Consider the following 263416-nt stretch of genomic DNA (forward strand, 5'->3'; position numbering starts at 1 on the left):
TTCCCATAACATCACACCACATCCTAAAGTGAGCGGAAAGGACTAGAGGATTATGAGGGTCCTTAGAGCCCTACCAGTGTGAGTGAGTGTGTGTGTGTGTGTTGGGGGGAAGGGGGCAGAGATCTATTTGTAGGCTAGGAACACACAGCATTCAGCTCTACCCCATTCCTTCGGACCACGGAGAATCTTTTGGGACTATGTCTTCACTGCCAGGCTACAGGTAGCCGTGCAAGACTTGGTTTAGCTCCCGTGCCCCACAAGGATACTTAACAGGGCCATTGCTTTCTGAGCATGTGGGTTAAGCAAGATCTCCCTGGTAGTGGGACCTTGGAGAAATGAAGCTGCTGGAATGTTGGCCACAGAGCAAAATGCTGCAGCAAGAAGCTGCAAGCTGCAGGCTCCCAGCTAGCTGTCTTGAAAGGGACCACAGTAAATCAGGAGCAGCCACTGAGGCTGCTGCTGGATTTCAGGGCCAGGACCTGGCCAGGGGCTGTGGACCCCCAAAGCCAAGAGCAGCAGCCTCACCACCCCCGACTGGCGGGGCCAGGCGAAGACGCTGACTGCGCCTGGGGAAGGGGCCACTGAGCACTGGCTCTCTGGACACTGCTGTGGAGGTGAGGGGGTGACAAGGGGAAGGAAGGAACCAGAGGCCCCAGAGGGACTTGGAACAAAGGGGGAGTGGGGTGCTGGGCACAGTAGGGTGAGCAGCGCGGGAGGAGGAAAGCGTGAGCTTGAGGGAGAGGGGGAGAGGAAAGCAGCGAAGAGCTACCAAGAAGGGGAGGAAGTGGGAGATGCGCCGCTTCCTGTGGAAAGCACGATGACTGAAGACAAAGCTGGGTGGGGACTAGTCCCTGGGCTGCAGGCGCCGCGGCTCCACACGCACAGCGCGCAGCGGCGGCCGCTCGGTGGCAGCTCCTGCTCCTGCTGCGCTGGGCGGGCGGCGCCGGGCTCGCTGCTCGCTCGGCTCCCAGGCTCCCAGGCTCCCGCACCCCGCACCCGCACCCGCACCCGCACCCGCGCTCTGCCACCGGCCGCCGGCCCCCGGCCCCAGGTAAGGGCGCCGCTCCTCCGCTTGCTCCCTGCTCGGCCGGGAGCACCACGCCTGCGGGGCCAAGGGCAGACCCGGACTTCGCTTCGGGATTGGGGAAGTGGTCAGGCTGGGCTCTTGCAGAAGGGCTCTGGAGAAGGACCAAACGTGCGGCACGTTTGCTTAAAAAGAAGGCTCATTAGCGCTTAGCTTTGGCGATTCTTGGGGGAAACACGCTCGATGGAAGAAGCCGGGTGCATAGTTCTCTTGAAAGAAAAGCAGGGATCAGTTGAAATCAATTGGGGCTGAGGCTGTGGGCTCATCATCTGAGCGTTGCAGTCTCCTGGTTTTAAGGGTGTAAGTGGTGGAAAACGTTATCTTTCTTACATATTGGACTGAGGTGTCTCTGTTCTGCCAGTATAGTGACTGTGATTTAGCTTTTTTTTTTTTTGCGGGGGGGGGGGGGACGCGGTTAAATCCTTTTGTGCTCAGAATTTGCCAACAAAGACTGGAATTGCGTATATGAGGGGCAGTAGTTACCGTTTTAAAAAAAGGTGCCTTCCTCCTTCGGCTCTGTGCAGCTGCTTTCAGGATAGCCTCAGAAGCAAGCTACCATTTGCGGGTAGGTCTCCTCCTAAAGTTGCATCCTTTCTCAAAGGAGCGTGGGAGGTTTAACTTGTCCAGATTCAGATATGTATGGATTTGATGCTTATGTAGATTTTATTCATCTATAGGTCAAGATGCATATTAACCTCAGTGAGGGATAAAATGTACAAGTGGAGCGGGGTTGTTTCCTTACCTTTATACCCCATAAACAGAGCCAAGTAGTAAAATCAGAATGTGATTTTTGTTCTTTGGTTCTCTTGAGCAATGGATCCTGTTAATGAGAGTCCATGACCATGACTTGTTCATATTTATGAATGATATGTGAAAGTACAATAAAGAGCTCTAACAGATTGAAAATGAAATTGGAAGATTTCTTTGGCAGGTTACGTAGCAGGAAGAGTTTACTACCCAAGTGAAGAAATGATTTAAGAAATTAACCTTTGTCTCCAACAGAAAGTGTGGGTGAGCAATAAATGGTCATTGATAAAAGGTTTTTTCTTGAATTTTTAGAATGAAAGGAGATAAATTTTCAAAGGAAAGAAAACTGCTTACAGTGGAGTACAAAAGAGTAAAAAGGTCATATTTAGACACTCATAAATTCTCAAAATGTAGGTTTTTTTAAACACTAAATATGCCATTGAGAGTATATATGCTTCCTCCTTTATCACCATTCTCAGGAAGAGCTGTAAGGTCTGTTTTTTAGTGCCATCTTTCTGAAATTGATTTGGCGTCTCAAAATTTGTGATGTAGCAGCACATTTTGAGAGATAAGAATCTTTAGGTACTAAAGAAAAAATATCTACTTTTCTGAGGTTACTTATTAAATTAAACTTGCACTCTGTCTAAGGGGCAAAAGATTGCTGGTGTTGAAACCATGGAGTTTCCCTGTGGACTCATTGAATTTAATCAAACCTGTAGGCAAGATAAGTCATTCTGTGTATTTCATAGTTGCACTTCCCATTTCCCTCCTAAAGTATTAAATATGGAAAGATAATCTTCCACAGACGAGATATAGGGGTTGATCTTGGATCTGAAATGCCGCTACTTGGAGTTCCTGACTGAGCCACCTATCATTAAACGAAGTGGAAAGTTGGGAAGCTGGGCTGTATGAGGATGGGGCTCACCCCTTGGTACTTACTTATCTACAGGCTGTGTATTCACTAGATTGTGCCAACACCCTGCTTTGTTTGGGAATGTGTAGACAATCTGCGTTGTTCTCTGTGTGTGTTTCACAAAGAGTAAGAAAATGAAACCTTGGCCCTTAGGCACAGCAGAGTCAAGAGGGCTCCCTATTCTCTTTCACAAAACGGTTAAGAGCTGCCTGTTTTCTGTACTGCACAAAACATTTCCTTAATTGTTAAATTCCATCTTGAAGCACAACATGAGTGAGTAACAGCTGATCAGTAGCTGTGATGGTAGAAGGTTTAGGAAAAAGATAAAAATGCTTCTGTGTTATAAAATGAGACTGTTTCCACTTGTTCTGGCCATATGGAATATTGAAAGACATAATGCTTTTGACCAGGGTATTCAGGAGCTTTTGAGGGAGTCGACCTACACTGAAATTTTAATCGTACTTTTTTTTTTTTTGTTTTGTTTTCTGCCATATGGCCAATGGCTGAGTGGAAACATGACTCCATTATTTCATGGCCAGCCCTGGGCCTCATATGGTGGGCACACAGTGAATGTATTTGGTTGACTGACTTTTTCAGCCTACTTCAGAAGGCAGGTCTAACTTTTAAGTATAAAAGCTCTATCATCAAAGCAGAAAGCCAGTTCAAAAAGACAACTTATGGGGTAGAATAAAAGAACATCATGGAATGAAAAGAACACTGGCTTCGGCTCTGAGAGTCAGGCAGATCTGCCTTTGAATCCTACCACTGGTTCTTACTACTTGACCTGGTACGTTAACATTTAAACCTTAGTTTCTTTGTTGTAAAGAGAAGTTAATAGTACATAATCAAGGTTTGGGGTTTTCTTTGTTGTATTTTGTTTTGTTTTGTTTTTTTTGCTGTTGTGTGTGACTGTGTGAGTGCCTGCTATGAGTAGTAGGTACTCATCTGAGTAGGTACTCAGATGTCAGTTTTTCTTCCTGGGTGGTGAAAGGAAAAGTTAGCATATTCTCAACCTTTACCACTACCTCCAAGGTTCCAGGAGACTTTTTTTTTCCCCCCTGGAGTAAAATATGTATAACATAAAATTTCCCATTTTAACGATTTTTAGATAAATTTTCTGTGGCATGAAGTATGTTGATGTTGTTGTATGACTATTACTACTTATCCATCAGCAGATCTTTTTCATTTTCTCAAACTGAAACTATTCCCATTAAACAATGACTCTCCATTTTCTCCTCCTCACAGCCCCGAGCAACCCACTATTCTTTCTGTCTCTGAGTAGGACTACTCTAGGTGCCTCATATACATGGATTTCTATGGTATCTGTCTTTTTGTGACTGGCCTCATTCACTTGACATCATGTCTTCAGAGTTCATCCATGTGGTAGCAGGTGTCAGAATTTCCTTCTTTCTTTAGGCTGGGTGATATCCCATTGTGTGTATATGCCATGCTTTGTTTAGTCATTCATCTGTTGGACACTGGGGTTGCTTGCATGTTTTAGCTATTGTAAATAATGCTGTTATGAACATGGCTGTACAATTATCTGTGTGAGTCCCTGCATTCACTTTTTTTTGAGGCACACCCATAATTGAATTGCTGGATCAAACTGTAATTCTGTTTAATTTTTTGAGGAATGGCCATACTGCTCCCCGGTAGCTCTACCATTTTACAATCCCATAACAGTGCACCAGAGTTCCAATTTCTCCTCATCCTCACCAACACTTGTGTTTCTTGGGGGTTGGTTTGTTCTTGACAGTAGCCATACTAATTAGGGTATGAATTGGTATTTCTTTGTGTTTGCAATTTTCCCTAAGGATTAGTGATGTTGAGCATCTTTTCTTGGGCCTATTGGCCATCTGTATATCTTCTTTAGAGAAATGTTTATTCAAATCCTTTGCTCATTTTTTAATTGGATCATTTTTCAAGGAGACATTTTTAAATGGCAAGATCTCTTGACATAGAGTGTCCTAAAGATCCTGATTATAATATTTGAAATTGGTCTCCTGCATATACCAGTATTATCCCTGCCCAAGTAAAATACTTCTCTCAGGAGTAACTTTTAAAATCAAAAGGAGAGAGGCACCTGGGTGGCTCAGTGGTTGAGCATCTGTCTTTGGCTCAGGTCGTGATCCTGGGGTCCTGGGATTGAGTCCTGTATCAGGCTCCCTGCAGGGAGCCTGCCTCTGCCTCTGCCTATGCCTCTGCCTCTCTCTGTGTGTATCTCATGAATAAATAAATAAAATATTAAAAATAAAATTAAAAAGAGAAAGTAAGAAAATCTGCAGAGCTCCTGATAATTGGTGATATCAAGAATCTGATAGTGGAATCCAAATTCTTATTCTAGACAGTCACATCAATGACCCTGCTGGTCAAATGTGGACCAGGCTACTGCAAAGGAGGCACTGGGGGACTGTTCCCACATCTTTCTAGTCTCCACTCATTAGATGGATGAGAAAGAATGCCCCAATACTTGGCAGGGTTGGAAAAAGGGGAGAGAATCTAAAGTATTAAATTATTCTTCAGCTTATTCTAATGGAGAGGATTAACCTATGGAGAAAGGGCTATAGTAGTTAAACAACAATAGATTTCTGAGAGAGGCTTCTAGCAAAATGTGATTCTAATCTAAATTTCACTTTTGAAAATAGAGAATCCTTCTTAGTTTCATTTCCCACTATACATTTCACCCTTGATTCTGAAACTGATGAAGCAGGGTGTGAACAGGGCTGAGGGGAGTTGTGCAGGAAGATGAAGGGTCTCTGTTAAGAGCAACAATATCTGAGATTTATGGTGTGGGTATGGAGGTTGACCTTGAATAATTTGAAGAGCTCCTGACCGATCATAGGTGAGTTTCTTGTAATGCAGTCTTTGTGTGTGTTGGTTGGTTGAGTAATAAACCCCACTTTATTTAATTTGCAAATCTATTTATTCTACAACTTGTGGGAGGATCCATGACTGGCTTTCCAGATCCAGGTGGAGAAGGGAATTACAACTGTGTTAAGACTTAGTCCCTGGCTTGTGGCCTTCTAGAATGGTACAACTGAAAATGACCTGGGGATGAGCCTGGTGTGTTTCAAACCCTCCATGATGGATAATAGAAGAGGTCCAGAATTTAAGTTACCTTTTTAGAGCTGCACAGATGATTGATACCTTACCCCCAATTCAATCTCCATTTCACCTCCTTTCATATTAGGGCAAATGGACAGAGAAAGCCTTTATACTCGGGATGTCTAAGTGGCTCGTTAGTTTAGCGCCTGGCTTCGGCCCAGAGCGTGATCCTGGAGTTCCACGTTGTGTCTCTGCCTCTCTCTCTCTCTCTGTGTCTCACATGAATAAATAAATAAAATCTTAAAAAAAAAAAGACAGCCTTTATATTCTGTCACTTTTAAAATTATAAGATGAAATTATTTTGTTTAAAAAGTAGACCATATTGGGGATCCCTGGGTGGCTCAGCAGTTTGGCGCCTGCCTTTGGCCCAGGGCGTGATCCTGGAGACCCAAGAACGAGTCCCATGTCAGACTCCCACCATGGAGCCTGCTTCTCCCTCTGCCTGTGTCTCTGTCTCTCTCTCTCTCTATGTCTATCATGAATAAATAAATAAATTTAAACATTATGGTCTACTTTTTTTTTTAAAGATTTAACATCCTATGTATGTATGCAGTTTCTGTGTTCAAAATTGTTCAAATGTAAAGATGTCACAGTGGAATTTAAGATTCAGATTTTCAAGTAAAAGCATTGGAGATATCTATACATTTCCCCAAACTTTTATGTTAAAGAAAATGAGTTATATTTAATGGGAGTCATTGTTCAGACACTCTCTAGGGGACTTCATTAAACACTAAAAAAGAGGGACCTCAATCTTAAACTCTAGTGATAACACATTTCTTAGAAATGGTTCCACTGTATACCAAGGTTTGAGATAAGACAGGATCAGCTCTTTTATCTCTTGGCAAATATATGTAAACAGTCCAGCTCTTAGTGGACAGGCTTGGGAAAACCAGTCCCTTGACCCCTTCCTCCTTGTTCTTTGGCCTTTCCTTGCCTTCCTGCCAGCCTGCTAGTCAGGGTCAGACCTTCCCACAATCCTCTCCTCAGGCACCTGGCACTCTGAGCTAAGGAAAAGGGTCAAGAACTGGCTTTACTCCACAGTGACTGCAACATCACAGGGCCATGTCTCTTCTTTGAAAACCCTTTTCTTCTTTTTTTTTTTTTTTTAATTTCATATTTTACTGCCTCCTGTGCATTTTCAATAAATCTATTAAACCCAACTCCTACCTTTATTTATTACAGATGGCCTCATTTCTATTTATCTTAGAAGGCATATATTACAGGCTTTCTCAACCTCACTACTTATCACCTCAAAATTTCTCTGTGCCTCCATTCATTCTCTTTCCCTGTCTTCCTAGGTCAAATTAACACACCCTTTTGCTCAAGCCAGAAGTAAACTCTCTACTTGGACTCTGCATTCCATTTCCTTTTACTTGGTAGAGGACTATGTTCTGACAATAATTCTATCTCTTTCCCATGTATTTGGTTTCTTCTCTTTATTGGCCCTTTTCTCTTTGCCTGCACATATGTTCATACACATAAATTCATACACATAAATTTAAAATTAAACCTGCTGCCAACAAAGCTTCTCCTTGACTTTTATAACCTCTACTAACCTGTTCTCCTTCTACCTGTAGAGGCAGAAAAATAGTTTTCCCACTACCGTTCTAGGTTCTCATCTGGGAACCCTGTAACAAAAGGCAGACTAATAAGAGAAAAAGCAAATATGTTTATTAACATGTATACTTCTTGTATACATGGGACATAACCAGGGAAAAGTGAGTAACTCTCAAAGGTGGCTTAGAATTCAGGCTGAAATACTATCTTTAGCTAAAGACAGAGGAGGAAGAGTAGAGGAGGCCAGTTATGGGAAGATGACCAAGAAAAGCATGGTAAGTAAGAGTAAGATTCGGTGTGTAGACTTAAGTTCATACCTGTCTACTGATGAGAGTCTCTAGTGATTTAGTCCTCCTTCCCTTTCAGGTAGGAGAGGGAGGCACTCTTATAAATGGAGATTCCCTTTATAAATGTAAATTTCCCTTACACACACAGTAACTTCTACTCTGTTTTCAGAATTTCTCCTGTGTCTGTTGTTTCCCAAAATAGCCTACTCAAAATAATCCTTATGTCAAAGAGGCATATGTTGGGGCAGTATATTGTGCCACCCATCACAGGCCACTAGAGGCTCCCAACTTCCCTATTAACTCCTAAATTCTGCTCCCTAAAGATGTTTGTTCTTAAGACTTGATTTTTCTGCCACTTAATCTCTCCCTCTCCCTTGATCAAATCCTTTACTATGATTTCAGTCATTGTCACCATGCAGGTCAGTTCCAAATCTCATCCTTCATCCTGAACACTCATCTGCTATCGAGACGTGTACATCAAGCACCCTACAAATATTCAACCCACTGGAAATGAAACTCTCATGTCTAAATCAGTGCCATCATTGCCTTTCCCCACTCAAACCCAGCTCCTACCTGATTTCCTGACTATTAATGACACCTCATTCTCTCAGTCTTTCACTTATGAAAACTCAATTTCAGTTTTTTCTCAATGAACAGTCCAAGTTGTAGCCAGTCCCACAGCTTTTTGCATTGTCATTGGAAACACATCTTGACACTATCTACTCTTTTCCGTGTTGATAGCTGGTGTCTTAGTTCAGGCCCTCCTAACATCCAGCTGGGCTGGTTTGTTTGTGTTCTTGCTTCTTCCTAGAATAACTTTTCTACTTCCCCTTCCACACTTCATCCCAGTCTTATTTCTCCGAATAGCCAAATTCCATCTGTTCTGTAAGGCTCAGTTCAAATGCTACCTCTTCCTACCTCTTCTGTAAAGCCTTCCTTGGTACTTCTCTCCCCTCCTCAGTAAGAAACAATCTTTACTTCCCCTGAAAGCTTTTGTTTTTTCTTCACAGCAGTAAGCACATTCTAGTGTGTATAATGGCAATCTGCATTTTTTTTCCCTTTGGCTAGCTCTTTGAGGGTGATGGCCACACCCAATTCCATCTTTGTCTTCCTTATAGCACACAAATACAGTTTTATGGGAGGTTTTGGGTTTACTTGTTTTTAATTTTCAGCTTTATTGTGGCATAACTGACAAAAGGGTAAGATATTTAAAATGTACAGTGTGATGATTTGATGCACTTATACATTGTGAAAGGGTCCCCTCTATTGAGTTAATTAACACGTCCCTCACTTTGCATATCTGGTATTTGTGTGTGTGTGAACATTTAAGTTCACAAATGCAGTTTGTCTATAATTCATTTAATGAACTTTTGTTGCTTATTTTTTGGTGCAGACTGGGCTAGATACTCTAGAAGCTCTCTAGGAGCTCATAAACTACAGGGGAAGCAGGCAAATGCTGACATAATTATAATCCAGTTGGTCAGCTTGTCCACAAGTCTTAACTGAATGTCTGCAATGTGCCACGTGTCCTTCAAGAGGCTGAGGAGACTTGGATGAACAAAACAGTCCAGTTCTTTGTTTTCTTGGAACTCACATTCCAGTGTTGGGAGAGATCCAGTAAACACATAAACAAATGGCTTTTAGATCTGGCTGCACATTCAATATCACTGAGGAGTACTTTGAAGCAAATATCCAGGTCCCAATCTCAGCCAGGCTGATTTGATCACAGCCAATCAAGTTTGGACCCCAGCAAGAAAAACACATTGTGATGCAAGAAAATATCAGGTAGTGAGAAGTGCTAAAATGAATGAAAATAGAAACAGACTGAATATTGTAGATTGTGCATATGATGGTGGTGGTGATGGCAATGTACTTTTGTTGGGTAATCCCTGAAAACCTCTCTGAGGAAGTGATATTTGAATTGGGACTGGTAGTGAGGAGAACTCCATGTGAGGATCTGGGGAGCAAGGGTTTCCAAGCAGGTGCAGGTACCTTCCTGATGCAAGGATGGGGTGAAGTTCCAAGAAAATGTGTCCTTTTCACCCAAGTGTATGATGATCTATAGAAATATGTCTTTCCTCTCCAGAAAGCACCTTTTTCCATTAAACTAGGCCGACTCTAAACACAGTGTACTTGGCTGCTCTGTTGTGTACTTGGTCTGGGTTAAATTTTTTTTAGATTAAATTGATTTACACAGTCAGGAAGACTACTGTGTTTAATTATATTTTTCTACAGTACAATCAGCATTACAGGGCTGTTGTCTGAATCAAGTGCCAGTTTTATTGTTTAAAACAACCTTAGGAACTTGGTATTATCTCTTCGATGAACAAAGTAGAGAAAGCAATGATTTCTGCCCTTAATTCTGTTTGGAGGAACCAAGGAAAATCGCACTGAGGAGTCTTTCAAACCACACAGAGTCAAGCACTCACTCATGGTTGAATGAGTGAAGATCAACACATTTCAGCAATCATGATGTGAATTAGCATTTGCCAGGCATGTTGTTTGTGCTGCTGTGTGCTGGATACTTTATATACATTACTGTTTGATGAGAAGAAGGTTTTTTTATTAGGACACTTTTGGCTACTGGTAAAGGAACACCCTACCAAAAAGGCTTAAACAGCAAGGAGTTTGCTTCAGGACCACCTGAAAGAAGGGTAGCTCCAGAGTTATTCATAACTGGGCACTGTTCTTAGCAACCTGCATTCTTTCCTTCCTCCTGTTCTGACTTCCTCAGCAGGTTGGCATACCCTCTTAAAATGCTCCCCTCCCCATGCTGAGATGGCTGCTTTCAAACTAACAACCAGATTTCAATATCTAGAAGCATAGTGAAGGGTCTGGTTTCTTTTCATGCACCTATTATTAGTGTGACAGAAAAGCTGTCTTTGGCTGAATTCCCCCCACAGTGCACATGCCTTATCTGTAGAGACGAGGCAGATGGAACCACTGTGACTGGATCATGTGAGTGTTTCCTCCTGAGGCCGTGGAGCAGCCCTGCCTCTATGAAGACCACAATCACCAGACCCCAGAGAAAAGATCTGGTTCTGTTAGGAAGGAAGGAGTTAACAATCATCAGGTAAGAAGTCAATGGAGTCTTCCCATTTTATAAGTGAAAATACCAAGGCTCAAAAAGGTTCAGTAACATCAAGATCACACAACTTGGAGTTGAACAGTGTTTCCATGCATTTCCCTTAGAAAAACACACACAGACACAAAGAGTTTTTTGTTACTGGTGGTAATCTAGGTAGACTGGAGAAAGAATTCTCAAAGAAAATACAAAATGGCTAATGCGAGACTTAGTGAAGAATAACCTTTTAAACAAATCATTCCAGAAGAAAAATCCATCAGGTACTATAAAGCAAGAAGAATGTCATTTAATTTAGACAGCATTGAATTTAGTCTTGGATTATTTATCTGCATTGTAAAAAGTTTTTAATGGACATTAAAGTAGTTTTTTTTTACAGTGCAGATATTCATATGAGCACATATTCATATATATATATATAAATTATATATAAAATTAAATATATATAAATCAAGTTTTCCTGACTGGTCAGTTAAATCAATTTGATGTAAATAAAATCCACCCTAGGCCAAGACAGGAGCTAGAAGGGCCAAGGGCTCTGTGTATGGCACCTGTTGGACTTAAATGAAAGCCTTATTTTCTCTAGAGAGGTGTGTGTTTTGTTGGTTACAGCACCTGTAAGAAGAATGACTAATCTCTGCAATTTCTGATTATGAGTTATTTTGAAAAATCGGTTTTCACTTTCCAACTCTGGAGGCAACATGCACTTCCATGACTGTTGCCTTTTCTCGTGGTTTCCACTTTCTAAGGTGCTGTTGTATTTCAGAGGCTCCATATATGTGAGGCAGCCTGGTGAAGAGGGGGAATTTCAAAGTGGAATTGCTGACATGACAGTGTTTTGACTGCTTGTCTCAAGGTGTGCTTTCGTTGCACCCTCATCATTGCAGACTAAGGATTAATAGTAGGAGTACTTTTTCTGTAGTAAATGATGGAGTGCTTCCTACTCATATCTGCATTTTTAACAGGAAAGTACACTTAATTTCGAGGCTTTGCCAACAGTGCTCTGTTTAAGAAGGGTATTTATCTGATCTGTACACAAATGTGAAAAAAAATTAACAGGAAAAATATCTGTCATTTTAGAGAGACTTTTTGGAGAACTGAGCTATCTTTAACATTTTTAAAAAATCTCATAAATGATGGTTGTGCTTAGGGAACATTGCTGTGGATGGACATAAAAGTAGTATCACTAAGAAAAAAAAAACTTTTGATTGAACAGCCCCTAGATTTTCTTTTAATTGAGATAATACAAAAGTTAAATAAGAAAAGGTAAAAATTTCTAGGTAAAAAATTTTTTTTATTTATTTTTTATTTATTTATTTTTTTACTATTAGTCTTAAAATAACCGTCAAATACTGTGGTATAAAAAAATAATATTCTAAGGCTTAGTACACAGGAGAGCATAGTAGTTAAAGAACACTATGGAATGGTGTTTGGAATCAGAATCTCTTGAGCAAGTTACTTTCTATGCCCCAGTTTCATCATCTATAAAATGGGAAATAATGACAATATCTGCCTCATAAAATTGTCAGGAGAAAATTATATAATATATTAAAATGTTTATGTAGCATAGTGAGTGACATATAGTAACTATTTAGAAGTATAGCTATTCAAGTATTATTGTTACCACAAAGGTAGAATAGAACTTTTCTTTTGTCCATGGGATTTTTACCAAATTCTGGCAGAAGTGATTATTATGGCCCAGCATTAATCACAGATACAAAAAAGGTGGAGTTAAGGAATCATTGCAGGAGGCCTATTTTTCTGGGATAGCTAGATGTCGATGTTTTGACTTAAGTGTCCACTCAGCCTTGGACTATTTGTCCAGTAATTTATGAACTTGGAATATTTCCAGTTTTCCTTCCCAACTCTTGATATGGTTGCTTTACATTTCCCTGTCCACTTTAGTTAGGTATAGCCACATCTCTTGTATTAGCCAGTGAAATGTGAACAGTAGTGCTCTTGACCACTTCCAGGAAGAACCTTCTAAGAACCAGGCTGTGAGTGAAGTCCTTGGCAGTTGGCAGTGGTAGAAGCATAGAAATGAGGGCTGCACTCTTAGGCCTGGGTCTTGGAGTCAAGACACCATAAGGATGGTCTCTCCACTGACCTGCAATGGACATGTAGTGGAAGTGAGAAATAAGCTTTGCTGTCTACACCACTAAGATTTTGGGGTTATTCATTAACACATAGTATAACCTAGTCTATCCTGACAGATTCATTCTGATTATCCCTTCAAACTCTAGAGGAAAAGTATATTATTGGTAACAGTACATAAAATATGTGGCTATTGGGAAACTGTAATTTCTAATGACTATTTTGCGTGTGTGTTATACATTGTGTTATATGTAAGTATCAGGAGATAGTTTTAAGTTAAATAGTTTTAGAGTTTTAAGCCCTATAGCACTGTTCCTGTTATAAACAATGACACTTGCTACATAGAGGGTCTTAAATAATGTGTATTAAATAAATGATTGGAAGTGGTCCACAGTTTTTCCATATGCCTGGGCTCTTTCATGTTTACATTTTAAAGATTGATTTATTACGGAGCACAAATGCGTGTGCATACAGGGGGGAGGGGTAGAGGGAGAAGAAGAGAGAATCCTAAACAGACTGTGCTAAGCAGGACGAGGCCAACTTGTGGCTCCAGGTCACAACCCATGAAATCATGACCTGAGCCGAAACCAAGAGTGGGACAGCCAACTGACTGCACCACCCAGGGGCTGCCATGTTTGCATTAAAATTAAATATCTTTATTTTGGACATTGGTTTAAAAACATCTTGGTACTAAAACTTATGTTTATTCTTTCATAACACTTTACATGTGACTGACCACGTACCCACAGATTTAGGCTATTTTATTTGATATTTTTTACTGCTGATTTTATTTCACTTGATTATTTCATTTGGTTCTCTAAAACTACATTATGAAATACCTTAATTATTTAAATTAGGGACAGATTAATTATCTCCAGTGTACAAACTCAAATTAATTTCATTATTAACCCAAGTTTTAAATTGATTAATCTTGGAGTTAAGGAACCAAGTGGGGTTTTTCTTTTTCATTTGTAAGGAGAAGAGCATATTTGATTTGATGAATCTTCTCTATCACAGCAGTTATGCTAATAGGAGCAAGAAATTTGCAAGAAAACTTTGAATAGCTTTTATAAACCACCCAGAAACCGGTGTGTCTGGGACTTCTGGGAGAACAATCTGTGAGTCATTTTAAAAAACAAACACACTCATAATCACAGTGCATGTTGTTACCATGGTAATTAGGCCTGTCGAGTTGGCTTGCTTATGTTCCTGTCAAGAGAAGAGGGGGAGAGAAACTGAGAATTCAGAGTTTGGACAATCAGCTTTATTTGCCTATTGCAAGAGAGAGTTAGGGGGTTCTTGAAAATGTACTAGCATAGTCATCCTAAGAGGGAAGTGAGGAAACTCTGGCATCCTGCCTTTGTTATTGAATATAAGTTAGCCATATTAGTGTCCGGTGTTGTGATTCACAGGAGAGAAAAGGACCATTTGGCATTCTCTTGGGAAAAAGAGGGGGAAATAGGTCCTTTATCTGATATATAATTATATATAAGTCTCTAAGTTCTCTCTGGGGAAGTGTCTCGTGTGCAGGTGCACAGAACTTTAATGATCTTCTAAAAGGCACCAAATACCACTTGCATAATGTTATAGCAGATTAAAGGATCGTCATTGTAAAGTGCATTATTCTAATATGGGTAGAGATTGATTTCAGGCTATTGTTTCAAAGCTGATCCCCAAGTAGATGAGGTATCTTTCCTCCATTTTATGGAGTAGATATGACTCCTTTATCTTGGACACATCTTACAATACAGGCCCATGGGTCGCAGAGATTAGGAAGTTTATGTGAGTTCTGACAAATCTGTCACCACTCCAGAGGAAAGTAAAATCAAAATATAACACTTGTTTGATGGACAGTCAACAGAGTTATTGGGCCAGTGGACTTACAGTAGGAGTGAGTCATTATGATTCTATCTGAGGAACAAACAACATCCTTAAATTAAAGGTATGAATTAGTGTATATAAAACTGTTTTTAAGAATGTTTCTAAGTTTACTTTAAGGGGTCTAGATATCCTCTTAAATGGATAATTATACTATGTTGACTAGAGTTTTATTTTTTTTAGAGTATTCCTCAAGCAGATACTAAAGCAGATTTTATTTAAAGCTAAACTTTTCTGTATTGAAACTATTTTTCAAAAGGTTTGAAATAAAGTGCCATGAAGCATAATGAGAAGGTCATAGAAACTCAGGAAGTTGGAATGTGATTTATGTCCTTGATAGGATATAATAACTACTTCTTGAAATTGTAGATTTCATTTTTTTCTCTCATATATGGATAGAAGGCACATGTTGCTTGAAATCAATCCTGTACTATCTTAATTTTCTTAAAATTCCTAAACAGTGTTTAACTTATTTTTTTTCTAGTAAAGTAATTCATGGTGATTACTGAAAATTTGGAAAATACTTAAATTGTAAAGAAATTGACCTCTTCTCTATTAATTAGATTGTTGGTTGAACTGCATGTAACAGGGGCTTGATTTCACAGTGGGTGACAGAAGTTATTTCTCTTTCACATAATAATCCAGAGGTGGGTAGTCCAGGGCTGGAAAGGTAGCTCCGTAAGATCATCCAAGGACCTAAGCCTTTTCTGTCATGTTAGGCCATCACTCAGGGATGTTTCTCTTGCTTTATTATCTAACGTAGCTTTCCCTAAGGATCCCACCTATGACCATTATGAAGGGAGAGTGTTGGAAATGAGAGGGCATGACCCAGATGTTGCACATATCACTTTTGTAGTCATCCTATTGAACTATGTCTCATAGTCACACACCTTGGGGCAATGGAGGCTGGGAAAAGTAGTTACCCTTGACGTGTACATTTGTAGCTTAAAATTCTATTATAAGCATAGAAGAGCAGAGCAGTTACTGGTCATATCTAGCAATTCCTGCTATTTCAATTATCCTATAGATGATAGGATAGAAGATGCAATATGCTGTTTACATTTTGATGCATCTCCTTCCAATAATTTTGTAGAATCTATATCAGAAAGATTATGTATACTATTTGCTAGAAAAGATTATTTGTGATGTACTAGAAGAATATTACATATTAAAAATATAAAAATATATTAGAAAAATATGTATTTGAAACCTATATATTAGAAAATTAACTGAGGTCACAACTATATACATATAATTTTGTATTTTTTTCACATTACTTTATGTTGTGTATTTTTCCTCATCATTTATGTTGTAACTATCATTTCAAAGTTCCATCATGTACAGTTTTTGTTTTACTTAATAGATTATATTACTGATATTTAGGCTATTTCTAACACCCGGAAATACTTTTTTTTTTTATAAAGTCAAGGAGTATTATCACTAAGACGGTACATATTTGAGGATCTTGAATAGTGCCAAAATATTTTCCTGAGAGGCTCCTAGCACCAAAAATGCATGAGAGTACTGGACTCAGAGCACCCTTGGACAGGCTTATTTTGCAAGCCCCACTAATCATTGTTATCCCCAGGGTTCATTCTCTGAAATAGGTTGGTTTTGGCCCTTGGCTTTTTTTTTATTTCTTTGCTGTCATTAATCATAACATAATGTATTCCTAATAACTTTGGCTCATTTAAAACATATAATCCTTTCTAGTCATCTGGGAATAGGTTGGGCTGAGATTGTAGCATGCCTGCCAATCTTAAGCAATGTGAGGTCTTTATAGACAAGGATGTTCCTTTGGTCCTAGGACCCAATGTGAATTTGATTAAAATCTTCAGAAGTCATTGTAGCCAGGGGTATCGGTGTCTCTACTTTTAAGCAGCCTACAGAAACGTTAGATACCAGTGATGCTTATATAATTACTAAATTGTCCAAATATACCCTCTTAAAGGGCTAGATACACACAAATGGAAGATCCACCTCTGTTCATAACACCTGGAGCATCGATGAGTTCTACCTCTGCCCTTTTGGTTCTGTTGGGAGCAAATTGGGTTGGGTCAAGAGTAAAACTTGTTCTTAGTCATCTCACTTAGTCATGTATGACACCAAGAACTCTTCTTCCCTTAGATTCCCAAGTTGACTTTACGTTTTGATGTTTTCTTGCAGGCCAGGGAAGTCCATAAAGAAACAGACTCTTATTTTCACATCTGCTTCTTAAAAGAATTAACAAATTGTTGCTTGGCTCAGAAATGTAAACCTGTGAGACTCTCTGCCCTTAGAGCTATTCAGCCATTACCACCAAACCCTATTTACAGAAACACTCATTTGCTTATTCAGCTCTTATGTATCATGTTATTTTTCCTCTTTATAAAAAAACATTCATTTTCCTCTTTGCTTTCTCAACAGCCCAGATCTGCCAGTGAGCCTCAGGCTTTGGGAACTGAAGAGGTAAGAATTAAATATTTTCTCCTAGGAGATTCTTGAATCTAACCAGAACTTGAAGAGAAAAGAATATCTTAACTGATCCTATAGACAAATGCATTTATTATGTGATGTTTATCAATAAGAAATATTAATAGGAGCTTTAGCAAAATTAACAGGACTTCAGGATTTTGGAAAAAAGCAGTTATCCTTGATGATAGTTAAAATCAGATTTCTCACTCAGATTTTCCCATTTTTTTCTAAAAACACAAGTTGGAGCGTCTTGAGGTCACAGCCTTAAAATGTCTTCTTATGGCACCATACTCAGTTAATTGGTTGCAGCTATTGATGACATTCCCTGTGCAAGACAGACATCACAGTAGATTAGTTTAGAGAAGGGTAAGCCCAGTTCTTAATAGATTGGTTGTACACAGTGTAAGGGCTTTTCCAGCAGCTAAAGCAATAATAACAAAAGGTCAATCTTATGCTGTAGGGGTTTCTTCTTAAAGAAGCTAACTTGGAGTTTGAAAGTAGCTAAAGCCATTTGAATCTGGTTGTAGACTTGAAAGGTCACCATATTGCTGAGACAGGTGATAATGTATTTACCTGCCCTGACCTATAGTCAGCAACTTGGATTTTTCCCCCCATCTTAAAATTTAACATCATCAGGAAAAATTTCAAGGATATTCCAAAATAGAATAATATAATGAACTTCCCTATCACTCAATTTCCACAACTATCAATTCATGGCCAATATTTTTCATTTATCTGACCACCTATTTCTCTTCTTTCCCCCATTGGATTGTATGTCAGTGGCTTGAATTTGGGTGTTGGATTTTAAATTGTTTATTTACATAACTATTTAGTGGTTACAGAAAAGTACTAGTAAAAAATACAACTTACTTATGACCTGATTTACTTTACTGCAGCTAGTCTTTCATCCATTTATTTATTCAGCAAATATTTAGTACTTGCTAGTATTAGAATCCCAGAATCTCTGGTCTAGAAGGCTACCTGGGTGGCTCAGTCAGTTGAGCATCCAATTCTTGGTTTCTGCTCAGGTAATGATCTCACAGGTTGTGAGATGGAGCCCTGTGTCAGGCTCCACACTTAGCGGGGAGACTGCTTAAAGATTCTCTCCCTCGGCCCCTCCCCCCATATTCCCTGTGTGTGTGTGTGTGTGTGTGTGTGTGTGTGTGTCTCAAGTAAATAAATAAATCTTAAAAAAAAAAAATCTCTGGTCTAGAGCTTATTAGAAGAAAGGCTTGTGTGAGTGTGCTTTTAAGACCATGTATAGCTTTTACTATCTCATAATGAGGTTCTTTAGGATTTAAGTACTTAATATTTTACAATTGAGTACAGAACCATCCCTACATTCTACCAAATACAGTAATCCCCCCTTATTTGTGGGGAATATGTTCCAAAACCCCCAGTGGATGCCTGAAACTGCACTAGTACTGAACCATATATATACTATGCTTTTTCCTATATGTATATACACCTACAATAAAGTTTGATTATAAATTAGGCACAGTAAGAACTAACAACAATAATAAAGTAGAACAATTATAACAATATAGTGTAATAAAAGTTATGTGACTATGGTCTTTTTCTCAAAATATGTTATTGTACTGTACTCACCCTTCTTGTGGTGACATGTGATGATAAAATGCCTACATGTGAGATGAACTGAGGTGAATGACCTAGGCATTGTGGTCACCTGCTTCCTTGCGGTTGACCAAGGGCCACTGAAACTGCAGAAAGCAAAACCACGGTTGAGGGGGGACTACTCTATTGCTAATAATGAAGACTGTCATACAAGTATTTGATGTTCTCTGATGTTTATGTTGATTTCTTTCATGCTAATGAATGTACTTAAATGTTTCAAATCAATCCAGGCAGCATTTCTCAATGGGAGTTGCTGGCAGGTGGAATGGGACAATTCTTCATTGTACTCTTTGGTATTCCTATTTTGGGGCTTTTAAAAGGCCAGTGGCATCTTCTGATCATTGTGATATCCAGAGCACCCTTAGGAGACATGGAGAACTACTGTGTCTTTGCACACAGCTTTAGAAAGGTTCTCTGTCATTTTCCATTCTCATGAACATTTTTGCTTCATACAAATTTACTGATTTCGGTTATGCTCGATGGTTCCTCATGTAAGGGGTACTGTGCTAACTAAAGAAAGAAATTCACTGGGTTTTATACAATATGTTGGAAAATTGAATTTAAATAAGAAAATTTTTAAAAGAAACTAAATGAAGTAGACATGTAAAGAAAACTGGTGTTTGCACTATTGGAGGGATTTTGAGCAAATTTGCTCTAGTACCAAATCTGTTTTCTTTTAAGTCTATACAGAGAAGCAAATTAAACACTGGGTGAGAAATGGTCAAATATTGAGGTTAAGAGCAAAATACTATTAAGGTATTATGCAAATTAAAAAGCCGCAATGATGAAGGATGTATTCATTTCATGTTTGCTGCCATAGCAAATTATCACAAACTTAGTGGCTTAAAGCAATACAAATTACAGTTCTGCAGGTTAAGTTCTCTAGGGATCTCACTGCGCTAAAAGCACACTATCAACAGAACTATGTTCCCTTCTGGAGGCTCTAGGAGAGAATTCTAAAGTTTACCTCCCTCTATCTTTAAAACTAACACTACATCTCTGTATGCTTTCTCTCTCTTTTTTTTTTTTTTAAGATTTTACTTTTATTTATTCATGATAGACATAGAGAGAGAGAGGCAGAGACACAGGCAGAGGGAGATGCAGGCTCTATGCTGGGAGCCCGACGTGGGACTCGATCCTGGGTCTCCAGGATCACGCCCTGGGCCAAAGGCAGGTGCTAAACCACTGAGCCACCCAGGGATCCCCTCTGTATGCTTTCTACTCTATCTACATCTCTTAACTCTGAACCCAGAAAAACTTTTGATTTTAAGGTCCCATGTGGTAAGATTTGGCCCACCTGAATAATCCAGGATACTCTCCCTCATGTGAAAGTCCTTAATTCAAAGTCCCTTTTCCCTTGTAAAGGTTACACATTCACAGGTTCCAGAGAGTAGGACATGGACTTATTTGGGGGTTATTATTCTGCCTACTACAAAGTAAAAGAGATTAGTTGTTCAGAAAAGCAGAAAGGCTAGTAGAGGTAGAAGTATCCAACATTTCATTGCATACTATTGAGCAGGTTTCGGGTTCCCAGGTTTCTGAAGCAAGTTCTTTTATTGACTTTGCAAATCCTGTTTTGTAGATACAGGCCCTGAAGGTTTTCTTGGAGTATTTAGCATTGGATCCAGTGGACAGGTTGAAGTTCCACAGCTCCTTTCTTGGCCAGATCTTTTGGTACTATGGGTGTGGCCTCTGGAGAGTGTGCTGCTTTTGGAGTTTCTGTAACTCTGGGGAGTTTGCCCACAGTGTGCAGGTTCCAAAGTCATTGAATAGTACCAAAGAAATGTAAGATTTTTATTTTATGCTGTTACGTCTGCCTGTCATATTATGCTATATTTATTAGGCTCTAAAATGTGGAAATTGGAGGAAAACATAACGTAATATTTTAGAGCCTCACTGTAGTGGCATTTATTATAGCTAATTTCAAAGTATGGTTTAATTTCCATCATATATCAGGTAGGTCCTCCCCACAAAGTAAGAAACCATTTCTTGCCTAGGGAATGAAATAGACCACTGGGTTATTTTTTGAAAAGCATCTCTGGAGTAGAATGTAGCTAGAAATTTTAGTTGGAGATGTTAAATTTTTCAGCTACTTTTGTAGCAAGTCCCTTTTCTATCCACTTCTAGACATTCCAACAATGCAAATCTGAAGACAAAACCTAGAATTAGTAATAGGATAACAAATCATTCTAATTTGTCCAAGACCGGGGGTTTCCTGGGACACAGAACTTTTGCTGCTAAAACTGGACCAGTCCTGGACAAATCAGGACAATTGATCACCCCACCAGATGTCTAACAAATGGCTATGTGGGAAGTATCTGTCACATCAATGAATTGTTAAAAATAGAATTTTTTTTAAAGATTTTGTTTTGGAGCACCTCGTTGGCTCAGTCGGAAGAGCATGCAACTCTTGATCTCAGAGTCATGAATTTGAGCCCCACATTGGATGTAGAGATTACTTAAAAAATATCAAGAATAACCTACTGAGCCAGCTAGGTGCCCCAAAATAGAAATTTTAATTGACATAGATAATGACAACAACCCCCAGGGCTTAGGCTGAAGATAAGAGTGACTCCAACTCTTGGAAAATCTGTATCCACATATACATGTTTGCCCAAACCAACTTAAAAAAAAAACAAAAAACAAAAAAACCAAACCTTCAGATTGAGAACTAAGAAGAAACTGTGACATTTAGGAAGTGGTACATTTCAGGCCCTACCCTTTCAGTTTCTCAGTGTTAGTTACTAGCACCCTCCTACGAGATGCCTTCCATGAACCCATCTGTAATAACTTTATCACTGAAGTGACCACAGTACCTCACTGCATCTTTTCCAGCACATTGGCATGTATGGAAATGATAAAACCTGTTTGCCAAAGCAGCAAAGAGCTCTCTTAGTTTGAATCCTGTCTTTTGTGTGACAAAATTAAACTTTCCCACCTAAGAGACAGAAGACTGTTCAGAAAATATGAGGGAGATGATCCTGAAAACCTGAGGGGAAAGGATTGGAGTACATAATGTCTTGGCATCTTACCCAGCTCAAGAATTTGGTGCTTCCTGACCTTCCAGCTGTAGAGCTTGAGCTACTTGCCCTGATCTAAGTAGGTGCATTTGGGTAAAGACTCTTGTTCGGTCCTTCCTCCCTGCTTCCCTAATTCGTTCCCCTGTGTTAGCCTCATCAAGCCAGGTTGAGAAATCTGGAATACTGAAGGTCCTAGAGGCTCATTTTTTACATTTCTGTGAACTTTATTTGGATATTTTTGTTCTTTAAGCCATTGGGACAAAAAGGACTGCAAACGTACTTGAAAGAACAATAAGTTAGCTTCCCCAGAACAGACATTTGACTTTCCAGAGCTGGCACTCTCTCTCTCTCTCTCTCTCTTTTTAATGTTTTTAATTGTTCTCCATCTTCCAAACTGCCTTAGTTGGTAGGTACAAAGAATTCTCCTTTAATACTTTTTTTTCCCCCAAAAAATAGATTGAATACTTTCTGTCATGGAGGTAGGTAGGATCTGGGTTTCTGACAAGGATAGGTCTTGGATAGATCTGTGAATTATTTTGATATATTCCTCAACCCCTTTTTTTGGTTCCTGCCTTCTAGGACAACCAATCCTGGTTTCATTTTAAGACTAGCATCATTTCAGCTTCAGACCTCTGCTGGGTTTTTTTTTTTTTTTTTTTTTTTTTTTTTGGAATCAAACAAGTTCCAGAAGAAATGAAAGCATCCCAAATCATTATGCTATCATATAAACCCAGATTCTTTTATTCTTTGCCAGAGAGAAATTAGAGAGTAAATGTAAATAAGAGGTCCAAATGACTACTCTGGGTCAGAGTTCCTTTGGGGGTAATAGAAATGTCTTGAAACTAGAGAGAGGTGATGGCCTCACAACATTGTGGATGTAGTAAGTGCTGTTAAATTGTACACTTTCAAATGATCAGTGGTTAATTTTATGTTATATGAATTTCACCTAAAAAAAATTTGACTGGATTTTGAGTGGGGGGAAAAAAAGAAAAAGAAAGACTTTCTCTTTAAACTCTGAAAGAAGTCTTAGCCATTTTAATAAGCTCCTGTTAAATTTCTGGACCAAAATTGTTATTCTATCCTGTCCCATTACTCAGAGAAGATATTTAGACATAAAAATGTCTGCGAGAGGGTGAAGGAGGAACATCTTTGAGAGTTAAGACACTAGTTTTTCATTAAAATATATAGTTTTTGTTACTAGATTATAGACTGGCCTATACCTTGTAAAGCTGATCACAATAAAAATTTGTTTTTTTAAGTTGAATAATTTTAAACACAGGACATTATTCTGTCTTTCGTGGGATAGGATTTGTGTCAACTAGGTTGGATGTTTTTTTTTTTTTAATATCCTGTAGTTGCAGACTGCAATTGGATATGATAAAATGGAAAGAGTCCAGATGTGATAACTTTAATGAAATGTGAGCAAGGTAACAAATTTCAGATACAGAAATGCCTTTTATTAAAACATCTCCTTAGACATCCCCAAGGGCTGTCATGTGATTAGAGTCTGATGGGGACTTGTTGTAAGGGATGCTTACATAAGGGCTCACACAGTCCGTGGTTTAATTATGAAGCTTTAAGATTTTTTAATTCCTTCTAGATTTAGAGGGAACCATTTTGACCTTTCTACGGAGATGTAACTAGGCAACCAGGAACAGCACTTAGCCAGTGCACAGCATCCAAACTTCATAGCTATTGCACTATTTAAAAAAATACCATTTAAATCTGTCTTTTAGCTCTGGCATATGCTGTCATGTAACCTTTAATTTCTTAGAAAATATCATGCAAACCCCCAACTGTAAAATAAAGTTGTTCCTAGAAGCCCAGTATCCTCCAAACTTAATAGGGAAGTGTGCCTACAAGAACAGCAGTAACAGAGTTGAGAGGTAGCTGCGTACACTGTGCTTTATAATTGGGAATTAAGAAGGTAGGTCTCATTTTTGGTGTATGAAGATGTAAGAGTTTAAAATCATATCCTCAGCAGGTGGCAGTGAGCATTCCTCACAATATTATTAATGGAAAACATATACAGTCACTGAGATGAAAGCTGGCTTTTATTCTAATGAAGTTGATTTTACTTTGCTGGAAAGGTATATAAATATACCTAGTTTGATCAGTAAACAAGAATTTACTGAAAGCTTTTTATGTGTCAGAACTATATTATGTATGTACTGTATTCTTTGTGATAACCGTGCCTTTAATTTAATTAGTTTTTGTTTCATGAAAGGAATAGATGTGTAAGATTTTAAAAATTCAAGCAGTTGAGGCAGTCCTAAATGAAAAATAAAAGTTTCTTCCCAAATGTTATTTTCTGGTCCCACTCCCTGGAGGTTACCGCTGTTAGTAGTTTCTGATGTGTCTTCTGTGTCTTCCAGAAGTGTTCATCTTTTGATTAATCTGTATTGAAAAGGTGAGTATGACAAGTGCCACTAAACCATCTTAGTAAGCTGCTCTTCTGAACTAAATTTTTTTAAAAAAGATTTTACTTATTTATTCCTGAGAGACACACACAGAGAGAGGCAGAGACATAGGTAGAGAAGCAGGCTCCCTGCAGGGAGCCCGATGTGAGACCAGATCCCAGGATCCTGGGATCACAACCTGAGCCAAAGGCAGACACTCAACCACTGAACCATCCGGGCGTCCCTGGACTAAATCTGAAGACACTACTTGATGCTTCTTTTTGAGCTGTGCCTTTTGAAAACTGAAAAAAATGTCAGCACCAAAGTGATGCCAATAGAGCATAGTGGGAGGGAGGACTACGCTGAGGAATGTTCCTGTGTAATTTTAGCCTAGCTCAAATTTACATATAGAACTTAAGTAATAAACTTTAAGGTAGTTCTTCATAATTTTCAAAGTCATCTGGAATACATTATCTCCCTTGATCCTGTTGATGACCCTGTGACACAGGAATTACTCATTTTATGATGGAAGGAGCTGTGGTTCTCCAAGGTTAAGTAAGTTGCCCATGAAGCTGACAAGGGACAGGACCAAGACTAGAACCTGAGTCTATTCCAAGTTTTATTCTTGAGCCAAATGATGCTGGTAACTGTGAGCAACAAAGAGATCCATAACACCTTGGTGCTCCTGCATGATGGGCTGTGCTGGAAAGCGGAAGAGAGCTCACCTTACTGCCACCCCCCCTTTTTTTAAATTCATGAGAGACACAGAGAGAGAGAGAGAGAGAGAGAGGCAGAGAGAGGCAGGCTTCCTGTGGGGAGCCTGATGCAGGACTGGATCTCAGGACCCTGGGATCACGACTTGAGCCAAAGGCAGACCACTGAGCCATCCAGGAGACTCGGGTGCTGGAGTTACACTCTGAAGATCTGGTTATGAAGTCATTTGCTTCTGCCCCAGGGCAATTGATTTAATGCTGTACATACAGATTAGGGTGGCTGGCTCTCTCCTCACAGTTTCCTCACTGGCTCGGTCTATCCCTGTTTTCTTTGTTTGTTTGAATAATACTGGCCACAGGGGTGGGGACTTGACCCAAGCTGGGAAACCACAGTATTTCATCACCAGACTGCAGGAGTGGGTTCAAAGGGTGGACATGTGACCCAACAGGGGCCAGTAGGTTCTTCCCCTAGAATATGCAAACTCAAGTTGGGGATGAGGTCCCATCCTTTCTCATCTCAAGGCAGTAAGAGTCACATAAGGCCATATTTCAGTCTGCTGAGAGAATGAAGTCTGATGCCCAGAAGGGAAGCAAAAGAGAGAGAAAGGGAAAGGAGAGAGAGCTTACTAACAATGAGAGAACATGAATTCAGTGGATGAGAGTCAATACATTTCCATTGCCATTTTTTTACTTAAGCTAATTTAAGTTGCTACAAAGAGTTCTGAATGATATCTCCAGGTCTGTTTTCTCATCCATAAAATGGGGATGATAATATTTGCCCTGACTATATCACAACTGCTGTAAAGATCAGTTGAGATAATGAATTGGAAAACATTCTGTAAATTGTAAAATGCTGTACAAATACAAAGTGGTATTATTCATTGATAAGTTGCATTGACTTAGGAAAAATCAAATGCATGAATTTACCACTCATTTGGAAAATAAGAAGTGAGAACTTTGTAAGAGCCATCTGGTGTTATGCAAAATAAAATGGAAGCTGCCAGCGTCCTCCAGATTTTTTTTATATCCTTTTCAAATACTTTTTAAGTTCTTATAGATGTTCATAATGAATACAAGGATAAAGCTTACCTTGCTGGCTCAAGTTTAATTCAATGAGTTCTCTTTTCGATCTGTGGCTGTAATCTATGGCAAACATGCACAGTTAAACCAAACAAAAATAAAGTATCATATTAATATTTCAACATTTTAGCTTTTTTACTTAAAAGAGCTTTGCAGATTTGTGCTACATGACATTTTGCCTTTATTAGAGAAAAATCATCAAAGAAAATCAGCCTTAAAATAATTATTCTAGTTATAGAATTTTCTTCGTTTGGGAATAATATAGTTGGGTTAATTCTAGAGATGGGAGGTTAGTTTTGGGCTTAGATAGGATCAATATCCATCTTTTTCCTTATATCAAAGATATAAGCTCTCTAATCAAAATCTGTTTGAGATTATAATTTATGTCTGACACAGGAAGCATCACTTCACTTTTATAGCTTTTTTTTTTTTTTACTATATATGATAATACCTCTCAATGAAGGAAAACAGATGGTACCTCTGAAATCTTTCTTTCTTAGATTTGCCATTTAGGCAGTTTTTATTGTAGCAAACATCTCTTCATATTGATCGTTAGACTCCCCCAAAAATAGTTTAATGTCTCAATCTAAGCAATATATGCAGAAATGTTGAAGGTACCATAGAAATATGATTTGTAAGCATGAAGAAGGATGATATAGCAACCTGAAAATGTTTTACATATCTCACATTTTAAAATCTGAGGATTGCATCCACCACCTTGATCATAAATCTTGTGAATATGTCTTTGTGTTACATGATCGCCAATGCAATGAGTTTGAGCCAGTGCTGTTTTGAGCTCTCCATTCCACACCTCACCTAGCCATTGTTTATCTTTGCCTGGGTTTGACATTAACCCCACAAATGTCAGCATTTTCATATAAATCAAGGAGTTGGAATAAGTTAATTTTCTGAATAAGGCATACTCTTAGCCCTCAGAAATGTCCTCTGTACTGGAAACAGTTGGCATCCTCAAGTCAGTTAATTTTAGGAGAGCTTAATAAAGAGAATATTTACAAGGATGTGGGCAGAGTTTAGGGAAAGTGCACTTCTACAGAGCTCCTTTCCTATCTATAGGCTTGAAGGGATGAGGACTAGGAGGAGAGCCCTCCTGAGTGGTGCTTTAGCCCCCAGGAAAGGGGTGGAGCCAGATTATAACATCCCTGGAGGCAGAGATCCCTAGAAACCTATACATTGAAATGATTCTTTTTCCCTCTGAGCTGCTTGTGCTAGCCATTGGCCAAACCTGACTGAAGACAAAGAGCAAGGAATTCTGCTGCTGAGTCCATATGGTTTAGTTTCCTGGGGCGTAGAGCTTGGTGGAATGGGATGGAGAATGGTTCCAAAGGGGCTAATGGAAGATATCTAGCATAGAGAGCCTTCCTCATGAAAGTCTTGCATGGAAGAAATGGCATTTCTTCCTCGCCCAAATTCAGCTATCTTACAAAAACAAATGTTTTGACCAACTTGCATTTTTTTCATTAATTTTGCTTAACCCAGGTTATAGCCCATGTTCAAATGGGCCCAAGCATGATGATAGCATTTGGACAAAATTTAGCTGTGTATGTGGTAAGATGATCTGGAGGCCATACAGAGGTGAGGAAGCTACCCTCATGCTTGTCCCATTTAGAGAGGGGATGGCATCTTCAACCTAAAGCTCAAGTTTAGTGGTAGGCATGGCCAAAGGTAGATAGACATTTCAGAGCAATTTGAAGTAGTCCACGTTCTTGGATCTCTCATATTCAAAAGAGGGACCTATTGTCTGATGAAGTACAATGCTCAGCTAGTGAGCTGAATGGCTAGTTTTGTTTTGTTCAGCTTGCTTTTAATCTCAGTTGAATTATTTTCACTTCTTTGATCCAGGGACCAGGATTACTTGCCTTGATCTAATCCAGATTAACTCTTCTGATCCACTGAAAATGAATAAATCAACTGACTCAGACTAATCCCCATAATTGGAGAGGTATTTGTGGGAGCATACCATGATAGGCAAAAAGAAAACAAATTTGGAATACCACTGTAAAGCATAAACCTTTTCTGTGGGCCAGAAAATTCTCTGATTCAGGAAATGCTGGGACACAGGGATTCCAGGAAAAAAAAAAAAAAAAAAAAAAAAGCTGGGTCTGTAAGAGGAACAGTGAGCAGAAGTGTGGTATAGAGAAAAGAACATGGGTTTTGGGGTTAAGAATAAGAGATCTCTCAGTTCAGTACTGACAGTGGCCACCTTGGCAAATTATTGAACTCTCTCAATCTTAAGTTTCATTGTGTATAAAATGAGAATAATTTCACTTGTTACAGAATTATTTAAAACAAAGGCAGTGTTTTTCACATGGTAATCAGTCAAATACTTTTTTTGGGAGGTACACTCACTTTTTAAAAAAGTTTCTTAACAGCTTTATTGAGATATAATTGACATATGGTAAATGATACATATTTAAAGTTGATGAGTTTTGACTGGATACACCCATGAAACCATCACCACAATCAAGATAATGAACATTTCCATCTCTGAGTTTCCTCAAGCCTAGTAACTGTCTTTCCTTCCCATCCCCATATTTAGGCAGTCACTGATCTGCCTTCTGTCACTCTAGAAGAGTTTGCATTTTCTAGCATTTTACATAAATGCAATCATATTATGTATTTTTTTCTGACTTTTACTTAGCATAATTACAGGAGACACATCCATATTGTAAGGATCAGTAGTTTGTTTCTATTATTATAGAGTAGTATTCTATTGGATTGGTATACTGCAGTTTGCTCACTCGTTAGAGGATATTACTCAATTATGTTTTATTTCCTTCTCCCTTCTTCTTTCTTCATTAACAGTGTAAGAAAAACTTCTCACATCTTCCATGTTACCACAGTTGACATTTCCATTAATATCCTCTGGGGGTAGTGTGGCTTACAATTGGGTAGAAAAGCAGATGTAACAGTAATTGTGTTCATTAAGCCCTGGCTTATGTTGATTCTGACCTGAAGCTCAGTTCTTTCTGCTTCTTTGGCTTTCTTTTGCTCTTTAACAGAAATAAGCAACCTGGAGGATACAGATGTCCTCAACTGATCTCTGGATGAAATTATGATACATCTATACAATGGAATATTATTTGCATAAAAAAAGAATGAATACAGATTCGTGCTTACAATATGGGTAAACCTTGAAAACATTATACTAAGTAAAAGAAGCCAGACACAACAGGCCCCATGTTATAGGGTTCCATTTACTGAAATGTCCAGAATAGTCAAATCAATAGAGATAAAAGGTAGATTAGTGGTTGCAGGAGCTGGGGTGGTGGAGGGGAAAATGCAGAGTGACTGCTGATGGGTACGGGTTTTTTTGGGAAGGTGATAAAAATGTTCTGGCATGATACTAGTGATAGATGCGTAACTGTGAATATTCTAAAAGTTACTGCACCATACACTTCCAAAGAGTAAATTTTATAGTATGTGTGTTATATTTCAATAAAGCTGTTATTTTAAAAAGCAATCTGTAAAACTGGGGAAAAAAAGTTCAACAGCAGCAACTGATTTACTTTCCCTTTTTTTAATTTGCTAAAGGAGAACTTAAAGCTATTTTCCTTATTGATCGTGCTGCACCTGCATTTCCAGGTTTTGAGCACAGCATGGAAATTTCTAGCATTAGGAAGTAAAAAATGTCACGTCTGTAAGTAAGTCGTATTTTGGAGGTAATTCAGTATCATATTGTTTTGGTTTACTTGAGATGATAAAGGGCCTATAGCGACACTTTTTTTTTTTTTTTTTTTGTCTTTTCCTTTCCTTTTAAAAATAACATGTATTCAGTTTGTCTAATCACCCTTTCCTCTGGCCTCAGTTAACTAGATGGAGGATATCCTGTCAGTAAAGCATCTTAGCTAAATCAGAGTATTTACCAAACTCCTAATAACAGTAGATAGAACAGAGTGAGTAAAGTAGGAGTCCAAATATTCAAAATAATCCTTGGAAAGGAAAAGAAGCCAGAAGCTCAGAGTTAGTAGTGATTCAGTCAGAGGTATAACCTTGATTTCAAGCAGCTGTAGAGGATGGGAATCGAGACAGATTTCCTTCCTTTCTAATTGCCTTCCTTCACCTGGTAAAACACCTCCTTATTTAGAATACGCTTAGCTGCCCCCTGCTGTGATTCAGGACTAACATTGTAATGTCTGGAAATAGAGCTCCATGTGGTCTATTCCCAATAAATCAGGGTTTCCTGGGTACTTGCAATTTGTACTCAATAAAATTCACCCCCCCCCTCCTATTAGCAATCTTAATAGCCATGGTTTGAGTTTTGGTGTCATTTAGTTTAAATCATAATGTGAATGAAAGGTATTAAGCCAAGGTGAAAATAAAACCCATGGAACTCTACTCAGGAATGCTACCTTTGTTTTTTGCTGTAACTTACCAAATGAAGTCTTCCCAAGGTGACATGGTGTTTATCTTGGATTTTTCTGTGATATTCTGTCCAGCTTCTGGTGTACTACACAAAATTGCATAAGAGAAATTCTGTTTTTACCTTGGCCCTGGAAGAAAATAGCCCCCCAGGGATGTCCATTCATTTATGCGGTATATCCATCCATTCTAGAAATATATATAGGGATATATTATATCCATCCATTCTAGATATAGATACCGATATATTGTAACTATTCATTCTACAAATAATCCATTTATGTATTAAGCATCTATAATGCAAAATATGCCTGTAAGATTTTTAAGTGACTTCTCCAGTAACTGGACAAACTTTGTAGGCATAAGCAGACATTGACCTAGATTCTTTGTGTGTGCGTACACATGTCCATGAATGAGACATACCATACTATAAGAATACATGCATGTACACACACACTCACACTAAAGACTACTAATAGGGGCAGCCCGGGTGGCTTAGCGGTCTAGCGCTGCCTTCAGCCCAGGGCCTGATCCTGGAGACCTGAGATCGAGTCCCACGTCAGGCACCCTGCATGGAGCCTGCTTCTCCCTCTGCCTGTGTCTCTGCCTCTCTCTCTCTACTCTCTGTGTCTCTCATGAATAAATAAATAAAATCTTTAAAAAAAAGACTACTAATAAAACAAGCACATATACATGTCCCCATATTTTCCCCCACTAGCTTTATTGATAAGAATCACTTTTAAAGACTCCTGTTTTCTTATTGTTGACCCTTTTCTCCTTTCTCCCCATTCCTAGAAAGCTGTAATCTGGACTTTTGATTTGTCATTCTCCTACTCTTTTTTTGTTTGTTTGTTTAATTGTTTAGTGTTGTCTGTTTCTGAAATGGAATCATGCCTTTTCTCTCATTTGGGATTTACTCAATATTATGTGTTGAGATGCATGCAAATAGATATGTGTAGTTACAGTTCACTTATTTTCACCTCTATCTAGTATTAATTAGTATATCAATATTATTCTTCCACTGTATGACATATACTACACATTATACATTCTATCCATTTCGGTTGCTTCCAGCTTCTTGCTCTCATGAAACTGCTGTACTGTACACTCTGTACATATGTCCTGGTTGTTTTTGTCCAGGAGTTTTCTAGGACATGAGCTTTGGAGTTCAGTTCCCAGGTCATAGAATATGCAACATTCAACTTTATTAGGTAATGCCATACTGTTTTAAAATGGGTACATCAATTTATTCTTCAATAGTAGTGGAAAAGTGTTTTTGTTGCTCCCCTTGTCAATTCTTAATGTTTTCTGATTTTTTGTTTTTACTACTCTTGTTGCAAATGTATTCTGAAATTCTTTTTTTTTTTTTTTTTTAAGTAGCAAAGAATTGGCTGAGGTTTTCATTTTGAACTAGCTTGGTGAAAGAGACAAGGAAATAAATAGTTATTTGTTTGCTACATTTGACAGCGTTAAAGAGATCACTGCTATGGGGCACCTGGGTGGCTCAGTTTGAGCATCTGCCTTTGGCTCAGGTCATGATCCCAGGGTCTGGGCATCAAGCCCACGTAGGGTGCCTGGCTCATGCTCTCACTTTCTCTCTCTCTCTCTCAAGAAAATTAAAGACCATTACTGTAGATTTTTCCCCTAGATATAGGTGTTCCAGTAATATCCAGCCTGAGCATCTTCTTTGCTATTTTTTCTTTAAATTTTTTCTTTATTAGCTATCTTTAATTTGCAAGTTTGACAGGTAGAATGGTGCAAAGGTAGAATGGTAAAAGGCTGTTTATTTACTCTTTCCTTCCTTATCTTCTCCATTCTGCAGATAATCAGGGTCAGTGCCCTGGCTGTTATCATTTCACATTTTTTTTCATGCTCAGGCATATATAATAAATGTATGTTAGGCTGTGACTTATGAAATTGCCATTTTATTAGGTCAAAGCAGTTGAATATCAGCGATTTTGTATGGCTCAATCACACACACATATCAGCAGTTTCCTATAGTTAAATAACACACACGTGCGTATTGTGCTTTTGAAGATTTTCCAATATAATTATTACCATTAACTATGTTTTACATGATAAATGTCACAGGCATTCACCTAGCTCATTGGTATGGATCTGACTCACTCATGTTAATGAGTGCATAGCGTTCACTGCACTGTCACCCATGGAGAGAAATTAACATTGTTTCCCTTGGTTGTAGTCGTATTTCCCTTAACTAGTATGTCTTTATTCACCAAGTGCTTCATTCTTGTTGAGTCCCAAGGTGGAAGTAGGGCATGGGGTGGGGTGTTGTTAAGTCAAAGAGCACATATATCTCAAATTTTAAAGTATGCTACCAGATTTCTTTCCAAAAGAGTCATACCAGTTCAGGTTCCCACTAGCAAGTACGAAACTGCTTGTTTTCTATATTCTGGTGATCACTGGGTATTATTACTCTACTGGGTGAAGAATGGTATTCTATTTTAATTGATATCCCTTGAATTTTGGTGAGGTTAAGCATATTTTCATATGCTTTTGTTGCTCTTTTGCATTTCTTCTCTGAATTTTCATTTCTTTTGCCCATGTTTCCATAAAGTTATTTGACTCCTCAAAAAAAAAAAAAGTTATTTGACTCCTCAATTTGTAGGGGGCTTTTAGCTTATTAGTTATAGTAATACTTTGCTCTATGTGTTACAGTTACTTATTTCCTGGTCTTTCATTTGCCTTTTTGTTTATAGTCTCTTTTGCCATACCAAAAAATATTTTTTATATTTAGTGTATCTTTTTCTTTATGGTTTCTTACCTTGCTTAGGAAGGTTTCCTTTATCTAAGATAATATAAATATTCTCCTAACTCTTCTTCTGATACTTTTATTGATATATATATCAATACATATTAATAATATATATTTTATATAATAATATATATTATATATAATATATAATTATATATTATATTGATATATATATATATAATCTGTCTGGAATATATTTTACATATGGTATCAGGAATATAACTTTATGTTCTTTTAAATGCACATCCAGTCTGATGAGACCATTTATTTTTAAAAACCCTCTTTTCTCTACTGAATTTCAACACTACCATAATTCTTTACTGTTTCATATATTTCTGTACGTTGCATTATGGTTCCAGAGTCAATCTTCTATTCCTGTGTCAATATGACACTCTCTTGATTCCAGTAGTTTTGTTTTAGGTTGTAATATATAGAAAAGCACCAAGTCCCATTTCACTCTTCTTTTTCAATATTTTTTGGTGTTACTTGGCTTTTTTCCTCCTTTTTTCCCATATAGACTTTAAGTTCATTTAGTTACAGTCTAAAAAGAGGTTAGCAACCATTGATTAAAACTGCAATAAAATCCTATACTAATTTGGAAGGGATAAACTTTTTTTATATTCTTTTTTTTTCCAGCCAGGAAACATGTTTCTCTGTTCCAAACTTGTTTTATATCTTTCAAAAATATTTTATAATGGTTTTCAAATAGATACTGAGCTTTTTTTAAAAAAATGTGTTCTTTGGTGTATAAGTGATTTTGTTTCTTTTAGAACTGGTAATTTGGTTAAATGGCTAGATGTAAGATAAATATAAAAATACATAGCTTTTCTTCTCTTAGTGCTAAAACTTGTTCTTAGACTAAAATTCAGAGAAGTCCCTAGTTCCAGTCCCCAGGGATAGACGTGATAAATTGATTTAAAGAATATTAAAGAGGAGCTTTGTGTTACTTGATATCATTCCAACTTGGCTACAGTGGGACAACCCTCTTGCAGATGAAAGCAGCACTCTGAACTTTGTGTGGTTAAGCATGTTGTTTCTTCATTTGGTTCAGGATTATCCAAGACATTCTTAAAAGTAAGATTTTTTTAAGAGATTGTATTTATTATTTATTCATGAGAGAGACAGTGAGAGAGGCAGACACATAGGCAGAGGGAGAAGCAGGCTCCCTATTGGGAGCTTGTTGAGAGACTCGATCCCAGGACCCGGGGATCACACCCTGAGCCAAAGGCATATGCTCAACCACTGCGCCACCCAGACATCCCCTTAAAAGTAAGATCTTAAGAGAGGAAACTAATTATTTACATTTCAATTTTCTTTGAAACATAACTTTGTTGAACAAAGGCTCATAAAGACAAAATCTTAAGGTATAAAGTAGATGAGGAATATTACTTTTTGGAAGAATTTTATCATCAGTTTTAAAAAAATGACTACAGTACTCTTGTATTTACTTTTAAAGAGTAGAATTTACAAGTAGAAATTTTTTACCTCTTAGAAACCAATGGCTTAGGTAGCAGTATAAACAGCCTTCATGGTAAATCTATTAGAATGCCAATGAAAATGTCTCAAAAATATTCAAAAAAAAAAATAACCTCAGAGTTATCAGTAAAAAAAAAATTAAAAACAATTGAAAAAGAATTTTCAAAATAACCCAACTAATTTTTAAATGTTGGAAGGCCAAAGAACAAAATTATAAAAGAACAGAAAAAAATATAAACTTTAAAATTGATATAGAATGACCGAAAAGTCTCAGTGTAGGAATTCAAGAAATGACTTACGTATACTCTAAATAATAAAGAGGATAGAAAGCCATGAAACAAAGGCCATGTAATAAAAACTGCAATATCACAAGAACATTTCTAGAAGTAATAAAGAGTTTACATAGAGAACTTCCAAATACTTAATTAGGGAAGTATGCTTATTAACTATAGATTCAAATCCGACATTAGATGGCTTACATAAGTATGTATAAATAATGGCAGACCACAATGACTCATTTCTAGAATTGAGCAGTGTTTTAACTTAAAAATAATAGAGTGAGTACTTAAGCTAATAGAAGAAATATGTTTTACAGAATCAATAGTTGAAGGTAGGAAGTGTTTCCAGAACTGATCAAAGGCTTAGCCTATACATGGATGTTAACATCTAGAGAAAAATATCAAGAAATTACTTTTATAACATTTTCAAACTTCAGTGAGGAAGAAATCCTAAAACATCTGGAAGAAGGGCCAGATAATATTCAAAATACTGGTTTCAGATGCAGCTGCAATTGAGACCATAAACTCCCCAGGGAATTGAAACATCTGCAGTTCCCTTTATGGAAAAAATTATCCAGGCAAGATGTCATTCATTTGGGAAAGCTAAAGAAAGATTTTCACATATCCCACCCCCCTAAATAGTCACTGACCTTACACTTTGGGTCCCAAGCAGGGATTTCTTCATATTGTGGCTGCCTTATTAACTCTCAGTATGACAGACTAAAAACCCTTAGTAGGAAGGATTAATGCCTCTGACTGCAGAATAAGGCTCATTGCAGAATAAGACTGTGAAATTTGAAGGATACTAATATTTAGAGAGCATCTGCTATGTATCAGGTTCTTTACAGTACATCATCTCGTTTAATCTTCATACCCCTGGTAGAATGATCTCCTTGTTCCAGATGAGAAAATGGTCTCAGGCTACATACCTTGCTTTGTTAAGTAATAGTCAGAATTTGAATACATGTCTTTCTGACCTCCAAGAAAAGTAGAAGTTTCAGAATAACAGAACACAGACTGAAATAAGATGGAGAAGGGCTGCAGCCCATAGCTCAAATGTTCTTTTCTACTCATTAAAAGAAGCCTAAGAATTCTGGGTTTTATTATGGCTATAACCAGAAATCAACAGAAAAATGAATTTGATGATTGTCATGATTGGGTACATGTGTGTTGGTGTACAAATATGATTTACGTAGAAGTAGTTTTATTCAATGCTTTCTTCCGAAGATATTTCAAAAGAGATGAGAGTATTTATACAGTGTTTAATTAATTCCAGTGGCATATATTAAGCAAAAATAAGAGGAAATAATGATAGATGATGGTCCAAATATAACAATTATAACATATAAATTAATTATCCCATGTGAAAAAGATGCACTTACAACAAAGGTCATATATTAAAATATAAGGTAGAAATATGATACATTAATTAAATAATAGGGAAACTGAGAATAGTGATATCTGAGGACTAATATCACAACAAAATGACTAAAGGGGAAAAGGAACAAGCAAATAATGTTGGCATGCACAAATGGTGGTATTAAGTTGGGGGTCTGCTTTGGGTGGCATCGTTCCAGGAGTGAAGGTTAACTTATCGTGGGGTATATTCCAAGAGCCCTGAGAACCAAGGAACAACTTTGGCCTCTTGATATTTAGGAATGAATATTGTATGCCTCCTGGTTTACTAATACAGAGTAGAGTTAGACAGTCAGGCTTTATCTGGACTGAGATAAATCATTAATTCCCTTACAGTTAGGAAACATATGAGTTTCCTTGGTTTAATCATCTTATAGAGAAAGACACTTCCTAAGGTCAGCCAGCTGTAAAAGAGATTGCTCCTATGGCTAAGGAGAATGGACTAGATTCAAAGGCAAGGTTGCCGCATTGCACAGCTCCATGGAGAACAACTCTGATGTGAAAATGGTGATATTAGAATTAAGTGATGTAAGATGAGCAGATTATACAGTTGCAACCAAGTTTCTGGTCAAATCTACACTCTAACAGTAACTTCAAGGAGAGATAGTTTGGGAAGGTTGATTTAAAAAGATCTTAGGTAGGGAAATTAATGATCAACTTTGCTTCCTAGGGATATAAGTCTATCTGTCATGTCGTCTGTCTTTCCCTGAGTAGACTACCAGATAGTTTGGGATCCCTTCTCACCTGGTTCTGAGACAACAGGGAACTCCTCCTTTGGTAAAAAGGTAGTTGGAAGAGAACATGGCCATGTAGACAGAGCATGTTATTGGCCTCACCATGTTTGAGGCCAGAGTCCCATAAGGTTATAGCAGCTGCATGTCCCACAATGTGTTGAAGGAATAGTGTAAAGGAAGGTCATGGGAAACATCTGCATAATAGCAACATTCTTTTCAAGTTCCACTTTGAAATGAAGCTCTTAGGAGGCAGGCCAGTATGAAAGGGGCTCTATCAGCAGAGAGACCCTCTGACTGTGGATTTAACACTTTTCAGCTCTTCTCTACAAGGTTACTGCTCTCTGGGTATTGTTTTACATTTATCCTATTTTCCATCCATGGCTTGGGCTTCTCCAGAAAATTGTCTCTGTCCTGTGGTTACATATGTTAGAGACCACAGATTTTAGTTTTCAGATCTCATATTCTGAAAATTTTGGAATGGTGTAATTCCAACCATTTCCCCCAAGCTGCCTTTGAAGCTAATATTATTGCTTACAAATGATTGTGAAATATTTAAATTATACAGGAAAGGACAGAGAATTTTTTTTTCTTAGTGGTTGTTTTGAATGACTTGCATAGTGAATTTCAAGGGGAGAAATAGCTCCTGCATTTAGGTTTTGCTGGGTCTCCCATTGTAGATATATGAAGTAGGCATAGATATATAGAAAGAAACACCACAGACTTGGCCAGAAGAAAAGGTTGCCTTCATAGTTTTCCCTTCCTCCCTTATCCCCACTTAATAAAAGTGACAAAAAATGCAATAAAGGAACATGAAACAAAGCTAAAAAGATCACTCATTAAAAAAAAAAAAAAAGAAAATTGTCAAAATAATAGTGCCAGCAAAAGCCCAATGGAACAAACAAAATAGCCACAGAAGACAAAGGAAAGTTCTTCGTCTGAATTAAAAATAACTAAAAATGGTAGGATATGCATTGAATATAAATGTGGGTTTCACTGCAGAGCCCGTTAGCTCTGTAACTGTGCAGACCCTGAGATCTGAGTTAGGGGTGCCTTTGCTACCTTACGGAGCAACTCCCCAGACAAGTGCTACCAAGTCACTGTCCCTGCCTTCTTAGACAGTACATTATAGTACCTGAACATTGTCAGTCCTGCCTTCAAGATTTCTGCCCCTAAACCATAAAGATTTGATGGAAATAAAATAGGTAGGGTGGTCCAGACCAGTATTTAATTAAAGACCTAAGGTTTGGATATATTTTTCCTTCAGCATCAGTGAAAGATGGTGAAGAAATGGAAGGAAGGCTGTTTGTGGTAAAATCTCCATCTCTGATAGTGCTCTGTTAGATTCCTAGAAACCTATCTCTATTCTGGAATTGAAAAGTCAAGAACTTGTGCCCCAGCTTGGTTGAGACTCTCCCCTGTCTCTGCAGCATACCTCTGGTTCTGACACCTTTGCTGACAAATAAGAGTTTGCTTCTGTGCTCTTTGGGGGAACTCAGTGTTTTTTCCTTGTCCCAGACCATCTCTGTCCATCCGCTCCTGCCTGGCCTTGCCTCTGCCAAGATCCAACCATTCTTGAGTGGAGCCCACAGACTCTGAATGAGCTCCTTCCCTGGGGCTCCGGCCATCCCCAGCCCAGATCTTAGTTGGAACTGAAGCAAGAATGGTACCAACAATAAGGCAGAATTGTGATTTACATCAAAAGTAAGGGTAGAAAAAAGAAAATAAACATCTTGGGTTTTTTTGAGGTTTTGTCTTTTGAAATTGTGGTAAAATACCCATAACATAAAATTGACCATTTTAAAGTATACAGTTCAGTGGTATTAAGCACATTCTCATCTTGCTACCATCACCACTATCCATCTCCAAAACTCTTTTAATCCTGCAAAACTGAAACTCTGTACCTATTAAACAACAATGCCTCATTCCTCCCTCTCCCCAGTCCCTGGCAATCACCATTCTACGGCTCTATGAATTTGACTACTCTAGGTGCCTCATATTAACTATTGATATACAGTACTTGTCTTTTTTGACTGGCTTAACACTTAGCTTCACATCACTTAACACTTCACTTAGCTTAACATCTTCAAGTTTCATTTGTGTGTCAGCATTTCCCTCCTTTTGAAGGCTGAATAATAATATGTATACTGTGTGTACATACCACATTTTGTTTATCTCTTCTACTGATGGGTACTTAGTTTGCTTCCTCCTCTTGGCTCCTGGGAATAATGCTGCTATGAACATGAACGTAGAAATATCTCTTCAAAACCCTGCTTTCAATTCTTTTGGCTATATACCCAGAAGTGGAATTGCTGGATCATATGGTAGTTCAATTCTTTATTATTGAGGAGCCTCCATACTGTTTTCCACAGCAGCTGAACCATTTTATATTCCCACCAACAGTACAGAAAGGTTCTCTTTTCCCCACATCCTCACCAACACTTAATATCTCTTGTCTTTTTGGTAATAGCCATTCTGACAGATGTGAGGTGATATCTCCTGGTTTTGATTTGCATTTTTCTGATTATTGAGCATCTTTTCATATGCCTATTGACCATTTGTCTTCTTTGGAGAAAAGTCTGTTCAAGTCTTTGCCTATTTTTTAATAGGATTTTTTAAATTATTATTAAGTTGTTTTTTTTTAATATCTTCTGCATATAAACCCATTATGTGATTTGCAAATATTTTCTCCCATTCCATGGGTTGTCTTTTCATTCTGTTAATTGTGTTCTTGTTTGCACATTTTTATCTTTAGTGTAGTCTAGCTTACCTATTTTTTTTCTTCTATTGCCTGTGAAAAATAAACATTTTTTTCTCAGATGCATAGGAAGTTATAAAAATGTATTCTTTACTTGAACACATGGAAAGTTTCAATAAGAACGAGGAAATCAGAAATCATATCAGATATCACGTTTTATGACGATAGTATACCTCACCCCAAAACAGTTATAGTGAAAGTACTATATATAAAATAATTAAGTCATAGGTCAGCAGTACAAAGGAAGAAATGTATTGCTTTCAGGATTATTTTATTCTTCATTTATTTCATCCCTTGAATAAAGAAAACTGCTACCTGGATAGAAAAGAGAAGAGGTCTACAGTGTTTAGGATTGGAAGAAGCAAAAAGGTAGTGACATTTTGGAGAAAATGCAAATAGGTGATTAGCATATAGTGTTTTACTGATTTCTCACAGCAAGCCTGCAAGGGAGGTGTTGGTATTGCCAGTTCACAGGGTAGGGCCCCAACCCACAGCAGAGCTGAGATGGGAATCAAAAGCCTATTTTTTCTTATCCATCACCAAGTGAACTAATTGTTAACTAATTATTAACTAATAGTTAACAATTTCAGCTGAAATGTTAATAGGACGCTTGATGGAATATAACAAAATTATTCTAAAACCAATTGGTAAGAATTAACTTTCATACCATACAAAGAAAAAGAAATAGGATGATTCACTATGTATTATAATGTCTCATAATTCAAAATAGTGTGATATGAAATTAGAAATAGATTATTGTGACAGAGACCTCAAGAATAAGGCTTCATATACTCAGGGTTTAATATATAATACTCTGAGCTTAAACAGTTATCAGGAAAGAGCAAATAAAGGCTGAGATTTTCTTTTTTCTTTTTCTTAAGGCTGAGATTACTATAAGTTCACTTTTAGAAAAAGTAATAGACTGGGGTCCCACACTAGCTAGTAGAAATTTTGTTTATCCAGAGGTATGTGTGTGTATGTGTATCCGGATTTGAAGGTTCCCATGTTGAACATCTAGGCCAGTTTGCCAAGGAATTTACCATTCCTTATAATTCTTATCTTGTCACAATTACATTTCTGTGCCTACCAGGCCCCTTTGCCATTTAAGCTTATGACTAATGATGTATACTCATTCTAGGTGAGTGTTTTACATCATAAAATTGATCAAGCATCAGAATTACATGGAGTCTTGTTAAAACACAGATTACTGGGCCATAGCCCCAGAGTTTCTGATTTAGTAGGCTTGGGATAAGGCCTAAGAATTTTCATTTCTAACAAGTCCCCACATAAAGTGTAGCCCCTGGACTTGAGATAAGCGCATAAATTGGAATTAAGCATTTAGAGACTTTTATACTTTTAAAAGGAATTCTGTATTACAGAGTAATTTGGATTTTATTGACTCTAGTAATAAAATACAGGCCTATATTTTCTGTGACTTTTTAAATTTTATTTTTCTGGAAATATATTTTTATTGAATTTTATAAAAGCATTGGTTCACAGGAATTGGAAACTTAAAAACCAACAAGTGAACAAATAGCATGTCCATAGCCACAGGTTGCCTGAGAAGCACTGTCACCAGAGTTCTGACCAGCTGGCTTTTCCCTTGATTGAATCACATGATCTGGGCTAGGCCACAGCCTGTAGGCCAGAAACTTGATCTAGTAGAAGAACCACAGTTGACTTAAGTCACAACACAGACACATGCTGTCAGTTCCACAAGGAACTGGAATGGAAAACCACATGCCAATGGCAGCTATTAATCTACAGAAACTGCCAACTGGATGGGTTGCTCATATTGGCCTGACCAGTGAATCATTTCCCTGCCTAAGAAACCAACTTATAATCCAGAGGTTACTCAGTGAGCATGAACATGGCAAAAAAAGGGCTAGATAAATGGTTTGTGTGTTGGTGACATCAGGCTGGTTGCCTACTGAAGACATCGGGATACACCTGCCAAGGGGACCCCACATCCCCATAGTCGGTGCTTAGTTGGATGGATGTTTACTTATGAAGCTTCCATTGCTGATCTACCAACTTCCCCTTCCTAACTGACAGGTGATGAAATTAATTCAGTCAAGCTACTGCCGTCAACCTACCCAGCCGTATCTGGAAGTAATTCTGTCTTTTTGATAAGCCTTTGCACATCTTCACCACAACCCATTTAGGTTATGAATGTCAAAGTCAATTTTGAAAAAGTTGAGAACATAAATCTCATACACATACATAGTGAGTCCATGTCCAGTATTTAATTAATTCATGAAAGGAAACAACAGATGAAAAACCTGATTTGAAGAATACAGAAAGTGTCAATGGAAGAAAGAATGCTGAATATCACCAAGTTCCATATCAAACTGGCTAATATTCTATTTGGCAATAAAGGCGTAAGTTTGGGAGTTAGTTTTCCAATTAAGTAATTTGTGTTTCTACCAGAAAAAAAAATCCTCTGTAATTTATCAGTCTTTTACCAGTGAACATCTAGCTTTATAGAGTCTGGACCCTAATCAGCAGTAAATTAAAAAACTATCCTCCTCACAGTCAGATGAAGCTGGGTGAGCTTGTTAGACCATGCTCTTATATCACATTGAAAGGGCACATGAACCTTTTTTCCTTATTTCTGAGTTTTGGAAAAAAGTTTTTGTAGCAGACTTAATAGTTTTACTCTTAGAGAACAATCAGTTTCCTTGTTCCCATGTGCTGTGGAAGAGAATAAGGTGGTCTGAGGGCAGAGCAGAGGGAAGCTTTTCAGTTAATTGTCACCTTTTTGAGATCCTTCCAGCCAGAATGACTTGGCTGGAATTTGCATCTACTGGTTGTTTAATTGCCAGAAAGAGTAGCTCAGTATCCATAACTGGATAAAAGTGATGGTGTAAATTTACCCAGAGATATTTAAATACTCTCATCAGCTTGACTGTAGGTTTGTTTATTTAGGTTAGATATTCAGCCAGTGCATACAAATTTCAAATGTGGAACATTGAAGGATGATTCTAGTGTGTTCCCATGTTCCTGGAAGGTTGATCATCTTAAAGTGTTTGAGAATGCTTGGGATCTGTTATCTAAGCAGATGTCAAATCTGTAGGAATTATATTTCTGAATAATCATTTCATATAAACACTGATTTGGGGTTAGCTAGGCCTAATAATCAGCTGGTACATAGTAATAGAGCTGCATTGGGTGTTAAAATACTGAAACGTTTTCATACTGGTTGGTGAGAAATGATCTCTCCACTGAGATTATAAAGTATCTAATGATGTTTCCCATCAGTGGCTGTGGAGGTAGTAACAGGTCTGGGAGAAGCATGACACAGGTGCTCATGGCCCCAGCAGCCACTGAGTGTCTGGGAGGCCATGGTGGAGTGGTGCACAGCACTCTGCCTCAGACCTCTGGCTGCCCAGAGTTGGTAGGAGTGGCAACGTGGGCATGGGCCCTCTGAGGGGCACTGGCATCCAGGTATATACCAGTGATGAAAAGCCTTCAGATGTTCACCTGCAGCAAAGATACTGGAGATTTAATGACTGCTAATATAATGTTGAAATCATTGATGTGGTTCTTATGTGGTTTGAACAGGGGCATTGCTTAGCTAGGTGATGACTACATCAACTAAGATTGCAGCAGTTTGTAAAAATCAACAAATGATTCAGAAATTTCTAGGATGTTTTGGTGAATTATTTTCTCCACAATGTATTATTTGTAAATATTTAAGGATATAGTTAATTTAGCAAATAAAGGAATGTTAAATATATTTTGGTTTATTATATTGCATATTAATATTTTCTCTTGCCAGGTAAGTATTTTGAGTATGACTTTTATTTCTGGCTATATAAAAATTAAAATTATTCAATAAAACCATCAAAACTAAGGAAAAAAATGGAAAGACATAGTAGATAATGATTTATTGTCTAACTTTAAATAAATAAGGTGCCTATTCAAAGCTAAAAGGATGGCATAAGTCTCCAATAGGCAGATAGTTGAATGTTAGCAGGCAGGAGAGAGATTCCCTAAGGGCAGGGACGGTGTCTGACATGGACCTGGTCTCCTGGTAGGGATCTGATAAATGTAAATTGACTAAGCAAATGACTGAATCAATATATGATAAAGCTCTTCATCCTCACCAGTAATTAAGTAAATGCAACTAAAACATTCATGAGATATAATTTCACACCTATTAATTTAACAAATTAAAGAAATAAGACCAATGGCAGAGAACCACTAGGGAAACAGGAAAACTTGTCACCACATTCTGAAAGGACCTAATTAATTTATTACTAGCAATCAGTAATAAATTAATTTCCTCACCCATTTTGGGGATTTATCCTAGGACACAATGTTAAAGGAAATGAAAACTTTCTTTGAAAACATTTATAGTAGAGCTGTTTATAATAGCAAAAATTGGAACCAATCAGAATATCCAACAGCTAGGTAAAATAGTATGTACTCATTTGAAATGATACACGTGAGCTTTACATAGAGAGGCTTAGAAAAAATGTTAACTAATACACACTTTGTGTTTGCAGCCATGTTTGAAAACCACACAACATCTACCTGCAGAATCAAAGTGTAAGAGGCAATGGAGAATATCTAGATGAAAAACTATCAGGGTATAATTTTATTAAGCTGCTTTTGCTTATGAATGAACAAGATATCCTAAAGAAAAATTTACCACTCTTACAGGTTGCCAATTTAGGATGTCACTAAAAATCATCATTAGCACATTAATATTTAAGCCCAAATATATTTTCTGAAGATTGCTTTCTCTCTGCAATTTACATTGCTCCTCAAAGATTTATGATGAACTTCAAAGATTTATTGATGAACTTCAAAGTGATGGTGTGCAGTAACAATATTCAAAGGCAGTTCATGGTATCCAGAAAGATTTTTGTGAACAAAGTACAGTCAATCCTCATTATTCATGGATTCCATATTTGTGAATTTGCCTACTCACTAAAATTTATTTGTAACCCCTAAGTCAGTCCTCATGATACTTCCATGATAATTTTCAGGCATAAACAGAGTGAAAAATACTGAGTTGCTCAACATACATACACCCAGCTGAAGTCAAACCAAAGCAACATTCTGCCTTTTTGTTTTAGCTCTCATACTATAAATAAGTGTTCTTTCCATGGTCCACTTAGTACCATGTTTTTCATATAATTGTGCCCTTTTTTTGTTGTTAATGGTGATTTTACTGTTTAGAATAGCCCCCAATGCATAGTGTTAACATGCTGTCTAGCATTTGCAAGTGTCAAAAGGCTGTGTGTGAGGTGCCTTTTGGAGAAAATATATGTGCTAGGTAAGCTTTGTTTAGGCATGAGTTATAGTGCTGTCAGCCCAGTGTTCAGTGTTAGTGAATCAATAATAAAGTGTCTTTTTTCTTTTAAGTAGGCTCCACGCCCAGTGTGGAGCCCAACATGGGGCTTGAAGTCATGACCCTGAGATCAAGACCTGAGCTGAGGTCAAGAGTTGGACACTTAACCGACTGAGCAACCCAGGTGCCCCTAACGTGTCTTAAAAATATCTTCAATAAGGTGTCTTTAAACAGAAATACACATAAAATAAGATTATATATTATCAATTGACCGAGTATCGTGACCACAGGCTCCCAGGAACCTAGCCCTGTATTTTCCTTAGATGCAATGCTAATCAGCATTTGCAAATTCATTGTTTGTAGTAACTTTATAGAACACAACTACTATGAATAATGAGAATTGACTGTGGTTTTAGTGGGAGCATAAACTTATGTGTTCACATCTGGTCCAATATCATCAAACAAAAACTTGGGCAAGGCAGAAAAAGACATCTGTTTTTAGATTATGGTAAATTGTTTTACTTCGGTAGTGAACACACATAGTTCTAGACCTTGATTACTTTCAATCCCTTTTTTCCTCCAAGATCAACATGAATATTATCATTTGAGTAGTGTAGACCTGCATAATAAATCCTAAGAAGATGGCGGAACCTTAGTAGATGTATCCTGTATTCCTTAAGACTCCACAAGATCAAAAACCGACAACTACGAATTCTTTGGTTTGGGAAGAACTCAGATGGTGACAGGGTGCCTGTGACCTAAATCCTAATTGGATAGCCTGTGCTGGATGTAAAAAGACTCAAACCTCAGAGCACAGAGAGCTGTGCTCTGTTCCTCAGCTCTATGCACTGTGGGTATTCTTAATTATAAGCAGTAATAACTAGGGTGAATTTTACCACAGAAGGACTTTATCAGAAAGATACGCAATGATCATAGAATCTCTGGGAGAGGTGGGGGTTCTTTATATGTGGAGGATTGATAGTCAGAAATAATACCCAAATCATACCACAGAGCTGGTCCAGAGAAGATGTCACTATTGCTTTTACTGGGAGTAAGCACTGTAGCTCACACAGCTGCCACCCAGATGGTGGGCACTTGGATGCTGCTGCTGGAACCGCTACCACAGCTGTCTCTGAAAGCTCGGAGCAGCTGCCACCACCACCCACATCCACCATCCCCAGTTCTCCATGTTTCAAGCTTCCATTATGGAATCCAGGCAGCTACTTGAGTGATGTACTTTTGCTGCAAGAAAGGCAGGGAAATGAATTTTAGCTTTTGCCTCAAAATGTAGGAAGAAAGGCAGAAAAAGGAGGAGAAAAGAATGATAAAAGCGCTTTACCATCTTGCACAGCCTATGTGAGAGGAGTTCATTTGTGACTCAGGCCACCACAAGGTATGTTGTTGGAAAGACTCACCATCCTGTCCTGGCTGCTGGAGCACAATCCATACGGGAGCCTGGGCCTCCCACACTGTAGCTGCTCAGAGCACATCCCTCTTTCACTCTGCTGCTAGGAGAGAGAAAAAAGCTATATACAGTGATTAGGAAACACGCACACCAAAAAACATTTTTAAAGAAATACCAAACAGACTTCAATCTTTTTGACTTCTGCATGTTCCTAAGACATGCCCCAAACCTAGGCTCTCAAAGTCATCTGCCTCCACATCAATTGTGAAAGGCAAATACGATTTTCAGGGCCATGTTTATGTCTTAGAACATTTTTGATCAATTTCATTTCTTAAAAACATTATTCTTCAGAAAGCACTTTATGCCCATTGATAATATAAGACATCTTCACACGGTTTCAATGAGTGCCTGACTGCACAACTGTCTGGGGACACATACAATACAACACAATGATTTGGATATGATGGATTTTGATGGAACTTGACAGTGAAGACATTTGCATTAAAAAATGCTTTTCTTTTACCATCTTGTTTATTATTCTCACTGTAAATTCCTTGTTATGGGAGCGGGAAGAAGTGAGGGGCAGATGGTATGCTTTCTGCAATTCCTGGCAGGGCTCACTGCAGCCATGCTCCTAAATCACTCCATCATCCATTATGGAAGTAGTTAGTCCAGAATAATTATTTTCCTCTTCCTGTATCCCCAGTTTTTAGAAAACTTTGTTATTGTTTTCGGCAGAGACTTGGGATTTAGTAATATTTCATTTGAAAGAGTTTTGCTAGGACACCTGGGTAGCTCAGCAGTTAAGCGTCTGCTCAACTTGATCCAGGGATCAAGTCCTGCGCAGCACTCCCTGCAAGGAGCCTGCTTCTCCCCCTGCCTATGTCCCTACCTCTCTCTCTGTGTCTCTCATGAATAGGTAAGTAAAACCGAAAGAAGGGAAGGGAGGGAGGGAGGGAGGGAGGGAGGGAGGAAGGAAGGAAGGAAGGAAGGAAGGAAGGAAGGAAGGAAGGAAGGAAGGAAAAGTTTTGCTTATAAAAACAATTTTTAACTATTTTAAATTCTGAGATAGCAATGTGAGGTAGCTAAGGTTTTTTCTCTTTGTGGGGTTTGTCATCTCTGACTATTAACCACATAACTAAAAGTGATATTGGGTAGATAGCTTTAAAATAAAAATGCTAGTTATTTAGGTTAACATTGCAATGAAAATTTCACCCTAAGTACCTCCCCTACATGCTTTAGCTGAGTTTTTCTGAACACATCTTTAGATTATAAATGAAAAATTAAGATAAAAATAAATTTAGAGAAATTGAATTCATTTTAGTTACCTTTGCTTTTTCACTTTGAACTGTAGACAGACTCAGGAGCAATGGAGGCCAAATATGCCATACAAAAGGGTCACTCTTACTGACAGAGGGGGTGTTCTTTGGCAGTGCCGTTAAGTATGAGAGAGACCTAAGGCAGACAACGTTCCTCTTCACTCACTCTTCTAAGCCAGGAAACTCAGAGGGGACTATTGCTGTTACTTGTTTACTGAAGTTTCTAGAATATTCCACATGGGGCAGAGGTTTCTACGCCCTGCCTTTCCCACCACCTGGCCTCAAGGGCTTTGCTCTATTACTTCTTTCCTCTTCCAAATTTTATCATTTCATATTAAAGTTTTTGACCTACTGGAAATAATGACATATTTTATATGCCATTCTTACTGTATAAGGAGACTTCTTTTTGCTTAAAATGTATTTTCTATAAATGTAAATCTGTACATAAAGCATGATTTGTTTAATCAATGTATGATTCATCTTCACATTTGGGGAGTAGGTGAAATGAAATTAGAATGCAGTTACATCTCAGTGGATAATGAGAAATTTTTTATGTCCCTGGTCTCCCTGTAGCATCTCCAGAACAATGGCTCTCCACATGTCAATTGGAAAAGTCTTTTTTTTTTTTAAGTAAAATTTTACAAATCTCAGTGTATAAGTTGTACTTTTAATATCCATTGGTTGGGATCCCTGGGTGGCGCAGCGGTTTAGCGCCTGCCTTTGGCCCAGGGCGCGATCCTGGAGACCCGGGATCAAGTCCCACATCGGGGTCCCGGTGCACGGAGCCTGCTTCTTCCTCTGCCTGTGTCTCTGCCCCTCTCTCTCTCTCTGTGTGTGACTATGATAAATAAATAAAAATTTAAAAATATATATCCATTGGTTAAGAAAGCTATTACTTGAAGAGTGCTTTTAAATGAATTTGCATTTGATGATCACACTGGCATCTCCTTATATTTGTGAAAATAGAAAAACACGTATGTGTAGAATGTATCTTACATGCTCCCTGTTTGAGAGCTCCTTGTAAGGACTCCATGGCTTTATGGAGATAGAGGCACACCAGCTCAGAGTTTATTCAGGTTGGTGGTCACTGCCAAGTCTCCTTGGACCAAGCTGGCAGGGAATCAGTGGTGCCTTGGGAGAGACTGGTTCTCCTTGGACATGCTGGCTGTGCCTCCCTGATCTCTCATTGATTTCGAGGTGGTGGTCCAAAGCACACATTTTTTTTTCCAGTTACACAAAAATGTACAATTCATGTGCAAGCCATTTTAAAATAGCAAATAAAAGCCATTCCTAGAATTTAAACAGATGTTCATGGCTCGATTAAAAACCAAGGGTCTTGAGTGAAAACTCACCAACAGTATAGCAGAGAAGTCTCCTACGACAATGAAAACTCATTTCCTTCTCTGTGCTTGGCATGAAGAATTAAACCTACTTGTGAAAGGGTCCATTTCTTCTTTTATCAGAGACCCCACTTAGCAAGGAAATAATGGGCAGCTTTTCAGTTGCTGTCCTTTTCTCTTAATTACGGTGATCTCTTGTGACATTTAATATGAACCATTGCCTGGGTCAATGACGTAATGGTTTGATTGGACCGGATTAAAAGAGAAAAAGGCAGAAGTAAAACACAGGAATTTAATTTGAAGGTTTGAAGCCCTATCAGTTCCAGCGTCCTATGTCTCTGGTGACCTCCCTTGGATTCAGTCCCCACTCCTCATTATTAGTGATACCCTCTTGAGTACAGGACAATATGCCCTATACTAACTTTAGTTGCTGGTCCTTACCAATGCGAAACTAAGTTTAGAGCACAAAGATGGTATCTTTAAAAGGCTGTTTGGGGATACCTGGGTGGCTCAACGATTGAGCGTCTGACTTTGACTCAGGGTGTGATCCCAGGGTCCTGGGATCAAGTCCCACATCGGGCTCCTTGCATGGAGCCAACTTCTCCCTCTGCCTGTGTCTCTGCCTTTCTCTCTGTGTCTTTCATGAATAAATAAATAAAATCCTTTTTTTTTAAAGCTGTTTGTGGGGACGCCTGGGTAGCTCAGTTGTTGAGCATCTGCCTTCCATTCAGGGGTGATCCCAGAATCTGGCATCGAGTCCCACATAGGGCTCCCTGCCAGGAACCTGCTTCTCCCTCTGCCTATGTCTCTTGTCTCTCTCTCTCTCTCTCTGTGTCTCATGAATAAATGAATAAATCTTTACAAAAAATAAATAAAAGGCTGTTTGTGTAGATTAGAAGACAGGCGCTAAAAATTATATAGTAGATCAGGTCCTGTATTAGTGATCTATGGCTACATAAAAATTAATCCAAACAGGTGTCTTCAAACAACAAACATTTATTATGTAATGGTTTCTGTAGGTCAGGAATCCTGAACTGGCTTAGCTGGGGAGTCTGGCTCAGGTGCTCTCATGAGGCAGCCACTAAGGTGTCAGCCAGGGCTGCTGTCATCTGAGACTTGACGGGGTCTGAAGGATTAGTTCCAAGCTCATTCATATGGCTGTTGGCAGGAAGCCTCACTTCATCACCACAGGGGCCTCTCCATGCAGCTGTTCATGACATGGCTTCCCCTGGAGTGAGTGATCCAGGAAGAAGAGAAAGCAAGACCAAAGCCTTAGTCTTTTATAACCTAATTTTAGAAGTAACATCCCATCAGTTCTGCCACATTCTCTTGATCACACAGAATATGAGTACCAGGGGGCAGGAATTATTGTGGGTCATCCTGGAGGCTGCCTACCACAGGTTCAAATGACTAGCTTTCCTAGAAATCATGGATTGAATAGTTGCCTTCTTTGTAAGTCTAAGGACAGTCTCTTGATCAAGTTAATAATAATGACCTGTCATACTTTGAAATAATTTTCATATCTTTGTTTGAAAACATAAACTTGACTATTATTCTTTTCAAGTAAAATGTAGTTATAAAGACTGTAAATAATAGACACTAGTGTATGATACAGAAATTTAAAGTTTTACGTGAACTCCTTAGAACCACTATTTATAACATGCATTTATATATCACTATGAAATATATTTATTTTTAAAAATTATATTCTGAATCTTTTTTAACTTAACAGGATATTGAAGTCAGAATATACATTCATTTTGTATAAACTGCATAATATTCTATTAAATGATTGTAGCAAATAGAATAAGTGTTCTGGAATTATCTAACCAATTCCTACTGTTGGATGTTGAGTTTTTACCCCATTTTTGGACAAAATAAAAATCATATTTGTACATATATCTTTGCATGCTGTATGAAAATCCTTCAGAACAAATTTTCAAAGTATATTCTTGAGTGAAAAAGGATGGGCATTAAAAATCAACTAGATATGACTGAATTGTCTACTAAAAATATTGTATTTACAATATTTTGTGACAAAAGTATACCAAACACCTGCCATCTACTGTCAGCATTATTTTTACTTTGCTACACCTTGATGTGGTTTTGAGGAAGGCAATGGTGGTGTACTTGGCAGAGAAACCTCAGAGTCAAAAAAGGTGGTGGTGGGGAGGAAGGCTACTGTGAGATCAGGCAGTCATCAGGAGAATGAAGAGGATCCTGTGAGTGGTCGATTCCTAGGTGGCAGCAGCCCCACCAGAGCTCACACAGCACTAGACCCCCCAGTGTGGCTTCTCTGCCTTGAGTATGAACATTGGGGATATTTGCCCTGTTTATCTCTTAATAAGATGACTCTGATGTCTTCAGATGTCTGACCATGCATCAGTGAAGGAAGGAATAGAACAGACCAGACATAGATCAGAAAAATCCAGGTTCCCCAGTTCTTCTCAACAGCCTCCCACCTGAGAATCTCACCATTGCTTTGCCTGACACCTTGGATTCAAGATTCTTTAAATTGCACACAAATTGCCTTAGAAAAGTAATGTTGACATCAGTCACTCATGTGCAAGCAAAGGTAATATTAGTTGAAGAGACTGAAACTCTGAAAGAATGGAATTCATTCATTCATGAGCCCATTCAACAAATAGAAATGATTGAGTACCCACTGTAGACCAGAAGCTATCCTAGACCCTGGTTATAGAATCAGGAGCCAAAATAAGCACCAACATGGAGCTGCCAGTCAGTGGAGAAGGTAGACAATATTCAAATAATTTTGTGATTATATATATGTGTGTGTGTGTGTGTGCGCGCGCGCATGTGGTTTATGATATGTATTTACCAACTGTAATTATATCTAGGGGTGAGCAATATTTCAGGGAGCCAGGAAAGTGACAACCTTTTATTTTATTTATTTTATTTTATTTTATTTTATTTTACTTTATTTTATTTTTTAAAGATTATATTTATTCATTCATGAGAGACACAGATAGAGAGGCAGAGACACAGACAGAGGGAGAAGCAGGCTTCCTGCAAGGAGCCCAATGCAGGACTCGATCCTAGGACCCTGGGATCATGCTCTGAGCCAAAGGCAGACCTCAACCACTGAGCCACCCAGATGTCCTAAAAGTGGCAATCTAAAGGATGAGTTTGAGGGTTGCTGGAGGGGACAGGGGTAGGGGTGGGGTGGGGTACCTGGTGACAGGCATTCAGGAGGGCACATGATAGAATGAGCAGTGGGTGTTATATACAACTGATGAACCACTGAACTCTACCTCTGAAACCAATAATATATTAGATGGATTTAAATTAAAAAAATAAAAAATAAAGGATGAGCTTGAGGTCAGTAGGAGAGACCCTGGGAGAATCACACTGGGCAGAAGACAAAGTAACAGGTAGCATGCTTGCAAAGGACTTGAGGGAAGTAGCTAAGTTGTTTGATAAACTGTAAAGGTCTGTGTGGCCAGAGGGAGTCACGGGCAAGAGATGAAGCTGAAGAAAGGGCCCAGAGCTAGATCATGCAGGTCCTATACATTTTGTTAGAAGAGGCGGTTTGAAAAAGGAATTCAGCATATGGAAATGCTGTACAGGCAGATATAGAGGAGAATGGGGAAAGTGATGGACATGGGGCTGGAAGGGAGAAGTGTCAGCTGGATAAGAAACTCTTCTGCTCCATTAGCCATACACCTCCTGTACCTCAGTGTCTACCTGGTTTTCATAGGCACAGTGCTGTTGGGCTGGGACCTGTCATACACATGGCATATGCTCAGGGGCTGAGCAGCCTTGCCAGGACCTACCTTTCTTCCCCTCATAGACTTTCAAGTCTGTGCCCCACTTTGCCTGGAGGCTGCCTGGGAGGATTCCAGTGAAAGTCCATGCCCGGTTCTATTAATTGAATTACAGAGGAAAGGCCCTAGTGCATTCATCAAACCTTAATCCATCTCCACGTTACCTTACAATGTTCAATGTTTTAAAAAGCCCACTGCAGCATGCCTCTAAAGCAGCACATAATTGACATAATATGGGTCATCTGTCTACATGGAATTAGCTGGCAGAGCTTCCAGAACAACCTACTTTTCCTCCCTTTTGCCTTTAGTTTTTGAACTTCTGAAATGCGTCACTGCTGCTCAAGTCGGTTTTGAGCCATTATTTAATAAAGAGGGGTAGAGTGGAGAGCTGTGCTTCTGGCACCAGCATTTGTCTAGCGATGCAGTTGGGGGTAAGAAGAAAATGTGGCTAGGGCCTTGGGAACTGGGCCAAGGACCTGTCAGTGATGCTCTCCATCCTGGTCAGCTTCAGCTTTCGCAATTGTGTAAAATATAACATGGCTTGACGTCATGCTTTTAATGTCAAGCTTTATAAAAACTGCATGTGTGTATGTTTGGGATGGGGAAAATGAGTGAGTTCTGCTTTGCAGTGGGGAAGGGAATGCTCATGTAGCCCTGTGAGAATGAGATAGTCCCTTAGCATAGCTTGGTGTTCCTGTATCCTGATCTGGGGGACCACAGAGCCACGTGACTAAGCATGTGGCCTAGGAGAAGCCCTGTCTCAACTCACATCCTGCCCCCCCCCCCTTGCTATCTGGGAAAACTTGTAGATTTAATGACCTTAACTGAGTTTCATTTTCTTCATCTGTAAAATGGGAATAATGGTAGCCTCCTCTTGTGGAGGTTTTGTGAGGATTAAAAGAGTTGAGGCATGAAAAGGCCTCTGTTTAACATGATTATTTAGTAGATTAAAAATACAGCTTACAGTGCCAGGCACCGTTCTAAGTGCCTTGAATGTATTAACATGTTTAATCTTCCAAGATCCCAGGAGGTATGTGTGATTATTCTCATCATCCCTGCCCCCCTTTCCAGATGCCCCAGATCACCTGGCTAGGAGAGGACAGAACTGAAACCCAAACTTGGACAGTTGCGCTCTGAGTCCAGGCTCTTCACTGCATTGCTACACTGTCTATCAATCCTATACAAATGTCAGCTGTCGCTATTCTTGGGGAGGGAGGAAAGAATGAGAGAAATACAGTAGATAATGGCCAGAAAAGGGGGGGATGAGAACACTAAGATTCCTTTGGACCTTGGACTGGACTGTGAGCCTCTCCGCCATCCACCTACCACCGCTACCCCCTCACCCCCACTCTCAAATCCCTCAATTCCAGTGTCTCAGACTGAGACACAGGGTCTGGCCTGAATGTTAAACCCCATACCGAAACTGCTTGACCCCACTTACATGAGAGACTGTCACTTTCTGCTGTGGCTACAGCTGCTCTGATTAGTGAAGGTTGGCCAGGGGTCTGTCCAGGGGTACTTGCCACCATGCCAAGGGCAAAGCCCCTCTTGTGGGCTGAGTCCTGTCCACTTTCATTACTGCCTGGCTTTTTTGGACAAACCAGAAATCCCTGAGTGAAAATCTCAAAAGAAAATTGCATGATTGACCAACTCTGACATTCTAGAGAAGTTATTCCCTGCAGGGTTACCAGCCTAGATTCTTTCTTCTAATATGTCAATGATTCTAATATAAGGCCAAAGTCATCACACTGGGGAACAACATCATGTGGGCAGTCCTTTACAAAAACCTTACACCAGACAAAGTGTCATCCATATCTTAAATACTGCAATCCACATTTAAGTTACCTGGCTTGGTTTGGTTTTGTTTCCTTGAGGTGGGAGATTGCCTAGGAAAAGCTAAAATAAATATTTAGGTAAAACTGCTGAAGCTCACTAACTTCTGCTGGGAGTTATCTTAACCTGTGATCGCGTAGTTCTGCTCTCAGAGTGATGCTGTCGCTAAAATGTTCAGGGATGGAGTCTAATCACATCTGCTACCTCGTTTCAAATGGTGGTTGGGAGGCAGAAATCAGAAGTGATGATGGTCACATCTAGGTCGATGGTATATGGGTGTTCATTGTTTTATTTTAACTTTTCTGTGCATTCGCAATTTTAAAAAATAAATTGGGGGAAATAAAAGCATTAAAAATAAGGTTTATGGGAAAGGAGTAAAAAAATACAATTGCTACTGATGGGAGGGCAGTACAGGGTTAGTGGTGTTTGCCTCCCCATCATCATCCATAGCACCAGTGGGAGCAGCCGAGACATGGAAGGGCTGTAGGGAGGAGTGAACAAATGGAAAAAGATGCTCCAGATGAAGAAATGTCCTGGCTGTTCTACTGTCACAGAAATCAAAGTTACTGTGGGAGTGAAGGTTGCAACCTTTAAATTGCACTCATAAATCTAATATTAGGATCAAGGTACTACATATACTTCCTTGAAACTGATTCAACAATAACAGAAATGTTGCATATATGCACACATATCCAGACAATTTTTTCATTTATGTATTTATATATATATATGAAAGAATAGCACTAAAATCTTTAGATAGTAGGATTACAAATTATATTACCTATATTACCTCTAAATTTTATAGATTTTTTTCAAGTGACAGATTATTTTATAATCAGGAAAAAGTCATTATTATATGAAAAATAAATGTTATATATGTCGTATCTCCACATAACTTGTTTTCTGTATTTCCCACTATTAACCATGGCATCAAATGGAAATGTATTCCTTTAATCTGGAAATTAAAATTAGAGATTTCCAGAGAGTATGTCCTGTGTCTTAACAGGAGATAATGAAAAACCTTTGATGGCTTTATTCCTACTTCTGATTTTATAAATTTTGACCACCTTTAAAATTTGCCTACTTTTGAGGAGTTTTACACATTTACTGATTTTTAACAGTGCTTTGGCCAATACTTCCACAATTTCACTTTTATTTTTAAACTCTTGAGTAGAACTATCCTGGTCTGGTAATTTATTTCGATGCAGTTAGTCAGTCGGTCTGGTCAAGAATATGGTACACATTTACCATTGTTTGATTTCATTGTTCAGACATTTCTCTGTCGCAAGATTATTTTCAATTGGAATCTCTCCAGTGGCTTCCTCAGTAAAGATCAATGCCAATAATTCATTTCATTTCTTGACATATTTTTATCCTTAGGCCCATATTCTCTCCACAAATAACCAAATGATTTTTTTTTAATTTGCATGAGTCAGTTTTATAAAGAATATACAAAGTCATCCTTTGTGATACAAAGGATGTATCCACAAAGGATACCTTGTGATACAAAGTCATCACAAACATTATATATATATATGTGTGTGTATTTTGTTTTGTATTCCCCAATCTGCCATATTTAGTAAACCTCTTTGAGCTGGGTTTGGGTAGGAATTTCTACTTGTATGCTTAATACTGGGAGTCACTGTACAAGGTTCAAGGGTTTTTGCTTGTCTGCTGTTTTTTTATTTACTTTTGCAGGAGGTACTTAAGCACTTTGTAGTCCTTTTCTTGGCTCTTGTGTGGGTCTGTCACTATTTTTATTCCAGTGACAGGTTGCCATACATGGTGGCGCCATCACACAAGGTACATTAGGCAACATGAACTAGACATCAGACCAAGGGAAAACGGAAGAAGACCTCTATCTTGGGCAGCTTCATTAAGTCCACAGAAATCATGCTTTCTTCCTTTCTCCCTGAATCTTTCTAAAGGATTCTCCCTGTTTAGGGAACCCAGGGTGGAGGAGGGGTTAGAATAAATGCTGATGATTTTAGGAAAAGGTTTGGTAAATCATCTTGTATGCTAAGCCCCTGTGTAACATTATCTGATAGTAAGAAGATGTCAGCAATCTTTATCTATTTAAAGCTTTAAATAGACCACATGAGTAATGTGTTTCAGGTGCTTATCACTAATTAATTCATTTGTAAGTGAAATACCTAATTAAAGCAGTCTAAGGGAGCTCCTTCGTGGCCCTGATGTGGTAGGCCCACTGACAGAGAGGGATTTTAGTTGGTGAAACTTGTTGGACAGATTCCCATGGGCTAGTTAACTTGATCAGATTTTGTTTGAAGTGTTTTTGTGTGCATGTATGTGTTTTAAGTATAGATAGTGTAGGTTTGAACTGGTATTTAATGCTGACCAGAGTCACTCACACATTCTCAGCTTTGGGAGAAACCTGAAGATAATGTGGTTGGGATCTCATGATAAAGCAAGGGAAATGGACAAAAGATATGCATGAACTGGTATCATGCCTTACTGCCCTGCATGCTGCCATCAGAAAGGGCCAAAGGGCCTGTCCCTTCATGACTTCTTCCTTGGACTTGATTTCAGGGGCATTTCTTTCTACTTAAAAATTTACTTTGCCTTTACCCTGCCAGAAAAGTACGTAACCCAAAGTGTTGACCATTTTGCCTCAGCTAGTAAGACATGTTAGCCATGTTTAGAGATCAAATGTATTCATCAGTTTAATTATCTGTTCCCTATGCTCCCTTTCATCTTCTTTGTTCTTTTCTTAGAATAAGGACATTGTCCTTAAAGGAGAAGAGCATTATAAAGGCAGTTAACAGGCTCATGGATAAGAATGCAATTTGTGGGGATGCCTGGGTGGCTGGCTCAGCGGTTGTGTGTCTGCTTTCAGCTCAGGGCGTGATCCTGGAGACCTGGGATTGAGTCCCACGTCGGGCTCCCTGCATGGAGCCTGCTTCTCCCTCTGCCTGTGTCTCTGCCTCTCTCTCTCTGTGTCTCTCATGAATAAATAAATACAATCTTTTTAAAAAAAAAAAAAAAAAAGAATGCAATTTTGAGAAATTTGTATTTAATCATCTTGCGTCTCTGCTCTGAGGGGAAAAGACACATTTGAATCAATAATTATGCCTGACTTATAATGTGTTTTCTTCCTTATAAGGTATTATTGCCTCAAATAACATAAATAGAATAAAGAATGTAAACAAATGCACCAAAGATACCTAAACTGCTCTCAGGATATAGGATAGATTTAGAGAGGCCGCATGAAAAGATTGAACTTGGGAGAAATAGAAAATTAGAGGGAAAATGGATATAAATATAATATACTAGAAGCTACCAGTTCTCTCCCACAGAAGACTTCTCAATATGGGGTCTGGCTCACACTACCTTTCAAGCAAACCCCAACGCTCACTGATGTCTTCCCCTCTAGCCAGAGCTAATGTGACTTTTCATTAAAAACAAAACAAAACAACCCTTCCTCTATAAATTTTAGGTTCTTAAAAGATTTGCTCTGCAACAGGAAATGGATAATTTTCTAAAATGTTTTGTAACAAAATGTCATTTGAAAAAAAAAAGTGGCATTGCTTTAAATTAGTTCTTTGAAAAAGCACATACTTACCATGAGATGTTCTTTTCTGCCTATCTATGTGAATTAAGAGTATGTGCTGAGAACTTTGGAAATAGTTGCTATACTCTTTTCTCAGGCAGAAACACACCAAAGAGCACCACACCCTGGCTTTTTTGTTCTCCTGGGAGTATGGCAGGAGGTAAAAGATGCAACAATATTTGTTGTAAGGTAAATCTATAATTACTATCATTTTTAGAGAGAGAGGCATTAGAAATACAAAGGATACAATGGGACTATAAAGGAGTATAAAAGTCAGCCTCAAAGATAAATTCCCTAAGAACAGGAATCTCTTTTTGTTTATTTCTTTATTCCCTATTGTACAGCGTACTATATAGGGAAGGCATCAAATGCATAAAAAATGATTGACTTGGCAGTTGAAATTATGCATCATTCCATCTACATAATCATTTCATTTCTGTGGAAAATTCTTTGTGTCTAATGGTAGCTGATAGTGTCTAACCAAGGGCTAATTTTAGATGGAAAGTCATATTTTAGATCTATTATTATTTTAGCCAGAAGAAAACACAGAAATTGAGTGGGTGCTGGAACATATCCATTATTTGCCCCCTGGAGATAAATGGAGTAGTTGAGAACAGTGTACCGTTGGCAGAACATGGTGGGAAAATTTGCACATTGGCTTCCCACAAGGACCTGTTCTGTGCTGTTATTTCATGTTTCAATCACTAGGATGCTGACGTTATAACATCTTAGAGTGTTAACATTTCACCACCAAAATAATTCTGAAAGAAAGAAATGGAAATTAATCAAATTAAACACACTCTCTTGGGAAAACTGGATTTGTAGCTACTGCATCTTCATTGATGGCCAAAGCGAGAGGAGGAAGCCAGGAGCAGAAGAGTGGGGCCCAGGGAGACCTAGCTGCATGCAATGTGGTGGGATCAGTACAGGGCCACCTTGAACCATACCCAGGTTGGTATAGATACACCAGGTGTGCAGTATGATGGACAGGGGGTGTCAGGGAGAGAATAGCGTAAGGTTCCAGGGTCATGTGCCAGCTGAAAGCTGCCTCCTATTTAATAGTGTTTATTAAGATTCAAGGAGGAAGTTCTGGCCTGGCAGAAGGCCCAGCCACATAGGTAGAATGCAGGAAACATTACCTGGATGCCTAGGTGTTCTTCAGTTCTCTGGCTATAAGGCTCAAACCTCACCCATTGCTGGAGTTCTGATTTTATATATAGAGCCCGGCTTGTTCAGGGCTGGGTTGGTTACCAGGTGAGCAGAGCCTACTGAAAATACAGCTGTCACTAGAAAGGATGAGATGGTGGCTAGGAAATACCTGCCTAATGGACTTGACCTAAACCTTTGGTAGCCCTTTGGCAAGGAAGCATATCTCCATCTCCTCCCCCTTCCTCTTCAAAATGATATCTCTGTTCTGAAATTTCTTCCATCAAAGTAGAAGCAGTCCCCAAATGCCCTCAAGTCAAAAATACACGGTCACCACAATGCCCAGTGAACCCCAGCCACTGCTGGGAAGAGGGGTGGAGAAGGAGCAATTTTTCCATAGAGGTTCTTGCGCAGCCCCAGGAATAAAGCACAGGAAAATTGCATCCCATTTGTCAGACGGTAATGACATGACTGGTTTCTTCCAATCTCCTCTGAAATCTTCCTATAAGATGTAACATCCTCTAGGAGATTAGAGCCAGAACCGTAGCCCAGTGCCGGGTTTATTAGAACCATGTCTTTTTTAGTACTTAACATCAAGAAAATGGTATAAATCCTGCACACACTGAATTTCCTCTGATTAAAGGTATTTAGGATTAATCAAGGGAACTTTTTGATCTGTGAGAGGAAAAGTCAGGCTTGTTTGTTTTTAACCATACATTGGGCTATTTTGCGATGATTATCTCAATCATAAAAGCAAATCAAATTTTTATCACTTTCTTATCAGAAATACTGTATTATTTTTAAAACTAACAAAACAAGCCCCACCTCTCTCCCAAAAAGGAAGAGACCAAAGCTACGGGGTAAAGAGCCAGAGGGACAGGGGGAACAGTGGCATAGAAGTGATGCCTAAAGCATTCTTACTTAACAGTGTCAAAGACACCTGCCGAAGCTATGCCCTAAGATTTGGCCATATGACCAAGATATAATCATGCATGTTGGCAAAGAGCTACACTTTCTCCACCCTGCAGAGAGCAGCTTTCTGTTAACTCTGCTTCTTGGTTGCTCTTATGTAGATGTTAAGTCCCAATGGAGAGCACTTATAAATACAAAGTTGACTTTTATCTCCTTCATTCCAAGAAAAGAGCAGATGTTGTAGTTTCATCTTTATAAGATGAGCCTAAGGTTGAACTCCAATTTGAAAAAATATCTATCCATACCAACTTACACAAAAGTCTTTTCTAAAAATAAAAGAGCAGTTGTTCATGTCTGGCGTGGTCCCCAAGAGAGTGCTTATTTACTTCGTGTTTTGCAGACTCTTCTCAAAATCAGTAAGTAAATAAATAAATACACTAACATATATCGCACAAAAATAAGACAGCTTTTACTTGGAGCTGGCTATGGAATAGGAACTAAAGCATATTGGTTACTTAAGCACAAAATGAACCTTCCTTTGTACTGTGTTCCTTGGCTTTTCCCGTAGAGGTACCACCTGGATTCAGCTACATTATGATAAATTCTTATTAAATATTTAAACAATAAATCAATGAGACATCATATCCCCTTCTTTTCTGTGTATGTGTGTGCATAATCATGTGACAAACACGCAAGTTGTAACCTCGATCTTTTTCCTCCATACCCCTCAGATTTGGGGATGTCTGAAATAGTTTAGGAGATGATGCTTCTTTAGCAGGAGAGAGAGAAACCAGGAGAGTACGACGGGAAGGAAATTGCTTATGAACTCATGAAATAGAAAATGTAGCTTTTTAGATAAAAAGGAAAGTAGAAGAAAAAGACAAGAAATGGAGTCTATTCAGGAAAAACCTCGTTCCCAGGCATTTTTCTGGAGGCCAGCGCACTAGAATCTCTCCTAAATGGTCCTTGTGTGGGTAGCTCCCATTCTGGGGGAGAAGAGCCAAAAGGGTTGTGAGCAGCCAATGCCTCTTAGCCCTGACCCCACTCCCTGTCAGCCAGAGACACTGGAGGTTTTACCAGAAGTCTGACACTTGGCACTGCCCCTCCTTTGTCCCTGGCCGAGGAGCATACCCCCATGGAGCCTCCTCCTCATCTTCAGTTTCTCCTCCCTCTCCAAAGACTGCTCTGAAGGAGCTCAGTTTTTCCTAAAGAGTAAGAAACAAAAAAGTCTTTATGTGGGAGTCTGTTTAAGAAATAACCGACTCCTGTTTATAAAGGCCCCTTTCATTCTGTTTGCTGGTATGTGCTTCCTGAGCAGCCGCGGGTGGGACGGCTCAATGGAGCCCAGTCAGAGTCTGCAACTGCTCACTTCCAAGCTGCCGTGGGGGTGGCGGGGCAGGGGAGGTGCTACCCGCAAGAGTCACTCAGAGGGGCCCCGGGAGCTCAGCCTTCAACAGGCCAACAGACGGTAGCAGAGCAGTTCTTCCTGCCAAATAACTTGCTTTATGCTTTCCCATGTACAGGGTGGTTTTCTTTTTCACAAAATATCCTTATTTAAAAATAACAACGGGGCAGAGAAAATAACAGGCATTAAGTAGGAAACGGTTGGAACCCAAGGGTTCTTTCCATTGCAGGCCAGCAGAGCACTGCCAGGGAAGCCAGAGTGTTGCATTTCCTGTGGAAGCCATCAGGATGGTGCCCAGAGTCAGGCGGAGCTCGTCGGCAAAGAGTTCCTCTTGGTCTTGGGTCATAAGTTAGAATTACGTAGAGGTCATCAAGCCTGGAGAAAATCAAGAACTGTAGAAAGATGGAGAGGGTTGGCTTAGTGATTCACAACATTTTTGAAACTGTTAAATCAAACGGTGACTTTCTGTTTTCCCCATACACACAAGAATATGTATGCAAACACATTTACATTTTTCCATTCTGTACTCGTATGTGTATGTGTGTGTGATTTAGATTTAAGTGAAAAGACGTTTGCTTGTGAGACTCTAAATGGATTTCATAGTGCCTTCCTTTTTTAAAAAAAATTATTTATTCATTCATGAGAGACACTGAGAGACAGGCAGAGACATAGGCAGAGGGAGAAGCTCCTTGCAGGGAGCCTGATGCAGGACTCGATCCCAGGACCCTAGGATCATGACCTGAGCCAAAGGCAGATGTTCAACCACTAAGCCATCTAGGTGCCCCTCATAGTGCCTTCTTAAACTGGGAGAATGCAACCACATACCAGGATTAATATGGTAAAAATGTCACCTTATTTAAAAATTATTTTATAGTAAAGTAAACATGGAATAAAATGCAAAGTAGATACAGATTTAAGATAAAAATGGGATGTAGACTTTGCTTGTGACTGGAAAGGCCCACAGATTCCTGAGTAGCATAAGTTTACTCTCTTCTCTCAGCTTTAGCAAATACTCTGAGGCATCTCAACTTATATAGATGACCGTACAGGTCAACAAGAATGGACAACAAAAATCAAAAAGATTCTCTGCCCAAAGATACTTAAATTCCCCACCCTTACTTTTGTTCTATAATTACAAATTTATTAGCCTTTCAGGTTTTTCTTTTTAAAAACATGTCTCCTGGTAGGTTTAAGCTATTGGTCATTCACATTTTAGTATGAATTACCCTATTAGCTTTATCTAATTAATTACCTAACTAGCTTTCTGTTTTGACTGGTTTCACAGACCAAATCAGAAACTGTGAGTTCCTGGAGTGCCTGGTTAGCTCAGTCAGTTAAGCATCTGCCTTTGGCTCAGGTATGATCCCAGCGTCCTGGGATCTAGCCCCACATCGGGCTACCTGCTGAGCAGAGAGCCTGCTTCTCTCTCTCTCCCTCTCCCTGCTGCTCTACCTACTTGTTCGCAAGCTGTTGTGCCCTCTCTGTCTCTCTCTTTCTCTCTGTCCACAAATAAATAAAATCTCTAAAAAGAAAAAAAAGAAACTGTGAATTCCTAATTTAGGGTCACAACTTTTGTAGACTAGAGAAAGCAAGTTCATTCATTTGAGCCCCAGTTTCCTAATCTGAAAATAGGAATGCTAATGCTAGCATCTGCTTTGCCATCAAAGAACAGCTATGAGATCAAAGTGACATCATTTACATGGATAACCTCTATTAAGTTATAGAGTACTATTTAAATATCTGTCACCACTCAGTACTTTTAGTTGAGATTAGAGGTACGTCATCATGGTTATTAACACATTTTCATTGAGATTAGTTAACAGATGAAGAAGAGTGGCACAGGGAGAAGTAATTTTAAAATAGAATACATTTGGGAAGATCAGGCCCACAGCGTTACCTCAGTGATGGACTTCGGTATTTGAAAGTATTACGAATCAGAGGAGAGAAGGAAGAGAAAAGAGGTGAGAAAATGCCAGAATAGAGTTCTGTTCTGCAGTTCAGCACAGGAGCCCTTGGAGTAGACAAGGGCTTACTTACACCCTGATGGCCCCAGCTGCTATCAAGGAAAACGTCAATAGTAGAGATTCATCTTCAATTGTTAGGCAACCCCCAACACACAGACTATGCGGTTCTGAGTGTAATGTTTCTCAAAATAAGGATCTGCCAAAATTGTACATAATTTAAGGTAAACACCAGTCCTGCTTAGCTTTCAAAATATATAATGCTCTTGTCTACCTCTGATAATCCTGCCCATTGTCTCATGTTTGGTGTGCATCGTCTAATAATGGCAGCAACCCTATACCATGTCCTGTGTATGTACTGTGTACATGCACTAAGCATGTGCTATGAATGAGGCACTATTCTAGCACTAAGAACTAGGTATGATAATACCCCCAGTTTACAAGTGACAAAACTGAGGCTGAGTATGTAAGTAACTTGACCAGTTAGTGTATGGAGAAGATCCAACTGAAATCAGGTAGTGCTGACTATAGAACTAGACAGATTCCGTGTCTTCTTCCTCCCAATCAATGGCATTAAAACCTTCAGAAGACAAGAAGCGTTTCTATGGAATCTGCTTCTATGAAAATCAAAGGACACTCTCTTCTTTGGGACCTGATGCTCAAATTCTCTTATACAGGACTTGACTTGAAGCCTTATGTATACTTGGAGAGGTGAGGGTGGGTGGAGTAGGGCCAAAAAGGAAGAGACTCCAAGAATGTAGTTAGTTGCCTTTTTGTTTTGTTTTTTAAAGCTAAATAAAAATTTGGGAAGAACAGAAGTCTAGGGACATTGAAAATGTAAAGTGATCATTTTTTTTTAAAGGTTTTATTTATTTATTCATGAGAGACACACAGAGACAGAGACACAGGCAGAGGGAGAAGCAGGCTCCAAGCAGGGAGCCTGATGTGGGACTCGATCCTGGGTCTCCAGGATCATGCCCTGGGCTGAAGGCAGGCGCTAAACTGCTGAGCCACCCAGGCTGCCCTAAAGTGTCCATTTTTTTAAAGAAGCATCCCCTTTTGTTAAATAAGTGAATTCTCAGATCTGCTTGTTAGCCATGATAAGTTACACTGAGTTGTTTTGCTGTCTTGCAAATCTTCTGAAATCATCAGTTTGACATTGTGTTTGCTTCTACCTCCAGGCTTCACCAAGACATGTTCATCTAAATTTATTTACAGAGAAGTCATGAAGAGCAAAGAAAAATAGTGGAATTTAAGCCTTAACTTCTAAAAGTATGCTCTCTTCTCTTCTAAACAAGTCATAGAAATTAAAGGCAAAAGTAGATTCACATGTAAAGGGAAAGGCAAAGGCTTTACATCTGACTCAAGAATGAACTCTAGACTAATTTGCTCTGATTCAGTGGGCAGAAATGAAGGCCAAAGTTTGATGTTTCAGCACCCCGTGACAGACCCCAAATCACTGCTGCCACAGAGGGGTGTCTCCAACATGGTCCTCTGCCATAGATTTCTATTTTTTAATATTTGGTTATAGTTGACATACAATGTTACATTAGTTTCAGGTGTACAACATAGTGATTGAACAAGTCTATGTATTACACTGTACTACACCATAAGCAGAGCTACCATCTGTCACTATACAATGCAATTATAATATCATTGACTCTGTTCCCTATGCTGTATTAGATTATTATTTTGTGATCCTTAACCAACTTTTCTTAAGTCCATAGAAAATAGACTAACATTTATAGTCTAGGTATCAAAGTCACCAAAAGATAATAATAGTCTTTTTCAGAAAATACTTGGGTATGGTGCCAGATATTTGCATTTCTCTATTTTCAGAACTCATTCATGTTAAAACAACTTTTTACTTATGGCCTGATCAATAATAACTGGAGTGTGTGGATACCTTTCCTAAGCTCTTCATCAATCAGAAAGAGGCAGTTCTGGGAGGCAGATGAGAGTGTCTAAATTGAGGGAAGTTGCCAAACACACCTCAACCAGTTCCTTTCTTTGGGCCATTAATTAGAAAAGTCTTTCCTCACTCCTGGGCTTGCTGGTCTTCTCATTTTTTGTCTCCCCTGACCATTAGCAGTTCCATTTGGTCAGGTAATTCCATCTGAGTGCATCGGCAGTCCGCAACATGGTAAATAATTTTGTCTGGAATCAGATGTCTCCTGTTTATCTGGAACTGATGTCATTTTGAATTACAATCACTATACTTCTCTTCTCTATTCCCCTTTCTCAGTTTAATAGCATTAAAATTATTCAAACTCAGATTTTTCTTTTATAATTCAGAGTCTCCAGTTCGATTAAGACCCAGCTGCCATTAGATGAATAACAAAATAACATCAGACCTCTGAAGTCAGTCAGGTCAGATTCTTTATGTCATTGGCTCAAATTGTGATTCCACAGTGTTCCTTACACAGGAATTGCAAAGCATGTTCATAGTAGTGCTTATTTTGTTTTCTACAGGGACTGTATATGCACCAGATTCTTCTTTTTTCCCCTCCAGCTTTATTGAGATACAATTAGCATGTGACATTGTGTAAGTGTAAGGTGTACAATACGATGTTTTGACTCATGTACATAGTGCAAAATAATTACCACAATAAGGTTAGTTAACACTTCCATCACCTTACATAATTACCTGTGTGTGTGTGTATGTGGTGAGAGCATTTAAGAGCATTTAAGATCTCTCTCTCTTTCTTTTTAAAAAAATATCTTTATTGTTTCTTATTTCTTTTTTTTTTTAATTTAAATTCAACTTGCCAACATATAACACCCAGTGCTCATCCCATTACATGCCTTCCTTCCTTAATGCTGTCACCCAGTTACCCCATCCCCCCCACCCACCTCCCCTTCCACAATCCTTTGTTTGTTTCCTAGAGTCAGGAGTCTCTCATGGTTTGTCTTCCTCTCTAATATTTCCCCACTCAGTTCCCTCCTTCCTTTATGTTCCCTTTCACTATTTCTTATATTCCCCATATGAGTGAAACCATATGATAATTGTCTTTCTCCAATTGCCTTATTTCACTCAGCATAATACCCTCTAGTTCCATCCATGTCAATGTAAATGACAGGATATTCATCTTTTCTGATCGCTGAATAATATTCCATATCCACATCTTTATCCATTCATCTGTCGAAGGACATCATGGCTCCTTCCACAGTTTGGCTATTGTAGACATTACTGCTATGAACATTGGGGTACAGATGTCCCATTTTTTCACTACATCTGTATCTTTGGGTTGTAAATACCCAGTAGTGTGATTTCTGGGTCACAGGGCAGCTCTATTTTTAAGTTCTTGAGGAACCTCCACACTGTTTTCCAGAGTGGCTGTACCAGCTGTATTCTCACCAACAATATAAGAAGGTTCCCCTTTCTCCACATCCTCGCCAACATTTGTTTTTCTGTCTTGTTAATTTTAGCCATTCTTACTGGTATAAAGTGGTATCTCATTGTGGGTTTGATTTGTATTTCAAATACAAACTGATGCCAAGTGATGAGGAGCATTTTTTCGTATGCCTGTTGGCCATGTGTAGGTCCTCTTTGGAGAAATGTCTGTTCATGTCTTCTGCCCATTTCTTGACTGGATTATTTGTTTTTTTGGGTATTGAGTTTGATAAGTTCTTTATATATCTTGGATATTAGCCCTTTATAGGATATGTCATTTGCAAATACCTTCTTCCATTCTGTAGGTTGCCTTTGAGTTTTGTTGACTGTTTCCTTTGCTGTGCAGAAGATTTTTATCTTGATGAAGTCCCAATAGTTCATTATTGCTTTTATTTCCCTTGGCTTTATAGATGTATCTTGTAAGAAGTTGCTGTGGCCAAATTCAGAAAGGTTGCTGCCTGCATTCTCCTCTAGGATTTTGATGGATTCCTGTCTCACATTTAGATCTTTCATCCCTTTTGAGTTTATCTTTGTGTATGGTGTAAGAGAATGGTGCCAGTTTAATTCTTCTGCATTTGGCTGTCAATTTTCCCAACACTAATTGTTGAAGAGACTGTCTTTTTTCCATTGGCTATTCTTTCCTGATTTGTCAAAGATGAGTTGAACATAGAGTTGAGGGTACATTTCTGGGTTCTCTATTCTTCTTTTGTGCCAGTACCATGCTGTCTTGATGACCACAGCTTTATAATACAGCTTGGAGTCAGGCATTATGGTGCCCTCAGCTTTAGTTTTCTTTTTCAGCATTTCTCTGGCTATTTGGAGTCTTTTCTGGTTCCATACAAATCTTAAGATTATTTGTTCCAATGCTGTCAAGAAAGTCCATGGTAATTTGGTAGAGATTGCATAGAATGTGTAAATTGCTCTGTGTAGCACATTTTCCCAATATTTATTCTTCCAGTCCATGAGCATGGGATGTTTTCCCATCTCTTTGTGTCTTCCTCAGTTTCTTTCATCAGGGTTGTGTAGTTTTTAGAGTACAGATCCTTTACCTCTTTGGATAGGTTTATTCCTAGGTATCTTATGGTTTTTGGTGCAATTATAAATGGGATTGATTCCTTAATTTCTTTCATCAGCTCATTGTTAGTATATAGAAATGCAACTGATTTCTATGCATTGATTTTGTATCTTGCCACATCGTTGAATTGCTATATGACTTCTAGCAATTTGGAGGTGGATCCTTTTGGGTTCTCCATACACAATATCATGTCATCTGTGAACAGTGAGAGTTTGACTTCTTCTTTGCTAGATTGAATGCCTTTTATTTCTTTTTGTTGTCTGATTGTGAGACTAGGACTTCTAGTACTATGTAGAACAACAGTGGTGAGAGTGGACATCCCTGTTGTGTTCTTGACTTTAGGGAAAAAGCTCTCAGTTTTTCCCCATTGAGAATGATATTCTCTGTGGGCTTTCTGTAGATGGCTTTTATGATATTGAGATATGTTCCCTCTATCCCTATACTTTGAAGAGTTTTAATCAAGAAAGGATGCCATATTTTGTCAAATGTTTTTTCTGCATCCCATTGAAAGAATCATATGGTTTTTTCTTTTATTATATGATCTATTGCATTGATTGGTTTATGAACATTGAACCACCCTTGCATCCTGGAATAAATCCCACTTGGTTGTGGTGAATAATCATTTTAACATACTGTTGGATCCTATTGACTAGTATCTTGGTAAGTATTTTTAACATGCATGTTCATCAGGGATATTGGTCTGTAATTCTCCTTTTTGATGAGGTCTTTGGTTTGGGGAGCAAGGTAATGCTGTCCTCTTAGAATGAGTTTGAAAGTTTTCTTTCCATTTCTATCTTTTGAAACAGCTTCAGTAGAATAGGTATTATTTCTTCTTTAAATATTTGGTAGAATTCCCCTGGGAAGCCATCTGGCCCTGGACTCTATTTTTTGGGGAGGTTTTTGATGACTGCTTCTATTTCCTTGCTGGTTATTCATCTGTTCAGGTTTTTTATTTCTTTCTGTTTCAGTTTTCGTAATTTATAGGTTTCCAGGAATGCATCCATTTCTTCCAGATTGCCTAATTTGTTGGCATTTAGTGGCTCATAATACATGTCAGCAACTTTCAAGTGCATAATACAGTATCGTTAACTATAGTTACCATGCTGTACGTTAGATCTCCAGAACATATTCATCTTATAACTGAATGCTGTACCCTTTGACCAACATCTCCCTACTTCCCTTACCCCAGCCCCTGGCAACCACCATTCTACTTATAGAGAAATATCTTATTTAACCTAATTGATCACTATATTTCACAGAAGTACTATAAACTATTTTTTTTCTTTTTCTGGAAAAAAAATGGTTTAGATGCCCCTCCTAGGAGCTTCCATCATACCATGAGCTTTCTCCTATTTTAACACATAAGACACCATGTTGCAATTGCCTATTTATGGGTCAGTCTTTACCTTTAGAGAATAAGCTCCTTGAACACTGAGCTCATGTCTACTTCCCTGGCCTCCAGCACTGCCTGGCACACAAGTCTCTAGACTGCATTGATATTTGATAGAAAAGTAGTGCCAGAGGGCTGGCAAGATTTCTGTTAAATAGCTCAGTTAGATTAAATAAGGCCACCCAGATGTTAAGGAAGAATGATCTGTTATGTAAAGGAAGACTGAAAGTTTTTGAAACCAAGTATTCCAGTGTTCTTTGCAAATGATAGTAAGAAAGATGAACTGATCCCTTTGTGTCAGTAGAATCCTAAGTGTTTGCCATGACACCACAATACTTCATGGAAACCAAGTCTTCTCTGAAGCCCCTGTTGGGTGTTTGCCTTCTTTCAACCTTGTACTATCACAGTAGCTGGTATGAACTGAACCATTGACTCATATAAATCATGTATTCTTTGTTCTCATCAAATCATAGCTTTAGTAATTTTAAAAGACTTCTATTAAATATCCTGTTCTGTCATTTGTATATATGTGAAGCTCTTAGGAATAGAAGCATTTCACAAGCAAGTGGGACTACTGACATTAGGGGTTTTAGGACCAAATCCTAGGAACTTCAAATGACTCAGTAATGTCAGAGTATTAATTAGATCTCTTTAAAATGAATTGGGCTTATTTTCTTAATCAGGAGTCACCTGAATGACAGACCTAGCGAGTAAGCTGGCTTAGATACTGGGTTGTGGGTTGTTTCTCTTTCCAGCTATTTTACATAGCTGCCGTAAAGGGACAACTGTTTCTGTTCATCCCATTCCTACCTACCCCCAGTGGTGGTTGCAGTTCCTATCTGCATGACCCATCTAACATTAGCTGAAGATGGGGACAGCTGCAAGGGTGCTGGGAATCCAGTCACTCATGAAGCAGCCTTTCAAGACATACAGCATTTCTGAAAACGAGTATCCATAAACCACAGAGTTTTCTAGCAGTTCCAGCAGAATTTGCTTCTCCAAGAGAGACAAAACATAAAGAAAGAATACAAGGTATTAGTTATGAATATAAGCTTTATGTGCCTAGACCCAAAGGAATTGGGTGTGGGTGAGGTTAATGAATATCCGAGTGTTGAAACTAAAAGTCTGTCCACCTCTCTTTCCTACTCATTATTCTTTTTTTTTTTTTTAATATTTTATTTATTTATTAGAGACAGAGAGAGAGAGAGAGGCAGAGACACAGGCAGAGGGAGAAGCAGGCTCCATGCAGGGAGCCCAACGTGGGACTCGATCCCGGGCCTCCAAGATCACACCCTGGGCTGCAGGCGGCTCTAAACCGCTGCGCCACCGGGGCTGCCCCCTACTCATTATTCTTTTGATTTTCATGGAAATATTCTTTAGGATGAGAAAAGATAGAATCTACTGGCCACAGGGACTCCCTTGATTCTTCTGTGCTTGGTAGGGCAGGAAACATAAGAAAGCTGGGGAACTGGCATTGAAAGAAGAGAAGATAGAGGTTATTCTGATGCCAGTTTGGCAGGTAAATGAACATTTTTATAGACAGTTCAGTGCCTCTGGAAAACTATTTGCCAGGATGATATTATCTGTCCTCATCAGCCAAAAGAAAATGTATCATCCTACTTTTAAACTCACCAGTAATGAAAGCATCTATCTCTAGAGATTCCACAATATGTTTCTATGCAGATGACTAATCACCACCCCTGTCTGTGAAGTATCCCATTCATCCTAGTCTCAACCTATAGACTCTGAAGAACCCCCATCCAAATAATGATCCAACCAGGCACGAGTTGCTCTTCTGACTTGTATGTGTCCTTCCTTTGTTAGCACACTGTACAAATATGGTTGGAACACTCTCATTCCTCTTCAGCAGGGTCAGCTTTGTTTTGTTGCAAGACCACAGAAGTGCTCTTTAAATCCTACCCTGCCATGTCCCTTGGTGATAGGGGACATAGTAGTCATGAGGCTGACTAATCCATTACTACCATAAGCAAAGTGATTCTGGATGTCAGTTTTGTCCTTAACCCTACTTTATGCAGGAGACTAGTCATTTTCACAGGAAAGACCTCATAAGGAATTGATTCTATTTTCTAGGGTAAGTGAAAGTATTAGTTGTCAGAGACAAAAGAATTGACTTTTATATTCACCATCTGTGACCTTGGTCAGGTCACCTGATCTTGCTATTGTTTCTTCATCTGCAAGTTTGTCTCAGAGGTATTTCCCCCAAACAGTGGAAAATACAATACAAGTTCTTGAAAGTAACCTTCCACTATTATACTTTATATTGATGGCCTAAAATTAAATAGAACAAAATAAGCCTTAGGAATATCTCTGACAAGTTAGCATCAAATCCCCTACAGGTAAAGGCAATGTTTAGAGGAAATTTGTTTTAAAGCTAACTTCCTGTAAGGCCTTTTTAAAAGTTCCAAAGTGCCTATGCTCTCAAGGCCCAACTACAAATAATCAATAGAAGCAAACCTCCTTCTGGGAAATGACTCTTTTGACAAGACATTAGGCACCTCATTCATTCTATAAATAGTTACTGAAAGCCTACCATGAACCAGACCCTGTTTTAGGCACTAGTAATTCAGCAGTGATCAAAACAGACTAATTTGCTATGCTCATGGAGCTTATATTTTAGTAAGCTATACTAAATAAATGCAGGCAATACAGGCAATAAAAATAAAAATAAATAAAGATAAAATATGTCAGGTGGTTCCAAGTACCAAAAAAGAACATAGAGTTGGGTAAGGAGCATAAGCATTATAAGAAGAGGAGGTACATTTTTAGAAAGGGGAAGCCAGGGAAAGGCTCTGATAAGTTGATGTTTGAACAGACACCTGAATAAATATAGTGAGGGGGAATATAAGAAGTACATTCCAAACAGGGGCATCAGGAGATGCAAAGGCACTGGACAGGCATATGCCTGCCATGTTCAAACAACAGCAAGGAAACACTATTGCTCTATTAGAGTGAACAAGACACTGGTGGAAGATGAAATTAGAGAGATACCTATGGACTTTATCATTCAGCTCTTGCAGACCATGTAAAAGCCTGAGCTTTTACTCTGAGTGAGGTGGGAAGCCATTAGAGAGTTATAAACAGAGGACTGACATCATTCTGACATACACTTTATTAATGCACCCTCTAGTTGCTATATGAAGAACACACTGAAAGGGGAAAGGGCAAAATCAGGGAAGACAGGGTGATATTGAAATGTTCAAGCAGGAAATAAAAGTGGTAAAGTTCAGACTATTATCAGTGGAAGGAAGGAGAAGGGGTTGGATTCTGGGTATATTTTGAAGGAAGTATTCAGAAAGTTGCTGGGAGATTGGAGATGAGTTATGAGACAAAGAAGCAAGAATGTCCTCAAGTTTTTAATCTGAGCACCCAGAATAATGGAGCTGCCATTGACTGCCATTAGGAAGACTGTAGGAAGAGCAGGTTTAGGGGAGAAAATTAAATATTTGGTTTAGGATATATCGAGTCTGAGATGCCCACTCTTATGGAGAGGTTAAATAGGGAGTTGAGTCTAGAGTCCAAAGGCAAGACTAGTAATGGAGATAGAAGTTTAATAGATGTAAGCCAAGGGCTGGTAATTCAGCCATGGGCCTGAATGAGATCACCTGGTTTGAGGGTAAATATAGAAAAGTGCAAACTCACTGAGATCTGGGGATTGAGAAGATGAATAAAACCAAGAAGGTAGACTGAGAAGGACCTGACAGGAAAGTAAGACAAGAATCAAGAAAATAACAAGTGTTGTAAGGAGGTGGAGAAATTGAAACCCTTGCGCACTTCACTGTTGGTGGGACTATAAAATGATGCAACTATTATGAAAAATGGTATGGGGTTTCCTCAAAAAATTAAAAACAGAACTACCCTATGATCTAGCAATCTTACTTCTGGCTCTATATCTGGCAGAATTGGAAGTAGGATCTTGTCCATCCATGTTCATAGCATCATCATTTCCAAAAGCCAAGGGGGTGGAAACAACCCAGTGTCCTTCAGTGGATAAAGAGATAAATAAAATATGGCATATATATATGTATATGTATACATATTTGATGGAATACTAGCCTTAAAAAAAAAGAAGGAAATCCTGTCACATATTATAGTGTAGATAAAATAAATCAGTTGCAAAAAGACAAGTACTGTGTAATTTCACTTACATGAGGTGTCTGAAGTAGTCAAACTCATAGAAACAGAAAATAAAATTGTGGTTGCCAGGGGCTGGGGACAGGGAAAGGAGATGTTCAGTGGGCATAGAGTTTCAGTTTTGCAAGATGAAAAAGTTCTGGAGATCTGTACAGCAATGAGAATATAGTTAACACTACTGTACTGTACACTTAAAAAGATGGTTAAGATAATAAATTTTATGTGTCTTTTACCACAATTATGAATGAATGAATCAAGCAATCAATCAGTCAAGAAAAAAGCAGCATCCCTGGAGTCAAGTGAAGAAGGTATATAAGGAGAAGGGAGCAGTCCATTGTATTAAATGCCAGAAGGTGGTCATATCTGAATAATGGCCACCAAAGATCTCAGGTCTTAATCCGTGGAAACTTAAATGTAACTTATATGGGTAAAGAGTCCTTGCAGATGTGATTAAGTCCTTAACGTGAAATCTATATCCTAGATTATCTTGGTGAGCTCCAAATCCAATGATAAGTATCCTTACAAGAGAGAGGCAGAGGGAGATGACACATAGAAGAGAAGAAGGCAATGTGACCACAGAGGCAGAGCCCAAGCAATGGTGCCACAAGTCAGGGATCTCAAGCAGCCATGAGAAGCTAGAAGAGGCTAGAAATAGATTCTTCCTTCCAGAGTCTAGGAGGGATCATGGCCCTGCTGGCACCTTGATCTCCCCTCAATGGAACTGATTTTGAATTGCTATCTTCCAGAACTGTGAAAAAATAAATTGTTGTTTTAAGCCGTCGAGTTTGTGGTAGTTGGTTTCACAGCCACAGTTCTTTCTGGACTGAGACAGAGATCAAGTAAGGTGAGGACTGAGAAGTGGTCATTGGATTTGGAAAACTCCCCACAGGGAGCCTGCTTCTCCCTCTGCCTATGTCTGTACTCTCTCTATGTTTCTCTCATGAATAAACAAATAAAAGCTTAAAAAAAATTTGAGCCTTAATAATGCTTCTGATATTAGACATACTTAGGAACCAGTCCCTGGTTCTCACACTAGGTTATAGATATGTTTTGAAGGCAGTTCATTTTATCACTCTGGCCTTTAAATTTTGTTGTTGTGAAGTAAGATCTTGTTTCAGTGAGTTTCAAATGCCTCGTATTTAGCCTTTCTTTATGGGTTAGTGGCATATATTTGCACAGGAGCCATCTTGGAGCCATTTTTTTAACTTGCTCATTCCTAGAAAAATCCTCACCCCTCACCTTGGAGAGGCCTTCCTGCCATGAGCCCCGGGGGAATACCAAAACAGAACCAAACTTGTTAAATAAAACACAGTGCCACCGCAGGCTCCATACATTCAGATATTTTTGAAACCTGTATCACAAGTGATTAAAGTGCATTAAATCAGTGATTATAAAAAATATTTGTTTTGGATAAATGGTCCTGCAAGATAACTTCTGGGTCCTGCTAAGCTCTGAGATTTCATACTCCGTGTCTAGGAAGGTCAGTCAGTTTCACAGCCTCTGCTTTCTTGGAACTGTTCTTGGTACCTGGGGACTGATCTCTCAGGTGTGCCTTCTGTGAGGCCAGACTAAGAAAGGAGGAAAGAGAGCAGACAAAATGGTTAAGAAGATCCTGAAAATAGTATGTGCAGTTTTGAGGTGGTTTCAAGACTACACATATACAGTTATCAAACCCCTTCATTGGCATGCTAAAAACAGGTGAGTTTTAATGTATATGAATTATATCCTGATAAACCTGCCTTTTAAAAAAAGTATCTGGGGCAGCCCCGGTGGCTCAGTGGTTTAGCGCCGCCTTCAGCCCAGGGCATGATCCTGGAGACCTGGGATCGAGTCCCGTGCCAGGCTCGGAGCCTGCTTCTCCCTCTGCATGTGTCTCTGCCCCGCCCCATGTCTCTCATGAATAAGTAAATAAAATCTTTAAAAAAAAAAAAAAAGTATCTGTAAGATAGTCTCCTGGTCCCCAGGTCAACATTTCAGACAAAATCCCTTTACCTTTTGAAGATGGCAAGTAAACAGCTGTGCTGTGGAGAAGGGTCCCTTTCTTGCTTCTTGGTTCTCCTCCCCTCCAATCAAGGGTACTTGCAGGGTAATCAGCGTGGGCAAGAATTGTCTGTGTCCTTACTTAGTGATAACGTAAAAGAAAGGGTTACCTGGGTAACTCAGTGGTTGAGCGTCTGCCTTTGGCTCAGGTTGTGATCCTGAGGTCCTGGGTTCTAGTCCCACATCAGGCTCCTTGTGGGGCACCTGCTTCTCCCTCTGCCTATGTTTCTGCCTCTGTCTCTGCCTCTGCCTCTGTGCCTCTCATGAATAAATAATATCAGAAAGGAAGGAAGGAAGGAAGGAAGGAAGGAAGGAAGGAAGGAAGGAAGGAAGAAAGAAAGAAAGAAAGAAAGAAAGAAAGAAAGAAAGAAAGAAAGAAAGAAAGAAAGAGAGTTACCTATCCGTTCGTCTTTAACTTCTTACATTTTTTCTCTACTCAGTCCTTATAATCAAAGGATATTGTCAGGGCAATTTATTTTATGCACTTAGAGCAGTCGTTGTACAAACAATATTGTTTAGAAGAATAAAAAATGGCTCTGGACTCCATGTCAGAGATGTTTAATAGATTTAAAAGAGGATATAAAATGTGACAGTTGAGTAATGGGGAAACATTAAAATAACTTCATTCTCTTACGGATGTCGGGAGCGGAGGAGAGGGATGGATAAATCTTACAGTGTGCACAATGCGAAAACATCTCAGAAGATCAGCATTGATGCAAGGCCCAGAAAATGATTATGTATATTAGTTAATATTATCTTCTAAATATGATACTACAGACCCCCAAAAATAAGCATTCCAAGTTGAGGAAAGGCACTTGAGAAATGACTCTCAAGGTTCCATTTGGTTGTCTCTTGATGGTAGATTGTAGGGAGTTTTTTGCTTTCTGAATCTCTGTGTTTTTCAGTTTCTCAATAATGGGTGTGTATTTTTAAAAATATTTAAATAGTTTTAAAGTTAAAAAATTTTTAATATTCATTTTTAATATTTTAACAATATTTTTAAAAAGTCAGTTTGAGACAAATGTGCTCCTTGCTGTCCCTGACACTAAACTAATAAAAAGGAGCCAAGTCCTCTGTGCTGCCGTTTCCAGGGCTGTGGCCTCACACTGGGTTTCTGCCTGAGTCAGTGGCCACCGAGGGGTGGAGGTGGGGGATGTGAGGCCAACGCTACAAAGGAGCTTTCAGCATCAGATTTACCCTTTCAAACAGTGTGTTTGTGTAACTTTGCAACTGGGGAAAATTATAGGTGATTTATATGTTGCCAAGAACAACCCAGATTGCATGTGGTTACCTGAGGATCTGTCCCTTTCTTGGCCGTAGCCAAGAAATGGTGAGAGGGAAGAAGACACGAGTCCAAGGTTATCTTTTGCCCCAACTATGTGAGGACACTTAAAGATCTGATGAGATAATAGTCTGAGAGGTGTCCTTTCTGGGAATATGCTTTATAAGCCCATTTGCTACCAAACAAAAGCTGCCATTAGCAGCCCATCTTGAGGATCAATGTTTGGTGGGGCTGCAATGAGGAGCATGGATGATTCTGTGCTCCAGGTCCCCATCTTCACAAGTAGCAAACATTTACTGATGCATCTAATATCCATAAGGCTGGGTGCTGGGGGTGCCAGCTGGGGGACTTTCATTTATTTAACAAATGTTTATTGAGCATCTACTGTGAACAGAATTTGCTCTTAGTTTACATTTGGAAGAGGAGAAAGATGGATGCTATAAAACTTAATTCAGTAGCTTCAGATTATTATAATGCATTGGGAAAAAAAATAAACAGGGTGCTATGCTGGAAGAATGACAGGCTAGATGGGGCACTTCATTAGATAGTGTCATCAGGAGACCTGGCATTTGAACACAGGCTCAAAGAAAGCAGCAGCCATGGAAAGTACCAGCCAGAGCAATACAGCTCGGCAGACAGGGGAAATAGCAAGTACAAGGGTCCTGAGGTGAAACCTGGCTTGGCCTGTTCAATCAGTGAAGACAGACAAACAGGGCAACTTTGGAGATAGAAAGGTAGGTTTAATAAATATTTATGGGAGAAAGTCTGCACAAAATACTAATAATTAATTATAGCACTCAGCATACAATTTTTAAAAAGGCCAGGGAAATGGCTTGGTTTCTACTATCATAGGCTCCTGGGTTGGTGTGAGTTTGAGGGAGTGAGGAGGTCACTGTGGTAGGTAGTTGCTAAGAAGGGTTCTCCGAGGAAGAGAGGCTAGGTCCTGGCTGCAAGATATAGGTGCATGTGAGGGAATACGTGGTATGATGAAATCATGGCTGCCTTGGGCATCTGCTGTATTGGGAGAACAGAGAACAGGCTTTTTTTGGCTAGAAGTTAGAGCTAATGATGTGCGGCAGAGGCAGGCACTGTAGATTTTGATGGAAAAGCTGCTATGTGTGCTCAGACACTCTGCTGGCCATTACATACAGGAAATAGACCCGAGGAGGAAACAGGAGACAATTAGCCTCAGGTGGTTGGCTTGCAAGTTTATTCTGTGCACACAGGAAACCCTTACAAATGCTATAGGTGGACGTGAACCTTTCCCTCCAGAAGATACCAGTGAAAGAGCAGCGCCTTCTTAGAATTATTGAAGGAGCCTGTAGGGTTCTCACATCCACTTAGTGGCTGGTTTCCGTAGAAACTTTCTAACACATGCACATGCTTCTGAGTCACACACATTAAACATTTAATAAATCCTTGATCATGAATTTTAAATCACAATTGATTTTCAAATAATTATTGCCTCCTTAAGAAGCCATCAGTGCAAATTAGAAATTTCAAAATTGGATGTGATTTACCCACTTTCCTCCCCATAAGTTCCCAGTTAATAGAGGCACAGTTGGTCATAATCCTAGACTTTTCCCTTTGTCTTTCATAGTCTCTGATTCCTTTTCCATGTTCCTTGTGAGGACTGGGGATCATGTATGTAATACTTCTAGGTTACAGGGCTCAGTAGTTGCTCAATAAATGGTGGTGGTCATTTCCTGTTCGAGCCTGTTCCTTCTATAGCACTCCGTACTTTATAATGTGTTGTCACAAACATTAGGCACACTTGTGCGATCCTGCAACCCAGCTGAGCTACTGAGGCCCAGAAAGATTAAATGATTTTCCCACTTAACAAACAGCTAGGAATATCAGAATGGACAGGATTCAGGTCTAGTGTCTTCTAGTGCCTAGTACCTGTTTTTCTACTCTTGTACCACCTGTCAGTTACATTACAGAGAATATTCCTAGACAATACGGTGATAACAGACTTGAATGGATGGGGTCCAGTTATTACTGGGGGAACTGCATTGAGGATCTTGACCAAAGGACTTTGAGTGTTACCATTTTGGGAGCCTAAGGTCTATTTGAGCAGAGGCAAGGTAACTCAGGCAGCCTAGTCTCTCTGAACTCCAGGGGTTGCCTAAGGTCTGAGATCCACTGAGGATTTAGAATTGAAGCAGTGTTTTGTTTTGTTTTTTTAGAGAAATTAATTAACCAATAAATAATTTCCTACAAAGAGGCAGAAGGCCACTGCCTGTCAGATATCCCTTGCCTGCTGTTGTAGAGCATTAGACATCAGTAGGTTAACAGAGCCATTTCTATGGAAACAAGCTCGTTATTTCTCTTTTGTTGGAACCCTACTGGTTCATGGTAGAGGCTTCCTTTTTTTTTTCCCTAAAGAAAACCCAACATATACCATACAAAATATGAGTCTTTTTGCCTCTGAGTGAACAAAGCCCATCTAACATTTAAGAATGCCAGCTCCCATTTGTGGATATAGCCATTTGCATTATCCAAGGCTCAGGTAAAAACTAAAACTCACATGTAATTTTTAAGTTGCAACATGGTCTATTCATTGCTGTTTCATTTTATAAAATCTGTGAAATTCATGACTTTAAGCCAGCATTTTTCAAGGACTGTGTTTTTGTCAAAGTCATTAAAAGCAGCTAACCAGTGATGCTCTTTCCAAGCAGAAGGCTACATCTCACAGAGATGTTGTTTCAAAAACAGCAGTTTACTGGAAAGCAGAGCGCTGTCATTTCAAATAATGGTTTCTGGCACCCAAGTAAGTCAGGGAAGCTGTGTTGTGTCTTACTCTCCACCTACACAGCATCAACGGCTCCCATGCTGAGTAGAGCGAAATTAGATGCAATGTTGTCTTTCTCCCATTTGGTAAGTGGCAACGTCCCAACAAAACCACATGGAAATAGTCCAGAGTAGAGTTTAAGTTGATATGTTGCTCCCTTGGTTCATGTTCTTCCCCATTGGCCCTGTAGCATTTTTGTTTGGTACAACTTCTGTACCACATCTCATTCTCATTAGCTCTCTCTGTAACTACAAAGACTGTAAAAATTTCTATTATGTTTGTGAAATGGCCAAACATATACCACAGTCCCCAGATTAGGATCAGTCTGTAGCATCTAAAAATGTGAATTGAGAAGGGCTGAAAGAACATCTTTCCCTGGTGGGGGCTTGCTTTAGAAACACCCCTCTCTCTAACGTTCTGACTGAATCCATGCCTTTGTTTCCTCCAGCTAGGGATGCAGTGCTTACTTCCCCGGAGATGTAAGGATCAAACAGGAACTTGGCCCAGGGCCTGTCACGAGGCAAGCCCTTGGTTTATAAGCTAATACTCATTTTTAGTATGAGTTCCTGGTCCTCTGGTAAAAGAACAGAGCTTTTGGCCTGTAAAATCAAATTCCCGGAAATGAGAAGCACTGAAACATGGGGAGGGGAGAGAGGAAGTGGGGGAAGGTACTTAGAAGATTACTGTTTTGTTTTATTTACAAAGCCATCCTTAGCCAGCACTGTGGGGTCTAGCTCTCTACATTCTGGGTGCTCATGAACAACCTGGGTCTTCACAGGGGAAGTTATCTTTCTGTGCCTTTTCTCCCTCCCCCAGGCTCTCCTCCCCTATTCAGATACCAACTAGCATCCTCTGGTGTCCGGTATCATTTCATACCTTCTATCCCCATGCCAAAGTCTGTGCGGACATACTTTATTCTACCCGCTCCCTGACACCCCCCTTCCCATTCTCATCTTTTTCATTTGCCACCTCCAACCTCCACACTGCTGCTCAAAAATGAGCAAAGGCAAGTGAGGAAACCAGGACATTATGACACCCAGAAGATATCTTTGTGTCAGCTCCAGTTGTTGAAACACATGATTGGGAAAGAGTGAACATGTGAGGTGGATTCCAGCCCTGACACCCTGGGGCTTGAAAGTGTTGAGGGGGAAGTAAGAAGTTTCACAAATAAATCCTCTATTGATTTAAAATATTCCTAGTGGTGGGATAACCAAAAAGAAATTAGTGTTTGCTGATTAGTAGAGACTGAGATGTGCTATTTGGGGGTTTTCAGATCAAAGTAGCCAACTGGTAATAGGAAGAGATCTCTCACAGAAAAAGTACCCTGAAACCTGGCAGGCTGTTTCTACAATTATTGTTTTATTCACATTGCAGCAACAACTCAGAAATTCACTTGTGTTCTGACTGTGAAAGCCCTTCCCTGGACTCTTTGGATATATACTCTAATCAATTTGATGATGGGGTTCTTACTTGCTACAGAATCATATAGAGTAGGGATCCAAAAAACAAAAACAACAACAAAGAATGAGTTTGGCAAAATGACCAAGCTAAACTTGTGTAGAGGTATGAGCAATTAACAAAGACATGTACCCAGGTGACTAATTATAGGGGCTCTAAAGAACTATAAATTGAAATTGTTAGAAATTGGTCCTCTCATTCAAAAGCAGCTAACAACAACTCACCAATGATATGGCTTACTGACAAATGAGAATAATAAAGATATCAAGTGACTGGGAGACCAGAGACTGTAAACCTCTGATTTGTTTTGTAGACCAGAATTGTTTGTTTTATTGCCCATATCATCCTAACTTGTAAATATATAAAACAAGTAAATCAACCCTCTTTGCACCAACTGCAAATATCGAAACATACAGTGTTTTCTGAGAAACACACAGTGGTAATTAAAATCAAAGACCATAAGAAAGCGTGCCTGAATGCCATGCTTAAAAAGCACCACTAGAACCTGAAAAGAATGGGAGCCTCCACAATTAACCTATACTCTCTAAGGCAAAGATCTCATTATCAAAACATTTATTTATCTTTGTGCCACAGAAATAAAGAGTTGTGTGTTTACTCTCCAGCCTAAATGACAAGAAAATGTATGGTTTCTTAACAGAAAAGTTCCTCCTGAAAGAAATTAAAATACTGGATGTATTTTTAGAAAAAGAAAACTCATCTAATGCTTATTATTCTATAACAAGCCTATATCTCATGTTCAGGGGGAGGGATGCTCTTCTCATCAGTGAAAAGAATAAAATGCCTTCTGTATTATTCTTGGGTTTGGAATTCAGGTGGGATAATTAGGACATTCTCCCAGAGTCCTACCAATCGCTCTCACATAAGCTCTATAATTGTTCTAGGAGCTTTGGTTGTTTGTATTCTTTTTGTTCACTGGCAGATATGACCCAGCATGATCTCATTCCACCAGCACATTGCAAGAGATTGTGCTCTCTTTTAAATAAGCAGGGACTAAATATCCATAAAGCATAATAATGCTAATGAGAATTATGAGCACTTAATACTTATTCATCCCTGGGAAGGTAATAGGGATCCTAAGACATAATATAAAAGCAATTTAGTTGAATCTTTCCTTGTGGAGTTACTTTCTTTGAGCAGATTCCTCATGCATGGATCTATGGCTATTTTTTTTTCCAGTGTCCCTTCTCACTGAGGGACCAGGAGCAGTCCAATTCATTGTTGCCTGGCACTCTACAGGACATTAGAATTTCTGCCTCTGCTCTCTAAGTGCAATACCCCTCAATACTGTCATAACCCAGGTCACTCCCATATATTTCCAAATACTTCAAAGGGTGGCACTTCCTCTCATTGAGAACCATTGTCAGTGAGGCTTAGAGAATAAATTAAATCCCACTTGGAATTTCCAGAGGATTGATTGTTAGAATCTTGAAAAGAGATCTTGGCTGTAGAATTCTGAAAGAATTAATCTGCAGTATTATATTCTCTGATTCAAATTCAGAGATGTGTAACCACCCATTTCAGTACTTGAGAAGGGTGGGCTACTGATTGCTGGGCTGAAGAGTGTGTCACTCCAGCACTACCAGCATTTGATCATTACCCCCAGTTGATTCCCAGACATGTTTTGCGATTCTGGAAGCAAGCTCTGGAATCTAGAATCTCCCCATGACAGCCAGACTCTGACTCTATTTCCCTCTGCCCCACTGATTTCTAGAAGAGTTAGGGTCTACAGCTAGGTGCATCTTTGAGGTGGGCCTCTGGTTCCAGGGCCAGGCTGGGCCCCTGCAAAGGTAAAATATGGTGCATCACAAGGCAATCCAAAAACTAGCTGATGAGGTGAGGGGGGAGTGGTGTATAGAAATTAATCACCCTCTCTTTTTAACTAAAGGTTTTTTTTGGGGGGGGGTGTGTATGTGTGTTAAACCTTTGTGTACGTGATCTTTTCAGCAGAATTTTTTTCTTTTAGCTATTTCAGTGGTTGGTATAGTCAAACCATTTCCTTCCCTCTTAAAATAATATCTGCCCAATCTCTGTCAGATGTAAAGTGAAACAGGAACATTAGCAAAGGATATCTGATATGCATCTATGCTTCTGCTAAGCACCTAACAGGACTCTGTCAACACTTTCTCTTGGCCTGATATGCTCACAAGATGCAACACCCTTTTCTCAACAACATTTCCCATTGCATGCAATTGCTGTCAACTTAGGTAGGAACAAAAGACAAAAGTTTTTGTCTTCCCCGTTGGAAATCTATGATGTAGCACTTATACACCAACAATGAACAATATGGGAAGGATATTAAGGAAACAATTCCATTTGACAATAATGTCAAAAATAATAAAATATATAGGGACTTAGAATTAACTTAGGAACAGAGAGCCCAGAAATAAATCCTCACCTATGTGGTTAAATGACTTTCAATAAGGGTGACAAGACCATTCAATTTGGAAAAGGAAATCCTTTCAACAAGTGGTGCTGGGAAAACTGGATATCCACATGCAAAAGAATGGAGTTGAACCCTTACCCAACACCATTTACAAAAATTAACTCAAAGTACATCAAAGACCTAAACATAAAAGCTAAAACTATGAAACTCTCAGAAGAAAACATAGGGCAGAAACTTCACAGCATTGGATTTGGCAATGATTCCTTGAACATTACACCAGATGAATGGGCAACAAAAGAAAATTGCATTTTATGAAAATTAAAAACTCTTGTGCATCAAAGCGCACTATTAGCAGAGTGTAAAGGCCATTTATGGAATGAGAGAAAATGTCTGCAAACCCCATATATCTGAGAATAGATTAACATACAGAATATGTACAGAACTCCTAAAACTCAACAACAAAAAACTTGGTTCAAAAAAAGGCAAAGTTGGGGGACCTGGATGTCCTGGTCAGTGGAGTGTACAACTCTTGATCTCAGAGTTGTGGATTTGAGACCCACATTGGGTGTAGAGATTACTTAAAAATAATAAAACATTTTTTAAAAAAGGGCAAAGGACTTGAATAGATATTTCTCCAAAGGAGATATGCAGATGGTCAACAAGTATGTGAAAAGATGCTCAATGTCACTAATCATCAGGGAATGTAAATCAAAACCACAATGAGATACCACCTCACATCCATTAAAGTGACTACGACCAAATAAACAACAGAAAAACAAAAATGGAAAATAATGAGTGCTGGGAAGATGAGAAATTGGATTCCTTATGCACTTTTGGTGGGAATGTAAAATGGTATATCTGCTATGGAAATCAGTGTGGCTGTTCTGCAAAAAATTAAAAATAGATTTACCATATGATCCAGCAATTCTACTTCTGGGTATATACCCAAAAGAACTAAAAGTAGGGGCTTGAAGAGATATTTGTCCACCCATGTTCATAGCAGTATTATTCACAGTAGCTAAAACCTGGAAACAATGAAAGTGTCTCTCATCAGATGAATGGATAAGCAAAATGTATATACACGCAGTGGAATATTATTCAGCCTTAAAAAGGAAAGAGATTCTGACACACGCTACAATACAGATGAATCTTGAGGACATTATGCTCATGAAATAAGCCAGTCAAAAAAAGATAAATGCTGTATGATTCCACTTCTACAAGGTTCCCAGAGTAGCCAAAATCATAGAAACAAAAAAGTAGAAGGTGATTTCTAGTGCTGAGGGGAGGAAAGAATGGGACTTAGAGTTATTGGGTACAGAGTTTCAGTTTTATAAGATGAAAAGGGTTCTTAGTGTGTGCATGTGTGTGTCTGTGTGTGTGATGCATTGTCCAAATACCTCAAGCTTAGGAGACAGACTAACTTTTCTTATTTACCATAGATACTTTTTAGGAAAACGCATATTTCTTTGGAACACTGGCTTAGGATTCTATAGTGCTTTCAGTCTTCAGGAGGAGAATTTTGTAGGAAAGCAGCTGGATGTGAAAAAGAAGACAATGCCCAAAGTAATTCTAAAAGTTTAGGGCGTCTGGGTGGCATAGTCAGTTGGGCATTCCACTCTTGGTTTTGGCTCAGGTCATGATCTTAGGGTCCTGGGGTTGAGCCCTGTGTCTGGCTCTGTGCTCGACACGAAGTCTGCTTGAAATGATGGGGTCCCAAATCAGAGTTGTTAAAGTCTCTTTCTGTTTTTTTTGTTCTTACATAAAGATCCCTCCTCTTGTTCTTCAAGGATATGAATACAGTTCAGAGATCTTTGTGGCTTCAGAATCCCTTCAGTCTTCCTTTCCATTTTATTCTCTGATGCCTTTGAAAATAAGTTAAGGGAATAGGTTTTTTTTTTTTTTTTTGAGGGAATAGTTAATTATCTTCCAATTATACTGTAAATGCCGTTGGGGTGGCTGATTTTGCAGTATTCTTTATAAAATAACACTCACTATGAAGGGACCTCTTTGTTTACAGTGTTATATGTAATTTCTTCTATTGCCTCGAAGAACAAGATATTGAGATATAAGAACCAAAAAAGATAATTTCCATATTTATGCTTTTTTTGGTAATTAACAATTTTTTTTTCCTGAATAAGTAACAGTCTTGTATTGAACTTACTGTGGGTTATACCTCCTTCCCTGGGTTTTCTATGTATCTTCTTTCCTTTCTGAGATAGTAGCCTGATTTTTTACTTTATCCCTGGATAAAAATATTCCCCCAAAGCTATAAGTCATGGTTTTATTTAATATGTCTTCAGAACAAGATTCGACTGTTGACTGAAGTAAGGCTTTAATGCCTCTCATTTCTTGGGTCATGCACTCTAGCTAAATTGCTGCTCTCAGACATTGCTTCACTGTGGGGTGCCAGTGACCTCAAAGGGCACATTTACACAGACAGTCCTGAAATAGCATATGACACCTTGACATAGAGCGAGACCTGATCAGAATGTGGAGGAAATGGGCACCAAAAATAAAATAGGGTACTTTCCAAGATGAACAACAAAAATAAATTGAGATGGTGGGTCAAGAAAGAATTAGAAGAGGAATGAAATTGGGATAGAACTTGAAGCAGGTGGAAGAAAGGATGGGGAGGTGATCTGGCAAAGCCAGAGGCAAAGAAACCATCTCATAATTTACGTAAGTATGAATTCCACTCTCTAAACATTTGTGTTCCATTTCCATATTTATAAGAGTAGTAAGTCCATTATACTAAATACAGAATTCTGCTGGTGAACTCATTGATGCAATTAACAATTTAGACATGGCAGTCCTTCCCCCTTTGACATTACAGATGAAGAATTGTGAGTTAAGTAAATAGTTGTGTCTAGCCATATTTCAAATAGAATAGAGAGAAAAGACTATTTTTTTAAATGTTGGATAAACAACACTGAAAAGCCACACATCCTTTGCAGGGTCTCTGCAGTATAATAGACTGAAGTGGTTACAGTTAACTAGAAAGCTGGTATTGGAACACATCAGGAGAACATTGTAAACTTGGTGTTTTTAGTCCTAAAGGATTATATAATTTACCATTCCTTTCTGCTTGCCTTTCATTCTTCATCCTCTGAGGGCACTTAAACAAAGTATCTGACAATAGTAGTACCTGAAAAATAGCAACAGTAATAATGCATCCTGCCACCCTTCCCATTTCAAACTCATTTCACAAATTAAGATAGTTTTAATGACTTGCTTTCTTAATTCAGCAGCATGTCTTTTTCTAACTGATGCTTCATTGTTTTTCCCTGAAGAAGGGATGGAAGTACAGAGGTGTGTGTGTGTGTGTGTGTGTGTGTGTTGGGGCTGTGCGTGGGGTGTTTGGAAAACCACACCTCATCTCCTGGTCTGCTGTAATCAGGCTTGGTCCTGGATTGGTGATGTAGAGAGCTGGGAGAGCCAGGCCTGACCACAGCCACTCTTTTAAATTTCCCCCATCATGATGAACCTGCTCTTTTGGCAGCTCCTGAATTCCCTGATGCATTCTTTCTTCCTGTTTTCTTTCCTAGTGTATCCGAAAAACCCACCCAGCATTCCAATGGCCAGCAACAACACCGCCAGCATAGCACAAGCCAGGAAGCTGGTAGAACAGCTGAAGATGGAAGCCAACATTGATAGGATAAAGGTGAGGACCACATAACCCACATGGATCTTAGAGCCTTGACTATAAGTAACATGATTTGCAGCCATCTATCACTTGACACCCCTTCTAAAAAGAGTGATAAAAAGCAGTGAGAGCATGAGAGAAACTTAATAATTGGGTAAAAGTTAATTTTCCAATGTGTCTTTGCCTTCTCCAGATTTCTCCAAAATAAAAAAACAGCATAAATTAAAACAGGTTCTCCACATAGAATTCAAAGCAAAACAATAACAGCAAAACAAACAAATGAGAAACAGGCTCTTGGTTGAGTTCTAGCCAAGGAACTTGGAGAACACGCAAAACTTACCAGGTCACCAGCTGACCTCCCTGACTCTGTACTGACTGTTTTTTCATTTGGATTTTAGATTTTCTGTCTTGGTTTAGGTTCTCAGTTAAGTGTCTCTCTGACATGGTTAATCTTTCTAGTCACCACTTCGGGTTGTAATTATCTTCTTTTTAATATCTCATTGGATTTTTTTTTCTTCAAAACACAAAAATCACACATGGTCTCCCTAAGAAGTCAAACAGTGTAGTGGGTTAATGAAAGTATTTTATCAAATGGAACTCAGAAACATATCTCATTTTATTAAAATAAAGCTAGAACATTCTTCTAAATGCCAAATTCTTGTTTATTTATTTATTTTTTTAAAAATATTTTTATTTATTTATTCATAGAGACACAGAGAGAGAGAGAGAGAGAGGCAGAGACACAGGCAGAGGGAGAAACAGGCTCCATGCAGGGAGCCTGACGTGGGATTCAATCCCAGGACTCCAGGATCACGCCCTGGGCTGCAGGCAGCACTAAACCGCTGTGCCACCGGGGCTGCCCCAAAATTCTTTTTTAAAACTAGAACATTTCTCCTATTTTCTCCATGCCAGAGTTAGCAACCTGAACAACCCACCCAACCTTTGGAGTATGCTTCTAGAGCAAAGGTCAATAAACTAAGGCTCATGAGCCAGATCCAGCCCATTGCCTGTTTTTATAAATAAGGTTTTATTAGAACATAGCCATTCATTTACACATTGTCTATGGATACTTTCCCACTATTAACAGCAGAGCAGGGTAGTTACAGGAGAAACCATGTAGCCCATAAAACAAAATATTTCTCTCTGGCCTTTTACAGAAAACTTTGTTGACCCCTGCTCTAGAACAATGATTCTCAGCCCACCTGTATACATTCAGATTACCCCAGAAACTCTGTGGAAAGACCAATTCCAAGACCACCCTCTATACCAATTAAATTAGAATCTCTTGGGGTATGATTCAGGCATCAGGCTTAGTTTGTTTGTTTGTTTGTTTGTTTATTTATTTATTTATTTTTGCATTTTGTTTTTAATTATAAGTTAGTTTCAATGTATAGCCAAGGTTAAGAACCTAGGGAAGGGGTCCCTGAGTGGCTCAATGAGTTAACTGTCTGTCTTTGGCTCAGGTCATAATCCCAAGACCCTGGAATCAATTCCTGCATCAGGCCCTCTGCTCAGCAGGAAATCTGCTTCTCCCTCTTGCCTTCCCCCCTACTCACACTTTCTCTCTCTCTCTCTCAAATAAATAAATGAAATCTTAAAATAAAATCAGGTGTAGGCTTTACACCTGATGTAAGGCTTGAATTCATGATCCTGAAATCACGAGTCATATACTCTACTAAATGAGTCAGCCAGTCACCCAGGGTTTGCTCCTTCTAACTCCCATCAGCTATCGTTTAGAAAGTGAAGAGAAAGATGATCTTCCTTCAGAAATAAGCTGAGTAAATAACCATGGGCATCTGTCCTAATCTTCTTTTTTGAGTTCTGATAATGGGGCCATATAAACAGCTTCTCTTCTCTCAGCAGCTCTAACTCTTATTATTCATGAATGAGATAAGTGAGAGGTCCTCACTATCTGCCTTGCTCCTTTACCACCTTTCTCTTTTCCCTTTGCCTCTTCTTTTTCATTCCCTTGCTGAAAAAAGTACAGTGTGGAAGGTGGGCACAGAATGTGCTGCAGGAAGTAAGGTGGCTCAAGGACCATGGCATCCAAAAGTATCATTTAGTCCTTCCTTGGGAATGGTGGGGAGAGAGGAGTCTTTTGCCCATGGACCTTCTGGAAAATGTCACTTTGCCTTTTAGGGTGGCCCAACTAAGATAAAAGTAGTTGTGAAGCATCATTGTGGTTGGCTTTTTCTGTTACTCCTCAGCATCCTCAGATTTATCTCCTGAAGGAGGAGGTGATGGTATTAGAGGTGATGAAAAGCTGGCAGTGGGAGAAAGAGGACAGAAATAGGTCTGTTCAGCCATAAGTCAGACCTCCTTCATCCCTCACTCGAATTACTGACTGCAGGGGCTCCTAGTTGATCCCTGAAATCCCATCTCAGCCCTGTTTCCACGCCTGCCATCAATTACCCTCCACATTGCTGCCAAAGACCATTTTCTCTAAGAAAATCGTATTACATTCCTCTCCTACAGAAAATCTTTTTGTGCTTCCCATCACCTGTAAAATAAAATTCAAACTCTTTAGCAGAGTATGCAAGTTCCTTCTGGCCTCTGCTCTTCTCAGCTTCATCCCCTCTTTTTGCCCACCTGCCTTACTGAGCCACTTCTGGTGCTCTTGATGGAAATTTCAAATGCCTGGAACATTCACTCTCCTTTCTATCCTTTATTAACTCTGGCAACTCCGTGAAGACTCAGACCAGTCATGACATCCTTTGTGAAGGTTTCCCAGACCCTCATCTCATCATAAGATTGGAATTTTACTGATTTTCAGTTGTTCTTTTATTCTTTTGTCTAATAAATATTTTATTGATAGCTTTTTAAATGGCCAAACCTTGTTAGATCCTAGAGATATAGAGATGGAGAAAGACGAAGACATGGCTCTTGCCCTCAAAGATCTCCTAGTCTAGGAGGAAGTTACAAAAAAAATATGAATGAGACCTATCACTGATAGAAATAAGATATCCAAAAAGCATAATCATCAAATATCAACAGGAAGAAGCCAGCACCACACCCTGACTCCCTTCGTATACTACTACTGAAGACACCAAAGGAATCGCCACTATAAGAGAGAAGAAGTGTTCATCTAACAAACTGAGCGCTAGGTGCTGATCTTCCTAGGCCATCTTCACATCCAAACCTCTGGACCCTTGCTACATCATTAGACCTCGCGTTGTTGGAGATACAGCAGCAGCTAGTGTTTCAGCACTTCTCCTGCACATCAGAGCGAGGCAGGCATGCTGTGGCAAAGTGTCAGATTATTTTTAGTTCGGCCGTTGGCTAAACTGCGACTGTTGACAGAGTTGTCAGCTAGCTGGTTTAGGGCTTGGTTATTCTGCCTTTAGGAATCCCTTCAAAGGCTTCTGAGCCCTTGGGCTTCTCCACCTACTTTGCCTGCGTGATCCTGTCAGCAAGAAAGGGCTTCTCTCTCAAGATCCTACGTCTGTGATTCTGCAGTCAGATAGTGACCTCTTCAAGCTTGGGCAGCAGTGTGTTATGTACATCCGGCGGAGCCCACTGTGGCTGAGGCCATGAGGAGCAGGGGGCAGGGAACACAGCTGGCATTAGAGCTTTGAGAGTCCCATCAGCAGGGGCGGCTGCAGAGAGAAGCTGTACTGTAGGAGGATCTGCATAGCATATTCATTTTTAAACCTTCTTGTGTCCTATCCCTTTGCATCACACATCCCGAGAGAATTGAGCTAATGAACCCATTATCTGTTCATAAGCCTCAGGCATATATAAATTACACTCCCAGCCTTTCTGTGTTTCTTTGTTAGCATTTCATTCAAGGACAGAAAGTAAAGAGAATCAAAGGAAGCTGCTGGGAAGGGATCTGGGGACAAGGAGAGAGAGGGGCATAGAGACTGTGACACTCAGATGTATGAGACAGCAATATAGTCACACTGATGTCGAGTGAAGATGGATAAAAGGAAGCTTGTCCTTAGAGCACAAGTTGAGGAAGCATGTCCAAAAGTAAAGGACAGCAGGACTTCAGTAAATCTATTTGTTCGCCACTGTATTAGGGCTCATTGGGTTTCTAATAATAGAAACCTAGCCCAAGTTCACTTAAGCAGGAAGAGGGGATTGATAATAAAAGATACAGTGTGTCTCAGATTCCAAGAGCAGAAATATAGCTGGGTAAGCAGTAGGAATAAGAGCTGGAAACTGGAGAGCTCTGTTACATGTCTCTGCCTCTGTGTGTCTGCCTCTTTCTTTTCCTGGGAAGAATAGATTTCTCAGCTGCCTATTCCATGTGGCAGATATGATGGCTGCTCACTGCTCCCAGGATCCCATGTCTCTTCCAGCTCCATGAAGAAAGAGATTGGTTGATTCAATTCCTTTTAGTCTCAAGTGCATATTCCTGGAATGGCATGTCTGTTCTAGCAAGAGTGAACCATCTACAGCCCCAATAACAGACATTAGAATCAAACCACATTGCACAAACATTGCTCCTAGGAGCTAACCCACCCATATGAATGGGAAAGGGTTAGATAGTTAAGGAGGAGTGAGAATCACTGTAAGCTGGAAAGATGCTCCTTGACAGTGGGCATCATCAGCATCATGAAAAATGACATAGATGTAAGAAAAGAAAGCCAAGGCTAGGAGCGTGTGTGAAATGATTGCTTCTTAACTACTTGTATATTCCATCAATTGACCCCATATAAGAATGTCATTTATTTCTTTTTTCTCCCAAATATTCCTAATAGAGCTTTCCAACTTGCTCTATTATCTCAAGAATATACTATGTAAAGTCCCATCTCTCTGGTTACTCTGGGTCCCTCAATGAGAATGCCCTTTCCCTCATTCTTTTCCTATCCACTACAGAATGAATGTTTGTAACCCCCCCTCCAAAAAATTCATATGTTGAAATCCCAGCCCCCAGTATCATAATATTTGGAGGTGGGGCCTTTGGAAGATGGTTAGCCCTCATGAATAGGGTTAGCGCCCCTTTTATAAAAGAGACCCCAGGGGGATCCCTCACCCTTCTACCATGCGAGGTAATAGTAAGAAGACATCTGTGAACCAGAAAGTAGACTCTCAATCTGACAGCACCTTGATCTCAGACTTTCAGTCTCCAGAACTGTGAGAAGTGAATTTCTGTAGTTTATAATCCATCCATTCTACAATATTTTGTTACAGGAATTTGAACCCACTAAGACCCTGTCTAAATCTTACTTTCCCATTAGGGGTCAGCTCCAGTCCCCATTTGTCCATGAATCTCTTGCCATTCTGCCTATATTTATTAATTGGTTTCATTTTCATCAAATAAAATTTTCTAATTAGACCACAGTCCTCAAAGACAAAGACTATGTCATTTACTTCTCTGTATTCTTCAGGGTGCTGGGCTACAGGGATTCAAGAAACTTTTTTTTTTAGTGAATAGCTTTAAGTTCATGTACTAAGAATGTCATATAACAGGACATCAGGAGCTGTAATTCACATGACATTTCCAGTGACATTTATGGTTTAGGAAATTGCAAGCATGAGTATAATTGGCCAAATAAAGCTGTGGTCATAGGGGCACCTGGGTGACTCAATCAGTTAAGTGTCCAACTCTTGATTTTGGCTCAGGTCATGATCTCAGGGTCCTGGGACTGAGCCCTGTGTCTGCTTGAGGATTGTCTCTTCCTCTCCCCCTGCCCTTCCTATTTGTGCTCACTTGCGCTTTCTGTCTGTCTGTCTGTCTCTCTCTCCCCCCATGAAATAAATAAATCTTTAAAAAAGAAACCTATAGTCATAGGGGAAAATTCATTGAAATACAAAAATGGGGATCCCTGGGTGGCGCAGCGGTTTGGCGCCTGCCTTTGGCCCAGGGCGCGATCCTGGAGACCCGGGATCGAATCCCACATCGGGCTCCCGGTGCATGGAGCCTGCTTCTCCCTCTGCCTGTCTCTCTTTCTCTCCCTCTCTCTGTGACTATCATAAATAAATTTAAAAAATTAAAAAAAAAAAAAAGAAATACAAAAATGAAGAGAAGACAGGTGAAGAGCTTCATGTCTTGTGTTTGATTATAAGTAGCCAGAATTTATCATATATCTTCTCTTTAAAACAGGTCAACATAAAAATAGACTGATTTTCATAACTGACAAATATGTATAAATTATTAAACCAAATTTTATAATGATTAAATCATCTTTCTGATATTCACTCGTAAAAGATTAGAATTGAACTTCACAGAAAATGGTACTGAGAAATGGACCAGTTAAAACATTATGCTTGGTAGTAAAGAGGAGACATATATCCTAGGTTTGGGACTTTTGAAATCTTTTTCTAGCATTTGAAATGAAAGTTTTAACACTACTCCCCTAAAATGCTTGCATTTGAGGAGCACCTGGGTGGCTCAGTCAGTTTAGTGTCTGACTCTTGGTTTCAGCTCAGGTCATGATCTCATAGGAGCCCTGCATCCAGCTCTGTCCTCAGTGGGGAGGCTGCTTGAAGGTTCTCTCTCTGCTCCTTTCTCTCTCTCTCTCTCTCTCTCTCTCTCTCTATATATATATATATATATATATTTATTTATTTATTTATTTATATATCATAAATCAATCAATATTTTTTTTTAAATGCTTGCATTGGATTTATTAGGGAGAATGAGATACTATCTTCCTCATAGGCCAGTTGATAGTATTTTCAGAGATAATAAAATCAGTATAATATGTCAAAGGACTTAAAGAGGAAAGGGTTGTGTGTTCATACTTGGCCAATCCTAACTCATTCAATTTGCTAAAAATGAAGCAAAAACTTTAAAATTGAATTCACACATATGTTAATAATTGAGCTTGACATTTCATTTTGATGAGAGTTGAAATAACTTTTAAAAATTCAATAGATAATTTATTAAGCATCATGTACATGCTTAGCCTTATGCATTGTGTCTAGGAGCTACAGTAGTACTGTTAAACCTTGATAATTTGAAATTTGTAAGAAATGAATTTTTCTGAATAGCCCAGTTTTCAGGCAAGCTGAAGTCTCTTTTCTTAAAAATCTAACTATTTTGGATGACACTTTGAATATCTTTTTTTTATTATTAAATAGAGTAAATGAAGTATAATGTACTTTTTTGATAATTCTTTTGAAGTTATTAATTTCAAAAATATTATTCTATTTCTTTTTTTTTCAAAAAAATCCTTAGTACCATTAGTTTAATACCCCCATGGAGGAGAGGGAGGGGAGGACTACTTAGAATATTCACTCATTATTTTATAAATAAAAAATAGTCAATATCTCTCCATGCAATTTTACTTCCTCTAGTATAACAATCAAAGTTTGAGCCTAGGTGCTCTTCACACCCAAGAAAGACCCTTTAGACTCCATTTTGGCCACCAGCAGTGATGCAGGCATGATGATGATGTGAGATGATAGGTGACTTGCTGCCTTTCATTCCTGACTTTAATAATCTTACTGCCCACAATGCCTCTCATATTTTCAGTATAGTTCCAAAGCATGTCAAAGAATACTAAGGTTTCCTCTGCATTCACCAGTGTTTAAGTTGAATATTTTAATTTTTTCTTACTTAAATTATGTATTAATGATTCAAAGAAAAATGAAGACTTTAAAGTGGCCAGTTGCTTTTGACCTGAGCAAAAGATCTTTCTAGACAAATGTCAGACCAATCTCTCCTAGTTTGAAAATTATTAAAAAAAAAAAAAGAAAAGAAAAGGTTTTATCTATTTAGTCATGAGAGACACTGAGAGAGAGGCAGAGACATAGGCAGGGGGAGAATCAGGCTCCCCATAGGGAGCCTCACGTGGGACTCAATCCCAGGACAACTCTGGGATCACAACCTGAACCAAAGGCAGACACTCAACCATTGACCCAGCCAGGTGCCCCTACTTTGGAAATTCTATCTCTTCCCAGAGGTTTGGCAGTTTCTTTTGGCTTAAGGTATATTGCCAGGTCTATGACAATGATAAACTTCCCATTTCAGGCCTCCATTGCAGCACAGTCTTTGAGGTCCTTTGAAGCAACAAATTAAAGTTAAGTCAACCCTGGGTGGTGCCTTTAATGCAGGCAACTCAACTGAAGGACTTGGCTGAATAATTGATTTCCTTAACACACATGTGACTTTCCACATATAGGCAGTGACCACCTGTCAGTGCTTACTTCTTTGCCTGATGAGAAAAGCATTCTGCAACATCAATTTTAAAATGTGTCTTAATTTCAGAATGTAATGAAGACAGAACTATATCCTACATGCTGTAAATTCTTAGGTTTGATTTTTATCCTTACCAACAGCTGCTTCTCAGAGACGTCAGGATGACTTCCTAGAGTGGGCTCCTACATTTTCAGATGCAAAATCATAGTTTGGTGGCCTTCATTGGGACTGTCTAGGATCATCATTTCTTTACTTCCAGTGTAATTTAGAGAGGTTGCTGGAGAACTGGGTTTCAGTAATGGTCAATCTGAAGAGACCCATACTCTTATCAAATGTAATTCTTTCACTTGTACATCAGATCTCATCACTCTAACCAAGGTCATGCTCCACCACCTGTCCATCCTGAATCATCAGTTTTGGTTCTCTATTTCATCATTTCCATCAGTGTACAAACACAGTATTATTTCTCCATCTTAAATAAAATTTTAATTTTTTTCTCTGAATCACCCACTTCCTCTTCCAGCAACTGCCTCATTTGTTTGCTATGCTTTGTAGAACTTCCTGAAAAAGTTATCTATATTCACTATCTCTAATTTCTCTTTTCCCTTTCTTTTGAAAAATTATTTTTACTCTGGAAATAATCTCAAAGGTACAATAGGATTGCAAATGCAGTACCAAGAACTTTGTCTTCCGGGCAGCTGGGTGGCTCAACCCATTGGGTGTCTGCCTTCAGTTCAGGTCATGAGCCCAGGGTCCCGGCATCAGGCTGTGTCTGGCTCCCTGCTCAGTGGGGAGTCTGCTTCTCCCTCTGCCTCTCTCGCCAGCTTGTGCTCTCAATCTCTCAAATAAATAAATAAAATCTTTTTTAAAAAATAAAGGTTTTTATCTTCCCCTGAACCATTTGAAAATAAGTTGCCTGGCAGCCCGGGTGGCTCAGCGGTTTAGCACCACCTTCAGCCCAGGGCCTGATCCTGGAGACCCAGGATCGAGTCCCACATCGGGCTCCCTGCATGGAGCCTGCTTCTCCCTTTGCCTGTGTCTCTGCCTCTCTCTCTGTTTCTCATGAGTAAATAAATAAAATCTTTAAAAAAAAAAAAAAAAGAAAGAAAAGAAAAGAATTTGCCAACAGTTACCCTATCACTACCAAATACTTTAGTGTGTGGTACCTATAAATAAAAACATTCTTCTACATAATCATAATATAGTCATCAGAATTGGGAGGTTAACATTGATATGTTACTGATTTCTAATCCTCAGAGCCCATTTAAGTCATGCAAATCACCCTCGTAGTATCCCTTTTAGCTAAAGGACCCAACTCAGCATGATATGTTACATTTAGTTGTTCTGACCATAGACTTCCTTGGCTTTTGTGACCTTGACACTTTTGAAGATTATGGGCTATCCATTTTGTTGAATAGCACTCAATTTGGATTTGTCTGATATTTCCTTATGATTAAATTCAGGTAACAAAACTGGGACAGTAATACAGAATTGATGGGGTTATTTGTCTCATTACATTTTATCATTGGCATATGATTTCAAATTGTCACTTACTGGTGATGTTAACTTTGACTACTTAATTAAGGTGTTAACTTCCAGTTTCTTCATGTAAAGTTGTTCGTTTGTTTTTCATAGTTAATAAATATTTAGATTTTTGGAGAGAGACCTTGAGGCTGTATTAACTATCCCACTCCTCATTAAACATTCTGTTTTTTAAAGTTTATTTAATTATATTGATATGGACACATGGTTTCCTCTTTTATTCCATGATTTACAATCATATATTTTGATGTTTTAATTGGCACAGACTAAAAAACTAGGTACCGTGTGCTTTTGACATGACTCCATCATTCTATGAGTGCTTCCTTAGTGTCTGGCACAAAAAAGATGATGTAGGGTCCTCTTGTTATTTCCCTGCCCCAACCCTGGAATCACCCTTTTCTCCAAGAGTACTAGTTCCTTTGATATTTTTATTTAGAAATGAAAATCTGGATGCTAGATGTTCTCATTCCTGAAGTGTTTTGAAGTGTTGCTCTTCCAGGTTCCTCTCAGTGGACAGAGTTAGGGAATACTATATACACACACTTTTACATCTGCATTTATTTCTTTATCTTTGTATCTGTGTATACATAACCATGAGTTCATACCAACACTCTCAGGTCCTGCCCTACACCACAGAGTATATTCTGTCTTTCTACTTCCCATATTTATAACTCCCTTCACTGACCATGAGGATCCTTGATCCCCTTGTCTTTATTTGGACAACAATCCTGTAGGGAACTGAGGTCCCATTCCACAACATCTCCTCCCAACGTGGATGCATTCACATCCCCCTCAGGCTCCTATACTCTTCACCTGGCTATTTTCTGTATAGATGCTCTCCTCACCCTCCTCAAGCTCTGACATCCCACCATGGGTTCCTAACCTCCTAACCTATGGAGTCCTTTTAGCTTAGTCCCACCCAATCCCTTATAGGCTGAATTATTCATGAAGAAGGAGGAGGAGGATGCCCCATTTGTTTGTAAACCATGTGAGATTTTCACTCCCACCATTCTCTTGAACCTTCTCTCACCAAGGTTGCTGATGACTGCAGATGGCTAAACCTAACAGTTAATTCTCAGTTTCATCGTACTTGACCTACTGGCAGCATTTGTCATGGTTGATGATTCCTTATTTCCTGAAGCATTTCCCCCAGCATTTGGCTCTCCTCTGTCCCCATTCTCACAGGCTACTGTGTCTAAATTTCCTTATCTGGCTCCCCTTAGGCTCCCCAGCTTCTTACATTGAAGTGTTCCAGGGTTCAGTATTTGTCCCTCTCTTTCCTACCTAAATGTACTTACTCTCTTGAGGATCTTGTTCATTCCCAAGGCTTTACGTACCTTCTATATGGCCTTGATTCCCAAATTTATAGATCTAGTCAGTATCTCTCTCAAACTCCAGCATTGTATATCTCACTAACAGATATTTTAATTTCAAACAAAATTATATTCCTGATCTCACCCCAAAATTCTTCCCTGCAGCTTTCACCAGCTGAAATGAGAACAGTTTCATCCATTTGCTCAATCCAAAAACTTTGATAAGAGTTATCCTTAATAGTTCTTTTGTATTCATACCCTTTCTCTAGTACATCATAAATTCCTGGTGATTCTATATTCAAATACTGTTTATCCTGAATTATACCATTTCACACCACCTCTGAACTACTGCCACCTCTCTCTTAAATTACAGCAATAGTCTCCAGGGCAGTCTCTACTTTGACGCTTGATTCCCACAAAGTACTCACTGTTTTCCACACAGCATTTAGAGTGCTCCTTTACAATGCAAGGCAGTGCCTTCCCTTCATTCTGTAGGTTTTTATCAAAAGATTAAATATCTTCTCAATTAATCCCAACTATTGCAATCTGTTCCCCACGCCCCCTACACATACACATTCTTAATCCCTTTTACCCTGGTCTACTTTTCATTTCCTTATAAAACTTACTACCTTTTGGGGCACCTGGGTGGCTCAGTCGGTTAATATCTGACTCTTGATCTCCACTCAGGTCATGATCTCAGAATTGTGAGATTGAGCCCTGTGTTGAGCTCCTTGCTGGGCGTGGAGCCTGTTTGAGATTCTCTCTCCCTCTCTGCCCCTCCCACCCCCTCTCTTCCTCTCTGAATTTACTAATTAATTAAAACTTACTAACTTCTAACATTCTCTAACAATTATGCTTTCTTTTCTGTTCTCTCCATTCTCCCATTTAAATACTATATAGGCAATTTGATTATACTGTACATTGATATAGTTTGATTCATGTTTCTTCATTTGGGGTTTGCTGAGTTACTTGAATCTCTAGGTTTGTTTGCATCAACTATTATGTCTTTTTCAGCCACTGTCTTCAGATATTGTTCCTTCTGCACCCACAGTTATATGTGTATAATTTTCTTTCTGTCCTTCAGAGACCCCAATTATATGTGTATTCAGGTCCTTATGTTATCTTCTAGCTAGGTGCTCTGTTCATATTTTTTCTGTCTATTTTCTCTATACTTCATTTTGGAGAGTTCCTATTATTGTCGTCAAGTTCACTCATCTTTTCTTCTGCAGTGTCTAAGTCTGCTGCTAATTCTATCCAATGTATTATTTATCTCCGGAGATTTTTTTTTTTTTTTTTTTTATGATAGTCAGAGAGAGAGAGAGAAGTAGAGACATAGGCAGAGGGAGAAGCAGGCTCCATGCACCGGGAGCCTGACGTGGGACTCGATCCCGGGTCTCCAGGATCGTGCCCTGGGCCAAAGGCAGGCGCCAAACCGCTGCGCCACCCAGGGATCCCCCTATCTCTGGAGATTTGATTTGAGTCTTTTAAATATCTTTCCTTTTTTCTTTCCTCTTTTTATCATGTTTTGCTTTTTTTTTTTTTTTTTTTTTTTTTACCTTTTTGATGTTATGGGCACTGTTTACAAAAGCTATCGTATGTATGTATGTATGTATGTATGTATTTTACAAAAGCTATCTTAACAATACCCTTATCAATTTTATTATCCTGTGTCACTTCTGGGTCTTCTTTGTATTAATTTTTCTCCTTATATGGGAGAGATTTTTTCCTACTTAATTATATGCCTGATTTTTTTATTGGATTCTAGACATTGTGGCATACTGAAATTTTTTGTGTTCCTTTTAATATTCTGGGGTTTTGTTTTATGGTACAGTTAAGTTACTTGGAAACATTTGATCTAATCAAGGCTTACTACTAAACATTGGTAATCCATATCAGCCTTTAAGCTAGGCCAGTTTGATACTACACTTAAAGCACTACCCTTTCTAGGACTCTACTCAACCCCTCAGTGTTATGAGATGTTTTTACTTCATCAAGGCAGGTACAAACTATTCTAGCCCTGTGTGATCGCCAGAGATTGTTTTATTTGATCCTTTCTGATTTTTTTTTTTTTTTTTTTTTTGCAAAGCCTCAAGCAGGTTCTCTCACATATGGTGCTAATCAGTATTCAGCTAAAGACTCAAAAGAAATCCTTCGGAGGCCTCCAGAGCTCACACGTTCTTTCTCTCTTCCTCTCTTTTTGTGTCTGTGTAGCTCTTTCTTCTCTATTTACTCTCCCCTCAACTCAAAGAGTTTCCTTAATTCTGTTTTGGTGATCCCTCCCTGTGCCATGGCCTAAAAACCCTTTTTATACAGTAAGCTGGGACAATCATGCGGCTTATGTTATCTCCCTTCTCTCACTGATCACTGTCTTGTGCTGCCTGTTGCCTAACCTTTAAAAACTACTTGTTCCTATATTTTCCCAGTGTAATTGGTGTATTTTTTTCATTATAGTCTGAATTTAAAAGTCTAGAAAATTACATAAGTTCCACAAGAACAGAAATCTTTGGGTATTTTGTTCCTTTATTATTCCAAGTATCCAGACCTATGCCTGGCTTATTAGGTACTCAGTAAATATTAGTTGAACAGAATATTTGTTGAATAAGATTATCTTTGAGAACTTCTTCAGCGGTTATCTGTCTATCACATGTCTGGCATTGATCATACAGTGGTAGATAAAGCAGATATAGTTTCTGCCTTCATAGACTATACTGCCTAAAGTGAAAGACAAATATCAAACAGCAAATAAACAATGGTTGTCATTATAAATTGTGAGAAATGCTTTCCTATAAAGGAAAAGAATGGGATGAAAGAACATAATGAGGAAAGTCATTATTGGATGAAGTGGTCATTAAAGACTCTGCAAAGAGGCAGTATTTCAGCTGACTCCTAAAGGAAGAGAAGAAGGAGTCAGGCTGTTGAGAAAATAGGGAAAAGAATGTTCCAGGGAATTGTATGTGTGAAGCTCTGAGACAGAAAAGAGTTTGGAGCTTCTATAACATTAGCGGAGGCGTGTGTGAGGAGGGAAGAATGCCACACATGAAATTGGAAAGATAGGCAGGCCCAAAGCGTGCAAGACCCACGGGCTGTTTTAAGATGTTTTGGTTCTCTATGAAGTACAATGGGAAACTATTAGAGGTTTTGAGTAAGAGAGTGGTATGAGCCAATTTATATTTTTAAATTAACTTTCTAGCTGCAATATGGAAAATACTACTCTTGGCACGGTAGTCAAAGCAGGGAATTCGTTTACAACTGAGATTCTTAAACTTTTTTTCTGCCCTAGACCTGTTTGGCAGCCTACTGAAGCATATGGTCTCCTTCTCAGAGTAATGTTTTTGATTATAAAGGAAACTAATCATATGGGAATACAATTTATCAGAATATTTTTTAGAAAAACATTTGTGATAGAGTTATATATGTACTCCTTTATTAACTGTATAAGATCTTATAGTGGGTCTGTAATTATAAAGTAGGTGAACATAAATGAAATGTTGAGATATTTGTAATAACTTTTAATGTGATGGGAAATATCTGATTTCTATAGCTAATCAAGTCAGAGGGACTGCTAATGTTAGTGTTGTGTATTGTCTACATCTGGGAATGTAATGGACAGAGATGCTTGACGTTAGTGAAGATAGAGATGTAATTTTTATCATCAATGTTCATAAACCACCCCCTTGAATTCTATCTGTTGACTCTGTGTTAGTCCATTTGAGCTGCTATAACAGAATACCATAGACTGGGTGCTTTTTAAACTACAGACATTTTTTCTCACAGTTCTGGAGACTGAGAAGTCCACAATCAAGGCACTGGCAGATTCCATGTGTAATGAGAGTATGCTTCCTGATTAGTAGATGGCTGACTTCATACTATGTTCTCACATGGCAGAAGGGGCGAGGGAGCTCTGTGATCTCTCTTATACTCTCTTATGGCACTAATTCCATTCATGAGAAACTCCAAATTCCATCACATTGGGACTTAAGTTTCAACATATACATTTTGGAGGGCACAGACATTAATTTTTTAGCAGACTCCTTTGGAAACCCAAATTAATCACTTTTTATTTAATGAGTTATTTCTGTAAACATGGAGCAAGAAGATGGAGGCTTAAACTTGGGTAGTCACAACAGCCATGACAATAAGGAGACAAATTTGAGATATTTTTGGAGGAATAATCAACAGGACATAAAAGAGAGAGATTGCCTAGAGTTACTGGGGAAACCTTAATGGAAGTAGGCCTAGGGCTATATAATGTAAAAGGCACTGTGTGCAAAATGTTATAGTAGAGATAGTCAGAAAGAGACTTGCCAGGCAGACTACTGCTTGACTCGTTTAAGGTAGGGGACAAGGATGACACTATGGGTTAGAAAGGAAGAGTAGCCATAGGATTAAGTCAGGAACACTAAGACTCACTGCTCAGCCACTTGTGAGCTATGAGACCTATGGTAAACACCTTCCTAATGAAGCCTCAAATTCACATATTTAAGATGAGAATAATAGCTTGTGACCCATAATATTGTTGTAAGGATTAAATAAGATACTGTATGTACAGTGGTTAGCACAGTTCTGACATGTGGCAAGGGCAGATAAATATTAGTAATTATTCTCATTACTGCTAGGATTCTGACAATGTGTTGGACTCTCACACAGAATTGCAATCTAGTTAAGGAAACAAGATAAAAGTCATACAATATTTTGAGAAAGAAACCATTCAGAATCAAGTGTTCAAATATAAGATATAAGCAACTCTTAAGCTATTAATTTTGCCCAATATAGCACTTACTGTATCATAAAAAGATTTTGAACATTTCTGCCACATACAGGCATACCTTGTTTTATTTTGCTTTGCTTTATTGCATTTCTTAGCTACTGCGGTTTCTACAAATTGAAGGGTTTTTGGCAACCCTGCATTGAGCAAGTCTATTTGTGTCATTTTTCCCATAGCATTTCCTCACTTGGTGACCCTATGTCACATTTTGGTAATCCTTGCAATATTTTACACTTTTTCATTATTTGTTTTGGTGATCTGTGACTAGTGATTGTGACTTGCTGAAAGCTTAGATGATGGTTAGCATTTTTAAATTATGAAGTATTTTTTAATTAAAGCATATACATTGTTTTCTTAGGTATAATGCTATCGTACACTTAATAGACTACAGTATAGTGTAAACATAACTTGTATATGCCCTGGGGAACCAAAAAATTCATTTGACTCATTTTATTGTGGTATTCACTTTAATGCAGTGGTCTGGAACTGAACCTGCAATATTTCTAAGGTAGGGCTGTGTTTGTGTGAGCATTGCAGAAGAGTAGGGATGGTGCTGGATTTCTGCTTAATAAGTGAATTTTAGATATTACTGTTGCCTGGTCTTTGCTGCTTACAGCTGAGCTCCTGTTTGGGATAATAATGACTATGGCTCAAACAAGTAAAAGGCACACACATAAAAAAAAAAAAAGTAATTGAGATTCAGTCTGAAAGTCTGTCCTTTGCTTTCATTTGGAGGAGCTAAGACAAGAACAGGCTGTTTCCTTTCATTCTATCATAGTAGCATTTCATAAAGATGCACAAAGAATTTCAAATTCAACCTTTAGAACTAGCCCTGCATTTGAGTAGCTCATATGTAGATAACTGTGGCTTACTGGCAAAACATTAGGGTTCAGTTTTTTTTTCCTGCCATGTACTTTGCTGTATGACATTCAACAATTCAAGCAATCTGTTGAGCCTTAATTTTCACCTATGAAAGGAATTTAACAATTCCAACCTCAGGATTATTGTGTAGATCAAAAGAGAAAACTCAATGTCTGAAACATAATAGGAGCAAAATAAAAATATTTTTACAAGCAATATAATGTCAATTAAAGAGCAACACTTTAAGCCAAAAGCTGTAGCAACAGACAAAGTCATTATATAATGTTAAAGGGGTCAGTTCATCAAGAGGATATAGCCATCATAAATAAATATACATGAACACAAAAATACCTAAATATATTAAGCAAATATCACCAGACCTGACAAGAGAAATAGACAGCAATGAAATAATAGTAGGGAATAGCCCACTTTTAACAATGGATAGATCACCCAGACAGAATATTTATAAGGAAACATTGTACTTGAACATATATTAAAACAAATGGATCTAAAAGACATATACAGACCATTCCATCCAATAGCAGCAGAATACACATTTTTCTCAAATATACACATTAAGTTCTCCGGGTAGGACAAATAATAGGCCACAAAATAAGTCTTCACTAATTTAAGAAGACTGAAATTTTACCAAGAATCTTTTCCAACCACAGTGGTATGAAACTACAAATCAATAACAGGAGGAAAATTGGATAATTCACACATATATGGAAATTAAACAGCACATTCCTGAACAGCAAACCAATAGATCAAGAGGAAATTAGAAGGCAAATAAAAAAATACCTGGAGACAAAAAAGTGGAAACACAACATCCCTAAACTTATGAGAAACAGCAAAAGCAGTTCCAAGAGGGAAGTTTATAGCAATAGTCACCAGCATTAAAAAATAAATAATTAAAGATCCTAAATAACCTAACTTTAAACCTCAGGAACTTAAAAAAGAACAAATTGGAACACCTGGGTGGCTCAGTGTTTGAGCATCTGCCTTTGGCCCGGGGCGTGATCCTGGAGTCCCGGGATCAAGTCCCATGTCAGGCTCCCTGCATGGAGACTGCTTCTCCTTCTGCCTGTGTCTCTACCTGTGTCTCTGCCTCTCTCTCTCTGTGTCCTTCATGAATAAATAAATAAACTATGAAAGGAAGGAAGGAAGGAAGGAAGGAAGGAAGGAAGGAAGGAAGGAAGGAAGGAAGGAAGGAAGAAAATTGAGCCTGAAGTTAGCAGTTACATAAAGAAATAAAGATAAGAGCAGAAATAAATGAAATAGATATCAGAAAAATAATAGAATAGATCAATGAAACTAAGAGCTGATTTTTGAAAAGATGAACAAAACTGACAAATCTTTAGCTAGGCTGAGGGGAAAAAAAGAAAACTCAAAATAAAAAATGAAAAAGACATTACAGTTGATACCACAGAAGCACAAAGGATCATGAGACTACTGTGAAAAATGATATGCCAATAAATTGGATAACAACCTAGAAGAAATGGATAAATTCCTAGAAGCATAACACCTTCCAAGACTAGGTCATAAAGACATAGAAAATCTGAACAGACCAATAAAAAGTTAAGGGATTGAATCAGTAATCAAAACCTCCAAACAAGGAAAAGCCCAAGACCAGATGGTTTCCCTGGTGAAATCTACCAGATATTTTAAAAAGAATGTATGCTAATCCTTCTTAAACTCTTCCAAAATTGAAGAGGAGGGAATACTCCCAAAGGAATTATAAAACGCCAGAATTACCCTGATATCAAAGCCAGATAAAGATGCTACAAGATAAGAAAACTATAGGCCAATATCCCTAGTGAATAGATGCAAAAAATCTCCACAAAATATTGGCAAGCCAAATTCAACAGTTCATTTAAAGTATCATACACTACAGTTAAGTGGGATTTATCCCTGGGAGGCAAAGATGGTGCAACAAATCAACAAAATGTAACATATCACATTAATAGAATGAAAGATAAAAATCATATGATCATCTCAATAGAGGCGGAACAAGAATTTAACAAAATACAACATTCTTTCATGATAACTCAATAAATTGGGCATAGAAGTAATGTGCCTCAACATAATAAGGCCATATATGGCAAGCCCACAGCTAACATTATCTTCAATGATGAAAAATTGAAAGCTTTTCTTTTAAGATCAGGAACAAGACAAAGGCTCCTACTTTCACCACTCCTATCCAACATAGTACTGAAAGCTCTAGCCAGAGAAGTCAGGTAAGAAATAGAAATAAGAGGCGTCCAAATTAGAAAGGAAGAAGTAAAATTGTCTCTGTTGGAAGATGACATGATCTTATATATAGAAAATTCTAAAGATCCCACACACAAAATAACTTAGAACTAATCAACAAAGTAAGCTAAGCAGTAAAGTAGCAGGATACAAAATCAGCATCAGACATCCATTATGTTTTTAAATAAAAAGAATTAAATAGCAGAAAAAGAAATAAACTCTCATTCATAATAGCACCAAAACAATAAAATACTTATTAATAAATTTACCCAAGAATGTGAAAGGGCTGTACACTGAAAACTAGGACTTTAATGAAAGAAATTGAAGACACAAAAGGAAAAAATAGTCTGTGTTCATAGATTAGAAGAATTAGTATTGTTAAGATGTCCATACTACCCAAAACCGTCTATAGATTCAGTGCAATCCATATTAAAGTTCCAATGGCATCTTTCACAGAAATAGAAAAATAATAATAAAATTCGTATGGAACCACAAAAGAACCTGAATAGCCAAAGCAGTCCTGAGAAGCACAAAAGTGGAAGCATCACACTCCTGATTTCAAACTCTATTACAAAGCTATAGTAATCAAAATAGTATGGCATAAAAAATAGACACAAAAACCAATAGAAAAAAAATAAAGAGCCAAGAAATAAACCCTAGTATATACCATCAATTAATATTTGACAAGAATACTTAATAGGAAAAGATCATCTCTTCAATAAATGGTATTGGAAAAATTGGATAATCATATGCAAAAGGATGAAACTGGATCCATATCTTACACCACCACAAAAATTAACTCAGAATGGATCAAAGGCTTAAATGTGAGACCTGAAACTTCACTCCTAGAAGAAGACATAGGGGATAAGCTCCTTGACATTGGTCTTCGCCATGATTTCTTGAATATGACACCAAAAGTACATGCAACAAAAGCAAAAATAATTAAGAAGGTCTACGTGAGACTAAAAAGGTTCTACACAACCAAAGACAACAAAATGAAAAGGCAACCTATGGAAAAGGAGAAAATACTTGCAAACCATATATATGGTAATGGATTAATATTTAAAATATATAAAGAATTCACACAAGGAAAAAAATCTGATTAAAAATGGGCAGAGGAACTGAGTAGACATTTTTCCAAGAAGTCACATAAATGGCCAACATGTATGTGAAAAGCTGTTCAATATCACCAATTAGGGGAATGCAAATCAAAAACACAATGAGGTATCACTTCACACCTGTTAGAACGGTTATTACCAAAAAAGACAAGTGATAACAAGTGTTGGTGAAGATGCAGAGAAAAGGGAACCCTTATCTGCTGTTGGTGGGAATGTATAATGGTGTAGTCAGTATGGAAAACACTATGGAGGGTCCTCAAAAAATCAAAAGTGGAATTACCATATGATCCAGCAGTTCCAGTTCTGGATATATATTCAAGGGAAATGAAATCAGGATTTCAAAGAGATATCTGTGCCCTCATATTCATTGCAGCTTTATTCACAATAGTCAAGATATGGAAACAACCTAGGTGTCCATCTTTGGGTGAATGGATTAAGAAGCTGTATTATATACATACTAATGGAATATTATTCCACCATGAAAAAGGAAACGTGGCCATTTGTGATATATGATGGACCTTGACAGCACTATGCTAAGTGAGATAAAACAGAGAAAGACACTCACATGTGAAATCTAAAAAATTTGACTCACAGAAACAGAGTAGAATAGTGGTTGCCAGGGGCTGGATGGTGAGGAAAGTGGGGAGATGTTCGTCAAAGGCTATAAACTTCCAGTTATAAGATGAGTAAATTCTGGGGATAGAATGGACAACATGATGACCACAGTTAACAATACTGTATTATACATTTGAAAGTTGCTAAAAGAGCAGATCTTAAATGTTCTCACCACATACATACAAAAGAAAGGTAATTATGAGAGCTGTTAATTAACCTACTGTAGTTATCATTTCACTATATAGTAGTGTATCAAATCATTACAATGTACACCTTAAAGTCACACACACTATTATATATCAATTATATCTCAAAGCTGGAAAAAAGGTAAATAAGAGGTCATTTTAAATGCAAAAAAAAAAGGTGAGACTGACTTTTACGTAACTATATTGTACTGCCTTGAATAGTGCCCCTAAACCTACCTGGAACCTGAGAATGTGATCTTATTTGGAAGTAGAATATTTGTAGATGTCATCAAGTATGAGTCATCGAGCTCATACTGAATTAGGGTGGGCCCTAATCCAATGATTGGTAGATAGGAAATTTGAAGATAGACAAAGAAGAGAATGCCACGTGAGGACAGAGACATACAGAACAGAAGGCTATGTGAGGATACGGGCAGAGATTGGAGTGATGCATTTATAAGCCAAGGGACACCAAGGATTGCTGGAAACCACCAGGCACTAGCTAAGAAGCATGGAGCAGATTCTCCTTAGGCCTCCAGTGGGAACCTTGATTCTGAACTTCCAGTCTCTAGCACTGACAGGAAATAAATTTCTGTTGTTTTAAGTCACCAGTTTGTGGCAATTTGTTAAGGCAGACTGAAGAAACCAATACACATCTAATAATACCTATATCTCTTTGTATCAATCAGGGTAGATGAGGTTTTGTCGTAGTAACAAAAGGTCCTCTCGTCCCATTCTTAGGGGCTTACAACAACAAAGATATACTTCTTATTCCCACCACATGTCCTTTACAGATCAGCTGCCACACCACACCATGTCACTTTGATCATGGACCCTGGCAGATGCAGCAGCCTCTATTCAGAATATTGCCTCTGTCTGGCCTGTGATGAAAGGAACAGAGAGTCCAAAAATTCAGAGACTTATGGGATTAGAAGATGAAAGCAGTAAACTATAAAATTGAAAGGCCTTTAAGTGACAAAGCTGTAATCAACTCAGCCATAAGGCAAGGCACAAATCAAGGATATGGCCACTATGCCTTTTGTTAAAACCTCTGAATCAATTAAGGTGATTCTCAGCAAATAATTTCAGCTGGAAAAATTGGCAGAGAGAAGAGCATGGCAAACTATGTATTGGTTCTTGATACTTCTGCCCCAAAGTGACCCATATCATTTCTCTCATACCTCATTGGCCAGAGCAACTCTGATGTCATTGTGTGGGTATGTATAATCCACCTGTAGGGTGGGGCAGTGAATTTTTTTTAGCAATAATATAATCAATCCTGCTCTCACAGAGGATTATCCTTTCAGTGGTCACTTTAAAAGACTATCATAGTAGTACAGTGATGTTAAAAAATCTTTTGGAATGATCTCCAGTGCAAGTATATTATGTCAGGTAAGAAACAGACTCCTAAACTCCATTTAGGGTTTTTGAGCCCAAATGACATTCCTCAGGTAGATCACCCACCTAGTTCCCAGATGTGGTCATAATTGACCTTTAGTTTATTTTCCCAAATTAAGTCCACCCTCAAGTAGTGAAAATTTGCCATTGTCAAGGCTGGTTGAAAGAAGGTATTCCAGACAATTCTCAAGAAGAAGCTACAGAAATGTGAGAAACTGCATTAGTGAAATCACTGACCAACCTCACAATGGGATTCCCTAAGGGATACAGTATTGGATTGAAGTAATATATTTATCAGATGTATAATAAATTATATATAATATATATGTATATATTGTAATATATGAAAATACATGAAGTTATGTATTTTATATATGTGCGTTTTTTGTTTTATATATAACACATATATATTCTAACGTGTTGGTTTAAAAAGGAAATCAGGGGCACCTGGTGGCTCCAGGGTGTTAAGTGTCTGCCTTCAGCTCAGGTGGTGATCCCAGAGTCCTGGGATTAAGCCCCACATGGAGCTCCCTACTCAGCAGGAGTCTGCTTCTCCCTCTCCCTATTTTCCTGCTTGTGTGCGCGCTCTCGTGTGCTCTCTCTCTCTTTCTCTCTCTCTCTCTCTCTCTCATAGATAGATAAATAAAATCTTTTAATAAATAAAAATAAAAAGTTAACCAACATGGCTTCATGCATCCTAACAATTCCAGAAGCAAGGAGGTACAACTATGGAATAGTAATCATGGCTAGGCCATGTGGAAAGCCTACTATGTGCCAGGCACTAAGCCATTTGCCTGGATGATCTCATTTAACCCTTGCAGCCAGGGCTGGGAGTAACTAGAATGAGGTGAGTAAGGAGGCACAAAATTTAAGTAGAAACCCCCCCCCCCCCTTACCAGGGCTATACCAATGCCAGGTTGATCCTCACAAGACCCGAACAGTGAGCAGCACTCCATTCTGTTTGTGCCTCACTCACCTCGCCCAAGTCCCGGACCTGCTGGAGACAACCCCATGAGATCGAGATCACCAAACTCCTTCTTTGCAGACGAGCAAATGGGGGCCCTAAGGAGGTTGAGGGCGCAGCCTCATTTTCCCGTGAGCTAGTGATGCGTGCCCCTGGGAGTTGAGCCGAAGTCCTGGGGGAGGGGGGCGTGTAGGTAGACTTGGAAGTCCGGGCCCTGGCTGCATGCACCTGCGTGGATGCTTCCGCAAATGCTCCTCTAAAGGTCCCGTTGTTCTTGTCCTCCTCTCCAGGTATCCAAGGCGGCTGCAGACTTGATGGCCTACTGCGAGGCACATGCCAAGGAAGACCCCCTGCTGACCCCCGTCCCGGCCTCAGAAAACCCATTTAGGGAGAAGAAGTTCTTCTGCGCCATCCTTTAAGTCTTCACGAGGAGCCTGAAGAGCCTCAGGGCTCCTGGGACACTGATGTCGAGTTTTTAGCAAAGTGGGCGCCTTTCTAGTCCACAGCATTTAAAGAGAGGGAGGAGAACCATCCTGGAAACTCCAGGCTATGCATGTTTAAAGAACTGGTCCCCTTGATGACAATGAAAGCCAAACCACATCCCGAGTTAAGAGATCTGATCACTGCAGAACCGCCTGGAGGAGGGGAATATGTAAAGATAAAATCCGCCTCATTTCTTTTCTGCTATCCCTCCCCAAACCTTATGTTTCTGCTTCATATTTAAAAAATAAAAATAAAACAGACAGCTGTACTGAGCTCAGATATGTATGACCTTCTTGGAATGAATATTGCCTTTAGAATACCCTTTGATAAGCTGAATTGTCCAGTGTAGCCGCAGTTTGGTTTAATGGCATTGATGTTTAGTCCTTGTGCCTTTTTCTTTTGTTCTTCTCTCATCCCTCTCCTTCCACCCCTTCCCATTAGAGTAGTACAGAGATAAGACTGGATTTGTCTATAAGACTGAACTCCAAGGATGAGCACCCAAATATTTAGGGAGATGTTCCCCGTGGTTGACCCTCATGGTAATAACAAAAAAATGCCAGTTGTCTGTGTTCTCCTATCACACTTCTTAACATTTGTACATGATAGCTTTGATTCTGCAAGTAAAAGTAAATCATGTGTTGTGACTGGTGCTTTCATATATTTGTGACAATTTTTGAGTAATACTGCATGAAAATGTCCCTATGTTACATCCATTCAGAAGGTTTGTGGTTTTAACTAAAGTTTGGAACCAAAATGAGAGAGAAAAGAAGCTAAAAAAGAAAAAAAACTCAGTGTCTTGAAAACTGAGATTACCTCAGAGCCTTAGCCATGCCCAGAATACCTCTGAGTTCACAGTGACGTAGACACCTCTTCCATGCATTTTCCAGAATCTGAAGCATTTTGGTTGTATCTAGGATCCAGAGCAGTCCCAGAAACAGCAAGCAGGAGAAGGGAAGAATTCACCATCAGTTGGGAGGCATTCTTGTCATAGTGTAAGAGCAAATCTCATCTTTCCCTGAATCGTGGAAATTCTAGATTGAAAGAACACGTTCTATTTGTTCAAGTACCTGGAGAAATAAATCAATGGCTCCAGAGAAGACCCATTCTCAGAATCCTGGCTGTTCACCTGCCAGGGAGAGGGGCAGATATGACCCCCTTTCACCCCAAAGCCAGCAACACCAGAAGGGGTTCTGGCTCTTTTTGCCTCTGAGATGGTCTTCGCTTTTCACTCACAAAATTTTTCAATAGAACCATTTCTAGTTTTGTTCTCCATCTTGTTTGTTAGAGTCTCTCAGTCTTTATTTACAACTTGCTTGCAGCTAGAGCTCTCTCTCCCCAAGAGATAATATTGAAAGTGATTTTTCATTACAGCTCTAGCCTTCTTCAGTAATGGAAGGTCCTGGAAACCTGTGTCACTTTTTTCTGTGCCATTCTTAGGCAAAAGAGGACTGCTCTTACAACTCACTGTTAACTTTAAAATTGCAAAAGACCATTTCCAAATTCTATTTTTCCAAATTCTATTTTCTTTTCATTCTCTTCTGTTTAAAAAAAAAAAAGATGGAAAGGAAGAAAAAGAGAAGATATAAAAGCTTAATATGCCAAGGACAGATTTTGAAGGGGTTAGTAAATATTTTCGTTAGCTCCTTTTATGGGCATGATGGTAAAAGAATAAATACATCCAATTAAAGCTCACACCTAGGGCAGGGAACAAAGGAATGCTGAGATGCTTGCAAAATGTATGAATGTACTTCTATAACCAGATACTTCTGTTCAAACCTTGGGATGTTGTAATAGTCGGTGAGACACTAATGAAGATTTAGTAGGAAGACCTTGGCAGAGTATTTATTAAACTATATGCCGTATTGTACCATTAGCTTAGTAATACTGTGGAATCAGCTAAAACTGTATCACATTTTTAAAATTAGCCAAAACATGAATTGAATATGTGGTCACATAAAAAAAAAAAAACCAAACCTTGAATAAAGCACCTTTTGATGGTGATTAAGGCGTCATTGTACGGATTTTCATAATCCACACCATTTATTTTCCTTAGAGGGATGTTTTATATCTTTATGTAAATCTAGATCTTTGGAGCAATTAAAATGGAATTAAAACTTGAAGGAAGCACCGTAATAATATGGCTCTGGTAATTAAAAGTTAAGGAAGTTCCAAACTGCATGTGACCTTGTTTACAAAAGAAGAGAAAAAGCAGAAAATACACAGCCCCTCTGAATTTAAGTTTAAGGAAAATGTTTCAGCTTTTTCATATTCATGTCCTGTAGTATGGTATTATAATTCCAGAGTGTCTATATGAGTTTTTGCTTATTGGTATTTTTACTTGTTAAGGGGGAAAGAAATCTTTTGATGACTTATACCTCTAAAGAGCTTTAATTCTGTATAGAAAGAGCTGTTAGAAATCCAACAATCATTTCCACCAGCATAACTTTATCTAATAGAAAATTTTAACTTAATTATTCAAGGCCCTAATTTCTGTGTATAATGTATTGGATAGTAATGAAAATCTGCCATGCAGTTAAACTATAACAATAACCCTCATGTTAGGAAAAAAAATCTTGCACATCTGCAATATTAACTCTGATTTCTTTTTTCTTTTTTTTTTCAGTTTCAAATCAAGTATTATTTCATTTAAATTAGAAATTGCAAAATAGTACTATGACCTGAGACTAATTTTGATAATAATATTTGAAAGAGATTGCTTACCAAGGAAAAAATTAAAAACCATTTCTCCACATGCTCCTATTCACAAATGGGATTTGGGGAAATTAAGCATGTTGTCTTAGATTTTTGTAGTTTTTTTTTTTAATATTTGCTTCAAGCTGCTTCTGGCAATGGTAAATTATTACGTATCATTAATGTTTTCCCAACCCAAGGATTGTTCACATTTTTCCTATACAATATCTATGGAGTGTGTCTTTCAAAGAGAGGAAAATACAGAAATGTGAAAGCGGGAAAAGCTGAATGTGATGTGCACATTTTCATCCCATACAATGTATTTGTTTTAATAAATGGAATTTTCAAATTCATTTCATATGCAGTCAATTTCATTGCAAGGGCCTATAGGGGCACGTCACCCATTGATTTCATGGTTAACATGAGAAGGATGATGACATAACAGGATGGGTGGGGAAATAGGAACCCATTGATTTTCCTTAGAATTTTGTTAATAGAAGTGCCCTAAGGAAGGAAAGACTCACAGGAAACTTTAAAAGCCTTTCTCCCTGGGGCTCTACATCTCAGAGACCCATGCCTGAGGACAGAGAAAGGTGAGGGGGAAGAGCCCAGGGCTCCAGCAGACTGGACGATGAGGACAGATGAGCTCTGATCATGCTCGAACATGCTGTGAGTGTGCCACACTAGGATTTTTCCTTCACCAAAATTTAATTAATTAATTAATTAAAAGAACACAGAGAATGCTGTTCTCCATAAGTTGTTCACGATTGAAAAGGAGTACTGGAGAAGATGAAATGCTTAGAATTCTGGATTCAGCAGCTCCTCAGAGGTATCCTTAGTCAACAAAACCTTTATGTCCCGCAAATTATGCCAGTGAGGACTAGACTCTGTTAGTCAAGAAAGTGCTGTCTCTCCCAGGGTTGTGTCAGTGACAGCAGCATCACAGCAGTGACAGCCCCTGATAAAGGGGCCACTAGGAGTTGGTGCGCTTGTACACTTAAGAGCACTGTTTCTCAGACAATGGTTCCTCAACCATCTGCTTCAGAATCACCTATTAAAAAGGCAGATAAGGGGTCCCAACCAACTCAGAATTTCTGGCAGTGGCACTTAAATACAGGCACTCCACTGCATGCGATAGTCTGAGGACCGCTGACCGCTTACTTATGACAGGTAGCTTTTCATACCGCCTAAGACCAATCGTGTGTATGCTCACTCTTATTCCCACAGCCATGGGAAGTGCCTGACCAGGAGTAGACCTATAACCTGTGGGTGAAAATCTAGATGGATCCTACACATGAGACACGGTGAGTAGGAAGCTGGTGGGCTCTAACTCTGCTCCTGTTTTCTTTGAGCCCATGTGAAAGGATTGCCTCCAGCTCTGGTTCTTTAATAAGCTGGTCACATTTTAGACAGTACTCACAATGACGTGGGAATTGGAGCTGGGTCAGCTCCAATCCACAAATTGCAAATAATTTGCCAAGGGAAATCCCTTTCCCTTCGGTTCTGCCCCAAATCTACATTTTCTTCTATTTAGAACCAGGAGACTCAGGCAGGATTTATTTTTAATGAAAGGGTCATGGGCTCCCGGGCCTTTCCTCGGTAAGAGCTCCTACTGTTTCTCCATGTCCTGGGGGTGGGGATGCACCTCCGTCCTAAGGTGACTGAAAGACGGTGTGCCTGGTGGCTTCACACAGGACCCATGCAAGAGGCCATCTAGTGTGCGCTAGAGAATCAGAACCAGCCCCCAGAGTTCCCACATGACCTCGGGCAAGTCCTTGAACTTCTCCAACGCTATAAAATGGGGACAAGAATACCTGCTTCATTTGCTTCACTAAGTTTTCAAAACCAAATGAAAGAGAAGGTACAGAGGCATCATGAAGGAAGAGGTGATAAAGAATCATTAGACACTGCTTGCACAACTTTTGAAGGGAAGAAAAATCTAGATAGTGCCTTTTCTCATTGCTTGACCTACCTCCTGTCCTCTTGGCCCTCACATCCCTCCCCCCTCGCCCCCGCCAGTTCAGACCCTCGGTACCACACATCTCAATCCCTGCCGTGTCTACTGGTGTGACCACTCCAGCTCATCTCCCATTTTGAGCCATCCCGCTTACCCTGGATATTCATTAAGCAGGATGTCTTTGGTTGCAAGTGGCAGGAACCTAAATGAAACTGGCTAAGAACTGAAGAGCTCAGAAATATGTCCCACTTCAGGCTCAGCTGGATCCAGATGCTGAGATGATGTCATCAGATGTCTTTCATGTTCTTTGGTCCTGCTTTCCCCTACACTGGTTTAAGACTCAGACAGACTCTCCCCAGCAGCATCAGTATAGTGTCAGCAGTTGCAGACTTCCTCTCACCAGTTTAGTAATCACAGAAGAAAGATAATAACAGCTCCAGCACAAGTCCCCGGCTGTATCCCTGCAACACTTCCTGAGACTCTCCTCGGCTGGATCTGGTTTGAGATCCCAGCCATCCCTGAACCTGGGCATGGAGGTGGGGTCACTGTACCCCAGGGACAGAACAGCGAATCTAAGGAAATTGAAGTACTGCCACTCAAGGAAGAGAGATTGAAGGTTAAAGGCAAAAACAACTGATGCCAATCCCATCTTGCCAGACTCACAGAGGCATCCTCCAGTTTCAGCATACTCAGACACGCAGGGTGCACTGCCTTGTGCTCTTACCAACCCAGTAGAGCCACACTCTGGCGCCTGGGGAGTCAAGCCCCACCCTACTAATTTCACCTTGTTTCCTAAACTTTCTTGTGGTTGATCCTGTCTCCCATAAATGTAATATTTTCAATCCTACCTCCATGTCTTTGTTTAGGATATTACTGCCCTGGAATCCATTACTCCTCAAACAAGTATATCTTGCTCATTTTTCAAACCTAGTTTGAATTCCATATTGACAGTGAATGACTTCAGGAATACTTATCTCTTTCCTCTCAACTCCTATTGCTCTTGTCATCAGTCTCAAATAATTTAGCATTTCACTGCATTTGAGACATTGTGCTGGGATAGACACTACCTCTCTGCCTTCATGGACTTTGTGGTTTAGTGGAAGAAGGAGACCAGAAAATAGTCAATTACCAATCTGAATGAGAAGTTGTAAAGTACAAAACACTGTAGGGATGAGGAAAGAGGAAGTGATGCCTAAACCCTTGGCTTATTATATGAATATCTTGTCTTTCTGGGTAACCTATAATTTCCTTGGGAGTAGAAAACACCGAGTGAACAGGCCTTGGTCTAGCACAACACTTGAGAACATAGTAAGTACTCAGCAATGATTGTTAATGGATTCAGCACAGCCCACATGCCTGCAGAGAGAAATGGAGCCACACAGAGGCACAACTGTAAAAGCTGGTCTTGAGAGCTTGCCAGAGACAACTAAGAATTCAGCTCCCTGCCCCGTGATGGTCAGCAATTGGCTCTGTGCTCGCAACAGTGAACCACACTGCACTAGGCTTACGGCCTCTCTTCTCCCAACCAGAGCCAGCCAGTGTTCCTGTGACTTCATTCTCTTCAGTCAGCAGCCCTTTGGTCCCCAAGATACCACCACTCTCCAGGCCAGAAGTGAGGTCTCGTGGGCACTGGGGGGCCCAAGGGCCAGATGAATTGCACCACTGGCTGTACTGCCTTAATTCTAGCCCGAGTGGTGGGGTCATTTCCACTATGCCCTGGGAACACTCTCTTCAAGCGCTCTCCACTGTGTCTACCTGTGTCTAAACTGAGACATAAATGAACTAGAATTGAATATAATTAAAAATTCAGTGACTCAATCACACTAGCCATATTTTAAGTGTCCAAGAGCCATGTGCAGCTAGTAGCTACTATTTGGGATAGCAGAGATCTAGAACATTTCCATTGTTGCAGGAAGTACTATTAGCGTTGCTCCAGAGCAATGGTTGGCAGCCTTTTTTCTACCTCATACAACTGACAGAATGTGCCTTGTCTTTGTGCCCAAATTTTGGCAACACACACACACACACACACACACACACACACAAGGAGAAAATAAAAGTACTGTGATAATCACAACAATTGGCCATATGTCACAGTAAATCATACAGGCTTGGTACAGAAGAGATATATTGTGAGTTATGTATCATTCCCAGAGTCTCCAAGCCATGAAGTTACCCCCATGTCTCTCATTCAAGAAAAGGCAATGATCATGGTCATGATGATAACCGCCAGAACAGCAGTGGCAACAATCAAGTGAATGCTTGTTAAGCACTTGGCCATGTGTTAGGCACAATGCTCAATATGTTAAGACACCATTGTGTTTCATGCTCACAGTGACTCTATGGACATGAATATCATCTTTCTCCTATAGTAAATATCTTAGGTGCCTCATGTCACATCTGGTGACCCACTTTGATTTCAGCCACAGTTGCTGTGGAGATTCATTTTTCCCCGGGGGAAGTTCACTCCCCACCAGGGCAATCTTCAACCAATGAGGGATGAGATTAATGTCTCAGGCACCCACCCTTCAGAGGATAATTCTGGGATAGATTTCATATAGTTTCTCAGAGGGTCACCAGCAGGAAGGAGGCTCAATTGTCCAGAATAGTACCCAGCCCAGGAACACACCCTACTTTTTCCATCTTATCTCATTTTTTTTTCTTCCTACATTTCTCTTTTCTGAGCTTACCCTCACCACCATTAAATTATGTTCACCCCCTACGTCTAGATCCAGGCTCTGTTTCAGGGGACACTCAAACTAATTCCCCTCCGTTTTACACCTGAGGAATCTGAGATCTGAAAGGTCGACGTTTCTCCCAAGTTCCCATTGCTGTTGAGTAGAGATCAAGAAGAACCTCTACCTGTCTTGATTCCAAATACTTAACCCTTAACTACTATCTTATCATGGAAATTGTAATGCAAGTACTTGAGAAGTAGGTTATTAGAAAGTTCTGAATCTGTTCTCATTTGTAGAATAAGTAGATTGTTTGTAAACGTCCAACCTTTTTTCCAGATTGTTTTTCAGGAAGGAAGAAATCAGGGAACTCTTTCATGTTGATACTTACCTTTTCTCCACTGTGGTCATTTGGTACCTAGAAAGGGTCACTTGCACAAGAAGTATTTCCTGGTATGGAGGAGCCTGTGTATGGAAAACCATGAAAGAGGAGCCTCACAGCGAAGGTCCGAAGTCCGTCTGTCTTTTTTTTTTTTTTTCCAGGACTTTCAGGAGGAGAAAATCCCTTCCCTTTCCAACTGCTGTTCTAACAACTGCTTCCCTGTAATCTCAGAGCCCAGTGACCCTCCAAGGGTCAGAAGCAGGGTCTGGGTGGCAGTGGAGGCTTGGCAGGGGGGGGAGGCTTCCCTCCAAAAGCCCTGATTTGAGAAGAGGAAGAACACAGGACAGGGGCCCTTGCAAATGCAGCTTCAAGAATTCACCCAGAGCCTCTTGGAAAGAGATAAGAATAGTGCTCATTCCCTTTCCTCTCCCCACCGTCACCCCATTTCCTGTCCCTGCTCCAGGAATATGCAATATCCCACAGGAGCTTGTCACACAGGATCCCAGCACAGAGCAACAGATGCTCCTGTATTTGCATAAGCACACACATGATGAAAAGCTTGCTGTTCCAGACTGTTTGCAAAAGAAAACTGTCGCTTTAAGAAAGGGGTCAGCATGATGCTCTGGTACATCCCATCAGCAAAAAATTACCGCTTCCACCTGTGCGACATCTTGGCTTACTTTACAACAGCAGGTCTCAAAAAATATTCCAGAACTCTGGAGGATCCTAAGATCCTTTCTGAGGTTCTGATAGCTCAAAATTATAATGCTATGATATTATTTACCTTTTCTATTCGCATTTTCTTATAAGTATTATGGAGCTTCTAGAGCATATGTAAAATTGACGTCAGTAAGTTCTATGTATGTAGTTCATAGTAAGTGAATAGTAAATGCACATGTGAGAATCCAAGACTCTTTTATTAAGCCAAGCAATAAAAGGATTTGCAAAAATGTAAAACAATGCCATTTGTCTTGCTGTATTTTTTGTTTTAGAACAGTTATATTTCATAAAAATATGTTATTTATATTAACATGTAATGGGTTTGTTATTGCTACTTCAATGAATTAATAAGTGCATTTAAAAATTTCTCAGTTTGTGAAAAAAAATAAAATAATAAAATAAAAATTTCTCAGTTTGGGGGTGCCTGGGTGGCTCAGTAGTTGAGCATCTGCCTTTGGCTCAGGGCATGATCCCAGCCCTGGGATCCCACGTCCGGCTCCCTGCATGGAGGCTGCTTCTCCCTCTTCCTGTGTCTCTGCCTCTCTTTCTCTGTGTCTCTCATGAATAAATAAATAAAATCTTTTAAAAAATTCTCAGTTTTAATTTCCAATGTGATAAATGTCAATAGATATAACCCACATAAGCCAAATCCTTAATAATTTGAGGGTGTTCTCAATAATTTTAAAAGAGGAAAGGGGTCCTTAGACCATAAAGTTTGAAAACTGCCACTTCATGAACAGTTTCTCCTTCAACCCCTATTTTGCAGATGGGGAAATGTTTTATTCAAAGTCTTATAGCTATTTAGTGTCAGAGTCCTGAGGAGAACGTAAAAGAAGATGACTCAAAAGGACAAGCCAGAAATGTGTCAGGTTGTCCCCTAGGAGGCTGTTCAAGTGTTTTCTAAAAAGACATTCCTGAATTCAGTTTCACAATTAAACAGTGTATTAGGAGATAATTTTTCACAGAAAAGTTAAAAAATCATGACTTTCACACAGATGTAAAATAAATACACCAAAGATTTTATTGATCTCATTATTGATAAGGACACAGGTAGAGGTTACAACTGGTTCAAAGCAAAAGTCAAAAAGCAGAGACACAGATCAGGAATCCTGAAGTGAATTTGCAAGTGGTACAAAACTATCTTCTTGTACAAAAGAAGAGAGAAATCACTTGAACTTCCCCTGGACAGAATTTAGTTGCATATCTAAAGTGAGATACATTTCACATGCCTATCAGTTGTCTGTAACTCACGAAGTTATAAAATAGCAAGAAAAGGTGCAGAGCCCCCTTGACCTCAGAACCAGATCTCTGAGAAGAGCGTGCTCTGAGCCACGCAAGCTTTCCATCAAGCCATCAAGGCAGTAGTGTTTTTTTTTTAATAATAAATTTATTTTTATTGATGTTCAATTTGCCAACATACAGAATAACACCCAGTGCTCATCCCATCAAGTACCCCCCTCAGTGCCCGTCACCCATTCACCCCCAGTGGTGTTTCCCAACAACTGAGGCCCTCTTCAGGTGCCAGGTACTGACTGAATAAGTCAGAAAAAGAGAAACTTTGTGTGTGCCCTGCTCTCAAGGATCTTACAATCCATTCGTATTACCATATTCTATACCCTGAATGTGAATGTGTCCTCTAGGATTCATATGTTGAAATCTTAACCTCCCAAGGGGATGGTATTTGGAGGGGGGGCTTTAAATGGTGACTGGGGGGAGCAGGTATCTGGGTGGCTCAGTGGTTGAGTGTTTGCCTTCAGCTCAGGCCATGATCCCAGGGTCCTGGGATCAAGTTCTGTATCAGGATCCCTGCGGGACTATGTCTCTGCCTCTTTCTCAGTCTCTCATGAATAAATAAATAAAAATCTAAAAAAATTATTTAAATAAATATAAAAGGTGATTAAGTCATGAGGGTACTCCTCACGAATGGGATTAGTGCCCTTAGAAAAGAGACTCCAGAGCAATCCCTCCTTCCTGCCACCATGTGAGGACACAGAGAAAAGACAACTGTCTGAACCAGGAAGCAAGTCCTCACCAGACACTGAATCTCCCAGCACCTCCGTTTTGGACTTCCCAGCCTGTAGAACGGTGAGCAATAAATTTCTGTTGTTAATAATCTACTCTGTCTATGGTATCCAGCCCCCGTGGACTACTATATTCTGTGATCATAGCAGCCCAGATGGACTAAGATACTATATAAGCCACTACTAATGTTGGAGCATATGTTGGTTCTCATACACTGATGTAGTATTTCTTAGGGTTCATTTCTATCTTCTAGGTAATAAAAGCTGTCATCCGTTTAGCACCTACTGTGTTTCAGGTTCTTGACATCCCCCTTAAAGACCTTTCAGATAAAGAATATTGTCCTGTCATTTTATAGATTAGGAAAGAGCAACTAAAGAAGTTCAGTCACATACATGTCTGAGACCTTGATCAGTAAGACTATGTGTATCTGGCTTCACTTGCACTCTCTCTGCTAGTTCAGTGCTGATCCAGCAGAGCCTCCCTGGCAAAACGTGCATTTGGCAGTAAATAATCACACCAGAAAAAGCGGTTAGTTGTTTGACCCTGGAATATCATGTGTTTTTATTAACCCCTTAACCCAGTGCAAAATTTTCAACAACTCTCTGCTCACTAATAGTAGGATCTTAAATGTTTTGTTTCCTTCATCATTTTTGGAGGATGTTTCTAGTTGGTCTCAGGGAGAAACATTTACAAAGATATTCTCTCAGAGAGGTGTAGCATTTACAGATGGAGTTGAAAGTTTGGGCTGATGGGATGGCTTAGGTAAGCAAGAGTTTGGCAAACCACAGGCTACGAGCCAAATCTAGTCTTTGTATGGCCTACAAATTAAACACACTTTTCTATTTTAAAATGGTTGGAAGAAACCAAAAGAAGAATGAGATGTGTGACCTGTGAAAATTATACAAAATTCAAAATTTCAGGGTCCATAAATTAAGTTCCATTAGAAAACAGCCACACCCATTCATTGTGTATTTTTTGTGCCTGCTTTGGAGCTACAATAACAGATTTGGGAAGTTATGACAGAAACTGCATGCCTGCAAAAGTGGAAATACCTATTATTACCAGAAGTTTGCCAACTCCTGGCTTCGAGTGACTTTCTGCATGAATGTTGGGAATAATTTCTCAGGAACCCCAAAGTAAGTAGTTCTGACTGCAACGCGGCAGGAGCTAAACGTGACAGGTTTCAGAATTACTTAGGGGGAAATTCTGTTCTTGCAGGAGTCTTGGTAAGGAGGCAACCCCCACTAGAGGCTTTATATCCTCATCTGAGCAACACTTTGGGAAGGTTCTCCACTGGGTTTCCCGCCATTGGCACCTCTATCACTCTATGCCTGTTCTGGTTTATGTCCTGTGGAAGCTCCACTTGCATTTACCATTAATTACAATAGTTAAAATTAAGTGGTGCCTCCTGTGTGGGAATTTTCAGTCCCTGAAAAGAAGCTTCCAAATAATTCTTTTTCAAGAGCACCCTCTGCTGGTAAATTCTCAGAAGGCACCGTCATCGCGTTTTCATCTGTAGGTGGGTTTTGTGGCCAGGAAGAAGCCAAGGGCAGATTTTAGTCTAGAGACTAGAAGCATTGTCTCAGTGTCATGGTCTAGTTTTTCACAGCACATGGGCATGAACACCTAAAGGTAGGGAATTTCATTGTCAAACTTGGTGAGAGAACAAAACTCCCTTTGAATACAATCTAGCGATCTCCTACGTAGGTAGAAGCCTGGAGAACACAAAGCCTTGTTAACTGCTAACAACTGTTTGGGAACTGTTAATTGTTCCCAAACAACCTGTTAATAAGGCAAAGCTGAGTTTATTGCTAATCACCATAAGCAAGTCTGATAGTGTGTTGATAGGAAAAGGGCAAGGTCTAATTAAGACTTTGAGGTACGCTTTAAGGTAGGTTTTTTTTTTTCTTTAAGATTTTGATGTGTTTAAGTAATCTCTACACCCAATGTGGGGCTGGAACTTATGACCTCAGAGATCAAGAGTCACATTATCTACTGACTGAGCCAGCCACGTGTCCCTACGGTAGATCTTTTGATGTAGGGAGAAGGTTTGGTTAGGATTGGGTAAGGATTATGGTATAAGAGTCTATGACTGGAGGACACAGCAAAGTAAGGCAAATCTAGGAATGCAAACTATCTGCTGATGATTTGAGAAGGCTTTCCAGAATTTCTACAATGATAAAAGTTTTGCAACTTTGCTTTTCCCAGAGTCTCTGGACTAGTAAAGTGATGCTAATGAAGGTGATAGAACAGTGAGGATGCGTAAAGGTAGACAGTAGGCTGTGGGGTTTGGGATGGATGGTTTGGGTTCTCAGCTTCTTAAGATGGTGAATGTTGTCTGAGAAACCCAGTGTGGATGGGATATCAGCATAGCCAGTGCCCTGATGACTTGAGGCAAAATGTTTGGCCTGCTCCAGGCTTCCAGATTGGTTAGGAGTTGGAACTGTGTTTACAGCTCTTCATGTTTAGATATGGGACTGGCTATGAGATAGCCCATGAAGGAAACCAGAATATGTCACCCAAAAATACGTCTCTTTGACATAAAAGTTATTTTGAGGGCACCTGGGTGGCTCAGTTGGTTAAGCCTCCGACTCTTGATTTTGGCTCAGGGTTGAGAGATTGAGGCCTGCATTGGCTCCTCACTCAGCAGGGAGTCTGCTTGAAATTCTCTCTCTCCCTCAACAGCAATAGCAAACTGTGAAAGGAGCCTCGGTGTCCATCGAAAGATGAATGGATAAAGAAGCTGTGGTCTATGTATACAATGGAATATTACTCAGCCGTTAGAAATGACAAATACCCACCATTTGCTTCAATGTGGATGGAACTGGAGGGTATTATGCTGAGTGAAGTAAGTCAGTCCAAGAAGGACAAACATTATATGGTCTCATTCATTCAGGAATATAAGAATAGTGAAAGGGAATAAAGGGGAAAGGAGAGAAAATGAGTGGGAAATATCAGAGAGGGTAACAGAACATGAAAGACAAAAACAATAAAAAATAAAAATAAATAAAATCTGCTTCAGGGCAACCCGGGTGGTTCAGCGGTGTAGCACTGCCTTCAGCCCAGGATGTGATCCTGGAGACCTGGGATCGAGTCCCTCGTCGGGCTCCCTGCATGGAGCCTGCTTCTCCCTCTGCCTGTGTCTCTGCCTCTCTCTCTCTCTGTGTCTCTCATGAATAAATAATCTAAAAATAAATAAATAAAAGTAAAATCTGCTTCAGCTGGTGAGTACTGGGCAGGTGTAGAAAGGACGGACCAGCCTGGGAGCTGTTGTCACAGCAGACTGAGGGCCTTGGCTAAGAACATGGCTTCCAGGGTGCAAGAAAACAGGTGGCTTATGGTGAAAGGTGAGAATTTGCTATCCGCATATATGCCCTGTTGGCATAAAGATTATTTTGAGTTGATTATTTTAAGAAACAGCAGACAGAGGAGAAGTTACCCTTTCACAAGGGAAAGTTATATTTATAAAAGAAATCTGCATTTGTGAGGGTTTCTCCTTTCTATACCTCAAAGAGAGAGATGAGTGAATTTTAAGAAACTCTCATCAATGGAGAAACCACCGACTTAAAATTCTGATTGACCAAACTCCCCCTGGTTATCCCCTTACAACTGGCCTTCCCCTTACCTTTTGTTGCTTCTAGCTGAAGATGGCATTTCCGCCTGAATTCTAAGCCACCTCTTGGAGAGTTTCTCACATTTCCCTGGGTGTGTCCCATATATACATGAGATATATGTGCTAATAAACTTGTTTGTTAACCTGTCTTTTTTTGTTGTTGTTGTTGTTTTTAAAGCTGTTTTTTTATTATTATTATTTATGATAGTCACACAGAGAGAGAGAGAGGCAGAGACATAGGCAGAGGGAGAAGCAGGCTCCATGCACCGGGAGCCTGACGTGGGATTCGATCCCGGATCTCCAGGATCGCACCCTGGGCCAAAGGCAGGCGCCAAACAGCTGTGCCACCTGTCTTTTGTAACAGGGGCTCCAGCCAAGAATTTAGAAGGGTAGAGGGGAAATTGTTTTTCTCCTCCTCTCAAAGATGATATGTTCAGCTTTGAGCCTGCTGGCTGGGAGTTTCAGAGGATGGGGCTAGCCCAGGAAATACAACAGTAGAGCTTCTCTGAGAGATGGGGGTGGAATAGATAGGTACATAGGCTTCCCTGGCAGGTGGGAAGCTGAAGCATGAAATAGCTGAAATCAGCATCATTGACAGCATAGGCAGAAAAGAGATGAAGAAGTCCCCTGCAGGAAACAGTGATACTGAGACAGAGAAACTGAAGGGACCCTAGGAGAGAAAAAACTGTTTTTTTCCCCTTTGCTTCCTTCTGGCTTCTCTTCTTGCCAGGATCTGCACCCCCCAACCCCCCACCCCACTCTACACATGCCTTGTAATGCCGATAAGCATATATCCTCCTTTTAAGGGACAAGGGGTTGATGATTTCTCTTGAATAGATAACATCTAAGGAAGGACTAGCTGAGCTGAAAAAGACCAGAGGAAGGAAGTTATCGTGCATTATTCCAGACCACTGGTGCTAGACATCTTGACTCCAAGACCTCTGGCTTCAGGGAATAAGTGACTTATGATGGACACCCGGACCTTGTCTTCATTCTGACAGGTTTCTGGATGCCTCAGAGGACAAGTGCACCAGATAATCATCAATTAAAATCCCAGAACCCAAGCAAAGATGAGACTCCCTCTTTTCCTCTTCAAGTGTCCCAGATGCTCTGTCTATATCTTTCTCTGCATATCTCTTCAGTAAACTCTGCTTTCACCTCCTGCTGACTCACATTTGATTTGCATACTGCACGAAGCCAAGGACCCTCTTGGCTGGTTCTATGGGACCACTCCTCTGGGTCCTTGAACTTGTACTGCTGGCATCCGTATGTATGCTGCTGTATCAATGGCTGAGCAAAACAAGATGGCTTACAAGCTCCTATGCTCCTCCTTTCAGGGATAGTGGTTCTTCTCAGAGGACCAGAGATGCCTGTTAGAACACCTACACACACCTGAGGGCCTTGTGCCACCCTGCCCTATGGAGAGGGCCTTGACAACATAGAAAACTGTGCTGAGAAAAAGGAAGGAAAAAGACAACCCCACCTCACAGGTCAGAATGAGGAGGACAGAGAAGGTAATTAGTTTTTATGGAACAGAGGATTTGACCTATTTCTTCCTCTGAATTTAATCAACTCAATGCCTGAAAGATTGGGAAACAATAAAGTGGGAAGGAAATTGTTCAAATGAAGGCTGTGCCAGCTGTAGGAAAAGCAGGTGCCTCTGTGCTGTTGCTTAGGTCTCAGTGGTTGAAACAGAATGATGAATGGTCCTGAAGGGAGGCAGGGCTGAGCCAAAGCTGGGGAAAGGATCTGAGCTAGAAACTCCTGGGTAAAGGAGGTCAACTCACCAGAGTGCACCAACTTCTCTGACAGCTGTTCTTAATCTTGAGCGCATCACCTGGGGTGGGGGGCGGGGGAGAGTGCTGGTTAGAACACAGGTTGTTGCCCCCCGCCCTCGTCTCAGAGTCAGTAACTCTGGGGTGGGGCTGGAGAGTTGCATTCTTAACAAGTTCCCAGGTGATGTTAATGCTGTTAACCCAGGGATTCCCCCTTTGAGAAGCACAGTGTATGAGATTCCTCAAATGCTAATGGGCCTGCCATCACCCAAGATGATTTTAGAAAGCACACAGATGAATGTTATACGTTGTGACAGTTATATGTATGTTTTCCCACGTCTTCAAAAGTGTCACTTGCATATCAAATTCATGAATTTAAGAATATTTTTGTTTGGAACAAGGCTGAAGTGGTCATAATTAAAAAGTGATGAATTTAAATAAAATTGTTAAGCAAAAAAGTAGTGTAGGTAAAAATGTGAATATAGGAAAAATCAGAAAGTGGTATGCAAATGACTACTGTTTACTAAATAGGAGAGTAAAAAGAAAGCAACTTTACATTTATACCTATCATGTAGCTAGGGGCAAGTGTGGATGTTGGAAGTCAACAAATAGGCTCTGCTGCAGAGGTCTGTCCAGCTATATGTCAGCCCAGGTCACTTACTTAATTGGGGATTAGGAAGCTGAAGTTACAAGAAGTTGTTTTCCAAGATCACAAATTAGGGGCAAAGCTATGACTAGAATTTACGGAATTACAGGGATAAGAACAGCAAAATATTCCCAGGGCATTCACCTGGAAAGCTGCCTTGTTCCTGCTAACGCTGTCCCCTTCCTCCACCACCAGGAAATAGAGAGGCTTCTCCCATTGTACATATGCTGGGCCTCCTTCCTCTCCTGTAGATCCCCTAGGTTCCCCGCAGGTGTCACTGACCCACACTTATATGTGTATATCTGAGCACTTGTTCAACAAGTATTTTGTGAACCCTGTCTGTGCCCAGGCACTGTGCTAGACAATGAGGATACAAAAGCAGTAAGACACAAATGGTAACCTCAAGGAGTTCATGGTCCAGTGATGGAGACAGATAAGAAATAATTACATAGAGTGGTGATATGCTGAGGGAAGCTGCACATGTGGAAAGCACACATAACTGGAGAGAAGGTGATCTAAGGCCTCCTGAAGGTCATGACCTGATCTAAGTCAGAAAGACAGCCAAACAGAGGGAAGATAGGAGGCTATTCTGGGCTAAGAGAGGAGCAGGTGCAAAGGAGCAGAGAACAGAGGAAACCACTGTTAATTCAGTGTGATTCTAGCACTGAGCAGAATAATACAATGTGTACTATGTTGCAAGTACTTTATATCCACATAAACACACATTCCTTGTATATTCATGTGTACATGTATTCATGTATACACATGTGAATTAACATAGAGGTAAACCTATACATATGTATACATGTACACAAAACATGTCTATGGTATGTAACTGCATACAAGTTCATGTGTGCTATGTGTACATATATGTACATGTATGTGTGTGATATATGTATAATATACATTGGTGCCCATATTAATTAAAGTTTTAACCTTCATAAACCTACCAGATAAGCACCATTATTATTCTCATTTTACAGATCTGGAAACTGAGGCATAGAATGTTTAATAATTTCTCCAGACCTGAGGATATGGCTTGAGAATAAGCAGACGTGTATGGCAATTAAAACCAGAGGAATGGATAAGAATGTTGGGGAATGTTTGACTATGCAGGGAGTAATGGCTGCAAATGGTTCCCAAGACAGACTCAGAGGCAAATATTCAAAATTTGGGGGGCAGAAAGAATGGAACATCAGCCACAAGTAACCTGAACCCCCAATATCTTGGCTGAATCCCAAACAGCCTCACAGACAGGCTTTTAATTTCCATGTATGCACTGTGTATGTGAGAGAGAGAGATTGGGGGAAGGAGAGAAGTATTAATTTGGTATGTAATAAACACTTAATTTATACCACAATTTTGACAAGGCTTTGAGTTCCTTAATTTTCAAAATAAACCTAAAACCTCAAAAATCAGAAATGGTCTGACCTCCTTCAACCTCAGGGAGGCCCTGAATGGGAAGTCAGGATTTTACAGGTGTCCTCAGTATCCCTCCCTAGCTGGCTGGTTCCTTCACTGCTGCAGCCCTGACAGGTGATCCTTTCTTAGAACAGTCTCCTCAAGGCTGGGTGATCTCCCTCTAGCACCCACCTGAGTAATACCCCTTTTGGATCTCTTGATTCTCTTGAGTTCCTCTCCCCACTCCCTTTATTAATACTGAAAAACAAGAGGGAATTTCAATTCTTGGGTGAAAATGTACCAAGGTCAAAGCATGCAAATTCTAATTCTGGGGCTTTCACATGAACTTCTTCAAGATGTCTGAGCCTTCATTATAATTCAGGTAAGATACTCAGACTGCCAAATTTCACTTGGCAACAATAAATAGAGCTGTGGTTTTCTTTCTTTAATCAGATTTTTCTGTGATTCTCTTTAATAGAAAGCTCAAGGGTTTTTGTTTTTATTTTTGCTTCTAAAATTGAAATATGAAAGAAAACATCGTATAGGTTTAAAGTATATAGCTGAACCAAATGAGAGTTTGTCTACCTGATGTGCAGCAAGCCATAAAAACTGACACCAAGCTTTTGCAGAGAAGAAAGAGAGCCTATTTGCTGGTGTGAGATCACCCAGAAGAACAGGGAGCTAATGCTCAAAGTCCTGAAATCCCTGATGGCTTACAAATTGAGGGATTTCAAGGGCAAAATTTGGGCGGGTGCCTTTTGAGAAGATGGATGCTGCTGACTGGATGCCCATGATATCATGCTAGCAATCTGGTATTGCTTTGTCTAGTCCCTCAAGATCTTTTCCATCTCAAGAGACTTGGAATCTGAAAAGATTTCTTTATTCTTTGTTAGAGAATTCAATCGGTATACTTTGTGGTTACATCTCTAAAGTGGTGCTAGTTAACTACTTATAAGCTAGTGGGGTTGCAATTCATATAGGTTCCTTGCTCAGTTGGGCTGTGCCTGGGGATGACATGACATCTAGTGTTCATTCTTCCATCTGAAGGGGCAAGATGGACACCAGCTTCAGGTGTACAGGACATATTGGTTTGGTGCATTTATATGTTGCAATATGATTAGTTAACACCTCTATCATGTCACATAACTATCACTTCTTTTTTGTGGTGAGAACAAATAAGATCTAGTCTCTTAGCAACTTTGGAGTTTATGATACAGTATTATTGATTGTGTTCACTATTCTGTGAATTAGATCTCCAGAACTAATTTATCCATTAGCTGCAAGTTTGTACCTTTAAACAACATCTTCCTGATTTCCCCACCCCAATCTCTAGTAACTACCATTCTAATTTCCATACATAGGAGTTTTTTTAGATTCCACGTGTAAGTGATGTCATACAGTATTTGTCTTTCTTTTTCTGACTTACCTCACTTTTAAGGCTAAATCTGTGAGAACTCATGGTAATTAACTAAAAGCCCAAAGCACTGAATTTTGTTCCCACTTTGCCTGTAACACTATGACCAATCCAATGGCATCCTTGCTTTTTTTTTTTTTTTTTTTTCTTAATTGCAGTATTTCAACCCAGCCACTGTGTGTTGAAAGCTTACCATATACTAGGCTCTGGGTTAGTACCATGAGAAAGTGCTTGAGTTAAGGAAGTTTAACATCAAGTAGGGGTATGATGACATCACATACAATGATCATTATGCGATGTCAAGGGGATGACAGTCAATCTGTGCCCCATGGGGGCTTACAGAGCAGATAAGATGTCTCCTACCAGAGGTTGCATTTGAAAGGGTCTTGAAGGATCAGGAGGTCTTTGGAAGGTGAGCACATTGAGGGGGAGAGAAGTAAGGGAAGGTGGATAGCATGCACAGCATCCTGTGAGAGGGAACAGCATAAGCTAAGCCACAAAAGCAGAGAAGTCTGGGAATTGTTTAGGACAAGCTTACAACTATTATTGATCCACAGTCAGGAAAGTACAGAAACTGTGAGTAAGCATTTAAAAAGCTTATACAGCAATTTTATAGAGTAATTTTACTTTGGTTCAAACTAAGAATAATAATAAATTGAGCTTGTATTTGTGTGTATCTCTTTAATTTCATTTTTCTGGTGTTACATTTCTTTTTTTCTTTTCTTTCTTTTTTTTTTTTTATAAAAGTATTGATCTGTGATAGACTGGAAATTTGAAAATTGGTCCTTTGCCACAAAGAGTTTGAGAAACACGAGGTCTCGGGAAAGTCAAGTCTTTAGCACCATACAGTGTTACACATAAAACAGAACTGGAAACAAAAGCTTGAAATGGTTGATTGAGGCATGTTGTGGGCAATGATTTTTTTTAAGGTGATATAAGTCTATTTGTGGGTTCAGAGAAAGCAAAGTGACAGAAAAAGGTAAGAGCAGGATCTGAAATATGTGTAATCTTCTGATTTATGTGATGGCTATAATTTTTAATTTTTTTCATCAATTAGTACATGTCAAACAAAACATATCTGATGGCCACATGTGGGCTACCAGTTGGGATCTTCAATGTGGGCAGACAGGGCTGGGTTGCTTTGTTTCATAGGCTGTGGCAGAGGATCAATTCTGCAATCCCAGGGTCCCAGAGGCCATGGAAATGGAGTTCCTGTCACTTAAATGGTACAGGAGCCATGAGATGTTCCAGAACAACTGAAGGTAACACAACGCAGAGGAGAATCTAGAGACCCAATAGTGGCCATAAGCCAGGCATAGCAGGGACTTGTACACCAACCAACCAAGACTGGACAAAATGAGAACATCCCAGCAGAGGTCAATGAGGACACTGAACCCATCTAACTCCTGCCACTCACTCCTTGGCCTTAGAGAAGTTCCCCCCAAATTTAGGTGCAACCCATAGAGAAAGAGATCATACTTGGGACTTAGCTTTTACCATGTATAGAAAGGAGGTTCAAAGCAGGAAATAGGTTCACATTTGTAGACTGTTTTTATTTCACTTTCTCCAGCGATGCCTGGAGTGGACAGGCTGGGACCTACTTTGTCTTCTAGTGGCACTATCAAAGAGGCCCATATCAAAACAAAACAAAACCAAAAAACAAATTCCAAATATTTCCTGACTCTGAAACAAGGGTGTGAAAATGACAGCAGCTGCCAGAAAGTTGGGCTCATTGGGGAAATAACTCAAAATCTCATTAATAGTCTCAATTATTTATTCCTCTGTAGTCATTAGTGGGACCATTGAGGTCAGGTCTCAGGTTCCAGCGGTGTCATCCAAGAGCCTGCCTGATTTCAGCTGGAGAGGAGAGGATGGGAGAGACTACCTTTCCCCTATACTTGCTAGCACCGATGCCCAGCATGGAATATTAGGTACTGAATGCTAACTTCCCAGGAGGCTGCTTGCTGTTCTCATTTGCCAAAACTAAAGCAGAAATGACCCAGTAAACATGAAAAATAAGGAAATACCATGTTCACGTGTTAGAGGAAAAAGTTTGCTCTTGATATTCAATGTCGTAACACGTTTGCAATATTTTCCAGGGACTTTGTAAAAGGAAAAACATATACAGAAATCACTGTGCTCTTCCTAAGCCTAGGAGAGGAATTGGGACCAGCATCTCACTAGAAAATAGGAAAATCTGTTTGAATTAAGAGTCACAGTGGGAGAGCTGGGGAGTGTGTGCCCTGACTGATCACAGCTATATTTCTCCCTTTCTTTCTAATATTCTCTTTCTCTCAGCCTTAGAATTTATTCTTCTACATTTGAAAAATTACCCAAATGGCTATCTGGCTCTTCCAGCAATGCTGAGTAACAAATGGGAGGCATGGAGGTGAACAGTTCATGGGAATGACTCTCACTCAATCACAGTGATGGCTGAAAGAGAGTAAAGGGTAATTTGCAACAGCTAATCCTCTCTTGATAGATTATGATGTACTGGATACTGTGCATAGCATGGATATTCACCCAACCATGGGAGCGACCTCCTAACTGGCCTCTGACTCTTATTCTTTCCCAGCTACATTCTGTTCTGCACGCAGCAGCCAGAGGGATCTTAAAACCCAAGTCACAGCTCATCACCCCTGTTTAAAACCTTCAATGGCTTTCTGTTGCACTTAAAATAAAACCCAGATTCTTCACCATGGCCTCCAAGGCCCTGCTGGCCTGAGTCAAAGATAAACAGAGATGAACACTAGTTAAATTGGTAAGGACAGATTTTAATCTGTAATAACTACTTCAATAGGAAAAAGGAGTCCATCTTGAACTGAACTCAACCCCCATTTGTAGAGGTGAATGGGTCAATGAGAGAGGAGGGAGAGGGGGCTAGCCTGTCGGGTCGTAATACAGTGCAGGAAATGAAAAATTACAAAGAGCTAGTCAGTATCAATGCAGTTAGGCCAGCTATGTCTGCTAGCTGGCAACTAGCCAGGTTTGGATTGTATCCTCTCATGGAACTAAGAGGCAGGGCCCTATCTCCAGATGATGGCTCCAGACCAAACAGTAAATAGTAAAGGTTTTTGACAATCTTGAGTTTTCTCAGGCAGGTACTTTAAGGTAGGAAGATCTTAAAGGCAGGGGGTGGGGTCCTGGAATCATCCTGGGGATGTGGCTGTGAGCTGTTAGAAGCTAGGTTAGTGTTTATTTGTCTTTATAGACCAAGGTTTTGTTGTTGTTGTTGCTGTTGTTGTTAAAGATTTTATTTATTTATTCATGAGAGACACTGAGAGAGAGGCAGAGACATAGGCAGAGGGAGAAGCAGGCTCCTTGCAGGGAGCCCAATGAGGGACTCGATCCTGGAACCTCAGGATCACGTCCTTAGCCGAAGGCAGATGCTCAACTGCTGAGCCATCCAGGCGTCCCTAGACCAAGGTTGAAGGCTAGTCAAGAAGTGGGCTTGGAGGACCCTGGTTAGAGTTTGGCCACAGAGAGGGTCTTTGCCATTTGCCCTTCCTCTGTCATCACTCCCTCCTCTCTGAACACCGGGCCACCTACCCACCTTGCTCCTTGCCTCCCCTACTACTCTGACATACATACCTTCAATTCCACAGTGTCACACCCTTCCTACTAAATGGCCTTTGTGCTCACACTGATTTCTGTTTTTTTCTGCTCGTTTTTATATCTAATTATAGCTTATATCTTATGTCTTAGCCTAAATGACACCTCTTACAAGAGGTCTCCTCTGACTACCCTATCTAAAGTAGGTCTCATTATGTCCATCTCCATCTCTTTTGCCTGTACCTATTGTTTTCTGTCTCCCTGTTGGACTGTAGACACCATGAAAGTGCAGATCAGGTTTGTCTTCATCATTATATCTTAAATGTCTAGCATAGTACTTAACAGGTATTCAATAAATATCTGCTGAAAGAATGAATGAATGTTCTCAACCCTCTCTCAGGTCTGACTTCCTCCTAAATTGCCCTAATTTAACAAAATCCAACCCAACCTGGCGTAGGCACCAAAGGGAATGTATTGGCTTATGTATCTGAATATCTTTTGAGCACAGAATAATTCTGACATGTTGAAGCAAAAAGGAGAGAATCTTGTGTTCCTGCATCAAAATAGAATTTTACCTAAAATGTCCTCATATCTGAGAGCCAGTGTGAGATCAGGGCAGATCTGGAGGCGTTCACCATCCCCCGCCTTCTTTACAGTTTGCAGGCTGAGCTCCAGTGCTGCGGTTTGCAGGGAGGTACTTGAGAAGTCTGGTCCCAAAGTGAAGCCTGAATTCAGAGTCTACTCAATAGGACAGTGCCTTTTACAAGTTCATGATCCTCCAAGAAACCTGACTTTCTAGCACTAGCAGGATCCCTGCAGTAGTTAGCCTTGGGGCAACTCCCAGCATCCTGGAGAAAGAGCAGTTCTCAGAAATTAAAAAAAAAAAAAAAAAAAAAAAAGAGCCTTTGTGGCTACTTCTGAGAATTAGTCAATCTACATGAGGGCTCACTGGGGTGATGGAGAGAGGAATGAGGAGTATCAATGGGAGTCTATGAAACAGATTATCTAAATTTGACTGAATGTTAGTTAATATATGAGATCATAATCTCTCCCTTAGTCCCTGCCCTGTCTCTCCAAACCCTCTCCTCTCTGCTTTTTTGGGATTCCATGTATTTCTTGTATCATTTATCCTTCCAACTGCTTTCTCATGAAAACTTTTCCATGACTCTTCTACCCATTCAGATGGGAATATTGGGTTTTCCTGAGATGCAGTCATTGCCCCTCTTTTCTTTCCATGTGGCTTCTCAGGGAGTTCATCCTAGTAATTTCAACCACAATTTGATGTGGATGGTTCCCCCACTGACCTCTCTAGTTGGACCACTCACTCAAGCTCAGTCCTGAGTCTGAGGAGTGTTTATGGGTGTATGAGAGAAGATCTAGGTGTTCCCTCTACCCTCCGAGTTCTTGGCTGAGACCCTGGTAACAAAAAGATTAACAAGAGAAAAACAGTTCACAGGACTACCTTGTTTTATTGAGCTTCACGTTATTGCACTTCGCAGATACTGTGTTGTTTTGTTTTTACAAAGTGAAGATTTGTGGCAACCCTGCATCAAGTAAGTCTATCAGCACCATTTTTCCAACTGCATTTGCTCACTTCAGGTCTCTGTGCCACAGTTTGGTCATTCTCACATTATTTCAAGCTTATTTATTACTATATTTGTTATTGTGATCTGTGGTCCGTGATCATTGATATTCCTCCTCAGGTCTCCCTATTCCCTGAGAAATAACAATATTGAAATTAGACCAATAATCACCCCACAATGCCCCCTAAGTGCTCAAGTGAAAGGAAGAGTTGCATGTCTCTCACTTTAAACCAAAAGCTAAAAATGGTTAAGCTTAGTAAGGAAGGCATGTGGAAAGCAGAGCTGGGCCGAAAGCTAGGCCTCTGGCACCAGTTACCTAGGTTGCAAATGCGAAGCATAGTTCTTGAAAGGAAATTAAAACTCCCTCTCCAGGGGATCCCTGGGTGGTTCAGCAGTTTAGCACCTGCCTTTGGCCCAGGGTGTGATCCTGGAGTCCCGGGATTGAGTCCCACATTGGGTTCCTTGCATGGAGCCTGCTTCTCCCTCTGCCTGTGTCTCTGCCTCTTTCTGGGTGTCTCTCATGAATAAATAAAATCTTTTTAAAAAATTAAGTAAAAAATAAATAAAAGGGCCTCTCCAGTGAACACACAAACGATAAGAAAGCCAAACAGCTTTGTTGCCGATATGGAGAAAGTTTTAGTGACCTGGAGAGAAGATCAAATCAGCCACAGCATTTCCCTAAACCAAAGCCTAATCCAGAGCAAGGCCCTGACTCTCTTCACTTCTGTGAAGGCTGAGAGAGGTGAGGAAGCTACAGAAGAAATGTTTGAACCTTGCAGATGTTGACTATAATCTACTTCTGGTGAAAAAGTTGTGAAGATTGTTGAAATGATAACAAAGGATTTAGAATCCGACATAGACTTTGTTGATAAAGCAGCAGCAGGGTTTGAGATGACTCCAATTTTGAAAGGGGTTCTAATGTGGATAAAGTGCTATCAAACAGCAAGCATGTTACAGAGAAAATCATTCGTGAAAGAAGAGTTAGTCAATGCAGCAAACTTCAACCTGTCTTATTTTAAGAAATTGCCACAGCCACCCCAACCTTTAGCAACCAGCACCCTGATCAGTCAGCAGCCATTAATGCTGAAGCAAGACCCTCCATCAGTGCAAAACCAAACCAAACCAAACAAACAAACCCCCCCCCCAAAAAAAGTGTGATTTGATGAAAACTCAGTTGGTGGTTTCGAATAAGGTATTTTTAAATTAAGATTATACATTCTTTAGACATAATGCTATTGCATACTCAATAGACTACAGTATAAACAAAATTTTACATGCACTGGAAATAAAAAATTCATTTGACTCACCTTATTGTAATATTCACTTTATTTTGTATTTGCTTTATTGAGGTAGTCTGGAATTGAACCTGCAATATCTTCAAGATATGCCTGTATTTATGCGTACAGCACACATCACGCAGCAAAAACCTAAACCAAAAGTAACTCAAAATGGAGGCTTAGATTCCAGCTGATGTCACATCTTCAACAAGGAGCAGTATGTTTGTAAAGAAATGACAGAAAACGGCAGTTTTAGTCTCTAAGGGCAGCAAACCATGGGAAGGTAAATATATGAGAGGAAACAAATGGAGTAAGGTTTGTTTGCAGTTTCCTTTGTTGCATCATTGAGCTGGTAAGAGTTTTTCTCTAGGAAAAGGAGAATTTATGCCCTGTCTTTAGGCACAAAAGGGAGCCCGATGCCGGACTTGATCCCGGGACTCCAGGATCATGCTCTGGGCCAAAGGCAGGCGCTAAACCACTGAGACGCCCAGGGATCCCCAGCTCAAAATAATTTTTATGTTAGAGCAGCATATTTAGAGGTTTCCTACGTAGGCGACACCTAGCATCACTTCAAACTCAACTTGAACTTGATTCCTGAGCCTCCCCAGCTGCACTTCTATCTGGTGCTCCTGTTTCTCTCTCTCTTTCTTTCTTTCTCTTTCTTTCTTTCTTTCTTTCTTTCTTTCTTTCTTTCTTTCTTTCTTTCTTTCTTCTTTCTTTCTTTCTTTCATTTTCTTTCTTATTTTCTTTCTTTCTTTCTTTCTTTTTCTTTTTCTTTCTTTCATTCTTTTTTCTTTCTCTTTCTTTCTTTCTTTCTTTCTTTCTTTCTTTCTTTCTTTTTTTAAAGATTTTATTTATTTATTCATGAGAGGCACATAGAGAGAGAGAGGCAGAGACATAGGAGAGGGAGAAGCAGGCTCCATGCAGGAAGCCTGATGTGGGACTCGATCCCCAGACCCGGGATCACAGCCAAAAGGCAGACGCTCAACTGCTGAGCCACCCAGGCGTCCCCAGTGCTCCTATTTCTATGCCTGCATCCACTGTTCTCCAGCCCTCTGATGTAAGACATTTCCAAGGTCACCTTTAAGGCATCCTTCTCCTTCTCATCTTCATTGAGTCCCATCAACTCTGTGGATCACCCCCTTTTTTAAAAGATTGTATTTATTTATTCATGAGAGACACAGAGAGGGGCAGAGACAGAGGCAGAGGGAGAAACAGGGTCCCTGCAGGGAACCCAATGCAGGACTCGATCCTGGAACCCTGGGATCACAAACTGAGCCAAAGGCAGATGCTCAACTGTTGAGCCACCCAGGAGTCATTGTGGATCATCTCTTTTAACTCTTTCTGGAATCTGTCCTCATGTTAGGACTATTTCAGTTTTAAGATTTTATTTTTAAGTAATCTCTATACTTAACATGGGGATCAAACTCACAACCCTGAGATCAAGAGTTGCATGCTCCACAGACTGAGCCAGTCATGTGCCCCAGGACTGTCTCAATTGTAAGTGACAAAATCCAACCCAACCTGGATCAAGCACCAAAAGGAATTTATTGACTCACAAATATGAAAAGCTATGCCTAGGCCCTCATAAGACATTTCCAGAAATTGTCTTTCTCTACCTCTCATGTCTGTTTTCTCTATGTTGTTTTCTTTATCAAGGCAAGCTTTTCCCTTGCTGTGTCAAATAGGGAAGGTGAATACTTCATGGTCCTTGTATGACTAAGGAAATTCCAATTCACTCCTATTCTGTTTCTACTATTAAAATTGAGCTCTATTTGCTTGCTCTTTGCTTTTCATGCTAAATCATGAAATTTCAGTGCCTGACCTAAATTAAAAAAAAAAATGAAGTCTTCATAATTAACAAAAAGAATCTCAGAAAAAGATGGAGATGTTTGCTCTTCAGTAGGCTCCGAGGAAGAAAGACTTCTTTACATTTACAACTTGTTTAAAAGATCTGATTTAAATTGATAACATTCATTAAAACATCAGACTTGTTTTTCTGTGCAAGATAGAGACTTCTGTGGTTATTTTTAAGTGTTGCCAATTTGTTCTGTTCACTATCTTTGGAAGAGTAATTCGAACAAAGGGGTCTAGTAAAACAGCTAAGACTCTAAGAAATGTTGCGAAAATAACCTTCAAAGAACAGCCTGTATCTCTGATTTGTTGTCTTACTTGATGTGTTGGCCTGATAATATTGACAAAATTGCCACCCTTGCATTTATGAGTCCATATAAACTCTTGCAAATATTTTAGGATTCATGCACCATATGGTTTCTGTTACTCAGCCCTTGTAGCACCAAAGCAGCCAATAAGCAAATGGGTGTGCTGTGGTCCATTACTTTATGGACACTGAAGTTTCAATTTCATGTAACTTCCCTGTGTCATGAACCAACTATTCTTCTTTTGATTTTTCAACTATTAAAAAATCTATAAGCCCTTCTTCTGTCTCATTTGTACCAAGTGCTTGATCTCAAATGATCTTCTTCCATTTATTCATGTAGCTAACTCCCTTACCTCCTTCAAGTCTCTGCATTTTCCTTTCTCAGTGAGGCCTAACTTGACCATCCTTGTTTAAAACTGCCGACTGTATCATTTTTTACTGCCCCCATGGTCCCAACCTCTACCCCATACCCCTCTTATTTCATTATGATTAACGTAGGACTTACACATTTTAATACACTCATTAATGTACTTATTTATTTTTTATTGGAGTTCAATTTGCCAACAGATAGCATAACACCCATATTCATCCCATCAAGTGCCCCCTCAGTGCCCATCACCCAGTCACCCCCACCCCCCGTACCCCTCACCTTCCACCACTCCTTGTTCATTTCCCAGAGTTAGGAGTCTCTCATGTTCTGTCTCCCTCTCTGATATTTCCCCCTCATCTTCTCTCCTTTCCCCTTTATTCCCTTTCACTATTTTTATATTCCCCAAATGAATGAGACCATATAATGTTTGTCCTCCTCCAACTGACTTACTCCACTCAGCATAATACCCTCCAGTTCCATCCACGCCGAAGCAAATGGTGGGTATTTGTCGTTTCTAATGGCTGAGTAATATTCCATTGTATACATAGACCACAGCTTCTTTATCCATTCATCTTTCAATGGACACCAAGGCTCCTTCCACAGTTTGGCTATTGTGGACATTGCTGCTATAAACATCGGGGTGCAGGTGTCCCGGCGTTTCATTGCATCTGTATCTTTGGGGTAAATCCCCAGCAGTGCAATTGCTGGGTCCTAGGGCAGGTCTATTTTTAACTCTTTGAGGAACCTCCACACAGTTTTCCAGAGTGGCTGCACCAGTTCACATTCCCACCAACAGTGCAAGAGGGTTCCCCTTTCTCCACATCCTCTCCAACATTTGTTGTTTCCTGCCTTGTTAATTTTCCCCATTCTCACTGGTGTGAGGTGGTATCTCATTGTGGTTTTGATTTGTATTTCCCTGATGGCCAGTGATGCGGAGAATTTTCTCATGTGCTTGTTGGCAATATTGTTTGTCTTGACAGATGGCAAGCTGTCTGGGGGCAGAGGTTTCCATGTATAGGTGCATCCAAAGTGCCTGGAAGACTGCCCAGCACACAGATGATACTTAACAGCTTCGTTGGATAATTAAACAGCTAGATTCATGACCTATCAAACCCCAGATCAAACACTAGGTTGGAGTTCAGCTTATTTAATGGTAAAAGCTGGTTTCTCCTTCTTGAAGCACAGAGGACTTTGAGATGAAATTGTCTATGTGCACTTTCCCTTGGATTTTCATTTGAGATAAGCCCAAGGACTCCTTCCAATGCAGGAAAAAAAGAGAAAGACCTTGGTGTCCATTGAAAGATGAATGGATAAAGAAGATGTGGTCTATGTATACAATGGAATATTACTCAGCTATTAGAAATGACAAATACCCACCATTTGCCTCGACGTGGATGGAACTGGAGGGTATTATGCTGAGTGAAGTAAGTCAATCGGAGAAGGACAAACATTATATGGTCTCATTCATTTGGGGAATATAAAAAATAGTGAAAGGGAATAAAGGGGAAAGGAGAGAAAATGAGTGGGAAATATCAGAGAAGGAGACAGAACATGAGAGACTCCTAACTCTGGGAAATGAACAAGGGGTAGTGGAAGGGGAGGTGGGCGGGGAGATGGGGGTGACTGGGTGACAGGCATTGAGGGGGGTACTTGATGGGAGGAGCACTGGGTGTTATTCTATATGATGGCAAATTGAACACCAATAAAAAACAAATTTACAAAAAAAGATTGAATGCTTATAACCTATTTTAATTCTTTTCCAAAATTAGTTTTATGATCTACTCAAGTCTAGTGGGTCCCTTTCAGCATTCCAACTGCGCCGCACATGGGAATGGCTGGGGCTGATAACCAGAGACAGTTCTAAATGGCTGGAAACTTTGGGCCTTCAAGTAGACAAAGTCAGATGCTAACAATATAGGTTTTTGTTGTTGCTATTGTTTGTTGTTGCTGTTGATTTGCATTAAAAGTTCAATTTCAGAAGACAAATTTAAGAGCTGCTTTCTCCCATTTGTTAAAGAAATGCATTATCTGCAACTGCAGGTAAACATTCATTTATTATTTTCCCTCCTTGTCTGGCTCATTGTTTTCTTCTTTTTTTTCACCAGTATTTCATTAATTATACAACTAGCATGCATCACAGTGTATGCTTATAGCTTCAGCTTTGATCAAATTTTATTTGAGACAAGACACTCTTTAAACTGGTTTTCTTGATTTACTCTTTGAGCAGCTTAATTGGAATATATAGATTGTCTCACAGTCCCTCCTTAAAGCTGTACAGGTATCCCCTGTTTTTTAAAAGTTCACATTATGCTACCTCACTTTTATGAAAGACCTTTCTCAGTACCTCTTTTTGCTAACTGAAAGAAATTTGAATTTTTGCTTTTACAATAAGAGGCAAAAAGCAAAAAGAGTTTGCAACATTTGTTTGCAGTAAGCCATCCTAGAGGCAGCAGCACCCGAAGCAGCAACAGTGGCACAGACAGGTCCCTTTCCCCAGGAAATACACTCAGCATCTCTGCATTAAGCCTCAGAACTTTGAACTCTATCTGTGGTATTTTGATTTATTTTGTGCTTTCATTAGCGAGGTGTGTTTTAAGGTATCAGAAAAGCCTAAGAAAAGGTAGTTTTGGGGGTCTAGAAACACTTAAATTTTTTTCCATATAAATTAATGGTAATTGCTTCTTCACTTACACCCTTTATAACTTATGAAAATTTTCATAGGAACGCTCTCCTTTTGGATAGCAGGGGAAACCTGTATTTGGATCTAACAGCACTCTTTGTATTTCCCATAAATTATTACTTTCTAACTCTAGATTATAAGTATTTATTTAACTTTCTGAAATAGCTTATTTGTAAGCCCCACAAGTGCTAATACAGTGTTTAATAATAATCCGTTGAAATGAAATGAAGCATATAGAGTTGCCTTATCTCAAAGAACTTCAATAGCTCCTCTTTGCATGGCATGAAACGCCTTTCTTGATCAGGCCCCCATCTCTGTCCACTGTCATAACAGCTGTCATTCTCTCCTACTTTCCAGATCCCATAAACTCTAGCCTCTCTGGGCCACATTGCTGCTTACTCCTTGCTTTTCCAGTTGCTTCCCTTAAAAATACATTGCCAGTGGGCAGAGAATCCTGAAGTGCTTGTGCCAGGCTGGTGGGGGTGGGCTGGGAGGAAAGATGGGGATTCTAAGTAAGATTTTTTATTGAGGGGTGGTGCGGGTAGGACAATATATTCAGTAATAAAATAAAGATTGCAAATTAAAAAAAAAAATAGGGCACCTGAGTGGCTCAGTGGTTGAGAATCTGCCTTCGGCTCAGGGCCTGATCTCAGGATCAAGTCCCTTATCAATCTCCTGCAGGGAGCTTGCTTCTCCCTCTGCCTATGTCTCTGCCTCTCTCTGTGGGTCTCTCATGAATAAATAAACAAAATCTTAAAAAGTTTTGACTGCCTTGTGAGCTCCTAGCCATCTTCAAGCCATAGTTCATACTTGTTTATCTGTTTATTGTTTGTCTTCCCTCATTAGCCCTTTAAACTTTATGAAAGTGGGGGCCTGGTCTGTCCCGCTCACTGTGATCTCTGCAGGGTCTGAAAACGGACAGGGACTCAATCAGTCTTCGATACAGTTAAATTTTGACCATTTCCAAAAGGGAACCATCAAAAGATACTAACCATTGAAAAAATTACAAACAGGTTTTGCTTTAGAAAATCACTCTAGTTGCTGTAGGTGGAGAGGGAGGGGAATGGATTGGAGAAGGCAAGACTGACTCTAAGAAATCTGATCATCAGAATAAGCAAAAAATAAGGCCTGATTTGAGGTAGCATCGGTGGAGTTGGAAGGAGGTGAGGCACCTGAGACTTGAGAACAGTAGGGATGGATGATCTACTGGGTGCTAGGACTTGAGTGAGAGCAAGTAAAGGATGGCTCCCAGTTTCTGGCTTCAGACTCGGCAGCTGGTGGTGATGTCTGGATCGATCACGCAGTGTCACAGTTATACGTCTACTCGTGGGTCTCTCCCAACTCGTCTGAAAGGGACGTTGCGAAAACTCTTTGAATTGGCAGTGTAAGAAGAGCACCTATTATGCGGGAGGCACACCATACATCAATGAACGAATGAACGTAACTGAAAATACTAAACAGTAATTCTACGGCCCAATGAGAGGAATGGCCAACAGTAGAAATTACATATTTACTATTCGCTGCCTGCTGTATCAAAAAGGCGAGGAACACAAGGAGGAACGGCCTTGGAAAACGAGACAACTGGCTCCTCAGCCGCTTTCTGCCTATTGTACAACCAGGAAGCTGACAATAAAGTTTATTTGAGCGTCGACGTGCCTCGACGTGGCCCCGCCTCCCCAACCGGAGCCGCGATTGGTGGGCATTGGCAGGCCCCGCCCTTCCTAAGCCCCGATTGGCGAGGGCCGCCGTCATTTCGGAGCGTCCCGGCGTCTGCCCGCCCTTTCGCCGCGTCGCCGGTGCCTGCGCCGCCCGCACCTCCTCGCCTCTCCTCTCCCGGCCGAGGCCCGGGGGACCGGAGCGAGACGCGGGGACCATGTTCCGACGCAAGCTGACGGCCCTCGACTACCACAACCCGGCTGGCTTCAACTGCAAAGGTGAGGCGGCGGCCCCAGGCCGGCCGCGCGTCTGTGACCCCGCCGGCGGCCGCTCCCTCAGCGCCCCCACCCGGGCTCCCCACCGGGACCCTCTGCGGCCTGGTTTCGCGCGGGGGTCCCCTGGCCCCTCCCCTCCGGGCCGCCAAGCACCTGTTTTCCGCCGCCCGTGCTGGGCTTCGGAGCCCCCCGCCCCCCCCCCCCACACACACACCGGTTCCTGCCTGGGCATTGCCACTTTGGGCACTTGCTAAAACTCCAGCCCCCACCCCCCACCCACACTCTGAGACACACTAAGAGTATTCGCTTTCTAACGTAGCTCTTCAGCTACTTGGTTCCCCCGGGTAAGAGGGCGATACCTGAAGCACGGTGCTGAAATCTGAGGAAGGTGCTGAGTAACTTGAAGACTAGTTCGCTGCTCGCCAGGAACTAAGGGGTGGGTGGAAGGGGGTGCAGGCGGAGCCCACCCTGCAGTTTGAGATCAAGAGAGTGCACAGTGAGGTCCAGGACTGACCGTGTTGGGGTAAGTACGCACCGCAACAGGCTTATGGAGTCGTGCAGAAAAAGTTAATAGCAGGCGATCAGGGCGATTGATTTGTGGATGGAAAGGTGTTTCCGATTTCCCAGCGTTAAAATTCTAAAAAGCATTAGCATTGCTCCCCATTGTTGCTTAACTGCTCCCCACCACTGCCCATTTCTTCCAGAGTTTTTGGCCCGGGGTTAGACTTACAACTTTGAAAGTGATCTCGTACAACCCAGGGTCCTTAGATCGTTGTATGGTTCTCAAGACTTCATAAGGGAAGCCCGAGTTTGAAATCGGAAATGATTTCTGAGCAGTTAAGGGTGTTTTGTTGATCTCCTGTAGAAGCATATCAATGTATAGGATTTTGTCTTTCTACTTTGCCTTTATTTAATAAAAAAAAAAAAAAAAAAAAAAGGTCAGTGGCAACAGAGCTTAGATCTAGATTTGAATCTTTGGACTTCAGTTTTCTCTTGTATAAATTGGGGATATTACCTTCCTCAGAAAGATTTCAGAGGACTAAGTGAAATGTATCAACTTTTCTCAGGTGTACACTTAGGACAGGAAATGACAATGGTATCTTCTGTTCCTGTTTTGTCATTTGATTTCTTGTACTTTACTCTTACTTTGCTGTACATTTAACTTTGCCCAGTCCTCCCTCACTCTCCCCACCCCCCCAAAGGAACTGGAATAATAACCAACACTTACATAGCAAAACTATGTGCCAGCCACTGTTTTTATCTTTATTTTATCTTCGTAACAACCGCAAGAGGTAAGTCGTATTATTATGCTCATTTTGTAAATCAGACTAAGGCACAAGAAGTTTAAGCCCAAGTTCACACAACCACTAGGTGTCTGTAGCCAGAATATGAATGCAGGCCAGAATTTGAACAGAATATTTGCTAATCTGTTCATCTAAAACTTGCACTTTCAACTTCTACTTCAAGCAGCTCAGTTAACTTACTGTTTAGGAGTAATAAAAAAGTCCACAAGACCATTTATTTGTAGAGAAGGAAGTGTTTTATCTAGTGCTTCTAGTGATTTATGAGATATTTTCGTTGCAGATGAAACAGAATTTAGAAACTTTATTGTTTGGCTTGAAGACCAGAAAATCAGACACTACAAGATTGAAGACAGAGGTAATTTAAGAAACATCCACAGCAGTGACTGGCCCAAGTTCTTTGAAAAGGTAATGAATTAGAAGGTTAAATAAAAGTACACTGTACAGAGAGCTGAGCTTTTCTAAAAATTATATGAAGACAGTCAAGCTTAAAATTATTTTGTTCTTTTAAGATAGTAAAAGTAATGATCAGTGTTAGAAAAACTGGATATGAGAGATACAACTTTTTATTATGTCTTTAAAGCAAATTATATTGTCTCTTCCTACAAGCTTTCAGTGTTAGAAATAGTTTTGTCTGGAAACGCTATGAGGTTTCTATTCTATAAATGGTAAAAGTGGCCAAAATCAGATTTTTTACTTAGACCCAAAAGGTACCAATAACACACTTACTTTGTTAAAGACACTGACGTGCTTAAAAACTAAGATTATTTGTTTGTGGTTCTGTTTAACATATACGGATGTCCATTGTTGTGTATGCTATAACTAATCCTGAAAAAGTCTGTGTATATATCTTATTTTTGTGGCTAGAGTAATTTTCCCGTTGACTTAGTTTAATTGTAGTAACATTTTTGCAGAAAAGAGAATTGTTTCCAAATTAGAATAAAAATCACATTTCCCGGTATCAATATTTACATTAAACATTTTAATCAGCTATATTACTTTGAAGAGTAATATATTTTCCTTATAAAAATACAAAAAGTGACTAAATTTTTTATTTGCTTCTGCAAAGTGATCAGATACTTTCTCGTTAGAATCAGAGAGTTTATGAATTAGGGAACTGTGTAAGTTACACACTAGTTCTGTGACTACAGGCAAGTTTTATTAAACTTCCTTGTCTCATAATCAATAAATGAGATAACAGTGGTTCCTATGTGATAGTGATGGAGTGTATTGTTAATGAGTGATAATATAGCCAGGCCTGGCCCATAGCAACTGCTATATGCTTTATTTCTTACCCTGCCTGTACTACCATTATTGCTACTACTGGATTATTTTCTTTTGCTCTTAAAAAGTTCTTTGTGTTTGTTTTTTTAATATGTTTGAGACTTGGAAACATGTTTATATCACACCTCATGACCCATTTGTGTGTGCAGGACAACACATAGTATCATATAAGACTATTTGAAGAATATAAAAAATCTTCTAATGAAAAACACTTAGAAGTGACGGTAAAATAGGATAACTTAAATATATTGGAATTTACAGTCCAAACAGACATTTATCTTTCAAGTTGGTCTCTTTGGAATGATGAGGTCATTGTTTAAAGCATATGCATAACTTTTGTAATTACTTTTAGATCATGAAACATATTTTAAATATCTTTCATATTGATAATTTTTTATACTTTGAAGGTAGATTTGTTTTTTTTGTATCATGACCAAATCATGTGAATGAGATGTTTTCTTTAAAGCAAGGGTATAAAATTTTTGGTTAGAAAAGGAGTTATAGCTTAAAAGTACTGATTTATTAATTAGGCCCAAAAGGGAGTTGCAGAAGTTTTTACTTCTCCTGGAATTGCTCCTGGAATGAGATTTTAAGCTCCTGAGAGACGCATTTGAAGGATAGTGGCCACTTTATATAGTTTCTGGCATTCATCTAAAATGCTTGGTTTCATTCTATATCTGTGTCACATGGCTGTGGCATTTCCATAATATGAAAGCTAAGATTTAGATAATAATTGGTTTATTTGTATATTCTCTTTAAAGGTTTGTTTGTTTTAAATTCCATGTGTTTTCAGACCTAGAATCAGAAAGTTTAGGTTCAAGTCGTAGATCCAAGTTGTGTAGCTATTCACAAGTGTTAATATTGAGGCCTTATTTCCTCATCTATAAAATAACGAAGTTGTTCTAGATCAGTGGTGCCCTTCCAGGAATCTGCAAAAGTCAAAAATTTTAAAAAGCATGATGGAAACAATTTTTTTCTTTAAGTGGTACACTTAAATGTTTCCTTTGTTTGGGTTATATAATTGCATCAACAGTTTAGTAATGTAAATGTTGTTTGCATTCATAGAGATCCAAACTAAGATCTCTTTCAATTCTACCATTTTTTCTTTCTGTGACATTATAGTAATAATGAAACTAGATATTTTTCCTTCACAGTATCTCAGAGATGTTAACTGTCCTTTCAAGATTCAAGATCGACAGGAAGCAATTGACTGGCTTCTTGGTTTAGCTGTTAGACTTGAATATGGAGATAATGGTATGTTTTGTGGGGAATGTGTGTTTTAAAGAGAGGGAGAAGAAAGGTGGGGGCAAAAGGAATGTTAAAATGTAGGGAACTTAACAGTTTATTTTTTGTAACCATCCTTTTATGTCTAGCTCTCATTCTACCCCCAACTCCCAAATTGTCTAGGAAAGAGTTTTCTTTTCAAAAATTACAGTCTTTTCGTTTATTAGAAAACATGAAAAGCAGCCCTCTCATTGGTACTTAGATTTTTTCTTTTAGAATTTGGGAATGGTGTCTCCTGGTAATTATCTTCTCACAAAGTTACATTACTTTGGTAAATTTGCTGTCTTTTACAGTCTGCACCTTAGCATTCTGAGTTAAATTATTAAGAGTATCAGAATGGATAGTATTTCAGAGTGTTATTTGCAGCAGGTAATTTCACAAGAAATGGAAACGTACATCTAATGCCAATAGGTACTATAGGCCAAAATATGTTTACTGCTTATATTTCGTGTTGTTTTATTATAGATACTTATTTGGAAACTTTTGAATACTAGTACCTGCAGTTAAAAAAGAAAGAAAGAAAAGAAATTCCAGTAAACTCTTGTTTCTTCTCATTAGACCATTTCATTTTGAAAGGCCTGCCAGGATCTAAAGGAAAGGTCCAGTTATCTTACCTCCATTCTCTGAGTTTTATGTTGTTGTCTTTTATGGGGCTGTCATTCCCAGTCCTTGTCATCTTCTGCTTTTGAAGACTTTTTTTTTTTTTTTTAAGATTTATTTACTTTAGACAGAACATGCATGAATGCCCATGAAGTGGGAGGTGGGGACAGAGGGAAAGAATCTCAAGCAGACTCCCTGCTGAGTGAGGAGTACACGGCAGGACTTGATTCAAGACCCCTGAGATCATGACCTGAGCTGAAACCAAGAGTTGGACGCTTAGCCGAACCAGCCACTAAGCACCCCATTTGAAGCCTTTTGGACCTTTGTCTTCTTTTTCCTCCCATTCTGTTACCATCCATCTTTTCTGATGTCCATTGTATCTTCATTCCCACTCCTTTCACCCTGGTTCAGGCTCTTGTCATTTTCTGCTGAGATTATTACAGTATGTTTCAAACTCCTTTTCCATTAGCATAAACCTCTATTTTCATCCTCAGGCCCTCTGGGCTTATTTTTTGAAACATAAATGTTTTAGAATTCTCTGCTTTGTTTTCAAAGAACAGCTCTTACATATTCAGAAACACCATGGCTTTCCCCTTGTCTACAAAAGGAACTCCAGGTCTTTTGGCCTGATTCAAGACCTGTGATAACTGGTGTCTAACTAGTATTCACATACTTGACATCCCAGCCAAACTTTAAGAGTGCTGTTTCCTGTTTCTATCTCTTTTTCTCCCCTAGATTTTTTTTTGCGTACACTTTTCCTTGGCCATTATGTCATGTCAGTCTAGCTCTACACATCCAAATGCAACTCATCTTGCAAGATCCAGCTCAAATGCCACCTCGCAACAATATTTCCTTCTCAACTTTCATAGCTTTTAACTCTACCTTGTCTACTCTTTAGGTCATTTGTCACTTTCCACTTTGCTTATATTATATGTCTTGTTTGCCCCACTAAATTGTAAGCTGATACTCAGCTTTGTTTCCTATGTAGTACCTCTATTAGTTTCTTGTTACCACAAATTCAATGACTTAAGACACAATTTATTATCTTACGGTTTTGGAGGTCAGAAGTCCAACTTCTGTTTTACTGGATTAAAGTCAGTTTGTCTACACAGCCCTGTTCCTTTTGGAGGCCTTCTGGGAAGATCTCTTCTTTGTCTTTTTCACCTTCTAGAGGCTGCTTGCATTCCTTGACTGGCTTCTTTATCTTCAGATTTACAGCATAGCATCTTCATATCTCTCTTGTGGCTCCATTGTCCCGTCTTTTCTGACTCTGATTTTCATGCCTCCCTTTTATAAGGATACTATGATTATATTGAGCCCACATCGATAATCCAGTATAATCCACCTATTTCAAGGTCCTTATTTTAATCACATCTGCAGAGTCCCTTTTGTGATGTAATGTAACATAATCGTAAGTTCCAGGAATTGGGATAATAGATATCTTGGGGTTAGGGGCTGGGGAGGCAGGGGAGCAGTCATGATTTTACTGCTACAGTAATCTGACATAGTTTGTCAGATACAATAGATGTGCTTATCAACTTTAATAAATGATGAATATGGTTTATGAATGTTTAGGTATACTGATACAGAGCATCCAACCAGCTGTGTTTTGCTAGTTTAAATTTCAGAAGCCTTATGGCAGAAATCTTAAGGAAAGCTCTAAGACTTTCTTTACTTTCAGTTTTAGTTTAGAAAAAAAAATAGTTAAGTCTCTTCCTTTAGTAAGTATGTAATCTCAAGTCTTGGTAGCATTGGTTGATTTTTAGGGTCTTTAGCAAAGTCTTTATGTGTTGTGGTTTGAGTTGGCAGAAACTGTTAATTTGCAACAGAATTTTCCCCAGCTTTTCCAAAGTGTTTTCCAACTATTCCCAAATACAGTTGTCACATTTCAGTTCATTCATGTTTTACCCTTTTATTTCTCTTGTCCTGTTTTATAATACTGCATGTTTAGGTTACCTGGGTACCAAGAACAGTAGATGCCATATGAGTGTGTGTCCCTACAGTTGACTGTAGCTCTTAAGTACAAATACCTATTAGTAATAGCAGGGTCTTTTTTTAGTATGTTAAAAAAAAAACAAAAAACTAAGAGTTTATGTCTGAAATATAAATTTTTTTATATTGAAAAATTATAGTTGAATTTTATTTGAAACGTTAGTTGAATTATAGTTGAAAAGTAAGTAGTATCAAAGTATATTAAAAGTCTAAACTTGAAAACAAGTTTCTGTTTAATTTTAAAATTGAGAATTGCAAACCCTTTTTTGGAAAAGGGTTAAAGTAGTAAAACTATCCCTTAGCAATAGGAGGTGCTGTTGTTCTTTTGCTTTACTTTAATATGTTTCTTTTTTCCAGACTTGTAAGGTATTTAAATTTTTTATTCTCATTTGATGAAACCATTGTGAATTTCTATTATTTGTGCCTTAACATTTTTTAAATCCTTTCATTAGCTTGTCAATTAAGGTGATTTACAGAAGTTGCAAAATATTACAAAGAATTTTCACATTTCTGTATTTTATAGATGTTAACATTTTACTTAATTTGCATTATTCTCTATATATACATAGACATATATGTACCTTTTTTCTCAACCATTTTAAAGTTATAAATGATTCTTTCCCCTTATGTACTTTGATGCACATTTCAAAAAAAAAAAAACACTATCTTACATAATTACAGTACAGAAATTAACTTTGATTCAGTACTGTTATATATAGCTATTACTCAACATTTCACCAGTTGTCTCAGTAATGTTCTTTATAGCAAAAAACAACCAATCCTGGACCATGTGTTGCATTCAGTTGTTCTGTCTCTTTGGTGTCCTGTCATCTGGGACATTTACTCAGTCATTATTTGTGCCTCATGATGCTGACATTTATTTTGTAGAGTGTCCCTCAGTTTGGGTTTGTTTGATGTTTCTTCATAAGTAGATTCAAGGTTTGTACTTTTGTTAAGAATAGCACAGAAATAATGTGTTCTTCTAAAGTTAGTGATATGCCCTCTTACTGGTTATGTTCTAATCACTTTGATAAGGTTTCTCCACTGTAAAATTAATATTTTCCCCTCTGTAATAAATTTGTATCTTGTGGGGAGATACTTTGAGATGATGTTAGTATGCTTTTGCTCCTCAGACTTTACCTCTACCTTTAGCTTCCATTTGATTATTCTTGCCTGAGTCCATTATTATGTTGATGATTGCCAGTGGTGTTTTTCTAATTTCATCATTTGTTCTACATTTATGTGTTGGCTTTTTACTGTAAAGAGCAGCTTTCCTTTCTCTTCAATTTATCTTTGTCTATTTAAATCATTATAGAAATGTGGATTCTTATTTTACTCAATGGGCCATAATCTTTTTTTGGTCGTTGTATATTTTGATGTTTACACTGTTCCAGGTTTGGCCAGTGGGAGCTCCTTTAAGGTAACCCCTGACTGACTTAAATTTTAATGTTTTTATTTTCCCTCTTTCATTTATAAATCATAGAAACACTATGGCATTTGGGGCATTAAGTTTAGTGAATTTTTATTAAATACTTAAGAGTTGTAAAGTCTTTTTAAGTGTTTTCTCAAGTAAAAGTAAGTAAAACTTGCCTTTGGAATTGTGAGTTTCAGGTCTCCATAAAATTAGATTTTTGTATGATGGTGTCTTTGAAGCGCTGATTTTTTTTAGAAAGCACAGTTTTTGGATTCCATATATGGCATTCAAAAGATTTAGGAAGAAACTTTTTAGCAAGTTTGTATTTAATCTTGTGTAACCTATACTTAACCTTCCTCTGATTCTTCCCCTGCTAAGTTTCTCAGCAAGCTGTAAATGCATACCTTCTGTCCTCAAATTTAGATGGTATTTAAAAAGTCTTACTTGCAGAAATGTTAATGAAGAGATATTTGTATAGATATGTCAGTAATCATTTTAGCTTAATCAGGAAGCTACAATCGCATTGTCTTCTGATGGATTTTTTTATAGCAAAAAATAATTTTGTTTGGATGAGTTATCTTATGCTTATCAGCTTGGCTCAGTTAAATTCAATAAATAAGCAATGTTTGTTTTACTTTAAGGTGCAGTTCTACAAATTGTATTTTTGCTTATGTTTACAGCTGAAAAATACAAGGACTTGGTACCCGATAATACAAAGAATGCTGACAATGCAGCTAAAAATGCCGAGCCGTTGATCAATTTGGATGGTAAGTATGTAAGTGCATAAAAATGATCATCAACATTTTTGGTCCCTTAAATGTTTATTTCCTAGAATGAGGAAGTCTTGGGTTCCTTGGTTTTAGTAAATTAAGAATGCTTTATTTTGATGCTTTATTCTCTGTTTTTATTGTCATTTACAGTGTGTTTTCTCCCTCCTCTTAGAGCTGAATATTTGAATGTTAGAATGCTATTCTTCGATCTCTTCATATTAACTTGGGGGTTTTGATTTGTATATAATCATGGTGGTGATTGTTTGCCTTTCTGGATCCATAAAATATTTTTTCTAATCTAATAACATTAGACAAGTGGTAAAAATGTTTCATTATTTTCACTTCTAGATGCCTTTAAGTATTCTCTTTTTAAAAGTATAAAGATTCTATTATAATAATTTAAGTATTCTTTCATGATAGATTCATTGTGACCTATAATTTACAAGTTACTCTTAAGAATAAATAAGCTGCTTAGAAAGACTAGAGCTACTGCTTAGAGAAAAGGTTTGGGGAAAATTGTCCATTGAAGGGGTCTGGTTTAAATTTAATAGCTTTGGAAAGAAATGTTACTTAAGTGTTACATAAATGTGCCCTGCCGGAAAAGTGACAGCACAGTCCGAATGTGAGTTAACTTAGTCATTTATTGGATTGTTCAGTGTAGCTGATTAATACAGACCCCATTGATCTCATCAGTTTACCTAATCGTCAGTGCCCCAACAATTCTCTTAGCAGCAGCAGTTTTAAAAACTAAGACTTTTTTTTGTTATTGGAAAATTAAAAATGTATTTTGTAAGTTTATATGCTTACATATATGTAACTACATGTTTGCAGAGCCATAAGTTTCCATTTTTAATCTTTTATAGTAAATAATCCTGATTTTAAGGCTGGTGTAATGGCTTTGGCTAACCTTCTTCAGATTCAGCGTCATGATGATTACCTGGTAATGCTTAAGGTCAGTTGCATATTCTTGATTCTTGACAGAAACTCTTTATGTAGAAGAAAAACTTCAGTTTCTAAAAATTACCTATATGTAGATATATGGCTAATGACTGAAATATTGAGGAATGTGAGACTTAAAGCAGATTTCATGACTTCATCTGTTTTAGATTATCTGGTAACAACTAACATGAAAGTGTTTACTTTGTGCCTGCCACTGTCCTCAATCCTTGGCAAAGATGATCTCATTCAGTCCTAGCAATCCTGGAGGTAGATGCTGATATCCTTTCATTTTAATATGAAAAAATTGAGACTTAAAGAGAATAGATAAATGATGTCTAAGATGAGAGAGGCAGGATTTTAATCTAGGCACTCTAACCTTGTGGTTTATTCTTTTTCTTGTATCTGCCCTTCTATTTAATAAGTCCTTTTAAAGATGTGTGATCTGTATTCACTAATAGAAAATGCCAAATTAGTCCTGGTGGATGTGGTCAAAAATATGAACTCCAAAATCTTTTTTTTTTTTTTAAGATTTTATTTACTTATTAACAAGAGACAGAGACACAGGCAGAGGGAGAAGCAGGCTCCATGCAGGGAGCCTGACATGGGACTTGATCCTGGGACTCCAGGAACATGCCCTGAGCTGAAGGTGGCGCTAAACTGCTGAGCCACCTGGGCTACCCTATACCCCAAAATCTTTTTGAGGACTGAATGTTTTTATTTTCCTAGTGCTCCATCCTACATAGGCCACTCAATTCATGCCTGCAGTTCAGGGAACCTAATGATTTGAAACAGGTCTCTTCTAAGAGGAAAAACATACTCCTACTTCAGAAGATTTATGTCATGCAATTGTGATAGTACAGTAGGCCAGGATAGGGAGAAGGGAGCAGTATATTTAAGGTACTTAAGATTCCAGACTTAGAAATTATTATAGAAATTAGTACTGATTTTATGAGAAATTGAGTGCTTTGGACTATATACAGGTAAATTACCTTAATCTACTTTGCAGTTAAATTCAGTAATTAAATTCCATTCTACCCACAAAAGATTAGCCAAAACTAATTCTACTTTTTAGAATTGTGTGTATTAAATGACAGTTGTAATAAGAGAAAAACTGTTTCTAGATTATTAAAATTCTCTATACTGGATCTGCATGTTAACTCACATTGGATGCTAAGAGACAAAAAGTTGGGTCAGCTGGCTGGCTCAGTCAGTAGAGCAGGTGACTCTTGATCCTCAGGGTCATAAGTTCGAGCTCCATGTTGGATGTATAGATTACTTAAGTGAATAAATAAAAACTTTTAAAAATAGATAAGTTGTTTTTATTGAAATTTAGCCCTTTCAAAGGCTTGTTCCTTACTCAGGCCATTATGTAAATTGCTTTGGAACAGTAGTTCTGCAGTGGCCATGTCACCTCTATTCATCAACTGAGTGAGAGGACAAATAGACTAGCATATTTGGGGTGCTTTTGTTAGACTTTAAAAACCCAAAGGGAAAAAGTATAAATCAGCCATAATAAAAAGCATTATGTGACACCTGGGTGGCTCATTGGTTGAGCATCTACCTTCGGCTCAGGACATGATCCTGGGATTCTGGGATCGAGTCCTGTGTTGGGCTCCCCACAGGGAGCCTGCTTCTCCTGCGGGGTCTCTGCCTCTCTCTCTGTGTCTCATGAATAAATAAAAATCTTTTAAAACTTTGTAAAATTCTAAGCTGCATGTTTGGAGTTATTTTAAGAAGCATTCAAACAGCCCATGACAACATGGAAAACATTTTGATAGGTTTGCCAACTGAGAATTGATATACTATTTGGCAACTAGACTGATGAATAAATTCGTGATCCCTATTAAAGACTGGTTTAATGATTCTTTTTTTTCTTTTAATGATTCTTTTTAAATGTAGCATTTGGCTTGCATTAATGATATTTTTAAGTTTTTGCACTTGAGTTAAAATTGTTATCCACTAATTAAAATTCCATTTAAAAAATCTTATTTTTTAGAGTATCTGCTTAGGTACATGCATGCATGTATGTTCTCAATTGTAGCTGCCATAATAAAATGCTTTGGTGATGAAGAAAAACAATGTCGTATGAGAGATCTGAAAACATTTTACCATAATTAAGTGAAAAAAATCAAGGACAGTGCGTATTATATGCTAACCCACTGTGTCAAGAGTTTGTGTGTGCATTTATGCTGGAGCATGCTTATAATAGAGTCCTTGTAATGATCCACAATAGTCTGATTCCATTGACTGTAGAGGGATGATTTTGTTTTGTTTATGAACATCTTTCCACATTATAAAATATTAAGAGTGAAAGCTTTCTGTCAGCAGTTTTGTTTTTAATTTATTGGTGAATTTGTTAATGAGGTATAGGTAATTCTAACTTCTTCAAACTGGGTATCATTATTCTCTAGAACTCAGCAAAAAGGCGAACAGCCAGTAAAAAATAAAAACTATTTTTGTGTTTCTTAGGCAATTCGCATTTTGGTACAGGAGCGCCTGACACAAGATGCAGTTGCCAAAGCAAACCAAACAAAAGAGGTATGCGTTATTTTTTTAATAAATTTTAAAATAATTATTAATGAAAGTTCCTTCTGGTATTCTTATGATTTAATATTTTTATGTATTTGCTTAAGGTAACCATTCTAGTTAGAACTGCCCAGAAAAAGGATAGCTTATTTCAGTGGGATTGAATTTGGTTTTAAGCAATTTATAGCGATTTTTGAGTGAAAAACTTATCTCACTTGATACCTTAAAGCAGCTACTGATAGCACATCCACAGTCTACCAGCACAACCACTGCACGAGCCCAGTTAAATGTTTAAGAGAATTTACCTTGTAAAATAGTATTATTGGGTTATTTTGACTAATTGCTCAAAAACAGGATACAACTTGTCTTACTAATTTTTTTCTTTTTTGACCTAAATCTTGTCCTGTCTCTTTTGTTCAGAGAAATCTCTCCTCATTTTATTCATATTTCCTAGCATCACTTAGGAGAAAGTAATTTATCCCTAAGGTAGTAAGTGTTTGAGCTCAGGCAGTCTGATCAAAGAACCAGTGCTCTTAATGGTAGTTGAGGACAAAGGTCTATGTATGAAGGCCCGTATGAGCTAGTTGGTCAGCCCAATTGAAGGGAGTAAGGGGGCACAGAGGCTATATTAGAGTATAAGTTTCTGGGTACAGGTGACTGCAGCTGTCACCTTTCTGTCCTGATTTGTAGGCTGAGGAATAGTCTTAACACTATGTTTCCCTTAATTCTGAGGTGTTAGAGATGAAGCATACTAGAAATCCAAATACTCTCAAAGTCTCATTGACTAAAGATAGTGCAGAGAATGTCCTCAGGGGTTAGCAGCAGCTGTTGGAGGTGTCTGATCATGCTGCTTGCTATGCATAGATAACTGCAATGAATGCCTTGGATATAACGGACATTCTAGATTCTGGTCCTTTTTTGTCTCCCCTAATTCCCCAATGTCTTTTGTCCTCTGATCCCATCTTTAGCAAGGCCCAGCAGTGTTAAAAAGTTACTAATGGCAGGGCAGTGTAGTCCCCCCTGAAAGACACTGTTTGTTTTAAAGGCTCTTATTGCTTATTAATTATGTATGAATCAGACCACTGGAAATTGGATTAAAGATCAGCTTCTTTCACCCACACTGTAGAACAGGCAGTAAATTGTTTGGGCATAATAAAATCATTCATTCATTCATTCAGCGAAACTATGCCCTCAGTTTGAAGGCAGTGCAAATAAGGGCATAGCCAGATCTTTTTGCTCTTGTTTGCAAAGTAAAATTTTATTTTATGTGCTCTAAGTCCTAAGTTTAGTACCATGCTATGGTAATACAGTGCAGAAATTCTTACAATAAGTATTCTTGTTTATAATCATAACTAGCATTTGGGTCATGTGGTCACCTTAGGGATAGCTTGGTGGTCTGTTGACAGACAAAGCAAAAACAGGACTGACATAGAAAGCCACTCAGTGCAATTCTAGTTTTTAGTTTTGTTTGAATTTACATACCCATTTATTTCTTCACTTAGATAATATTAGTTATTTTAAGGCAGTTGGAGCCTAAGTAGATTTACATTAATGGATAAGGCAAGAATCAAGTAGTGACAGCTTAGTATTTATAACATTGAAAGTATAGATTTTATACAGTATGATCAGAGTTCCTGTTACTGTGAACTCCATATGTTTGGCATCATGGTTACCATCTTTGGCATATCTCTGTGTAGGTACTGACCAGTTAACTAAATGGTTTAGAGTCTGTTCATTTTCGTAGATTTCAGAAAAATTTCCAAATGAGCTATTACTGAAAGTTTAAATTATATATAGGTAATCTGGTAATCATCATGCTAGCTGAAGAAAAGGTTGTATTTTAGATTTCGTATAAAGATAATGTGCACAGAAATATTAAAAATAATCCTGTTCCATTTGCCCTGTACTCTGCTGCCAACTATAGCTAAAGTAGGGCAGCAGCAGCCCTGCTCAGCTGCCCTTCCCTAGCAGCAGTGATAGAGCATAGCTATAAAAGGAGCTACTGTTTTGTATGCCTTGTCTTAAAAGAGGGAATGGGTGATACAGAACTAGCTTCCACTACATGTAGAGGCCATTCTTTCATCAAAAGGCAAATCTAGAGAGAAAATTCTCTGCCCCCTTGCCACTGCAGCTAAAAGGGTTAACAGAATGGCTAGTTGATTTTCAGTTATAGGTGAGAAAACATGATTCTTAACTATTTTGACCTTTTTATTTTTTAAAGGGCTTGCCTGTTGCATTAGATAAACACATTCTTGGTTTTGACACAGGAGGTAAGTGATTTTGTTTGAATTCAAACTATTTTTAGACATTTGGGGGATGAATATTTGGGGGAGAAATGGGCAATAAATGGTCTTGAATACTGATTAATGCAGTTTTCTTATAAAATAGATGCAGTTCTTAATGAAGCTGCTCAAATTCTGCGATTGCTGCATATAGAAGAGCTCAGAGAGCTACAGACAAAAATTAATGAAGCCATAGTAGCTGTTCAGGCAATTATTGCTGATCCAAAGACAGACCACAGACTGGGTAAAGTTGGAAGATGAACATTTTAGGATTTCAGCTTCTCACCTGATTAGTACAATTGGGAACCATGTACGCTCTGGCATGTGTTTGGAAATCAAATGTCACATTTTCAAGGGAAGAATCCTAGAAAATTGACTATGTTCTCAAGATTTACTATCATTGTTTTTTTTTTTCTTTAATAAAGTTCAGGAAAGTGGATTTTTTCTGACTATTGTGTTTGTGTATATAACTAATCATCTTCTTTGTGGTTGAGATACATGCCAACCCCCAGCTTTGTTATAGAGACAATACAGATCCTCAAATCATAGGAAAACTTAAAATATTTTATTGGAGTAATCTAGAAAATTTGAGAATTGTTACATCTTTGGTATTTATAAATGTAGTAACTTCTGTGGGTAAGTATACAGGGACTTACAGGATCAGAAGATACAAATTGAAACATTCTAGCACCTTTTAATATAAATAGAAATGCAGTGATGTAGAGGTAAAAAAAAAAAAGATCTTTAAATAAGTTGGTTTTTTCCCCACCAGTTCTGCATAGCCTTCTCTAGGTCAAGGCTTAGTATCTTCAGGATTGTCTTTATACTGATAACCTATGCTTTAATTTCTTGGCCAGAAAGAATCCTTAGCAAAAATTAGACTTAGGGTCTTAACATATTCTAATTGGTTCTTAGTTGATTGAATTTGACCTTTTAAATATGATAGAAAGGTGTACAAAAAATTGCTTTAATAAGTAACAATTAAAATGGTTACTTTTTAAAGCTTGTAGTAACTGTTTTTCAAAATACAGTAGTAAAGATTGAGGTATTAACTTTCCACAAGATAGTCTTTTTGTACTGAAAGTGTTCATCTTGTAAGTCCAATTCCTTTTCACTTTCTTCACCTTTGTTTGTAGTAAATGTTCTTTAGGGTCCGATTCTGATTGTAAACTCCAAGTCCTTTATGATGCTGTATTTACTTTCTTCCTGTGAGGGGAGGTGGAAGGGACAGTGAGTGAATATAACCCAGTTGCAACAGCAAGTATTTTAAGGAGGATATGTCCGCATAGACTGACCTTTCTGTGTATAGTTAAGCTAGGTAGACTTAGGGTAGTAAAGACAGTTTACCCCTATGTATCAGCCATTAACTTTCCTAATTCAAAGTGTCTCTCACTGGTCGCTGTGGCAGCAGCTGGTACCTGGGCCAAGTGTAATCTGTTACCAGGTATATCCTTCTCTACCCTGCTGGTCCAAAGGAGCAGCCTGAGCATTTTATTTACCTGCTGGGCAGTAGGGGTAGACTGCAGTTATCCCGTAGAGATGAGATCGCTGCTCTGGGAGATACTCATCAGTAAACTGGCCGCTGTCTCTATTTACTGATATGACACCATCCCTGGTAACAGAAAGGAAGAGTAAATTTGTGGGATTGAAGGTGGGATAGAAAGTCCATTCCAATAGAGAATGTCTGCTAGCTAGTCTTCTAGAATGTATTTTTTAAAATTTTGCCAAATGTGTTTTGACTCCTTTAGATTCGAAGATTTTCTATATCAGTGGTTCTCAAAGTGGTCGTCCCCAGACCAGCATCCTCTGGGAGCTTAATAGAAATGCAAATTTTGGGGCCCCAACTCCCAACTACTGAATCGGTAATTATGGGATGGGACCTGGCAATATGTTTTAACAATCCCTTAGCTAGATTCAGATGCCACACTAAAATTTTGAGAACCACTAGTGTAAATCAACCTTTGCTGAACAATTTACTTGAGGATCTATTACAACAGTAGGCCAATGAAATCAAGACTGCAAGGCTAAGGGAAATTAGCCTAAATTATTGTATTTCTCCTCCTGCTAGGTGGACAATATATCCATAATGTCATTTAAAAAAAATCAATTTAAATCATACAGCTAATATACCTCATGTTACCACTTATGTGTAGTCTTTTATTCTCTGAAAATCAGATTTAGATTAATGCACTTCATTTTTGGATTGTTTAGTATCTGCTCTGCCACTTTTCAGCAACATGTGAGCAATACCATTATGATTTTAAAAGCAGCAACACTTGAATGATATCTGCTAATTAAGAAATAATGAAAACTTACGCTCTCCACTGAATTACTAAAGTCATTAGTGACATTAGGGAAGACAGGTGGTGTGTCTTCCAGAACAGTTTGCTTTTTCAGGCTTGGCTAGTGTGAGTCAGGCTTACCTCCTCCAGTCTGTGTGGTAGAAGTGATCTGCATAGCTAACAATACTGAAGGGGTAGTTGAGGTTGTTCTGAATCACACGCCGTCCAGTCCCATCAGGTAGTGTACACTCCAGTTTTTTGGTTCCTTTTAAAACATCAGAAAGGGAAAATGAGATCCTTTCATACCATGAGGAAAGAAAACTCCTTTGCCAAAAATACTTGTGGCAGGTAGGGGCCTTCTGAAAGGAAACAGGTAGAATAGGGAATAAGATATTTTATTCCCAATGCAGTGTTAAAATTTAAAAATTAAAATTTTCCTATTCTATTTTCAGTCTTCAGTTTGTTTAATAGCCTTCTAGTTTTTAGAATTTGGACTCCTGTGAAGAGAGGATTGCATTTTTTTCCCAAAGTAGGACATTAGACATAAACTTTACCCTAATTAATTTCAAGTATCACCTCATAAGTTGTAAACATAACATCTAGATAAATACTTGCCTTTTGTAAGGAGTGTATAATGCCTTTTAACAAAATTCTTAAAGACTTGTTTTTTTTTTTTTAGATACAAATTGAAAGTCAAATGGTAACATGGTTAAAATGGTAACGTGGTTTGTATTTTTCAGTGTAAAGGAAGCAGTCTTCAAAATTTTGCAATACCTAATCAGTTTCTTACTGAACCTGGATTTAAATTTCAAATAGTTTTTTACAATGTAACATTAGAAAAAATAACTTGATTTGGACCAACTGGCTTAGATTATAAATTCTTTAAGAATGGATATTTTCATATTCCTTAGTATGTAAGTAGACATACAGCATCTGGTCAGTTGTTCCAGTGAGGAAATCACACTACAGAAAGCGAGACCTTGAGTTTCGGCAACCCCAGCTTATTCCTGAAGGCCATCCTGACATGTCACTTTCCAAAGAGTTTCCTCAGCATTAATAACCTACTGACTGGTAAAGCAACAGATACTTAAAATGTTCTTACTGGTAAAAAAAAGAAAACCTCTTGTTCACTTACCTAGGTTTGTCAATTTCAACAGCAGGTAAAGTTTTTTACTTTAAACAATATACGAAGTGCTTGTGTGGGGAAGGGCAAGTGGTACAAAAATGAGTTGGACATAGAACTAGCCCTCAAATAGCACCTAATTCACAGACACTGCCCCCCCGCCCCCGCCCAAAACCCCAGGAAGGATTATAAGTATCAATACAAAGTGTTAACAAGTTTATACACCAACTAAATGAGTAGTTCTGGACTATACTGTTAAAAATTTAAAAGTTCTACATGATGAGATTTGGTTTTGTAAAATCTGTGGTAGAGTGCTGGCACCCATGGTAATGAAGAGCTCTGTGTTTGCCTGCCACCAGTAATACCTGCATCTGCCCAGCAGAGCAGTTTGGAGAAAGGGTCAAAGGTTAAACCATTAGGTAGTCCAATGTCTTTATTCACCAGAATTCTTCTGTTTTCTCCTTCTAAAGAAGACGTTTCAATTTTAGGAGCTTCTCGATTCCAGTCTGTCCAGTACAAGTTGCTGTGGGATAAATTAAATATAGTGAAAATGAGGCCAGAAGTAAGTGTCAGAGTCTGAGTTTGGTTACTTTCACCATTTAATGAAGATAAACCTGTGGCTTCAACATGAAGATTTCCTAATGCATTACTGAAGGAGACCCGCCTCATTCAAGGTTAAATGTTAGCCTGGCCTGGTCACCTGATCCGTATCAGCCCCCAGTCCCTCTCACATAGTCTCTGAATTCTCTATGTATCATACCACAAATAAATAATTTTTATTTTATTCATTAGTTTACTGTCTTCCTTCTAGAATGTGAGCTCCATGAAAGAACAGACTCTGTCTTAGCCTAGAACAGTGTTTACACCTAGTAGATCTTGTTATATTCATGCATTGGAGCTTTACACTCTTGTTCTGATCCTCCTCACACGGCGTTTAAAATCCAAGGGCTTCAAATTAGGATCTACAGGTAGCAGGAGAATCAGGAAGCCCAGCTGACCCTCGGATTGGATCCACAGCAATGGCTCGAGGATTCACCAGTTCCGTGTGGAAGAGAGCTTTGCGCTCAGAGCCATCCAGCCTGGCCCTCTCTATCTTATCCAGGCCACTGTCCGTCCAGTACATTGTTCTACGGAAGTGGTCGATGGCAAGTCCTTCGGGGCTTATCAGACCTGAAAATAGAACAACAAGACTGGAGTATTTGCAGGTATGAAAAGGGAACAACCTGAAGCAGAGCGCTCTACTATGTTTGAAAAGTCCAAGTTCTGAGAGGATCTCAGTTATAAGAACCAGGTTAATAGAGAAACAGACCTTTGTTACTTGTTCTTCCACCTGTAGTTCTCTAGGCCAACACAGCCACCAGCCGGACCGCAGCAGGCACAACTCCGGGCTGGGGCCAGGCAGCAGCAGCTGGGGCCAGGCTCCGAGTGCTCAGCGCTAGCCCTTTCTGCGGAGAGCCCTATTCCTCAGTAGGCTCACAGTAAGATCCCTTTATCATTTCTTACATTATGAATGCGTGTTTACAGAGGGACTGGTATTGCACCACTCAGTGAAGTGACTCCTGGGGCACTTAACCTTTCCTGTTCAACTTAGTAGAACCAAATGAAGAACAAAGTGTCTTCTGGATGAAGTTGCTGACCTGAATTGATGATCGTCTCAGGCTCTGCTCCTGGTTGCAGACTGGCACGGCTGATTGTCCGCCCAGCAACATCTGTCCAGTACACCATCCTCTCGTGGCAGTCATAGTCAATTCCCACAACTATGGAGCCCTTCATGGACCAAAACATGAAATTGGAAGAATTAGGACTCCTTGCATGTCCCTGGGGCTCTCGCTCAGCTGTCTCACACATGGCTGTAGTGAGCAACCTGTAATACAGTCATACGGGCAGCCAAGTGGCATGGTGACACAAGTGGGCTTGGAGGCGACTTCTTGGGTCCCAGCCAGGCTTGGCCACTGACCAGCTGTATAACTTAACCTCTCTGTCCTTGAGTTTCTTCATTTGTAAAATGAAGATAAGAATACCTACTTGATGGTGCTGCTCTAAAACTTAGTACCGGGATCCCTGGGTGGCGCAGCGGTTTGGCGCCTGCCTTTGGCCCAGGGCGCGATCCCGGAGACCCGGGATCGAATCCCACATCGGGTTCCCGGTGCATGGAGCCTGCTTCTCCCTCTGCCTGTGTCTCTGCCTCTCTCTCTCTCTCTGTGACTATCATAAATAAATAAAAATTTAAAAAAAAAAAAAAAAAAAAAAAAAAAACTTAGTACCATAAATTCTTGTATAGTGTCCTAATCACTCATTTGTCTGGACCAAGTGCTCAATAAGCACTATTACTGCCAGCAGTAATAAAATGATTTTATCAGCCCCTTTAGTGATTAAAGGACAAACATTAGTCTCAGCAAAGTAAGTTCTTAATATTTTACCTGGGGGTGGGGGAAACACGGACAAAACTGTTACTCCTTCCAAATGAGATCAGCATCAGCACTTTGGAAACAGCTTTTCTAAAATTCCCCAGTATATAATGACAAAATCTACTCCCCCTTCCCCTGTGAATATAATCTTTCCCTTGAGGTGTAATCGCTTACCCCTATATTTCTGCTTTTAACTATGAAGCAAACTTTTTGGATGTACTCTTATGTAAGTCTCCAGTTAGGATGAGTTAAGGAACTGGAGAGTGGGTGGCCAACAAACCTCTGGCTAGGGAGGTCCTCCCTTTGTTATTGCTAAATAAATCTTCTTCTTCTTTTTAATGCTGAGTCTGTGATACTTTTTTGCAAAACTCCACAGTACTTGCTTCATTCAATTTCCAACTCAGACTCCTGGTCTGAGAAACCCAACAGATGTGCAAAGCAAACATCTAGGGGCCATCTGGCTGTCCCTGAGGTCACACCAGGTCCTGACTTGCCTAACACAGCCTCCTGGGGCTGGCTTGACATGCCTCTGGGAGAGGAGTCAATATAAAAAATACTGAACAAAGCAGAATTTGGCTCCTGTGAAAAAAAATGGGCAGTGTATATGGAAGGATCTGAAGGTCAAAGTACAGTTTTACTTGAAAAGTAAAAGTCCTCTGTCTCAGGCAGGAGTGTACATCCATGTGGGTTTCCATTGACTGAGGGAGTCATGGGATCCGTTAACCCCTGTACTGACTTCAAAGTTTCTTGGAAGAATAAATCATATTAAGTAAATTTCTCCAAGATGTGCTTATAACTCATGTTCCATTCTCTTTCAATTCCACCCCTACCACTACCACCACCACCATGACCTTGCCCTGGGAGAGGCAAATTCAGAAATGCAGTGCAGCCATCAGACTTGGCTGGAATAGTTGGATTTGAGGTGTTGACAATTTCTGAGTTTCTACATCTTTTAGGGAAACTTACAAAACAGCATGCTAGTGTTTGCTGACTACAACAAAACCTAAATCATGACTACAAAACCTAAACCTTAAACACATCTTCCTCTGAATACTGGCTGCTTCTAAATTTTTGGAATCAGATAAGGGGTTAGTTTGTTAAGTAAAGGCAGACATGGGTTATACTATTCTTTATTCTAGGTAAGCGAGTACCTGCTGCATGAGGTTTAGAAATGGAATCACACAGCTTTCCTTTATAAATGTCTGTGCCTTTCTGGTGAACTCCCTTCTCTTTTCTCCTTTAAAGAAATCCCTCCTCCAAAATGGAGTGCCTTGGCAGAAGGGATCCTGCAGGCTCAGGAAGCAACAAGCATCTAGGAAAGCTTGTCTGCTCCTTTCTCAGCATTCCCCTTCACCCAGATTTTCTGTGAAGGAGTTGAAGAGACTGATCCACAGAGCCAAACGGGGGGAGGGATGGGAAAGGAGGGGGCTGCAACAATGAGGTATTGGTGAATTTGTTTCCACTTGGGATTCTCAACTGACCACAGAAACCACACCCTTGAGCTGGACCTGTTGGACCCTCTGGAAAGGTCTAGCATGGAGAGAACCCTGGGGCTTGGGTTCTGTTAATTTCATCTTGGATCATCATATGGCCTCAGTATCCTGACAACTCTGAAATTCCCTTTCCACATATCTGAAACCCCATGAACCACGGGAGAAAGCGTTGGTTGGTAAAGTGTGACTCCCGGCAACACTGCCCCCATTTGCTGTGGTAGCAGAGTCAGACTCCTGAAGTCGGACTACAGCCCAGAAATCCTCTAGGACCTCCCTCTACCCCAGGCCCTTGCCCGGATCTGAAAGCCCTGTGCGGTCCCACCCCCACGGGAGAAGTCCACTTTACATGCAGTGACAGCAGGGTCTTGGCCAGATCCTTCTGAAGCTTGGTACCATTGAGGGGCAAGTGACCGATCTGCTGGCCCTGGGCATAGAGCAGGAAGGTGCCCACAGACGGAGGGGTCACATCAGGCCGTGGCACGGGCCGGACCGTGGGCGGAGCCACGGTGGGTATACCTGCCGTGGAAGAGGAAAGGAATCAAGGGTAAGTGGGGAGAAGGGAAGTTACTTTCCACATAGCAGAACCTCCACAAACATCAAAAGGTTTTTACCCTAGACAGATGTGTTCCAGATGTTCCTTAAAAGAAATTCTAATTTCTAAGGGTTTTTTCCCCCCAAGGATTATGTAAAACACTGCCAATTACTAGGGAGGAAGACGAAACATTTCCCTCAGAACAAAGCAAAAGGTTTTTTTTCTTCTTGAGGGGAAAAAAAAAAACCCCGCCAGTATTGTGTCCGCTTTTCTTTGGGCCCTCGGGGCGACACGTGTCGTCTTTCACCCTGGGCTAGGGAGGAGGAGTAACTGCATGTTAAACTGACTTCCAGATGTTCTAATTACAGAAACTGCTAATGACAAAACCAAACACTAAATCCAAATTGGGTTCTCGGGTAGACTAGATTATAAATCAACAGTGTAGGAGTGACTTCTCTCACGGACTCTACCCTTCATTTCCCTCCCCACTGTCACCCACAGCTGGCAGCTTCCCTACCGAAACCCTGCAGAGCCGATGAGGTGACTGGGGCGGAGGGGGCGGCTGTCCCTGGGGGCTGCTTACATGCAGGGGTGATGCCTGGCTGGGAGCGGGTGCCCTGCACTTCTCTGCCGTCTTGGTCCACACACCAGCAGAAGTCACTCTTGCCATGGCATTGCAGGGGGATGAAGTGGCCCAGGTCATCGCACTGGGGCACATATTGGTCGTCCCGGGGCGTGCCACCATAGTGCTCCAGCAGGTTTTCCCTCCAGCGCTCACAGACCGTCTGGGGCCTCTGGGTGGGCTCTGAGCAGATGGGGACAAAAAGCCTTTGATGGTGAGTCAAGGACAGAATGCAGCATGTAGCTGAGGATCCCTGCACCTGGCCTCCCGCCCTCCTAGTGTCTGCTCAGAAGGCTTCAGCCAGGCCCCTGGACACTGGGCCGCTGCAGTAAAGTGCTCTAAGTAGCTCCCAGCAGGAATCTAGAGAAAGAAAATATCCAGGGCCGGGAGGATTAGTCATCAGGGCCGAGCCGAATCAGTAGAGAGCAAGAGGAGGTAAGATCAGGGGTGCAAGACACACTCAGGCCAGGAGAGACCCATGGAGACCACTCTGCCAGGGCCCAGAGCCTCTGCTTAAAGAGCACTCAGCAGGGACCCTCCTTGGGAACTCAGTGGCCTGCATGATGCTTAAAGACAATATTTATTCTTTCCCACTTGGTTCCAGCTCCAGGACCTACCACCTGAGAGGGCTATTTTGAGACCAACCATGTGTCTTAGAAACGGTTCCTGATCGAATAGCCAGGGGAATATTTTATTTTTTATTGGTGTTCAATTTGCCAACATATAGAATAACACCCAGTGCTCATCCCGTCAAGTGCCCCACTCAGTGCCCGTCACCCAGTCACCCCACTCCCCGCCCACCTCCCTTTCCACCACCTCTAGTTTTTCCCAGAGTTAGGAGTCTCTCATGTTCTGTCTCCCTTTCTGATATTTCCCTCTCATTTTTCTCCTTTCCCCTTTATTCCCTTTCACTATTTTTTATATTCCCCAAATGAATGAGACCATATAATGTTTGTCCTTCTCTGATTGACTTACTTCACTCAGCATAATACCCTCCAGGTCCATCCACATTGAAGCAAATGGTGGGTATTTGTCGTTTCTAATGGCTGAGTAATATTCCATTGTATACATAGACCACAGCTTCTTTATCCATTCATCTTTCGATGGACACTGAGGCTCCTTCCACAGTTTGGCTATTGTGGCCATTGCTGCTAGAAACATCGGGGTGCAGGTGTCCCGGCGTTTCATTGCATCTGTATCTTTGGGGTAAATCCCCAACAGTGCAATTGCTGGGTCGTAGGGCAGGTCTATTTTTAACTCTTTGAGGAACCTCCACACAGTTTTCCAGAGTGGCTGCACCAGTTCACATTCCCACCAACAGTGCAGGAGGGTTCCCCTTGCTCTACATCCTCTCCAACATTTGTTGTTTCCGGTCTTGTTAATTTTCCCCATTCTTACTGGTGTGAGGTGGGATCTCATTGTGGTTTTGATTTGTCTTTCCCTTATGGCAAGTGATGCGGAGCATTTTCTCATGTGCTTGTTGGCCATGTCTATGTCTTCCTCTGTGAGATTTTTGTTCATGTCTTTTGCCCATTTCATGATTGGATTGTTTGTTTCTTTGCTGTTGAGTTTAACAAGTTCTTTATAGATCTTGGAAACTAGCCCTTTATCTGATACATCATTTGCAAATATCTTCTCCCCGTTCTGTAGGTTTCTTTTCTCTTCTGTGCTTTTGTTTCTCTTGCCTTCATTGATGTATCTTGCAAGAAGTTACTGTTAGCCAGGGGAATGTTAAAAAAGAAAACCATAGCTGGGGCATCACAATGCCAGAATTCAGGTTGTACTACAAAGCTGTGGTCATCAAGACAGTGTGGTACTAGCACAAAAACAGACACATAGATCAATGGAACAGAATAGAGAATCCAGACGTGGACCCTCAACTTTATGGTCAACTAATATTTGACAAAGGAGGAAAGACTATCTACTGGGAAAGAGTCTCTTCAATAAATGGTGCCGGGAAAATTGGACATCCACATGCAGAAGAATGAAACTGGACCATTCTCTTGCACCATACACAAATATAAACTCAAAATGGATGAAAGATCTAAGTGTGAGAGAATATTCCATCAAAATCCTAGAGGAGAACACAGGCAACACCCTTCTTTTTTTTTTTTTTTTGGCAACACCCTTTTTGAACTTGGCCACAGTAACTTCTTGCAAGATACATCCACGAAGGCAAGGGAAACAAAAGCAAAAATGAACTATTGGGACTTCATCAAGATAAGAAGCTTTTGCACAGCAAAGGATACAGTCAACAAACCTAAAAGACAACCCACAGAATGGGAGAAGATATTTGCAAATGACGTATCAGATAAAGGGCTAGTTTCCAAGATCTATAAAGAACTTGTTAAACTCAACAGCAAAGAAACAAACAATCCAATCATGAAATGGGCAAAAGACATGAACAGAAATCTCACAGAGGAAGACACAGACATGGCCAACAAGCACATGATAAAATGCTCCGCATCCCTTGCCATCAGGGAAATACAAATCAAAACCACAATGAGATACCACCTCACACCAGTGAGAATGGGGAAAATTAACAGGAAACAACAAATGTTGGAGAGGATGTGGAGCAAGGGGAACACTCTTGCACTGTTGGTGGGAATGTGAACTGGTGCAGCCACTCTGGAAAACTGTGTGGAGGTTCCTCAAAGAGTTAAAAATAGACCTGCCCTACGACCCAGCAATTGCACTGCTGGGGATTTACCCCAAAGATACAGATGCAATGAAACGCCGGGACACCTGCACCCCGATGTTTATAGCAGCAATGTCCACAATAGCCAAACTGTGGAAGGAGCCTCGGTGTCCATCAACAGATGAATGGATAAAGAAGATGTGGTTTATGTATACAATGGAATATTACTCAGCCATTAGAAACGACAAATACAAAAAAGAAAAAAGAAAGAAACGACAAATACCCACCATTTGCTTCTATGTGGATGGACCTGGAGGGTATAATGCTGAGTGAAGTAAGTCAATCAGAGAAGGACAAACATTATATGGTCTCATTCATTTGGGGAATATAAAAAATAATGAAAGGGAATAAAGGGGAAAGGAGAAAAAATGAGAGGGAAATATCAGAAAGGGAGACAGAATATGAGAGACTCCTAACTCTGGGAAACGAACTAGGGGTGGTGGAAGGGGAGGTGGGTGGGGTGGGGGGTGTGACTGGATGACGGGCACTGGGGGGGCACTTATAAAAAAAAAAAGAAAAAAGAAACGGTCCCTGAGTGCCCTACTTATGTGGTCCTCAATGTCTGCTCACTGGAAAACCATATGGAGTGAGACTTGCTGGGATGAGCATGTGTGAACACAGCAGAGGTGGTGGCCAACAACTCCAAACTGACTGTTAAACACTCCAGTTCCCAGAAGCCCTTGGCTCAGAGCTGAACCTTTTTTCAGTAGGATCCAGCTTGCCGCCTTGTAGCTCTACCGCCTCCCTTCAGCACCATCCCCTCCCTGCTCCCCCTACCAGCTCCTGCAGAACCGTGTCTCTAGCTGTTTCCTCCCAGCCTGTTTCCACAGGGCTGTTACTCTGTCCCAAATGTGGTGGGTCTCGGTTCTTGGTCTGCTGGGACTCTGCTGTAAGAAGCTGAAATAACTTGTACACCCATCTAGGATACGCTTATCTAAAGGAACTCAAGGCCTGTGGTCTGTAGAATCATACAGCCAAGTACCTCCTTGATACCATCAACTGGGTGTAGAACATCATCTCAGAACAAGAACAGGGGTGGGAAGGGGGACCTGCTTTCTACCCTCATCGCTGCTCTCCCCTAGACTTTTCTGTATCAGTAAATAGCACCTCCATTTTTAGCCCAAACGTCCTTGACTCCTTTCTCTCTCTCACCACATCTGATAGGTCAGAAAATGGCAGCTGTCCCTTCAAAATACATTCAGAAAATCTTCACTTTTCAACACATACACTCCTGTCACCCTGGTCCAAGCCCCATGGTCTCCTGCTAGGATTATTACCAAACTTTCTTACTAGTTCTGTGGCTTCCACCCTCTCTCCTGTCCCCCAGTGTAAATGACCAGCAGCCAGGAAGAGTCCCTTTAAAACAGTCATTTCAGGATCCCTGGGTGGTGCAGCGGTTTAGCACCTGCCTTTGGCCCAGGGCACGATCCTGGGGACCCAGGATCGAGTCCCACGTCGGGCTCCTGGTGCATGGAGCCTGCTTCTCCCTCTGCCTGTGTCTCTGCCTCTCTCTCTCACTGTCTGCCTATCATAAATAAATAATTAAAAAAAATTTTTAAACAGTCATTTCATGTCACTCCTTTGGTCAAAACCCCCAATGGCTTCAAAGAACAAAGTTGGAAACATTACAATTTAGTTCTAGTACCTACAATTCCTCCAGGAAGATGGGAGGGTGGTAAATAAAATCATCAGAGCTCAAACCCAACTAGCTCAACTACAAAACTCATTGGGTTTGGGGGAAGTGGGTGCTTTTCAGGTCACCTCCATAGCTCATGACCCTTGGGGAGCCAAGCTCTTCTTAAGACCTCATGGAGAAGGAGAGTCTCTGACTTCCTCACCCAGATGTGTTTCAAAGACCCCGACAGGGTAATGGCCCTTCCTCAAACACTAGCCATCTACATCAAGATGGGATTCCTGGGAGAAGTTCCCAACACTGCCCCAAGCTCCCAGTGCAAACTCAGAGGGTACAGTCTTGGTTCAGGGGACCACCCAGTGAGGCAAAGCTCTGTCTGGAATGCAGACACACAGCACACCCAGCTTCTGGGAAACAGGCACCTCACATCTGATATGTATGCCTCCCTCTCGTTTCTTACTATTTGAAGCTCCTTAATTCAACCACAGATTTCTTTCTTTTCTATTTTTGGTTGGCAGGGTTTTAAATATTTTGAAATTTTGGACACAGAGTGTTTTCCTCCCTTCAAGCCAACCCCATAAATGCAGAGGAGACTAGTCAGAAATGACAGCCAAGGCCGAACCAGCACCAAAAGAAAAGTCTGGGCCATGGGGAAAGAGTCTGCCCAAGAGAACATGTCCCTCCTTCAGTCATTAGCTTCTCAATCTCTTGGCTCTCTTCTGACTCCCTGTCGTTCACACATACTTGTCTTAGTAAGTGTAACAGAACTCAGAACCATTCCCCAAGGCGTGTTGCAACCATCTGATTTCTTTAAATCCCAGATGGAGTTAGAACCAAGACTTTTTCAAAAGTAGACAGGAGTGAAACAATTTTTCTGGGTGGGGTTTCCTTTTTTTTGGGGGGGGGGGGGACCTGCAAAATCTTTTCCTAAAAATAGGGACGGAGAGAAACTGGGAGTTTCATGGCAATAAGGACATACACCTATGTCCAGCATTAACCAATTTTTACCTGTGAATCTTAGAAGGACTAATGTCCTGACCATGATGCTAAACTGGTGGTAATTCTCCAGCTCTTCTTATTCTCATATGTTAAAAGCCAAGCTTAGTATTTCTCTTTTTTGGTAGTAAAAATGGACCTTTGAATAGCAAGCTCATGGCTATAGGAATTATTTGGGCTAAAATGGTATCATATCAATGTTATGTTCTTCATAATAAAGTCCTTCTATATTAAAAATAAAAAAAGTTCTTCCCACTTTGAACAGTTCAGCAGGGAGCATAAACCTGCCCTGGCAATCTGCAGCTGGCATGAAATGTGAGCACTTGAGAACCAGGCCCCACCCAGACGGGGAGTGCTCAGATGACACAGACAGGTTCACCATCAGCATCTCAGACCGCATCGGTGACCATGACGGGTTCCCGCACCTCTTCTGATGGTGGCTGGGGCAAGTGGGACTCTCCCCATTGACATGCCAGGCCTGGCTAGAGACAGCCGGGATGATTAGCTGACAGCAAACTAGCTGTGAACCTGTGGATCCACCCATAGGTTCATACTTATTTTTCCTATCAATGCTGAAATGACTTTCATACTGTTTGCTGCAATTCAGAAGGCAGAGTGAAGTGATACAAAGGAAGATGGGAAAGCAGTTTTCCTTGTGGACAAAAGGCGGGTCTGTCTAGCTCTGTCTGTCTAGATCTGTCTAGCTCTCAGATCTCCCTAAGCTGACGTAACTGATGTAGGGCAGTGGCCTCAGCCTGACCTACACGCTCCATCTCAGGTTCCAGTCTTATACTGGACAAGTCTAAGGTGGCAGTGCAGTGTGCCACAGTGATCACGTATGTATGTCTGTCCATCCCCATCACGTGAGTGAGCACACAGGTGTACACAGATCATTCACACGTCCCTAGGAGGAAGGAGGATGTGACAGGGTGGAGATCAGCCCTGGGTCTGCATGGTCTGGGCAAGGAGGGTAATCTGCCCCCTCCCTAGTCGGCACTGTCCTGCTTCTCAGGCCCCAGGCCAGGGCTAGAACAAGTTCTCTTCCCTGACCGGCTCACCTGGTGGTCTGCAGTGAGGTGGCGTGGAGCCGGGTGGAGTCCGGGTGCCGGGGACTTCGTGACCATCAGGGTCCACACACCAGCAGAAGCCTGTGCTACTGTGACACTGCAGGGGCAGGAAGTGGCCCTGATCGTCGCACTGGGGAATGTGCAGCTGGCTGCCAGGATAGGCCTGCTGAGCGTGGGCGTGGTGCTGCTGCTGCTCACAGGGTTTCAGTCCTGAGGCGGGGTCTTGCGAAGAGGCCGTGGTAAAGGAGATGTACACAGGAGGAATAAAACACATTGCATCCCGCCCACTTCTACAGCTAACTTCAAAGTCCTTGGTCTGAGGTGTTTTGTGTTTCCCTCCATATACTTGGGAGATAGCATCACATGGGAAAAAGAGCAAGGCACTGAGCTTGAACTCCTGGATACTTTTAGTTCTGCCACAACCTACCTAACTTCTCCCTAATTCTCACACTTCCCCCTTCCCCCGTGACTGCACTATAAAACAACCCCTCCCCCTCAACCCTCAGTGTCCCCCCGGCTGTCTGCGTAAAATGAAGAAACATGAATGGCTTCTGTCCAAACATCCCAAGAGACTTGGGAGAAAATAAGTAAAACTTTGTTCATCCCCTGAAGTCTAGAATTTAAGTCTGAGAAGCTCTAGTCAATGGCAATCATGAAAATTGCACCATGCTGGCCAAGACCTCCTAGAATAGTCATGGGGCTTACTAGCAGCTCACTAGTGCAGATGGCTCCTGTTTAGTAAGCGTGATGTAAGTTCTTCATCTAAATCACATGTACCAAGGCAGAGCAGATCACTAAGGCAGTTGCCACAACTGGTAGGACACTCGGCAGGATAATGGATGTGTCATACTCCTGGCCTCCCAGAATGCTAATAGCCAGTGAGCTTCAGTAAAATAGGCAGCTAGAGGGAACAGGAAAAGCCTTGGTCTCCAGTAAGAGTGGGCTGAAGGCTGTAGAAAAATAGCACCAAAGGAGCCAGTTTTCTGGGCCTACTCTGGCTCTCCAAACCTTACCAGGTGTGCACTGAAATCCATCCCCGTGATATCCAGGGTGGCATTGGCAGGAGAAGGAGCCAGGGGTATTGTAGCAGGTAGCCGAGGGGTGACATCTGTTTTCCGAGCATTCATCAACATCTGCAGAGGCAGGAACAGGGATGAGGGGGTGGGGGAGGGAGGAAGGAACAGCATGACTTCACTGCACCCAACTGGGGCTACCACATGGCCTTAATACACATGGGTCACTGACAAGGGGTCAACCTTAGAAGACCTTTGCACATGAGCAGAAATATAATGACAGCTAAAGGCAAGCTTAATGCACAAAGTTGAGGGACAGAAGAGTCAACCCATTAGACTAAGAATGTCTAATTAGAAATCAAGCATGTGTGGTCACTTCCAGTAAAAAAATATCCTGCTGTATATTTCTAGAGCATCTTTCATCCACAGTGAATTCCAGGAAGTTATCACCTTTGAACTAGTCTTTAGACTGTAAATCATTCACTTCCTTTCAGTACCAGAGCAGTAAATATGTGTAACAATGGTTTTGTTCTTGCATTGTTGGCACCATGTCCCTATAGCACCAATATGCAGATGCACAGCAGCCTGTGAGGCTCTGCGTGCTTTTTCAACTAAGTTAGAAGCACATTCGGGCTCATGTAATCAGAGTCCTACTATCTACAAATGCCCAATTAATCAGATATTTTCTCTACTTTCTATCTTTAGAAGAGATAGAAAAGTGCAAGAAAAATACTATCAGAAGTTTTGAAACAACACATAAAATCTAAATTTGTCAGGTTTATCAGTATAAACAATTCAGCACCACTTCCACATGATACCAGAAGATTTTCGTATTTCTGAAAATTGCAACATCCTGCAAATTCAAACAAATGCCAATTTATAGTCCTTTTATTTACTGTAATCAGCATATGCCGACAATGGCAAGGCACACTGTCTTTATCCCCAGAAAACCTCTGAGAGTCAAACTATTAAGACCAATGGCCAGGGGCTCCTTCCTGGTGGAGCATACGACTCTTGATCTCAGAGTTGAGAGTTCAAGCCCCACGCTGGGTGTAGAGATTAGTTAAAAAGAAAAATTAAAAATCTTAAAAAAAATACATAAAATAAAACCAATGGTAGGTGATTGAGATAAGCTACCTGTAAAGACTTCCTAGTCTTCCAGAGTTAGAGAAGGATCAGGGTATAGGCCTGAACAAGGCTCTACTGAAAATAAAAGAAAGCAGTTGCTTCCACAAAAACACCCCAAAAATGATTTTTAAATGTGTGAATAGGAAAAAAAAAATGTGAGTTGAGATGATCAGTGTGAAACCTAGAAGAGTGTGGGGCCCAGGAGTGAATTGCATCAATTTGCTACAGCCAGTGGCAAAAACACAGAGAACCCAGGAATCTGGAGAGTTACAGCCTGAATTTGACATGAATCAGCTGGGGACAGAGGTGGCTCCTCGGCCCACCTTCAGTGCAGCAGATGAAATCTCTTCTAGGGTTGTCAGTACCAGCCTGGCTATGACCTGGCTCTCATTGAGACACCTTCCCATGGCTAAGGGGCTTTCCTGGGTACCACTGAGTGGACATGCTGGACGTGAAACCCAAATGCTCTGTTCACAGGAGAGGAATCCCTTACACTGTTATTAGCAAATTCACATTCTGTTTATCCTCGGTCTTGGGGAAGGTAGTCAAAATAAATTAGCTCCCCTAAGTCCAAAAGAATCCTGAATGCTTGATACAACCAAGTTTAATGCCACCCAAAGAGGCTCTGCCCAGATGAGCAGCTGGGCTCTTTGGTTACCTTCCTTTCTACCTACAAAGGCAGAACAGTACTTATAAATTCATCTGCAAAGTTGGAAACAAAGAAGGTTTTCTGGTTTAGTTCCTCCGCTTTTTTTTTTTTTCCTTAGGAACCAAACAAAACCAATGACAACAAAAACCCTATCTTCAATCTAATCGATATGGGTTCTCTATTGTCACATTTAATTACCCCTGAGTTTGGCTCTGTCTCTTCAAAAGGACAACTCAAATCCTTAGCTGAGTGAAGCTGTGGCCATTCAATTCCCTGGGCCTGCAAAAGGCTGTAAAACTGGCTGTAAAACCAAAGCTGTAAAAATGAACATCCAGCAGGAAAGTAAATGCAGGAAGTTAAAGCTATTCATAATACATATGCTAAAAGTACTTCTCATGCTAACAGGAACCCCAGGCAATGACAGGAAGCAGGAATTCCTGAGACACAGGGCCTATTTCTAGAACCCAGGGATCAGTTTCTTGAAATTATTTTTGAACTAAGAGAGAGGGGACTCCCCAGAGCTACCAAGTTAACTTATGTTCTTAAAGCCTATGGCCTAGGAATTCTGATCAGAGTCAGTGTCAGGACAGAAAACATGAAAAGACGTTCAGCCCCTTGGCAAAGGAGAAACTCCTTGTTGTACCACTGGGGGAGGGGGCTGCCATTTATGCTTAACAACCAATGTCTGGGGTCTTTAGGGGTTGCTAGGACACTGAGGCCAAGACAACAAGGTTCAAGAGCTCCTTTGCTATTCAGATAATGACATATGGCTCAATCTCAGCATAATTCTCCATTCTATTACCTATTAAGCTGGTGAAAAACCTGTATGGAAAATCTGTTAAAATCCTCCATCTTGAATTCATACTTTGGTGTTTCAACACTCTTCTCACTGGCCTTATTCTGCTCACACCCAAAACTAGGTGAAGTCCCTTCAAAATAAATCCAACTACTAGATTAACACCTCCTAGCTTCCCGCCAACCCATCCCACCCTACCCCATCCCCTTTGCTTCTAAACCATTCAGTGAAAGTTCCAAAAAAGGATTTGGCCCACAAGTTCTCACTCCTCACCTATTCAGTCAAGCACCCCACCGGTTGTGCCCCACGTGGTATGTGGTGACCCTCTCTCTGGGACCCTCTCTAATAAACTCCTTCCTTTCAAGCCTTGCTCTCTTCTCCTGTGGCTGCAGCGACTTGACCATACCTTTCCTAACCTCTCCATTCTTAGGACAGGATATCTAAGAGAAAATAATTTAAGTACGTCTTCTCATGTCCCTCCTGAGTGGTAAGGACACTGAACAACATCCCACCTATTCAACTCACACTTGCTCCTCCCTGGAAAGATCCTGACTCAAGAGAATCTGCTTTTGCACTTAGCAAAGTCACCAAGATCTAGGAGGACAAACAGGCCTGAGCATTATAAATTCGTATCAATACATGGTTGAAATCAACCCTGAAACCACTGAAATTAGGGTTGATTGAGGGAAGCTGGAAAAGATTTACTTATACTTGGATAAAAGTAATTCCTGCTAGTGACTCAGACTAGATAGACTGAGAACCCAAAGCCAAGTCCAGCCTCTCCAGGGAACTCAGTTTTTGACAAACTGGCTAAAGAAAAACTCACACACCTACTTTAATGCTACTTTAATGGAGTAAAGAAAAATATGTGTGCTTCAAGAATGCACACTTTCCACAAAATAGAACCTTTTCTCTATTTTGCTGTTTTCTCTCTGTGGTCACAGGGACACATGCGCACTGTGGCATGCCTTTAAATATATGCATGCATGCACGCACACATGTGTGCACATGCACACACACACACTCCTACTCTTACATATTTATCCTGTAAGTCAACTTCATGATTAGCCCAGCTTGATTTAGGCATGGCATAGGTCTTTAGGAAAATTACTATTCATTTTCTACTGCTCTACAATCTGAAAAGCTTGGAAGGCAACCACATGGCAACTGCTTCTGGGAGGCAGCCTCTAAGGAATCCCAAAGATCCCTACCTCCTAGTGTTTGCAATCTTGTGTAATCTTCTTCCCTTGAGTCATTTGCATCTTGCCAACACACCAAAGCAATATTGAGGGGATGTTATTCTTGTGATTATAACTTCCATTCTGCTAGCAGACTTGCTGTCACTGGCTTTGAGGAAGTAAGCTACCTTGCTCATGGTCTGTGTGTCAAGAAGCTGAAGGTTATCTCCAGGCAACAGCTAGTGGGGACCTGAGGCTCTCAGTCCTCAAGGAACTTAACCCTGCTGGTAACCATGGGAGGATCTTTCTTCAGTTAGATCCTTAGATGAGACCCCAGGCCTACCCTTTGCAGTCTTGCAAGGATCCTTTAAAGCAAAGGACCAAGCTAAGCCCTTTCCATGTCCTTGACCTACATATCATAAATGTGTATTGTTTTAAGCTGCTCTGTTTTGGAGTAATTTGTTATGTTGCAATAGATAACTAACACACTAGGGAAGTAACTGATGGGTTTGGCATGTTTTAAGGTTTGCAGGTTCCAGAGAAAATCTAAAAAGTAGAGAAGCAGAGATTCAATGAGGACAATTAAAAATGGCAGAAATCTAGGGCAACTGAGGGCTCAGCAGTTGAGCATCCACCTTTGGTTCAGGTCGTGATCCCTGGGGTCCTGGGATCAAGTCTGGCATTGGACTCCCCACAGGGAGCCTGCTTCTCCCTCTGCCTATGTCTCTGTCTCTCTCTTATGAATAAATAAATGAAATCTTCAAAAGAATTAAGTTAAAATGGCAGAAATCAGCAAGATGGAAGTAATAGCAATGAATGGCATCAGTCGAAAGTTCTCAATGTGTAAAAGTGGCCAAATTCCGAGTTCTAATCTGACCCCAAAGATAATCAAAGTCTTACAGGACAAGTAGAAGTTAAAAGTAGGATAAGAGAATAATTCTAGAAGGAATTAGGCCAATAAGCATCTAACTCAAATAGTATTCTGATTATTAACATGCATCACATCTAGGCTGCAATTAATTTCAACTTATTGGCTTTAAACCAAAGACCTAAAGAGTTAAATACCTTAAAATCACTACCTCTGTTGTCCTGAGCAGTCCAATGTTTAAATATGAAATTCTGACAAGATTTTGATTCTCCAAGCAGTCTCATCTCTTAAAGCCAGAAATGTGTTAAATGAAACTGAATGACAAGGTTCCACGAGGGTGGAAAAGATATTATTCCCACTGTGAGAAATAACAGAACCACACCAGTAGGAGTTAGTGCACCTCACACCATGACCCCCATACCTGTGGAGGCTACCTCTGTCTGTGAAGAGTCCTATGACAGATGGAGCTCTTTGGCTGGTCAAATGAGAGAAGCATCTGTGAATTCCAAATCTATCTCATTCTAACTGGAGAAACACTTGAGCTCTAAAGATGGGGGTGTTTTTAGGAGGGGAGGAAAAAAAACAGGGCTGAACTGAGCCATAGCTTTGGGTCATTTCAGTATAAACTGTATTTTCAAGAAAACCATACAGCAGAGCTTCTGTACAACAGAAGTGGAAACATTAAAGAGCCAGTGCAGACAATGCCCAGTGACCCGCCACATCTGGGAAGGAGAGGACAGCTGTGCTGCCCTGACACGTTTGTTCTGTCCATAACATATGGCTTCCGTCTGCAGGTCCAGCCAGCCCCTCCACTGAAACTGAGGGGAAGAGGAGTGGGAGGAGGATGAGAAGCAAACATTTGGTAAGGAGTGGGGTGGGCTCTATGCTATTTAAGCTGCTGTAAAGCTCCCAGGAGTTACACGGCTGTTCTAGCACATCAGCTCGGGGTGCCCAGGGGCACAGTGGCCGGACCAATGCAGGCAGCGATTTGAAGAGAGGGAGAAAGCCTGTGTTTCAGGTTTATAATCCCCAAACAGACCCTTTCCCCACTATTCTCTCATTCCCAGGGTCTCATTTTACCATAATTCTGGGATATTACTGACAGCATGAAATTGGGTTTCAATTCCATCACGTCACTGGATACATTTTGAAAACCTTTGGTGGATTATGCAGATTGCTAAATAATCACTATATTAAAGTACTACTCATTGTGGTTTCATGAACATTTATATCCAGAGAATTATACCTCGCTCAGTAACAACCTCAAATGTCATTAGTATTATTTAGCCAAGTTAAATGTTAATAGTTAGTCCTGTGTTCCAGTCTCATGGTAATACTGTATCAAGCCTCAACCACCTTAAATGTCTTCGGATTTCCAGGAGAAAAGGAGAGAGAGGGGAGGGGGAAAAATTAGAGAAAAAGCATTGCATGTAAGTGTAGAGATTATTTAAAATACCACTTCAGCCAGTTAGGCATGACTAAAAGCGTTAGATGAAGCCATTAACCAAAGAGATTGAAGGATAGAGACTTCCCAACAGGTGAGTGGGCTTTCCCAAAGATCCTCCAGCCCACACCAGCTCCAAGGAACAGAAAGTTACAATCTGAGAGTGGCTTCCTAGTGCTCCAAGAATGTCTCCACCAAGGATAACTGTATATGCTCAAAAATCTAGTCCAAGGGAAACCACCCCTCGCTCTGCTTTTTGACTCAAAATACAGCTTTTCTCTTGCTCTTTAGATAATTCCAAGGCTGCATGAGTGAAGGAAGGGAGAGGTCCTTTTGAGAAAGGTTCTGGCTATGTGGAGACATTGCATCCAAGCGACCTTCCAGAATCGCTGAGGTCGACAGTCCACAGGTACTCACCGGTACACTGGTGCCCGCTGCCAGTATAACCAGGCAGGCAGGCACAGCTGAATGTGCTGCCTCCGTGGTAAATGCACCGGGCCTGGCCAGCAGGAGCACAGGTATGACTGCCATCCTCACAGGGGTTGGAAGGTGGGGCGATCACTGAAAAGAGAAGGCGGCAAGGACATCTAAGAGTGCAGGCCTGCGAATGGGTGAGGCTTACTCCTCCCAGTGTGATCCACACACCAACAGCATCAGGACATCTGAGGGCTCAGAAGATTCTCAGGCCATATCCCAGAGCCAGAAAATCAGAATCTGACTTTCAAAAAGATCCCTAGATGGCATGGATACATATTAAAGTTTGGGGAGTACTGGTCTGAGTTTGCAATCAAAAACACTAAACATGAAGGTCAGTCATTGAGATGGTCCTTGATTAAAGTTTATAAATCACCAGAACTAGACACAAGCACACAGAGTTTCTGTGATCACTGCTACTTTTTCATCCCACTGGGTTAAAAAGTGTATTTTCTCTATCATCATCTGGCTCTACCAGTGGGATGAATTTGGAATCCAAGTTCTCTCAGATCCACTTCTTTAGATCCAAAGGTTTTTTTTTGTTTTGTTTTTAACCCTACAAGAGTAGATTTATTACAGATGGAGGTCTATAGTCGGTCACGTGGAATGAGCATCTTTGAATTATAATCCATTTCATTTAAATTTGATAAATACCTTACTTCTATCTAGAACTGGTGGTATTAGAGGTTCATAGTCTTGTTACACAATTGGGCCAAATACCAAGACATAGGAATCCCAACTGGGAGAACACCTTTTAATAACTCAACACCAGAAGTATCCATTTAGAGGAAAACAACAACACAGGACTGAACTGATCCATACCTTTGGGTAATTTCAACATAAAGTTTTTCTAAAACCATACGGCAGAATGTCTGTATGTCAGAGTGGAAACATTAATGAATCAGCACCATTTTGGCCAAAAAGAGAAATGCACTCACAGACGCAAGTGTGCCGGTCATCTGCAAGCTCATAACCACTCCGGCACTCACACCTGTAGCTTCCCGGCAAGTTGACACACATGGAGTTGGGGCCACAGTGATGGGAGCCAGTTGCACATTCATTTACATCTAAGAAGAAATAAAGACAGAAAAGCACTCCTTAAATCAAGAGTTCTCCAAGTGGAAGCTCTGAAAGCCCAATGTTGTCTCACTACCATGAAGCTTCAATGAACAAATAAATTGGGGGGTGGGAGTCAAAATGTCATATTTCTAAGCATCAGATGTGAATGCATGTTGCAGGTTGTAATATTTATCTCAAATCATTCAAGTATAAGTCACAGGGAGAAATATTGAATATTCTGAAAAATCTTTAAACAGTAAAAACAAAAACAACCACTCAACACTTACAAGAAAAACAAACAATTTTTCCTTTAGAAATATAAAGAAATTTCTGGGACTTGTGGGGATGTAATGGATGAAAGGAACACAATGTCTGAAACCTAAAGATAACCGGAAAACATATGTTTTAGTAAATATAAGAAATAATACAGGGTTAAAACGACAAAACTTGAGAAATCAAAATATGCAGGAATTGTAACATGTCTTCTTTTCCCAGTCCTAGCCCCTCCAAACTATCCTCTAGATCTCAAACCTAACCAGAACGTGCTTTAGTTTTGAAATGAGAGCATTTAGGTGAACAGCTGCTAAACGCGCCTCTCAATCAGTGGAGAACCTAAAGCAGACATGCTTATCTTCTATTAACACCGAGTTGGGGGATCCCATGGAAGAACAGAGTGCACACAACTTACCCACACAACTCCGTCCGTCTCCCTGGTACCCAGAGGCACACTCACAAGTGTAGTCTACATCTGTCCCTGGATGGCACCGAGCTGTAATGTCACATGTGTGGCTCCCATCATAGCAAGGATTCACTGGGGTGGGTTCCGAGTTCTCTGCAGGAGAGGAAGTAAAACACACAAGCACAATCTGGTTGTTGTAAAGAGAATGGCACAGACAAAAGATAAAAGACTCCTTGGGACAGACTGTATACTCATTTTTGGGGGGGCCCACCTGGCTACCTTACTAAATTATTAATACCCAAAGCTGGACTAGATTATTTAAATTGCAGTTTTAAATTCCAGAATGGCTTCCTCTTGCCTACTCTGCAGACAGCTAACTTTTTCTTGCTTATAGTAGGCCTGTGTCCAGGGAATAAAAGCATCCAACCCATGTCATAATTTTATTTAAAAGTGGCTTTCACTCTATCACCTTGTGTGAGTCTCGGGATAACTTTGTGAGGTGGGCTGTCAGCCCTGTGACTGGTAATTATGGATATTGGTAATTATGTCTCTCAGATAAGTGAGAGACATTGAAAAAAATGCCCCGTTTCACAAAGCCAGGAAATGGTACAGCAAGAACTCACATCCAAAATTTCTGCCTCTAAACTGGGCAATCTCTCACTAAAATTAACTATTTGGTAAGTCAATTTGATTACTGGGAACATCTTGCTTTGTTAAGATCTGGAAGACTAAAGAGGAATGATTTTTGCAGTATTTACTTTTTAGGAATAACCTTGCCACAGATCCACCCATTCCTAGGTAGTGATAACTCTTAATATCTCAAATCTTCCCTAAAAAGTTTTATTTCTAAATAGAGCACAGTAGTAACACGTATTTGCCAGGCACTGTTCTAAACCTCTTACACATACTATCTTTTTAAATCCTCACCACCGCACTGTGAGGAAGGTATTACTATCTTTACTTTCAGTACAGCACAGAGAGGCCAAGTAACCTGCCAAAGCTCACAGTCCGAAGAGGTGGTTGGAGCAGGCAGTCTGCTTTCCACCATTTTGCTACAGCCACCACCAAAGGACCTTCAGAGAGGTATCTAAGCCAAGGGCACAGAGATGGTATTAGAAAGAGCCCCAGACACAATGAATCCATTAACTCTGGGCACTTCCATTCATTCCTTAGATTCCTTGTGTAAAATAGGAATAAAGATAATACTGAGACCTACAAAAACTGAAGAGAATAAAGAAAAACTGACATGATATATGTGAAAGGCATCCCCCCTTCCTCCATGGAAAGGCCTACCCAGTTCCTAGTGACTCCATTCCTTCTCCCTCCTCAGTGGGGGCCACTGCTCATCTTCATGTGATTTCAGCTTTGTCTCAGTCCCTAGAATTAATTCTGATCTGAGACTTAAAAGATTTTAGGAACTTCACCCAAACCTGCCTTGCTCTCAACAGCTCTAGAGACTAACCTCTCAGTATCAGTAGACATGTTGGCAGTACCACCTACTTTAACTTCCTAGACCCACTTCCTTCCAGATTCCCTCTCATTTCTCTCTAGCTCACCCATATCTTCTCACGCCCCCTTATCTCAAGTGGGTGGGCTTTGCCCAAAGTAACTCTTCGTCTACACCCAAGTGCTTGCTGCTGCCACCTGCCTCAGACTAGACTCCCTACCAGTCCTGCAGGAGGTCCATCCACCTATCCAGAGCTTGTCCCATTGCCCACGTGGACTCTTCCAATATTCTGTGTTAATCTGCTGTGAACTGGGATGCCTTGGCTGAGTCTCTGAAGGGACCCCCTGCTTTCTGGAAAATTCCTCCCATTGCCTTAAAAGAAACACCACCATGTGTTCCCATAATGGACTATTCTTATTACCACATTATGGTCCAAAAAGGGGGGAAAAAAAAGAGGGCCATATGTTTATCTTCAGTTTGCCTCAATGATGTTAGCTGGATTATGTCACAGAATCTTTGCCAAGAAAAAAGGACCAACAAATGGCTCTGGCCCTTTTTAAACTTGATGAACTTAAGTATGTCCACATGAGCCTGACTTCTGCAAATCAAGCAGATACCCTTGCATATCCTTCATTCTTACCTCTGGATCTCTTGGTGGACAGGATGGAAGCACAACTCTGGGGTTATAGGGTAGGACAGACCAACTTCCTGAGACAGTCCCTGGCATGGTTATAATTAAGAACAGCAGGGTCATGTCCTCACTAAAGACCCAATGCAAGACAATTCTTTCTTATTTCTCCATTTTAGAAGAAGATTCTGTATAAAATGCCTGGCCTACCCAGGGAGAAGTGAGCTCTGAAATGTTTTAATTTGTAAATACTAACGCCTAACCTTTTTGCTCAGTACTTTCCAACATCATATTTGCACTGTGGCACATTCTGGCACAGATCAGTAAGTATGCATAGATGTCAAGAGCTCATGTCTGCTAGCTTATGCCTGCTAGGCATGCAAAACATGCAGTGCAAAAGTTGACTTTCAAACTTGAACAGAATACCCCGCCCTCCCTAAAAATCGAGGGGAAAAATTGTCCATAATTATCTGACACTGATTTAAAATATACTTCACTGACAGGATGGGCCACATAATACACAGAGCTTAGTGCAAAATGAAAATGTGGAACCCCTTGCTCAAAAATTAAGAGTTTCACAAGAACAGCAGCAGAGCATTAAATCAAGTATAAAAGCCCTTCTGAGCATAGGCCCTGTTCGCTGAATTTGGTTTCCAAAAATATAGTTTTAAAAATACATTTCTAAAGCCATGTGGCTATTCATTCTCCATGGCTTGTTAGCTTTCTCCTATTATAGTAAGAACAGCAGTATCCTCCTCACGACCAGTTCTGTTTCGCCCTCACCCTCTCCAACAGCTTGACTCTCTGACAGGAGATCTGGAACTAATTTACTCATTTAATCAAGAGAAGAGCGGTTTTCCTTCAAGGAACAGTCCGTTCCGCTTCACTGAGTGGCCCTCTGCCCAGTCTCCCCAAGTAGCCAGAAGGAGCCCCACGGTGGGTGCAAGAGGGTCCCATTCCAGGAGCCCAGGAGAGACCGCCCACGCACACCTGAAGTGCAAACACTTGGCAAGGTGTAGGAGCTGCAGCTGGGAAGCGGGCCGGGCCCCAGGCTCTGACTGTCACTGGGCAGACCCCACAGCACTGCCTCCCAAGCACAGGGAAGCCACGGGCGCCCACATCAGCCGGTGTGGCTGTGCTGGGTCCCACACATTCCCTTCCTCCAGAGGGAATGACGGTCTGGCTGGAAACACTCACTCAAGATACTGCGATGCACCAAGGGCAGGGAGGTGGGGGCCAGGGGTGGGGTGGGGTGGGGTGCAAGAATGGGAGGGGAGGTTTTAGTTTGTCATTTGTTTTCTTTCCCCCCCGTCTCTCCTATTCAGGTTGCATAAACCGTATTGCAGTTTTCCATACGGGTGGCTGAAACAGGGGACAAACACACAGGGTTAAAACACACATTCCCTCTTGAAATTTGGCCCAATTTTTAAGGCCATCCTGAGGCCAGTGGAGTTCATGTGGGAAAGCAGTGCCAGGTGAGGTTATGAGATGGGCTCTGGGGCTGGTGCCCAGGCCTGGGTCCCAGCTGGCCACTTTGTAGCTGTGACTGGGCAAGTTACTTCATGTCTATACCTCAGTCTCTGTAAAATGGGGGATGGTGATTCCCTTTTGGGGCAGGGGGTTGTGTGGGACCTAAAAATGTTAATTTGTGAAAGTTCTCTGAACAGTGCTTGGCACCCAGTAAACCATCCTTTGCTACTGTTATCGTTTTTATCGTTTGGGAAAAATCACATAAAATTCTAAAAGACGAGCAGCTTGGTACCTGCCAGTTTGCTGGCATTCTTTTTGTTACTCCCATCTTGGTAGGTCTCCAGGAAAAATACAACCAGAGATTTATCTTCTCCCTCCATAATTCTAGAATCTGAGCAGGATTCTGGGCCTGGAAGGCTCCTCCACTAATCATTGTTTTTATACAGACATCTATGCTTAGCAAAGTGTAGAAGGACAGTTTGCTCAGTTGTTTTTGTTCAAATCTTTTCTTGAGAAATAGGCAATAATCTTTTTCCCCTCTTCCGATGTACATTTCTCTAAAATCAACAGACATTTTCATGCTATTAATTCAATACCTTATCATCTTTGGGCTCCCGATGCCTGCACCCTGCAAGCGAGTTTCCTGAAACCAAACTGCCCATCCACCCCGCACCAGCAAACTCAGAATTCTCATTTCAAGTCACCTCTGCATTCTTTAAGAGTCCAGCCTTCAGGCCTCAATCTCAGTATCATAATTTGGAAGTGGCAGCCCCACCTGGAGCCTGAGGAGGCTTGCGGAGCCCTCCTCTCCAATGCTGAGTCATAGAATCACCTCGCAGAGGTACCAATTCTGGCCTCCAAAGTATCAGTGTGTAGCCAAGGGAAGGAGACCTTCTCTTTTCCCCTCATTGCCCCTTCTAGGGGAAAGCGCTAGCTATTGGCTTTCAGAACTAAAATGTCCCTTTCATCTGACAATTTCCTACCTATCAGGGTTTCCAGACTTCGCAGGTTCATCTTCTGGCTCACCTAAAATTTCTTTTTTATAAAGAACAGTTTAAGTTTTGTAGAAAAACTGAGCAGAAAGTAAGCTTCCATAGCCCTCCACTTTCTCCAATTTGCAATTCATTGGCTTCTCGTATCAGTGTGGTACATTTACAACTGATAAACCAATACTGATATATCACCTAAAATCTATGATCTACATTAGGGTTCACTCTTTGTGTTATGTAGTTCTATAGGTCTGGGCAGATGTATAATGACATGTGTTCATCATTACAGTAGCATACAGAATAGCTTCTCTGTCCTAAAAATCCCGTGCTCTCCCTATTCACCCCGCCTCCCTCCCCCAAACCCACAGATCCTTTTATGCTCCGTAGTTTCACTTTTCCTAGAATGTATATACAGTTGACCCTTGAACAACATGTGGGTTAGGGGTGCTGCCCCCTGCATAATTGAATATCTGTATAACTTTGGCACCCCAAAAACTAATAGCCTACCGTTGATCAAAAACCTTACTCATAACGCATATTTTGTATATTATATACGGCATTCTTATAATAAACTGAAGAAAATGTTAAGAAAATCATAAGACTACAGTACTGTATTGAAAAAAAAATCCACAGATAAGTAACCCTACACAGTTCAAACCCATGTTGTTCAGGGTCAACTGTAGTTGGAATCACACAGCTGAAGCCTTTTCAGACCAGCTTTTCTCACTTAGCAATATTTACTTAAGATTCCTCACACCCTTAATGCCTTAACAAGGCATGATGGTGCCTTAAAAAGCCTAGAACTTTTTAAATCATGTTTATCAAGCTTCACGGTATGGTTAATTCTAACAAAATTGAGAAACACTGCTTTAGTATTTTTCGCCCCCCCCAACTTTTTTTTCAGTTAAGATATAATTCACACACCATATAATTCACGCATCTAAAGTACACAATTAGACGTTTTTTAGTATATTTACAGTTACTCAACCATCACTGCAATCAATTTTAAAACATCTGAACCTCCCTCTCCCAAAAAAAGAAACTAGTACCCTTTGGCTATCCACTCCCGATCCTCCTATTATGGCCCAGCCCCAGGCAACCACTAATCTACGGTCTTTATGGATTTGCCTCTTTTGAATATTTCATTAGATAGAATCAAGCAATAGGTTGTCCTTTGTGACTAGCTACCTCCACTCAGCATGTTTTCAAAATTCATTCATATCAGTACCTCATCTTTTCAGGTCTTGGCAATATTCCATGGCATGGATATAGAACATTTAAAAAATGCACTTGTCAATTGATGGACATTTGGGTTGTTCCTACCTTTTGGCTATTCTGAATAATACTGCTATGAACATTCATGTGTAAATTTTTGTGGGGACATAAATTTTCATTTCTCTTAGCTCTGTAAGTAGGAGTAGAATTGTGCAAGTGGTAACCTTGTATTTAATTTTGAGAAACTGTTTTCCATAGTAGGCATACTATTTTATAGTCCTGCCAGCAGTGTAGGAGGGTTTCAGTTTCTCCACATCTTCACCAATACTTGTTATTACCTACTTTTTTTATTATAGCTGTCCATATGCATGTAAAGTTGCATCATTATGGTTTTGACTGTTTGCATTTTTCTGAGGAGTAATGATATTGAGCATCTTCTCCTGTGCTTGAGTATTTGTATATATTCTGAAAAATATTCTAAATTTCTTTTAGATTACTTTTTATTGTAAGAGTTCTTCATATATTCTAGATACAAGTCTATTATTAAAATATAGGATTTTCGGAGGCACCTGGGTGGCTCAGTCAGTTAAGCATCTGCTTTTGGCTCAGGGCCCTGGGATCCAGCCACAATGGACTCTCTGCTCAACAAGGAGCCTGCTTCTCCCTTTCCCTCTGCTCCTCCCCCTTCTTATGCTTTTTCTCTCTCAAATAAATAAAATCTTTAAAAAAATATATAGGATTTTCAAATATTTTATCCCATTCTGTGGATTGTATGTTCACTTTGTTGATACTATCCTCTAAAGCACAGGCTATTAATCTTGATGACACCCAATTTTTTTCTTTCTTGCTTATGCTTTTAGTATCCTATCTAAAGAAGCCATTGCCAAATTCAGTCATAAAAATTCACCCCTATTTTTTTCTAAAATCTTAGCTAAATTAATGTCTTTGACCCATTTTTGGTTAATTTTTATATATGGTGTAAGATAGGGGTCCATCATCATTCTTTAGTACGTGGATATCCAGCTGTTCCTGAACCATTTGTTAAAAAAAACTCTCTCCTCACTGAATTGTTTTGGCAACCTTGGGAAAAACCAATTGGCTATAAATGTGTTTATTTCTGGATTCTCACGTCTATTCCATTGATCTGTATATCCATTCTTATGCTAGGACCACATGGTCTTCATTACTCTTAAGTTTTGAAATCAGGAAGTGGAATTCCTCCAACTTTGTTCTTTTTCACTATTGTTTTGGCTCTTCTGGGTTTCTTAAATGTCCATGAATTTTAGGATCCATTTCTCAGTCTTTGCAAAAAGGTCAGTGAATCGGATTGTATTGAATCTTGAAGTCAATTTAGGAAGAATTGCCATGTTAATACTATGTCATCTGACTCATAACCATCAAAGAAGGTCTTCTGATTTTCTTATATTTAGGTCTTATTTATTTTTATTTTATTTTTTTTTAAAGATTTTATTTATTTATTTATTCATGAGAGACACACAGAGAGAGAGAGGCAGAGAGAGAAGCAGGCTCCATGCAGGGAGCCCGATGTGGAACTTGATCCCGGGACTCCAGGATCACATCCTGGGCCAAAGGCAGACGCTCAACCGCTGAGCCACCCAGGTGTCCCAGGTCTTATTTTTTTTAAATGCTTTATAGGTTTTTTTTTTTTTTTTTTTTTTTTTTGCTTTATAGGTTTTAATGTAAAAGTGAAAAGTATTACACTTAAAATTTTTTTATTTCTAAACATTTTTGCCACAAAATTGTTTAAAATTTCCCTTTCAGTTTGCTCATTATATAGAAATAAAGATCAATACACAAAAATTATATCCTGCAACCTTGCCAAACTTAGTTCTAATAGTTTAATGAATTAGATTTTCTACATATAAGATTATATCACAGGAGAACAAAGATAATTTTACTTCTTCCTTTCCAGTCTGGATGCCTTTTATCTTCTTACCTAATTGTCTGGTCTAAAACTTCCAATACAGTGCTAAATAGAAGTGGCAACAGCACACATCCTTGTCTTATTTCTGATCTGAGAGTGAAAGCATCCAGTCTCTCCTGAGAATGATGTTAACTTGGGTTTTTCTTAAATGTGGTTCTTTTTGTTTTTCTAGGCACTGGCTCTTTGTCTTATCCTGATTTGGTGAAATCCTTCTCATCCTTTAAGCTCTAGCTAAACTGTCACTTTCCAGGGACCCCTTCCCTCAACTTCCAGAGGAGGCTCACAGCACCCTGTTCTTATTATAATACTTCATCTTCCCTCTTGACTGGTCTCACCTTGTTCACATGTGTCTCTCCAACACAGACTGGCACACACCAGCTTCACTCTATTCCCTAGTTTGGCAGGAACACTGTTCTAAAAGTTCCATTCCTACCTGTCTCCACCTCAAAGACAGACCCTGCTTTATTCATCCTTACTCTCAGCACCTAACACAGAGTCTGGCAGTCAGTAACCCTTAGTAAACTCTGAGTCATTCTAAGGCTACTCACAAAGGAAGGAAGAAATAGATTCCACTTTCGCCCAAAACAACAGAAGGAAACATACCTTCAACTGGGCCAATCTGATTGGTCACAGCAAATCTAAGCAAGCTTTCTTCTTCCGTGTACAAGGCAAAGACTCGGTCTACATTCAGCTGCCGGGTGGTGGGGATGGCCCAGTGTCTGGGGGCATGCCTGCATGCCTGGTAAGTGATGTTCTGGTAGATGCGGTAGGATCGTGTTTGGTTGATAGCACCGAAGATGAGGGAGTAGTCTCTGGAACTTGTGGAGGTCACAGCTGCAATAGACATTAGTTAGCCTAATTGGTAAATTTTTAAGATGTTAGAGATTTTCATGTGGGAGATTTTCATAGATTTTTTTTTTTTCTGTACAGCTTTTCATATGATGCCTGGAGCACGTTCCTTTGGGAGTTCCTGAGTTTATATGGAAAACCTGCAAGGCAATTCCAGGAATCTGAGAAGACACAAAGCCAAAGTGCTAAGCGGCAGGAGATAGAATCACTGCTGTCATTATTAGCAAAGGATAAATTCTGCTTCTCTGTGCCAGCCATGCCAAGTGCTATAGAAGCACTGCCTTATATATACCTCATACCAGCAACGTGAGCCTGTGATCCTGTACAGGGAGCCTTACAGAGGTTGAGAAGCAGCCTAAGACACAAGGCCAGTGTGGGATAGAGCTGAAACTGGAACACAAGGCAGCCTGACTCTATACCCCAAGTTTTCAACCAGTCCATTTTCTAGATTACACGATGTGACAGCTCCCAACACCCTGCACATAAGTCTGAAGAGTTCTGGGCCAAGGAAGGGGCCGTTTGTCTCAGTTTGAGTGTGGAATTGGAAGCCTGGGCTAGTTTTCTGGCCATCAGCTGTTCTGTTTACCACCTGGGTCTCCACTACCCATCTTCCTCTCTTTATCTCCTGCCTGGCTTCTACCTCTCACCCCACAGAAGGAGGAAGGGCAAAGCCCAAAGCAAACTGCAGTGCTGCAGGCCAGCAACTGCTAAGCCAGCGTCTTGCATTCAGGTGGTTTTCCAAAACTCATCACAATTCACATGTAACAACTATGGAAGGCAGAGAGAAAAGGTGTTCTTAATGCTCATTCTAAAGAGGAGAAAATAGGCCCTCCGATGGTAAGTGACCTTATTCCCATATATTTTAAACTACACATCCATGATCTGAATTCTGATCTTCTGACTCCAAATCTAGCATTAGTTTTACAACACTGGGCAGCATCTCATTTTAAAACAGGCTGAAACAAGGGTATAGGACAAGTAAAAATTCCAACAGTCCATAATTTCCTGTGTCCCAAAGAGCACAGATGGTTAAAAACTGTATGTAATTATACAACCCCTTCCCACACCCCACCCCCCACCCCCCGAGACAAGGTTGCTCTTGATTAATTACTGGCATTACATTAGTACTGGGAGAGGGATCTTGATATTCATTTGTGTAGCAGCCAACACTTCTCTCCCTTATACTATATACCTGGTAAGAGTAATAAAAAGGACATTGAGCTCCTTTTATGTGCCACACACTGTTCTAAGGACGTTCCATGTAATAACTCGTCATCCTCACAAATATCTCGTAAGGTATGTACTGTCCCCATTTTATAGATGTCAAAACTACACATACCTGAATCCAAGTAGTGGTAAACCTCCTTGTAGGGAGCTATGTGGGCTGTGAAATTCGCTGGGATGTAAGGCACCTGGCCTTGAATATTGGTCTTAATGCTCAGATAGTTCTCTGGGTCAAGTCCCTCAGCAGTTTGAGTGATTTGAACCCTCTCTTCTCCTGGGTAGAAAGTGATTTCCATATCATGGGTAAAGGTTGCACCTGGAGAGGAAGAGAGACTTCAGCACACAGCTAGGATGAGATGTAGTACCCTCCAATAATAATTACCACGTCATACATCTTAATTTCTACCACTGTTGGAAACAGTGCCTCAGAAGATCATTGGATATCCAGAACTAAGTACTACCAGCTGCTGATTTCATTGGTTCCCCAAATCTTCTATTAAACAGTGTGATTTTATCCTGCCTCATTTCAAACTGCTTCTCTTTGTAACAGCTTGTTTTCTGTGAGAAGCTACTAGGAACACCTTGTGCTTTCTCTTTGTAAGGTGCCAGATTTAACAACAACAACAACAAAAAAAAAAACTAGCACAAAAACTTAGGATACCCAGTTAAGTTTGAATTTCAGAAACAATGAGTGTATTTTTAGTATGATACATCTCATACAATATTTGGTACTTTTACTAGGTTATTCAAATGATGACTGTTTACCTGAAATTCAAATGTGACTGGATATACTCTACCTACTTCTAACTCAAAGTTTCATTCAAAATTTGCTGAAAAACAAGTTCTTACAAATAGCTCTTGAGTCTATAGCTAGAGGTGGGGGAAGAACTTTTCTCTCAGTACCTATGATAAGGATAAATCCAATAGGAAACAAGCCTTTTCAGGTAGGGAGGAAAGAGGCAAAAAGTATCCTCAAAACACTTGCTATCAACATGTGGTCCTTAGACCAGCATTAGCATCTCCTGGGAGCTTGCTAGGAAAACAGAATCACAGCCCCCGCCCTCCCAACCACCACTCAGGCTCACAGAGCCAGAATCTGCCCTTTCACAAGGGCTGCACATTGAGTCTGAGAAGCACTGGTCTGTACCATTATAGGTCAGGGTCGTAGGGGTGAGAGGAGGAAGGAAGTCTGCTCATGAAGTAAACTCCTCTCCAGATACCCTGGAATCACCATTCATGCATCCCTATTTGACAGATCTGCATCTAACAACTCAAGTAAACACAACCTGACAAGCTTCAACTGATTTAAGTGAGAGGACATAAATGCTCCAGATGGCATCATCCTATTTCTCAGGACAACTTGGAGAACGTGTGGAAGAAATCAGTCTTTCAAAAGCAGTCCTGTAAGACCAAACCATTCCCAACTACCTCCACACAGAAAACTATACACCTGTGGCTCTGCAACACTGAACAAACAAATCCTCTTTCACGGAATAATCCTCTTTCCTCTTCAAAGGCCCCTCCTACTCACCTGTGAAGCTAAAGCCATTCTCCCAGCCTGGTTTCTCTAAAGCAAAGAGCCAGCCAAATAGGCCTCCAATTGGTGTGAGTGGGAGAAGGGCTTGGGCCGCAGGCTGAGGGATGTGGCTGATGGCCGTGTAGGCTCTGCCATCATTGCTCACAATGTAAGCATGCAGGTCCACGTCACTGAAGTGCACGGGCAAGTGGCCCACGCGGAGGTGGCCACTCACTTTCCCGTTGACTCGATGAGGCGCTCCTAAAAGACAGCAAATCCAATCAATTTTGACCATCATCCAGGTTGGGGATGGGTGCACAGAAAACAATTCCACTCACAATTCCCAAAACTCGGTCTTTAGCCATCTTCGTGATGCTGTCAACCAAGTAACCATCTACATACAAAACAGACCTGTCTTCGATTTCTCTTCTCCCATCCTCCCACTCTCCCATCCACTTTGACTCTAATGAGAGCTGGCAAAGAGGAGAAAAGATTTCTGGCTAATCCTCAAATTGGGAAATCAGCCCAAATGTGTTCATTTCTCAAACATTTATTAAGCACCTGCAAGTTGGCAGTGCTTTGATTCAAGCAGGGGAGATGCAAGGTCCATAAGCTCACAGCAGCAGTTGGAAATGAGTGAAAATACCCACGGAGCAGCCCCCAGTCCAGTCAAGCCTGTATCCCTTACCTGCTGGTAGACAGTGCTTCCCGTTTCCATAAAACCTGGACTGGCAGTGGCAGCAGAAGCCAGTGGTGTAGTCCGTGCAGAAGGCATGCCGGGAGCACTGTCTGTGGTTGTGTTCACAGGTTTCCTTGTTGGCAGCATTATACGTGAAGACTGGAAAGTAAAAACAAACTTGCGTTAAAAGGACTAAGTGATTCCAGCATCGTTGCTGTCAAATTTCATTAGGGACACCACATCTACTCCATAAAATCAGTTCAGATTGTAATAAACAAGTAGGTTGAGGTGTAGGAGACAGGAACAACATTCAACCCAGGGGAACTCACTTACTTGGTCTTCTGACAAGAAGTACTGCTGACTGCTCCCATCTGGTCTCACCATAGAGCTGGTGAAGTCAGAGGAGGCTGCACCACTCACCACTCGGGTGGGGGTGGTGCAGGAACATAAAAGCCAACCAGTAAGCACAGGTTAGGCCAACCTGCACAAAGCTGCCATCTTATGAACCTACAATGGTCACATAGCAGCAGTTCTATGTGGCTCAACCTGAGAGCAACGACCCCGAGAGGAAGACCGAAGAGAGAAATAACAAATGTGGTCTCAGGTCCAAGAATGCTTTTCTTCTAGGGGACACTGACCCTAGAGAGAATAACTTGTAGCTTCTCACTGCCCAGGGAAGTAGATTCTCTTCTGAATAGGGCCTTCAAGGGCACACCCCCTAAGGAAAGTGTATGGAGAGGAGGGAGGAGGGGGAGGGAGAGGGGAATGCAGCTGTTAGATGTCCTATGCCTTTGCAGGGTTTCTGGTGGCAAGTATGGCACAAGCAAGATTGCTGTGCAGTATAAGACAGTGGGTCACAATCACAGCTCTTCTGGGAGACCCCAGTGGACCAGTAGTATTCCTTCCATCTTCCACTTATTCTGCCCATTAATAAAAAGGCAACCATCTGTACTCCCAAGAAACAAAGGAACTGGGGCAGAGGCCATTGTCCATAAAGGAAATGACCAAGGGAGTGGAGTGTGACTAGAGGACGTTAAGGGAAAAGAGAAGGCTCTCTCTGGACACCAGGGATGATGTTAATCCGAGTGTGGCCACCAGGAGGCAAAGTGGCCATGCACACCTGGCCTCCACCTTCCCCGGGGGCAAGAGGGAGTTGGGAGACTCCGGGAGCCCAGGGACAGCACAGAACCCCAGTGCTGGACTCTGTTGCTGCTGCTGCGAAGTGCCAGCTCCCAAGGAAGACAGGTACCCTACTCCTAGACAAACCTAGGTGGCAGCTGTGCTTCAGATGTAGGTCTGAGAAAGAGGAAACAAGAGGGTAAGGAAGAAATGGAAAGATCAACAGGTAGGCACACAGGATTCCGGGGAAGAACAGAAAACAAACCAACAGAGGGAAGATGTAGCACCATGGTAAGTCACAACACAGCCAGAAAGGGACTTATTAGCAAGTAAAAATCGAACAAAGTGAACATTTAAATAGTGTTTCCTCTATGCCAGAGACTACTGTGAAGTTTATTAAGGCTTTCAATTTGCATGTGAGCAGGGGCTCTTTTTATTCCTGTTCTGCAGATAAAAGATACTACTCAGCTATTAGAAATGACAAATACCCACCATTTGCTTCGACGTGGATGGAACTGGAGGGTATTATGCTGAGTGAAGTAAGTCAATCGGAGAAGGACAAACATTATATGGTCTCATTCATTTGGGGAATATAAAAAATAGTGAAAGGGAATAAAGGGGAAAGGAGAAAAAAATGAGTGGGAAATATCAGAAAGGGAGACAGAACGTGAAAGACTCCTAACTCTGGGAAACGAACTAGGGGTGGTGGAAGGGGAGGTGGGCGGGGGGTGGGGGTGACTGGGTGATGGGCACTGAGGTGGGCACTTGACGGAATGAGCATTGGGTGTTATTCTATATGTTGGCAAATTGAACACCAATAAAAAATAAATTTATAAAAAAAATAGTAATCACTGAACAACAACAAAAAAATATTAAAGGGACCTTCCTGAAGTCACACAGGTGGTAGGTAGCAGAGTTGGAATTTGAACCCAGGAGGTCTGGCTCCAGATTCCTAATAGCTGTGCTCCAATGGAACCCAGGTACCTAGACCATGAGAGGTAGGTTAAGGATCTGATCAGGTGCTTGAGGTTGATCAGCATAGGCTTCAGCAAGTAACATGTGAGGCATACTTTAGAAATCAAGCCTAATGGTAGGAGATAGCAGAGATGTTCCAGATGGGGATTACAGCAAGCAGAGAAAAAAAGCATAGGAGGAGCATTAACTTTCAGGCAGTACTTGACTGCTGCTTATAGATTGAGAAAGCAGCAGGCTGAGGGGCTGGCAGGACGGTAATACAGTTTAAGTGGAATATCTGTGAACATCATGAGAATAAAGTCAATGACTCAAGACTTGCTATATGGCCTTGATGATACAGCTGACAAATTTCAGTTTGATAAAAATAAAAATTTAGCCATAACCCTGAACATTTTTTAATATTTTTAAAAGATTTTATTCATGAGAGACACATAGAGAGCGAGGCAGGGACACAGGCAGAAGAAGCAGGCTCCATGTAGGGAGCCCGACGTGGGACTCGATCCCGGGTCTCCAGGATCACACCCTAGGCTGAAGGCGGCGCTAAACCGCTGTGCCACCCAGGCTGCCCTGAACATTTTTTTTGAAATAGGAAAGTGATATAGAACTCGCATCCTTCCCCCACCACCATCACCACAAAAACCAGAACGGATATTATAGATGCTGTTGTGAAGAAAACTAAGTATCGTTGTCTACCATTGGTTTAAGAAGTCTGTGGGGACCTAGTTTGAGTAAAATAAACTAATGTAACTGGTCAGTCTTGGGTTTCTCCAGCTCCAAAGGTAAGCGCTTAGTGAAAGCAGCACACTGGTAAGTGCTCAGGGCACTGCCTCAGGCAGGACTCTCCTCTAGAACCAGGTGGGGAGGGACATGGCATAGGGGATTACAGTGGGGGGGCACCCCCACCTCTAGAACTCAACCTTGGCCACAGCTCAGGTGGCTCTGTGCAATCCGCAGAAATGCACTATTCCTTCCTCTCTAAAATCAGGGTGACAGACTTCTCATACCTTCATCGCCAGAAGCCACACTTTTTCTGAACGTATTTCTGAGTACCAAGGTAAAAAAGCAATCTGATACAGATCTAAAGGGTAGTTATTTTCAGGTTGAGGAAAAATAAAACCAAGCTCTAAACACGGTTCTTCTGAATTAAATTGTGAGTTTATATTCCCTCTATTATTTGGTGAAGACGTGTCCTTGCACTCAGTCCCCTTTGCAAGAGTGAGTCATCAAACAGGGAGACCTGGGACACGGGAAGACAATAAATAGGGAGAGTGGGTTAATTTAACTAAAAAGGCGCAGGCATGGCTTTCATATGGGCAACAGGAGAGGAGCTTGGTAGTGCAGCCAGCAGCTTACAAAGGCAACTGTGCAAAAGTTTGAGCTGACCGCCATCCAGACTGCACTTCTCCTCACAACAAAAAACACTGGTTAGGCTTCCATGAAAGGCCAAAAGGAGGCTTAAACTATTATTATGACAGGTTAGTGGTTATTGGGAAGCTGGCTCGGGGATATTCATAAGCAGTTTTTTCGGGGGGGAACATTGCATTCGCAGGATGGAGCTTGTTGCATCACAGATAGAAGCTCAGCCTTCCAGCCCCAGGACAGCTACACAGGGAAAAGATGGGTTCACTCCTAATGGGGAACACATGTTTCCCTTAGGATGGCTTTTCTGTGCCTGCCTTCACATAGATGTGCACACAGATGCACACCTTACAACAGCTCATTAGGGGAAAGGTAAATGCCCGTTGCACTTTTCTTTCATTTATTAATTCAGCAAATAATGTGAGCTCTCTGGGCGCCTGGGTGGCTCAGTGGTTGAGCATCTGCCTTTGGTTCAGGTTGTGATCCTGGGGTCCTGGGATGAGTCCCACATCGGGTTCCCTGCAGGGAGCCTGCTTCTCCCTCTGCTTTTGTCTCTGCCTCTCTCTCTGGGTCTCTCATGAATAAATAAAATCTTTAAAAAATAATGTGAGCACTCACTAAGGGCCTGGCTCTGTTCTAGGAATTAGAGACACAGCAGACAAACATTTGTACTGAAGCTTACATTCTCCTAGGCAGCAGTGAACAGACAGGTAAATTATTTAGCACAGATGTTGATTAAGAGTTGTGCAGAATCTTAGGGAAGGTCAAGAGGGCTGATGGGAAGGGGACTTTGTTCTTTAGAACAGCAGGATCAGAGAAGACCATGGGAGAAGGGGGGGTACCTCCGGGCAGAGGCTGGAGGCAGGGACACTATCAGCAGGACACGGGGGCGCTGGGAGAGGAGCAGGGGCAGTGAGAGAAGGCTGGGGATGTATGGGCCAGTTGATGGAGGGCCCCCGCAGGTCATAGGATGGAGCTGGGCCTCAGTCCAAGTGAGAAGGGGAGCCACTGAGCTGTCCAGAGCAGAGGAGTGACGACATCAGACTTAAGGATACCTCAGAGAACGAGCCAGTAAGTGGGTGCCAGCAGTTGGAAGTGCTGTTGGAGAGGAGAGGGCCCAGATATGGAATATTTTGAAGATGGAGCTGACAGGGTTTGCTGATGGGTTGGATGGAGCAGAGAACAAGGGCAGAAAGGGAGAGAAGGCAAGAGCAAGGGAGAAAGAGAAGACAGAGAGATGTCTATGGTGACCTTCACATCTCGGTGAGCTGCCGTCTCCTGAGACAGGGGCACCGTGGTGGGGCAGGCTTGTGAGGGATCCATTCAAGCAACAGCTTGGAGGCATCAGGGAAGCTCTGCTCCCTCCCACAGGACTTAGAGCCTCAGCAGGGCACCATTCAACCAGGCAGAAGGAGAGCTGGCATTTCACTGTGGGTTGGGGAAGGGGGATCACTGCATCACAATCACCTGGAGGGCTTGTTAAAAATGCCAATTCCCAGGGCACATCTTAGCCCTACCAATTCAGGCTCTAGGGGTGGAGCCCAGGTATCTGCACCTGCACCACTCCCCAGGTGGTTCTTATGCCCATAGGTAATGACCTTCGGGACATCTGTAAATTTTCCATTTCAGAGCTAGAGAATGCTCATTAACGTGCGTGGTAAATGAATTTCATCTGACAGCAGCTCCTGGGGTGGTGGGATTTCAGGGAATGCTCTCACGTTCATTCCTGGCCAGCTGAGCAGGAGGACTCGGTGCTTATTGCCCACTCAGGCCCAGATCCACAAGCATGCAAAGTGAAGATCCTTTAGTGGAGGGAATCCAGAAGCCTCGAAGCCAAATCCCCTCCCTGAAGAAAAGGCAGAAATGGACCTAGAAACAGGATCCCACATGCAGCTATCAACCTCAAGCCAAATTTCTATGGGAAATGCAGAGAGATCCAAAGATGCTGAACTACTTGAAGGTATAGAGTCAATGTCTGAATCTCAACTGGATGAGATGTGTGATGAGCATGTCCCAAAACAAAGTGGCAGTTTTCTCTTTCAGTCATCATTTATATGCTTCTCCACATCAATTTTGGATATATTTTCACACTTCTTTCTATTCTGGTAAATAGATATCATCTCCATTTTACAGATGAGAAAATTAAGGCCCATGGAAATATGGTCTTCTGGCTCTAAGTCCCATGCTCTATTACACCAGGCAGTACTCAAGTGTGGCCTTTGGAATCACCCAGGGACCCTGGTTTAAAAATGCAGATTCTGGTTCAGGAGGTGGAGAAGGGGTGTGGAAAGTGGCATTTTAAAGAAAGACCCAGGTGAATCAGAGGCAAGTGGACTAGAGTCCATATATTAATAAATCATTTTTCTTCCATGGCCTCCTGTCTCCTGAATTTACCCACAGGCTGTCTTCCAGACCCTCCTGGGACCCACTCTCTGCCTGGAAGCACCTGTCCCAAAGAGTCAGAACAGTAGAGTCAAGTCTGCTGGTGACTCAGGGTACAGCAGGAGGATGGAGGCCAGCCAGTTTTGATGTGATCAGTTTGCAAAGGCTTTGTTAATTGGTTAGACAGTAGCTGAAGCAATCGTCACATGAGGACTTTTACATCATTTCTTTTTCCCATTTAATGCTTCTTTTTTTTTTTTTTTTATGATAGTCACAGAGAGAGAGAGTGAGAGAGAGGCAGAGACACAGGCAGAGGGAGAAGCAGAGGGAGAAGCAGAGGGAGAAGCAGGCTCCATGCACCGGGAGCCCGATGTGGGATTCCATCCCTGGTCTCCAGGATCGCGCCCTGGGCCAAAGGCAGGCGCCAAACCTCTGCGCCACCCAGGGATCCTCATTTAATGCTTCTTTACTCATATCCTTAATAGAAAGAAAAATGGGGCGGGGATACATAAGAGAAAAGAAGCAAAGGCATTACCAAAGTACTTGAGATGTGTCCTAATTGGAAGTTACTCACGCATATGGAAACTTCTCTGCACTGCTTTGGATCTGTCCTTCACTTTTCCTTTTGCCAGCAACATTTAAGCACCTGTTTTCAGCCTTGGGCCTGGCCTGCCCCCTTCTCTAAGAGCTCTGACGGAGCCACGTGGAAGGGGACAGTGGGCAGGCTCCAGGCACAGTGTGCGAGAAGAGAGGGGACAGAGGGCTCCCGGCATGGGGCTGCCCCTGGCAGCTGGCATGACTTTTACTTTTGACAGCTTTCACTGCTCAAAAAAGGACCCACATTTTCACTAAAGGAAAGATCTTCCTGTTTCCCTGCCTTGAAGAATGATTAGTAAGAAAAACCACATCCAACTTTGTAAATGAAAAACAGTGGCATGCTTTTTCCTCCAGTTTTCATGTGTGTTTATTTTGTGTGTGTGTGTGTGTGTGTGTGTGTGTGTGTGTGGTGTAGCGATGCTGCTTGGACAAACAGTTATTAGGATCACCAGCAGGCTCTCCCTTGCAGGTGTCTTCACTGGTATGGGAGGCCTTGGTGTTCACAGACCCTGAGCACCCTGGAGGTGTACCCAGGAGAGACGCTTTCTCCTCTGGAAGGTCGGATGGGGAGGCAGAGCCTGTTCTAATTCATCCTGAGGTGGAAGCTGCATGAGTAACACATTCTTGCAGCCTTTCCCAAAGCCAAAAGTCGGGTTGGACTAAAAGCCACAGGGAAATCCCTGTGACAGCCTGGGCTTTCCCAGCTCGACTGCCATCTAAGTAGGAACACGAGGATCCCACAATGGAGTCTGTATGAGTAGGTTTTGAAAGCCGGGTGTCCCTCCCCTTTCTAATTCACCATGCAGACTGAGGCTAGATGAAGCTCCTGGTAGCACCACCTCAGCAGGTGTAAGAATATCTAAGAGCTCTGGAAGTCATGACCCCTGCTCCCCACCACACAGGCAGACCCGGTCAGCTGTAATTCTGACCTCTCTCACCCACCCCCTCATCATCTCTCTCTCCATCTCCATACTTGTCAGTCCTCTGTGCAGACTGTTTCCCCAGTTTCCTTCTCAGACCCTGAGCCCATGGTCCAGCTCAAGGCCCTCCTCCGTCACAAAGACTTCCCAGACCGCAGGGACACGTAGGGCTACCTTCTGCTCTGTTACCTTACCACCTGTGCCAATCCTTCCATGGCTTCCTTGCCTCTTACTCAGACAAATCGCTCAGTATTTCCAGGCTTCAGTTTCTCTGTAACATGGGAACAATAAGAGTATCTACCTCACAGGGAAGCTCAGAAGAGTGACCCTGGCAGCACAAACTAAAGCAAGTTCCACTTAGCAACCCACTGGGTATGTAAATGCCAGGCAAAACTTCTACTAGTGTTTCAGTCAGAGAAGGACATGCAGTAGGTGCTCATGTAACTTTCTGGGTTGTCGACAAGCTACTGGAGCTCCCTGGAGTCACAAGGCACCTCAGACAGGATGCTTGCATTTCCACTTTATGGCTGGCTCTGTGGTCTATGAGAACAGAACAAAGTGAGTAATACACTTGAGGACAGAACTAGAATGTGGTTGGGACATTCTTGCGTGGTGTACACATGTTCTGAAAAGAATCTAGATTTCTCAATAACAAGAAGAGCCTCTAAAAAGAGTCCCTAAGGGGAAAAAATTGAAAGGGAGAGAGATTTGGGGGTTCTTTAAATCTTAATATCTTAATTTGGCAAGATGACTTCTAAGTTTAAAGGGGAAATTAAAATGCAATGGGCTTGGTGCCTTCCATATTCAACTTTAATTCTCACAGCTACGTCATGAGGTCTACATTTCCTCCATTTTATAGCCGAAGAACATGAGGCTCAAACAGAGTATACATCTTACCAAAAACCACACAGCAGAGCTGGGAATCAAGCTCAAGTCCACCTAACACCTAAAGCCATGCTTCTCTACTCCATCAGTAGAAACAGCCAGGCAGGATGGCTCACAGCTGGGCACTTGTAGGCAATGTTCTGTGTGAGTCTCCACCATCCCCACCCACCAGCTGTCCCAGAGGAAGTCCACACAGACCTCTGGGGTGCCAATGTTTCATCTGAAAAAAGAAAATGTCATAACTGCATAGTCCCATAAGCCACACAGTCTTCCTAAAACCTGAGGGGAAAGCAGAAGCTTGCCCATTTTCCCTCTGTGCTTTCAAGTTTCCAAGTCTTTCTCTGTGCTTTCTAACATGCTGTTGCTGATTGTTTTGTTGTTGTTCAAATGTTTCTGGTTGGATTTTTCCCCCCTAAATGTCGTAGTGTATTAACCGGCTTTTTCATATGCATTCTGCCATTTTTAAGACGTCAGGAGTAAACGCCCTCCAGCAGCTGCTAAATATCAGAGTTCATGCCCCAGAAGGGTTATGGCTGCCGCCTCTGTTCTTGACTCTCCTTAAGCCTCCTCCCCTATTACTGCAGCGAGCTTAACCTCTCACAGCTCAAAGCAGGCTGTGCAGCCCCTTCTTCTTAACTCCTTAATAAATCACTCCACAGATCTGCTTAATATTCCAACCTCTTCCCAGGCCAGGAAGTCACAAGGGAAGAGACCATTTTAGGATTCCATCTTTACCTCAAAATCCCTTTACTATGAATCTTTGATACTTGGCTTTACATTTTCTTTAGATATACAGAGTTTTCACTGAAAAGTCAGGAGGTTGTCATAAGGAAGTGAAGGTTCTGAAGCCTTCCGATAAAATTCACATCTTGGATTTAACTGAAATGTGGCCCTTCAGCACAAAATAAAGCACAGTGATTCAACAAGCCTATTGGCTAGTCTCTTGCCATCCCTTCACCCCATTCCTCCTGTTTTAAATCTCCTATAGAAACAACAGCCACAATTTATTAAGGATCAGTTAGTGCAGACACTGAGAACTTTGTTATCTCATTTAGTCCCCTCAGCAAATTTAAGAAAAATCAGGGACTTGGGGGTTCCATGAGTGCCTCAAGCAAACGCACAAGCAAGCAAAGCATCTAGGATTCAAATCTAACTCTGACACCAATAGCTCTCCCTCTAATCATTACACGAGGCCACTTTCATCACAAAATCGTTTCTTTCCTCCTAGAATAGGCACATCTTCAAACATATTCTTGCTTGATCCCTACCACGGCAGAAGAACCCAGAAGGCCCTCTTTGCTAGGTTGACTTGTTTTTACTACAAAAGAATGGGAAACAGAAAAGGTGGGGGGGGGGGAGGGGGAAAGAGGTCCTGAAGAATGCTTTCACCTCTGGCCCCTTTCCTCCTCTTAGAGGTCAGAAGAGCAATCCCTGGAACAAATGGGCTCAGTTGCCCACTCACATGTTTACATCCCTGATTGGAAAGAAAGAACCAATGTGACAAGTCTTAACAAGGAAAGGAAGGCGACATGACTTCGTGTCTGTATTAATTAACCACTGCCTCCTCTCAGCATTTCTTTTCTGGCCCCTCACTCTGGTCAGTGAGTCATGAAATGAGGACAAGACTCCAGGGAGGTGAATACCACAGCTGCACAGCCATGAACCAAAAATGACAAGACACAGGTGGTTAGCAATTTTCTTTCCCCATGGGTCTCTCTCCCACACGCCACCGAGGCATCTCTCACCAAGAAGAGCACACGCGTTGTCCCATAGTGGAGTACGAATCTGGAATGATCCTCTGAGCCAGCATAACCAGTCACTTAAAACAACTGCCTTAACCCTTTCATCCCTGTAATGTCTATGAAACCCCAGAACGTTTCACCTTTGCTGAACTTTCAAATTGAAATACTTCATTACACTTGAGAGCATAGCTGGCCCGAGCAACCTAGTTCTTCCCCACTTGCTTCATGAGGCCCATTTGTAGAAAACATTATTAATGGTCAAGAAATTCCAACAGAATCTGCCTGCCAAGATTTATTTGGCAAAGGAAAGCTACTCCATCTCCTGAAACATAGGTTTAAAAGTCCATTCCAATCTTCATTTTGCTAAACATCACACCAACTCACTTGAGAGAAAAATCGCAACTCTGTGCAAACCAGCATCTTAAAAATGAAATCCCAGCACCCAGTCTTCTCAGGCACTTACCCTCCGTGCTGGAACCAATGACATCTTCCACACCTAGCACTTGCCTCCCCTGACCCAGTGGAGTATGAGCTGGCACGGAGTAATTCAGAAGAACTTCCTTTCCTCCAGGATGGGCTGGAGGAACATCCTCTTCTGAAAGCGGTGCCCCTCTACCTGGATGGGGAGGTGGGGTTCCCCGGGTAGGATCCAGTGAATCGCTTTCTATCTCTGATGGGGCTGGGCCTCTGGTCCCTGGCTGTTCAGAAGACTCCACTCGGCCATTTAAATCTGGAACATCTCTCCCCTCTAGGACTCTCCCCTCTTTGGTTTGAGGGTCCAAGGTGGCAGACTCTGTTTCAGGGTAGGATTGCCCATCACTAGCTGTCAGATGCGGCGGCAAAGGGGAGGCTGGAACAGAATCCGGTGGAGATATCCCACCTCCTCCAGGTCCCAGCTCAGCCTTCGCCTGGAAGGAAACGTCAATACTGCTGTGGCCATTCCATGCTTCCTCAGGTTCACTCGGGGGGTATTCCACTTCTCCCTCATTCTCATCATAATAATCCAAATTGTCCTCAGTGTAGTCACTTTCCAGGGCTGCCTCAGGCCTGAAGGACTGCTCTGGGGGAGGTGAAGGGTGGGCTTTGGTAAGGTCTCCTCCAATGGTGGCTGGCCTGATATTGTCCAGTGGGGAGGTGCTGCCGATATGAAAAGCCCACACTCCAGGAATCCCCAGGTTGCTCTGTCTAAATAAAAAGGAAACGGTACATAACAAAAGTGTCCACTTACCCACCATCCTACAATGGTGAGCAATTTATTTCAAAACTGAAAGCTATTAAGATCAGATTTAAAGTTTTCCCTAGTATAAAACCAAATAGAACCAGGCCTACATGCTAACTAAAAGGACCATACTGAAATTTTGACATTAGGTTTCAGAACGCTAGACCATCAAATTAGAAATCTCTAAAATTCACATATTTTGTCTAAAATCTGGCTATTTGAAAACGAATAGGGAATGATGGGGTATTTTATGCCTTCTCTACTTTTAACACGCTTGGGAAAATGTATGCTTAAAAATCTTTGCCAAACAAACAATAATGATACATTATTGTACATAATTTTGAGACTTAGTGATGTCCTGGATCCTTAATGTTGGGATTGACTTTAAAATACTTAAAAAAAGATGAATATGGTGAAATATCAACAACTCTAAATCCAGGGGATGAGATTTTGGGTGTTCATTTACGTATTCCCTCAATTCTTCTGTGTATTTTTGAAAATTTAAATGAAAAGTAAAATAGAATATTAAATTGAGGAACATTCCTACAATTGAAGGTATAGAAGGACTTTCTAAGAGTAACAAAGACCTAAAATCATAAAGGAAGAGAACAATAACTTTGCCAACCCTGAACTTACAGCTTCTAGATGGTAAATAGCTTTAAAGATGAACAACTGGACAAATATATTCACATCATATAAAAGGATTAATATACTCACTATATTTTTTCTTATTTACGAGCTCTCTTTGCAAACACTCCAACAGAAAATAGCAAAGGACAGGGGCAGAGAAGTCACAAAGATAGATAAATAGCTATTATACTCCTAATCAAAGAAATCAGAGTGAGAATATAAACGTTTACACTGATCAGATTCACAAATATTGAAAAGAGGGCTTCTGGGTGGCTTAGTCAGTTAAGCATCTACCTTGGGCTCAAGTCATGATCCTGGAGTCCTGGGATGGAGGCCTCTGTTGGGTTCCCTGCTCAGTGGGGAGTCTGCTTCTCCCTCTATCACTGCCCCTCCCCCTGCTTGTGCACGCTCTCTCTCTCTCAAATAAAATAAATAAAAACCTTTATAAATATATAAATAAATAAAATAAAATATTGACAAGCTGCTGATCACAGCTCTATCTTGTGAGGACATACACTGGACATTTTGGAAGGGCAGTATGTTCCTGTTCATCAGAATGTTTAACTGTGTATAGCTTTTCTCAGCAATTCTACTCTTAAGAAGTTATCGTTAGTGGAAATGAGAATCTGAGCAACTTGTGTTCTGCTGTTTCTGCAATGATATTTATAATGAGAAAAATTAAAAAAAACATGTTAAGTGTTCATCAATAAGTTATTATCTTAATGGCATAGTATAACTATGATGCAGTGTTTTGTAGTCTTAAAATGATTAAAAGAAAAAACACACGTATCTTCCTGAATGATACCTATAAAATAGTGATAAATGGGAAAATGTCGCATGGATAGCAAAAGAACCATATTGGTTTTTAAAAGTTTCTGCATGGTCCTATAGTCCTCAAATAACTAACACTGGTTATCACGTGAAATGGGTAGTGATACTGGGTAATTTGTGCTTAAAGTCTGTGCTTTCTTTTTTATGTTAATCATGGATTATACTAAAGAAAAGTCCCTCCCTCTGTACCACATCTTTCTCTGTTCTCATCAAGCAAGTTGGAGATCTCTAGGAAGCATCAAAAATACAAACTGAGGGCAGGCACTGACAGAGGTAAATGCGAGCGCTGCGTGTGTGTGTGTGTGTGTGTGTGTGTGTGTGTGAGTGCATGTGCATGTGTCTCCTAGTTCCAAAGGGTCTTTATCACCGCAGTGGGGAAGCACAACTGCTTTTTCCTGCAGGTTGTTTGGCCCCCATTGCCTCCTGTACCCTGAGTACTGCTGGCACTCTTTCCAATGCTCTGGAATTGTTGATCTGTTTGTGTGTCGCCCCTACCAGAGTGCAGGTTGTTAGTGTGTGCGGGGCCTATGTTTCAGACATCTTTGTATTTCAAGTGTTTGGCCCATTGTGATCTCTCAATAATGTGTGAGGAGAAGAGAATCTGTAGAAAAGTGGAAGAGGAAGGTGCAACCAACCATAGAAGAGAAAGCAAAGAGCTAAGTTTTCTCACAACTGGATTTCTAAAGGCAGTCTGGGTGGAGACCTAAAGATGCCCAAGGTGGGTCATAAGACTGGGAAAGGAGACGAGGATTCAGCACAAAAGAAGTAGTTCAGAACTCCAGGCTCGTGCTTGAATTTTGAACTTGCCCCTGAATAACTCTGAGGTCACAGGCAATCTAACTTCCCTATGCACATTTGTCAAATTGAGAAAAATAGTAGAACTTACCTCCTAGGATTCTTGTGAGTTTTAATTAAGATAACTTGTGGAAAGTGTTTTACATGGTGTTTGGCAAATAACAAGCTCTCAATAAATGCCAGCTCTAAGTAACCATATTTGGTTGTAGGGCCTGCTTGCTGGCAGCCGAGCAAAGCAGATGGCATGCAAAAGTGTAAGGTGTTCCAGGGCTCAGGAATAATGTAATGGAAGGGAAAAGCAGTTAGGCGAGGCTAAGTAACCAGTGTATTCCGCCTGGCTTCTAGACCCGGACTTGGGAAAGAAATAAAAGCAAAGATTTTTTTTTCACAAGCCCTAAAATTAACAAATACCAACTGGTGCTAACCCAGATATGGTACTATGTGGACCGACAAAGAGCAAAGGGGCTTATTACTGCACTAGTAGAGTAAACCTCTGATGGGTCTCAGGAATGTGCCAGCTACCTCATGGAAAACCGACCAGTGTGGTTTCAGTTGATGAAGCTGTACGGAAACCCTGAGACCTCTGAATGCTACCAATGTGTTTGGTTTTCCCTTTGCCCCAAATTACACTATTCTTGACTTAACTTTTAACGTGTATCTGTCTAAATGACTAAATCACAACATCTCCTCCTGTGAAATGATTAACCTGGAAAAATCTGTTATATTACTGGATATTTTTATGTGGCTCCAAGAGCAATGTTTTCCATAGCAAGCCTCAGTGGCTGTGCAAACACATACACACTGTTCTGTTTCTGATGTCTGTACCAAATAGGGCAGAAAGGATAGGGAGCCTTTTATATTTTGGTGAATTTGCTCCTCCCAGGGTCTAATCTAGTTCCTGGTTTTGACCTGAAGCCTCCCTTAGCAGCCACCAAGAGGGGCACCTGGGTGGCTCAGTGGTTGAACATCTGCCTTTGGCTCAGGTTGTGATCCCGGGGTCCTGGGATCAAGTCTCACACTGGGCTTTCAATGGGGAGCCTGCTTCTCCCTCTGCCTGTGTCTCTGCCTCTCTCTCTCTCTCTCTGTGTGTCTCTCATGAATAAATAAATAGAATCTTTAAATAGAGAGAAAAAAAGAAGTCATCAAGATATTATTTAATGGTGTTATGGCCACTCAAGTTTGGGTAGCTGCAAAGGGTCCTTACATCTGACAGGGAAGGGCTTATGCCCTATGTTACTTACTGGTAGAGATTTTTCACAGACTGCTCAGTGCTAGTCAAGCTGAAATAGGGTCCTTCTCTCTTCAGGTCATCGGTCTCCCCTCTGCAGAAGCCCACCCGAGCAGGAAGCTCGAGCTGGACATTGTAAGACTCTTTGGGGCGGGTTCCAAAGAACTGAAGGCCATTGGCAGGGTAAAGAAAGAGGGCGTAGGTATCAGATTCATCAGATGCCAGAACTGCCTGGAAAGTGTTCAGCTATGAAAAACAAACAAACAAACAAACAAAAAAAAATAGGTAAGATTCTTAATTAAATAAGAATAGAAAAAACAATGCAAGCAAAGCATCATTAAAGTATAAAGGGTCTCTTACCTTCTCGGGATTCCTCCAAATTGCTTTTATATATTATTTTCCATTCAAATTCCTCTTCAAGTTATAATTTTATAAGCTATATCATTACCATAATCCTCTTTTATCATTTAGGTCAATACTTGAAATATGCATAGGTAAGAACCATAGGTTCCAAAAATAATGTTTTTAAGGTTTCAAACTTCTCTCATCCAACCGTCTTTAAGAGCAAGTATCAGGCACCTGGGTGGCTCAGCAGTTGAGCATCTGCCTTTGGCTCACGTCGTGATCCTGGGGTCCTGGGATGGAGTCCTGCCTCAGGCTCCCTCTGCCTATGTCTCTGCCTCTCTGTGTCTCTCATGAATAAATAAATAAAATCTTAAAAAAAAAAAAAAAAAAGCAAGTACCAAAATTCACCTGTGTATTCCCACAATTGCTGTCTTAGTTTACTGCCTTGGGCACTCATGTGGAGCATTCATTCATTCATTCATTTGTGCGTTTACTGAATGCCTATTATGGGCAGGCATGGTGTTAGCCATTGGCCGGCTGACCAAAAGCCTCCATACTATTCTCACAGCCTCTCTCTTTTCTCTTTCATCTGCCTTTTCACACCAGCACCTGAGTTATCTGACTCTCATTTCACAGACCAGGAAACAAGACATGTGGGCTAACAGATCTGCCTAAGGTCAGCCGGCTCTAGAGTCCATACCCTGCACCACTAGGCATCCTAACTCCTTAGCATCCCATTCAAGGTGGTTTCTAACTGCCCCAAACTCTTTCCCCAGGTTTAGATCCGCTGGGTCTTCATCACACTGAGTAATATTCCCCTTTGTGCTTTAACATACTTTAATGCTTCTGTATTTTTGCTCATGTTTCTCTGTGTCTGGAAACCCCCTTAACCTTCTAATGCTGCCCTTCTGAGGTATTCTATGATTCTCTGTAGATTTATTTCTGTTCTCTGACCACCCATAACACCTTTGTGGGTGTTTCTGGTTAGTATTTACCTCCATCTTGCCTGGTTAGCTGTTTCTGTGTTTGTAAACTCCACTTATTAATTCACTTGCACATTAATTCAGCCAAGTACCTACTAAACATGAGGCATTACACTTGGTGCTGAAGAAAATGGAGCAAAGAAGGGAGTCTCTGCCCAGGACAGTCTTATACTTAGAAGGGAACGGCCATGGCTGGAATTCAGGACAGTTACTGTTGAAGATAGTACAGGCCAGATGAGGGTGTGTGAGGTGTCAGGCTTAGGCTGGGAGGCATCACAGAGGCAGCCTGTGAACATTAATAAACACAGGAGGAGCCAAAGCAGACCAGAGTGAGAGGCCAGGAGTCTGAATTAGCCACAAACTCCACACCTAGGCCCTCATAAAATCACTCCTTAAAGTTCAATTTATTCTTGTATTTTCAGCCAGACGCTTTTTGCCTTTACCTATATAATGCTATCTCCATCCATACCCCCAAGTAATCTGTTAGTGGTATTTCCTTATCTTAAACCGGTATTATATTTAGGACTCCTTTCTCTCACTAAATCCCTCTCCTTTTACAATTTGGTAGGGAACTGGGAGCTATTTATAAATACCACTACTTCCTAAATAATGTGACTCTTAGAAATGTTATTTGAAACAATGTTTTAAATAACATTTTAAATAAATGGAGTATTATTTCTCCATTTTGCTAGACAGACAAAAGTAGGCCCCAGAAAAGAACATCATATCTTACTAAATAAAATAGCAAACAATAGGAAAGTGCCTTGCATTTCATTCTGTCCTGGGCCCTTCCCCATATGGTGTTCAGACTCTTCCAATGTTTATTCTTCCTTTCTCCAATGCTTAATTTCAAAGTATAGTTCTGACATTTTGCTTATAGGACACAGCAATTCAGGTGTTAAATGCTTTTCAAGAAAAAAAAGCACACAATCTTTCTTTTTGTTCTCTAACATAGACACACTTAACTTATTTTGCTTTCTTTTAAAGATTTTATTTTTAAGTAATCTCTGCATCCAACATGGGACTCAAACTTACAACCCCAAGATCAAGAATCGCATGCTTGGGATGGCTGGGTGGCTCAGTGGTTAAGTATCTGCCTTCAGCTCAGGGCGTGATCCTGGAGTCCCAGGATCGTGTGCCACACTGGGCTCCCTGCATGGAGTCTGCTTCTCCTTCTGCCTGTGTCTCTGCCTGCCTCTCTCTCTCTCTTTCTGTCTCTCATGAATAAATAAATAAAATCTTAAAAAGAATCGCATGCTTTACTGACTAAGCCAGCCAGGCACCCCTGCTTTCTCTCTTTAAGCTCACACACTTAAAGATGGTGGAGGTAGAGGGCTTTATATTTGTTATCTTTACAGTTGTTGATAGTTTCATCAGCAAAGTTTGACGGTTCCAGAAACAAAAGGCAAAAGATGCTTTCTAGAATTTCTCAAAGCTAGGAAACCATAACTTCTGCCAAATGTAAACAAAGCCTATTCTGCAGTATGTCTATACATAATACATACTATGTCATTGATTAGCGTTGATTCCATAACTTCAGAGTACTCCTTTGGTCAGAATCAACAAACTTCAGCTAGGGAAATCAAAGTACTTGAGGAGAGAGAAAGGACTTGTAACAAGCTAAGCTTTCCAAGCTCCTGGCATTGATTACCTATAACAAATGTAAGATATGAAGAACCCTGGTTCTAAGTTTAGAGAAATTCTGTAAGATAAGGGCGGGGGGGGGGGGTCCTATGGATTGTGAGGAACTGAAGGGGATGGGGGAGGAGAGGAGGGAGAAAATAAACAGAGCTGTGAAGGGGAGTGTCTGGCTTTTACTGTGGAGCCTGGGAATTTAGCACTTTATTTTATTCATTCTGTCAGTCAAAAAATCCAGTTTGATGAAAATTTATTCAATGCCTTTTATACGCCATCCCTAAGGCAAGCACTTATTATATAGGTGGCAAGGCTGTATTTAATCTACTTGTCTCCACTGAAAAAGGCTAATAGGAGGATTTTAGATAGAATTTATGATACTAAAGTACAGGCCAAAAGAGTTTGGCTGTTTAAAAACCACCCACACACCAAATGATCACTTTTAGAGTTCTCTCTCTTGGCTCTACAAAATTCTACATCTAATTGCTAAAGAGCATACTTCTTAAAGTCCTGAAGGACTCCTCCTCCCAAAACACTCCTCGACTGGCTTCCAGACCGGAAAGGTCTTCACATTCCTGGAGACCAGTGCCTTTGCAAGAACCACACATGCTCTGTCTCTGAAGATAAACCCTCAGATGGGCTGCCAAACCCTACAAAAGGGTCACCGGTTCCCAACTTCCTCAGGATCCCAGGGAGGAGAGAGGGGCCTTCATGGGAAGAGAAGTAGCACAGAAAGGATCAGGGCCAGTGGCTGCCTTGCTTCAAAGTTTCTGCCATCCTGTTATCAGAGAGAAAAGCCAGAGTTGTCAGCAGGAACCAGGCAGGGTCTGACTCTCTCTTTCAGGTATGGGACATCACCAATCAATGTTGACTTGACACTCGGCAGAACCAGGCTGAGGGATACAAAACATGCTACTTTATAGGCTTCTAAATTTACAATTCATTTAATTAATTTCCAGCCATTTGGCAAAGAAACAGAATGGTGCCAGCCTTGTCTCAAACAGGTTTGCCTATAGTGGCTTATAAAGATTACGATAAAAATTCAGAAGTAGGGTAAATCCTACAGGGGTCACAAAGTTCTCTTTCCAGTCTTCCTTAGGGTCACATGTTCTCTACAGTGGTAGCATCACTGACTTCTGGCCTCCAGTGTTTGGTGTGAGCACTAACCTCCATCCCTTACTTTAATTCTCCACCTCCCAGTACCTGTATGTTGCTGTCACATGCATGATTTCCCCTCATTCATTTTTTTATGCCCTAAATCCTACAGATCCTGCCCAAAATTCAAAGATATATGTTCTTGTCTCTAACGTGACATCCTTCCTGACTCTTAGTCCTTAGGAAAGCTTAAACATTTCATGAACCAATTTCCATATATGTCTCTATTCAGCACATCTTCACAGCTATGTCTTAGCCTCAGGTTAAATGTTTTCGGATAGACCCAGACCTCCCATCTTCTGGACTTCAGCTCCAAAAGTCAAAAAGCTACAATGAAGTCCTTCTACCTCTCATTCTCTCTGTGGATTCACCACCCTCCATCAACGACAATCATCCCTTGAAACAAGTCAACACCCTCTAGTCCCGATGGACTTCCGTTCATGTGTGACGGCTCCATGACTCCATCCATGTCTCCTACCTCAGCTCTCTCAGCCTGCTCCCAGAACAAGGCCTTGCTTAGAACATTTTCTCCTGCTGCTTCATTCTTGAGATCCATTCTTTCAGCCCTTTCAGCTCAACTGACATTCAAGGTCAACAAAACAATCCGCATATCACAAAGATCTGTGTGACCAGTTCTCCATAACTCCCATCCATCCAACAACAACAAAACAATTCTCTCCCTCCCTGCAAACCACAGCTGAAGTAAACAGCAGTCCTCTTTATGTCTCTGTCAACAAGTTCTTTGAAGGTCAATACTGTGACTTCTTTGCCCTGTGAGGTACCTATGACAGTTGAGGAGTCTCAGATCAACTGAACTGATAAACACTATTTGTTCCTTTTTTTTTTTTTTTTTTTTTTAAAGAGAGCCAGAGGGAAGGAGAGAATCTTAAGCACGCTACACATCCAAAGCACCCAACGAGGTAGATCTCACGACCCTGAGATCAGGACCTGAGCTGAAATCAAGAGTTGGATGCTTAACCAACGGAGCCACTGAGGCACCCCATATTTATCCATTTTGTTTTTAGTTGCAGTTACACTTTGCCATTCCTGCAACATCAGGTACAACATCTTGTCATACCCCCCGTGAATATCCATGGAGAGGAAGGGCAACAACTGAAATAGTTTTAAATGGTAAAGATGCCTGTTCCTCTGGTATCTTCAAGTTTCCCAGATAAACAGGGGTTAGTGTGTCAAGGTTTAAGAAAGCCACGTAGAACTCACACAGCCCTTCAGGCAAGGCAGATGAATGCTTGCCAAAATCTATCTCCAAAGAACTATTAAAATAAGAACTCAAATCACAGAGCTCTTTAAAGTATTCTGAAGAACCTTCAATATGGGTAATTGAAAAAACATCCTCTCTCCAAACAGAACCCTTATCTTCTTTTGAAATGAAACAAATTCTGAAGCCAACTCAGCATATGGCAATATCTGAAGAATGATTTTAACTAGAAAAGAGAGCTGGAATCTACAAATCTTCCCGTAGTTGCCACCCAAAAGAGATCAAACAGAAGTTGTAGTTCAGAAAACCTAATATTTAAAGAGTTCTAATGTAAAGGCCTTACATCACTGAGTCCTTACAAGATAGAGAAATTTAAAAACCAGAATCTGCCCCTATCATGCCAACATATAGGAACACAGATTGGCTGAGCAGCCACATCCACTAGGTCTAAAAGAATACAATGACTACTTAAAAACGTCACTTTAGTTAATTCTGACTACAGTCCTGTAAGGTAGGCATTTGTCCCCCATTTTACAGCTTCGGAATCTAAGAATGAAGCTAAGTCATTGCTTCCAAAGCCACTGCTAACCTTTCACAACCCACATCTTCTTTCAAACTGTTTTTGTATTGTCATTGTCTTCACAACCACCCTGAAAGGTGGGTGAAAGAGCAGTATTCCCAGGCTACAGGCGAAATTGAAACAATAAGTAACGAAGTCACCTTTTCTGTATTGTAATTTTTGGTTTCAAATAAGCTGTGAAAAAATGAAATCTTAAAGCTCTAGTGTGATTTCACCATCCCAGCACTTCTGTACAACTGTTCATCTCTCTGACTCCTCTCACTCAACTCAACTTCATCTTTATATTGTTGAAAAAGTAAGACAGGTGCAGCTGAATTCAGAGCACTGGAATGCTAATTTGGAAGTATTAAGGTATCAACAGCATCCTTGCCAGCCAATTTCATTGCAAGTCCATTTTTCCTTTGAATGAAATATGATGCCAAGTACTCTTCTGATACTAAGATCACATCAAGCCTTATTTATTGGAAGTCTTTGGGAAAAGCACAATTATCATTGTGTCCACCTACATTACTTGAGCCAAGAAAATGGGTCTTGCATGAAAAAATCTGGGCTAAAAGCAATAAGAAAACAAACAAACAAAAAACAAACAAAACAGGCACCTGGCTGGCTCAGTTGGTAGAGCATACAATTCTTGATCTTGGGGTCATGAGTTTAAGCTCCACACTGGGTGTAGAGATTACTTAAAAATAAAGGCAATAAAAAAACTAGGAATCAAATGTGTATTCTAAACTGACCTTTGCCTCATTAAAAGCAGAATTCTGGACAATTGCATTATCTTCTATTTGCCATTATCTGTGAAATGCAAACAGTAATTCTTGTACTTATCTTGTAGGATTGTTGTGGGAAGACAATATGATAAAATAATGGTTTTAAGAATTAACTAGGTAGCTTGAATATACAACATATATAATAATTGTCTTAGTAGTCTTTCCTGTGAGCCCTTACCTTTTCAATATAGACAAAAAATAACTCTGGGGAAAAAGAAATTCAATCCCTTGCTTAAAATTCTTCAAAACCTGTCCACTGCCAAAGAAACAAGTCCAAACTCCCAGAAGAGCATGATCTGCCCCCACCCCATGGCCTTTTCATCCTCATGCCTAAACACCCTTCCTATTCAGTAATAATGTACCACATGCAATGCCCAAAACACATTATACTTTACAGAACATGGGTAATATGTCACATGCTATTTCTTTGGAGACTGTTCCACTATGCTCAACTCAGATTCAAAACTGCTTCTTCATTAAAACCTTCCCAGATTGAGTTCCCTAACCAGGAAGTAGCAGAGTTAGTCTCCAAGTGAAGATGCTACTGCACTTACCATTTGAACATAATCAATGTCTCCACTAAACTATGAGATCCTTTCACTGTATCTGTACCAGTTCTGAACTATAGTAAGTGTACAATTTGCTGGATGAATAAATCTTAACTATATTTAAATATAAATGACTTATACACACATTTATATGAATATACCACATATAAGATATATGTCTACAAAAAAAGATTGACAGAAAACAATAAGCTATTAGGAGTGGTAACCTCTGCTAATTATAATTATAAATAATGCTTATTTTTTAAGTTTTTACTATAAGTATGTTATATTTAATTTAATTTTTTAGTATTTATTTATTTATTTATTTGAGAGAGAGAGAGAGAATACAAGCACACAAGCACACACACAAGCTGGGGGAGGGGCAGAGGAAGGGAGGAAGGGAGGGGAAACATTCCCTGCTGAGCCAGGAACCTGACACCAGGCTTGATCTCAGGACCCTGAGATCATGACCTGAGCCCAAATCAAGAGTCCATAGCTCAACTGACTGAGCCAAGCAGGCACCACTAATTTTAAGTATGTTTTTAAAACTTATATACAAAAATGAATGAATGAATGTAACATAATAATGGAGAGCCCTTTCTCATTCATCTTTCTCCAGCCCTCCACCTAGCCCAATGCACTGCAAAAGGGAAGTGCCCAATATATTTGTTCAAATTGAGTGTATTCTGTTGCCCTGAATAACTGAAATGTCAAACCCACAACTGTAAAAAAAAAAGTTACTCAAAAAACAAAACTAAATGCTGCCTGACAAAAAAAAAATGAATGTCAAAAAAATCACAAATTCAAATATCTTTTATTTCTAGGTCTTCTTAGATATCTTTTGGGAATATTTTTCTTATTTTTCTTTTCTTTTTTGAACACAAAACAAGAATGGCCATCTTCTTGAACGATTCAGTGAGAGTGAGCAAGCTACTTAATCTTCTAGGGAGGATATATGCCATCTTTCTATAACTTAGAAGCACTCTGATGAGTTAAAATAGAGATAAATTATAAGAGTTTCAGCCCTTCGAGTATGACATTTTAGATTCCGCCTAATTTCACGGGAGGAAAACCTTAACTATTCCAGGAATGAGGCAGTTCCCCATTTGCCAAGCTACCCTGGTTCCACCCGATGTCCATTTAGAGTACTTTATTTATTTTTTTTAAAGATTTTATTTATTTATTCATGAGAGACGCAGAGAGAGAGAGGCAGAGACACAGGTGGAGGGAGAAGCAGACTCCATGCAGGGAGCCCGATGTGGGACTTGATCCCGGGACTCCAGGACCATGCCCTGGACTGAAGGCAGGCACTAAACCACTGAGCCACCCGGGCTCCCCCATTTAGAGTACCTTAAATGTTGCTGCCAAATCTAAAGACTGGGAGCTTGGGTTGTTTTACCTTCTCAGGTAGAGACTATAAAACAAATGGAGGACAGTCTCTTACAAACTAGGGAGCATGTAAACTGATGTATGCAGGGCATTTGGCAAAAGCTATCAAGAACCTTTATAAAAAGTATATCCTCTGTGGCCTACCAATTCCACTTCCTGGAATATCAAGTAAGGACATGTGGAAATGTTTAGTTTAAAAAAAAAAAAGTGCTTCATAAAATTATTTATAATGATGAAAAATTGGAAATAACCTTAATGACCCCTGGACTCAGTGGCAAATTCACTGGGTGCAATATTATGCAAATAGTATAGATGATTCTATTGAAACATACTCACAATATACTATTTAGTGGGAAAAAAATCGTTTATAAAACAGTACGTGCTGTGTGAACCCGTTAGTGTTAACAGACAGCGACAGATAAATACAGATATCAATAGGAAAAAAAGAACTCTGGAATATAGAAATGAAAATGTTTAACAGTGATTATCTTTGAGTGGTGGGAAAATGGATGGTTGTTCTTTTTTAAATTGCCTGTATTTGCTGATGTTTTCCTTCAATGAACATATAATTAGAAATAATTCTTAGATACTTAGAGGTGACTCTAAAAATATAAACAACCTAACAGTGAACCTCCTTGTGTTCGGAGGGCCTTCCGCATCTGGGCTGGGCCCTCATACTGCCTTGCTTGAAGCAGTCACCCTCAGGTCCACCTTAGAGGACCCCTGGAGAAAACAGCCTTCTTCGCTTCCAAGCCACGTCAGCCCTGGGCCACCCGCCCATCCCTCAGGCTCAGCACGGGAGCAGCTCCAAACCCGGGCCGGGGGTCCAGCCCAGAATTCAAGCCCACCCCTCCGCTGGCCCAGCGGCCAAGCACCCCGGGTCGCTCACCTCTCCTGAGGGCGGCGCCCGGCTGGTGGCCTCCTCGTAGGCGCCCACCTGCTCCCAGGTGGCCAGGAAGGCGTGAGTGGGGGTGAAGCGCGCCGCGGTGCGCGGGAAGCCTGCGCGCACGTAGCGGGCGGCCTGGCCCAGCACGGCCAGGGACGTGTCCTCACGGTACAGGACCCGGCCCCTGCCCTGGCTCGTGTCGATGTCCGCCAAGAAGGGGGCGATGGCCGGAAAGTCTGTGGGGAAGTCATCGTCCACGTACTGGGTCTCCCTAGGGAAGTCCTGAGTGGAGATGATGCCGTTGGTGCCCACCTGTGGGAGGAGGGGGACAGAAGGTGACGCTCGCGTTCGCGGCAGGAGGCCCACGGGCGGCCACCCTGCTGCGCACGGAGGGAAGGCAACGGCCCGGGGGCCTGACGCTCCCCCCTCTCCACCCTCTGGGAACCGGCCTCCGGATTCAGGGCGACCAGCGCCACTGCAGCCGACGTCCCACCCGCCACCCCAACCCACAGCGCGGTGCGATGGGTCCAGGAATCCCCTAAAACTTCTGGTCCACGTGTCTTCCCACTTCCCGCACAGCGCGGGAGAAAACCTCCGGGTCCGAGGGGGGACCGGCCGGCTCTGCAGAAGCGCGCAGCCTGCTCGCGGTCCTTCCTGGAAATCCCACTGGCCGCCCCAGCATCCCCACCTCCTTTCCTGCCTGGGACGCTTGTGTGGCTGCGAATCTGTGGGTCTGAATTAATGCCCTTCCTCTCGAGGTAAAGCAAAGCAAGCAGGTCAGCAGCATCGCTGCAAAGCCAGGTCCCACCCCGGGGGCGCTCGGGGACAGCCCGGCGTGCGTTCTATTTATTTCCTCCCCTTGGAAAACAGGGGTTCGGGGAGATCCACACTACATCGACCCGTGGGAAGAAGCTGCGAGAAATCTGCCGGTTTCCACACCAAGCGGGGGATGGACTTACGTAGAGGTAGCTGAACTGGGCTTCGTAGAAGTGCAGGGGACTCGCCAGCTTCACCGCGGCTGAGCTTTCGTCGTCGCCTTCCTGCAGGAGCTGGTCCCCCCGCGACTGCCCGTAGGGGAAGAGCTCGCCTGGGTGCAGCGCCGCAGCCCGGGCCAGCAGCAGCAGCAGCAGCAGTGGCGGCGGCGGCAGCGGCGGCAGCGGCGGCAGCGCCAGTCGCCGGGCTGCCCGGTCCCCCCGCATGCTGGCTCGGCTCCTGGGCTGCCCCGCTGCAGAGCGCGTCCCCGCCCGGCCCGCCAGGCCCGCCGGTCCGCTAGCTGCGCCGCGCCAGCCTGCAACCTGGATCCCCGCGGGCGCCCGGGTGGGCCGGGACTCCGGGCCCTCCCAGCGCGCTGATTGGCTGCGGCCCCCGGCAGGGGCCCAATCACCGGCTCGGGGAAAGTTCGACATCTGGTTCTTATTAAAAGTTTTCCGCGGCAGCGGTCGCCGGAGCGGCGGGGCTGGCGAGGTAGAAGCCTCGGGCCGGGGCTGCCCGGAGTGCTGCTCCGCCTCTTGCCTCCGCAACCCGAGAGCTGCCGGGCTCGCTCCCGCCCTCCTGCGGGGACTGCTCCGCTAGGGTCGGCGAGCCCCTCCCCCGAGACCAAATGGCCCGCGAAGTCCGAGGCCAGCGGCGCTGCAGGGGCGGGGAGCTCCGCGCCAAGGGGGATCCCCGCAGCGGCGTGTGCAGCCCCGCCAGGCTGGCAGGACCTGGGTGTGGGGGTGGAGTCCCGGGTGCCCCTGCTCTCGAGGCACTGTCGCGGCCGCAACTCCCTTGCTCCACCCAGAGACGCCCTGCCGAGAAGCGCGCCTTTGTGTGAAGCCGGAATGAAGGCTGGGGGCGGGGGTGGAGTGCAGGGGTGGGGGTTCTAATTCCTAAGTTCCGACCCCCATCCAGAGGCTACCACCTGGGAAGACTGGGCTACCCAGCCGAAATGCCCACCGGCCTGGGTCTGCGTCTGCGTCTGCGTCTGCGTCTGGGTCAAGAGAGCGCTGTGTACCTTTCCCAGGGAAAACAGCACTTGGGAAAACCGTGAAACACGACTGTGTGTGATCCGCTCCACGTGGGGCATGGAATGAAGCATCCCATTTGGGCACCAAGCGGAAATGGGCGTGGCGCTAGGGAGCCGGGGGGGGGGGGGGGGGGTACCTTCCGTCTCTCACCGGCTGCCTTGTGGGCACAGGGGTTGGCCTTGGGGTGGGCAAGAGGGTAGTAACCTGAGTCGCTCCCTGGGACTGGAAACCAGCTGCTAGATGTGGGGGAACCCCATAAACCACAAACAAACCCTATGTGAAGCATCAGGAGCTAGATGAGATTTTATTACCACTTTTATTATCAAGAGCTTGAAATTTCCCAGATAGTCTGTTTTCTCTCTCTAGCCCCCATGGGGTCCTTGGAAGCAAAGGTATTTAAAAAGAAGGGGGAAAAAAGCAAACCCTTAGAAATGCCTTAAGGGATGTTCAAAAGACAAATTTCTTTTTGTGGGTGTTTATTCCAGTTATACAAATCCTTCTGGGCCCAGAGGGCCAAGCCCTGAAAACTTTGAAGATATCAGACGGTGAGTCTCACAGTATCAACACAAAATGGAAAACTGGCCCAAAGCAGTTAGCTTCCTCTGACTGTGATGAGTTGTATGCTTGTTGTTACAAAAATGTATTTATACTTGCACATGTATGTTCTCATTTCTATGGGAAGTAGGTATTTTCACTGTACTGAGGAGAAAATGAAGGCTCAAAGACATGACATGATTTGACCTAGCCAAAATCAGCTAAAGTTACTCTTTGATATAAAATCCTTCACCAGCTTTCTCTAGGTTTTCCAAATCTCTCAATTGAGCATAATAAAAATCGCTAACATTTATTTGGTGGTAATATAAGCTACCATCTATAGGCTAGTGGCCTAAAATGACTCCCAAAGATCCCCGTTTCATGGTGCTCATTTCCTTTTAAAATCCTCTCCCCTGGAGTGTAGTCTGGCCTGATGACTTTTAACCTATAAAATGTGGCAATAGTGTTGAGAAGTCACTTTAGTGTTTAGGCTACATCTGTCTTGGCCACAGATTCTCTCTTACTGACTCTGATGAAGCAAGCTGTTATCTTGGGGAGGCCCACATGGCAAGGAACTGAGAGCAGCCTCTGGCCAATGGCCAGGAAGACACTGAATTCTGCCCACAACCATGTAAGGGAGCTTGGAAATGGATCCTTCTCCAGTCATGTTCTGAGATGACACCTCATCTCTGGCTGACACTTAGACTGCAGCCTTGTGGAGATCCTGAAGCAGAGGACCAGATTCTGGACCCACTGTGGGTCTCAGAAACTGAGAATTTAATAAATGTGTGATGGTTTGGGATAATTTCTTAGGCAGCAATAGATAAATGATAGAGCTAGACACTATGCTAAGGAAACCAAGACTTAGAGTTTAAAAAAAAAAAAAATCAGTTAGCTATGTGGCTGCTAACTACCAGAGCTGGGATTCGAACTCAGTTCTGTCTGATTTCTAAACGTCTGCTCTGAAGCACTAAATCATATTTCCATAAGGCCCTTTGCAAGGTAGTTCTAGCCTACTTCTCTAACTTCAGTTCTGGCCACAGCTACCATTACAGCTGAGCCTTTAGTTCTCAAATGCAATCTTCCATTTTATGGTACGTAACGCCTTCACATGATAGTCCCTCTACCTATCATGCTTTTCTCAATCAATCTCCTCTACCCATCACTCATTCATCCTTCAACACTTGAAAAAATCTTTCTCTTTCCGGAAACTTTCCCAAAATCCATAGTCTGATTTAGAATCTCCATGTGCCCTGTGTGTGCCATTATCATATTGCCAATCACATTGTATCTCCCATATTCCCTGACTGTCACATGTCTTCCTCACCCTCACCACCACACTGTGAGGGCAGGGACTTGGTCTTATTTAGGGCCTGCCGCAAGGATTACACCGCTCATCGCTCATCTGGAGAAATTTAAGAAATGTTTGTTGAATAAGTGAAAACCAGCAAGGCAGCCTGGGGCTAAAATCCATGTCTGCTGACACAAATGAAACATTCTTTCCCCCATACCACCTTTCCTGTTAATCTGACCTGAGTTTCGTAATCCTCTTTACCGGGCTGTAAAGCAACTCATCTTCCACTGTTTTTCAGTTTTTGTTATTTTTTCATTCATCCATCCAACAATTATTTTCTGCAAGTTTACCATGACAAACACAACTCTGCAAGATGTATTGGATTATAAAGTATGACCCCTGACGTCAAGAAACTCTTAATCTGGTCAGGAAAATGAAGTATAAATATGAAAAAAGCAACACCACCATGTAGCATAGATTCGGCAGCAAAACAGGCAAAAGGAGGGGCACTTGGGTGGCTCAGTAGGTTAAACTTCTGTCTTTGGCTCAGGGCATGATCCCAGGGTCCTGGATGAGGCCACATCAGCTTCCTGCTCCATGAGGAGTCGGCTTCTCCCTCTTCCTCTGCCTCCCCCTCTGCTGTGCTCTCGCTCTCTCACTCTCTCTCAAATAGTTTTTTTAAAAAACAGGCCAAAAGAGCTGTTGCACTGAGAGGATGTCACTAGTTTTTAATCTGATGCCGAGTACAGCGAAGGGGCAGGGGCTGAAATAAGCAAGCAGTTCTGGCTCCTTGTCTGCTTAGAGTGGCCGAATTCTTCTTGAAATACGAGGCTATAGACAGTTGTGCCTGAGCAGACATTCCTTTGAGCCCTTATTCTAATATTATTTTTAAAAGACTATGGCACCAAGTGGTTTCTCCTTTAAAATGTCACTCTGTGTCTTGAGGAAAAGAAAAAAATCTGTCATAGTAATTTCACTGGTCAAAGTAAATACTGAAGAAATACCTCTCTTGTATCCAGTTCCAGAGTAGAATTTCCATGACTTGCCAGACTGGCTGAAAAGGCAGAGGCCCCTTTTGGGTTGGCGGTCAAAGAGGACCTCTATAGATGTTGAAGTCTTCTTGGATTGCATCTTCACGGTAGCTCTGAGCACTATTACTTGAGAGGTAAGATGATTCAGGTGCAGGACTTTTTATCCCAAGCCAGGAATCATACCAGACACCTTGCCAACAGACCTCATCAAGAGTCTCCATAGTTATATTTTTTTGTGTGTGGTTATATGTCTGTTATAAATACCAAGACTTCAAGAATGATGATACTTCCTGTTATTTTAATCAAGAGAATGAAAACACATTTGCTCCACAGTGTGGCAAATAGATGTTGGGTTTCAAGAGCAAGTTCTATGTATAGCCCTGACTGGTATGTGTATGTGTTTGTATTGGAGGTGGGCTTGGCAGAAAATGTTCTGGTTCTTGTTGCACACAGTGATTCTTTGCATAACTTTACTATCCATTAAATTCCAGGGTGGGTTTATTAACATGTAGTAAAAACAGGGCTGTGCAAATTAGCAGGTCTCCACAGACTTAGGCTTAATTGAAGTTGTTAGGCCTAAGAAAAACCATGCACTGCTTAGAAATTCCCAGTAGTGCTTGGGATATATTTGATGGGATCCCTACATTCTAATGACCTCCAAATATATCCCAAACCCTAGGCTTTCACTTGAGTTTTTCATTTATATCCATCCCCAGGTGGGATGACACATCAAACCCACTCCTAGAATCAGATCCACTACTCAGAATTTCTGAGTGTTCAGTTTTTGTTAGTGGCAGCAATGACCACTCTTTCTTTCTTACCATTGCCCTGTTTCCAGTCCTTGTCTCCTCTTACTGGCTAGCTTTTGTGGCAGAAATGACAGGTTATCTACCCAACCTGTATACCCAATCTCCTCCCTTGCAAGAATCCACCATAGATGGAAGGAGATGAGTGCTCTCTCGGGTTCTCTTGTGGCTGGAGTCACCATTAGTTACCAAACTGTTAGGCTGAACTGCTAACAGTTTGCTGGAAGGCAAGTGATTTCCAGGCATAGTTGTGTCTTTCTCCATTTGCTGCCTTACATATCAATGTGTTGGTTTGAGCCTGGACAACCCTCTCCTGACTATAAAGTGACAATTATGAGGACAAAAGTATGGCAAAGTATAAAGATAGGAGATGAGTAACTTGGTCGTAACTGCCTACCTCCAGAAAGTCAGTTATGTGAGAAAACAAACCTGCACTGGTGTTAATCCAACATTAGGTGCAACAGTACCTAATCCTGATACTTGGCTAACTCCTTTCTCTACATCTTTCTAATGCACAAATCTCACCACCACACATTCCTGTCTAGGACCCTTTGCTGGATCTTCCCTCACCTGCAGGCTAAATCTTTAGCTGGAAAGGCCCTGTGGCTTGCCCTCAGTCTGTCAATTCCTGCCCTTTCCTACCTATACCGTCAGGGATAATAAACTATTGGTAGCTCTCCATCCCCACAGATAGCTTGACTCCAGTGTGCCCTATTTATGCTGTTCCTTGCCTAAAATACTCTTCTTATCACCTGATGATCCCTCATTCCCTCTGGGACTTCAGTTCAGACATCACTACACATCTGCAGCCTCTCAGAGTTCTGGCGGAGAACTACCCCACAAGTGGTTGTAACACCTGGGCACACTCCCGTCTCAGGTCCTCACCAAAAATACTAAAGTGCTCTGTTTATATTTGTCCCTTCAACTGGTTAAAAGGGCCTCAAGGGGTAGTTTTCATATAATGGCACACCTTTGTCTTCTTTATTTTCTTATATAGTCATATGGATTCAGTATATCTATTTCAGATCATTTGACCACAATCCTGAGCACAGAGAAAGAAACAGACCTTGATAGGCCATTAGAATGTGAACCAACCCTGAAGGCAGGACTGTATCTTTCTCATCCTAAACATCACAGGTCTAGCACAGTACCTGGTACAACCTTCTGGGCTATTTCTGGGGAAAAGTGTTGTAAATAAATCTTCCAAATAAATAAATAAAAAGAAATCTTCCATAACTCCCACACCTTTTCCTGAATAATCTACTCCCTGATTCCTCACAGATTAGTTATATCCTGGATTGTTGTGGAATAAAAGGAATTAAAAGGTGTGGCTTTTATGTTGGTAGCCAGGATACCTTCACTACTAATTATATTTTAAGGTATTATGAGTAACAGCATTATTTTCCTCTAGAAAGAATGGTGGCAGAAGGGCCAAAATTGTTCTCTCTCTTCTTGTAACTCCACTGCAAGCACAGGCTGAACCTCACAAGTTAGCACTTAACATCAGCAACCACCTTCTTCACAAAGACTTCTTTCCCCACCCAGACTAGAAGTTCCTCTAAGGGTCTACTTTTCACTTCCTTTAAATATTTCCACCACTATCGGACACAATGTTGAATAAATAGGGCTGGTCAAATTCTAATGAGTTGAGCGACTGCCCAAGAGTGACCTCAGTGTGTGCTGTCTCCATCGGGTAGTGGCTGTGGTTGTGTTTCCAAAGGCTGTTGTCCTTGGCTTCATCTGTGCTTCTTTCCTAGACATCCTGTGCTTCTTACCAAATTGAGTCACCTCATTTCTGTTTGCATGTGACCTGCTGGCCATTGTCCCTTCCTCTAGAAGTTAGTACATGAGTCAGAACAATGCTAATAAAGCCAAAGATAATAATAGCAAGCCTTAGCTGAACCTTTATATTGTACCAGATTCTAGGTAAGGACTGTATATACATTATTTAATTCATCCATTCAACATATCCAGTTTTCAGATGAAGAAACAAGTGAAGAGGGATTAAGCAACTTGAGCAAAAAATCAGCCAGCAAGAATTGAAACCAGAATTCAAACTCAGGTGGTCTGACTCTAGGACCCAAGCTTTTACCCTCTTAAGACTGTGGACCTGATGGTCACTTTTTTCTGTAACATGGTCGTAGACAGTATATCTTCAATTCTGTATGCCTGATAAAGGCAATTCGTTCTAATATTCCCCATCATTTATAAAGCTGGAATTGTATTACCTTTATTGGAAACCATCTCGTGCATGTTTAGGGAACTATAAATACCTAAACTTCATAGAGAAAATATGACCCAATACCCTTAAGGAGTCCGTAATCTAGATTTGGAGATAACAGCTATAATTTATTGAGCATTTATTATGCAATAGACACTGTAATATATTATTTGCAATCCTTACAACAACCCTACAAGACAAGGACAATGAGATCCAGACCTACACTGACTTGCTCAGGCTATAACAACAAGCAGTAGCTGAACTATGATCTGATGGCCCCAACAGTCACATCAGATGTAAATATGATTGTGTTTCATGCATCCAGTGACAGGAATCTGGTACATAAGTCATCCAGAATGAGCGTGAGCACCAAAATGAGCTAGCAATCTTCCAAGCATAAGTAGCAGAAATAACAAAACCGATAAATAAATGAAGAAAAGACAAAAATGTGAAGGCTACAAAACCTTCTCAGGGCTTGATTCCATTAATATATTGATAGATTCCCCCAAGCAGTAGAGCGGCCATATCAGATGCTACTTCTTTTTCTTTATAATGTAATACTACTACCAAGGTTAACATGAGTAAGAACAAGGTCTCAAGTTCTAAATGATGTAAAGGGGCTATATCCCATGGCTGCCCTCTCTTTTGTTTTTTTGTTTCTACCGTGCACATGTAACCTGATAAAGATACTCCTTGAATTGGCTAGGGTGCATTTCTACCACCAAAGTAAAGTACATCAAAGTGAAAAGGGCTAAGTAAGCACTGAGTCATAGTAAATAAGGATTTCTCTTTGGACCTTGTTTTTTGGCCAGCTTGTGTCCCTGGGATATGGTCTTACTCCCAAATCCAGTGTTTTACAATTATGATTCTCAACAGTAGCTGCACATGAGAATTACCTAGGAAATTTTTTATCTCTCAAAGACCAATTAAAACAGAGCCCCTGGGGTCAGACTCGGGTATCAATATGTTTTAAGGTTCCCAGGGTGATTCAAAATATAGCCAAGGTTGAAAACCACTGTTCTACAGACACCTTATAAATAATAGCTTGCTGGCTACCTTGACCTAAGGAAAACCTATTTATATATAAGTCACTGATTGTGTGAACCTACTCTTAATATTTTTTCAAGATAAAATGATCTCTTCTGTAGTTATGATTCAAAGCAGTAAGGTTTAAACAAATCCGTTAAAAGTATGAGCAGATTCACTATACTTTTTTTTTTTTTTAATTATTTTTGAGGAAACTATGATCTTACCATCTCAGTGGCACACCTCCATGAGGAAGTGGAATGATCTCTGGCCTGAGAAGGAATAAAAGAGGAAGGCTTCTAAATTTTTCCAGCAGCATGTCAACTCTGTTGGCACGTATCAGTGGCCTACAGAGCTTTCTTTGATGAGCACATTGAATATTGCTGTGTTAGGTAGCAGGCAGGGAATCTCTCTGGCCAAGAATTAACCAAAATCCAGCCCTTGGCAGTAGTTTCCTAGACTCATCTGATGTTTGAAACATGGCCTATGGGACATAAGTTCTATATTCCATCCCTATATTAACTTATATCATTATAAATAAATGTGTTTGGATTATTTTGTCTTGCTGCCTCCAAAAAATACCTTGACTGGGTTAAGACTTATTTTTATGCTTTCAACTTTATAGAAGGTCTTTATGGGAAAAGTCAACTCGACATATATTTTAGTATCTTTTTCTAAAACTGTACTTACAGATATTGTCTATGTTAATGAATTTTCTCATTTTAGGTTTAAAAAAAAAGTTTCCCCAAATCCGAGACCAGGAATGAGCATCTCTAGTCTAATCTGGATGTCTCTCTAATTAGACACTGAGAAACTACCACTCCACACAGATCACCTGGTTCCAGCCATAGAACTCAAGAGTTGAAGCTTATTTCATTTTAGGAAAGCATTTTAATTAGATATCAATTCTTCAAGTCCACTATGCTGAACGCTGAATGTGTCACCTTTCATACTGACCCAGTCCTCCCACCTTTCTTTGTTGTCAGTTGCACCAGCATTTCCTCAGACACTCAAGCTAGAAACATTGGCACCCTCTGTTTGACTTTCCCCTTTCCCTTCTCACTGACCTCCAGTTAATGGAACAGACCATAATTTCACAGACATCAAGATTCTGCCTATTTCACCCACCAATGTATTCCCTGGTACAATCTCTGACACAGGGTAAATGTTTGATAAATATTTATCGAATGAATAAAGGTCTAGAGGATCCCTGGGTGGCTCAGTGGTTTAGCTCCGCCTTCGGCCCAGGGTGTGATCCTGGAGACTCGGGATCAAGTCCCACATCTGGCTCCCTGCATGGAGCCTGCTCTCCCTCTGCCTGTGTCTCTGCCTCTCTCTCTGTGTCTCTCATGAATAAATAAATAAAATCTTAAAAAAAAAAAAAAAAGGTCTAGAGACTTGCTGGCTTGCCTGGTACTCTGTTTAGGCTTTACCCCCTCCTGCTCCTGCCTGCCATCATTCAAATACAGGCTCTTCTCATCTTTCCTTGTCAGTAAATAACACTACTCTGTTCTGACCCCAGTCCCCATCTTCATCCCGTCATATCAACGGTTGCTAGGTAAGCTTTCTAAAACACCTGAATGTGCCTCTTCCTTACTCAAAGGCTCCCCTTGCCCTAGCATTCAAGATGAATGTTTGATAGGATTCTTTTTTTTTTAAAGATTTTATTTATTTATTCATGAGAGACCAGAGAGAGAGAGAGAGAGAGTCAGAGACAGAGGCAGAGGCAGAGGGAGAAGCAGGCTCCACACAGGAAGCCTGATGTGGGACCTGATCCCAGGACTCCAGGATCACGCCCTGGGCAGAAGGGTTTGATAGGATTCTTACATCTGCTTCCAATAAAAGCTATGTGGTATGAGAGAAAAGAAGTGGGAGCAGCAGCCAGACCATGGCAGCTGTGAAGGAAGATGCTGATGGGAACGAAGCACAGGGTCAGGATGAGAACAAACAGCTTCTGCACCTCTCAGATGGAACAGAAGGAAGTTGGGTCTGTGAACAGGGTAAAATTGTGAAGCACCACAGACAGGTATGTTTTGTTTGTAATAGATGTTCACAAAGGTAACCCTGAGTCATTAAAAAAAAATTGCAAATTATTTCAGTATGTCGGAGAAACAGAGTATCATTTCAGAAAGATTTCTGTCCTAAGTTTTCATTCATACTCTGACTGGCACATAGCAATCCTTGCGTTTGTGGAGGAGTTTGTGGTTTACAATGCATGATTTCATGTGCATTATCTCACGTAGCTCATTCCGATATCCTTAAGAGATAAGCATTAGTGCCGTCATGGGGACACTGAGGCTCAGAGAGGTTGGCTACATGGTCAAAGTCACCCGGCTAGGAAGTGGCGGTACATGCCTAGCGTAAATTAAACTGTGGAATTTGTTTGCAGGCACATTCTTGATCTCTGTGTTATCTTGAAGTAAAATCCAACTTTGGAGGCCAAGTCTGGTGCCTTAGTCACTTCACCACTGCTATTCCTTTCCCCACCACTGCCTGCTGCTCAGTGTGGTTCTGGAGCATATCATTCACTACAAACTGTAGGTGGAAGAAGCAGCAGAAGTGGTGTTGGTAATTGACTTCAAATGTTTCATGATCCAGGCAAGCATGCATTATTTTATTTAATCCTCAGAGCAACTCTCTGAGGAGAATAATGTTGTTATCATTTTTCACATCTGATGGGCAAAGGCCCCAAAGCAAGGAATTTGGCTAAGGATACACAGCTACCTGATAAGACTAACATTTGAACCAGGGCAGGCTGACTCAAAAACTTGAGTATCTAATGTCACTATGCCATGTGCCCTAGGACTTTAGAAACATCTCAATCTTGCCCAATTGTCATCTTTTAATAGTGTCACTTGCCTGTACCCACCACTTCTTCACTCTGTAGTCTGTGTATTGAATGAGTAGTATACTGATATGCAGGTGAGTTAATGATTCAGGAAGAATCCTAGGCCTTGTGTATCCTTGAACTCCACTACTGATTGGACCCCATCTTTTCCCCTTTTTGCATAGACTCATAGCCCAACGTGGATGGAACTGGAGGGTATTATGCTGAGTGAAGTAAGTCAATCGGAGAAGGACAAACATTATATGGTTTCACTTATTTGGGGAATATAAAAAATAGTGAAAGGGATTAAAGGGGAAAGGAGAGAAAAATGAGTGGGAAATATCAGTGAGGGTGAAGGAACGTGAGAGACTCCTAAGTCTGGGAAACGAACAAGGGGTAGTGGAAAGGGAGGTGGGTGGGGGGAGGGGGTGAGTGGGTGACAGGCACTGAGGGGGCACTTGACGGGATGAGCACTGGGTGTTATGCTATATGTTGGCAAATTGAACTCCAGTAAAAAAAATAAAAAAGGAACTGGAAGGGGCTCAGGAAATCCCGTCATCTAATCTCCTTGTTTTAGTGTGACAAAATTCTGACTCAGAAAGTTACAGTCACTTGTTCACAGGTCATAGCACCAGGAGGAACACATCAAGCCTAGTTCCCAGGCTAGCAATCCCAAAGCCAGAGCGCCAGCCCTTGCTGCACTAGCGCAGGCATGCCAGAGATACACAGTGATGGTGAGAAAAAGCACCCTCTCTCAGATCGGTGCCGAGCAGTGGTGGTACCCTCTTTCCTGAGCTTTCTGGCTGTTACCCTGTCAAAGACAAAGTATATAGGAAGGACTTAATAGACTCTGTTCGCTTGACTGAGATATGGAAACATTAGCTTGATGCTCTGGGTTGAAAAGACCTACTATTAGCATTGACTTGAAGCAGCTGGCAGCCACAGTAAACAGAATGACAGAAGCAAAGAGGCAGCAAGCTAGTGTCCCACTGTTATTTTCTGATGCGGACAGGAGGAGATGTTCTATTAGAAGAAGGGAAATAAAATGATAGACAGGCATTTGGTGGGGAGGGGGGACTTCCTTCAGTTTAGACTCTAGCGTACGCTGTTATGTGAAGTGGTCACTTCATTAAGAACATCTGGTGCATCATAACCATTACTTAGGGTGCTACTTTGAGAACTTATTTATATGGAACAATCTGTTTCAGCCTCTTCTATTAACAAACCAAAATTTATCAAGCCTGACTCATTAATAAGCCATGTGAAATGAGTAGACTTCATTTCTAAGCTGAGCTGTAAAATGGATGTGGCCAAGAAAAGCTCAGGCTTTCAGCCTTAGGCAGCAGATTTTGTTGTGTTGTCTTCTCCATTTTCTTCTTTTTCCTCTCTTAAAAATTTATTCATTTATTTACTCCTCCATAAGACACACAAACATAAAGGGAAATATAATTGGAAAAGTGTTTTTATTTTGCGGAGTACCATGCTAACTGCTAAAGATTATTCCTTTTTTAAAAAAGATTTTATTTATTTATTCATAGAGACACAGAGAGAGAGAGAGGGAGAGAGAGAGAGAGAGAGAGAGGCAGAGACACAGGCAGAGGGAGAAGCAGGCTCCACGCAGTGAGCCCGATGCGGGGCTCGATCCCAGGTCTCCAGGATCATGCCCTGGACTGAAGGTGGTGCTAAACCAACCGCTGAGCCACCCAGGCTGCCCTAAAGATTATTCTAATGCTGCCCACTAAGCATTTCATTTTAGGTTTTGGAGCCCTCTAGGGCCTTCTTTACTATGGTTTGAATCAAGGAAGAAGCAGCATAGATATTTGAGACAAAGGTGATCAAACAATTTTTTGCATCTAAGTGACGGGTGGGTAATGCCACCCTCTGGTGCAAAGGGGGTTAAAGCCTTAAAAGAAGGCACCTACAATCTGCAGTCTACTCCTGAATAACGAGTATTGACCTGCACGTCATACAGTCCTCATTTATGCAGAGACTTTGCAAGATATGGCTCTGAACTCCCAATCTCTCCTTAAGTAGCAAGAATCTCACAGTTAATTTACAATTGGCAACGGCCTTGGTCAATTTAAAAGCAGTTTCTCTTAATACGACCCAGAAAATTCAAGGGATGAATCAAAACTTGTGGATTTATAAAAATATTAATTAGAGCTTTTTAATAGCATTTAAAAAGTATTTTTTAAATTCACATACGATAAAATTCACCTTTTTGGCGTATAGTTATAGGAATTTTGAAAATGTTTAGAGTTGTATAACCACAACTGCACTCAAAATCAAAAACAGTTCCATCACCCTAAAACACTGCCCAGTGCTTCCACTTTTCTCACCCCACCCCTAATCCCTGGATACCAACTTGCAGTTGTGCCTTTTCCAGAATGTCATATAAATGGAAACATACAGCTCTTTGGGTGGACTTCTTCCACTCAGCATAATGCATTTGAGATTCATCTATGTCGTTGCATATGTATTAATAACCTGTTTCTTTTTACTGCTGAATAGTAGTTCATTTCATTGGAATACCAATTTATCCATTCACCAGTTGAAAGACACTTAGCTGTTTTCAGATGGTAACTATGACTAAGACAGCTAGAAATATATTCATGTACAGGTGTTTGTGTGGAAATTAAATTTTTCTTTCTCTTGTCCTAGAAGTGGAACTACGGAGTCATATGCTGAGTGTATGTTTAACTTTATAAGAAATTGCCAAACTGTTTTCCAGAATGGTTGTACCATTTTACATTCCCACCAGCAATGCATCAATGATCTGTTTTCTTCTGTGTGCTCTCCAGCATTTGATTTTGCCATTATTTCTCATTTTGGCCATTATGATAAATATGTAGTGGTAGCTCATTGTGGTTTTATTTTTTTTAAAGATTTTATTTATTTATTCAGGAAAGACACAGAGGAGAGAGAGAGGCAGAGACACAGGCAGTGGGAGACGCAGGCTCCATGCAGGGAGCCCAATGTGGGATTCGATCCTGGGACTCCAGGATCACACCCTGGGCCAAAGGCAGGCACTAAACCGCTGAGCCACCCAAGGATTCCCTCACTGTGGTTTTAATTTGTATTTCTTTAATTATGAGTGATGTTGAACAACTTTTCATATGCTTATTTGCCATCTGTATATACAGATTTTAAAAAATGCCTTTATCTGATTTCAAACACAATATACACCTTGTTATTAAAAAATTAAAATGTTTCAGAAATATAATAGATTGAATACCAAAGTTTCCTTTAATAATTTTACTTTCTAGTTATAGCTGCTATCAACAGCTTAGCTGTATATTCCTCCGTATAGTGTCTATGGATGTGCTCTAGTATGTATATAGTATAGTTTTATACAAGTGCAAAAACAGTGGCATTTTATATATACAGTTTGAAAACTTGCTTTTATCACCCAACAATAATCTTGGCTAGCCTTCTACATCATGCTATTCGATTGTATGCTTTATTCAATCATCTAATGTGTTATATTTTCCAATTAAAAAATTTTCTGTGTTTTTTATGTTAAAGAAATCACATTTCCACAATTCCATATGCTTCAATGTAATAGCAATTGTATTTCTAGTATACCTGAGTAAAATTTAAAGTTGTATAAACTTCCTGATGAAATTATGCACTGCACATTTCCCAGCTTTGAACTGAGAATTATGTTGCAGCAATAAGGACTGTTTTAGAAAGATGTGACCAGTTGAATTATGTGGAAATATAAAACAAAGTCTAATCAATTTCATGTTTATGTCTTAAGAAACTTGGCATGTGAGTAGCTGCTGTATCATAAGGAATAGCAAGACTACAAAGAAATTTATTACACTATATTATTCCTCACCAGGATTTTCCATAATAAACAAACTGGTTCTGGCATGTACTTTTAATTATTTCATTTCAAGGCAATTACTTTCTGCATCAATCACTCCCACTAACTCATAATATTCTCATGGGGGTCAAATTACTATCACTATCCTTTCATTGATGATCTCATAGAGAACAGATATGGTGGCAAGGGAATGAAAATGATTTATTTCTTGTGACTTAACCTTAGACTCCTATGCTTGCTTAAACTGAGAGAGATAAAGGGAAAAATGCTGACAATATGGTCATTCTTAAGCAGAAGATTCTTTTGGTCTTTTTAACCACAGACAGGCATTATTTAAATCTAGAAGACTACACAGAAGTAAGAAAGAAAAAGGAAATATCAGAGACCTTAGTGAGTTTCTCTCTCTCTCTCCTAAGAGTATTTAATCTTTTGGTTTTTAAAGCAAATCTCTTGCAGCTGCTTAGTTCTCTGTTCGTGCCAAGGACCCTTTGTTTATACTAACTGCACCCAAAGAATTCTTCTTACACAAGTTGTACTACTTAAGCTCTTTTGCAAGGCTCAGACTTTATCACATCTATGGGGGAACAGAGCTATACTTTTCTTTCTCAACATTCCTTCTGGTCAAAAGAGAATGTAGAGGATTTAATTCCTTAAGCATCAAGTCTTAATACTGCCTGTGATTTGCATGTATCGATGTATGAGAAAACTTTCATAAGCCTGTGGCTAGATAAACCTACCATTTCCATGCCAACTGAACTTAGAGAGACAGCCCTAAGAAGGGACCTGGAACAACAGGTTTAGTCCATCTAGATTCAGGTGGCTTTCTATCCTAACCTTAAAATCAGCAAGAACCAAAAGGTCTAAGAAACAGAATAAAGCAACTGGACTATGTTCTCCTGGAGAAGACTGATTCCAGATATTCATCCAATAAATTCACGACTTTTTAGTTCCATGAAAAAATAGCTTTTTTGGACACATTCTTTAAAACTCTTGAAGATTAAAAAATAATGTATCATTTTTCATCATCAAAACCCAAATTACGCAATTATTAATCTAATTCTCAATTTGTTTTTTTTTTATTTTAAATAGACTCCATGCCCCATGTGGGGCTCTAACTCATGACCCTGGGATCAAGAGTTGCATGCTCTACCAACTGAGCCAGCCAGGTGCCCCTCATTCTCAATGTTTAACATTTTCCCTGAAATCTCAAAAGTTGTAAACAAAAGGAAGTTCCTTTTGTTCAGCCATGTCTGTTCAACACCAAAACTTAATATTATATAAACATTTGGATGGTTAACTCCATTCACTTAAATTGTCTCAGTTGATGTCTAGTCAACCGTTTTAGAGATGAGATCATCAAAGCTAGGAAACGTCAAGGGACACATTGGAGATCATGTATCTATCCATTGGATGAAGTGAACTCAATCCAGACTCTTTGATTTCTTCACATTCTCTTCACTGTACCATAACTGCTTTTCCCAAATTATCCAGATTTTTAAAATTAAAAACACAGCTAATCATTTTGATATTTATTATCAGACTCATAGCTTTTTTTTTTTTTGGCATGATATAGATAAACTTCATCTATGTAAAATCTTACTTGGCTAATATTACCTCTCTTCCGCCTTTATTTTCCAGTTCTTCCTGAAAAGTTCATCATCTACGGAATTGACAGACTCAAGGCTAGCCTTAGTCTAACAATACTTCACTCACTTGTGAGCTGTGTGTTTCACCAAAGTACTTAAACTCTTGCCTCTGTTTCCTCATTTTGTGAAAGAAGGAAAACAACAGTAGTCTCCCACTATAGAGAAAATCAGATGAGAAAATTGTGTGGGAAGTCTTTATGACTTGGCCAGGTGAAGTACCTGGGAGCAGTGCTCCAAGAGAACAACATACAAGAGGAAATGTGTGGGAATATGAGGAGTAATAAGACTTCACTCCTTGCCACTCAATGGTGAGTGACACAGGTTTCCTCCAGGCGCCAACATGTATTTGATGACAACATAATCTGCAGGGTAAACTGTGGTGTACTGGAGGCAGTGGATAGCAGCAAGAGTTGGTTTTGTGTATTTCTTCCTCACTCTGTGTTCAATGAGGTCAAGTTGGTGGCTTGAACATTTGGTGGTTTATTGTTTGGTAGTTGAATATTTATACTACTGGAAACTGGCAAGCTCTTTAAAGCAGACCTCCACTCCTGTACCAGAGAGCTGGATGTTGAACACTACTGGCAGAGACCAGGCTTTGAGGTCCAATCAATCCAGGTTTGCAACCAAACCTAAACTTTGCACTCACTAATGTTCCCTGGGCAAGTTCCTGGAGCCACAAGTCTCTGATTCCTGACCCTTAAAGTGGAGATAATAATACTACTGAGTTTAAAAACTATTGAGAAGATTAAGTGAAAGAAGGTATGTGAAATATTTAGGATTGGACCTAGGACCTAACATCAAATAGTGGTTGTTATTATTGTGTGGAAAGTCAGGAGTAGTTTAAAACTTAACCAAATCCTATATATATTTCACTTCTGCACAATATTTAACAAAGACATGAATGTGATTTTAGAGTGAACTTGTCAGTCTAAGTCAGGAAAGAATTTGTTTCATGGAAAAAAATTCTATTCAAGTTCTTTTATTGTTTCTGTTTCAGAAAATATTTAAACAAATTTGAACATCTAAACAAAGAAAGTTTTAAAGCCAAACATCTAAGTGCTCTGAGTCTCCTCTGAGCATTTTTCAACAATGTTGGGCCCAAAGCCAGAATATGTTACAACCCTTTTGAACCCACCCCACCCTGCCCCAACAGCAGACCTCCCCCAGAGAAAAGAATTTGATATAATGCCAACAAGAGAATCTTCCTCCTTAGAATATCTTAAAGCTTTCATCCTTTTTGTTTTTCTTTAAAAAAAAAAGTAGCTAAAAATTTGGGTGTAACAAGCTTCAAAATATCCAAATTCATTGAGCCCAGAGGAATAAATTTTTGAAATAAAATCTTTGGTTCAGAGGCATATACATGAAGGGCCTGGGCCTGAGGTTCCACTTGCCATAGTGTAGAATAATCCAGACAACCACAGGGCTGGATTCCTGTCTACACTCAAGCCTTCCTCTTAGTTCCCACATCATTAAAGGAGTAGCTGGTCACCCTCCTGTTGATGTCCTTTGGTGGAGGCACAATGGCTCAAGGCAGTCCAATTGGGCAGTTGGGTAAAGGGTCATCCATTCATTTTTCACTCTGTTGCCAGGGTGTGCCAGGGTGGAGCAGAAAAAGGAGAAAGCAGACATGACTTAAGAGCACTGGTGGAGTTCCGGAAGCTACACCCTATAAGCTGGTGAAGGAAGGATGTGGAAAGGATGGTCCCTTGCAGGTCCTTCAGTGTTCTGGGGAAGTTCTATCACTTCCTCTTTATCTCTACCATCCACCTCCTCCTTTTGCTGGAGGGACTTCTGGGAATATGTAATATATTTGATATACTCTATAGCAGGGTAAAATCAAGATTATCTATGGACAGCTGCTCCTTCATTCTGAACCATGAGCTATATCACCATTGCTGCATTACTATGGAAGCCAGAAAGACAAATAGGACTTTAGAATTGCACTTTGTTCTGATAACAGGACTCCAAGAGGTGAAATCCTGTTTCTGAGGTTGCACAGCTTGTTCATTGTGTACCTAGAGCACATTTTTTTTAACTTTCCTCCAAGTTTAATTTTCCCAGGATACACAGTGATAGCAACTTCTCACCACCAAGACCTTAAACTTTAAGTCTCTTTCTCTGAATTAAGAAATTCAGAATTCTTTCAGAATTCAGCTTCTTCAGGCTAACTTTGAACCAAAGTCCCACAGAACAATACCCTTCTGGTCCATTTGCTTTGAACACCAACCTCCTTCTGGATTTACTTCTCCCCATGCAGAGGCTGGACCCCAGAGCCTGGTTCATAGCTTTCCCTGGGTAATTGGCCTCACCCAGTCTCTTTAGCCCTTTGCTTTTCCCACTGTGATCTCAGGCTGCTAGGCCTGGCTGGGCTCACACAACCTTAGCTAGGTCCTAAGTGCTACTCAGCACCCTCTTGCTCAGGATACTTGAGTGGTTCAGTGGTTGAGTGTCTTCCTTCAGCTCAGGTCATGATCCCGGGGTCTCGGGATCAAGTCCTGCATCTGGCTCCCTGTGGGGAGCTTGCTTCTCCCTCTGCCTATGTCTCTGCCTCTCTGTGTCTCTCATGAATAAATAAAATCTTAAAAAAAAACAAAAAAGAACATTCTTGCTCATCATGCAGCAATTTCTCATTGGCTGAGCTGTTGCTGGACAAGGAGAAGTTCTCCCCTCCCTCTGCTGGAGTATGAAAATAGTAGTGTGTGAGAACTTCCCTTCTGGGCTTCCTGACTCCATTTTTAATAATTATGGTTTTCTTTATTTTCACAAGTTCATTATCTTGATTGTAATGATAATTTCTTATTTTTTTAAGATTTTATTTATTTGATAGAGCATGGAAGAGAAAGCAAGAGAATACAAGGAGGGAAGAGTGAGGGAAGAGAAGCAGAGGCAGAGAGAGAAGTGACCCCCTCCCGAACAAGGGGCCTGATACAGGGTTTAATCCCAGGATGCTGAGATCACCACCTGAGCCAAAGGCAGATACTCAACCAGCTGAGCCACCCAGGCTCGCCTGTAATGATAATTTCATGACTATACATATAGCAAAACTCATCAAATGGTATATTTTAAATATGTACAGTTTATTGTATGTCAGTTATACCTCAATGAGGTTGTAAAAACTAATAAAGCTACTGGAAAAAAAATGCCACCTGGGATCAACCATCTTATCTTATAGTTCCCACTGATTCTCACTCCTAAATCTCTAGGAAAAATCCAGAGACATTGTTCTACTAAGGGCAGGACACTGCCTAGTAGGAGAGGAGGAAGAAAGCTCATTAGATAAAGCCAGAATCTTCTCTGGGGAGCAATAGAGGCACAAAGGAGAGGCTAGGAACACTCATTTTTTTGCAGCTTTCACAAAGAAATGTCCTATAATTAAATGTGCTACTGGAACAATCACAATCATGCAAAACATGAATCTGGCCTTTACCTCTTCTTGGAGCTCTTTTAAAAAGGAGGCATTCATATATATTGACATACAAAACAACTTCAAGTTGGTCATTTCTTGAGATTCCTGTCTTGTTTTTGTTTTATTTCTTTTTTAAAAAGATTTATGTATTTGTTTGAGAGAAAGAGTGCATGCAAGAGTGGGGGAGGGGCAGAGGGAGAAAATCTCAAGCAGACTCCCCATTGAGCAAGGACCTCCATGCCCCCAGGGCTCCATCTCATGACCCATGAGATCATCACCTGAGCCAGAATCATGAGTTGGATCATGAGTTGGATATTTATCCAATTGAGCTATCCAGGCACCCCTCATTTTATTTCTAATGAAACATCAATTAAGTGAACATACTTACATGCATTATCCCTTATTTGGCAACTCGTAGTAGAGCAAGTCTTGTTTGGATCCTGTTCCAGTGCTCTTGGTCTAACCATCAGAGGGAAACTGTTTCTTGGCTCTTATCTGTGTTGGTGATTTCTGTCCAGCACCCGAGTCTGCTATCACACCTGAAAGCCCCTTGTAGGTCCATAATGGCACCATGACCCACATCCATCAGTCTCAGAATGGTGCCAACATCCACAGAAAAAGTTGCAGCACCAACTAAGATTTCTAAGTGAAGCAATCTTTGACTAATATTTCTCAAACACTATGAGGGAGATACATAATCAACAGCAATGGTTTTTTTTTTAAGATTTTATTTATTTATTCATGAGAGAGAGAGAGAGAGAGAGAGGCAGAGACACAGGCAGAGGGAGAAGCAGGCTCCATGCAGGGAGCCCGACGTGGGACTCGATCCTGGGTCTGGATCCTCGGTCTCCAGGATCAGGCCCTGGGCTGAAGGTGGCGCTAAACCACTGAGCCACCCTGGCTGCCCAACAGCAATGTTTCTTAAAAGCATTTTGTTCTTGGAATACCTGGCTGGCTCAGTCAGCTAAGTGTCCAACTCTTGATTTCTGCTCAGGTCATATCTCAAGGTCATGAAATTGAGCTCCTCAGTGGACTCTGCACTCAGTGGGGAGTCTGCTTGAGATTCTCTCTTTCCCTCTCCTTCTGCCCCTCCCCTCATGTTCTTACTCTCTCTCCCTCTCTGAAATGAATAAATAAATCTTTAAACAAAAGGGGGGGGGCATTTTGTTCTTCTGTGTTTCTTTCATGCCTCATAGCTTCTTTAAGCCAAAACTCCTCCCAAAGTCCTTGGAGGGTTTCTCTCCCAATCTTAGTTCACACATATCTTGGCTCCCATCCTTCTCCCTTTTCTCTCAATTAGTCATCAACAAAATCCAGGGGGAAAGAGTCTGCAAAGGCAGAGTTGTCTTCAAATCGTGCAGGGGGAGAAGCAGCTTAGTAAGCAAAAACCTAGTCTTATCAGGTTTATAGTGGAAATGTGGCTATAGACCTAGTAAGATCCAGTGTAATGTCTTTAAGCATGCAAACCTATGTGCTGATATCACATCTGATTGATACTTCCTATTTCTCTTACCACCTGATTCTCTTGTCTATTTATACTTTGTAATTTTATAAGTGGCTTCAGGTCCATTGTGGAATGAGGTAATGTGATGAATGAATGAATGAATGAATGAATGAATATACACATAACTTTCCTTCTATCTCCTCCTTTACAAGATTACACATACCTTTTCCCCTGCCTTTTAAATTTCAGCTCCCCTGTACTCTAAACCCATTTCTGTCCTAGGTTCCCTTCTTTCTCCCAGTGACCTGGGATCAAAGTTAGACTTTATCTTTGGCTTCCCCTGTCCCTTCTCTCTCAGGCACTCACTAAGACCTGCCAGTTCTCCCTTCATTCCCTACTGTACACCATTCCCTTCCTTTCCATTCTCAAGAACAGATTCTTGTTCAGGTCCTCACTACCTCATACCTAGATTATTGCAATATTTTCCTAACTAATCTCCTTGGCTACCAGCCTTCTCCATTCCAAGTCATCCTACAGATGCTGCATCATTATTCCTAAATGCATAGAGACTCTTTTGTCTTTTAAAAATTTAAACCCCCAATTCAAATTTTATTTAAAAAATCTGTGAAGAGTCTTTTACATCTAAATATCTTTGAGGTTTTCCAGATGGTCCTTAGGTAACTAAAAAGAATTATCCCCTCACCTTATAAAAGGAATGATATTAAAATAATAAGGTATGTTTCATGCTCTTTATAGTTTAATTAGCTCCATCAGCTATACGAGTGACTGAAATAATTGTATCAATGCTCACTTTCTGGATCCAGTTACAAAATGAGCCTTTCTTTTCTTCAAAAACTAGACTAACTCTCTACTTTTGACATTTTGACTTATACCAACCCTTTATCATAATACGTGCATCATGGACAAGGTTATATTTTAAGGGTACTTATTCCAAAGTAGGAGCTCATCATAAGTCCATTGCTTATGTTTCTCTTGACCCCTCATCTAAGGCTTATATACTTTGTTTATCTGCTGGAGGCAACCCAACAATAACCAGCATTTTAGGCTGGTTGATTTTCACCTATTAAATTCTTGTGCTGTCTATTTCCAATACATGATTAAATGCCGCTTTGATCCAAACCTAATAACTCTCCCTAACCTTCCCTTTTAAAAAATTTTTTTTAAAAACCTTTTAAAGTAATCTCTACACCCAACAGGGGACTCAAACTCACAACCTCAAGATCAAGAGTCCCATGCTTTACCGACTGAGGCAGCCAGACATTCTATTCTCTTCCTAATATAAGAGAATCTCATGACATGAAAGAGCTATTCAAAGCCTGTTCTGTTCTGATTGGACTGTTCAACCCTCATGACAATGATATATTTGGTGATTGTCCCATTTTAAGAATAATCAATACATAGTTTGTACTGCATGAGTAATAGATTCTAGATATTCTTTTATCAATAGCTTATTCTCCTCAGATAGCTCTGACATGAGTATGCCACAATTAAAACATGTCTAAGCTGATATTTTTCATGATTTTGACGTTATTCCAGAAAAGGGGATTTTCTAACCTCCTTGGAAACTCCAATTACAAATTTAAAAAATTAATGTCTACTTATTGGAACAGTCTAATATCCAAAGGGAAGTCTCATTAATTCAGACTGGCACCATTCTAAAAGAAAATAGACTAACCTACTATTATACAAAACAAATACCCCTTGCGGGTGTTACTACCATTAAAATACAGTGGTTCTATAGGATTTCTGAATAAAATAGAGTTCCTCACATATAACAATCTTCTCCACTGAAAAAGAAAAGATACTATTTCAAAATTTTCTCCCATCCCTTGATGTCTTTCCAAACCACATCTCTAAGTTTTTATACTTACAAATCAACACACACACACACACACACACATACTCGCAAAAACCCAAGCGACAGTGGTAGGGCTAAATCGGTTCAGACTTTACAAAACTGAATGGGAAAAAATTTACCTGAGAGACTCAACAGATGATCAAATCCTGCTATATTTAGCTATCATAATTCAGGAAAACTGGATGATTTTTTTAAAAATCTCATTTTACAGTTAAAATATATGCAGAAATATTTAAAGAAATATATCATTGAAATATCCTTCCTGAAACTCTATGAAAATAAAATGAGCTAATGGTACTTGAAAATAAAAAATGTCCCAGTTTTCCATTTTAATGGAATCTGTCAAAACCTCCATAAATATGCACTGTGAAAAAATTGTAAAATTGTTGCATAAAGCACTGTGAGACTAAGCTTGACTCTTTCCCTGGCAGATTCTATTTGGTCTTGTCAGATATGATCAGGTAGGTATGTGGTCACAGGTGCAAAAGATGTGAGCTGCCATTATAAAAGGTACATAGTTGAATTTATCACTACAGGATATAGATTTAGGAGACCAAATATATTTAAACAGACCCCAGTGAAAGTCAGCCTTAAAACTGCACTGAATCTAAGCCCCATGTTGGGTATAGAGTTTTCTTAAGAAAAGAAAAAAAAATGCAGGGCTCCTGGGTGGCTCAGTCAGTTAAACATCCAGCTCATGATCTCAGCTCAGGGCTGGATCTCAGGTTCATGAGTCCAAGCTCCACATTGGCCTCCATGCTGGGCATGGAGCCTACTTAAAAAAAATGCAATGCAATACATGTTGGGACGTCTAGCTGGCTCTGTTAGTAGAACATGCAACTCTTGATCTTAGAGTGCTAAGTTCAAGGCTCACATTGGGCATGGAGCCTCCTTAAAAAAAAAACAAAACAAACACTACACCAAAAAGGACTATTTCAGGTACTCTTAGTCACACATATTGTTCTTAAATTCCAAGACATATATTGTAGACACATGTGTGCCTGTAAACATACTTAGTATCCTCCATTTGTATCCTAAAGTCTAGACCACTATATATCTGACTCAAGGTTCACTAAAAGTCCTCCAAAAGCAAGACAACTTCTGGAAGTCATCAGCTTACTTCCCAACCCTCTATGAATGAAAAAAGGTGTCATTAAGTATAGATAGTTTTTTTTCAACACCTTTGGATGAACATCTATGATTGGGTCAAAGGACCTATCATTAAACTTAAGATTTATTGTCTCTTCTTTATTTATTTTTGTGTTAATTTCTTTCAATCTCTTCTCAACTACTTCCTTTCCTATAGAATTCTCTGAACTAAATTTGCCTTTCTCTAAGAATTGCAGTGACCACTAAACTTTCTGCATAATAAATTTAATCTATAGCCCCCAAATTCACTAAAATATACATATTTTAACTTTGACACATCTCTATACTTCAGTGGGATTTTAGATCCCCACCAATTAGCTCCTGTTACTGATATTTTTCCGAGCTTCAAAGAAATGCAAGGACATCAGAAAATAAGGAGACATGTGATTAATCGTGCAAACTGGTCCAAACTATTTTTCCATAAAACTGCAGGAATCACTGCATTTTCTCTTAACACTCCTGGGATTTTGTCCTCTACAATTAGACCAATTAAAGTCAGATTGTTAAAATAAATACATACATACATAAAAAAGTTAAAAATAAAATAAAATCAGATTGTTATTAGTCCCTATTCTCATGTAACAGTACCTCAATACTCTTGAGTCTATTCTTATTGAATAATGAAATAGTCCTCTTGTCCTTACCATACTAAAATATTTTTTGGACATGGTAATGTGTTCTTTCCAAGCGTTTAAAACCATTCTATCATTTACTTACATTTGAGAGCTTTACAAAACTTACCAAGAGCTGTCCAATATAGATTTTGTTGGTTTACACAAGGATTCCTGAACTATAATGTAAGATTCATAATTTATGTCTGACGATGGTCCCCCACAGAAAATAAGAAAACTCAATCTTGAGTTGCTCAAGAGGCTAGAATACATTTATTGGCTAAAATAGTCCTAAGTAATAAAATTGCCCTGGCCCATTTCCTGGTCAGCCAAGTTGCTGTCTGATAATATTTAATGTATTTTTCTGGAACTGGGTAAATACGTCAAAAAAGACAAAACAATTAATTAATAAAAGGGATAACAGTCACTTGTTTAATTAAAATCGATCAAACCAATCCTTTGAGACTTACTCTCCTGATTAGGCCTAGACTGACTAAAAATTGAATGCAAAACAATTTCCATTTTTTTTTATATTTGTAATTATCCTCATACATGTTTGCCTTGTTCTGCCTTTTACTGATGATACAACACCAAAAAGAGACTGAAGCCCTTGGAAAAACTGATTCTTCAGGAGTTTGCTTTAACAAGATTGTGTCCTTATTTGTTTATTGTCTTTCTCTTCCATTGAAAACATAGGTTCCATGAGGGACTACCTCTTTTTCACCACTGTACCATCAGTGCCTAGATGTCATAGTGTCTGGCATGTAACAGATGGTCAATAAGAATTTGCTGAATAAATAGGTTTCCCTCTCCTGCACTGATGGAGGACAATATAGAAGTATTCTCAACACTTGGAAGACAGCCCAGGTGCATCTTGGTGGGAACCACATGTATACGCTTGTCAGTGGCCATGCAGAGCAAGCAGTGTTCACCATCATCAGAGACACCTCTGGGGGCTGTCAGAACAAGGAGATCAGGACCTTGGCTTTCTCATACCTGTTGCTTCAATAATCAAGACAGGGTGTTGGACACAAGTGTGCATTCTGGAAATGCCAAGATTTATTTGGGGATAAAGACACTGGAAGACATTGTACCTCTGGTAATCAATGCCATCAAGATGTAGATATGTATGTCAATGGGACCACAGTGTGTTTACCAGCTTTAGACACTAGGATTGCACAGATATTTTCCATTTTGAATATGTATAGTCAGCCCGCCTTGACTTCATTGTAAATTTCTCAAGGGCGGGCATTTAACGTGAATGAGGAGTTTTATTGATTGATGATGGAATGAAAATAACTCCTACAGGTTTAAACCTAGAGAAATGAAGAACAATGAAAAGCAGGTCAAAATCTTCCTTTCTTATCCCATACTCTACTCATGAGGCCTCTGAAAATAATTTTTACCATGTGATATGGGAAAATGCAGTGGCAAGGAGGTTGACTAGATTAATATAATTTAACATCCAATGTGATCTGGTGGTGGTATCTGCTTATTATCTTTCAGAATAGCCAAAAAGAAGCTTCTTTTTTTCTGCTTGTTATTCAAAGACAGTGGCCCAAAAAGAATCTGGCAAGAGTAATGGGTCAAACTTGATTTAGCTAATGATTTCTTGTGTGATCCTGATTCCAACATTTGACTCTTTCCAAATGTATTTCCTCCTCTGCTAAACAAGGACCATATTTGTCTGTGTCACACAGAGTTATAAAAGTTTATATAATTATAGAAAGGCATTTAGAATGTAAACGATTCTATATTAAAAGTGTTTTAGCACCTCTTCATTCCCTAAAAGCATTTTAAGCAGTATTATGTTGTGGGCCATTTGCTATCACTGAAATAAACAGATGGTCCCCTATAGTACAAATTTATACAGGTGACAAGGTTATTGTTTTACAAAAATGTGTTGAAAGCAAAGAGTCCTCGCATAAAGATTCAGAAAGTTTCAGCTACAATTTTCTCAGGATTTCCAAAAGTGGAAGAGAAATCATCATGCTGGGATCACTGAAAGCTACATCTGGCTCAGGCAAACAGGTAACCTAGAAAGACATGCTCAGAGAAGACAGTATTATTGCTGCTAATGCCTGCAGATGATATTGCTCAGTGTTACCCTCAGTTTCTTGCTAATGGAGAAGCATTATAAAGAAAGCATTTCTGCAGCATAGGTTAAGCATTGAGTGGATTAATCAATAAATGTCAGAAAAAAATCATAAATAAGATATATGCACAGGAAATAAGATATAAAGTTCCAAAAAGTTTCAAGTATTTCCTGTTTTTCTTGTTATCATCATGCAGTACAGTTTGATGTTTGATAAATGTAAATCTCATTAAGAAAATGACAAAATCATTTTCTGGCAAGTAAATGTGAAGCACAGGGTAATGCACAAGGCAGGCCCCACATCTTTTAATCTGAGGATAATGTGAGAATCAGAGAACCAGGAGCGTCAGGCAGATGTTAAATGGCAAGCATTTGGAAGGTTTTCTATTTTGTCTTAAAAGGTCTTGCAAAGATGAGTATTCTGTTCTCACCTTGCATGGTCTAATGCTTGAGCTCTTTTAGATCAACAGACAGCTTCTCTGCCTGGCTGAGATCCTTGTTATTACAAGTTGAGCCGATGTCCCATCTTCTCTCAAGGAGATGAAAAACAACTACCTAGCATTATCCCCTTGACTACTGTCAGAATATATAATGCTACTGTATATCTATATATCAACATGTAAAAATTACACCTTCATAAGAATGAATGAGGAAAGATAAATCTTCTTTATGGGTGCATATATTCTGGTGAGCAGAAGATGCCATGGTATGAAAAAAATGTGCTCCTCTTACTGACAAATTCTGCCTAAGCCAGAGCAGTTTGGCAAGCCCCCATTTGCTTCCTTGTCTGCAACCCTTTGTGCAGCAAACAAACCTTACAACTGTATAAAGTAATTCATCAGTACTGCAGGATAAGTCATTCTCACAGCCTGGCTTCCTAGCAAGAACATTTTCCCAAATCTGTCTGTGTTTTAGAATTTACAAAGCCCTTTTAATATTATCTTACTTAATTCCTTCAAAAATCATGTAAGTAGGTATTGCTTCTATTATTTAGATAAAGAAGCTTAGATAGTACATAACTAGAAGTAGTAAGACTGGGCGTTAGAAACTAACCTTATCTTTCACAATATCCTTGCTCTACAGCATTAAACTGCTCCTTACCCCATTTAAATATACCAGATTATTTGACCATTTTTCATACATCTGTTTCTCTCCATTTAAGATCATCTTTGTTAGAAACCTAAGTCCCATGTCTTACTAGCACTCAGAGATCCAAAATGCAGACACCCTAATATATATAGAGTCATGTGTCAATAGCCTTTATTGGCTGAATGTGTTGTGAAGGGATCCAAAGCACTAAGTACAGCCCCAAGGCTTGAGTATTGATCTCAAACTGATAAGCATGTCATTGTTATTAAACCTTACCTGTGTTTGGTTCTCTTGAGAATATGGCATTACTATTTAACACTATAATTTGACAACTTTCATCAGATTGTTAATGCCATACCCTCAGGTTTTCCTTATTTTGCACCTGTAGCATTTCATATTAGATCCTAAACACCCACTTCAACTTAATCATTTATCATATTTATTTTTAATACTTTTTCTGATATGTGGTTAACAACTCTTTTCTCCTCCTGCCTGATTTAGCAGCACTACAAATTTAGCAAACATAAGTTCAATACTTGATTTTAAGTCACATGGGACATCTCTCTTACATCTCTACCTCTGTAAGGGTGTTCAGTTGTGTAAGGCTATGTCTTTAAATGCGTTAGAGCAGTAGTCCACACACTTTTTCTGCAAAGGACCTGAGAATGAATATTTTAAGTTTTGTAGACCATACAGTCTCTGTTGCAATGATTCCACTCTTTCATTATAGCACAAAAGCAGACAATACATAACCAAACAAGCATGACTGTGTTCTAATATAGCTTGTTTTATGGACACTAAACTTTGAATTTCATACGTTTTCACATGTTAAAAAATATTATTTTCCTTTCAATTTTTTTCTGACCATTTATACATCTAAAAGCCATCCTTAGCTGGACAAGGTTTAGTAGCCTTGACATAGAGATCAATACTTAAATATTAACATATTTCCAGCTAGTTATATATCTGATAGGGGGTTATATATCTGATAGGGACAATGCAATAGCAAAAAAAAAAAAAAAAAAAAAAAAACCCAAACAATCCAATTAAAAAATGGGCAGAGGAATTGAATAGATATTTCTCTTAAAAAAAATTTATGTATTTATTTTACAGAGAGAGAGAGAGAGAGTACGCACGCTCATGAGTGGGGGATGAGCAGAGGAAGAAGGAGAGAGAAACTGTAGCAGACTCTGTGCTGAGTACAGAGCCCAATGCAGGGCTCAATCCCAGGTTTTGACCTGAGCCAAAACCAAGAGTCAGCCACTTTACTGACTGAGCCACTCAGGCACCCTTGAATTGATACTTTTCTAAAGAAGACATACAAATAGCCAACAGATACATGAAAAGGTACTCAACATCACTAATAATCAGGGAAATACAAATCAAAACCACAATGAGTTATCACCTCACACCTACCAGAATGGCCATCAGCAAAGATAAGAGATAACAAGTATTACCAAGAATGTAGAGAAAAGGGAACCTTTGTGCACTTTTATGTGAATGTAAATCAGTACAGCCACTATGGAAAACAAGATGAGGTATCTTCAGAAAAATTGAAAATAGAACTCTCCCATGATCCACCAATTCCACTTCTGGGTATTTATCCAAAGGAAATGAAATCACTATGTTGAAGAGATATCTGCATTCCCCCTGTTCCTTGCAGCATTATTTATATTAGTCAAGTCAGAAACAACCTAAGTGCCCATTGACAAATGAATAGATAACGAAAATGAGGTGTATACACACACACTGGAATATTAGTCAGCTATAAGAAAAAAACAAGCAAGTTCTGCCATTTGCTACAACATGGATAGACCTTGGGGGCATTATGCTAAGTGAAATAACTTGGACAAAGATGAGTACTATATGATCTCACTTATATCTAAAATCTAAAAGAACCAAACTCCTAGAAATAGAAAATAGACCAGTGGCTGCCAGAGGTGGGGGTTGGTGGGGTGGATGAAAGTGGTCAAAAGATGCAAGCTTCTAAATATATAAGATGTATAAGTTCTAGGGATGTAAAGTACAGAGAGCATGATGACTAAAGTTAATGATGCTGTATCATATATTGGGAAGTGGCTAGTAGAGTATATCTTAAAAGTTCTTATCAGGGATCCCTGGGTGGCACAGTGGTTTAGCGCCTGCCTTTGGCCCAGGGCGCGATTCTGGAGACTCGGGATCAAATCCCACGTCGGGCTCCCGGTGCATGGAGCCTGCTTCTCCCTCTGCCTATGTCTCTGCCTCTCTCTCTCTCTGTGTGACTATCATAAATAAATAAAAATTTTAAAAAGTTCTTATCACACACACAAAATTTAACTATGTGCGGTGATAGGTATCAACTAAGCTGATTGTGGTGATCATTTCAGAATATATACACATATCAAATCATATTGTAGTCCTAAAACTAACACAGTGTTACATGTCAATTACATTTCAATAAAACCACAAAAAGAATAAGTCTACCATCTTCCCTAAATATTCTATTAATTTTATACACAGGTATATAGAGGAACATTATAGAGGATATATTCTTATGAAACACCATTGAAATATAAATAAATTAAAATATTCTATAAATGTTAGATGCTCAAAGTAATTTAGTTACTCTAAACAGTATTATTTACATATTGATAAATATTATATATATAAATAGTCATCATTTATCGAAGAAGCATTTGTTAACTCTAACTACGAACTTAAATAAAGGACACATGAAAAAGGAAGATGCAACTTGGCCACAACAACTTCTTGCAAGATACATCTAGAAGGCAAGGGAAGCAAAAGCAAAAATGAGTTATTGGGACTTCATCAAGATAAAAAGCTTCTGCACAGCACAAGAAACAGTCAACAAAACTAAAAGACAACCTACAGAATGGGAGAAGATATTTGCAAATGATGTATCAGATAAAGGACTAGTATCCAAGATCTATAAAGAACTTATTAAACTCAACAGCAAAGAAACAAACAATCCAATCATGAAATGGGCAAAAGACATGAACAGAAATCTCACAGAGGAAGACATACACATGGCCAACAAGCACATGAGAAAATGCTCCGCATCAATTCCCATCAGGAAAATACAAATCAAAACCACAATGAGATACCACCTCACACCAGTGAGAACGGGGAAAATTAACAAGGCAGGAAACCACAAATGTTGGAGAGGATGTGGAGAAAGGGGAACCCTCTTGCACTGTTGGTGGGAATGTGAACTGGTACAGCCACTCTGGAAAACTGTGTGGAGGTTCCTTAAAGAGTTAAAAATAGAGCTACCCTATGACCCAGCAATTGCACTGCTAGGGATTTACTCCAAAGATACAGATGCAGTGAAACGCCGGGACACCTGTACCCCGATGTTTCTAGCAGCAATGTCCACAATAGCCAAACTGTGGAAGGAGCCTCGGTGTCCATCGACAGATGAATGGATAAAGATGTGGTCTGTGTATACAATGGAATATTACTCAGCCATTAGAAACGATTCATACCCACCATTTGCTTCGACGTGGATGGAACTGGAGGGTATTATGCTGAGTGAAGTAAGTCAATCAGAGAAGGACAAACATTATATGGTCTCATTCATTTGGGGAATGTAAAAAATAGTGAAAGGGAATAAAGGGGAAAGGAGAGAAAATGAGTGGGAAATATCAGAGAGGGAGACAGAACATGAGAGACTCCTAACTCTGGGAAATGAACAAGGGGTAGTGGAAGGGGAGGTGGGCAGGGAGATGGAGGTGACTGGATGATGGGCACTGAGGGGGGCACTTGGCGTGATGAGCAATGGGTGTTATACTATATGTCAGCAAATCGAATAAATAAAAAAATACACAAAAAATTTTAAAAAAAGAAAAAGGAAGATGCACTCTTCTTAGGGAATTAACACTTTGGGGGAAGAAAGTTATATTAAAAATAAATGTAATCAAAATTATATATAAATCTATATATTAAAATGTATATATATATTTATATACACACACACACACACATATATCAGTCTTTTGGTCTGCCAGCTGACACTATCCAACTACAAACCTGCAGTAGACTGGCCCCCTAACAACACAGCAACCAAACCGTTCCCGTTGTACCCATAACAGGTAAAGTGAACCACTGCAGCCAATGGGACTGAAGGTAAATGCAAGTCAGACACAACAGTAAGGCACATGTAGCCTACACAGAAAACACCCCTGAAGTGCTGGTCCTGGTGAAAAGGGTCATTGTGCTACAGAGCTTTCTTCATAAGACCATGTCTTTCAAGAGCAGGCGATACAGCTGGCTTTCCTAATACACAGAAACACAGATTTAGACAAAATGAGGAGACAGAGGAATACATCCCAGTTGAAAGAACAGGACAAAATCACAGCAAAAGAGCTAAATGAAATGGAGATAGACAATATGCCTGAGATAGAATTCAAAGTCATGATCATACAGATAATCACTGGACTTGAGACAAAAGGAGTGAAGGACCTCAGTGAGATCTTCAACAAACAGATAGAAAAAATAAAAAAGGACCAATCAGAGATGAAGAATTCAATAACTGAAATAAAAAATACACAATAGGGAATCAATAGCAGATTAGAGGAGGCAAAAGAATGGATCAGCAACTTGGAAGACAGGGTAATGAAAGGAAGCTCAGATAAACAGAGAAAGAAAAAAGAAAGAAAGAAAAAGAAAGAAAGAAAGAAAGAAAGAAAGAAAGAAAGAAAGAAAGAAAGAAACTCAATAGCATAATCAAGCATAATAATATTCACATTACATGGATCTCAGAAGGAGAAAAGAGAGAGAAGGAGGCAGAAAATTTATTTGAGGAAATAATAGCTGAAATTTTCCCAAATCTAGGGAAGGAAAAGAGACATCCAGATCTAGCAGGCACAGAGAACTCCCAACAAAATCAACCCAACGAGGTTCACACCAATACACATAGCAATTAAAATGGCAAATGCAAATGGTACTGAAAAGAGAGAATTTTAAAAACAGCAAGAGAGAAGAAAACACATACTAAGTAAACACCATAAGGCTGTCAGCTAATTTTTAGCAGAAATTTTGTAGGTCAGAAGAGAGTGGCATGATATATTCAAAGCTGAAAGAAAAAAACTGGCACCTACAAATACTCTATCCAGTAAGGCTGACAAATACTCTACCCAGCATTCAGGATAGAAGGAGAGACGAACAGTTTCCCAGACAAACAAACTTAAAGGAATTCATGAGCACTAAACCAGCTTTACAAGAAATGTTAAAGGAAATTGTTTGAATGGAGAAAAAAAGGCCATAATCAGGAGCATGAAAATTAGGAAATGGATAAAATTTCACAGCAAGCATAAATAAAAGTAGTAGATTAATCACGTGTAAAACTAGTATGGGAGTGAAAACACAAAACTAGTAAATCAATTTTATGTACAAAATTCAGTCAAGGGATTCACAAAATAAGATGATGTAGAGTATGAAATCCCAATACATAAAACATGGAGGGTGGAATAAAAATTTAGTGCTTTTCAGAATGGGTTCAAACTTAAGCAACCATCAACTTAATATAGACTGCTATATGCATAAGATGTTATATATGAATGTAATGATAACCACAAATAAAAAACCTGTAATAAATATACAAAAAATTAAAAAGAATCCAAGCATAACACTAAAGGAAGCCATCAAAAAGCAAGGGAAGAAGAGAACAAGAGAAGAAGAAAGGAACAGAGAACTACAAAAACAACTTTAAAACAAGTAATAAATGGCAGTAAGTACATACATATCAATAATTACTTTTTTAAAAAAGATTTTTATTTATTTATTCATAGAGACAGAGAGAGAGAGAGGCAGAGACACAAGCAGAGGGAGAAGCAGGCCCCATGCAGAGAGCCTGAAATGGGACTCTATCCAGGGTCTCCAGGATTGCTAAACCACTGAGCCACTGGGGCTGCCCAATAATTACTTTTGATGTAAATGGACTAAATGCTCCAATCAAAAGACATAGGGTGACTGAATGAATAAAAAAGCTAAGACCCATCTATACACTGCCTACAGGAGACTCAATTCAGACCCAAAGACACATGTAGATTAAAGGTGAAGGGGTTAGAAAAACATTTACCATGCAAATGAATATGAAAAGAAAGCCAGCGTAGCAATACTTAGGTCAGACAAAATAGATTTTAAAACAAAGACTTTAATAAGAGACAAAGAAGGACACTACGTAATGATAAAGGGAACAATCCAACAAAAGGATATAACAATTATAAACATCTATGCACCCAACACGGGAGGACCTAAATATATAAAAACACTATTAATAGGTATATGGATGAAACTGAAAGTAACACAATACTAGTAGGGGAATCTAACACCCCACTTAGACCAATGGATACATCATCCAGACAGAAAATCAACATGGAAATAGTGGCTTTGAATGACACCTTAAATCAGATGGACCTAACAGATATGTTCAGAACATTCCATCCAAAAAGAATGGAATACACATTCTTTTCAAGTGAATGTGGAACATTCTCCAGAATAAATCACATGTTAGGCCATAAAACAAGTCTTAATAAGTTCAAAAATATTGAAATCATATATGCATCTTTTCTAACTACAACAGTATGAAACTAGAAATCAATCACAAGAAAAATCTGGAAAAAATACAAATACACAGAGGTTAAATAACATGCTACTAAACAATGAATGGGGAAACCAATAAATCAAAGGAGAAATAAAAAATACATGGAGACAAATGAAAGTGAAAACATAACAGTCTAAAATCTTTTGGATGCAACAAAGCTGTTCTAAGAGGGAAGTTTATAGCAATACAGGCCTACCTCAAGAAACAAGAAAAATCAAATAAACAATCTTACACCTACAAAAGCTAAAAAAAAGAACAAAGCCCAAAGCCAGTGGAAGGAAGGAAATAATAAAGATTAGAGGAGATATAAATTAAATAGAGACTAAAATAACAGTAGAATAAATTAGTAAAACTAGGAACTGGTTCTTTGAAAAGATTAGCAAGATTGATAAAACTTTAGCCAGATTCATCAAGAAAAAGAGACAACTCAAATAAATAAAATCAGAAATAAGGGAGAGGGATCCCTGGGTGGCGCAGAGGTTTAGCGCCTGCCTTTGGCCCAGGGCGCGATCCTGGAGACCCCGGATTGAATCCCACGTTGGGCTCCCAGTGCCGGAGCCTGCGTCTCCCTCTGCCTATGTCTCTGCCTCTCTCTCTCTCTCTCTCTCTCTCTGTGTGTGTGTGACTATCATAAATAAATAAAAAATTTTAAAAAAAACAACATATGGATCACATTAAAAAAAAAGAAAAGAAATAAGGGAGAAATAATTGACATCACAGAAATACAAAGGATTATAAAGAATATTATGAAAAATTATATGGCGATAAATTAGAAGGCAACAAACCTAGAAAAAATAGATAACTTCCTAGCAACATAAAACCTTTCAAAACTGAATCAAGGAGAAATAGAAAATTTGAACAGACTACTAGTACTGAAATTGAATCAGTAATCAAAAAACTCAAACAAACAATTCAGGACCAAATGGTTTCACAGGTGAATTCTCCCAAACATTTATAGAAGACTTAATACCTATTTTTCTCCAACAATTTCAAAAAATAGAAAAGGAGGGAAAGCTTCCAAATTCATTATGAGGCCAGCATCACCCTAATATGAAAATCAGATAAAGACACTGCAAAAAAAGGAAACTGCCAACATCTCTGATGAACATCAATGTAAAAATTCTCAACAAAATAATAGCAAACTGAACATTACAAAAACATTACATTTAAAAAATCATCCATCATGATCAAGTGGGATTTGTTCCAGGGATGCAAGAGTGGTTCAATATTGTAAACCAACTAATATGATACATCATATTAACAAGAAAAAGTTAAAAAAAAATATATGATTATCTCAATAGATGCAGAAAAAGCATTTCACAAGGTGCAGTATCTATGCAGGATGAAAACTCTCAACAAAGTAGGTTTAGAAGAAATATACCTCAACATAATAAAAGCCATTTGTGAAAAACTCACAGCTAACATCATATTCAATGGTGAAAAACTGAGAGCTTTTCCTCTAAGATTAGGAAGAAGATAAGAATGTCCACTTTCACCACTTTCACTCACCATGGTATTGGAAGTCCTAGCCACAGCAATTAGACAACCAAAAGAGATAAAAGGCATCCAACTTGATAAGGAAGAAATAAAACTTTCACTCCTTCACATGACATGATACCATATTTAGAAAATCTTAAAGAATCCACCAAAAAAATTGCTAGAACTGGTAAATTCAGTAAGTTGCAAGATACAAAATTAGTATATAGAAATATGTTGCATTTCTTTAACCTAAATATTAAGTAGCTGAAAGAGAAATTAAGGAAACAATCTCACTTACAATTGCACTAAAATAATAAAATACCTAGGAATAAACTTAACCAAGGAGGAAAAGACCTATGCTTTAAAAACTATAAAACATTGATGAAAGAAATTGCAGATGACACAAACAAATGGGAAGATATTCCATGTTCATGGATTGTAAGAATTAATATTGTTTAATGACCATACTACTGAAAGTAATCTACGGATTCAATGCAATCTCTATCAAAATACCAACAGAATTTTTCATAGAACTAGAACAATTAATACTAAAATTTGTATGGCCCTGAATAGCCAAAGCAATCTCTTTTTTTAAAGATTTTATTTATTTATTCATGAGAGAGACAGAGAGAGAGGTAGAGATATAGGCAGAGGGAGAAGCAGGCTCCCTGTGGGGAGCCCAATGTGGAACTCCACCCCAGGACCCTGGTAACATGACTGAGCCAAAGTCAGATGCTCAACCACTGAGCCAACCAGATGCCCTAGCCAAAGCAATCTTGAGAAAGAAGAAAAAAACTGCAGGTATCACAATACCAGATTTTACAATATACTACAAAGCTAAAGAAATCAAATCAGTATGGTACTGGCACAAAAATAGACTCATAGATCAATAGAACAGAAGAAAGCCCAGAAATAAAACTAAACATATATGGTCAATTAATCTATGCCCAAGGAGGCAAGAATATATAATGGGAAAAACACAATGTCTTCAACAAAAGGCCTTGAGAAAAGTGGATAGCAACATGCAAAAGAATGAAACTAAACCACTTTTTTTTTTTTTTTACTAAACCACTTTCTTACACCATACATAAAAATAAACACAAGAAGGATTAAAGACCTACATGTGAGATCTGAAACCATAAAACTCCTAGAAAAAAAAAAACATAGTCAGTAATTTCTTTGATATCAACTATAGAAACATTTTTCTAGGTATGTCTCCATACCTAGAAAGGGAATCAAAAACAAAATTAAACTATTGTAAATACACCAAAATAACATTTGTACAGGAAAGGAAACAATCAATGAAACAATGAGGCAACCTACTGAATGGGAGAAGATATCTGCAAATGGTATATATGACGAGGGGTTAGTATCCAAAATACATAAAGAACTTATACAGCTCCACACTAAAGAGAACCAAATATTCTGATTTTAAAATGTGCAAAGGGAAAAAATAAATAAAATTAATTAGTTAATTAATTTAAAATGCTCAAAGGACCTTAATAGATATTTTTTTCAAAGACATATAAATGGCCAACATAAAAAGATAGCCAATAACACTAATTGTCAGGGAAATGCAAATCGAACCACAATAAGATATCACCTCATACCTGTCAGAATGGCTAAAATCAGAAGCACAAGAAATAGAAAGTGTTGACATTATTTGAAGTAAAAGGAATCCTCATGCACTATTGGGAATGCAAATTGGTGCAGCCACTATGAAAACACTATGGAGTTTCCTCAAAAAATTAAAAAAAGAATTATCATATGATCTGGTAATTTTCCTACTGAATATTTACCCAAAGAGAATGAAAGTACTACTTTGAAAAGATATATATATACCCCTATGCTTACCGTGGCATTATTTATAATAGTTAAGATATGAAAGCGACCCAAAGTATGTATCCACAGATGAATGGATAAAGATGTACTGTGTATATAGAGAGGTTTATAGATAGTAAAATATTACACAGCCATAAAAAAGAATGAGATCTTGCCATTTGCAACAACATGAACGGATATAGAGGCTATAATCCTATATGAAATAAGTTACACTGAGAAAGACAAATACCATATGATTTCACTCATGTGTGGAATTTAAGAAACAAAACAAATGAGCAAACAAAGAAAAAAAAGAGAGAGAGACCAAAAAACCCAGATGTTAAATATAGAGAACAAAAGGTTGCCAGAGGAAAGGTAGGTAGGGGGTGAGTGAAACAGATAAAGTGGATTAAGAGTGTACTTATTGTGATGAGCACTGAGAAATGAAGAGTTGTTGAGTCACTATATTGTACAGCTAAAACTAATATAACATTACATGTTAATTAAATATTTAAAAATAAAAAGTATTCTTAGCTCACAAGTTGTACTAAAGCAGGCCAGAGTTTGGCAAGGTTTCTTGGTCCTGATGTGGAGATCAATGCTTATATTAACATTTTGTGAGCTAGGGACAACTATAACTTTCATGCTCCCTACTCTCAGTTTCCCAGGCAGTAAAATCACTGGAAACAAATCCTAAAGACTAGAGATAAAAACTGATAAAAATGCCTTCGATGAAATAAATTTGAAATTAAAATCTAGAAACAACTGTTCCCTTCAGGTTTAGTTACATATTACTGTAGCTAAGAATATTCATTATTCCCATGAGGTTTTAGATGTTCATATTTCCCTTTTCTCTTCAAACTTCAGCTTTAAGAAGTGTTTATAGAAAAAAATATATATGAAAAGACTTTTGACTCCACATTAATAATAAATAGCTCTAGGCAGTGAACGCTGGCTACTCCTGATGTTACCCTTGGCTCCCAAGTCTGATTGGCCGTGTTGACTTCTCCTTCCTGCCTTGAGTGATTTTAATCCAGGTCCAGGGTACTTGATTTTCAGTTTAGTTACATAAATGTAACTAAGTTAAATAAATGATTTGGATCTGGGACAGTAGGTTCCTTTCCTTCTTGAAAATCCTTTCTCATGGGGAATTTCAAGCTGGCAGGATGAACTAGAAAGAATGATAAAGAAATGGAGACATTATCTATGGTGAAAAATATCAAGTGGCTTCCCAGACTTCTGGACTCATTAGGACTTTGGACCTAAAAACACTATACACTAGAAGACCCCCCACCCCCAAAATCTGTGTTCTGTGGATTTAACGATTTTGGGCTTTAGCTACGACATCTGGCTCATAGACTGCTGTCTAAACCTTCCTGGTTTTCACAGGGCCGAGTTTTGTGGTCTCCACTCCTTTGCCTCATTCTGTTCGCAAGTGTCTCTGTTCCTGACTTTCTCTACCTTGGCTGGAGATTTCTGGGTCTCTGCCTCTGACACTTCCACCTCCATTAGCATGGCTGCCCCATGGCGGTCCCTTGAATTAGGGAGACCCTTTCCTTGGTGTTCTGCTCTGTTCAAAGGGCAAAGTTGGGTTCTTGGGGACTAGAAGAATGCAAATTAAAAACAAAAAGTGCTATGTTTCTGTATCAAATCAGTAGTGAATATATAAGCATAAATAAATATATATAATATATTAAAATAATATATAAACAGATATGTTTAATATAAATATAATAGGTAATATATGTTATTAATTATATAATATTACATAATATATTAATTTATAATATAAGTATACAAAATAATATATAAACATAAAAATATTTATATATATACATTTGGTGCTGTTAAAGGTGTCAGGAAGCATCTTCTCACATAATGTAGGAACATGTGTAAATCAGAACAGTGGAGAGCCCTGCTGGAATACCATTTGACAACATACATCAAGAGCCTTAAAACTGTTTCTATCCTTTAATTGCAGAGCCCATTTCTAGGAATATATTTCAGCAGAAGAATCCCAATATAGAAAAAAGCTTTCAGCAGAGAGATATTCATTATAACATAATTACGACCTAAAAAGGAAAACCTAAACATCCAATTATGAGGGAAGATGATTGTCAACTAAGCCACATATAGTTGATGAGGAGTGTTCGTGTTTATAATACAAGAAAAGGTGAAAAAGCTGGATACAAATTCGTATGTACAATATGACTCCTACTATTTAAAAAGACATGTGCATAGGGAAAAAATAAAAATTCCAAATACCAGTCCATTTCCTCCTCATACTTTCATGTACTTGATATTTCCTACTGTAGATATATGAGTATAATCAGGGAGAAAACATGTACAGGATCACATGGCATGTAACACTGTATGTACACTGGAATAATCAGGGACAAAGGTCCATGATCTATTGCCTAGGGAAAAGAGCTGAACATAAAGATGCATATGCAAAATGAATGTGATGATTTAAAAACCCTCTACATTATGGGCATCGAACTGAAATACCTATAGGAGCCAGATATGCAGCATAAACAAAAGAAAAGAAAAAAAAGAAAGAAACAAACAAACACAGGCCAGCACTGGGACAATGGCACATTGGCAAACATGCCTTCCTTTTGAAGGTGACTCCTCAGCTCCTGTCATTTGAAAATACAGGTTTGATTTTTTTAAAAAGATTTATTATTGATTGATTGATTGATTGATTGATTGATTTGAGGGGAGGAGGGGGAGAGGGAGAAGGAAAGAAGCAGACTCCCTGCTGAGTGCAGAGCCCAGCCCAGCTTGATCCCACAACCCTGATCATGACTTGAGCCAAAATCAAGAGTCACATGCTTAATTGAAGGAGTCACCCAGGTGCCCCCAGTTTCAATTTTTCAAGAAAAATATGAAATCTGGATTTAATGTAAAAATCTCTTCGTTTTTGCATGTTAAAATCTAACTTTAAATTATAAATATATTGCATGAACCAAATAAAACGTACTGGATTTTTTTTTAGCCAAAAAGCTACCCATTTACATCTTCTCTATATTTGAATAAATACACACACACACACACACACACACACACACACAGAAATAGAACTTAAGGAGAATCCAACCAAAATGGAAGCAGTCATCATGGCTGGTGATGGGACTTTGGTGATTCCCACTATTTTATATGCTTCCGTGTATTTACAATTTTCCTTAATATACATAGATGGTCTTACAATGGCAATTTCAAAGCATTATTTTTCACCATAGTACAGAGAGAGTTTATCTCTTGAAGATTGCTCAGGATCTGGAGCTTCTTTTTCTCATTCCTTTCTCCATATGAGAGCCATTAAATTAAGCGTTTAATTGTTCTTAAGGGATTTTTATAAAAAGCACCAACATCACACGTAGATAAAAGACCCAAATATGCCTGCATAAAAAATGACAACCCTGTCAAGTGGACAGTAAAACAGGATATCATTTTGATGGCACTGCCTGGTATCTCTCTCCCCACCCCCTTGCCTCTGTGCCACTGAAACCCAAAGGAATCACGTCCCTCCCACCTGCTTTACCACTACAGTGCAGCTGAGGAGGAGGCGAGAAGAGGCAGTAGCTAAGCTTAGAGAACCTAGGAGATGCAGGAAGAGCTGGTGGCTTGGAAAAAATGAAAGATGTTACATCTTACCCCAAATTATTTTAATAATTCTGGTTTGAAAGCTGAGCCATTTCTCTAGATATTAAAGGGGGGGGGGAGAAGTAACGAAAGACCATCTCTAATTCTCCACAAGACAGAGCCGCAGATGGAGAAAAAGTAGAAAAGAAGTTAGATTGCCCTTCTACAAGTCAAGTACCATTAAGGCTCTTTTAATTTCCTTTATATTTTCCCTGTAAGTTCAAAGGGATGGTTTAAAGTTTCACTGTGCGCTTAGGTGGCATGCCCTGTGCAAGGCAGGAGTCATATTTTCACTCATTCTTTTGCTTCTCCTTGAGCACATGCCCTGTTTTCTGTCCTGTTCTAAGAGCCTTGGGGGGCTTAGGCATAACAAGAAAGTGTCTGGGGAGGTGGATTTTGGTGGAGTCCCCGGGCACTGCTGTGGGCAGGGGTCGTGAGGTTAAGTGGTTGGGAGAAAGGTTTGCATACTTTTGAACTTCTGCCTGGATTGCTTGACTTTGCCTTGGCTTTTCCCTTGAATGGTTATATGCTCTGTGTCAGTGCTATGCTGGGCAGGGTTTAACAACCAGTTAAGGCAAGAGCCTTGATTTATAGCATTTTCTGATTTTTGTCATGTAAATACTCCTCCCATAGCTGACTTCGAGCCACCAACCTGATGTCATTGAATGCAGAGCTGGAGGAGATATATAGCCCACTCCTCCAGCACACTGCTAGGTTAGCTCTTCTGCCCAAAATGGTCAAGCCACTTAAGGGTCTGTTGCTTTCCAGCACCATTTCTCAGCTTGGAAGCTGTTCTTGCTCTGAAATCCCACTCTCTATTCTGCTGCCACTTTATCCTCCTCTGGCTGGACACAGTCTTAGTCTGGGATCTTTTTTAGCTAATCGGATTAACAATTTTATCTCAACAGATTTTATTATATCTCTCTTCTTACAATTTCTTTTTTTTTTTCATTTTATTGACTTTATTTCTTTACCACTGTTCATTTCAGACGGAGAACATTGAATGTGGAATCAGTCTTTTCTTTAAAAAGGCAGATAGCTCATGCCATGAGAAGCAGTAAGAGCTCCTCTGTGCTCACTTCAGCAGCAGGTGTACTAAAATAGATACAACCAAGAGCAGATTGGTGCAGCTCCTGCCCAACGATGACATGCGAATGTGTGAAGCAGGCCATATTTTTTCCAGGGACCATCTATATCTATATGGTGGTGCCAGATGACTGAGACAGATGATTAGGAGGAAGATGGTTTCTCTCTAACTTTGGAGTTAACTTAGCCACTGCTGCCACCATTGTGAGTCTTCTCAGAAGCTCTTGAAATGGCATGGGAGGATATTCATTGGGCACAAAGTCAAAGTCTGACTTCACCACTAGCTTCCTGTGTGAGCTGCTGCATGTCATGTAAGCCTCTCAGGAACTTCAGTTTTCTGAAACTGATCCTCCAGCAACAAAAGGTTGCTCATTTCTGACTCACATGGGCAAAACAGAATCAAGTGAACATTTTCTCAGTTGGATTGCTGCTTCCTCTCCATCCAGGACTCTAAGCATCATTGTTTCCATTATGTGTTGATCTGTATTCCATCAAGAAATGTAAATCCCAAACTCATCTGCTTAACCTTTGTAGGTAAAGCACAGGAGGAAATCCATCTTTACCTGTACTGGATCATTATGATCGCCTTGCATTTGTGTTCCATTTTTCTCTGCACAAATGCCTAAAACTTTGCTGTCTTTGTGAACAGAACTGCCCTTCTCACCATCCTTGCCATCTTTCTTGTGCTGTACCTGAATATCTATGAAATGAAACAAAAGGTTAGGGAGAGGAAGAAAGTTCCTCTCAACTCATTTAAAACGGTTGTGAGGGTCAAAAGGACAATACATTTGCTTCATTTTTACTACAAAAGTAGAACATATTCTTTGCAGAATTAGGAAATACGGTTGGCAAAAGAAGAAAAAATAACAAAATGAAATAAACAAAAACCACCCATAATTCTAACAACCAGATATAGACACTGTAACTACTGGCATATAACTTTCTAGACATATACATGTGTTTTGAGTTCACAAAATGAGTTTCTATTGTATGTTTTGTTTGTAACCCTCTTTTTTCCATGTCCATAAGCATGTTGTTACTGTATCACTTTTAATGGTGGCAGTGTATCTCATTATGTTGATATACCTTATTTAACCTATCCCCTATACTTGGGCATTTAGGTTGTTTCTTATATTTTACATCCTTGTACATGCATTTTTATATATTTGTGTGATTATTCTGTTAGGCTAAATTTCTGAAAGTGCAATTGCTTGATCAAAAGTTCTCAGAGGTTTTTTCTACTTTTCATTGGGTTGTCAAACTGAACAGATTAGAGGGTGGGAGAAATGTGGTGGG

At 40.2% G+C, this 263416-nt stretch overlaps 3 protein-coding genes across 7 annotated transcripts; 2 read left to right on the top strand and 1 right to left on the bottom strand.

Moving 5' to 3' along the window:
• Positions 1 to 344: 344 nt before the first annotated feature.
• Positions 345 to 114101, top strand: GNG2 (G protein subunit gamma 2). 3 transcript variants are annotated; one of them, XM_072838552.1, is made up of 4 exons: positions 345 to 614; positions 17154 to 17195; positions 87374 to 87489; positions 110865 to 114101. In XM_072838552.1, exons 3-4 carry the CDS (start codon positions 87403 to 87405, stop codon positions 110991 to 110993), a joined length of 216 nt encoding a protein of 71 aa, XP_072694653.1. In that variant the 5' UTR covers positions 345 to 614; positions 17154 to 17195; positions 87374 to 87402; the 3' UTR covers positions 110994 to 114101. The 3 variants fall into 3 exon arrangements, with proteins under 3 accessions (XP_072694653.1, XP_072694652.1, XP_072694654.1); XM_072838551.1 differs by lacking the exon at positions 345 to 614 and adding an exon at positions 855 to 1051; XM_072838553.1 differs by lacking the exon at positions 345 to 614 and adding an exon at positions 1567 to 1649.
• A 29630-nt stretch (positions 114102 to 143731) lies between these two features.
• On the top strand, positions 143732 to 162488 carry RTRAF (RNA transcription, translation and transport factor). Of its 2 annotated transcripts, none has more exons than XM_072838557.1 (8): positions 143732 to 143910; positions 145492 to 145616; positions 147647 to 147746; positions 152463 to 152549; positions 153416 to 153504; positions 155961 to 156029; positions 158239 to 158287; positions 158406 to 158738. In XM_072838557.1, the coding sequence occupies exons 1-8, from the start codon at positions 143850 to 143852 to the stop codon at positions 158558 to 158560; spliced, it is 735 nt and encodes a 244-aa protein (XP_072694658.1). In that variant the 5' UTR covers positions 143732 to 143849; the 3' UTR covers positions 158561 to 158738. The 2 variants fall into 2 exon arrangements, with proteins under 2 accessions (XP_072694658.1, XP_072694659.1); XM_072838558.1 differs by lacking the exon at positions 158406 to 158738 and adding an exon at positions 162193 to 162488 and having other exon boundaries at positions 143739 to 143910.
• NID2 (nidogen 2) lies at positions 158843 to 220013 on the bottom strand. 2 transcript variants are annotated; one of them, XM_072838554.1, is made up of 21 exons: positions 219552 to 220013; positions 218596 to 218904; positions 209099 to 209331; positions 204846 to 205567; positions 194413 to 194562; positions 193740 to 193985; positions 192324 to 192524; positions 190739 to 190969; positions 182451 to 182594; positions 181642 to 181770; positions 180647 to 180790; positions 174167 to 174286; positions 173145 to 173375; positions 166721 to 166942; positions 165952 to 166121; positions 163342 to 163471; positions 162703 to 162874; positions 162070 to 162227; positions 160723 to 160846; positions 159799 to 159911; positions 158843 to 159505 (listed from the first exon to the last, which is right to left on the bottom strand). In XM_072838554.1, the coding sequence occupies exons 1-21, from the start codon at positions 219996 to 219998 to the stop codon at positions 159495 to 159497; spliced, it is 4407 nt and encodes a 1468-aa protein (XP_072694655.1). In that variant the 5' UTR covers positions 219999 to 220013; the 3' UTR covers positions 158843 to 159494. The 2 variants fall into 2 exon arrangements, with proteins under 2 accessions (XP_072694655.1, XP_072694656.1); XM_072838555.1 differs by lacking the exon at positions 158843 to 159505 and having other exon boundaries at positions 159791 to 159911.
• Positions 220014 to 263416: the final 43403 nt, after the last annotated feature.

This window comes from Canis lupus, chromosome 9, assembly GCF_048164855.1.
Source record: "Canis lupus baileyi chromosome 9, mCanLup2.hap1, whole genome shotgun sequence".
NCBI classification, from domain to species: Eukaryota; Metazoa; Chordata; class Mammalia; order Carnivora; family Canidae; genus Canis; species Canis lupus.

Excerpts from the sequence above, each read along its gene's own strand:
- NID2 (XM_072838554.1), bottom strand. The coding sequence starts at position 219,998 with ATGTCGAACTTTCCCCGAGCCGGTGATTGGGCCCCTGCCGGGGGCCGC. Across the intron at positions 205,568-209,098 it reads TCTGTGAAAAATCTCTACCA|ACAGAGCAACCTGGGGATTC; the intron begins GTAAGTAACATA and ends CTTTTTATTTAG. Across the intron at positions 166,122-166,720 it reads GCCAGGCATCACCCCTGCAT|GTATACCCACCGTGGCTCCG; the intron begins GTAAGCAGCCCC and ends CTTCCACGGCAG.
- GNG2 (XM_072838552.1), top strand. The coding sequence starts at position 87,403 with ATGGCCAGCAACAACACCGCCAGCATAGCACAAGCCAGGAAGCTGGTA. Across the intron at positions 87,490-110,864 it reads CCAACATTGATAGGATAAAG|GTATCCAAGGCGGCTGCAGA; the intron begins GTGAGGACCACA and ends CCTCCTCTCCAG.
- RTRAF (XM_072838557.1), top strand. The coding sequence starts at position 143,850 with ATGTTCCGACGCAAGCTGACGGCCCTCGACTACCACAACCCGGCTGGC. Across the intron at positions 152,550-153,415 it reads GCCGTTGATCAATTTGGATG|TAAATAATCCTGATTTTAAG; the intron begins GTAAGTATGTAA and ends AATCTTTTATAG. Across the intron at positions 158,288-158,405 it reads TCTTGGTTTTGACACAGGAG|ATGCAGTTCTTAATGAAGCT; the intron begins GTAAGTGATTTT and ends CTTATAAAATAG.